Source organism: Pelodiscus sinensis, chromosome 2 (assembly GCF_049634645.1).
Source record: "Pelodiscus sinensis isolate JC-2024 chromosome 2, ASM4963464v1, whole genome shotgun sequence".
Taxonomy (NCBI): Eukaryota; Metazoa; Chordata; order Testudines; family Trionychidae; genus Pelodiscus; species Pelodiscus sinensis.
In genome coordinates, this window is record NC_134712.1 from 49,431,777 (window position 1) to 49,720,134 (window position 288,358).

At 43.7% G+C, this 288,358-nt stretch overlaps 1 protein-coding gene and 1 long non-coding RNA gene across 5 annotated transcripts; both read left to right on the forward strand.

Moving 5' to 3' along the window:
* The first annotated feature begins 25,522 nt into the window (after positions 1–25,522).
* TPD52 (tumor protein D52) lies at positions 25,523–241,262 on the forward strand. 4 transcript variants are annotated; one of them, XM_075920479.1, is made up of 7 exons: positions 25,523–25,867; positions 78,338–78,453; positions 80,376–80,524; positions 81,501–81,602; positions 83,817–83,858; positions 88,007–88,055; positions 91,314–92,845. In XM_075920479.1, the coding sequence occupies exons 1-7, from the start codon at positions 25,846–25,848 to the stop codon at positions 91,428–91,430; spliced, it is 597 nt and encodes a 198-aa protein (XP_075776594.1). In that variant the 5' UTR covers positions 25,523–25,845; the 3' UTR covers positions 91,431–92,845. The 4 variants fall into 4 exon arrangements, with proteins under 4 accessions (XP_075776594.1, XP_075776595.1, XP_006131621.1 ...); XM_075920480.1 differs by lacking the exons at positions 25,523–25,867; positions 83,817–83,858; positions 91,314–92,845 and adding exons at positions 72,883–73,301; positions 139,724–139,905; positions 235,876–241,262; XM_006131559.4 differs by lacking the exon at positions 25,523–25,867 and adding an exon at positions 72,886–73,301.
* Positions 162,484–175,040, forward strand: LOC142827017 (uncharacterized). Its single transcript, XR_012901358.1, has 2 exons — positions 162,484–171,115; positions 172,271–175,040. It is a non-coding gene; the product is annotated as an uncharacterized LOC142827017 (long non-coding RNA).
* Positions 241,263–288,358: the final 47,096 nt, after the last annotated feature.

Genomic DNA, 288,358 nt, shown 5'->3' on the forward strand with positions numbered 1-288,358 from the left:
AGACATATCGCAATTGCAAATGAAGCGGGGATTTAAATTTCCCCCGCTTCATTAGCATAAAAATGGCTGCCGCTTTTTCCGGCTCGGAGATTTGCCGGAAAAAAGCCCCAGTCTAGACACGGATCTTTCGGAAAATAAAGCCTTTTCTGAAAGATCCCTTATCCCTTAAAATGAGGGAACAGAGCGTCTAGATTGGCACGGATTCCACCTGGAATCCGCCAGGACCATATGCGGGACCGGCAGCACCCTGGGATCTGCATGTGCCTGGGCCAGCCCTACTCCCCACCAGCCGTTTCCACCCCTCCCCCCGCTCTCCTCCCGGCCAGCCCTGTACCCCCAGACCCCCTCCCAGCCAGCCCTGCTCCTCGCCGGCCGGTTCCCCCCCGGTCAGACCCACTCCCCCGACCTCTTCCGGCCAGTTCCCTCCTCCCACCCCCCGATCTGCGATCAAGTGTGTCCAGTATTTTGTTGAAACCATCTGGCAACCCTACTGAAGCTTGAGAATAGAGGTGGACTGGCTGCCTTATAAGGTGGAGGACAGCAGGCACCCTGGACAGAGCAGTGCTGCAGGCAGAGACTTGGGGAACTAAAAGATAGGACAGGAGCTAGAGACAGGGAACTTTGAGAGGGACTGCAAGAGATCCCGCCACTGAACAGGCTACTTGGTGAGAGTACTCGCTTTTGGTGTGAGTGAGTTTGCTCGACTGTTTGAATTTTGTTTGCTGAATTCTGATTCTGATTTCAGGTGACTGCAGTTTCAGTTTCAGCTGCTGTGGCAGTTGGGACTGAGTGACTGACCTTTTGTTCCGTTGATTGCTCTCTTGATTACATCTGGTCAGCCCTTCCCTGTGTGTGACTCATGAGGGGGCAGGCCTGGCCTAGGCAAGCAGGATTTAAAAGCCAGAGGCAGAGCGACCAGGCAGCGAAGCAGACAGGAGCTGCGGACAGGGGAGTTTGAGAGGGAGTTTGGCAGAGGGAAGCCTATGATGGTCAGGAAGACCCACAACACCTGTACCAGCACTGCTTCTGTCTCCTCCACTGGCACCTGTAGCCAGACAGAACGCCTGAGCATGGATGCCTCTACCCAGATCCTGGTGTGGTTTTGCAGGCACTGTAGATTGCAATTCCCACTTATTGATATCCAGGCTGGGGAGATCATCCAACGGGAAAGGTGCCTGCTGGTGGAATCTCTCAGGGTATGTCTACACTACCCTCCTAGTTCGAACTAGTGGGGTAATGTAGGCATACCGCACTTGCAAATGAAGCCCGGGATTTGAATTGAACGAGGTGTACTGGTAGTTCGGAATAGGAATCCTAGTTCGAACTACCTAGTTCGAGCCCCGTGTAGCCGCACTGCACGGGGTTCGAACCAGCGGGGTTTTAAAAATGGCGGCTCCCCGCTTATGCAAATGAAGCCCGGGAAATTCAAATCCCGGGCTTCATTTGCAAGTGCGGTATGCCTACATTACCCCGCTAGTTCGAACTAGGAGGGTAGTGTAGACATACCGTCAGACAGCAGGTGGCAGAGCTAGAGGAGGAGATGGCTAGGTTGAGGTGCACCCGCATCCATGAGGAATTCCTAGACCGTGTTCATGAGGAGACAGCTGAGGTAGCTGTCCCGGTACATAGGACTGTGGACACACCACTGGTGGAGGAGGAGACGGCTCAGGGTAGACAGTGGCAGCTGGTTACTTCTGGCAGCAAGCACAGCTCCACCCCTGCTCCGAACCCTCTCGCCGTGTTACTAGGAAACTGTTATGCTCTTTTTTATACAGGAGATAAGCAATCACCCCCTACACCGGAGGAGGAGAAGCCCCGTACCCCCAAGGCTGGGAGGTCTGCTGCCACCACTGAAAATAGGAAACGTAGGGTAGTGATGGTTGGAGACTCTCTTCTGAGGGGGACGGAGGTGCCCCTATGTCGCCCTGATATTTCATCTCAGCAGGTGTGCCGGGGGCCCCTATCCAAGATGTTACGGAGGCATGTTGTGAGCAAGACATGAGAAGTCATTCTTCTGCTCTACTCTGCGCTGTGTTAGGCCTCAGTTGGAGTATTGTGTCCAGTTCTGGGCACCACATATCAAGAAAGATATGGAGAAATTGGAGAGGGTCCAGAGAAGAGCAACGAGAATGATTAAAGAACTAGAGAACATGACCTATGAGGGAAGATTGAAGGATTTGGGTTTGTTTAGTTTAGAAAAGAGAAGATTGAGGGGGGACATGATAGCAGTTTTCAGATATCTAAAAGGGTGTCATAAGGTGGAGGGAGAAAACTTGTTCATCTTGGCCTTTGGGGATAGAACAAGAAGCAATGGGCTTAAACTGCAGCAAGGGAGGTTTAGGTTGGACATTAGGAAAAAGTTCCTAACTGTCAGGGTAGTCAAACACTGGAATAAATTGCCCAGGGAGGTTGTGGAATCTCCATCTCTGGAGATATTTAAGAGTAGGTAAGATAAATGTCTATCAGGGATGGTCTAGACCCGTGGTCACCAACCTGTCGATTGCGATCGACTGGTCAATTGCGAGGCCTCGACCAGTTGATCGCGAGGCGTTCAGGCACCCCCACCCTCCATTATCCCCCCACTCCCGAGAAGCCCCACTACCTACCTCTAGTGTAATGCCGGCTTCCCAAGAGGTGGACGGAAGTCCTGTCTTGAAGCCCGTGTCACTTCTGGGGGTTCAGGAAGTGCCCAGGCTGCTCCCCTCCCACAGCTCTGTTGCGTGCTGGGGAAGGAGGCCTCGGCCCTGGAGGAGGAGTGCGGAGGCTTCCCTGCGCCACCGGCACTGGAGGGGTGAATTGAGCACAGGGCTTTCCCTGCACCACGGGAGCGGGGGTCGGCCCCAGGCTTTGGCCGCACTGCGGGAGGGGAGGGAGTTGGCTGGGCCAGGCCGCGGGAGGGGAGTTTGGTCCCGGGGCAGGTGCCCGTGGGGGTTGGCCGCGCTGCGGGAGGAGGTGAGGGGGGGATGAGCTGGGCCAGGCCGCACCACACCATGGAAGGGGGGTTTAGTCCCGGGGCAGGCGCCCGCGGGGGTTTGGCCCTGCCGTGGGAGGGGGGGTTGGCTCCAGGGCAGGCACGCGCAGGGTTTCCCTGTGCCACAGGGCGGGGGGTCATGCCCGGAGGAGGCATGTGCTGGCTTCCCTCTGGGGCGGGGGGGAGAATCCTGGGAGGAGGCAGATGCAGGAGACTCACTGCTGCCACTGGCACCCTGCCCTCTGTCCCCACTCCCTGCTCCCCAGACTCCACTCCTCTGTCCCCAGCTACAGAATTCTGTCCTCACTCCCCTGACCCCAGCTACAGAACTCTGTCCCCATTCCCGTCTCCACTCCCTGAACTCTGTCCCCACTGGCACCCTGTCCCCTGCTGCAGAACCCTGTCCTCTGCCCTCCCAGCACCCTGTTCCCTCTCCCCTGCCCCCAGCCGCAGAACTCTGTCCCCACAAAATGTATAATTATAAATGCTTCATTTTAGATTTAAATAGCATGAATAAAAAACAGATAATTTATTTCATAACTATAAACACGTGATTTTAATTTTTTATATCGCATAATTTAAAAATAAACTGTTTATCAGAGTGTGTAAGTAAGGGCTGGGGATAGCAAGTGATGGACAGAAGGAGAATAGAGAGGGCGGGGCTTCAAGGAAGGGGTAGGGCGGTAGATCTTCGCCTGTTCTGAGATTTAAAAAGTGATCTTCGGTGTATAAATACTGTCTAGACCACTGGTCTATACAGTATTTGGTCCTGCCATGAGGGCAGAGGACTGGACTCGATGACCTCTCGAGGTCCCTTCCAGTCCTAGTATTCTATGATTCTATAGCTCCTGGCAGCCTGCAGGGATCTGCAGACTGAGGCCTTGAGACAAGGGCAAAGAGGATGTTGGGAATATGGGGGATTAGCTCCAGGAGATCTACAGACAAGTTAAAAGAAATGCAACAAGTGATGGCCATCTACAGGGTCTCTGGGCTGGGACCCAGAGTAGTGGGTGGGCCCCACTCTTTGCTGAGGAAGCGGCTCAACTAAAGGACTGAAAATATTGTCCCCTGGAAGGGGGAAGCATAGAGTGTGACACAGCCCGAGGACTACATCCTGAAGAGGACACCATAGTCCTTGAACTGGCATGCATCCGGGAGTAGAACTGAGGGCAGCAAGGCACCAAAAGGGCACACTGAGCTAATCTCCAGGACAACCAGCAGGAGGCGCAGCTGTGGTAAGTTGCACCCCCTCACAGGTTTGAATGTCTTTTCCTAATATCTAACCTAAATTCCTTCACTGCAGATTAAGGCCAGTACTACTTGTCCTGCAGTAGACATGGAGAACAACTGATCGCTGTTCTCTTTATAACAGGCCTTAACACATCTGAAGACTGTTATCAGGTCCCCCTTGCTTTTCTTTTCTCTTGACTAAACATGTCCAGCTCTTTTTACCCTTTGTTCATACATCATGTTTTCTAACCCCTTTATCATTTTTGTTGTTCTGCTTTGGACTCTCTCCAATTTCTCCACATTTTTCCTAACATGTGGTGCCTAGAACTGGTTGCATACTGCAGCTGAGGCCTCACCAGTGCCAGACAGGGCAAAACAATTACCTCCATGTCTTGCATATGAAATAATTTTTAATACAGCCTAAAACATTAGGGTTTTTTTGAAAGTTAATCACAATTTTGGCTCATTCAGTCTGAAATCCACTATAATGCCAGATTATTTTCTGCAGTACTACAGCCTAGCCAGTTATTCCCCATTTTGTGATTGTGCATTTGATTTTTTTTCTTCCTAAGACCAGTACTTGGCACTTGTCTCTGTTGAATTTCATCTTGCTAATTTCAGATCAGTTTTCTAATTTATTAAGGGCATTTTGAATTCTAAGCCTAACCTCCCAAATATTAGCAGTCCCTCCCTGCATGTTGTCATTTGCAAATTTTATAAGCATACTCTCTCCTCCAATATCCAAGTTGTTAATGAAAATATTGAATAGTACTGGTTCTAGGAGACACCACCATGGGACACTACCAGATATGGCTTTCCAGTGTAACAGTGAATCATTCATAGCTACTCTTTTGAATATGTTTTTTCAATCAGTTTTTCAATTGCCTTATAGTAATTTTATCTAGACCATATTTTCCCTAGTTCTAATGAGAATATCCTGGAGAACTATGTCAAAAGTTTAACTAAAATAAAGATGTACCTCATATGCAGCTTTCCCTACCCACTAGGCCAATAATCCTGTCAAAGAAGGAAATTAGGGTGGTTTGGCATGATTTAGTCTTGATAAATGTTGGCTATTACCTATCAGCCTATTATCCTCTAGGTCAGTGGTTCTCAAATTTATTTGATCATGTTCCCCTCTTTATGTCTGTAGTAGTTTACAGCCCCCACTGCCACACAAGCTTATATGTGATTTTAAAAAATCAACATACAGTTTCTCTAAATTAAGGTATTGATTCAAGTAGCACTAATGATCCACATAAGAGCAAAAGTAAACTGACTGAGGTCAATGCTTACAAATAAATGTGCACAGTGCCCTGTAGGAGTGGATTAACATACAGATGGCAATGACTGTATAATGCTATGTAGAAGCTTAACAGAAATCCATCAAAATGCACAACGCCATCAAGAGTCATATGCACAGTGTCATCTGAGGACCTGATATGACTGGAGGAACAAGCGTTGCTAGTTATTCATTACTGTAGGGGAAAAAATTACTGCACATTTTATCCAAAGCTTCTCATAACGGCCCACCCACAAATACATCCCATGATCTCCCAAAGGGACCTGTTCTCCAGTTTGAGAACTTCTGCTACACATGCAAACTGATTGTTTAATAATTTGTTCCAGTGTCTTTCCATGGTTACCTAGATCACTGAGGTCAGTCTTGGTGCTGGCACTGCTTTTAGCTTTTAGTTTTTAGTTCCTCCTCTCAGATCTCATGGTGAGACAACAGAATTGAGCTTTTAGAATGGATTTGAAAGAGGCAAGAGAGGGGGGCATGGTGAACAGATTTGGGGAAGGACTTTTGGGAACAAGGGATAGAATGCTGGGTGGCCAACAGGGGCAGATGACTGTTTTGCAGGGCCCCGGGCAGCATAATTCCGCGGGGCCCCCCCTTTGCCACGGCGCATGCGCAGTGACGCCATGCGCATGCGCAGCGGCGCCACGGCGCATGCGCGGGGCTTTCTGAAGCGCGGGGCCTGGGGCGGCCGCCCTGTTCGCCCTGCCCTATATCCACCCCTGGTGGCCAACCCTCACAAGTGCATCACAAGTTCATAGTATTTGGTGTGTTTTTTTCTTAAAGCTCCACATCCTGGAAACTCTTGATCATATGTGGATCTCATCATTCATTTTATAATAACTTCCTTTTTTGTTGTGGCAAACAAAGCCATACAACATGATCTGAGTGCACCCAGAAAACAAATAAAGTATCACAAATGTATTCTAATTTTAAAAGTTCATGGGTTTTTCTTGGGCCAGTCTTGATATTTTGGGAAGCCTAACTTAAGATTTTTCATTACCTGATGTTGGCAATACGGGGGACAGAGATAGCGTAACCAACTGGGACACTTGGAGGAGTGGGAGATGAAAGGGATAATGAGATAGTGAAGACAGTGGAGGAAGGCAACATGATAGGAGATCAAATGTTACAGGGCTTGGAAGTAGAGTATAGGGGAAGAGAAACCACATGCAAAGTCTTGTAAGAGGTGGAAAGAGGATTTTTGAAGCTTCTCCCTTTGTTATCTCCCATCCCATCCATTTACCCATCTACTATCCTGAACCCTGCAAGGGGTGTTCTCCTTTGGCTGATGGGCCAATAATTTGCACTACGCATATTGTGTATCTTATTTTGAATCTATTTCTAAATAGCTTATTTTGAAATTTAGTGTGTCTGCACAGTGCCAGATTTCAAAATAGTGCGCTCTTTCAAGCCATCGCTTATCCCTCATGCAATGAGGTTTACTGGGATGATGAAATAGCGCATCTGTTATTTTGAAAAATATTTCAAAATAATGGGCAGCTTGTGTAGACATAGGGTAGCTATTTCAGGGTACTTCTGGTATCTCAAAATAGCCATGCAATGTAGATGTACCCTAAGTGAATGATAGTTATGGTGTGGGAATAGGAGAGGCTGAAAACAGTGAACACTCAGGTAGGAAATTAGCTGATAGCCGGTCATCAGCCCTGCTATATTACAGCCATTTTAAACTATACAGTCTAGATGTTTTGTTATTTACTGCCTTCTACTGGTAGCACCTATAAGTACAATAAATTGAATGCACCAAAGTTTTTTTACTGGACTTTGATAACTCTGTGTGTATTCCTTTAAGAAGGTGCTCAGTTACTTAGAAACAGTATCATTATAATGGGATGTGGCAGTTACCATAGCAACTTATGAAGAGCCAAGCAATTAGATATGTAAAAGCCAGGGAGAGCATCCATTTGTAAATTTATTTCTGCTGTTGTGCTTCAAAAGCTTCCCCTCCCCCACCTCTAAATGGCCAGGTTTGAAGAATTGTATTCATGAGTACACTGGCACAGTGTGTAAATAAGTGGAGTGTTTACTGACAGCTGATCTGAATTGTTCTTTCTCTCTCTCTCTCCCTCTTTTTAAATTATACAATCCTTTTTAACTAAAAGAAATGGCCAGTTAAAGGCAGAGAACACACCACTGAAGGGTCTCTCTGTGTGTGGCCTCATTTATTATTTAGCTTTCTGCCATATTTAAACACTACAACACCCTTGGAAAATACAGTTTGTATGAAATACATTGTGCAGGATCAAGCGTTTCTTGCAAGAACCAGAAAATCATCCTAAACAAAGTGGACTGCTATTAGGATTAATTCCTATGAAATTGTAACAATTCTTACCAAGACCAGCTCTATGTACAGCCCTATATGACTACAACTGTGTTGCTCAGGCGTGTGAAAAATCCAGACCTGCACTGTTCATATGGATTCATAGACCAATGGATCCTCCCTCTACTGAAGAGATTACATTAACCCTTTGTATTCCTGCTGCTCTGCAAAGGAAAAAGAATGCACATAATGTCATTAAGAAATAAAATAACAAAACATTGCAGGCCTGATTCTCCTGTCCTTTACAGTTTTAAACCAGCGTGAAGCCATTCAAGTCAGTGGAGTGGCTCCTGATTTACACTGGTGAAAGAGAGAATCAGACTTTTTTACATGTGGTGCAATTCCTTAAGACTGAAGTTAGTTCTGTATGTCACTGCCACTGAATCACATGTTGATTTATCTATAAAGCCTTAAGGAGCTGAAAAGAAATGAGGGATTTTTTTCATAAGCTGCTTTAAGCCTACAGAGGCAGATAATGCATTAAGAGAAGAGTACATTTAGACACCGCTGTGCATTGCCATAACAAGGGAAATAAAAATAAAGATCTCATTATACAGATGCCAGGACTGCAAAGGTAACTCCTGGCCAAAGTGGAAAGACACTAAGGACAGCATGGGCAAGGAAATGACTCATTGCTGAGTCAAAAGATGCAGTTTTTTCTTTCAGAACATGAAATGGGACATAAAGCTAGTGCAATGTTCCTTATTTAATAACTAAGTATCCATGACATTGAAGTGTATCACGAGACATGTTTCTCAAAGACACAGTGTTTCATATATTAAAAAAACAAACAACGAACACTGAAACCCAGACTACATAGTTAAGTACTGGACCTGGCTCATTCTCCCACAACCGGTGCATACTCTCCAGGTGGGGCTGCTTTCCTGGGATCTCTCCCTGCCTATGTGGCAATGGCAATGGCACCTCCCTGGCACTCTCTTCACCTCCCAAAAACTACATTGATGCTTCCCCCCCTCCCCCACCTCCCCAGACTATGTATGGAAGGGGCTTTGAGAAGGTCTAGATGGGTGCAAGAGGAATAGGTGATTGGACCACTCTAAGTATTTCTAGAGTGCAGGTTGACATAGACTCTCGCATGTGGTTAAGCCCAAACCCTCCAGTGAGCCACACTCAGACAGGTGCCTGTATGTCCTCAGAACACTGGCTTGATGGCTCGTCCCATGGTAAAGATACAAAGCATAGGTGCCCACACTGCATGGGAAAAATGATGGGTCTTTGCACCTACCAGCAGCCCCCCCATTAGTGCCTCCACTCCACCCAATGCCTCCTGCCCAGCTCCAGCCCAGGGCAATCAGTGCCTCCCTCCTGCCCACCACAATCAGCTGTTTTGTTGTGTGCAGGACGCAGCACAACTAAGTCTAGCTTGTCAAAACTGAGGAAAGAAATTTCTCCCATCTTCTCCCCATGCTGTGCTGCTTGCTGGCCAGAGGAGCACCCTGGAGTTCAGGCAGAGTGTCCTTGGGGAGGGGCACAAGGCCTGGGACAACCCCCCTGCCACAAGTGTGAGGCCTGTGGAAACCTCCCCACAAGTCCTGCCCACCTGTGTTCTCCCCCGTCCCGCCTCCATTCCACATCTTCCCCAAGCCTCACCCCCACCTCTTCCCACCCCTGCTCTGCCTCCTCCCATCCCTTTCCTAAAGCCCCTTCCCCTAAGTGACATGAGCCAGGGGATTACCTAGGCAGCCTGGTGTGGAGCGGCAGCAGGGGTTGCTTGCCCCATCCCTGCATTCACCATGGTGGCAGAAGCTAGAGCAAGCTGGCAGCCTGCCCTGCTCTGCCACCCACCTCTAGCCTGTTGCACTCCACTTCACTGTGGGAGCAGCACACTCCAGCCTGTTGTGCTCCCCTGAGATCTGCATCACTTGGAGAAATGGGCTGAGGATGGGCTGCTCTGCTTCCTGCTGTCATGCTGAAGTGGAGGGACTCAGCTGAGAGTGGGCGGGAGCGGCACAAGCTGCTGAGTGTGTTGCTCTGCTTCCTGGGCTTCTGCCACCATAGTGAGTGCAGGTGCAGGAGGGAGTGACCCCTGCTGCTATCCTGTGCCAAACCCCTCAGGTAATCCCCTAGGCTGCCCTGGGCTCTCATCACTATGGGGAACTGTCTTCCATAGGACAGTTGGGGCAGCTGCCATAGGGCATCCCAAAGTGCGGGGCGTGGTGTGGCTGCTCTCAGCCATCCTAGGGGTGGGACAGCTCTGTGTTTGAGTCAACATGAGGTAGGCCCATGACTTTGGCAGAAACCTGCATTTACATGGCAAAAATCTCCAAGTGTCTGGCAGAGCTGGGAATCAGATGTCCAGTGAAGGGAGTGAATCAAGCCCCTCCAAGCTGCCCAGTGCAGGGCAAAGGATGGGAACAGCAGTCCAGTAACTCCCTGGCTTCCTGCCCAAGTTGATAAATAAAATGCCAAGATGACAGAAGTATCAACTTGTGGCCTTGCTGTGACACAGAATGAGAAAGGATATTTTATTTCTGCTTCCCCAGGGACACACAAATAAAGTGCTCTTTGATTGCCTTGGCAGACTCCTCCACCTCTGAGGGAGCAAGGCATCTGCCCAGGACTCTTGAGGAGCAGACTCTCAATCAAAGTGAAAAGAGGAAAAGCCTCAGGGATGAAATGCAGCAGAACATTGTTGCTAAGGCAGACAACCAGCTGGAGTACAGTAGGAAAGAGGTGCAGAAGGCAAGGGGAGGAAAGAACAGTAGCATGGTTTTTCAACCATGACCAGAGGTTGAAGAATGAGGACAAAGGGCAACAGAAGGACTTGTCTGCTTCTAGACGGGTATGGAGTCCTTCACGTACATGTCCTGGTGCTGCATAGTCTGTATAAGCCCCTCACACAGCTCCATGAATGTCTGCATTCTCATGCAGACACTCTAGACCCATTGCTGGTCATCCCAGGCCACCATGATATGATGCCACCAGTCTGTGCTTATGTCCCTGCTCTATAAATCATGGTCTACATGTGAGGAATTAGCAGCTATGGCAGTGTGATGGGGTGGAGTAGGCCCCGATATCCCTACTGGAGGCCTTTCCACACCCTACCCAGCAACAGAAGCAGAAGAGAGATCCTCCAAGCAGACTAGAGTGGCAGCCTCTGCTGTCGCCAATCAGGGTGCAGCAGGCCGAAATTAAAGAAGCTGTTGGGCCAGGGCTTGGCAGTTTCTTCCTGGAGCTTGACCTAAAGGATGACTGGGAGAACAGCAGCACTCCAGACAGCTCGGAGTGGGAGCTGGATTTCAGACTTGGTCAGAACCGGGTCCCACCGCTGAAGACTAGCCAATGGCAACCCTCGCAGAACCCTGGACAGGGAGGACTTGACCACAAGGCCCAAGAGAAAGGACTAGACACAGCAGCTTCCTGGGAAAGTGGCCTGGGGAACATGACAGCAATCAACCTCTGAGACTCAGCAGTAGGTAACTGCTACTTATAGGGTCCCTGGGCTGGGACCCCTCCCAACCTGCAGCAGACACAACAGGGCATAAGAAGAAGCCTGGTCCCAGGCCACATACCGGACACTTGCTCTCCCACAGACAGCTGGGTAGAGAGACTACAAGACTCTCCTCGGCCACAGAGGGGCACTCACAAGAAGGGCGGAGCCCTTTACAGGCAGCAAGCATCAAGTGCAGTGTCACAGCAGCCTTCAAAAGCACAGAAACTGCTGCTACAATGTTCCACTGTCTTGCAGGGCCCCTGTCTATTTCCTGCAATAATGGTGCAGCTGTGAGCAGGAAACCTTTCTCTACTAGTGCAAGAACCATGAATTTTCCCTGGCTACAACAGACAAAGCAGGGAATGTGCAGAGCTGGGAAAGCTTTGGCTGGATATGTTGACACACTAAGAACACTTCTGCATATGGGTCAGGACAAACAGACAAATTCTCCCACAATATACCATGAATCACGCCTTAGAGCCGTGGTCCCCAACATGGTGCCCACGGGCGCCATGGCGCCCGTGGGGGCATTTCAATGCGCCCGCCAGGTGCTCGGGGCTGGCCTGGCCCCAGACACATGGCGCACGGGCGCTTGCGGGGAGAGCGCACTTGGCGGGGGGAGTGCCGGCCCCGGGAGCGCGGCGGGGGGGAGCGCCGGCCCCGGGTGCGCGGCACTCGGCGGGAGGGGGAGAGCGCCGGCTCTGGGCACTCGGCGGGAGGGGGGGAGGGGGAGCGCCGGCTCCGGGCACGCGGCCCTTGGAGGGGGCCCTGCCCCCGGGCGCGCAGCTATGGGGGGGCCCCGCCCCCAGGCGCGCGGCTATGGGGGGGCCCTGCCCCCGGGCGCGTGGATGGGAGGGGCGCCCCCGGGCCCCGCCCCCTGGTGCCCGGCGGGCAAACGGCCATGCCCCCTGGCGCCCGACAACCTAAAAAGGTTGGGGACCACTGCCTTAGAATGATTCCAGCTAGAGGGCTGCTACCATCCTTATGCTCCAGGTATACCGATCTTGAAGAAAAAGGGGGTTTTGTGCAAAAAGAAAATGTCCACACGGCTTGTTTTTGCACAAAAACCCCAGTGCAAAAATGGATTGGCAGAACATATGCAAATGAGATAGCAACTCATGCAAATGAGTCCCTCATTAGCATTTTTTTTGCTGAGAAAACTCGAAGTGTAGACGTAGCCATAGTGTTTGCAGAGTAGACATGGCCTGAGCCGAAAAACCCAGATTTGTTAGCCATTGTAGCAAGTTCATCAACGTATATATGTGGCCCAGCCACTACTAGAAGGAAAGAGTGCGACCTAAGTGTAGGTTATAATTATGGCAGCTGAGCTCAAGTCAGATGGAAATTTAGGGTTAATTGGAAATCCATGTGATCTTTTCTTGCTTTCAGGCAGGTTGCTCAGTGGGAGAAGGAGTCCTGGCCTAGCTCTTTGGCGTCTTTTCTGAAAGCAGAGGTATATGCTACAAACTGGACCTGGTATGGGGAAGCTACGACAGGGAACAAGCCTATGCCATCTGCTGTTTTAGTGAAGGTCTCAGAGAAGACATATTAGAAGGAGTTTCAAAATTAACCGTATCCATTGGGAGTGCAGCCATGCACGTTTGCTTGCTTCTGAGGGACTGGTTAATCTATTGGTTCAAACCTGGCATTTGGATGGTTCTAATAGATGTACTTGTATTAGAACAATTTGACTACGTTGTAGCTATGTTCTGGAAACCCTATTTATTGCTGGAGGCATACATCATTCTCTGGGTGAAGCCATGATGGGACTGGACATTTTTTTTTGGGGGGGGGGGGAACCAGTTCAAGATAACTAGGACCATCACATCCTTCATCTCAACATTTAGGGTCTGAATCACTACTGTTTTATTCCTGCTTTATATTGGTGACCCCATTAAATGTGGTGAACATCTCTTGACTGTCTATTTACAGCAAGTTACTGGATTCAAGAATGTTCACTTATGCAGTAAGGAAGAAGGATTGCCTTCTCTGTAGGAATTGCAGTGTGAAATTCTATTGTTCATATTATGCAAGAGGTCAAATATGATGATACTGGTTCTTTCTGGCCTTAAAATCCATGAAAAACGGGAGCAACAGTGGTTAATGGCTTCTCCGTTGTGTCTTTTTACTACAATTCCTATATGATTCCTATATACTCCTCCCAGCTCTGCCACTGATTTATCCTGTGTGTTGTTGGATAAATTACTCATATTTTTCTGTCTCAGTTTACCCAGCTGAAAAATGTATGTATCACAGTTTGTCCATTTACAAGAGTGTAGTGAAAATTACCCAATATTTATAAAGTATTTTGAGATCCTTGGGTTATTGTTATTATTATATATCAAATATAAAGCATTTCAGGCTCTGAAATAATCACATTTGGCAATATGAGTAACTGAAATAGACAGGAGACATGACCTCATTTTATTTCTATCATCAATTTCCAACTCTACAAACTTGTTCCATTATTAGTAGTGTGGTTCTTAGATGGATATTCGTTTCTGTGACTGACTTGTTAACAGCAGCAAGTTGATACTAGACAGAAATCCACCTAAAATATTTGTTGCAACAAGGATGTTACTTACCAACAATAAAACATGTGAAAGTTAAAGCTCTGCACTCATGAATCAGGATGTTTACTACATATCCCAGAGTATCTCACAGTCTAGAAAATGCTCCATAAAACTACTACCATAGATATAAACAAACATAAATCTTCTCCAAGGACATTAAGGTAAGGAAACAAGTCACTATCCAGAAGTTAGGAATATTCAGTGAGCAAGAAAAAAAAATGAACAAATCAAAACCTGAAGCACTTCCAGAAATACGTTGGTGTTTAATACTTATTGAAAAATGCAAAAACTATTTACTGTCCAGATAAAATTAATAATTGCATTATATCAAATAAGCCAAACACTGACAGACATAATTGCTGCACATTTTATAGTAACATAAACATAAAAAACATCCTAACAGGTGCATTAGGATCCTAATTTAAAGTAAATAAGCAGGGTGGATTGATTTAAATCAAGGATATTTAAATAATTGATTTAAATCACCAAAAATCATTGATTTAAATCAAGTTTTCTACTGATATTTCTTCACGTTTCTTCAAACAATGGTGCCAATCAGATCACTAAAACGTTAATTTTCAACTCAGTACAGCATTTTACAACATCTAAGAGATTATATTTTGTGTAATTTTTACAGAAAACTTGATTTTTATTAATTTGGGAAGTAAGCAGTACATAATAGTCATTACCTGTGTCAAGCTGCAGAGGCAGCAGCAGTACCTTAAGAATGGTAAGAACTAATCATACACACACACGCTAGCATTTATATTTTATTAAACTAAATCTTAAATGTTACATAAATGTGTTCACATTTGCACTTGCAGCAGTGTCCTGAGTTTCCGGCTGTTGGCTGTCCTTAAACTTTTTTTTTTTTAATTTTCAAATGCTATTAACTCGAACAGAGAAGTCCTCAGAATCCTTAAGCTATGTCTACACAGCAGCGTTATTTTGGAATAACTGATGTTATTCTGAAGTAATAAAGAGCATGTCTACACTGCAAGCTATTATTCCGAAATAATGGCAAGCTGGAGGACCTCTTACTCTGATTCCTATAACCCCCATTTCACAAGGGTTGTGTCTAGACTGGCCACTTTTTCCAGAAAAGCAACTGCTTTTCCGGAAAAACTTGCCAGCTGTCTACACTGGCCGCTTGAATTTCCAGAAAAGCACTGACGATCTTATGTAAGATCATCAGTGATTTTCCAGAAATACTATGCTGCTCCCGTTCGGGCAAAAGTCTTTTTCCGAAAGACTTTTGCGCAAAAGGGCCAGTGTAGATAGCACAGTACTGTTTTCTGCAAAAAAGCCCCGATTGCGAAAATGGCGATCGGGGCTTTTTTGCGGAAAAGCGCATCTAGATTGGCCACGGACGCTTTTCCGGAAAAAGTGCTTTTCCGGAAAAGCATCCTGCCAATCTAGATGCACTTTTCCGAAAATGCTTTTAATGGAAAACTTTTCCGTTAAAAGCATTTCCGGAAAATCATGCCAGTGTAGACTTAGCCAAGGAGTAAGGGAAGTTGAAGGAAAAGTGTTCTTCCTTTGATTTCCTGCAGTGTAGACAATGCCAAAAGCCAAATTAAGCTATTTTGACTTAAGCCACGCAAATTAAAACTTAAAACTTAAAACTTCTACAACTAGTTCTCATCTTCCCTCCTCCCACTGTCATTTTAACAAAAACTGGTCTGGTAGCACTTTATAGACTAACAAAACGTGTAGAGGGTATCATGAGCTTTCGTGGGCCCAGCCCACTTCTTCAGATAACTGGACGAAAGCTCATGATACCCTCTACATGTTTTGTTAGTCTATAAAGTGCTACCAGACCAGTTTTTGTTTTTTAAATTTATCCTGTACAGAGTAACTCAGTTATCCCCTCGAGCTTCTGTCATTTTAATGTTGATTAGATTCCAAGTGATAAAAAAAACTAAGACTGACTATGCTTAAAGCATTTATTTTTGGAGTAAGACCTATTGAAAACAAGTATAGGATGGGGTTCCTTGGGGAAAGCTGAATTATGCTGACATAAAATAGGGAATACATTTATGGCATCACCATTATGGTTTGTGGCCATGATGTTCCAAAATAAGAAGCATGTATTATGTAACATAAAATAAGAAAATGATATTTAGTGGCCACTGGCAACTTTGTATTTCTTTTACTGCAGCTTTCTGTACTGTGTACTTGGGTCATAGATTCTAAACCTAGTTAACTAATTAAACAAGCCATAAAGATTAGCTAAGCTAAACTTTTTTTTCTAGCAACATCCAACATAGCAAACATCTTGGGAATTTACTTGTTGAAGGACAGTTATACTAAGAGGCATAGAGAGAGTCTTGAAGAATGATGCATTGCAAAGTTGGTTCACATTGTTCTTCATTCATATCAACATTTTAATCCACATCATTTTCTCCCAATAAGCAGTTTTCTTTTGATGTGTCATTCTCACAGCATCCCTGCATCATCTTCCTGCACTGTTTACACTTAACATATTTTTATTTTTTATCCAGGAAATTAATTTCTTCAAAATATTTCCAGATAGGGTCTCTTTTACACCATGAAGCAATGGCAGTTTTTCTGTGGCACAACTGTAAGGACTCATCTACACTACACGGAAGATTTGAAAGAGGATATGCAAATTCCCATGGAATTTGCATATCTTCTTCCAATCTCACTTTTGAAAGTGGAGCTTCGAAAGTGAAAGTAATCAAGACGCGTTTTTTTCGGCAAATCCTCCCTTTTTCAAAAAGCCACTTTTCCTCAAAAAATGAGGTTATGTGGCTTTTCAGAAAAGGAGAGGTTGCAGAATAAAAATGTATCTTGAATACTTTCACTTTTGAAGCTCCACTTTTGAAAGTGAGATCGGAAGAAGATATGCAAATTCCCGCAGAATTTGCATATCCTCTTTCAAATCTTCTGCGTACTCTAGATGAGCCCTAAGGGAATAAAGGAAGCAATGTATGTGCTGAATAATGTCTTCCCGTTTTCTTTCCAGTCTACTCCATTGTTCTTTTCTGTGCTGCCTCTGTCCTTTCCTATATATTATGTCTCTGTCTTTAAACAATGTCTTAATAACTCTGATGTGCTTGGCCCAGGTCCACCACCACATAAGCACAGAACAAAAACAATCCTAAACAGTGTTTTCACATTAGTCTGATAAGAAACAGAAACTGAAGACCCGGAATTTTCAAGAAGCAAGGGCTGGTAGTTAGGCTGGACAGACGAGAGCCATTAATTCATTTTTATGAGACTGTCAATGTAGCTGTAGAATGTTTTAGATAAGATTTAACGGTAACTATTATTTTTAAAAGAGAAATTCAGTTCTTTATTGATTGAAAATAAAATAATCTGATTTAAATTTTAGAAAATCTGATTGTATTTTTTAAATAATTGATTTTTATCTACCCTATTTATCAGTAATAGCTGTTCCTTCAGTGAGAAATTAGGAAATGTTTACTCATCAACATACACATAAGAAGACATAACATAAACAATATCTGGTGCTCTTGTACACTCTGTGGTGGCTGTACTATTGTATTTAATGTAAAAACCCTCTGCCCAATTTACCTTTACTGCTCATTATGTACTCACTGTCACTGACTGCTATACAAAATAAGAGTGAAATGCTATTGCAGATGATAGTGGAGCATTCAAAATTGATAGCATTTTACACTCATGGGGAAAATGTCTCCTATAGCTAAGTTCCATTAAGATGGGTGTCATGAAGACTGGTATTCAGTGGGAGTAACAATTTCACGTTTTGGCTCCAGAAATAATAATAAATATATAGTTATGTTAGGATAATGTGTGTAATGCTTAGGAAAGATATCAGAATGATAGTGTCCCAATCATTGACAACACCAGTGGTCAGTGTTCCCTCTAAGATTTTCCAACCATGAGTGGAGTGAGTTTTGGCTTGTGTACTTGTGCACCAATATTGAGATCATATGTGCTGGTTTGGATGTGTGCCACCTGTTACACCTTGGTTTGGTGATGTGATGGGAGCCTCAAGGGTTAAAGCTGACTACCCAGTGAAAACTACTGGATGATGGTGAAACAAATTATTTTTATTAAATGGAATGATTTTTTTTATCAAAACTAACAATTAGCAAATGGTTTTTTTAAACTAGCAATTGCCCAATGCTTTTACAGGGTAGAAAAGCCTAAACTTAGCTGTACTTAACTAATTACAAACTTCTTTGATTACAATTCAACTATACAAAATCACTGTCTTTAATTTGCTTAACAAAAATACAAAAACAAAGACAATATAATGATAATAAAAACTTTGTCTAAAGCCAGCTCCTCTATGGTTATTTAAGGGCAGCTGGTGGAGTTAGTCATAAATCTACTTTTACAACTTAACATCTCCGGGGCTTCTATTTCTAACACTTATTATTTAACCTAAATACAACACTACTACACAACACAAGTTTATACAATTTATACAGTGTGGTTAACAGAACTTAGATACACTTTACAGAATTACACAGTGAAATTAACACAATTTATCTATTAATTAAACCAATAACTAATATATTTAAGCAATACTTACAAATCCAGAAACGATAACAACACAAAGACACACTAGAACTTGGAGCATGCTCAGGACTCGTGCACCCCTATATTTGACTCGAAGGGTGGGGAGGCAGCCTCAGGGTGATCAATCCTTTAGCCGAGCCAAAAAAAGACACATGCCCTCAATACACGGAACCTCCGTCGAACAAAGGGGTAGAGGGTCTTTTATACAAAAATTCGGTGTCTGATGCCATGCTAGGGTCTGCATTTGGCAGGGCCTGATAGGCTAGTGATGAGGTAGTATGACAATGCTGCCCTATAGGAATTTTCGTGATGTATGCGTGATCCCCTCATGGACAGGACCAGATGGGACATAGTTAGTGTGAGACAGTTGTGTTTTATTACCCTATGTTTACTTTTCCCCCTTGCCCCTAAGACCGGTCAAGCTACGGTCAAATGAGGCTTATCTGTAAATGCAGCTAGGCGTTATCTAGTTATGCTTACCTCCCTATTTTCTTGGTGCCTTTGAGTTCCAGGATGCCTGTAAGGTCAAATTCCATTCACAAAAACTGCATTGTGCTTCCCATGCTCCTCTGAGTATCTGGGTTTTCTCTGAGGGGCCTTGTGTGGCAGGATGGGCTATACGCAAAGGCCGTGGACAGAAAATCCTGCTTTATAACACCACCGTTGCACCCAATTTATTAACATATGTTCCTGGCCACCAGAGCAGACACACATCCCCCTGCCATGCGGCAGGTCCTCTTCCCAGTCCCAGCTGCCAGAAAAAGTCCCCCCCTCCCCTCCCTATGTGGCAGTCCCAGCCACTGGCGCAGGTCTCCCCCCACACAGGGCCATGGAAGGTCCCAGCCCCCTGCCAAGCGGCTCCCTCATCATGCCTTCTCAGCCAGCCTCACCCGCAGCTGTCTGCCATGTGAGTACTACTGCACAGCTCTCCAGAAAAGGTGAGTGAGGGAAGAATGTATAGTGCGTGGCCACGCAGGCATGCACCTTAGTGGGAACTATGCCAGTTAAACTGGAACATATACACCTAAACCTAGGACATATAAGAATGAAAGTATCTTTGTAGATATGGACCCAAATTCTCAGATGGGCATCTAGGTGTCATGAAAGTTTCATTTTTGTTAACTGAAAATTAAATTTTACATCCATGAACCCTCCACAAAACACAAATGATATCTGCTTGGAAAGGACCAAGTCCTAGCAAGAACAGGGGATTCTCAGCTGTCACAGATAAATAGATACCCATTGGGGATTTCTGGTAACTACTCTATTTACATCTCATCATTAAAACTGACTCAAAGTCTATGTATAAAACTAATTAATCACAGTGACAGGCTGCTGGCTAAGCCAGAGCTCTGCCACTACAGCTTGACTGAAAAGGGCAATTGAATCCAGCTGAGTAAGCCCATGCCTGAGGGCTAGTGGGAAACAGCTGTTGGCCTCATTACCAGAGGGCTAGATAAGGCAGCCAGAGCAGCAGATGAGGGGGATTCAGAGAGTGGTTAGGTGTGCACTCCAGGTGAGGTTGCTGCACAAACAAATGAACAAGGCTGTATGAATAGAAGATGGTGGGAAATTGCTATGGGCATGAGTGATTGCACAGGAGAGGGTCACCAACTGATCTGTGGCTGAAGAAAGGGTACCAGTGTGAGGAGCCTAAGCAAGGATCTTGCCATACCACACATTTCCTTTGTCCTCTCTCACTTTCCTTCCTATTATTTGTTACTTATCCACTTGTTGTGTCTTGTCTCATAGATTGTAGGATCTTCAGGGCAGAGACTGCCTTTTACTCGGATTGAACTGTGATGTCTATGTGTCTGTAGAACCCAATCGTGGCTGGAGCCTTCAAGTGCTACTTTAATATAATTATAATAAAGCTTCAGAGGGGTAGCTGAGTTAGTCTGTAACAGGAAGAACTTAAAAAACAACCAATAGTCTGGCAGCACTTTAAAGACTAGCAAAATATGTAGATGGTATCATGAGCTTTCCTGGGCACAGCCCACTTCTTCAGATGACCGGAGTGTTAGATGTCAACTCTGGTCATCTGGAGAAGTAGACTGTGCCCACAAAAGCTCATGATACTATCTACATATTTTGTTAGTCTTTAAAGTGTTACTAGACTATTGGTTGTTTTATAATAATAAAAATAGAATTAGTGGGAGTTGAGGTTTCTCAGCACTTAGCAGAGCAATTTGCAGCATTTGGCTGCAAATGAAAACAAGACTATGCTACTTTGCATGAAAGCAAAGCTGAGGACTTTCAGTGATGCCTCTTCAAAAGAATAGAGAAGGGAGGGGCATGTGGAGATCAGAATATAAATACATTGAATATAGAGGTGGAACAGACTTGTAGCTGGTCTAACATAGAGACACAGATAACAGACATGAACATTATATTGTTCTCAGTCAATGGTTACAGAAGAACTGGAGTTGAAAGGTTGGTGAGAAAAGAATGAAGCGGCACAATATATTCAACCAGCAGAGAAAAGGGAGAAGGAATACAGGCAGACTAAAAGATTCAAGGTCAATATTGTTAATGGAAGAGAAAAACTGTTGTGGTTATATTCCTTTTAATAACAGGGTTGCAATAACTGAATGAACTAAGTACGGAGAGATCATTGTCTGCATACCTGTGATTAAAAACAAAATACAGTAAACTTCCAATAATCTGGCACCTTTAGGACCCAGGGGGTGCTGGATTATCAAATATGCTGGACTATTGGAAGGGGGGGGCTATGAGGGGTCTGGGGTGTGGTGGTGGGGAGGCAGCGCTGCGGGACCAACCCGGCAGCACCCCAGCTGAGGTGTCCCCAAGTCAGCCACTGCTGAAACTGACCAGTGGCTGACTTGGGGAAGCCCAGGGCAGAGCAGCTCCAATTATCTGGCTGCCTGGAGCACTTCTGGGTTCCAGGTGGTGCCGGACTATCAGGAGTGCCAAACCACTGGATGTCGGACAACTGGAGTTTTACTGTACAATGTTAAGATAGTTTAAGTGTTTTTCTGGGAAGGAGGGAAATCTGTAACCATTTATAGGTAAGAGGCTGGATTTGGTCAAATTGGCACATGGAGGTATATGTTTAAACCTGTCAATTAACGTCAACAATACCCTTCCATGGAACATGGCACTGGTCCCCGGGTGAGAGTAAGAAGTCTGTCAACATGCCTTCCATGGGGGTTCCTCAGAGCAGGGCAGCTTAAATTTGTGCCAGAAACTCATAGGAGCTTTGGAGGGTGGGAGTGTCTGGGGAAGAGATTAAATCAATGAACTCCCAACTGCCCTAGTAATGCCTCTGTCCTGGTCATCACACCCATTTTGGGGGCTATACTTGCTCCTATGCATCTCTAATTCCCAAGAACTGAGATTGTGATCACTTTGTACCATTCTACCCGACAGTCTGCTGTTGGGGTTTGTGCTTGTAATAGAAGTCCTGCATAAATTGTGGAATGAGTTGAGCCCAAGGGATTTCATTTTCTACATTGTGGATATTCTTCCTTTCTGAGAACTGATTAGTCATAAAACATCAGCTGCCCATGGGCAATGGGAAAGAGCCTAAGTTTTCAAGTGCTGTATTTTAAAGTATAGTTATCAATTATTTATGTCTTACAATACCAGAGATGTATCAATTTCAAATATGTATCTGTGTTCAATTTTATTAAACACTGTCATACTCAAGAAGGATTACTATGAGATATGTAGACTCATCTCATTGCATAGGGCTTTACATGTTTGTCTAAACTGATTCCTGCACACCAAGATGAGAATATACCCATTAGCAGGGCTCGACAGACAATGCAATCTACTCGCCCGTGGCGAGTAGATTAAAACCCGGAAGAGCCGGGTTTGGACAATCTGCGCATGCGCAGATCGCCAGACAGCTCAGTTGGCGAGCGGGACTTGCTGCGGTTTGGTGAGCCCTGCCCATTAGCATATATACCTTGCTTTATCTGCTTGCTATGTTGATTTGGCATCTTCACAATCACTTCCTTCTGAAGCTATGTATATGCTAGAATGTAAACAAATACTCTAAGGCTATGTCTAGACTGGCATGATTTTGCGGAAATACTTTTAACGGAAAAGTTTTTCCGTTAAAAGTATTTCTGCAAAAGAGCGTCTAGTTTGGCACGGATGCTTTTGCGCAAAAGCATCTGTGCCCAGTATAGACGCGCTTTTGCGCAAGAAAGCTCAGATGGCCATTTTAGCCATCGGGTTTTCTTGCACAAAAAATTAAGGTGCCTGTCTACACTGGCCCTCTTGTGCAAGTATTCTTGCACAAGAGGGCTTATCCCTGAGCGGGAGTGTCAAAGTATTTGTGCAAGAGAGCATCTACACGGGCATGTGCTTTTGCTCAAGAGCATCCGTGCCAGTGTAGAAGCTCTCTTGCGAAAGAAAGCGCCGATGGCCATTTTAGCCATTGGGCTTTCTTGTGCAAGAAATTCATGTTGCCTGTCTACACTGGCCTCTTGCGCAAGAACAGTTGTGCAAGAGGGCTTATTCCTGAGCGGGAGCATCATAGTTCTTGCACAAGAAGCCCTGATTTCACACATTAAAATGTCAGTGTTCTTGCGCAAGAACTCCCCGCCAGTGTAGACAGCAGCATGTTTTTGCGCAAAAGTGGCCACTTTGGCGCAAGATCGTGCCAATGTAGACACAGCCTAACAGAAGTGGTCACAGATTTTGTGGAATACCTGAGATTTATATTGCTTTTCCTCATTGTCCTAAATTGGCACCTCATAGCCCACTAATGTTATCCTCTTTGGCATGTGACATTGCTTGCTAAATGTTTGTAACAATTTGGGTATTCACAAAGCCCCACATTATGTCTGCCCTGCCAGTCATTTTCTGCAAACACTGCTTTTTTTTTTTTTAAGCAAACAAAGCCATAGATATCAGGACCAGAGGAACAGAACGGGGGGGGGGGGGGGGAGAGGAGAAGGGGAGTGTATATGTCACTCTAATGTTCAGATACTCTCTCAGAATGGTTTACTTTTAGGGCACACTCACAATTATAATTGTTCAGCATTTATAGTTATTTTATGAAAGTGAGCTCAGATTACAAAGGTGATTTTTCAGGGTCAGCCAGTGCCGTTTTTAAGCAGTTAACTCCTCTAAGAGTTAACTGCACTTGGTTTTCTAAGTGCAGCAGGTGCTTTGTTTAGCAACTTTCAAGGGGACATCCTGAGGCTAAAATAAGAATACAATTTAGTTTCAATAACATAATGTAAGGTGTAAATATGCATATTGTTTACCAACAAAAATGGTTTAGATAAATAGAAAAAAAACACCCAAATAGCCTGAGCTCTTATAACAGGATACAGATATATCATGATTTAGTGCCTGCATAGGCTTCTTTAAACTAGTAGTGTGAAGTGATTACTGTATTAGTTCTGTGCATAAATAAAATACCAAGTTGCAACTGTTAAGCAACTTTTATTCCAGGATCCAGAAGCACTTTACAGAAGGCAGTGAGTACCGCTAGCTATACAATGTGGTGACTGATGTACATGTAAATAACTGAATAAACAGATATTTATATATGGGAAACTGAGGCATAGTATCAAATAGCATAATAGTTACCATGGAAATGAGTGCAGTGTAAAAATATCAGCTATCATAGGTATACAGTCTGGCTGTGTCTAGACTGCATCCCTTTTCCGTAAAAGGGATGCAAATTAGACATATCGCAATTGCAAATGAAGCAGGGATTTAAATCCCTCCCGCTTCATTAGCATAAAAATGGCTGCCGCTTTTTTCCGGCTCGGAGCTTTGCCGGAAAAAAGCGCCAGTCTAGACGCAGAGCTTTCGGAAAATAAAGCCTTTTCCGAAAGATCCCTTATCCCTCTTAAAATAAGGGATCTTTCGGAAAAGCCTTTATTTTCCGAAAGATCCGCGTCTAGACTGGCGCTTTTTACCGGCAAAGCTCCGAGCCGGAAAAAAGTGGTAGCCATTTTTATGCTAATGAAGCGGGGGGGATTTAAATCCCTGCTTCATTTGCAATTGCGATATGTCTAATTTGCATCCCTTTTACGGAAAAGGGATGCAGTCTAGACACAGCCCCTGGCTGTATCTAGACTGGCCAGTTTTTCCAGAAAATCAGCCACTTTTCTGGAAAAGCTTGCCAGCTGTCTACACAGGCTGCTTGAATTTCCGCAAAAGCACTGACGATCTCATGTAAGATTGTCAGTGTTCTTGCGGAAATACTGTGCTGCTCCCATTCGGGCAAAAGTCCTTTTGCGCAAAAGGGCCAGTGTAGACAGCCCGGATTTGTTTTCCGCAAAAAAGCCCCAATCGTGAAAATGGCGATCGGGGCTTTTTTGCGGAAAAGCGCATCTAAATTGGCACAGACGCTTTTCTGCAAAAAGTGCTTTTGCAGAAAAGCATCCGTGCCAATCTAGACGCTCTGTTCCGAAAATGCTTTTAATGGAAAACTTTTCCGTTAAAAGCATTTCCAGAAAATCATGCGTCTAGATGTAGCCCGTGTATACAAATTACAGGACCAATGCTGCAAAACACCTATGGAGATGACTAATTTTAAGCTTATGCGAATCCTATTTAAAATCATTCGGACTGCTCATGTGTGTAAAGTTACCCACCTGAGTGATTACAGCACTGGACCAGAGCTAGGGAGACACCACAATCCTTGTGTGATATAATTTACAAATGCCTAGATGTTCAGATTAGGTTAGATTAGTTTTGCAAAATTTTATCAGTGCACTCATTCAGGACAAGAATAAATGAAATATCTTTATGATGATGAAGGCAGAGAGTGCTGATTGCTCTCTTGGCTTTATCACCAGTTGCATGATAATTGGCATTTTAAGCCATCTTAAAGACCCAGCCCCTGGAGTCGTTTGATGAAGCTATGGAAATTTCCTTTCAAAAACAGTTCCTGCCATCGCGGCTGCAGAGGAAAAACTTGAAAACAGGAACCATGAGGACTCCTAAACCAGCAGGCAAGGAAAAAGGACCCCCCCCCTCCCATGATTTTAAAAGTGAAGCCTGAGATTTCTTGCCACTGGATGCATGACACTGGAACGGCGGGGTGGGCAACAGCAGGGCACACGGTCCCGCTGACAGGCGCTCGGGCCGGGCTGGGACGTGTATTCCAGGACACCTTTGCCCAGCCGGAGTGGGGCGCTTCTTGCCACCCCGCCGCTTTCCCAGCACCTGCCCCGTCGGGCGCTGGCCCAGCGGGGCTCAGGCTCTGGCCGGGGGCAGGCGGCACCAGCGCAGGGGCGCCGCCCCATACCTGCTAGCACCTTGCAGCGGCGGGGCGGCCCCGGTCAGGTGGCAGCCGGCTGGCTGACGTGGCCGCGAGCCCGCCCTATATGAAGCCCAGGCGGCGCTCGCGCTGCCGAGCCTGACGCCGGGGGGTGGTGACTGTGCGGGGCTGCAGGGAGCAAGGCGGCGGCGTGGGGCTGCTTCCGGAGGGCGGCGGCTGCGAGCATGGACCCCAGCGGCGAGCAAGGTACCGGCCGGGGGTCCCTGTCCGGGTGGCGGCGGCGCTCGGCCCCGCGGGGAGGGGCGCCCCTGGGGGCGGCGGGCCAGGGGAGGGGAGAGCTGTAGCCTCCCTGCGGGCGGCGCCCCGGCCAGCGCTTGCTGTCCCCGGGCGGGGCTTGGCGGCCCCTCCCCTGGCGCCGCGGGGCACAGCCAGTGCTGGGGGGGCTGCCCCTGCGCTGTGTCCTTCTCGCGGCTCCGGCCGCATCCGGGAGCGGGGCGGGGCTGAAGCGGCCGCTGGGCAGCGCTTGTTTGCGGAGCCATTAGCCCCGCGCGCGCCCTGGGAGCCGCGGCAGCTGCTGCTTCGGGGGGGTGGAGGATCCGCGGAAACCTCGAACAACCAGCGCTTGGCTTCCCCCTCCGCCTGCCCTACTGCAACCTAGGCACTTCCCAGCCCTGCTCCGACCGCGCCCCTCTCTGCACTGGTCGGTCTAACACATGCCTCTTCCTCTCAGCCTCCCCCCCACCCCCCCATGGCTGTGTGCGAGGGTTGGCACCGAGCACCCAACCTGTTGCGAGGCTGAGCCCTCGCTACTCTGGTTTGCTCTTGTGGGTGAGCAGCACCTCTGAAAACCGGGCCCGGGATGGACCCTGCTGCTTCGTGTAACTGCCCCAAAGTCCCAGTTAAGACTTTTCATGCTAAAATAGCAGCATTTTTCTAACCCTGGTGCCTTCTATGCTAGAATGTTAAGATTCTGCTCTTGTCACCTTATTCTCCCCTGGATATTAGCGAGATGAACTTGCCTGTTTCCAATAGAAGTTGGTCCAATAAAAGATAATTGCCTCCCTTTCCTTATCTCTGTCTGCTTACTGAGGATTGCAGCCTGCCTGTCCCTCTTCCTTGCAGGTGAAATGGCTTAAAATTGTAAAGTAAAAGTACTACAGCTGTATCTAGTGTGAATGCACCTGATTCTAAAGGGCATGACTTAGCTATGTGAATGCACCTTTTAATAGAATGTTTTAAGGTCAGATTCATGAAGGTATCTTGAGGCTGCTTCTTTGTACAAATACAGGGCTGCATTTTGAGCTAAGGCATCATCGCTGCTTTGTGTCAGTGAATAAATAAAATGGAATTACTCTGGCTAGCCTCTGAGATGGGTGACTTTTCTAAAATAGCATATACATTCATATTAACTGTATCAGGTTCAGGTGAATGTCTTAAAACAGGCTAAATATTTATATAATGTATTTCTAATATGCTTAGCACTCTATATTTTGACAGTACGGTAAATGTGGATTGAAAACCAAACCCAACAAAACAAATTTATAGGCATCTGGATGAGGGATAGGGGTCAAGTTAATTTTATAAGCCTTGTAGCAGAACATTCTAGTAAAATATTTTTATCTGCCACATCTCTTACAATAGAAGGAAACATCCAATATTGCTACAGCATGGAAGAGCCACTTTCCTGCAATAAATCCAAGGCTTAAATCTACAGGTTGAATCTTTCTGTAGTCCAGCACCTTTGGGACTTGATCAGTGCTGAACCAGAGAACTTGCTGAACCATAGGAGGCCAATATTGTCCAGGTTCATTACCAACTCTTTTGCTGCTCACTGGGCTCTTGGCAACATTTAGGTCTAAGTTAGAGCTAAATAACAGCATAGAACACTGATCCAGGACTGGTGGCTGTAAACAAACTCTATGGACTGTGGGAAATTTGGCCACGCCCATGATAAGTGGATATTTAGCTAACTGAAATCATGCAGGATCAGAGTGCTGGGTTAGAGAAGTTAACTTGTATTAAACACTACTAGCAGGTGAACTGAACCCACTAGTTACAGATGACTTGCTGGTGTAGAGTGAATACTGGGAAAGTATGGGGCAATGCTCTAGTAAAGAAACCACCCCAGATTAAAAAAAAAAAAAGTTGGTTGCTGCGACTGCTACTAAATTGATGTCTCCTTATTCCTTGTGAAAGAGTGATTGATAGGGGTAGTCATCAAACTGACTTCTCCAAAGTAATCATGAGACTAAGGGGGGGGGGGGAAGTGACTTGAACATTGTGTCTTCAGACTGACCCAACAATAACCACCAGTCTGTAACATGACCTGTTGCGCTAAGGCACTTTTAGGATATTTTATGTGGTAGCAATATGCTGCTTTATGTACCACTGACTTCTGGGTAGAATAAATTAAAAACACTTGTATAAACACTTTTGCTGCTGCCTGAGTCACTGGTGCTGCTCCTTACCTGGTCAAGCTTGATATTTGGATCCAAGTGCCCTCATTTCACATATTCATGACACGTGTTCAAAATTATAATGGTTTAAATGGTAAATGTCTAGTCATGGAGTAAACAATAGACTGGCATGCAGCCAACTTGAATGTTATCTAGCTTTAGACACCACCCCAGCATTCGGCTTTGATCAGAGGCAGTGCACTTCAATTAATGCGACTGGCAATGCAGTTGGTCTGATTGTACAAAATAAAGTGGTTAACCCAATAATGCACTCGTTTAGACTAAAATGTACTGCACTAGCTGCTGATAGAACTTTAAAAAGGCACCTATGAACTTCTCTGCATGTGTACAACAAGTCTTACCTGGTAAGATGTAGTGCAGAGGAAAAATGTTAGACTAGCGATGGCACAACTGAAAGTTTTTACGAAATCCTGGTGTAAATGCTTCTACATCATTTTGCTAAAACTAAGTGCATATCAGTGCAGCTGGATTTATAATGTGCCATCTCCAAATACTGTGAACTACTGAGGACATGATCCATTATGCCTGGAGACTGAGATCTCAGCTTGGTGTTTTATTCTGCAATGTAATTGTAGGCTTGCTTGTCAAATTTTAGTTTAAATTTATATGGAATGTTACGAAAATGTGCATGAAACTTATGCTTTGGCAGGGCACCTTCACTGAGCTCATGTGAGGGTCTACCAAGGAAAACATACAGCTTTTACACTTAACTAATGTGGCCAGATAAATTATCTCCTACACAAAATGCAATATTTAACAACTTGTAGTAAAATCTTCTGGTTTCAATATCTAACTCAAACAATGACCGTAGGGTAGACTTTAGCTCAAAGGAGTGATTCCCTGGAAGTGATAGCTCTGCACTGAAAGACCACGGAATCTGGAACAAGACTGACAAAGCATGTAGAGTGAAACACTTGCTTCTAGAAGCCACTGTCTCACTGCTGACAACTTCAGGAACTTGAAGGGGGTGCTTCTCTGAATTCCCACTTGTGATCTCATTCCTCAAAATGAGATAAGGCCCAATCCAAGTCTGCTACTCTGAAATAACAGGGCTCTTGTTTTCTTTACTACATATAATTAATTCAGCTTAAAATAAGGCTTACAAGAAACTATTTATAAAGAAATGTATCTGTAAGCAAACTAATATTGGAGACATGGGATTCTTTAGCATTTGATTTCCTCCTCTTCCCCCCCCTCCCCAATCAATGACTTAACCCTGGGTTTCTCAAACTATGGGTCCTGTCCCCCTGGGGTGTTGCGAGCAACTTGGGGGAGAGGGGTTGCAGCTGGATTCTATTTTTCTCTTGCAAAAATTTGTGTGTCTCTGGCATCTCAACTGGTAATCCATTGACACTGATCACATGATTAACGATACAGCTGGTCCCCGAGTTGCGAATGGTCGAGTTACGACCATTCACATTTACTACCAAAGCTCCCATGGAGCAGTCATAAAGGCGGTCCTTGAGTTACAAACGTAACTCACGCTTACGAACAGCACAGTTGCTATGTAACTCAATGGGATCCAAGTTACGGCCAAGTGTTTGGCCCGTAACTCGGGGAGAGGCTGTAGTCTGGCTCAGCTTCTTTTGCAGATATTTGCGTGTCTCCGATGTCTCCACTGATGATCTAAATGCTGATCCCGTGATCTCAGACTGTCGGGTTCGGCTTTTTTTGCAAATATTCGTGTGTCTCTGGTGTCTCTGCCGATGTGGTATAGTGTTTACTAGTACAACATCTTTAGTAGTCCTTGGAGTGTATGAAGTTCCATTCTTTTATCAATTATTATAAATTTATAAAAATGTTTATCTGTTGTTGTAAGGCTAAAAACTTACCCCCCCAGCAAAAAACTTTCCATGTGTTAAGTGAAAAGCTGATGACAAATCTACCACTATTGCTGATAAAAATGGGTCTAAAACAAGAAAGTCTGATGAAAGTTACATATCTTTTGGTTTCACGAGTGTTTTTGTTCCTGGAATAGAACCACCTTAATGTGGTGTTGGTCAGAAAACGCTATCTGCTGAAAGTATGAAGCCAAGCAAACAAAAATGACATCTGGAGCAAAATGGAAGATTCAAATTTAGACCGGTTTCCTATTTTAAAACAATTTATTGAAAGCAATAACATTAGTGAAGATGTGAAATTTTGTATTTTAAATCGCCTTTCTTCTTGAAAAATCTCACTTTAAGAACTATTTTGCAGATCTGGATATTGAAAAATTAGGGTTCCTTATCCAATCAAAACTAATAGCTGGTACACTCACCACTACCAACGAGGAGCAAATCATTGATCTCTCTTCTGACTGCTTTAAAAATAAAATTCTCAACAATGTCCCTCTCTGAATTTTGGATCGGCGTGCAAACTGAATACAAAGAATTAAGCGAGAGGGCTATGAACATACTGTTCCCATTTGCAACCTCTTATTTGTGCAAGTCAGGGTTTTTCTGCAATTGCTGCTATAAAAAGCAAGTATCGATCAAAAGTAAATGTGGAACGAGAAATAAGAGTGGCTATCTCAACAATGAAACCAAAAATTTCAAAAATTATGCAACAATAAACAAGCTCATCCTTCACATTAAACAATACGATTCCAAATTTGATAAATTTAGTTATCAAAAGTTATTGGCATATTTATTTGTCCAATCCTAATAGCAATAAAATGATTAGCTTTACTTGTGGAGCAGTGAGGGTGGGGTCACACAAATTAATTTATCATTTTAGGGGATTACAGTATCACGAAGTTTGAGAATCCCTGACTTAATCACTACAGCAGTTTGTCTTCAGGGCATATCTAATTAGCAAACTGGCTATTTCTTTGGATTGTAAATTTGGCTGACAATACTAGTCTTTTCTCTCTCTCGCCAATAGAAGCTGATCCAATACAAGATATTGCCTTATTCACCTGGTCCCATATTCTGGGACTAACGCAACTATAACAATACTCGCCTCGACAGCCAAACAAACTGCTACTTAAGTATAGTGTGTCAGTAAGCAGTATCTTGTTGATTCTTGGTGGCTATCAACTCAAAAGAATATGAGGAGAGAACTGATTCAGCAATATGAATAATGTTGAAGGGATCAAACTAGCAAGAGTTGGACCCTTTGCTTTTGGTCTTTCCTCCCTGGGGAGTGTGGACAGAAAACCTTGTTTAGATGCATATTGAAGATTATGGCTACAGTCTTGGAGAGGTCCATTATGAGGGAGACTACTGCAATGATTGTTGGCCTAACAGAAGGATGGGCAAGATGGGGTCTGCGGGCTGGATCTGCCCCACCAAACCACTGGATCTGGCCTGGGAGTGGGGGAGCAGCAGGGCAATTGAGACATGGGGATAGGGGCACACATGAAGTCCCCCTCTCCCTCTTCCCCCCTCTCCTCCCCTGACAGGGGCACATGGCATCAGAAGGACCTTCCAGCTGTTCAAAACAGCTGGTGGGTCCCTCTAGGCACCACCTGCCCCTGCTGGGGGAGGTGGGGGGGTGGGCGGGTGTGACTTTGTGCTCCCAGGCCAATCAGAGTCTGGAGGCAGGGGAGCATGTGAAGTCTCCCCCAGCCAGGGAAAGGCTGCAGCTAGAGGGTACAATCCTCTTCTGACTGGTAGGCGGCCAGCAACCACTTCTAAAATTTGTGAAGTGGGCCACCTTAAGTGATTGCCAACTGCTGCCTAACAATTAGATTTACAGCATGAATTAAGGCATTTGGAGTCATAATAGTGAAATCACCATGAAACTTAGGCTTCTGCTTAATAGGTGTGAATGCATAGTAGCAACCTTATGACCATTAAGTTGACAGCTGCATTCTCACTCAGTGAAAGTGAAAAGAATTTTGGATGGCTTGATAGCTGTTCCTGAACTTTTGTACTCCCAACTATATACTGTCTTAAATACAAAACTAATTGTGAGTAAGTTGGTTACTTTAATTTGGTTTTAGATGCATTTACCAGGGTATTTTTTAAGTAACAAAATGAAATGGATAATTTCACAAATTTACCCATTTAAAGTATTAATGGCTTTCTTCACACTTTTGCAATATAAAGGCTTGTGCAATGCTGTCTAGAAACAAGTTATTGTGCACTAGCAAAACACTTTAATTGGAGCCACTACAAGAGAGCCTTTAGTTTTAAATTGTTAGCACAAGAAGTGTTACTTTATAAAACAATATTAATCTTAGTGAAGTTTTTATAGCAATTTAAAAACTAAATAGGTGTCATTGTATTTCTTAAAATGCTACTTAATGCTTATTCTTTGCTAGTGCTGGCATCAGGGATAAACCTTTGACTAGAAACTAATGCTGATAAATCATGGAGCTTCTCTTGTATGGTGCTTGCACTTACTGAGGAGGGCCTTCAAAGTGCAGTACATTCCGGATGAACTTCTCTTGGCCGGGACTAGTCCGGCAACATCTGTGGTCTGGTAGGAAAGCTCCAGCTCTAGCCCCAGCCCTCAGAGGTTGAGAGTAGTTGGGAGCAGGGCTGGTCTGGTCAGTGGCAGCCTGCAGGGGAGTGACCTGGAGGGTAGAAAGCCTTGGGAGCAGCTGCCCCATGCAGGGCTGGGGAACACTGGGAGCACCTGTCGCTGCCCTGCGTGGGACAGGGAGCAGAGCCCCATACATGGGCTGGGGGCAGTGGATCCAGGCATGTGGGCTGGCAGAGGTGAGGTTTCCAGCTTCTCCTGTGGCAGCTGCTTGCAGGAGAGTCCTGTGAGAGCCTGGATGCCTGACCTTCCCTGGTCAAGCAGTTGCTGGACAGGGAGGTTCAACCTGTGAAACTTTTGCAGAATCCTGCCTTCGTTACATTCTGGCAGTTCTTCACCCTTAAAGACCGACCATATCAGTTACGTGGGGCTAGTCTACATAGGCTCTGTGTCACTGGAGTAGCCCCCTGCCTGGGGCAGGTGGGGAGCTGTTCCTGTAAACTGGTAGGGGCTGGAACCCGTAAGCCTCACCCATTAAAGGTGAAGCTTACTGGTTAACCATTTACATCCTTAATAAATACTAGTGCACATAAACCCAAGGGTCACTGCATACTGTCAGTATTGCTATACCCTTACCAAAAATCTAAGCTCGTGGAGTTTAGTCTGAACAACTCTTGTATGGCTGTGTAATAGCAAGCCATTTAACTTCAGGTATTCTGTTTGCCTTTTTCAGTAGTTGAAAATATCATACTAGCATTTCCAGCTTCTGCACCGTATGGCAGCACAGGACATCTGAGCCTTCTTGGAGTTGGTACTGACCAGCTTTGCCAGAACTAGCACAGATCACCATTGCTCAGAAAACTGGCACAGCTTTAGTGTAGATGCAATTTGTCAGAATGATCAGATCAGAAATGGCTTAACCTTAAATATGTAATAACCACATGCAGCAGAAAGGTCTCTGACTTTCCAAGACTAATCTAAAGTGAGGTTTGTGAAGTTTGAGATTGATACAGTTTTACAATTCTGTGCTGGCTTTTTACTCTCACTTCAGCAGTTTTCCATTTCTATGATTTTCCAGGTCTAGCTTGTAAGCTTCACTCCAGTAGTCAATAGAATTTTTGAAGTGTTCTGGGAATCTGGTACATGGAGCTCTTCTGTTCTAGTCCCATTGTTATACACACAATATAAAAATCTCTCTAGAACTAGTGGTCTGTATAAGTCTGTTACATCAGCATCTATTACATCAATCTGAATGTGGAGGCAGCTATTACTGGCAATAATGAGAGAGTCAATGTGAGGAGAGTTCTAAGCACTAAGGCTGCGTCTAAACTGGCAAGTTTTTCCGCAAAAGCCAGCTGTCTACACTGGCCACTTGAATTTCCCGGAAGAACACTGACGATCTCATGTAAGAAATCAATGCTTCTTGCGGAAATACTATGCTGCTCCCATTCGGGCAAAAGTCCTTTTGCGCAAAAGCTTTTGCACAAAAGGGCTAGTGTAGACAGCTCAGATTCGTTTTGCGCAAAAAAGCCCCGATTGCCATTTTCATGATCGGGGCTTTTTTGCGCAAAACAAATCTGAGCTATCGGGGCGCTTTTGCGCAAAAGCTCGTTTAGATTGGCACGGACGCTTTTCCGCAAAAAGTGCTTTTGCAGAAAAGCGTCCGTACCAATCTAGACGCTCTTTTCCACAAATGCTTTTAACGGAAAAGTTTTCCGTTAAAAGCATTTGCGGAAAATCATGCCAGTCTAGACGTAGCAGCCTAAGTGTTGCATGCCCAACATCATAGCTAACTATAATGGTGGGGAAAGTAAACGTGCTTTAAAAGCAGGCATAACTTCACCAGGCAAATAGGCCAGCTGTTATGAGTAAAAGCAAAATGTGTTTTGTGAAGAGAAATTAACTTAAGTCCCATTTTGAAGTGTGGCCAAAACATATCTACCCCTAGAATCTTAGACTGAACTCTAGCCAGCTAGCTAGTCCATAGAAAGCAGATCAGGTTCTACCTTGAAGAAATTCTGTATCAGTTCTTTCTAAGCTTGTATTTTTTTGGGGGGGAGAATCAGACTGCAATTTTAAATGTGCAGTTGAAAGGTATAACGTTTTGTGAAGAGAGAATTTTTAATACGAAGTTCCCCAGCCCTTGCTGTAAGGATTTTCTGGGAGGTATGTCTGGAATGCTTGCAATTGGTCAGTTCAGGCTTCCAGGACTGTCCCTTTGCTTCTACTATTACAGTTGGGCCTCCCTAGTCTGCCACCCTCAGGACCTTACCAGTCCCTAATGACCTCCCTTGGTCTGGCATACTCCCTCTATGCTGGCTTCTTTGCAGCTGGCCTCTGAACTTTCCTGGGGGGCTACTGTCCTCAGCTCTATGTTCCCTCCTCCCCTGGGCTCTACTTCTCCAGGTTCTGCCCCACAGATGCTGCTGGACCAGAGAGGTTCAACTGTAGCTGCTGGCGTATTAGAGTAGCCTGCATCTGCTCTAAACTTTTACTGGATACAGGTTGAACCTTTAAAATCTGGGACACTCTGGTCCGGCAACATCCGTGGTCCAGCAGGACCACAGATATTGCTGGACTAGAGAGCCCTTGCTGGCCAGGTTCAGAAGTTCAGCCCTCGCTGGGGCTGGTGGCAGCAGGACAGGCAGTACAGAGTGCAGCTCCAGCCAGAAGCAGAAGCCTACACCTGGATAGGGAGCCTTGACTTCCCCTTGTCTGGCAATTCTGTGGCTCGGGACCACTCAGGTCCACAGGGTACCATGCAAGGGAGGTTTGACCTGTACCAGCCTGGTGCAAAACTGTTATTTAAACAACTGAGTCCCTTCAGCAATATGCAGTGCTTATTAGGAATAGTTGTAAATCTAGCCCCAATATATGTAAGCCATCTGCTTCTCTCAACGCTACTCTAGTTTGCTGTATGAATCTGGTCTCAAAGCCTTCCTTGCTCCACTACTAATCTCTTGCTTGGTTTTGCTTTTTAGTGTCAGCTTTAAGTGCTACTGGCCATATAGAATAGTTCCTATAACCCCACAAATCTGTGAATATTCAACTCTTCTCCCTTATGTGCCTGTGTTACGGTCTCTTTTTAAACCATTTTTTCCCCTCCTTGAGTGAGGTTGTTTTCTATGGCAGAGCATTGATCTGCCTAGGAATTCGGGGGAGGACTGTGTCCAGACTTGCACTCATCTCTCTGAGGTTTAAGAACAGCCTCATGATACCAGGAGCTCAAATTTCTGACACTAGAGTACAGGGAAGCTGGTTTAGGAACTACTTCCTGTTTACAATGGTAGAAAGCTCTCCTATGCCAGTGTGGAGGGCTTTGGGAGAATTTGACCACCTACCTTTGTCACAGCAATATACGAAGGTGTTAGCCTGTTTGGCCTATGTACTGTCTATAATTGTGAAGTATTTTGGGATTTGTTTCGGCTAATGACACAATTATATAATTTCAGATAAATACAGTGCAAAATGGAAACAATAGAACTTAGTGTTTTCATGGCTAGGAACTTCACCTGAATAAGGATTTCTGGACTGACATACAGGAAACTTTATTGTATATTGAAAGTTGTGTGGCTTTTGTCTATGAAAAGAACAATGGTTGAGGTTGCTGACCTCTGCTCAACATGGTTATTTGAAATAATTAAGTGTCTTACAAGCTCTGTCAGGCTGTACTTTTTGCTTTGATCAGAAAAGCACACTGCTGCTTCTGCTGTAGAGATACTCTCTTGTAGTCTTAATATCTCGGTTTGAGGTTAATTGTGGTGCTACATGCCTCACTTCTCCTCCTCCTTAGGTAGACTGCTGTGAGTACATGCAAAAAATGGGGACTGGAAGGAAAGACAGGTGCTAAAATAAGACTTCATAAAATTGAAGAGCTACTCTTTAAGATTGGGGGGAGGGAGGAGGGGAAGAACGGAACTAGGCTAACTTGAAGCCCTGAAACTTGAAGTTAGGTCTCTATCACTAAGCCTTTTGAGCCCTTTTATTTTTTTGGAGCTCCTGACCCTCAGACTGAGTTTGACCTTTGGAGGCCAGGGTGACTGAACTGGAGGAGCTAAGAGAGGCAGAGAGCTATGTTGATGAGACTTTCCAGGACACTAGTACTGTCCCACCTCCAGTCCGAGAGCCCCAGTGCTCTTAAGGAGGATGAAAGTCTCAGGGGAACAGAGCATTCAATGGGAGCAGAGGGAAACCATCCTGTAGATGGGACCCTCCTTCCAGAGAATGTTGTGGTATCCTCTCACACTGAGGATACCTCTGAGGGGGAGGGAATGCCAGTTGTTAGGACGAGGCAGGTGTTAGTAGTGGGTGATTCGAAACAGATAGTTGGATTTGTGGTGATGGAGACTGTATGGTCACTTGCCTGCCTGGTGTGAAGGTTGCGGATCTCTCAAGGCATCTAGATAGACTTGTGTAGTGCTGGGGAGTAGCTGGTGGTCGTAGTACATGTAGGTACCAATGATATAGGGAAGGGTAGGAGAGTTGTCGTGGAGGCCAAATTTAGGTGGCTATGAAAGAGACTGAAATCCAGGACCTCTATGGTGGCATTCTTGGAAATGCTTCCAGTTCTACGCGCAGGGCCAGGTAGGCAGGCAGAGCTTCAGAGTCTCAATGCGTGGATGAGACAATGGTGTAGGGAGGAGGGGTTTAGATTTATTAGGAACTGGGGACACTTTTGGGAGAGAGGGAGCCTATACAGGAAGGATGGGCTCCACCTAAACCAGGGTGGAACCAGACTGCTGGCACTAAACATTAAAAAGGCCGTAGAGCAGTTGTTAAACTAAGAGATGGGGGAAAGCCGATTGGTGCGGAGATGCACGTAAATCGGATGGAGACCTCTCTTAGAGGAGAATCCATTGATAGAGATTCTCTAGGCTGTAGTCAGAAAGAGAGGAGGAGAGAGGACAAACAATGGGCCAGAGCAGACAAACAACCACATATAAAGGAATCCAATGCATCAGGGAAGGGCAGACGAACAGTGGCAATTTTTTAAAGTGCTTCTACACAAAGGAGTCTGACTAATAAGATGGGTGAACTAGAGTGTCTCGTATTAAAGGAGGAGATTGACATAATAGGCATCACTGAAACCTGGTAGAAAGAGGAAAATCTGTGGGGGACAATAATACCGGGATCTAAAATATATCGGAAGGATAGAGCAAGCCGTGTGGGTGGCAGAGTGGCACTGTATATGAAAGATAATGTAGAATCAAATCAAATAATCTTAAATGAATCAACATGTTCAATAGACTCACTATGGATAGTAATTCCATGCTCTAATAATAATTTAGCAGTAGGGGTATATTATCGACCACCTGACCAGGACAGTGATACTGACATTGAAATGCTAAGGGAGATTAGAGAGGCTACCAAAATAAGAAACTCTGACAATGGGAGATTTTAATTTATCCCCATATTGACTGGGTACATGTCACCTCAGAAAGAGAAGCAGAGATAAAATTTCTCAATGGCTTAAATGACTGCTGCTTAGAGCAGCTGGTACAGGAACCTACAAGGGGAGAGGCAATTCTCAACTTAGTCCTAAGTGGAGTGCAGGATCAGGTCCAGGAGATTAACCATTACAGCACAGCTTGGGAATAGTGACCATAATATAATAACATTTAATATTCCTGTGGTGGGGAAGAACACCTCAGCAGTTCAGCACCTTGGCATTTAATTTCAAAAAGGGGAATTACACAAAAATGAGGAGGTTAGTTAAACAGAAATTAAGAGGCACAGTGACCAGAGCCAAATGCCTGCAAGCTGCATGGAAACTTTTTAAAGACAGCATAATAGAGGCCCAACTTCAATGTATACCCCAAATTAAAAAACATAGCAAGAGACCTAAAAAAGAGTCCTTGTGGCTTAATCGCCATGTAAAAGAAGCAGTGAGGGACAAAATGGCATCTTTCAAGAAGTGGAAATCCGATCCTAGGGAGATAAATAGAAAGGAACATAAACACTGTCAAATCAAGTGTAAAAATGTAATAAGAAAAACAAAAAAAGATTGAGGAACAGCTAGCCAAAAACTCAAAGCAATAGCAAAATGTTTAAGTACATTAGAAGCAGGAAGCCTGCTAAAAAACCAGTGGGTCCCGTAGACAATTGACATAGAAAAGGAGCAATCAAGGATGATAAAGCCATTGCGGAGAAACTAAATGATTTCTTTGCTTCAGTCTTCATGACTGAGGATGTTGGGGAGATTCCCAAATCTGCACTGTCCTTTGTGGGTGATGAATCTGAGCAACTGTCCTGGATTGAAGTGTCATATGAGGAGGTTTTGGAACAAATAGAAAAACTTAATGTTAACAAATCACTGGGACCAGATGGCATTCATCCAAGGGTTCTAAAAACTCAAATGGGAAATTGCAGAACTATTATCTGTGGTTTGTAACCTATCCTTTAAATCGGCTTCTGTACCTAATGACTGGAAGATAGCTAACATGACACCAATATTTAAAAAGGGCTCTAGAGGTGATACTGGCAATTACAGAGTGGTAAGTCTATCTTCAGTACCGGGCAAATTAGTCGAAACAATAGTCAAGAATAAAATTGTCAGGCACGTAGAAGAACATAATTTCTTGGGCAAAAGTCAACATGGTTTCTGTAAAGGAAAATCATGTCTTACTAATCTATTAGAGTTCTTTGAAGGGGTTAACAAACATGCGGACAAGGGGGATCCAGTAGATATGGTCTACTTAGATTTTCAGAAAGCCTTTGACAAGATCCCTCACCAAAGGCTCTTGTGTAAACATAGTCATGGGATAAGAGGGAAGGGCCTTCCATGGATTGAGAACTTCTTAAAAGACAAGAAACACAGGGTAGTAATAAATGGTAAATTTTCAGAACGGAGAGGGGTAACTAGTGGTGCCCCTCCCCCCCCCCTCCCGGGTCAGTCCTGGGGCCAGTCCAGTGACAGAGTTTAGTATCATCGGCAAACTTTACTGTTTAAGATAGTCAAGACAAATGCCGACTGTGAAGAACTTCAAAAAGATCTCACCAAACTGAGTGATTGGGCAACAAAATGGCAAATGAAACTTAATGTGGATAAGTGTAAAGTAATGCACATCGGGAAAAATAACCCCAACTATACGTACAGTATGATGGGGGCTAATTTGGCTATAACAAATCAGGAAAGAGATCTTGGCGTTATTGTGGATAGTTCTCTGAAAACTTCCACAGAGTGCAGCGGTGGTCAAAAAGGCCATTAGGATGTTAGGAATTATTAAGAAAGGGATAGAAAGTAACTCAGAGAATATCTTGCTGCCCCTGTCTAAAACTATGGTATGCCCACCTCTTGAATATTGTGTACAGATATGGTCTCCTCACTTCAAAAAAGATATTTTGGCCTTGGAAAGGGTTCAGTAAAGGGCAACTAAAATGATTAGGGGTTTGGAATGGGTCCCATATGAGGAGAGGTTAAAGCAACTGGGACTTTTGAGTTTAGAAAAGAGGAGACTGAGGGGTGGATATGATAGAGGTATATAAAATCATGAGTGGTGTGGATAGGGCAAATTAAGAAAAGTTATTTATTAGTTCCCATAATAGAAGAACTAGAGGACATCAAATGAAATTAATGGGTAGCAGGTTTAAAACAAATAAAATAAAGTTCTTCTTCACGCAGCGTGTAGTCAACCTGTGGAACTCCTTGCCAGAGGATGCTGTGAAGGCTAGGACTATAACAGAGTTTAAAGTGAAATTAGATAATTTCATGGAGGTTAGGTCCATAAAAGGCTATTAGCCAGGGGATAGAAATAGTGTCCCTGGCCTTTGTCAGAGGCTGGAGAAAGATGGCAAGAGACAAATCACTTCATCACTGTCTTCAGTCCACCCCCTCTGGGGCACCTGGTGCTGGCCACTGTCGGCAGACAGGCTACTGAGCTATATGGACCTTTGGTTTGACCCAGTACAGCCATTCTTATGTTCCTCTCTACCCCCTCTATTTGCATTCCAGGTACTTCACATATTCCTGGCATAACCAAACCTTGACCTTGCTATAAGTTAGGACTCTGGTTCTCAAACTTCCAGCCCATGACTTTGCAAATTGCAGCTTAATGCAAACCTTTCTGAAGACCACCAGCCAACCACCCATGATGACAAAATGGGTGCAGGAGTGGATTGTGATGTGGGGTCTGGGTGGGAAGTAGGGTGAAGACAGGCTTGTCCATGGGAGGGAAAGGGGGAAAGAGGGCAGTTGCCCTGGCATCTGGCTATTCAAAGGGACCTGGAACTCCTTTGAAGTGCTGCAAGAGTTCTGGAGTACCACTCCATGTGGCTTTGCAGAGTGTGGGGAGCTAGGCACCATAGTCTGGGTGGCAGTAAAGACTGACTGTCCTCAGCCCTGCCTCTTCTGGGAATTCAGAGCTGCCCCCCCCCCTTGTTTTGGGGCCAGCAGTGGCTGTCTGACCCTCTGGGTGGGGGATCTGGCTGGGAGGGAGAGAGCATGTGTGGGCTGGGGGTAGAGGATCTCAGCAGGGGGGTGCATGAGGAATCTGGGCATGAGGGAGATGGTGGGGGGAGGAGGGGGAGGAAGAGAATGCTTATCTGGCTTTGTGCCTCCCCATTGCTCCCAGCCAATAGAAGCTGTGGGAAAAGCTTCCAGGCAGTGCTTCCCTATGCTGCTGTTTTGCCTCCCCTAGCTGAAGTGAGGGGCAAGCAGGGGCAGATGAACAGTTTTGTGGGGCCCTGCAATTCCGTGGGGCCCCCCCTTTGCCATGGCACGTGTGCAGAGCTTTTTGAAGCGCGGGGCGTGGGGCGGCCGCCCTGTTCGCCCTGCCCTATATCTGCCCCTGGGGGCAAGGACAGTGTGCAGAGCTGCTTGCTCCCCCTCTGAACTGGATCTGGCCAGCAAGGCTCTATGCTCCCCCTTCCCCTGCAACGGGAAGCAGGTGTGTGATCTTTGGGGCTGAAGTACCAATGTGAACTTCTTTCTTTGGGGGAGGGGAGGGCTGAGCCTCCAGCCACAGCCTACCTGCATGGCAGCAACACTTTAAGAGCCACTGAGTTCGGATTAGATTAAGTTGCATACCAAATTTGGTGACCCTAGCTCTTAGTTTAGGAGGAGTTCTTGAACAGATGGACTCAGCTGCACAAACTCTATTTTATATATAAATGAGAGATTATTGCCTGTTTACTCTTCTAACCTGAGACATGTACATGTAAAACTGCTGCAGGCAGTGCTTGCCCTGTTAGACACTGACTCCCTTTTGTCTCTCTCAGAAAAAGGTCTTTTGTCACTGTGATCAAATAGCAAGTTTTGGCAGGTTTTATGTACTGTTGGAGAATATGTAATGGAGAGAAGCTGGCAGCGAGGTTACTGATGATCTTTAACTTTCTTTAGGGAGTGGGCTGTAAATGTGAACTTAAAATGCCAGAAGCTTTGCCTTATTGCTAAAGCTGCAGTGGTGGTCTCCTCTTCAAACTTGGCAGATGTGGTTCTCATTATAATCTCTGCATACACTGTAGCTATCACTTCAACCAAGATTTTGAGCCGCTAAACAAAATGCAGACTCCTGCATTATTAAAAGAATGCATAGTTGTCAGTCAGATGTGTGAAGAGTACAACAAAGTGGTTTTTTCTATCCCTATACTCATAGGCTACGTCGAGACTACATCCTTTTTTTTTTTTTTTTTGGAAAAGGGACGTAAATTAGACATATCGCAATTGCTAATGATGCGGGGATTTAAATCTCCTGCACTTCATTAGCATAAAAATGGTTGCCGCTTTTTTCGGCATGGAGCTTTGTCGGAGAAAAGCGCCAGTGTAGATGCTGATCTTTCGAAAAATAAAGCCTTTTCCGAAAGATCCCTTATCCCTCTTGAGATAAGGGATCTTTCGGAAAAGGCTTTATTTTTCGAAAGATCAGCGTCTAGACTGGCGCTTTTCTCCGACAAAGCTCCATGCCGAAAAAAGCGGCAACCATTTTTATGCTAATGAAGTGCAGGAGATTTAAATCCCCGCATCATTAGCAATTGCGATACGTCTAATTTATGTCCCTTTTCCAAAAAAGGGATGTAGTCTAGACTGTGGAAGAAAAGTGTCCTCACTCTGAGTTTGTAAGCAACAAGTAGTCAGAGGCAGTTTTATTACGAGCTGCAGCAAGGGAAAAACTGGTTCGGACAGGAGGGAAGCGCACCCCCCCCCCCTCCGAGGCAGATCTTCGAATACAAGCAATTATGAAGCAGTTTATATACTGTCTATTAGATATAATAACAATAACAATTAGTCTCCTTCCCATTACAAACACCAATGGCTAACGGTTATTTAGTTCCACCCAGATGCTCCTTATCTCAAGGTCCCTGCCAGAGTCAGCATTCTATCCTTATCTCCGTATGGAGGCGAAAGGCAAAGGCAGCGTCTAATTACAGATCTCATGTTGTCAGGTCACAGACTTAGCCTGACTCTTGCTCTCTTGTTAACAAGACCAAGATGGCTGCACACAAATTCCCTTATTCCCTTTTCCTCCCTCCACAATCCCCCCTTTTGTGCTTACAGCACAACTATCTTTCTAAACCTTTATTTTCATTAAACATTACATAATTAGTACAAACATAAAAGCTATTTCTATTACTACATCTTTTACAACAACAATCAAATATGAAACTTTTAATAAGCAAAAGCAATATAATCATTAATATCCCCAATATAATTCTATGATGGAGCTGTTCTATAATTTTAGTAACATCATACAACATATCATAATTAGTAACCAAATTAGGGAGGGCAGGTACATGCTGATGGTACCTGTCCATAAGCAGAGTCCAGATCAAAGAGAAACCCAAACCACTCCCACAAGTTTCTCCTTGGCAATATACAATACTTCGCTTCTTTCATCAAGGTCAGTTCTTAATGTCCTTTTGTAGTCAGAAATCTTTGGGCTTTGGCGGTGTCAGAGGAGCAGACTTTTCCTCTTTGTTTCAAGGGAAAAAAAAAAGTCATGGTTCAGCATCATGCAGGGGAGAGGTTACCAGCACATCACCCTGTAATATTTTGGTTGTTCTGGTGTCCAGCAGGTAGGAAAGCAGGACCAGAAGAGAGAGGCTTATCAGCAATCGGGGTAGGATCATTTCGAGATGGAGGGATCTTTTTGTAGTGAGACGCATTGGCCAACAGTCAGTTCTTGGCACTTCACTTTAGCAAAACTTGGTAAAGGTCTTTCTAGAGTGGTCTTTCGCTGATGGACAGAAGAGTCTCTATTCTCTGAGCTAAAAGCCAGCTAGCTCCTTTGGAACCAAGGTTATTTCCTAGGAATAAAGCTAACCGTAAAAACAATCCCGCACGGTTGTTTGGTACCAGCCTTATCAAAGTGAGGCCCTTTTGGAATGTGGTTGCCAGGGAAACCAGGGTCACAGTAACTGTTGAACTGTTTTACTTCCCAAGCTGGCCTAATACTTTCAGGTTTGAGTTGTCAGTTCTCAGCAAGATACCATGGATTGCCTCAGTTTACTCCTATAGTTCCTTTCTCTTGACTTTGGGGTTCTCCTTAACCCACCAGGTTAAATACAATTTAAGGGGTTTTAATTTACTCTGGAAGTATGAGTACAGCACCAGCACGGTTATAAATGTTATAATCGAAACTTCCCACATAATTTGACAAATACTATTCAACTCCATCTTTAAGATATTTCATCGCCTTACTGGCGCTGCCCATGATTATAGGTTTGACCTCTACTGCCTGGTTGAGTGCTGCAGAGGTAGGTGTTTGGCATGGTCCACAGTGTTTCTCTATCTGTGTGTACCTCGGACGGCCAGCCCCGATATATCTTTGGGCATTGGCCACCAACTCCTCGATCTTCGCCTGCAGGGCCGGTAAACCCTCCTCTAGGTACTTACTTCTGCCGTGCCACTCAGAATCTCATGTTAGGTTACTCATCACTGCCGAAGTGCGATAGAGCCACATTCCATCAACGGTCAGGATCATCTAGCGAGGGCTGTTATACACACAGACGGATATGTAGAGGGGCAGGATGGAGTGATCTGTCTGGGTAGTCAAACACCAGTAGGTACCGTTTATTTGGACCAGCTCGATGTTTTTGTTTCTCTGAGACAACCACATCAAACCTAGGCAGATTCGTCATGATGTTAAATGGGCAGGTACATAAAATTTCCTTATCAAAGTGGGTGCAACAATCCATGGGTATAGGAAGGCTCCCACACCTTCAGAATAAGCGATGCCCTCGATCTATCTATATGTTCCTGCTTTGATACAGGCAGGGAGGTTACTATTCTGATCTGATCTGAGTGAGCAATCCCCAGAGGGGCCAAAAACAAACTGTTATACTATGGCCTGTCCAGGTGGGCCTTTGAGTCCTCGTGGATTCTCTACTTTCCCACTCCCATGGGTAGGCACGGGGGAGATGGGGACTCACCACCATAAGGGCTGGGTGGTCAAAGCTATCCTAATCTTCAATACTGGCCTTCTAATACCTTTAATTTAGTTCCATTAATTAACAATCTAATTACTCTCTGGTCCAAATATCTGGTTAGGTTTAGTGAAATGGACAAAGAGCTGGACAGATCGTTCAAACTATTCAGGATCAATTGGTTGGCTTGGCTGGTGTCTAGGCCTTTACGGGCACTGGATATTACTGCATCTACCAGCCTGGATTCTCATACAATTTCTGGGCTATGACATAAGTGTTGCTGACAGAGTTTCCAGGCCCAAACCAATCTGCGATGGTATCTGCTAAGTCCCGTCGTTGCCTAATCAGGCACTTGCCAATTTGATTAGCCAGTCTAGCACACAGCTGGTCTATACCAGTGTGGAACATCACGAAGGTAAGGACTAGTGACAGTTGTCCTGGTTCTGAGATGGGTCTGTTCAGGGCATGATGCACAATTGGGAGGCTCTATTTTGTCTTTAAGGACCTGGTTGTTAATATCCAAATGAGGGCAAGTTAGCAATGGCCATTGTTAGACAAATGACAGCCATGCCTCAGGGGTTACCTTTGACTGGGCTTTAAGTGGTAAGCCCCAGTGGGAGTCAGTAGGTCCAACTTCAGTGGCCTAATGTTAGTGTTTAGCTTCTTTCCCACAATATTCCATACAAACTTTAATTCAGAGGACTGTGTATTCTTTGTCCTCGTAGTGTTCATGTTGTTACAATAAACAAAATAATTGTGTGAATGAGGGGAGGCCCAAGGCCGTGTATTCCCCATTGCTATTAGTGTGTATTTTTTCTATGTATGTGACTTGAAGGAGGTTACATTGACTAGAGTCACTGTTTCTCTTATAGGACCAAGCATGGTTCACAGATGTTTAATTGTTAATATGAATCCATGCAATTCCATAATTCTTGAGGCCTTTTAAGGCATCAGGCACCAATGAGTAGCAGGGCAAGTAGCTGTTATTGCAATGGTGAGGTTACTAGTTTCCTCATTGTTGTGGGCATCTTTACTTAAATATGCTGATCTCTCACTTGCCCGTGTTGTTTCTTATAGATTTCTTATTATCTCTGGCCGAACCACTTTTATGGCTGGTGTGCAAATTTGCAGAAGCTAAATATTTCATTTGTGTAGCCATTAAAGCAAAACCAATCCGGTGGGGGAGAGGGCTGGGACCCCACTCCCAGTCCTTCTGTTCACATGATGCACTCCTTGCTTCCTTTCAGTTCCTTCTTTGTTCACCTATGGAGATATTGTTAACATTCTCCTAGCCTAAACAATTTCCAAACTATTATCCTTTCACTGAATTTTAAAATTGCCAATTGATTGGGCCCAATTATTAATTTTGATGGTTTAAATTAATGCTTCTGCTTTACTCAAATTATCCTTTCATTAAAACAATATCCTACACACAACAATATTTGCAATACGTATTACAATTAAGATACACAAGACAAACTTGGACAGAACACAAACTTATTATGTCATGACACAGAACCATGGTTTTTTGTTGTTGTTGTTGGTTGTTGTTTTTCTTCAGCTGGCACAGCGCTTTCTGATGATCTGAAAGACAAGAAAACATTTCTACCCCCGTCGGGGTGGCCCATTATAACTTAACATAAAATACTGCCTAAGATCTGTTAGGGAAGCCGGTTACAGCTAGTTCCTTACCACTTCCATGGGCGAGTGAGCTACAACTTTACGAGAACAAGGGCGCTTCATCGGTACTCGTGACCTTCCACTCCCTCGAATTACCTCTAAAGTTGCTAGCCCTCCCCAACAGTGGCATGCCTCAGTTTCCCTCTTGTACCACAGATCAGGCTTAATGTGTGAAGCTATAATGCTTTTCCTTAGCACAAGGTGTTGGTCAGTTATTGTTCCAGCAAGCAAAAAGCTTTTCTTTTCCTGAAAAGAATCATATACAGTGTTACTTATTAAGACTATAGTAATAATAATATTGACATTAAATTTTGTTAAATGGGCGCTTATAAATATTTTGTTTGTATTTGGACAATTTACTTGAGTGGACAGGTGTTGTCTATTCCTTTGAAATAGCCAGGCAGTCCCCGACTTACGCGGATCCGACTTATGTCGGATCCGCACTTACGAACGGGGCTTTTCTTGGCCGGAGCTCATGGGCGGCGGGTCGCCACCCGTGTCCTCCAGGGCGAGAAAAGCTTCTCCCAGTCTCCCTGGTCTGCTGGGGGGGTCCAGCAAAGCTGCTGGACCCCCCCCCCCCCCCCCCAGCAGACCAGGGACACCCGAGCAAAGCCGCTGCCTGGGCGGCTTTGCTCCCGTCCCCCTGGTCTGCTGGGGGGGGGGGGGGGTCCAGCAAAGCCGCTGGACCCCCCCCAGCAGACCAGGGGGACAGGAACAAAGCCGCCGCCTGGGCGGCTTTGCTCGTTTGCCTGGGAGCAAAGCCGCCCAGGCGGCGGGGGTCCTGCCGCCTGGGTGGCTTTGCTCCTGTCCCCCTGGTCTGCTGGGGAGGTCCAGCAAAGGTGCTGGACCCCCCCCAGCAGACCAAGGGGACAGGAGCAAAGCCGCGGAGCACGCCCGCAACGGGACAGCTCCAAGGCTTTGCTCCCCGTCTCCCTGCAGACCAGTTAGATGAAACTAGTTAGCTAGGGTGTGTCCCTTTAATTTTTACAGACAAAAAGCTAGTGTGGACAATGCCTAAGATTTAACTTTGCATGGTACTACAACTTGTCACATACCCAGACAAGACAACTCTTTAAGTTTATTGAAAGCTAACTTGCCAGAAGAATCCTAGATATCTGAACTATTACAAAACAAACACTGGAGGCACTCAAGCTAGCATTCCTCTGCAGCTGCTGGCAAGCAGGGCTTTCTCTGAGCAGCTCTTTACTCTGAAATAGCTTTTCCCTCCTTGGCTGTTAGTCCAGCATAGCCTATACTATGTGTGACTTGCTTCACCTGCTTGCTTCGCATTTAAGTCAGTTCTGTTGATATTAATAAAATGCAATATTTACCCAATTTCTACTTCTGAGCAATGACAGTCCAGGAATTTAACAACTAAAATGCATATCAACAGAAGACCATTATATTGACTATTTATGTGTTTTGGCTCCCACCTGTGGGCCATGTGTTGAGCCCCATGTAAACCCAAACCACACTGTGGGCCACGGGCTGCATGTTGGCTAGCTCTGGCCTACTGCATTCTGGCCTTTAAAGTCTGTTCTTCTACTTTTGAATATTTACTGGCTTCAGTCTGCACCAGCTGCAACTAAGCCTGCTGTTTCCATAGTACCATCTGAATCTCCATGAGGCAAGCACTGCAGCAGGCTGAAAGCCTCTCTTAAAAGCAGGGTTAGTGACAGCTTGGCTTTAAAACAGACAAAAAGTTGCCCTTGAGTTGCAATGTCTCCTAGTTCTGTTGGTTCACTGGAAGTACATTAAATTTAATCAACTAATCGAATAGTTGATGTAATTTGCATCGATTATTCGATAAGGGCACCTCCTCCTTTGAAATGTAGCAAGTGTCCTGCTGGCTCTTACTACATTTCAAAGATGGAGTGCCACAGGGAGCGTGGGGCCAGAGGAGGGGGGCTCAAGCAGTCCCATGTTCCCCGCTTTTGAACTGTACAAGAGTGTGTGCGGGGAGCATGGGGCCAGCGGAGGACAGAAGCAGACTGCTTGAGTCCCCTGGGAACCCCCTGCTCCCATGGCACTTCTGCTTTTGAAATGTACTAGAGCCCCCTTACCGTGAGCTCTGAGTCACTGGGCTCCTAGATGGCTATCCAGGACTGATAGGACAAAGGATGAAAACGCTCCTCGCACAGCTTAAAGTAGCTTCCAAATTCTCAGGGCATGGAACAAGAGGGCATGGCTTGGCCTTTGCTGTGGTTGTACCTAGTTGAAACATCCCACTTTTCCTTGTGGGTCTAAACAGGCTTAGGACCTTGCTCTAAACCATGATGGTGCTTGACATGCAGCGTTTTCCCTTCATGCAACAATACATGAAGTGGGGGCTGCTTAGCTTTCTTCTGCTTTGTTGCACTGTTCCTGGCTTCTGATGTCCAGAAAAGGATGGAAAAGTGCTCCTCAGCATCTTATTATTGGTTGGCTTCTTTGCTCAGGGCTTGGACCATTCTTCCCTCATTTTCTCTTCTGAATATAAGGCTTGCTTCTCTGTAGCTTTGCCAGGGCCTTTCCCAACCCTACAGGCTGCCTGCTTAGCTTTGTCTGTCTTAGTCCTTCTCTAAGCTAGTATTTCTTGCGGCCTTCAGGTGCTTCTATTTCTAGCTTTGGATCTTTTGGGCTGTATCTGAGGATGGCATGCATTTGCTATAGCATGCTCTCCAGACCATTTCTATATCAGAGACAATTGCTGGACACGCACTCATCCCAGTCCTGGTCTCTGGTTCCTAATTTTCTTTATTACCCTATTCCCTCACTAATTACTCAGCCAGTGGAGGGCAATGTACTAATACCTGTGCCCTGTTTCTCTTGTGCTGCTCTCTGGCCTAAATCACTTCCCTACAGGTCATGGTAAAGAGGAAGGGACAGCAGGCCAATGACAGTAAAATTCTCTTGGTGTTGGGGATTGAATGTGGTGAATATTAAAGCAGAGTGTAACTTCCAGCACAAGCGCTTTGCTTAGAACCATGTTTCTCAACCGTTTTTTATCTGAAGTATCCCATCAAGAATGTAGGTCCCAGTCAGTTTGTTCTTAAGACTACCTATCTTTAGCCGTTAGTCTATTTCACTGTTACCTACAGTACAGATATGGTATGACACAACTGCAGACCACCTCAACTGAGTTTTGAGCTGGGTTACACTAGATAGTTGTTGGGCACCTGAATCCATGTTGTACTGTGACTGGAGTTGAGGGCTTGGCATATTGGTTTCTGTCCTTGCGGTAAATTAATTACTGTCTTTATGACAAATGCCCAGCTTTAAAGCTTTATCTAAGTACCCAGATATGAAAAGACCATAAACAAAAGCCACCATTACACAACTCTTGTGTATCCTCAAGGGTAGATTCTGCTATAGAGGAAGAGCAGCAAATACAGGATGTTGTCCAGCTTGTTAGCAGTTCAGTTGACATCAGACTTGGGCAATCATGCACTGACTGTGTCAAGGGAGGAACAGAACAAGCAAATACTAAGCACTGAAATGAAATTGCTTGAATTACAGAACACCGCTGCATGTCACAGCAACACAGACAACTTTAAAACTATTGCCTCTTAATGGTGTGTAGTCTAAAAAACTGCACTAGAGAGGATATCTAGTGTTCCCTGGTTCTACTTTGCGTAGTGTACACTTTGAGTTCAGGAGGAGTCTTTACAAATCCATGGCTGCAAGTGCTCCAGAGGTTTGACAGCATTTACAAAACATACTGTCACTGACATGTTACAGCACTTTCAACACACAGAAGCTTGCTTTAGTTGTGTTCCCTAAGCCTTTCTGCAGACTCCATTTCTGTACAGCAACAGAATGCTTGCCTCTAGTGCTGGTACCTCTACCCTTGAGTGGTACACATGCCAAGCTGTGCAATGGTGGCTCTTGATTATGGCCTGTTCATAACCGGCTACTTACCCACAGTTTTAAAGCTTTGTGTATTTGTCAAAAAAAAACCAGTAGTTAATTTTCCTCAAGGTGTACCAACGAAGACACAAACCCTTACTTCCAATCACAGTAATCAGACATAACATAAAATGTAACTTTGTCATCCTGGCTTTATTTTCTACTCTGTGCAAGACTTCAGTTACATTATTTTTGGTTGGCAATAGTCATCTGCATTTAAAGTTGTCTAACAAATTATTTTAGCATTCATAATGGCAGTAGTATGTTAGTGGTGACCAGAGTGCACAAAAATACTCCATCGATGGGCATTGTTTGAATCTTAGTTTTTAAATGTAAATAACATCTTTTGTGAGCTAATCCTTTTAACAAGTTTCAGTTGTCGGATTAATCATATAGAGCCGTGGTCCCCAACACGGTGCCCGCGGGCGCCACGGTGCCCGCGGGCGCCATGGCGCCCGCCAGGTGCTCGGGGCTGGCCTGGCCCCGGGCGCGCGGCGGGCAAATGGCCACTCCCCCTGGTGCCCGACAACCTAAAAAGGTTGGGGACCACTGATATAGAGTGAAAGCAATATGTTCATCTTGAGCTGGGCACCAGAGCAGGACTGTAGGGGTACCATTTTACGAACACCTCTGGGTACAACCACACCCAAAGGGACTTGCTTATACAACCTATACCAATGTTTCTTAAATTTTTTAAGACCGAGGAACACGGAACAATTTTTTTTTTTTTTTTGAATGAGGAACACCAAGGATATTTTTTTGTTGAGCCCCCCCCCCCCCCCCCAAAAAAAGAGGCTGGGGAAAAGTTGAGCACAAAAAAAGTTTGCCTGCCCCTTTAAAGGTGGCCATTTTGAACTCTGTTGTTCTCTGCGGCACACTGGTTCTTTTATCTAGATGTAAGATGGGTTGGCCCTGAAGTGCCAACAAGGAAAACAGGGAATTGGTGTATATACCTCCCTTGAGCATTAATAAAGATTCCATTGACTTGCATCCACTAAAACCCAGTGAAATAATGCAGCTGCATGTCATTGAGGACAGATTTGGGTCTTGACCAGAGGTGGGCAAAAGGGCCTGTGTGGGCTGGATGGATCCAGCCTACAGAGGCCCTGCTGCTCCCCGACCCCCACACCAGTTAGGGCCTGAAGAGCCTCATTCTGCCCTGCCAGGATCATGTGGTGCTTTGAAGGGCCATGTGCTGCTTGCAGGGCAGGGTGGGAGAGCAGAGGAAGCTGTGCGTGCTCCCCCACCCCCAAGCCAATCAGGGCCTAGGGGCAGGGGAGCTGTGTGAAACTTCCTTCACTGCCCTGGCCCTGCGAAGAGCCCATAGCACTTCAAAGTGCCACGTGCTCCTTGCAGGGCAGGAGGAGGCAGGGGGTTAGGGAGCATGCCAAGCCTCTTCCAGGGCATGGGTGCCTAGTGGGAAGGAGGAACCAATCATGGTCTGAGGGTGGGGTGGCCCCTGGGCAAAAATTATTGCCCACTCCTGGTTTTGACAGTCCTTCCATCCTGTGTATAGCGGGAAACCCACTGATTCCTATCTTGCATAGAATCTGTAGAGCTCTTTGTAGCTCTAAATGGAATACACTTAACCATAGTACAAGTTATCTGTTTGCTGAGTCGGGCTACACTGTATACTAAGGATGTAAAACCTCCCATTTAATTGGTTTACTGGTTAAATGTGATTAATCAGTCCATCAATTAAAGGGGAGGCAGGAGCTGGTCTGGAAGCCCCCCTCCTTCCCTGCCACAGGCAGGGGCTGCACTAGCCTAGTTGGAGCAGCCCCTGCCCACAACGGGAAGGGAGCTGCTCCAGCCCCCTCTGCTTAACCAGAACCAGTAAGTACCACCAGTTACGGATGATGCTTACCAGTTAACTTTTTCACATCTCTACGTTATACATAATTTTTGCTAATTTAATCTTACATGTATTTGGTTTAGATCATAAACTGAAGGATACTTCCAACTAAATGGACTTTCTCTTGATAGTAATAGCAGGGCTGCTAACTCTCAAAGTAAGCGTGTGCAGGGTTTTAACTGCATCCCTCAACCCAACAGAGTATAAATAGGAAGAAAGAACTGATTGGGGTTGAAATAATGGGGTAGCAGGAAGCTGGGTGAAAACAATTGAAACATTCTGAGTTCAGAAAGTTTTGCTTAGTTGATAAATATAATTGAGAAGTATGAAGAATGCAATTAAGACATCTTAAAATCTGAGTTAAAACTAGTGAATAAATGTGTGGGCCTGGAGGAGAATAGATATGTTACAATAAATAAGCTATCTTTTAAAATCTTTAGAATGTACACCCTATCATAATTTGACTATTTCTATTAAATCCAGCTCTGGATGGGGAAGGAGTTGCTGCTTATCTAACCCCTTTAGGATGCTGTTGAACTTTCTGAAGTAATTAAACTTCTGCCTTTTATCCAAATAAGGGCTAAATCACTTTCAGCAAGTGGAGACTATTCTAGCACAGTACTACTAATTATGACATTCTCCATGTTGAAAATGCCATTGATTAAACAATGCAGTACGTTGAATATGTCACTGAACTGCCTACATTCAAGTTACATATTTCAAGAACTAGAGTGTCTAAAAACCTAAACTCAAAACTTACATCTTTAGGCATCACATTCTACATTTCAGAAAGAATGGAAAACAGTTTGGATTAGTAACTTTAATCTCAGTAAAAAAGCTAGAATTTAAATAATTTTAGCAGTCATCACATGTGGCCATGGTATCATGTGCAAAACAAGGTTTGCAGACTTATTGATGCAATGGCCTAGAGCTTGCTGAGTTTTCCATGACTCCTGCAGGGATATAGAGATTATGTAAATATCTAAACTGTTTCCTTAATTGTAAACTGATCTGGTAACAATCCAATCTGCTTCTAAACTCATTAATAAGAAATAATTATAAAGTCTAGCATAAGTTTCATACAATTATTCAATGTATACAATACATTCTAAGTTCCAGTTGTCATGGCTTTACCTTCTTTCTTGGGGTGCTTGTAATTCTAAGATTCTATTGTAATCTGCTGTAACATATGATGAACAAGTGAATTAATAGTTTAGAAGTTCAACTGCAAAACTGTAAACAAACCAGATACATCAGTAGCTCTTACTACATTAATCAAATACTGGATTATTTGAAGGTCATGATTTCAAAACCCAACTAACAAGCAGAGTCTCTGGTGGCTGCATCAGTCTTTCTTGCAGTCTCCAGTTGTGTACGCACACGCATGGTGAATAATGCAGGAGGAAACTAGCAAATGAAGAAACTAATGAACTTTCAAAAGACTTTGACAAGATAATACTGTGTAGTGGTATTGCATTAGCAACAAAATGAGCTAGTTACACAAGAGAAGATGAGCCCTTCCCCCAAAGCACCAAGGATAGTGATACAACACAAGCAGGGAATGCCCAATACAATTTATTCTAAGTTTTAAAATCCAATTTGTGTCAAAGCTGTGACTCAGCTTCCACGAAGTTAGAGTAAGGATTCTTAACATCAAGTTGACAATGAGATCAATATCCTTTTTACTTCCCAAGTTGTTGTCTGGAAGATTAAAAAACGTAAATGTGTTCTTTGTGAACACGCAGCTGAGTCTATATACACAATTAATTGACCACTAAAATTTGGAAATGTTCTTTCAGAAAGAAACACTTGAACCTTTGGAATATTTAAGCCAACTGAATATTAGGTGGCTATTGCCCTCACGACTAAAACCTACATCTTGCTATTAGCTACAGTTTACAGCCTGTAGTAGAGGTGACAGTGGGAGTATGCACAAGCAAAATAAAAAAGCTTGCTTAAAAAAGATACCGCTGTTGTTGAGAGGATTGGGTGTCATAAAATGGGGTTTGTACTTCAAGCTCCACTGAAGTGAGGGAAATTTTGAATGCCATAACTTTAGGTTTAGAACCACCAGTTTCACAAAAAAAAACCAGCCTGGACTTTTTTATGAAAGCTATAGGAGAAATCTCAAAGGTATCCCAAAATAGCTATCCCGCATCTTAACAGCAAGCCCGTTATTTCAAGATATAATGGGCTCACTATTCCAATGTCCCTGTAAACCTCACTCCATGAGGAATAAGGGACGAATAGTGGATTACTTTGAAATTTGACAGCAGAAGCTTACTTCGAGCTATGGGTACAGTGTAAATGTACCCATAATGGCTAGTGAAGAGTTTTTGGGGAATCCTGGAGATCTTCTAGCTATTACGCTACAAATTATAGAGATCTCCTTCAGTAAGCCTCTTGTGTCTACTACAAGAGTGGACCATTTTTGATGAGGGAGCCACTCCAAGAATTTGGTAATTGATCAAGAGCTGCACTCTTCCATGGTATTTAATGGAGGAGGTGGGAGGCTTGGGATTAGATTGCGCTTCCATCTGCACCCAGGGAAGGGGATTAGGCTATAGGAGGGAATGTGGGGTCTGGGAGAAGCTTATGACATAGGGAGGATGTGCAGAGTTTTGGGTTGTGATCTGGTGCAGGAAGGGGTATAGGTGCAGGAGCAGGGATGCAGAGGTTTCAGGTTGTCACCTGTGTTGGGGGAGCAGTGAGTTTTGGAGGAGTGATGTGGTAGGCTGTTAGGTGTAGGCTCCATCCATGAAGCATTTACCTTAAGTGGCTCCCAGTCAGCAGCCCAGCAAGCCCTTGGGGCAGGCTGACTGCCTGACATTTCCCCAGTGTCCTGCTCAGTGGTCAGCTGTGGGGGCCATATACATCTCTGTGCACCCCTGAAGGGGAGGGTTCCCCATGCTGCTTGTACCATGAGCACAGCCCAGGAAACCCCATTGGCCAGTGTCTCACCAATGGGAGCTGCGAAATTGTGCTGGGGGCAGGGACAGTTCATGCAAGCCTCCCATCAAGGTTGTGGGCATGCAGAGATGCACATGGCTTCTGCTGCCAGCTGCTTTGAGTGGCGTGCTGAGGCACGGCATGCAGGGAGTCTGCCCAAGGCTCTTGCTGGGCTGTGACGCTGGCAGGCTGGTTCTGGTAGTTTAGTGGGCTGGATCTGGTTTTCTGGATGTATTTTGCCCATCTCCACTGTACTTGAGTGGAAGCAGTAGCCCATACCAGGAAGCTCAAAAGCCTGCTAGGGGAAAGTGAGACCCCAGTGCTTCTGAAAATAGACCTTACAGAGCTATCTATCTTTGAGAGTTCAGTGGACTACCCTGGCTTCCCCATGAAAATGGAGCAGAAGAATAAACCTAGAATTCCATAGTTAGATTAACAGAATACTAGAACTGGAAGGGACCTCTAGAGGTCATAGTCTAGTCTCCTGCTCTCCCAGCAGGACCAAGCATGGTCTAGATCATCCCTGCTATCTATCCAATCTGTTCTTAAATATTTCTAGTGATGGAGATTCCACAGCCTCCATAGGCAACTTATTCCAGTGTTTAACCAGCCTGATAGGAAGTTTTTTCTAATGTCCAACCTAAATCTCCTTTGCTGCAATTTAAGCCCATTGCTTCTTGTCCTATCGTCGTCTGAGGCCAAGGAAAACAATTCCTTCCCCTCCCCCGCTCCTTGTAGCTCCCTTTTTCAGATACTTGAAAACCACTATCATGTCGTCTTTTATAAACTAAACAAGCCCAAATCTTTCAGTCTTCCCTCATAGGTCATGTTCTCAAGACCTTTAATCATTTTTGTTGCTCTTCTCTGGTCCTTCTCCAATTTCTCCACATCTTTCTTGAAATGTGGTGCCCAAAACTATACACAACACTCCAATTAAGGCCTAATCATTGCAGAGTAGAGAAAGAAAAATGACTTCTCATGTCTTGCTCACAACACTCCTATTAATTCATCTCAGAATCATATTTACTTTTTTGCAACAGTGTCACACTGACTCATGTTTAACTTGTGTACCACTATGAACCCTAGATCCCTTTCCGCAATACACCTTCATAGACCATCTGTATGTGTGTGAAACCAATTGTTCCTTCCTAAGTGGAGTGCTCTGAATTTGTCCTTATTAAACTTCATCCTATTTACCTCAGACCATTTCTCTAGTTTGTCCAGATAGTTCTGAATTTTGATCCTAGCCTCCAAAGCTCTTACAAGCCCTTCCAGCTTGGCATCATCTGCAAACCTAATACAGGCAGTCCCCGGGTTACATGGATCCGACTTACATCGGATCCCTACTTACAAATGGGGTGAGGCAACCCCGCACTAGCTGCTTCCCCCCAGCAGACCAGGGAGATGTGAAGTTAGCGCCCTGCCCCCCAGCAGACCAGGGAGAGGCGGAGCGGCTTTTCTCAGCAGACACCTCAGCTTGAGAATAAAGGACTGAGGGAAGTGAGGTGTGGGAGAATAAAACTGAGCTCTGGAGAAATGTTTGGCTAGAGTTTTCCCCTACAATATGTACCAGTTCCGACTTGCATACAAATTCAACTTAAGAACAAACCTACAGTCCCTATCTTGTACGTAACCCGGGGACTGCCTGTAATCAGGGCTCAACAATCTATTGAGTCTACTTGCTCGTGGCGAGTAGATTTCAGCCCGGCGCTCAGTTTACTGGAGGCGCGTGCAGCTCTTGCGCATACGCAGTGCGGGGCTGGCGAGCAGCTTTTGCCGCGGTTCATCAAGCCCTGCTAATAATCATACTCTATATGCCGTCATCTAAATAGTTGATGGAGATATTGAACAGAACCGGTCCCAAAACAGACCCCTGCGGAACCCCACTTGTTATACCCTTCCAATATGACTGTAAACCATTAATAACTACTGAGAACAGTTAGGCACCCACCTTTATAGTAGCCCCACGTAGGTTGTATTTCCCTAGATTTTTTGATAGTCATGCAAGACCATGTCAAATGCCTTACTAAAGTAGAGGTATACCACATCCACTCCTTGTCCCTCCTCCACAAGACTTGTTATCCTATCAAAGAAAAGTATCAGATTGGTTTGACATGATTTGTTCTTTACAAATCCATGCTGGCTGTTACGTATCACCTTATCTTCCAGATGTTTACAGATGATTCCTTAATTACCTGCTTCATTATCTTCCCTGGCACAGAAGTCAAACTGACTGACTGATCTGTAGAGAACTGGTTTAGTTATCAAACAAATATTTGATATAGTGTTAATGAAGTGAGCAACTACTTAGTGTTGTCCATTCAGAATTTTAAAGGGCAGAACTGTGCTGGTACTCCTCTGTAGAGTACCTGCATGGCTTGGGCCTAGCTGTATAAACCAATTTTGTTTACTGCAGAGTTAGTGCAGTAGTGTGTAAATGCACTAAACTTAAGGAAGCTCTAACTCGGTGATCCCCAACGCAGTGCCCGTGGGTGTCATGGTGCCCGCCAGGGCACTTCTGTGCGCCTGCCGAGTGATCTGGGCTAGCCGAAGCTATTCTTGCGCCCCAGGCGCGTGGCACACGTGCGGCCCCCCCTTTGGTGCCCAGCAGCCCCGAAAGGTTGGGGACCACTGCTCTAACTGATCTTTAGACTAGACAGTTGTGCTATTGGCAGGTCAGGAATAACGTACAGAGATTGGAAAATTTGAGTGTTGTCTAAAAGCTAGGAGAACATACACCTGTATTCACAATTGATAAGGCTATTAACTGATACATCTCACCATTGTAACGGGGGGTTTCCTCAAGGATCAGATGTGGTGAGATGTAAACAAGGCCAGTCTAATTTATTTGGTTTCCCCATTCTTCTCCCCCCTTGCCCGCTGTCATGCTGTGCATGTTCTATAACCTGCCATTTCTACAGAACACCATTAGAGGGCGCTCAACTACCTACTTCGTACCTAAGCTGCATATTAATGTGTTTAACTTTGTAAGAAGCAGTGCTTTTAACTTAGTCAAGTATAAACTTCACTTGTACTGAACAAATAGCAGTAAGTACAATCTAAATATTCAAATCTGAATTGGGTGACCAGACAGCAAGTATGTAAAATGAGGGGGGAAGTAGCAGATGTCCATATAAGACAACACCTCAAATATCGGAACTGTTCCTATAAAACCATACATTAGAACGTCAGTGTTCTTGTGCAAGAACTTGCGGCCATTGTAGACAGGCAGCAAGTTTTTGCGCAAAATCATGCCAATGTAGACGTAGCCTTTGAGTTGAAGGTGCTTCCGTGTCGTCCCCGCCCCACTCTAACCCAATGCCCTCTCTTTCCTTCAGAGCCAGGCATTCTCAGCCTCTCTGCTGTAACCGAATACCTTCCCCCTCCCCCAGAGCCAGGCACCTCCAGTCCTTGTCCTTCCTCCTCCTCCCCCCACACCCCTGCCCCCGGCTCTAACTCAATGCCTGAGTCCCAGAGGCGCTGCCGCCATGCACTTCTCCCTCCAGGCACTGGGGCACTTGTGCAGAGTGGCCAGCTATGAGCAGTCCAGGCGCGCAGTTCAGAACTAGGAAGAGTCGCATTTCTTTAAGCAAAGAGCTGCATGTGGCTTGAGAGCTGTGGGTTGGCCACCCTGTTCTAAACCTTAGTGTCTTAACTAAATGCCACATTTCTAAAGCTAGTTACTCTGACAAATCTGGCATTGGAGCATAATTGGCATACTCCCAAAAATTTAACCTTCTATCAACCTACTGACTGTGGAATCTGAACAGATTCTTAAAGTAACATGGGTAATGTTCAAAGAATATCTCATGGAGTACTATCACTTAATGTTGTACTCCTGTATATGTCCCACTATGATTGACCTCTGTAGGCTAACTAAACCCAATCATCATCATCATCGTCCTTCACGCCCACTGACCTATAAAAGCAGCAACAAAGGTCCTCCACTTCTGTCTGTCTCTGGCCAGCCTCTTAATAGTGCCCCAAGTGTAATTCATGCTCTTCATTTCTACTTAAGTGGTCTGGCGCCATGTTGTCTTGGGTCGTCCTTGTTTCCGCTTCCCTTCAGGGGTCCAGTGCTCAGCAGTCTGTGATGGAGCTTCCATCTTTCCTGAGCACATGCCCAATCCATCTCCAGCATCTTTTCATAATGATGGTAACCATGTCATCTTGTTTACACTGTGCAAGCGGGTCCTGATTTGAAATTTTGTGGCCAAAAAATATAGAGGATCCTCCGAAGACTTCGTGTGAAAAGTTGACAATTTAAGTCATACTCCATACATCTGATCCATATAATAGTGTTGATAAAACATAGCTCTAATGAAACTTAAGTTTTGGCATGGATGCTGTATTGTGATGACTTCCATACAGCATTCAGACTCATGAAGACATTTCTGGCTTCACTGAGTCTGCTCTGGATATCATTTCTGATGCCTCCATCTTGCCTGATAATACTACTCAAGTATATAAAGCTCTCTGATAGGTAGGTCGTGGCTATCGATCTTAACTGATACTGGTGCCTCAATATTTAAGGTCATGACTTCTGTCGTCTTCTGGCTAACTCTTACTCCGACCTGTTTTCCGAAGGTGCAGAGTCGATTTGTCATCTTTTGCATATGATGACACATGGGAGAACAGCACAAGGTCATCAGCAAAATCAAGGTCCTCTAATGTCTTCTCCGCAAACCCAACCATAGCCATGTCTAAATGGTGTGCAGAAGCTGACCTTGTGTTACCTGATAGAGCTTATGGTGTGCGTGTGTGTGGGGGGGGGAGGGGGGAGACCTGAACTATTGCTTCTTAGATAGCTGAGAGCTTTCATTAGCTTCAGATTTTTGGGCATGTCTCAACTACAAACTTACGTTTTACCTTTTGTTAGGTCCTCACTGCCGTTCTGTTAATGGTGTACTTCTACGCCAGGAGTGTTTCCTCCTACTTGAGAAGTAGCATTGGTTCTCAGCTCTGCCTAGCTGTCTTTCAGGAGCCTGGCTACCATTTCCTTCCCCTTCTCTACCCCTCGCAGAAATTACCATAATTTCCAATGTAAGTAACCCACAGAGTCTATGCAGACATGAGTCCACCTCCACAAGAGGCGTAGGATTGCAAATGTCTATGGTAACAGGGCACTCACATTGGTGGGGACAAGAGTGTAGTGTGTACGCTGACTTAATTAGGTTGAAATAAGGCATCTTATCTCTGAAGAGTAGATTAACGCTTTGAAATCCAGAAACTATGACCAGCATGCCTGTTTAGGCCTGCTCAGTAAGAGGCTTGCTGTATAGTTCATATTTTGCTGCTTTTGCCCTTCTCATTACTCGTGACCAATTACGCATTACCATACCTCTTCTAACAAGTTTCTGTGTCAGTTCCTTTTAATATCCCTTGTACTCAAACTTTGTAGCTATCAAAACCTACACCTTTAAACAAGTGAACAAAGCTGGTAGGCATCCCCATAATACAAGCTAGCTTGCTGATCTTTGCGTATTCACTTTACCTTATCAGTTCAGGTTCCATGTTATAGTTACGGATGCATGTAAGGCTATGTCTAAACTACATTCCTCTTCCGAAAGAGGAATGTAAATGAGCCCAATTGAAAACACAAATGCAGCATGGATTTACAAATCTTGTGCTTAATTTGCATAATTGCCTGAGGGCTTTTTCAAAAGGGGTTTTCAAAAAAGAAACCATAATCTAGACGGGGGTTCTTTCGGAGTGGGAGGGGCGGAAGACCCCATTTTGAAAAAACAGTACTCCTGGAAAAAACGAGATATATCGGTTCTTTCAAAAAGGGTTCTTTTGCGGCGGGAGGAACCCTCATCTAGACTGCAGTTTCATTTTTGAAAAAGCACTCATGCGATTATGCAAATGAAGGGTAAGATTTGTAAATCTGTGCTTCATTTGCTTTTTCGATCGGTCGGGGTACCATCTCTTAAGTTAGCCCTGTAAGTACCACTTCAGGGGCACTATCTTACTACTTAGGATCCATCTTGGAACAGGATTAAATATTTTTGAAAGTCAATGAGGTGTAAATCTTATACCTTGGATTCAGGGTCCTTGGTGATTGTCAGAGCTCTGAGAACCAATGAAGAAAACATCTGGCATGATACATTGAAGGAAGCTGGTTTAGCTGAGAGCAGGAGTGCACTTACTCTGACTCGGAGGAAACACTTGTCAAGATCAGTACATAGCGCTAAGGGTTAGGCAAACAGAATGCTTGAATGCACTACAAAGAAAAGTGATACAGTGTTCTCTAGAGCATTGCATCCAAATTTGGCCATATTGTTAGGTTACCAGTCCAGGGAAGAGCAGCTGAGAGTGGCATAACTAAATTGGACACTTGTCAGAGGCAACAATTTCATAAGCCTTACCTGTGGCTGTATGATGTACTCAGCTATATTCTGAACTAACCAGTTGCTGTTACTGCTGCCCTGTAACCTTGGGATGTCCCTTCACAGTGTTTCGCTGTGGTAGCCTCGAATCTGAACTACTCACAGCATCCAAGCCATTACAAGCTGTGTGTGCAGCCAGCCATACCTTGGCTTGCACCAGCCTTGTTTATACTGCATTGTGATCCTAATGAACTCCCAGTCTGATTTCCCCCCCCCCCCCCCCCCAGAAACTTATATCTTGGTTTGCCCAGCCTTCTCTAGACAATACAAATTCATATAAAGTCCAAAATAGCAATACGTACCTACCTTATTGCCTGAATGGCATTTCAGATACTGGATTTGATAAACAAGTTCGACTACAAAGACTGAGTACAAGTCTTGCGGCATAAATCAGAAATTGTTGCAAGAAAAATAAAGATTGAACATAACTGGTGCCTGATACAATAAACTTAGTGAGATGTTTCTCACCACGTGCTCTGAGCAGTTTTACTGATCTAGTTCCTTCAGTCAATGCCTATTTTTCCAGTTCAGTGGCTGCTGCTTTTGTCCCTTGTGGGACAGTGGATTTATGGACAGACACCAGAGGTGCCTGGGGTGTTTGTTACTTTTTTTTTTAAATGGTATCCATTAGGGATGTTAAATTTAATCAACTAATCGACTAATTGAGGCAGCAAGGGGGAGGAAATGACCAGTTGAGGGACTAGTTGACCATCCGATAAGCTTTTGCTTATTGGATAGTCAACTACTCGCTTAGATCCCTAGTATCCATTCTCCTACAAAGCATGTGGAAAATGATGTACCCTGCTGCTTTTCCTTAGCTGTTTTTTTTTCCTGGGGGGGGGGGGGGGGGGGGTCTTCTCTTCCTGCTTGGTGATTGTTTTAATGGAAGTTTAAGCAGAACACATTCCTTCCTTTGGCAGACCAGTTTGTTAGCTTCTACTGTGGTTTGGAATGTGTTATAACACTATACAGGGAAATGTTGTTCCACGTACAATGCTGGCACACACTTCGAGACCGAATTGACCAGCAAACGGCACTTTTAGATGCTACCTCACAAGGCATATTTTGTGCAAAGATTATTACAACAGTAATATTGCTACTGACGCCGGTTTCCTTGCTATCTGGGGCAGTGTTCCCTCTAAGATTTTCCATCCATGAGCAGAATGAGGTTTTTGTCTTGCACACGACCTTTATATTGTTCAGATGTGCTACTGTGGCACCTAGTTATAAATCTTTCCCTTTTTCCCTCTGCTGCCATGTCTCCCATTCTCCCCCTCTGCTCTTGTGGTGCCTGGTGCTGTTCCCTGCCCACGTCACCCTCTGCTGTGCTGCACCCTAACCTTCCCACTGCCCTCCTGGGACTTGACCCCTTCCTCTTCACCTGACTCCTGCACCTGCCCTTCCCCCTTGTGTCGGCCCCTCCTTTAGCACCCCTCCCCATCCCACTCCTAATACCTCCCTCTACCCACCTGCACTGCCTCTCCACTCGCGCCTGCCCTTCTGCTTCACCTCCACAATCCCTCTGGCATCTGCACCTTACCCCTACATCCTCCTGCTACCTGCCCCCCTTGCCCTCTTTGTCCTTGGTGCCCACCCTCTCTCCATCCTCTTCCCCAGTTCACGCCCCTCTGCGCCCTCACATATGACCTTGCTCCAACCCCTGCCTTCCTCATTCCCACCCCTCCTTTCAACTCCTCTTCTCCTGACACCCACTCCTCCTCCTCCTCCCTCTTGCCCCCATTGCCCCTCCCCTCTCCTCACCCAGCATCACCCTGTCTCCTCCCTTCTCCTACCCCCTCACTGACATCTCCCCTCCCCTCTTCTGCCCTTTCCCCTCATTGTCTGTTTATGGTCTCCTGGCATTTCTCTCCTCCACCCTGTTCCATGGTGCCTTCCCCTTTCTTCTCCAGCCCTGCCCCCTCTCTTCTGCCTCACCATGAGCCCCTTCCTTTCTTCACCCCCACCTTACTTTCTGCCATCCTGACACCTGCACCTGCTGGATGGGGCAGCATGGTTGTTGGCTGCCCTGTGTGCTGGGGCTGGAGCCAGGACCATGGTGCTAATTTTTAGTACTGCGGCCCTGTCCCAGGCGCAGCTGCACCATGGCCCGGCTCTAATCCAAGCACAAGGCAGCATGCCCCACGTGCTGGGACTTGAGATGGGGCTGCGGTACTATTTTTAGTACCGCAGTCTTGGCCCCAGCAGCTGCCATGCAGTTGTGGCCCCAGCTGCTCCCAGAGGCTGAGCCATGCAGCGGGCAGCTGTCCCGTGTGCTGGGACTGGAGTGGGGCCAAGGTGCTACTACTTCAGTATTGGGGCCCAGGCTCAAGCTCTGGCAGCTGCCACACAGACATGTGGTAGCTGCCCAGCTGCTGCTGAGGTGGGCAGTCACGCTGCAGGTGGCCCTGCCCCTGGAGCAGCTGGGATTGCAGATGCATGAGTCTGCTGAGGAGGTGGGTGGGAATGAAATTCTTGCTGTGCACCTGTGCAGGCATGCACCTTATAGGGAACCTTGCTTGGAGGCGCCTCACCACCCTCTTCCGCTGGACCAGAAGAGCAATGGTGGAATGTAATTCAAGGGCAAATCACCCAGGAAACCAGCCCCCAAAAGGTATCAGAACACTAACATTTCTGTGTAAAAGCCTGCTGCCCCATGCTGCTGCTTCTGATTACTGCTGATGCAAAGCAGGTGCTGTCCACGGGTGCTACCACAAAGCAACCTCTGGGCAATGGGCCCAGGCCACTTGTGGTGGGAGATGCAGATAGAGGCTGCTATCCATGGGGAACTTGGACCCTCTGGACGGGTGCTGCTATTATGAAGCAGCTTCCCCCCCCCCCCCCCCCCCCGATAGAGGCAACAGTGCTGTAGGGTCAGGTGGTGCTGGTGCCGGGGAGGAGGGAAACGGGCTTTTGTGCTGGGAATCCCCAGTCTTGGCTTCTGCTCCTTTCCCTTTGCTGCTTCTGATACAGAGGCAGCAAAGTAGGGGGGAATGCAAGTAGTGGACAAGATTAACTGATAAGCCTAGGCTCAGTTAATCATCTAGTCGACTACTCATTGAAATCCCTATTGATCACCAAGTCGTTAAGGCTTCTGGAGGTAGAGGGATCAGTAATGGTTGTTGTTAGTGCATTTAAAACTATATAAACCATCTCGTACTTTATATTTCTAATTGCATGAAAATATGTGCACCAAATTAAGATATACAGAATCCTGCAGATTGTAACACCTAAAATTGATAGGTTCCATGAGGTATTTTGTGCAAAGCATCTATATTTATATTCATAAGCTAATTTTCTTAAAGCCACGGAGACACTCACACTGATCTGGTTATTGAATAGGCTACAGAGAACTCCCTGGTCTCGACCATTAAACTACCTAGATGCCAACTGTCATATTTGGGCTGTGCTATGCTGGAGGATGTTTGAAAGATGTTAGCAGGAACAACTGCCATACAAGTGCTATGTTTCAGGCCCCTCAGTGGTCTCTGGGGATGTCATGACATCAAACTTGCTATCAAGCCACAGATCTGTAGAACCACAGCTAAACTCTTGAACAGAAGCAAAATGCAGGCACTGAGGCAGTCTGAAGAACACTTTTTGACTTTATCTTTGCTCTGCAGCTGACAAACAAATTAGCACAGGAGGCAATTGCTGGGTTTAGCTTTGATCAGCACTGATTTTGCTTTTGGTGGCTTTTTAACAAATACCAAAGTGCATGTGTCATATTGCTATGTGGCCCACAATTATGTCATGTCACCAGTGCTTTTGGCGCACAAGATTGCAGATATGCCATCATTGCATAAACAACCTGGCCAGTCAGCAATCTAGGTGATACTCTGCTTGGAAATATGTCATGTCCCTTTGAGGCTTTTGGTGACCTTGTGTTTTTTTGTTTTTTTTTTGTTTTTTTTCTGTTGCTTAAATAAAGCTTACTCCACAGTGGAGAGGGGCTTCTATAATCATTCTTTAGTCTTAAATGAACAGACTTCAATTGCCTGTTATGATTCTAATGGTGATTTCAAATGCTAAATTGCTGGCTTTCTCCACCAGAGTGCTGTGCCATTCCAATACAAGGGTGGGGAAACAGCTGTGTAACTGTGCCAGAAAGCGTAGTTTAAAAAGCAAAACCTGGAGGCACTAAATGTGCAAGAAGGCACTGCTTTCTCCCCCCCCCCCCCATCTGAAACTCCTATTTTCTAGACAGGTTCTCTTCAAATTGATCTGGATTCTTAAGGTTAAATCAGTTGATGCAGTTTTTTTGATCTAATGGCTTATCAGTTTAAGCAGTGCAGGTGATACTGGACAGGCTTAAGTGGCGTTAAGGCTTACATGGCTTGTACCCCAATAAAACTGAAAGTGCAGAAAGAGTTTAAGGGATGCTGGAACAGAGACACCTGGTTGAAGGGTGTAGGTTTAAAAGATTGGGTAAGGACTAAAATTCAGAATGGCCTAGTAAGGTAAATCCCCCAGTTCAGGACACACTTAAAGCTAATCACAACATAAATGAGCAGAGTGATACCCATGTAAAAAACCCTTCTAGCATGATTGTACCACCCTGCTAATTCAGAACCATATTTGATATATTTGGTCTACAAAGTGACAGAACAGTGATACATCAGTCAGGAAGATGATAGCCAGCTAATTCTGAAGAACAGACTTAAAGAATCTGACACACCTCAAAGACTTACAAGAAATTCCATGTGTAGCTGTATGTCATGTGCAGCACCAGGCTCTGTTAAAGTAACATACCTTGTTCCAAAGTTCTAATGCTGGAATTTAAAGTCTACCTAGTTATAGGGAAACTTAGTCACTCTTCGGGTAATGTGGAGCTCCTACCCAATTCTTTGACTTTTTGACTTAAGTGTAGGGTTGCCAGGTGTACGGTATTGACCCGGACAGTCCGGTATTTTTGCCTCCTGTCCAGTTTAAAAAAAATTCAGAAAATACTGGACACCTAAAATGTCCAGTATTTTCTGTTTTTTTTCTCCTTCCCCTCTTCCCCCCGCTAGGAGGCAAAAATACTGGACATTTGGCAACCCTACAACACACTCAGCAACTGGGCCCAGACCCCTGCCTCCACCCCCAGACCTTCTGCTTACCTGGTTCCGCAGGGTAGCTGTGTTCTGGCTTGATCAAGAAACAAAATGGCTGCTGGCAAAAAGACTAAAGACCAAGGGGAAGCAATGCCTTCCCTGAGTCTTAGTGCTCAACTGTTCCCCTGTTCCTATCCCTATTCTGACTCTACATGCACTGAAAGGGCCATGCTGTTTTAATGCTATTTTATTTTTTAATTTTTTTTGCTCAACAACTTTGGTCCCCCCCTCTTCTCTCACCCCCTCTTCTCTCACCCGCAACAGAATTATTTCACTGGTGGGTTTTTTTTTTTGGGGGGGGGGGGAGGCAGTGTTTGGTATATTTGGTTAAACCATCTGGCAACCCTGTTTAAGTTGGAGGGCCAGCAATATCTGTATGGGTTTAAGTGTGTTTTGGCTTTTCTCTTGACTGAAGATATGCTTTTTGCTGTGTAAACAGAATTCAGATCAAGGCTAGAGATAACTGGGGCTTAATTTCTCTAATGAAGCTCCTTGGAAAAATTCACTTAATTCAGTCCCTATCCCCCCTACCTGGTACTAACCAGACCCATTTTCACAATTGTTGTCTATACGATGTGTAGCTGTTGTATTCATCAATGCAATCTGCAGTAGTCTGTCTTTCCTAGGTCAGTTTTTCTCCCCTAGCACAGGCCTGGACTAAGGCCTTGTTTACATTAAAAGGGAGATCACTGCTGCTGCAGATCACTGCTGCTGCAATCTATCTTCCAAAATTCAATGTAGTGAGTCTAGTTTGACTCATGAAACAGCTTACATTTCAACAAGACTACCATTATGCTTTCTGAGCCTTTTTTCATTTGAGAAAGCATAACATGATCTTTGCCAATTAGTAATAGTCCTAGCCTGTGAAATTGAAGTGAGGTAGCAGGTGGTATATGAGGAACAAAAACATCTGTGCCCAACACTAATCTAACAAATGACACATTTTGAACATTAATTCAGTGTTAATAGCATTTTATCTCTTGAAGCAGAAAACTCTCTGCACTTACTAGTATTTCTCTCTAGAAGTAGTATTTGTTTTTCATGCTAGGAACAAACCTTGAAGTCTGAACGCTACCAGATAACAAGCCAATTATTTGTCACATGCAACAATCTTGGTGGCAATGCTTGACTGAACCATTTTACATCCCATTCAGGTAATCTTGATTTTAATTGGCTCATGTGCATTAGTCATGAGTAACTGACCTTCTTGACAGCTTTGCACAAATAGCATCTAAACTTCAGATGGGGGGGGGGGGGGGTGTTTTGTCTTTAGTCTTTATTTACCCCAAGATCGATGCTGCAGAGATTGATCTCCAGATGTTTGACTTAGTGGTTCTAGTAAGCCCTGTGTGAATACAAAAAAGTGGATCTGCATCCACCATGATCCAGATTTTACTTGTTTCCACACAAGAAATCCAGAGAGAAGGGGAAGGAGCACAGATGAGCAAAGAGGTGGCAGGCAGCAGCAGGGTGTGTGTGTGTTTAAGTAGGGGGTGGGTTGTCACACTTTCTATTTTATTATTAGTCTCTCGAGTGCTGCAGTTCCTGATCCTAGATACAGAAAGAGTGCAAGGAGGGGGGGGGGGGGGGGAACGGGACCCAGAGCTACCAGTTGTATTTCCACACCTGTGGAAGCTGTTGTCGGTTTCAACAGTGTGTTGGGAGCTCCACAGGTCATTGCTCACCAGGTGGAGGGGGGGGATGTGAGGAGGAAGGGAAGGGGAGAGTCTCTCCTGTCTACCTCCTGAAGTGGGGGTACTTCAGAAATCCGAGGTACATCTACTTCATTCTTGTAACTGGAGTTGTCTTTCCTAGGTCAGTTTTTCTCCCCTAGCACAGGCCTGGACTAAGGCCTTGTTTACATTAAAAGGGAGATCACTGCTGCTGCAGATCACTGCTGCTGCAATCTATCTTCCAAAATTCAATGTAGTGAGTCTAGTTTGACTCATGAAATCAAATGTTGGAAGAGACAGTCTAGTTAAGACTTGCTAAATCAAACTCAGAGGGTGCCCTTGCCAGCATCCAGTACTCCTCCTTTTGCAAGGAGTAAGGGAAGCTGACGAGCATTTGCTCCTGCTGGCCTCCCACTGTGGGATTGCCACCAAGCTCAGCTTAAGGTAAACTGACTGCAGTTACTTATTCTATGTAGCTGGAGTTGAGTACCATACATGCTTGAAAGGGCATCTGCAACTCCTTAATGTTAAAAATCATAGCTGTTCCTGGATATTTGGGTAGCACCTGTAGCCAAAGCTTTCCACCTGCTTGAAAGGTAACGTCTGTTGCCAGATCCTTGCACATTTTTTTCAATGCAGAGATTAGATTCCAATACCCTGTACATGGAAGGAGCAGACCACAAAGTATAAAAACATGCAGTATTCACTTCAGCAGAATTTCATGCAGAGACCTTATTCCCATGCACAATCTGGAATGGTTTCCAATTGGTGTCAAATGATGCAGCCAATGGAGGTGATTGAGCTAACAGGCTTGGACTTGGTTTGTTAGGTGCCTTTAGGGCCCATTGTAGATAAGGATTCAGTACCCAAACTTGAGTGAGGTAAGTTTCACAGAGCCTTTTCCTGAAGGGGGTGTAGAGAGAAGGAAAATGGAATAATTGGCAAAATTTCATTTTCTGGGAACAGCTCCTTTGATCTGCTCCACAGGCTGTTCTAGGAATAGCTATTCAGATTTCAGGCCTCTAGATTTCTTTCTAACAGAGACCCACATCTAGGGTTGCCAGATGGTCTCCCAAAAAATACCAAACATGCTGGCTAAAAATTTGTTGAGCAAAAAAAAAAAAACACTGCCACAAACACACATGCTATGTTTATAATAAAGTTAAGTATTAAACAGTCTTCATCCTACGCCATCTCTATGTAAAGAGGCTTAGAAGTAATTGTGCAAATGTGCATGCTATTTTCATTGTTTTCTATTCCTCTAAGGCTATAGAAGAATTTAGAAGAACACTTTTATCCTGCAACTGAAATGATTCTAGAGAACTCCAGCACTGACTGTGCCCCGCCTCCCAGCCACTCCCCGCTCCCCTGCTAGGCTTCTGGGCTTCTGATGTGCCCAGAGCGATGATTGTGGCTCCCTTCCCAGCTGGGACTCCCAGGTTGGGAGGCGGGGCCATGATTGGTGCTGGGAGCCTGTGATTGTGCAGAAACCTGGCAGGGGAAGGGGGAGTGGCTGGGAGTCCCAGCAATCACAGGCTCCTAGTGCTGATGGTGGCCCTGCCTTCCAGCAGCTTTCCCCACCCACACTAGGCTTCTCATAGACTCTCATAGACTTTAAGGTCAGAAGGGACTATTATGATCATCTAGTCTGACCCCCTGCACAGTGCAGGCCACAGAATCTCACCCACCCCTCTTAGAATAATCCTCTCACCTATATCTCAGATACTGAAGCCTTCAAATACTTTGAAGGCCCCAAGATGCAGAGAATCCTCCAGCTGTGATCTGTTCCCCATGCTACAGAGGAAGGCAAAAAACCTCCAGGGTCTCTGCCAATCTACCCTGGAGGAAAATTCCTTCCCGACCCCAAATATGGCGATCAGCTAAACCCTGAGCATGTGGGCAAGACTCACCAGCCAGACACCCAGAAAGTTCTCTATAGTAACTCTATTGACCTATTTCCCACTTCCCTCTGGTGCGCAGCTGGAAAAATCAGAAGATACTGGACATTGCATGTGTCCAGTATTTTCTGATTTTTTTTTTTTTTACTGGACAGAGCACAAATATTGGACTGTCTGGTAGAATACTGGACACTTGGCACTCTACCCACATCTCTCCTTTCTTCAGATGGGGGAGTTTTAGGCTGTAGTTCACTAATTGCTGTAGGGAAGATCTGTCTACACTTGGTCATTGTTTCTAGAGAAAGCAAATTAATTACCAGTAACCACCCACTCTCTGAATATATTAAATCCTCCTCTCCCTGAAATAGAACGGAAACAAACAAGTAAAATGTGCCAGAAAATCTCAAGGCCCATAAGAGAGATGGGCTGGTTAGTTGTTCCAGTCCTTCTTTCTAGCAAGAACTTTAGGGAAGAGGGACTTAGCTCAAAGATTCCAACCACTTGCTGGATCTGAAAAGTGTTGAAGACCATTTTAAATTCAGCTTTATTACAAAAATTGTGTGTGTGTGTGGGGGGGGGGGGCTTTGTTACCAGTTTGAAACATTGTGCATCAGGAATGGTGTTATTCTGGAGCTGTTCACTGCATTTAGACTGTAATCACCCCATGACAGTCTGAAGGAAGGTTCTGAACTTCCATTTTTCTCCTCTTCATGCCCCCTCCCCCTTCTCAATGGAATAGAATAAAATTCTTAGCCCCACAATGATGCATAAAATATTAACTGGTTAAAGTCTTTCAAGTTCCAGTGAATATCCATACTTGTGCCAATTTTGCCTCCGATAGCTATAAAAGTTCAAATTTCTAGCTTCTCTACTGCATAACGTTGTGTAGCTGTTTCAAACGACTTGCTTCAAGAGGAGACCTGTAATGGAACACTATACAGGGCATCCCTGCTATAAGTTGCCCTGGTATATATCTGTTCCTACAAGCGTCAATTACTTTAGTGTGGAACTGATGGTGTGTTAAGTCCCTCCTATTCCCTGCTCCTAAGTCACCTCCAACCCCTCCCATTTCATAGAATCATAGAATACTTGGACTGGAAGGGACCTCAAGAGGTCATAGAGTCCAGACCCCTGCCTTCATGGCAGGACCAAATACTGTCTATACCATCTCTGATAGACATTTATCTAAACTACTCTTAAATATCTCCAGAGATGAAGATTCCACAACCTCCCTGGGCAATTTATTCCAGTGTCTAACCACTCTGACAGTTAGGAACTTTTTCCTAATGTCTAACCTAAACCTCCCTTGCTGCAGTTTAAGCCCATTGTTTCTTGTTCTATCCTCAGAGGCCAGGAAGAACAATTTTTTTCCCTCCTCCTTGTGACACCCTTTTAGATACCTAAAAACCGCTATCATGTCCCCTCTCAGTCTTCTCTTTTCCAAACTAAACCAGCCCAGTTCTTCTTTCACAGATCATGTTCTCTAGACCTTTAATAATTCTTGTTGGTCTTCTCTGGACCTTCTGTAATTTCTGTAATTTCTCCACATCTTTCTTGAAATGTGGTGCCCAGAACAGGACACAATACTCCAACTGAGGCCTAAGCAGTGCAGAGTAGAGCAGAAGAATGGAAGTCGGGTGGGGGGAGAATTCCCCATTTTAAGTTGTTTCGCTATAAGTCCAAGTTTTTTTGGAATGTATCTTGGATTATAGTAAGGACAGCCTGTATCGCACCCATAAGCTTGGGAACCAGTGGTGTAGGGGGTGCTACAGCACTCCTGGCCTAGCATCCAGGGTCCCAGCTGCCAGTCCTGTGTGCTGGGGTCCTGGTTTGAGCCCTGTTCACAGGAAGCCTCTGCTGCCAGCCCCACTCCTGGGGCCCTAGTTGTTGCACCATGTGCTGGAGCTTTTTTCCTGGCTTTAACTGTGGGTGGAGGCTAGACAAAGGCTCAGCACCATTACTCTTAAATGTTCCTGTGCCACTGATGGCACTACACTTGAATTGCCCCAAAATGAGATTAATGCAGGAAACTTCCACTACTCTTTTTTAACATGTAGACTAGCACTAAATAGGCTTTAGTCAAAGAACCAGCTGTATGGATTATGAACGCACATGAACTTCACTTCTGTAGCTTGTGAGACTTTTAAACTCGTTGTGTCTGTTAATCAGTTTGCCCATTGATGATGACCTCCCATGAGCACTCACCCAGAAGTATCTTGTATATTGGTAACTTTTTTTTCCCTCAGGTCACAAATCCCACTTGATCTCAGTAGTGTACACTTTGAGTGTTGCATTATAAGCTTGCTAAATACAGATTCCACTTCTCTTTAGCTAGCCCATTAAATTACAAACAGTTGCAGCACAGACAACAGGAAGCCACATATAATTTCTTCCCTTTTTCCCTGATTGAAAGTTCTGCACAGATGGCATATAGAATAGATTATGGCTAGTAATCCTTTTGTGTCCTAGAAGATTAAGGATATCCTGGTACAGCTGTGGTCAGCTGACTTTTCTTATTTAAATGATTAAAAACGCTGGCTGCAATTCTGCAGAAGACTAAGACGTCCCAGAAGCCAATTCACATTGTGCTGCAAGTGTTTGTTTAGAGAGGGAATGTTCTGTAAAACCTGGCCCAGGTTATAGATTTACAGAAACTTAACCTTGTGCTGTGAGACAACTATGACATGGCTCTCAAGTAATTTATTAAATGTGTACTGTATATGAGTCATATCAACATCGAAAGCCGTACAAAGGAAATAAAATGCAATGTGGGATTACAAAGTGAAGAAGCTGTACAATGCTGAGAATCAGGATGAATGCATCAATGGATCTATGTTAATGAGTAAAAATGCATTTTGAAATTTCTGGGATGGATTGTAGGGATACAGATCTATACGAGGATTATAAATCTCCATTTGACTTCAATACTGGTGTTAACCGGAGTTATCTCTACCTGTCACCTAGTGTAAACATTTCTCCACCTGGATCACCTGTACAGAACAATTTTGGTAACTTTTTAAATATTTTTTGGGGAAGGGGGAGATGGAGAGCAGTGAGTGTGTGCTAACTTCCTTTAATCCATGTAGAAATGATGACTGTTGCTGCAGATGTAATCAAATTCTGAAAAATGAAGGAATTGGTGTTGTGGGAGCCAAATTCTGCTTAAATCCTAACTGGTAGCATTATTGAGTGTTCACCGGTATAAATTAGGACAATTGGGCCAGTTGTTCACAACTTGGGAGACTTCGTAAGATGCAAAAAATTCTATCTTATGGGCTGATCTGCAATATGCATGCTTCATAAAATAAAGCTTGAAATCAATTTTAGTCAAACAAGTTGTCTGTGGTCTGAAGTAGAACAAAATTAAATGAACTGAACACTTAGTATCATTTTTCCAGAAAGGGGATATTTAACTTAGTTTGACAATTGATTAGTTGCATGTGAGTCTTGTATAATAACCCCCTAAGATTTACTTTGGCTTAAAATTGCCAGTACCACAAAATGGTGGAAAACAGACATCAGCTCCTGTTGGTTCTGAGTCAAAGTATTTCCCAGTCTAACAGACCCATCAAGTCTTTGCATTAAAATGTCCACATACCTCCCTGCAAATGCAGCAAACTTTCTTGTGCACAATTGGTCTAGCGCACTGAATACTGGTTTAATGCAGCACATACCAAACAAGCTGCCTTAGTGCCCTTACTCTAAAAATTAAGCCTAATTCATATATGAACTGGCAGTTCCAATTTCTATGTATCACAGATGATATTTTCCAGTTGACACCCTCCTAGTGTCTCTTGCTTCTGTTCCTGTCCCACACTCCCTTTCTTACTCTAGCTGACACATTGCATTCAGCTTGAACCAGAGAGCAAGTAGTGTGAACAAGATGCTGTTTAAGTGGATATATTGTGTGTGTGTGTGTGTGTGTGTGTGTGTGTGTGTGTGTGTGTTTAAACAAAATGTAAAAGGATATGCTATCTTCTCTCTGCCTCTTCCCCCCCCCCCCCCCCATGGGGACAAAAGTGTTAAACTACAGGGTGCAAAAGACTAAGGCGCTTTTATGATCTGTAGATGGAAGCATAAGGTGTGGAGAAATGGTGGGTATTTCCTCACCAGGCTGACTAGAGCATTAGTAAAATACTTTAAATCAATGTGGAAAATCTGTCCGCTTTCACTTTTCAGTTTAAAGATGTTGGGCAGAGTTGTCCTTGTTCTACAGGAGTCATTTTCATTTTAACTTCAATGTGTGAACTCAAAGGGGAAACTCACTTGATAGACTGTAAATTAGATACTTCAGATTTCTCATTTGTTAATCACAAAGCAAAAATTCTTTGCAGTTAGCCTGTAAGTAGTTACATAAGATTGCTTGCAAGTCAGACTAAGAAAAATCTTTATTGTGCAACTTTCTCTACATTGTTGTTCTTGTTATGTTACTTGCTAGTCAGACTTAATTTCTGTTCGGAGGGCGAAGTTCATGGCAAACATCAAATTTACAATAATAGTAAAACCTACAACCTTTCAACATAAGAACAGCAATACTGGCTTAGACCCAAAGGTCCATTTTAGCTTGGCATCTTGTCTTCTGACACAGACCAATGCCAAGTGCTTAGAGAGAACAGAACAAGCAATAGAGGATCATGTTTCCCTGTTCCCAGAACCAGTGGCTCAGATCATATTGACTGGACAGAAAATTAAGATTTAGGAGTAGAGTGAATATTCAGGTCAACAGGTTTTAACTTGTTTGAGATCATGAATATGTGGGGTATGTGCATAGGGATTTTTTAATAAACTGGATGGTTCTAATAATTCGTGATACTAACAGCAGAGAAGTCTGCAAACAAGATTTCTCAGATTCTTAAGGAGATAGTTTGAGAACTGCTAAGTGCTAACTACCTCTTTAAAAGCCAAGTGCTTTTGCCTCTTGATTTTACAAGCCATTTAGATTTCTGCCTGCTTAACTCCTTTTCTGAGGGGACATCATCTTCGTCTGTGTTTAAAAACGTGATGCTAAAATGAAGAGGTCATTCCTGATCTTTAGATGAACCTGTATGAGGGTTGTAACTGGAATGCTATCATTGGAATTAACCCTCAAATCATGTTAGGACATGCCAATTAGCCAACATACACTGGAAGGCTTATTTAAAAGCATTACACAGGTCTAAATTAAATTTTGGCCATCCTTATTGTATAAAGGTAACTTATCAGACACAAGTTGTGTCTATCAAATTAGCTGACCTTTTCAGAAGTTTATCCTAGTTTCATCCTCTGATTTGCAAGTGTCTTAGAATGAAAACAATCTAGCTCCTTAGTACTCAGTCCAGATCTGAGTTCTTAGAAAGCTGACGGTATCCTATAATTCCACTGGAGAACTTGTAAAATAAAGAATCTTTCTTACCCCTCCTGCAAAATAAGGGAATTAGATAACTGACTATTGCCTGTAAATTTATTATATGGCAACAACTACTACATTTTGATTCTCAACAGACATGAAATTAGATTTGTCAGGCAATTGCTAGCAACGTCAACATTGTCTACGACTTCAGATGAAAAGCTTTCCACAGGTTACTGGCAAATGAGGTTTTTAAAGCCTTTTGGGACATTCAGATCTACTAGGAAGACTGATTAAAAACCTTGGCTTCGGGGCTAACCTAAGTCATGTGATTTAAATGGGGGAAAAGATTCTGAATAGCAGTCATCTTGCAGTCTCCTGAAAATATTGCACTACAAAATCTGCCTTTGCTGATGAATGGTGCAGAGGTTGAGAACTAAAGACCTATAGAAACTAGGGATGTTAAATATTGGTTAATTGAATAGTTGAATGACCTCATGAGTTCTTATAGTCTATTCTTGTGGACTATTCTGTAGTCCCTGGGAACAGGGCCAGCAGCAGTCCAGGGTACCAGGTGGGGGAGAGTCCATGAGGGGAGCCAGTTTAAAAACCAGCTCCTCTTGTGGACCAGATGTTTGTTGCCCTGTGTTGCTGCCTCTGGTAAAGAGGCAGCAGTGGGGATGGCAGCAGCCCCTATGATGGGGTGTGAGCTCCAGAACCTGGCATGAACCGGAACTGAGCCGGGCTGCTGGCCAGCATGCTAAAAAATTCACTGGGGGGGGAATGTGTGTAGTCTAGCATTAACCTATAAGCTATGTAGGTTATCAGTTAATCAACGACACTATTACAGCCCTAATAGAAACCATCTACAATCTTGACCTGGGTGGTTTCCCGAGTTAAGATTTAGGCATATGTTGACAGGAAGAGGGTTGTGATGCTTATGTTGAATCTATTCCTCAGATACATAGATGTTGCTGACAATATGGGAAATCAGTATTAATAACACATGCCAGAAACATCTAGATTATCTGTGCTTTAGTGACCCACTGGAGAAAAGAAAACTACCAAAACAATGGATCCAGCAAGCATCATTCAGGCCAGGTCTATGCTAGACCTGGAAGGTTGGCTTAAGGTATGCAACTTCAACTATGTAAATAACATAACTGACATTGGCAGACCTTAAGCTGGGTTTGTGAGGAGTACTGGTTCCAGCCCGGGGTGCCCTGGGTGTTTGATTTAATGGGTCTTTACTAGACCTGCTAAATCAAGCAAGGGGAGACGTGGCCTCAGTTGCTCGAAACCCTTCAGGAATAAGGCTTTCAAGCAGACTTGGCCAGCATATTTTGGGGATTGTGTAAAAATGTTACTTTTGGCACTGTAGGAAAAGGAGACTGGATATTCCAGGTTTTGTTTCTGGAGATTGCCTCTTCAGAATTGTATGGGTGAAAATACTGAGATCTGTTTTCTGGAAAGTAGATTACGTGCACTGGCTTATCACAGATCTATCTTGGACACTTTGAGAGATAAGCCATGTGCTTTATCTTGTGAAGTACAAGCTCTTTGGAGCAGGGACTGTTTTATTTACATAGATCCGAGCTCAAGGGAGTCCTGGTCCATGATCACGATTCCTGATTCTCTGGTAATACGAATAAATGAGTGAGGATATGTGGCTTAGCAAGAATGACTTGCCTAACAAGCAGTAACACACACTAAACTGAGTAGCTAGTGAAGTATTAAGGCTGGAATCCATTAGCTTCCAAACTGTGCTTTAATGCTGTGTCCACCAACGTTGAAGCCAAAAACTTGTTAATCAGGCTACATATGATACATATATATGTTTAGTGGGGATCACAGTACATACCAGTACTTACAACATGTTTTGGTCTCAAAATAACTGAGGCTTAGGGCTCATCTTGCTGATCTTTTCCATATGGAATACACTTGGCTTCTTGAGACAAACAAATTCAGCTGTAGGATCTGGACAAGATGACTCTCCTTGCACATGAATAAGTAAGGTTCTGTAGGGTACATGTAAAGTGAAAACAGTGAAGTTGAAGTTTTAGAATGGTCTGGGGTCTAATGACCTTGAGAATAGAATTAATCTTCCTTAGCTGCTGTTGGCCATTCAAAACTAAATATAAAATTCCTCATGTCTGCAGAGGAGATGTTAAATAGTCATCGGGTCTACAGGTCTTTGAATACAAGATGGGTCCTGCCTCTCCCTCCCTCTCCCCTTCCTAAGCCTCACTTAAGAAGGCCAAAGGATAGAACATATTGCTGTTCTCTGATCCTATCTGGTGTGTGGGAGGCTTGGGGTTTTTGTTTTTTTTAAAGAACTTGATTGGTAGTATGAAGGAAAGCAAACCGTGCTCTCCCTTGGCTAGAGTAGGAGACTAGCAACAGACTCAAGTACTTTTTTGGGGGGAGGGGGAGTTTATACCACTACATTCAGAGACCTAAAATAAATCACTCCCACCTCTGCTTTCTTTTCTATCCATCCTACATATGCAAAACCACTTTAGTTGAGAAGGCTGATGTCATACTAGAAGGCCCTTGTATAAGCACCTAAATAGTTGTTCTAGGGTTCTCACTATTTCATTAATACACAAACTCTGGCATTGTCATGTTTATAACAAAAAAAAATCTGTAGACTTGATAGAACCTAATACTTTCACCATCTTTTCTTAGAAAATAGTGTTCTACTAATCTTTCTTCAAGGTTTGCTGAGCTCAGACACAGTACCTGAGGTAGGAGAGGATGCTGCTGCTACTGTGAATACAACAGAAAATCTTTCTGAAGAAGAACAGGAAGAACTAAGAAAAGAACTTGCTAAGGTAAAGAAGAATCTTTATTCAAGTGGTTCTCTTGCTCTTACAAAAACTTTTCAGAAACCAGCAAGTCTAAATTTTGAATATGGCTCTTAGAAGAGAATTGTGGGAGACAATGACCAAAGTGGTCAGCTTTATACGCCCAACACGGGGACCTAATCGACCTTAATTTTTCTTCAAAACTGGTATCTCAAACCTCACTGAAGCCAGCTACAGCTACCAGTGCTCAGCATTACATAACTAGCTTTATTTTTAGTAGATGCCTAAATATAACTTTAAGCATCTGTCTTTAGCTTCCCAGGCTTGAACAGCTTGTCCACTTCCCTGCATTCTTCAACTTCAGAATTAATTGGTAGAACACTCCACCCTGCTAATGTATTTAACTTTTTTGCAGTGTTCAAGTTGTGTACAGTGCATTGCTAATGATTGACAAGGAGACTAATCTTGTTCTCAATTCATACCAGCAGTGAACATTCAGCAAACATGGTTTAAACCAAGTCCTTATAAATAAACCAATGTTTCAGGCTGCTAAAGCCTTTACTTTTAACACTGAGCACTTCTCCTTCCAATTGAAAAAATTGGGCTGCTCAAATAAGACTGCTAGAGCCTCCACAAAGTTCAACTTCAGAACCTTAATTTGGAATATCATGGCTTTAAATGCTTGTTTTACACATCCTAGAGTTGATAAACATAGCTTGCATTCCCCAGCTAGTCATGCGTGTCTCACTTTAGCAGGCCAGATTAGGGAGTGGTATTCATATATAGGCAGACTGGTTGAGCACCTCTCCTGTGAAGATATGGTCTCAATAGAGTGCTTCATGCTGGACATGCAAACCTTGGCATGCTATGTTTGAGAAATGTGATACTATCACATCTATTCTTGAAAACCTTTTCGTTTCCAGGGCTGCTACCCTGCACTTCTTACAAAAGCAGAAATCTTATGCACTGAACAGGTATCGTTCAGGCTTTGCTAGTCCCTCACCATGCTCCAATCCTGACATGCAAGGAGGATCAAGAACTGAAAGTTCCCTTAAGTCAATACTTGATCTCCAAACTGGCTAAAAACTGTCTGGTAGAGAGATTTACTATTAATCTGGATGAGTAGATAAATGAATTCCTATAGCCTATTAATCTCCTAAATCAGTGGTTTTCAAACTTTCTTATGACCCAGTTGAAGAAAACAGATGCTCATGACCCAACATAATTTGATTACAGTGTGGGATTTGAGGTGGGGTTGAGGATGAGAGCTTTGGGTTTAGAGGAAGGCTCCTGCTTTGGGGGTGAGGGAGTCAGGGCTGGGGCAGGAGGGGCTTACCTTCAACAGTTCCTGGTCAGCAGTGCAACAGGGATGCGAAGGTAGGCTTCCTGCTTCACCTGACACCACAGACCATGCTGCACCCTAGAAGCAGCCCGCAGCAGATTCCCAGACAATGGGAGTGCACAGAGCCCTGTGAGCTGTGGTCCCCGTCCCCCCCCAGGAGACAGGGACGCAGCACAGTCTACGGTGCCAGGACAGTGAGGTAGCTTGCCTTAACACCCCCACTAGTAAGCGGATCCTCCTGCAGCAAGGAGACCAGCCCTTGGCATTCCATGACCCAGTACTGGGTTGCAACCCATAGTTTGAAAACCACTGTCCTAAATAATCCAGTCATCCTCCAGAAACACTGAAATAACTGGAGGAGAGAGACTCCCCCCCCCCCCCCCCCCCCCCCCACCAGTCTCTTTGAACAACTGCAGACCATAGGGAAAAGACACTTTTTCATCAATGGTTTTCTAAAAGATAAGATGAAATGTTAAAACATGGCACCCATTGTAAATGACTTCATAATGCTTAATGTTCTTCAGTTAATGACTTTCTAAATGAAGCATGCTAACTGCTTACCGTACTTGGTAACTTGTCTTTTTCCTTGAACTATATACTGCCCTAGGTAGAAGAGGAAATCCAGACGCTCTCCCAGGTGCTAGCGGCCAAGGAGAAGCATCTAGCAGAAATCAAGAGAAAACTGGGAATCAATTCATTGCAGGAACTGAGGCAAAACCTTACCAAAGGCTGGCAAGATGTGACTTCCACTTCAGCGTATGTCCTTGTCATTGGTTCAGTGTATCATGAATCCGTGTTAAGTGAAAACTGTTCCTGTGCTGGCAAATTTTTAAACCTATTTACCAGTCAAACTTTCTTTTCTTACAAACGTGAAGGAACAGTAGCAGTGTTCTTGAGGGTATCAAGTTTAAGGTAAAACGAAGCTTCACCAAAATCTTGGTGAGTCCCTGCTCCCATGGGCCTTCTGTCAGCCCTGTCCTTATAGTGCCCTCCTTGCTAGTCTGCATAAATGGGGGAAAAAGCAGTGTCTGTCTTGGCAGCACATAGCACCATTTTGATGGTGGAAATCAAATGCAATATCCTTCTCCCATCCCACACCCTCTTAATTGGCAAACTATTGTAAATCTTTCCCTTATGTATGAAAAGAAATGTACAACACCACGGTCACTTGAGCTTTGGATTTTAGCGATAAATTCCAAAGATGAAACAGTCATTTTTAACATCACTGATATAGTGAATATCTGAAAGATCTGCAGTTACTGTATGCATGAGGTAAAAAGCTTATACAGAACAGTTTTGTAATACTGAGATTGAGCCCAAAGTCTTTGCTCTCACTTAATCACCTCAATTTTTTCACTGGAACCACACACAATTTAGCAATATTAGGTTCGGCCTACAGCTTAAGTCCCTTTTCCAGTGGCCCCAGAGCAAGAAAAAGCAAATTGATTTATAGGTGAGTCTTCCCTGAAACATGAGTTGATGACAAAGTGACTTAAATAATAAAGCTAAAGACACCATTCATATGGCTGGCTGTAGAATTTAACTGGCTGTAGAATTTAAGATTGTTGTGATTGGGACATGATTGGGAGATATCCTGGCTATCAGTCTTAATTCAAAGTCTTAAGATTCATGTGGCTTTTTTAGACTTTTGCATTAAAATGGAGCAGAAGTTCAGGCAGTAAGGGTAGACTTACTAATGGAATCCTATTTACCTCTGGCTGTTTGAATATAGATATAAGAAGACTTCCGAAACCCTGTCTCAGGCTGGGCAGAAGGCTTCTGCTGCTTTTTCATCAGTTGGCTCAGTTATAACAAAGAAGTTGGAAGATGTGAAGTATGTTTCATTAATCTTTTACTGAAGTTTTGTGTGTGTGTGTGGGGGGGGGGGCATTATTTACTCACTGATCAGAAGTGAAAGTTAAGGCACAGACTTGCATACCATTGATTTGTCCTGAGTATCTGCTTCTGATTTGTCCTGAGAGAATGGTTGCTTGTGGAATCCACCCATAAAATCACTATATGCAATTCTGTTCTATTATAAATGGGTGTAAGAGCAAACTATTGTGAACCTAAAATACTTATTTCTACCACCACTCACTTGATTCTCTTTAGTGGGATTTTACAAAATAAGTATTTTTCATTCGTACTTGTGTTGACATTGCTCTTGGATTTTTTTTTTTTTTTTTTTTTTTTTTTTTTTTTTTGGAGGGGGGTTTAGGGGAACAATCCCAGCCTATGGAAGGAAGCACACTATATTTTCTCATGACTATATAACTTTTGCATCAAAGTCCATTTCATATGGATAGCTTTTGGTGTTCTGTTTGCTTTCCTTAAGTCATATAAGTAAGCTATTCCTAACTTCATTCTAAGAACCTGATTTTTATTTCCTTTTTATGACCTATTGCCAGTGTGCCACCAAGTTACTAAGCTGGTAACTGACAAACTGAAAAATCTGTTTCTCTCATGTCAAAACTGTATCTTCATTATATTCCATCTTTCATGCACACTAATAACAGACCACTTAAAACTACCCTTTATTTAAATTGCATGAAAGATTCCCCCCCCCCCCCCCCCCAAGTCCATTAGCATCTGTAGGTTTATACAGTCCATACAATTTCATTGCTTTCACTACAGGAATTTGCAAAATTCATTTCTCGCCTGTCTCTTGCTATAGCTTGCCTTGCATGGCACCAAATGATCTGCCTGTTTGTTGTGCCATAGAAATTCAATCCATTTCAGAATTTAATTGCATTGGAAAACAGTGTAATAGTCAGCCTTGCATTTCAAGTGCTGCCATTTACCTCTTTTTTTGCTTCTGTAAATGGAATGGTTTTTAGAAGTAGCTATAAGATTAATTTTACTGTAGATTTATCAGAAATTCCTTTATTTTTTTTAATGCTTACTCTGGCATCCTGCAGATTGCAGGCTTTTTCACATTCCTTTAGGTAAGGTGGGTTTTAGAAATGTTGATGCAACTTGAGCATGTAGCTGGCTAGATCCACATAAATTTTACAAATTAATTTATCTAAGCAACATTTGTTTCCTTTAGTAACTACAGAGAATAAAAATAGCCTAATCTTTTTAATGCTGGGGTGGATTTCATCATTTTGGCAGCTCCTAAATGATTAGGAGATCCCCATATACAGTAATCCTTTTTTTCCATTTTTTTTTTAAAAGAAAGGAAGCTGTAGAGGAGGGGAGCAGTTGTGGAAGTACATTGTAAGGAGACATGAAAAGGCTTTGAGGTCAATGGCATGCAGAATTCCTTCCTCTAATGTCTGATTAAGTATTCTGGTTCCCTCTTTGCATCACATGTTTGTTCAGCAGTGCATTAATAGGGTAGCAGTTGTCTTTCAATGTTTGTCATCATAGTAGCTGTTCAGTAGTGGCAATATTTGAGGCTAAATGCAAGTAATGGATGCATTCCGCTGTCTTAGTTGACCTAACTACACCATTTCTCATCATTTGTATTTGGCATCTTTGGAATCCTAGGCAAACTTAATCTTTAACTTGCAAATGAAACTCAGATTTATAAGCAACTACAAAGCAAAGGCAAACTATTAAATCTAATGTTGTACACACTTGGCTAAAGCATCGTGATCTAATCTAAATGTATTATATCGGGGTAATAAACATTAATGGAATTGATAAGTGTTGCTGCATACACAGTATTGTGCAAATACCACATAAAGGTTAACATATTAAAAAGGTAATTCAGGGATAACCTGTAAGAGAAAATAATGCTTTTAAATGTACAAGTAATTCTAGGACAAGGGAATTGTGTTGCAGCTATGCAGAATGCTTTTTAAGTGGCATATTTTTAATAGAGCTATAGTTCTCTTGCTATGGTCTTATGAATGTGTATATGACTCCAGTTTATTTGAAACTACCCTTTAGAGAACCAGTTTTAATCTCAGAATCTTTCTCCCCATAATTGAAGAGGTCTCTTTGCATGGAGTCAGATGCAAAAGGCTTTTAAGCAAATTGCTTTTCACAATTGATCATAACTAACTCCTGCTTTCTCCTTTTTCTTAATGCTGACGCTTAGCATACGCTCTATACAACATTCAATTAGCATGCCTGTTATGAGGTAATGTATGTTTTAGCATGTGATCCAGCTATTGGATATACATATTGTTTCTTAATAGATGAACTGACTCTTTCCTTTCCCCCTAGTGTAGAAACAGATATTTTAATTTAAATTCTACAACAGTTATTTTATCCTAAGTCAGTATAGTATGAACTGACTGTTCTTTCTGAAAGTTCATTGTATCTTGTTCTGTTGGCAGTGAGGGTACGTCTACACTAGCTCGGTAGTTCGAGCTAGGTAGGGTAATGAGGGCAAGCGGCGTTGCAAAGGAAGCCCATGATTTAACTATCCCAGGCTTCATTTGGATGTTCCCGGGCGCCGCCATTTTTAAATCCCCCTTAGTCTGAACTCCGTGCCCGCGGCTACACGCGGCATGGAGTAGGTAGTTTGAATTAAAGATCCTAATTAAAACTACCTACTCTGTGCCGCGTGTAGCCGCGGGCACGGAGTTCGGACTAAGGGGGGATTTAAAAATCACGGCGCCCGGGAACATCCAAATGAAGCCTGGGATAGTTAAATCCCGGGCTTCATTTGCAACTCTGCTTGCCCTCATTACCCTACCTAGCTCGAACTACCGAGCTAGTGTAGACGTACTCTTACATACCCTAGATGTGACTAATGACACTTCCTTCCTGTGGTGAGAGGCTGAATAATCTTTATGCTACTAATGTTATGTAATGAAATCTCATGCTACTAAACTAGTTCAAATCCAGAACTAGTCTCTACAGCTGTGGACACCAACCGGTAGATCACGATCTACCAATCAATCTCAGGGGCTTGAAGAGTCGCTCTTGAGCCCTCTCTGAACTGTGTGCCTGCGCAGTACATTTAAATTTGATTTCCTCATTTGAGGAGCAGCTACTCACCGAGCAACAACACAGGTGAGTAGCTGCGTGGAATGGTGGGAGTTGGGAGGTCAGGAGGGCTGAAATACCCCAGCCAGCTGGCCATGGTGCTCGGCCAGGGTGTACCATGCTCCGTGGGCAGGCGCAGAGGAGAAGCCGCCTGATCAGCTGGAGTGCGGTTCAGCATCCTCCGGGCTGAACGCCACAGCCAGCTGTCCAGGCAGCTTCCCCTCTGCACCAACCCACGTGGAGCATGGTGTACCTAGGCTGAGCGCCATGGCCAGCTGGCCGGGCAGCCGCTTCTCTTTGCTCCAGCCCGGCTGCCCTGCGGTCAGCCCAGAGGGAGCGTAGGACGGAGGCTTCCCTCCGTGGCTGGTGGAGGGAACTCCCTGCCCCAACCTTGCTCCCTCTCCCTTGCCCCCAACCTGTACCCCGCCCTCCTGCTCCCTCTCCCTTGTCCCCTGCCCCCTCCCCTCCCAAACCCTGTCCCTTGCTGCAGAAACCTGTCCTTCTGGCACCCTGCCCCCACTGGCACCCTGTTCCCTGCCCCAGAACCCACTAGCACTCCTCCCCAGTACTGTCCCCTGCTCCTGAATGACTTTTCTATGGGTCAGTGACCCCTGACTCTCAAAGCAGGTTCCCTGCCATTCTCATAAATAAAGACAATACAGAAACTTTTTGTGTTTAACATAGTATTTTATTTAAAAATAAAGCCTGGCCAACAAACCCCCAGTTGGGGCCAAGCCCCCATCTGGCCACAACCACTCCTGCACTCCCCCCTTCCCCAGACACTAGATCTGAGCCTATCAAACACTGGAACATCCTGCCCTGAGCCCCTCACATACCCCAACCCAAATTCCTGCACCCTCACATCCACAAGCCTGTGGCTCGCTTAGTACCCCAACACTGCCCAGCCTGGAGCCCCCTCCCTGAGCCAGTGTCCCCTTCTCCACCTCCTCCTGCATCCAGATTTCCTCCCAAAACTTGCACCTTGCACCCCTTCCCACACTCAAATCCCTCATTCCCACCCAAGAGACTACACATCCTGTCTGAACCCAGCCAGGGTCAGGCTAGACTGCAGGAGTTTTTCAGGATTCTGGAGATATCCCAGAAAAACTCTTCTGCATCCAGGGTTGTTTGTTCTTCTGTGTTTTTTTTTTTTTTTTTTTAAAGTGGAAGAGCAAACATGCTCTTCCAGTCACCCCTATATTCCTCTTTCCACAAGGAATAAGGGGGCTTCCAAAAGAAGGCTTTTTTTTTTCCCTTCTGACATTTGGTTCAGTCCAGACAGGCCAAATGTTGGAAAAACCTCTTCCTACAGAAGAATTTTTTTTTAAAGCAGCAGTATAAGGATTGGGGATAGCGAGTGATGGAGAGGAGGAGAATAGAGAGAGTGGGGCTTCAAGGAAGGGGTGGGGCTTCAAGGAAGATCTTGGCTTGGTCTGTCATTTAAAAAGTGATCTTGGGTGTAAAAAGGTTGGAGACCACTGCTCTACAGCCATTCATTTTAGAAGACTGACTCACCTGTAGGTGAAGAAAGTAGATGGTTTAGCCTCTGACTTCAGTTTTTTCTTGCTTATGTTAATTGCTTGCCTTGTCTCCCTCCTGCTAAAGAACACAAGAAAGGCGTGCAGATATAACTTCCTATTGCTTGGTGTTTTTCCCAAACAAAGGAGTGGTGCACATGCCTACAGTATAAATGCACATCAGAGTAACTGAAAGATAAATGTGGGCCTCCTAAATGGATTCTGAGCAAAAAGGAAAACTGAAGTTAAGGCCTTTCTCCAAATCTAAAACTCCTAATATGTTGTACTCTGAAACTTATTCAGAAGGTATATGACAAACACTAAGCCTGACTGCATCAGAAATAAGCAATTCTCCATGTGGCCAAAAAGATTAAGGCACAAGTTATTTGCATGAGGTCACACTGCAAATTGGTAGCAATTGATACAGAATCCAGGGGTGACCTACTGACCCTACAGAAGTCAGTGTTTTGCCATTTACTTTAGTGGGGACAAAAGGTCACTTCTTGTCTCAACAAGCAAATAGAGGCTTCTGCCACTAAGTAACACTGCTTTTATGTTACTGCATTTTACCTTGTTTGTAGCTCAACAGTCTCTACCTGAGAGACTGGGAAGAGAATTCTTACTACTGTTGGTAGTGACTGTCTGAGAGCAGCCTAAGCTACCTGAGTGGCCCTCCATCTCAGTGGACTGCAAGATTGTTGTAACCAAGATAGGATAGTTTTGCTAATTATGCTTGTCTATCTAGAATTTGCAGGGTGTGCCAATTAAACTATAGCAGCACTTTGATTGGATGCAGAAGGATCCCATGGCTCAGTCACTCTTGTGTGCAGTCAGCTCGCACCTCACTTCACGTGCCATTGGTTTACATGTGTGTCACTTCAGTAATACGAGTCGGGGAAAAAACCTATGCAGACAGAAACCAGAAGAATCTGGAAACCCTGCACGTGGGCAATGGTAACCAAAATGTCATGCGGGCCCCACAGGTTGCCCACCATTGCTCCAGAGGGACAAGGTAGAAAGGAGATATTTAAGGTTGACGTGTAGTATTATCCACTGAGATCATATCTTCTGCTACTCTATAACAGCTAACCGAGCTTGAGGTTCATTTTTGTTAAATAACCTTTAACTTTGAGACGCACACTATAATTTATGACCCAACAATCATTCATTAGACTCTAGAGTGACTGGATGTGACTAAATTGTCTTACTGAACTAGCTAACTTTTGAGTCATCAATCTGTTTGAAAAGTCAATGGAAAAAAGACTGACAGGTTAAATATGGCATACTATAGTACCTTAGCACCTTGCCTTTGTAAAGTACTGTCACTTTTCCAGGCAATGAGTAACTTCACTGAAAGTTGATTGACTTATAGCTTTCTTCTGCTGTTAAGCCATGTAAAGAGTGACTGCTGCAGAGATTGTAATAAAATGAGCAGCTGGGCTTGAAGTTTAGGCTTTTAGACATGGATTTTAGTTGAAGCTCTTCAATTAGACATTTTAGGTCATGTGCTGTCTGCCCTCCTTCCCATTGTGCTTGGGCTGGGGAAGGCTGGGACAACACACCGCCCCTTTCTCCCCAACATGCTCCTGGCCGAGTAACTGTTTTTACAAAATGTACAAAAGCTACTATTTAAAAAAAATAAAAAATTGAGGGCTGTCAAAAGCATGTTGACACAGGGCCAGGGAAACATGGCTGCAGTATTGCAAAACTAACCTAGTGTTACTATGTTCATTTTATTGCTTAAGATGCTAACCACTAGCTGTCTGTTCCCTCTTAGAAATTCTCCTACTTTCAAATCATTTGAAGAAAAGGTTGAAAACTTAAAGGTAAGTCTAATTGCCTCTGGAAACAGCTTTGAGCTACTTAAGCTGAGACTTTTTTTGAAGTCTTTTCCTGAATGTGCTGCTCAAATTCCCTCCCTTGAAATGTAATGGCAGCTACTCTTGAAAATTTAAATGTAGTTGTTTGACAACCAACTACATTGTTGTAAAACAAAGGTGTATAACTAGCTATGATGGCTTTGTCCGAAAATCCCTAGTTGGAAAGACTGACTACTGTCTGGTCTACTTTTTATGCCCAGAACAGCACAAATGGGCTGGATCACTTTGTTTCAGTTCAAGGCATTTGCGCCTATATTTCTATTTGGTCCAAAAAAGGCAATTCACTCTGACTCCCAGCCATTACCTCCTGCATTTCTCTCCCTCCTGACCCCCAAACTCTTTCTAGGCAGCACAGCTCCCTATTTACACTGCGAAGTCAGACAGTCTGGGCAGGCCTACTTCACTTTCTCTTGTGGGGCTACATCTACACTGCAAGGTTTTTGCGCAAAATGGCCGTTTTGTGCAAAAACCTGCAGACTGTCCACATCTCAAATGCACTTTTGTGCAAGTAAATCAGCAGTAAAATGGCAGAAGCAGAGGGCTTTTGCCGGTGTAGGTAAAACTCCTCCTTCTGTGAGGCATAACTCCCTTTTGCACTACAGCTATTGTGCAAAAAGGCAAGTGTGGTCGCTCCAGAGGGTTTTCTTGTGCAAGAAACCCTATGGGAAAAAGCACAGGTGCTCTGATGGCCATTCTGTGAATGGCCATCAGAGCTTTCCTGCACAAGAGCATCCATGCAGTGTGGATACTCTTGTGCAAAAGCACATCACTTTTGTGATGTGCTTTGAGGTGTGGACCTGTTTTTGCACAAGAACTCTTCGCAAAAGACTTCTTGTGCAAAAACCTTGCAGTGTAAACATAGCCTGGTAAACAACATAACTGACTGCAGCTAAGATAGCACATAGCTCTTTCTAAGCAAGCATGCTTATTAAGGGGAAAGCACTGAGAACACATATAAAAAAGTAAAGTTGCATGCAAATAGACGTATCCGAGAGCACCCAAACTCCAAGCAAGGCTCTGGCTGGAAAACAGCCCTTCACCCCTTCTGTGGTTACCAGGAGTGGCCGGCTGCAGCAGCAGGCGCCCCAGGCGGAAAGCGCGATCAGTGCCCCTGACTGCACGGCCGTCAATGGCCTAGGCTCACAGGCCGCCCCTGGTGGTTACAAGTGGGTAACTGCTCTGGCTCAGAACCAACACACTATACATCTGAGTTGCTCTTTTATGCCATTTGGGCTTTGAGACTGGGAACTTGTAGATGAAGATCCCTATCTTGGGTCAAAGCTTCAGTAGATCAGATCTGGAGGTGGATATTTGCATTCCCCTCGTCACGAATATTTCTTAGGAAATCTACTCCACTAACATTTAGTCTTGTCTTAGCCCCTTCTTTTAAGAGTCCTTTGAAGCTTGTAACACTTCCAAAAGTTCACAGGAATCATGTTTTCCTGGACAAGTTGTGTACAATCCCACAATGATGCAAATTTGCAATTTAATATGAGGTTCTAAGATATTTCAATAAAGTTTGTCCAGGAAACTGCCTTTCATACATGCACATGCTTTTGTATATCCAGAAGCTATACTGATTGAGTTTTTTTTAAACTTTCAGGTGAAAAGCTGTTGTATTCTAGCTCAGGGGTTTTCAAACTTTGGATCATGGCTTGTAAGCATAAGCTGCTAGCTGGCTGGGAGATTCTTTGTTTACCTAGGCTATGTCTAGACTGCAACCCTCTTTTGAAAGAGCGTCTAGACTGCACGCGGAACTTTCGAAAGAGCAAGCCGCTTTTTCGAAAGAAAGCACCCAGTGAGTCTGGATGCTCTCTTTCGAAGAAGCCCTATTTACATTCAAGAACGCCTTCTTTCGAAAGAAGCACTTTCGAAAGAAGGCGTTCTTCCTCGTGAAATGAGGTTTACCGCCGTCGAAAGAAAAGCCACGTTCTTTCGATTTAATTTCGAAAGAACGCGGCTGCAGTCTAGACGCAGGTGAAGTTTTTTCGGAAAAAGGCTACTTTTCCCGAAAAAACCCCTGAGTCTGGACACAGCCCTAGTGTCTGCAGACATGGCCACTTGCAGCTCCCACTGGCCTGAAACAGCATACTGTGGCCACTGGGAGCTATAGAAAGTGGTGCAGGCTGGGTTCCCACTTCCTGCAGCTCCCATTGGCCAGGAATGTTGAACCACAGCCAGTAGGAGCAGCAAGCGGCCATGCCTGAAGATTCCAGGTAAACAAAGCGTCTCACAGCCAGCTAGTGGCTTACCTTTACATGCCATAACCTACAGTTTGAAAACCCCATTTTTAGCTTATACTGGGAACACGCACTTAATTCTGCTATTGGAAGGCAAGGAACACAGCTGTGCAATTCCATTGTACATGATCTTAATTCCCCCGTTTCTGAAATTGGTGCTGAGGCCTCAATAAGCAGAGTTCAGTGTTGTGGCTGTTTCAATTAACTTTTTAGTATAAAGGCCTTCATATTATGGACCAGGTTGATCCCTTATATAGGAATTTGGGGTTGGGGAGATGTTCATAAGGAACTTGTTTTCCCCCACTGGCATCCTATATAATGGCTTGTTACACTGAAGGAGTTTAGGAACTTCTTCATGAATTCTGGGAATGCATCTCCCTAGATAAGAGGAGGTGGCTAAATGTTATACAGTGTCTAAAGGGGTGTCGCAGTGGATGTGCTCTACCCAAATGCTAGAAAGCTTCAGGATGTGTCCCTTGTGGCTGAAACTGTGTGTGGGTTTTTTCCCCCCTCTTGGTGCTCTTTCAGAGTTGTGTACAATAAGAGTTAATCTTTTAACTTAATGTTCCAAAACCTATGTAGGATGTCTCAACTCAAAGCTGTACAATCTTCATAAAGCATATCCTGAGTTCAGGCTGTTGCAGCAAGCTGATCAGGACTATTTTTGCAATGCTACAGGCTAAGGGAGACTTCTGTGTTAAGCTACAGATTGGAGGGTTACAACTTTTATTCCCTTCAGTGTATCTCAGTCTAAATTCTTTCATAAAATGACAGCGTGCTGATAAGAACTCCATATAAGAGGCCATCTGATCCTGGAAAAAGTGTCTCCAAAGGGATAAAATTCCCAAATCTCCTTAACAATAGAGTGTTGTCAAACTGCAAAACCTGTTTGTTAAAATACCCAGCTATCTGTATTTGCAACTACACTTTCTGAAGGGTTTATCTTAACCTATCTTCATTTTAGTCTAAAGTCGGAGGAGCTAAGCCTGCTGGGGGTGACTTTGAAGAAGTTTTAAACTCAGCTGCCAATGCCAGTGCCACAGAAACTATTTCAGAACAGATTCAGGAGGAGACCCAGTGAGATTCCCATCTGTCCTGCTACCCACTGTCAGATGCTGCAAGCAAAAACTAAGCACATTTATAAATGTTCTTCACTGTCGGTTTCCACCAGATGTGCTTTTATTTATCACTTAGCTTTATATCAATTTGATAAAATAGTTTGTTTGTGTTTAAAGTATTTTTGAGGGGGGAAAAAAAATAGATCATATCAGCCAGGCTTTTTTTGGGGACGGGACACTTTTATGCTTAAGTACTGAAAGGATATATCCCTGATTTTAAAAGCAATCTCAAATGTTGCTTTAAAAAACTTTAGACAAACCTACTGATGCTATACATATACTATGTGAATTTATAACTTCCTTTGGATACTGTGATTGATTATTAGCAATTGTCACTCATTCTACATGTACTGCCAAACTGAAGGTTTACTTTGCTCCTTTGGCTTCAGTGCAACATTTCCCTAAATTGGACATCACACTTGGAAGATTACTCCAAGCCACAGGAAAAGGATTTCTGCTTCAACATTACAAATAAGTTATAGTAGGTTTCTGCAACTGTACAGTAATCTACTGTAGTCAAAACATGTTGAATCCTAAACTGTATTTGTTGCATGTAAGCAAAGGTCATAATCTTAACCAGCACTCAGACTTCACTGTGGGTCCTATGATTAGACTTAATATCCTAAGAGTTTCTGAATACTCCAAATAATGTGAGATACCTAATGCTGCTGGTCTAGTATTTGAGCCAGTATGTTTACCATAGTACACTATATTGTGAGTTCTTCACTTCATATTTTTAACTCCTGAATTATTCAGCTGTGGAAAAATGGTGATCACTGTAATAGTTTCCAATGGTGGTGATTCTAAAACTTATGTTATGATATTAATACTGAATCTTGCAATGGAGTAGAAATGAAATGTGAATGCACTAATAACTTTGAATGTAGAAATATTGCTTTAAGAACCTGATCTTGGGTGGCTGCAAAAATATTTCTAACAAGCCATTACTGATCAGTTACGGGAATCAGGTTTTTTTTAAACCTTCACCATGCTGTAGTAAACTTGCCTGCAAATCCCATGCAAGAGTCACTGCTCTAGAATGCAGACCTTTCTGATTAAAATGTGTACTCAAGACTCTTGTTTTACTCAAAAGAAAAAAAAAAAAGAAGCTATACTGTTTGCACCACTGAAGACTCCATTTCTGCTTAATCGCTGAGATCCATTCTTTAAACTTCACCAATTACGTAGCTTACAGACCTTATAAGAGGACTATGTTGCTTTACATGTTGACTGTATCCACTTATGTACTTTGGAAGTTGCTTGTTTTATGTACAGGTCTGGCACATGTGGTAGGTTATCAAATTGTTAACATATGCCAAATGTCTTATCACTGAGCTTGGAATGAACTGGAAGCAATTAAAAAAAATAACTTCAAAAATTTGCCTTTTATAAATTCTAAAGCTTCTACACAACTTTCTATGGACACCACTATACTACATTTCTGCACTTTGACAGCATATTCACGAGAGGTGAAGTGCTATTAGATGGGAGCAGCTTAATTAAAAATCTTTATACTTTGGCAATACAGGAGCATTCTCATTAACAGCACAGCTACAACTTCAGACCTAAGCCATTCTTTGGAAAAGTCATACCTACTTATAAATCTAAGCTTTTTTTTTTTTCTCCACATGCATCTGAAAACTGAATTTACATGTAAAATATTTCTTCTTGCTATCCCCTGCTTGCTAAGGCTGAGTCTACACAGCACAATTATTTAGAGATAACAATGTATGTATCTACATAGCCATTCCATTATTTTGAAATAATTTCAGAATAACAGATGGCTTATTCTGAAATCTGTACATCTCATGCTATGTGGAATAACACCTATTCTGAAATAGCTATTTCGAAATAAGGCATGTATAGATAACCCCTTCCCAGTGTCAGTTATTCCTCGTCCGTGCCTTCTGGGGCTCTAAATCGTGATAGTACGTCTACATTAGGGAAGCCTGCCCCAGACTAATTTTGAGGCTTCCCTGCAGTGCAGACATGCTATTTTGGAATAACTATTCTGGAATAGCTTATTTTGTAATAAGCAGTCAGTGCAGACATACCCCAAGTAACTGGGAAGAACTTAGAATCCTCTTATTCATGACCACTTTCAGCCTCTTAGCTGGGCTGAGTTGTTCCATTCTAGAACCTGATTCAGGAATTTACTATGCATCTAGTAACAAAAATGTAATTCATGAACAGTTCCTGGCATGAGACTTAAAGTTCACCAGAGGCTGTAAATCAGCAAGTAAAACACATGACAAATTGAAAGTCTCTATTCTGGCACTCTCTAGTCCAGCCACAGTCTGGCATGACTTTAGTTAGCCGGCTGTCCACTTTTCAGAGAGATGACCAAGTTTCTCATGGTCCCATAAAGTTTGCTTATAGCCACCAGTTCTGACTTAGTGTTTTGAACGGTTGTTTAACTTCATTTTATCCCTAAATGTCTAAGTGCCCAATACGCAGTGAAAGTGCTAGTAATGCTGCTAGACAATATTGACTTCCTGTGGTTCAGCAAGTTTTCCAGTTGAGCACTGGTCAGGGCCCAAGGTCCCAGACTAGAGAGATTCATCCTCTATAAAGGATCACAATTCCACCAATGCCTTTCTTTCTACTTTGTGTAGACCACCCTACTTTAGTATAGTAATGTAGGATATGAATAGGTGTTGCAATATTGCTTTTTTTTCTTGAACTGGATTGAAAAGACACCTAAGCTAGAAACAGCAGTAAATACAGTAGAAAACTAAATCACTTATGTTTTTCTTCTAAAGCAGTTTTGCAAAGATCCTTCTTTGAGTAAGCAGGATTTCTAAATTGAAGTAGCCCTCCTATCTCTGACTGACTGGTTTCCATGGCAAGCAAACATATTACTGGCCATGTAATAAAGTCAACTATTTGATTCTCCCTGCTGACCTACTGAAACATTTAAAAAGCTTTTTGCCTAAGCCGAGCTAGAATACAGAGGATATTTTATCTTACTGCTTCATGATTAATAGGTTTTCTAGCCTGTTTTTTTCTCACTCCTCTCTGGGATCCAGCAACAAGTGCCTGAGGAAGGCTAACAGTAGCCCAGCAGTAGGTGGCCCATAGGCTGGAAGCAATTCACCAGGATTAGCTCTAATAGGCTGCCAGACACTTTGTTTATTTGAGCCTCTGCAGGTCTGGCCACTCAGGGTGTATCTAGAGTACAGGGATTTTTTCAAATCTTTACCTGCGTCTAGACTGCTGCCCTATTCTGTTGACAGTAAATCGAAAGAACACAGCAGTTTTGTCGATGGCGGTAAACCTTGTTTTATGAGGAATAATGTTATTTTCAACAGATCAGTCGAAAAAAGGTATAGGTGGACGGGGGGAAGGTGTGTGGTGTGTGTTTAAAATTTTTTTTTTTTAAAAAGGCATCTAGGAAAAAGCCCTGGTGGACACTCCTTGCCAGACCTTTCACCTCTATTGTTCCTGCCTCTAGCCATCTTTTAAAGGCACAGGCACTCCGGCGTAGCATTGTGGCAGCAAGCCAGCTCCAAGCAGGACCCTGACTGCTCGGCACTTTCTGGTAGGCCCACTACAGCCATGTCACAGGCATGAGACCCCTTTGGCCCTTCTAGGGACACATCCCCGTACCAAGCCAGGGGCACCATCATGGTCTGGCCCCGAGATCTTGGTGTGCTGGTCCGAGGAGGAGTCTCTGCAGGCCCTGCAGTCCAGAAGGAGAAATGCAGACATTTATGCCCAAATGGCCTTGCTAAGAAAGGCCACCATCCCCGCATACTAGACCAAGGGAGAGCAAAGGTCAAGGAGCTGCGGCAGCGGTATGTTAGGGCCTGTGAGCGCAGTGCCTGCTCTGGGGAAGCTGCACACTACTGTGCATATTACAGCCTCTTCCCAACTTACGAACTGGTTATGGACCAAGCAATTGGTTGTAACTCGGTTCGTTTGTAAGTCGGACCCCATTGAGTTACACGCAACTGCGCTGTTTGTAAGTGCGGATTGCGTTTAACTCAGGGTCTGCCATTTACGACCGCTTTGGTTGTAACTGCGAACGGTCGTAAGCTGAATGTTCGCAACTCAAGGATGGCTGTATAAGGACCTGGACTGGATCCTGGGGGCAGGGGAACCCCTGTCTCCAGAGAAGGTAGTGGAGTCTGGAGACACCTGTGCAACAGCGGCCGCAGCTCCAGGATGACATTCCTGAGGACAAGTAGCTCCAAGACAAGGAGGAGGCCACCAGGAGCACGGTGACCCTCACCTAGGAGCTGGATACCCAGATGCAGGAGGCCTCCCAGACAACTTCGGACATCGGGGAGGGAACATCAGGTGAGTGCTGTGAGGGTCCAACATACGCAGGGCAGGGGAGATGGGAGCAAAATGGTTGGTGCAGTACTGTGACGTGGCATGCTGATCAGAACCTGGGGGGCCCCACACATGGCTGACTGCAGGGAGGGTCATCCTACCCCTGCACCCGCATGGCTGTGAGGCACCATCTGCTCCTGCAGACAGTAATGCCAGGTGCAGGCATGGATTGGGGACTCTGGGATGGCCACGCAGCTCCAGGTCTCTCAGCAACCTGTGGGAACCTCAACTGTGGCCTGACACTTGTCTGTGCTGCATGGCTATGGGGTGTGGGGGGGGGAGGGGGGGGGTGGGAACAGGATGGTGGCCTGCACACCTTTCTGGGCTCTAGTGAGGCCATGGCTGCTGGTCAGGCCACATGATGCCTTGCTGAGACCACATGATCATCCCCTGATCCTAGGACATGCACTGATTGCTGAGGAGGGCATGCCCTCAGAGACAGTGTGAGCATGAATGACTGACTACTTTTCCCTCTTGTCCTCCAAGCCGGACCAGCTGTCTAGGAGGGGAGCACCACACCTGTCCCACCACCCAGATGGCTGCGTGGGACCCACTGGCACTGGTGCACATACCTGGACCTGACATGCCAGCCCATCTCAGTCCTGCAAGGGATGCAGGACACATTTACGCAGAGCACGCAGGCAGAGTGGCATAGTTTCTTGCTGGATGAGTTTGTCCAGCAGCACAGTGCAGTTTGCACTACTATCCGGGAGGCGATGGCCTTCCCAGGTCCTGTCCCTGTTCCTGCTCAGCCTGCCCCCTTCCTCACCCCCTGCCATCCCAGACCCCGGTGCAGCCCCACCTTCTGCCCAACCCCCTACTGTTCCAGGCTGCATACATGGTGGTCTCCAAGCAGTCCCCCGTCCCGAGGTGGCAGGACCTATTCAGCCCTGAGCTTCCCTCCACCCCCCCCCCCCCTTCCAGGTTTACATCTCCCTTCCCACCAGTGAGTGAGTGAGGGAAGCACTTTAATTTGTTAAAAGTTTATTTTTCATTACAAAAGAGTTATATTGTCTGTTGCACAGTTGTATGTAATAAACTGAAAGCATTTTGTAAAGTGTGTGTGTGTGTGTGTGTGTGTGTGTGTACACAAAGTGGGGTAGGGATGGGTTTGGGGAGGAAGTCACTGGGCTCCTTGGGAGAATCTCTCCCTCATGGCCTCCCGAATTTGCAATCCCGACTCGTGGGCTTGGTGGCTGGCAGCTGTCTGGGGCTGCTCAAACTGCCTCCCCCTCCACATCAGTCTGTGTCCTTACCCTGGGAGGAAGACCTCCCTTTTCCTCTCCACCAGGTTGTGCAGCACACAACCCCTCGGGAGTGTTGTGATCCTGCACATCCAGGCGAGTGAGCAGGCATCTAAACCTGCCCTTCAGATGCTCCAAGGCGCAATCTATCTGGAAGCAAGCCTGGTTCAGGTGGGAGTTAAACAGCTCCCTGCTCGCATTCAGGTGTCCAGTGAACGGCTTCATGAGCCAGGGCATAAAGGGGTACATCACGTCGGCCACGATGCACATAAGCATCTGCATATCCCCGATGGCAAAGTTGCACTCCAGAAAGAATGTCCCAGCCTGCAGTACACGTATAAGTTCTGGAAGACACGGGCATCGTGTGCCCGGCCCGACCACCCCACACAAATGTCAGTGAATTGTCCCTGGTGGTCGATCAGGGTCTGCAGCATCATCGAAAAGTAGCCCTTTCTGTTAATGTACTGGGCTGCTTGATAGGGTGGTGCATGGATAGGGATGAGTCCCATCGAGTGCTCCACCGGTTTGGAAATCCTAGCCCTGCAAGTCCGGCCACAAGGGTATCCAGGTCTCCAAGGCGGACAGTCCTGTGAAGCAGCTCCAAATTGATGGCCATCACCACCTGCAGAAAGGGACAAATGGAAACACACAACAGGAAATTAAGAGGAGTTGCCTGAGCTGATGAGGTGCTCCCCCACCCTTTCCCTCACAGACCCCAAGAGCCTCCCCTCAAGCAATCTTACCCCACCCCTCCCAGCACCATGGCAGAGTGAGGCCAGGGCTTCTGCCACTCCCACCCCATTCCTTCTGCCTGGTCCTGACCATCCCTCTTGTCCCCACCCCCAGACTGTCCCCAGAGATGGCCCCAGCAGCAGACCTCCCCATGCCAATCTGGTGTCCCACTGACCAGTAGCTGTCGGGGGTGGCCAGCTTCCAGAGGGCAATAGTGACCCGCTTTTCCAGGGGGATGGCAGGCCACAAGTGGGTGTCTTGGTGTTGTAAGGCAGGGGCAAGCTGAGCACACAGCTCCTGGAATGGGGACTTCCATATACAGAAGTTTTGGAGCCAAGCCTGGTCCCACTGCTCCATAACAAGATAGTCCCACCAGTCTGAACTGGTGTCCAGCCTCCAAACTTGCCTCTCCAGGAATAAGCTCGGTGGCAAAGGCAGTGGGGCTGCAGCCCAAGTGAGGGGCTTAAAGCTGGGCTCTGAATCCAAATCTGGCACAAACATCATGATGGTTTCATGAAGATGCAGCCGAACTTCAAGCATCACAGTGTGGAGCCATTGCCTGCCCAGAGGCAGCTCTGGCTCCATCGCAAAAAAACAATTAAAAGCACAAAAACCAATCAGTAAAGTAACTGCAGTGGTGTCCCAGAAAGCAGGGCAGTCAAAGTAAGCACTGCAGAAGCTTTTCTGTCCCTCTAGGAGGTAGGAAAGCCAGTTTCAGGAGCAGAGCAACGGCTGTTCAGGGGAGTCCCTTTAAGCATGCGTCTCTGCGAAGGGCATGCAGCAGCACCGGGAAGTAAATGCTGCCCCCATGCCCTGGCAGAAATGGTTCTGGGTGCCTTTTTTTCCCCAAAAAATCAGATTGCTTTTTTGAGCCGCGTAATACAATCTAGACGCTCTTTTTCGAAAGAGACTTTTTTGAAAGATACTTTCAAAAAAGCATCTTTCAAAAAAGGCATGTAGTCTAGACATACCCTCCTAGCTTCCATGGGCCAGGAACAACAAACGAAGGCCAACAGATGCTGTGAACAGCCAAACCTGCACGCACACAGGTAAACAAAGTATCTGGCAGCCTGTTAGGGGCTAACCTTAGCAAGCTGTGTCTGGCCCACAAGCTGCTTATTGCCTATACTTGCCATAGGCAACCATCACACAGCCATTTTCATATTCTCTGGGAAAAATCAAAAGGCTTGGGTTTTCTTCATTGTATGACTTTTTAGCTAGAAACCCTTGTTTCTTCTGCTACAGGAGAAGTGACTTTCTTCAGTGACGTGATGAAACACCTGAATCTTGGCCAAATGTAAACTGAGCTAGCAGTGTAGGACAAGCTGAACAGGTACACTTGGAACCTTAGGCAATAAAATTCCATTTACTCTCTGGAAAGAAATCAGAGGAACAGTTTTTTTGACATATCAAAGGAATGTTTTCCCACTCATGTGAAATGCAATCAGCTGCTCTATTGAAGATGTCCTCAGAACCTGAATCCTGTCAACTGAGACTTCTGCTTCCATAGCTCTGACTTGAAATGCGTGAAAAGCCACCCTGCGCCATCAAATTTCTAGAACCACAACCTCTGATCTAACCAAGATCCTAAAACAAGTTAATACTAATACTCCTTGCTTTTGAATGGGAATTTTTTATGCCCCTTTGATATTCAGATCAGCTTCTGTCAGAAATGGGACCAATCTGTAAAGCTAGACCACTTTGTGTTATGGTTTGTACTTAGCTGCTAAATCTAGCAAGACAATCCCTTAACTTGATATTTTGTCACATCCTATGTGTACTGCTGCTCAATATTCAATTTTTAAACTTTCACTTATTGCTTATCTTTATCCCTAAATTTATTTTTTCCCATGTATTAACTTCCCAGTCTTTAAATGAGACTTAAGTACAATATGCTTATTGTTCCACTCCAGTGACTTTTGTACTACACTTGCTTTGAGTTTGTCATGGATTTTTAAATATCTTTACTATCATGCCATCTATCTTTGTTATAACGTTTTTTTTTAGTTACAAAGACCAAATAATAGAGATGCAGATGTTCTCAAAATGATCTTGTGTAGGTATTGAGTCCCATACATCTATTTGCTTCTTTGAAATTATTCTCCATGTTGCATACTACTTTTGTACCTAGTTAATTTACTAGGTATTATCTGTTCCTCTGCTTCCTTTCTAACTGACATTACATTAGAACCTCTGTTATGAATACATGAGGAATCTTGAGTAACTCTGAAACATCTGTAACTCTAAACCAGTGGTCTCCAACATTTTTACACCCAACATCATTTTTGAAATGTTGAGGCAAGCCAAGATCTACTGCCATCCCTTCCCCCAAACACCACCCCTTCCTTAAGGCCCCACCCTCTCTATTCTTCTTCTTTCCATCACTTGCTATCCCCAGCCCTTACTCACTCTCACTGGGTTGAGACAGGAGGTGCAGGCTCTGGGGTGGGAATGAGGGATTTGGGTGTGGGAAGGGGTGAGAAGTGCAAGCTCTAGGAGGGAATTTGGGTGCAGGAGGAGCAGAAGGGGACGCTGGGTTGGGGAGGGAGCTCCAGGATGGAGAATGTTGGGGTCAGGTGGAGAGTTGGGGTATTGAGCAAGCTTCAGGCTTGTAGATGTGGGGGTACAGGAGTTTGAGTTGGGTGTATGCGGGGCTCAGGGCAGGAGGGTTGGGTGTATGATGCGCTCAGGGCACGGGTTTGCAGTGTGTGGATGGTGCAGGAATGTTGTGGTACACTGGAGATGTGGGGGGTGCAGGGCAGGAGGTTCAGGTGTATGATGGGCTCAGGGTTGGGATCTGTGGGGACGCAGGAGTGTTATAATGCTGTGGCCAGATGGGGGCTAAGCCCCAATTGGTGGCTTGTTGGCCAGGCTTCATTTTTAAATAAAAGACTATGTCCATCATAAAATGTTTCAATATTGTCTTTATTTATGGGAGGACTAGGAAACCTTTTTTGGGTCAGGGACCACTGACCCACAGAAAAATCAACTGAGGACCACACAAATGAAATGCAAAATAATTCTTCCCGAAAAACTCCAACCCTCAATGATGTAGCCCCAACTAAGGCACCTCCCTCCCCTGGCACTCCAGCCTCATAGTGGAGGTGTGTAGGTAGGGTAAGACTGAGGTTCAAGGCTTCAGGCCAGATTAACTCTTCTAGGGTTCCAGGATTAGTGGATTTTGTGGGGCCTCCATAGGTTCTGGGGTGGGGCCAAAATGAGGGGTCCAGTGTGCGGGACAGAGCTGCCAGTGAGTGGGATAGGAATGGGTACGCAGAATCTGGGTGGAAGGTAGCGTGCAGAAGCAGGCTGGGGCTAAGTGTCTGGCTATGAGGGAAGGGGCAGAAGCAAGGTGCTGGTGTCTGGCCAGGGGGCAGGAGCAGGGAGCTGGTGGATGTCTGGCCAGAGGAGAGGGCCACCCCCCTCCCCAGGAAGTCCAATTTTGTGAAGGGTGGCAGCACAGGCTCCTCATTACTGGGAGGCGGGGAGGGGAGGGCTGGGAACACTGACTGTGTGGAAATTGACTGTCAGTGCCACCATGATCAACCAGTGGATTGCCACAGACTGGTTGGTGACCATTTCTCTACAGAAAATGTTATGGTGTTTTTTTCAAATAATTACAACTGAACATTGACTTTACACATCATTGAAATATTAGTATGCAGAAGAAAAATCCTGCTTTCCCTTTTTTAGTGATTTACATTTAAAACAAAGCTCTGTGTTTGGTTTCTGCCGCTGCTGCCTGATTCTGTACATCTGGTTCAAATCAGGTGTGTGGGTAACTGGTCAGTTTAACTAGAGTATGTGTAAGCTCCTTCACTTCAAGAGTCCTTTTAAGAAAAAGTTATTTTCATCAAATCTTGTTTCTTATAAATCTGGCCTGCAGATGCGAGTCTTCAGCTTGTATTTTGTATCTAAGGTCAGTTCTACACCAGACCTGGAAGGTCAACTTAAGGCAGCGTTTCTTAAACTCTGTTCCGTGGCACATGGCACTCAGAGGTGTGCCACAGGGTGAACAGAAAAAATTCTGCTTCCCCACTCCGAAAGCCCATACACAGCTCCCGCTGTGGCTGCCCCCCACTACACAGGATGGCCCCTGTCCCACGGGGCCTCCGCTGCTGCACAGTCTCCTCCTCCTCCTGCATGTGTGCAGGCGGCCACTTTTACAGCGGCCGCTGCTGCTGGGAGGGGGATAGGTGGCCGGTGCTGAGAAGCCACTCCTGGATCTCGGCGTTTTAAAACTGCCACCTGTAGGGAACCTGGCTCAGGCTCTGCCGCCCCACTTGGGGCACAGTCAGGCTCTGCTGTTCCCCACAGCTGCAGCACGCTTGGGCTCTGCTGCCCCCCATGCGCTGCTGCTCTCTCTCCCTGGTGCCCCTCCCCAGCCTGCTGGGGAAGTGGCAGAGTTTAATGTGGTGGGGACAGTCAGGGTTTCTACTCTGCCCCCGCCCCACCAGTGGGAAGCCTGGCCTGATGCTGCAGCTGTGCTGGGTTCCCCACTACATGGGCTGGGGAGACTGAGCTCTCCACACACCTCCACCCCTCCTGGAACAAGAGCATGCTCCCTGGAGGCTTTCCTGTTGTAGCAGGGTGCCAAGCCAGATAAGCATCCTCCCTCATGCCCAGACCCTGCACCCAAACACCCCTTACTCCTCTCCCCCTCCCAAGACTCCCAGTCTCCTCCTCTACCTTCCCTCCTGCCCAGGCACCCAGCCCCCCTACCCTCCCTCCTGATCTGGTGGTTGTTTTTTTCTGTTTTGCTCCATGAATTTTCCTCCCTGGGGGCTGTGCTTTTTTTTCCCCTCGACAAAAAAAAATCTTTGGCGTTTTCCATAAAAAAAATTGTTTGGTGTTCCTCAGTCTTAAAAAGTTTAAGAAACACTGACTTAAGGTATGCAGCTCCAGCTACGTTATTTACCTTAAGCCAATCTCAGTGCTGTTTCCACTAGAGGTCAATGGGAGCAAATGCTCCTGTTGGCTTCCCTTACTCCTTGTGAATCCAAGAGTACCGGTGCCAGGGGGGGGGGGTACCCTCAGCCTTCTGTTTAGCAAGTCCTTATTAGACCTGCGAAATTAAACGATAGAAGCTCAATCTTGCACGGTAAGTACAGACATGGCCTAACAGCTTATAGCTGGAGTAGCACTAGCCAAGTATATTGATCTAGTTGGAGGCATTCTTGCCAAGCTGCTGTGCAACATAATGGCCAGGGATGCTTGCTCAGTAGCTGCCATTCCAATATTTCAATTCTTAGGTGGTTTCAGCTGGTTCCCTGCCTGTCCCTGCCAGGTGGTGCAGCCAGCCTGTCCCTCAGCAGAGGGGGAACTGTGTGTTAGGGATGTTAGATATCGTATAACTGAACAGTCATGTAACCACACAAAATATTACTGGTTACACAACTATGTGATTGCCCGCAGGAGGGGCCAGCAGCCAATGTGCTCCTGGGAAGCCCCCTGCCCCCAGGCCCTGCTGTGTCTGATAACTGTGAAAGGGGGCGGGTCTGAGCTCCCCTCTGATAGAAGCTACAGGGGGGGGGGGATAGCGGGGAGAACTGGTGGGAGCCGACTTTAAAGCTGTCTCCTGCCTGTCCCCCCCCACCACTGTAGGAGGCAGCAAGTGGGGTGGGGCAGATCCAGCGCTCGCGGCTTTTAAGCCAGGTCCATATTGGCTCCGGCTTCTGCTCCCCCTCCCCCCATGCAGAGGCGGCGCGGGCGGGCGCAGTTGATCAGATTAACCGGCAAGTCTCTCGGTTAGCTGCATTCTCGGCTACAGGCGGCCCTCGTGACTCGCGCCCTGACAAGAAGGGGACACGTGGGGCTGCGGGTGCAGCCCTGCTGCCTTGCCCTGGGCCTTCGCCCGCGCGAAGAGTCACGAGCCCCTCCCTACGAGCCCGCGCAGCACCCGGGCCCCCGCCATTAGGTGAACGCCGGCTCCCCAAGGCAGCCGAGATGGCGGCGGCGCGCGAGGCGACGCTCTAGCCCGCGCTTCTCTATGGTTGCCCGCGAGTCCGCAGCCCGGGGAGGGTCAGAGGTCACGAGCCTGCCTCCGCACGGAAGCGACATGGCGACTCGCAGCTGGAGCCGCGCCGCCTCGCGGAGCCGCATCCGGCAGCTGCTAGGCGCGGTCAGGCGGGGCAGCAGCCATGGAGCCGGGGACTCGCCGGGCACGGACGTCTCGCCCCAGGAGCCGGAAAAACGGCCGAGCGGCTTCACCAGCGCCTTGGGAACCCGCCCGCGGCAGGTCAGAGCGCAGGAGGCGGCGGAACAGGGGAAAGCGGCACCCTGGCCACGTGACAAGGGGCGGCCGAGCTACTGGCAGCTGCTTGCCACGTGATGCGGGTCAGGGGCGTGGCCTCGTCTCTAGCGCTAAGCTGGGCGCGCGCCGCAAGGAGACCCTGAGGGCGCGCTCAAGCTTGCAGCGCCCCCTGCTGGCCGCGGCGCGCCCTGGCAGCCGGCGTGGGGGCCCAGCCGGCTCTGGCGTCACACCAGTGCAAAGCCCTTGGAGACGGGGGGAGGCGCGTGAGCCTGTTGTGGCGGGAGGGTGGCGTCTCGGGGGCTCCAGGGGCGGGTGGGCCGGCTTGGCACGTGCCAGGGGGCTGCTGAGCAGGGCAGGATGACAAGTCGGCAGAAATGTGCGTGGTGCCAAGCACCCTGGTGCTTCTGCGCCTCCCCCCCACCTGCCTCAGGCTCTGGCAGGGAGTTTGGGCGTGGGCAGGGGGTCCTGCGGTCAGTCAGATTGTATGAGGGTTGCAGGCTCTGGCAGGGAGTTTGGGCACACCCCTCTGGCAGAGGCTCCTAAGCAGGGATCTCCCTGCGCTCCTACCTGCAGGCACTGCCCCCCCCCCCAGCTTCCCATAGGATTATGGGGAATTCATGGTGGGAGCAACGAGCAAAGTCTGTCCCTCTTCCTGCCACAGGGATGTATTGGCAGCTGGGCCCAGCGAGCAGCAGGAAGCCATTCTAGCTCTGATAACCTGCTGGTTGTGACCTGGGGTTTTTTAAAATTGGCTGGGGGTGACAGATGGGGGGCGTCCAGGCCAGGAATATTCTTTGAGCTTGGGCACTGTGGGCCTTGGTTAATTGTGTGCCTTGATTTTTATTTTAGGGGTAAGATTTCCCAAATGATCTTTCCCAAATGATCTTTAGGGTACACTTGCTGGCCCCCACTTCTGCATTTATCATGTCATGGCTCCTTCCCCACTCTGGCGTGATAAATGCAGAAGTGGGGGCCAGCAAGTGTACCCCAAAGCCTTATCTACCAGGCTTTGGTATTAAACTCCCCCCCAAAATCTTAAAAACCTAGATCTTGGGAATAAAACTTCCGCTGCCACTACCCAAATGTTGATAAAGAAATCAGGGGAAAGATCATTTGGGAAATCTTACCCCTAAAATAAAAATCAAGGCACACAATTAACCACTGCCAGGTTAATAAAAAGAAAAGAAAGAACTTTTATTATTACAACAATGTTCCTGTTGCAAACATAATGACTAGATAGGGAGGTAACAAAATATACTCATGGAGAAACTCCATGGGCCTAGAACTTAGTTACAAAGAAAAGCCAAAACATCTTTTAAGCAGTGCCAGATCTCAGATCCCATGCCCAATCCATAAAACAATAAAACCTAACGAAACTACCTAAACTTTACCCTACTTACAGAAAATGAAGAATGGCGTCTTGGAGAGAGAGAGACATGCTTGTCCCTCTCTGTAGCTGCAGAGAACTCTGAGAGAGACAAAGGGGATAAAGGAACAAACCCAAATTCCTTTGTCCCAGTTTGAAAAATCCCACCTACGTTCCTATTGGTCACTCCACCTGGCTAGGTGTAGTTAACCCCTTAATCCCCAGGCTGCTGGCTAACCCTCATAATCATGACATGGCTCACCTACCAACATTTCCTATCTCACATCTTCGGAAGACAAGTCAGGATATATACTGACAATATGGTCTGTATGTTTTATATAACAAACAAGGTGGGGCATGATCCCTCGCTCTATGCATGGAAGCCATAACACTTTGGAACTGGTGCCTTACTCATGGTATCTCTATAAGCGCATACCATCTCCCTAGTGCCCTAAACACCACAGTTGATGCCCTAAGCAGAGCCCTACCACAAGATCAAAAGTGGAAGATTGACCGTTCAGTTCTAGCAGAGATATTTGAACAGTAGGGATATCCTCACATAGACCTATTTGCCAGCAGAACAAACAAAAAGTGCCTACTTTATTGTTTCAGGGCGGGCATGGGAAAGCACTCGGAGATGCTCTTAATCTTAAGTGGGTTGATCATGTATTCTCTGCAGTCCCTCCCTTTCCCCTCTTCAACAGGGTACTCATCAAAATACGGAAGGACAAAGTGAGTGTTATCCTAATAGCACTTTGTCGGCCCCAGCAACTGTGGTTTCCCCTCCTGAACAGAATGACCCTACATTGCCAAATCACACTCCCATGCAACCCAAGCATACTATTCCAACCAAGAACCAAAGCTGTCCATCCACAATTTCTCATATTGTCTATTTGCTCCTGTTGATTCCTTAATAGGAAAAGAGATACCAGGTCCATATTTTACATTTAGGCAAAATCTTAGCACCTCAAACATTTATTTTAAAAAGTTTCAGAACGTAGCCATATTAGTCTGCAATGAGTAGTCTTGTGGCATGTTAGAGACTGAGTATATAGGCTCATGAGTTTTCATGGGTTGCAACTCATCCAATAAAGTGGGTTTTACCCACGAATGCTCATGATCCTATATATTTGTTAGTCTCTAAGGTGCCACAAGACTACTTGATTTATTTTAAAATTATTTACTAAAACACTTATGTATGCATATCTAGTTTTCAGCCCTTTACATTTAATGGAAAGTGAATTGTTGGAACCTAAAAACATAACAATCCCCCTCCTCCTACAACTTTTAAACAGACTCATCATAACCCTTATCATTTCACTTGTAACCACAAGGTGGAGGTAATTGAGCAAATAATCTTTTGTGGAAGGAGGCTAACTTTAGTTTTATTACAGGGGAGGGCGCCAGTTCTTTAAAGATATAGTAGAAAAAGTACAATACATTTGTGGAAATTTTGATCTAGTCACTCTTAAGACATATTAGTCTTGGAAAATGTTATAATTGTGAGTAACTAAGGTTGAGATTTATCAACATGCCTAAGGGTCTTAAGAGCACAAGCCCCTTAGGCAGTGTTGAAAATCTCACCCTTAATCTTCAACATTTATTTTGATTTGTTCTTATTCATGAATATACATACGTTTTTATTGTATCTGTATATTGAATGGTTCTGTTGATTACCATTGCATTTCATTTGCTTGGCTGAGGTACAGATCTCCTGTTCTCTGTATTAGTGCATATTTCTATAAACATTTCAATTGTGTTATGTGTTTCTCCATCTAAAATTATGCTTTATGATACCTAAATCTTCTTGATCTGTAATATATTTTGCAGTTTCTGTATCTGCTGTAAAAAAAAAAAGGGGCTATTGTTATATTTTCCCTGAATGTGAAGATTTTTGACATCCATTTGAAGTTTTCTCTTCTGGATCTATGGTGATATTATAGTGATGATCTAACTTTTCTTCCTCTATAAATGAATTTTTTATGGAAAAACAGATAACATTTTTAATAATGATTACATTTGTAATATATTACAGACATTGTCTAACTTTAGAAAAATCTTTGCATATATATGTTAATCCCTTATTATGAGCACATACATATCAAAATAAATGTTGAGCGTAGACACTCATATTGGTAAATGCGCACTTCGTTTAATAGAATCCGGCAAACCGTGTGTTTCGGCTGCAGGGGAGAAAGTGAGTCATTATTTGGAACTTTCTGTAATGGAGTTTCTCCCTTTTTTGCCTAACTTACATAGGGAAATAATGAAAGAGCTCCTGCTTTCCACAGGAAGCAGATATTTGAGTTGACATATCACAGTAAGATGTTTTAAGCTTATGACGTTTGTGGGTCAGCCCCTTGTAGTTGTGGTAGCACTACTGCATGTAAACTGATGTCACTACTACAGTCAAATGATAAATGATTTACCTCACATTAAATTTATATAAAAGCAGCAGCTGTAGAGAGAGCATACTGAATTTAGATAAGGTCTAAAATGATACTTTAGGTTTGATCTGAGATAAGTTGTATTCTTTATTTTCAAAGGATAATTACTGTTTCAAAAAAGGATTACATGTAAATAATAGGCTCTTTTTCACGTAGGTACATCTTAACAATGGGGGACTATGACTTTCTTAGTACAGGCAGTCCCCGGGTTACGTACAAGATAGGGACTGTAGGTTTGTTCTTAAGTTGAATCTGTATGTAAGTCGGAACTGGCGTCCAGATTCAGCCGCTGCTGAAACTGATCAGTTTCAACAGCGGCTGAAACTGGACGCCAGTTCTGACTTACATACAGATTCAACTTAAGAACCCCAGGCATCCCCAAGTCACCTGCTGCTGAAACTCATCAGCGGCTGATTCCAGGAAGCCCGGGGCAGGGGCTTCCTGTAGTCAGCCACTGGTCAGTTTCAGCAGCGGCTGACTTGGGGACGCCTGGGGCAGAGCAGCTGGGGTGCTGCTGGGTTGGTCCAGTAGCGCCGCCGCTCCTCGGCGCTACTGGACCAACCCAGCAGCACCCAAGCTGCTCTGCCCCAGGCGTCCTGATTCAGCTGCTGCTGAAACTGACCAGCAGTGGCTGAATCAGGACGCCTGGGGCAGAGCAGCTGGGGTGCTGCCCGGTTGGTCCAGTAGCGCCCAGAGCGGCGCTACGGGACCAACTGGCAGCGCCCCAGCTGCTGTACCACAGGTGTCTGGAGCAAAGCCGCGGAGCAGGGGGGCAGCGGGACAGCCCAGACGCACCGTGGCTGTCCTGCTGCCCTCGGGCTCCGTGACTTTGCTCTGCTTTGCTCCCCATCCCCCTGGTCTGCAGACCAGGGGGACAGGGAGCAAAGCGGCGGAACACGCGGCCAGCTGACAGCCCAGACGCATCTGGGCTGTCAGCTGGCCGCGCACTCCGCGGCTTGGCTCTGCTTTGCCCCCCGTCCCTCTGGTCTGCAGACCAGGGGGACGGGGGGGAGGGGGGAAAGCAGAGCAAAGCAGAGCCAAGCCGCGGAGCACGTGGGCAGCGGACAGCCCTGTCCGCTGCCCGCGTGTTCCGCCGCTTTGCTTCCTCTCCCTGGTCTGCTGGAGACCAGGGAGAGGAAGGGCCCCGTTCGTAACTGCGGATCCGACATAAGTCGGATCCGCGTAACTCAGGGACTGCCTGTACTTAACATTTGGGTAAAAAGCAGGAAATTATAGACTTGAGTCCCTACTCGGTTTTGTAGTACTAAAATAAGTAAATACATTTTTCTCTACTGAATGTGTGGGGAAATAATAAATATATGTTTAGAATTACTATTTTTTCTGCTTAACATTTTCTCTCAAAACAGAGATATATATTAAACTAAAAGATTTATCCAGCTTCACTGGGATCTTTAACTCAATTTTTGTTCTTGCTAGTAGATTCGTGTGCCACAGGGGGGATGAGGGGTGGTATAAGGGCTGGAGCACCAGCACAGACTCCCAAATGCTCCATTGGAGCCCAAAACCTCGGGGGCCAAATCCAGGGCAACATCTGAGCCCCAGGCTTTAGCTTTTGTCTCTGCTATGCCCAGAGATCGACACTGTACCAATTGATCCACCAGCTGTCGATTTATTGCATCTGCTTAGAGCACTTTCCCATCAACACTGGTACTCCACCAGGATGAGAAGAGTAGGTGGCATTGACTGTAGAGTGACTACTGTCAGCCTTACTGCACACAAGATGCCGCAATAAGTGCATTGACTTCGGCTGTGCTATTTACTAGGCTCTTAGAAGACATTTTGGGGTATATTAGAGCTAAATAACAGAACAGAACACTGAAGGTCAGGACTGCTGGCTCTAAACAAACGTTATGTAACAGCGGGAAACTTGGCTACACCCATGATAAGTGGACATGCAGCTAACTAAAACCATGCTGGAGCACGGATATTGCCAGAGAGTGCTGGACTAGAGAGGTTCAACCTGTATTGTTATACTATATTATTTTACTACCTCCATCTGTTTATTAAAATTGTTGTTGTGTCATTTCTGTTTTCCACAGTATTAAAGGACTACTTCTTTGTGTATCATTGTCTGTGAAAATGGAAAAAATTATACAATAAAGAAGTTTTGATTTAAAAAGAGGGTAATTCTGGAAAATATATTGTATACTATGTCAAACATAAAAATAAGGTAGCTGTCATTTAAAAGCTGCTCGTGATACTACTTTAATATCATAATAAGGAAAAAGGAAAATAATGTAAACAGCTAGACTGCTTCAGATATTTGTTCACAGCCGTGATACCCCCCCAAAACCAAAGCTCCCTCCTACACTGCAAAGCGATCATCCTCAGCCCTACTCTGGACCCCACACTCTAGTCAGATTATGTTGGATCGCAGGCATTGACAGTTTTCTTCAACTAGGTTCTGAGAAAAAAAAGTTTGAAAACCACTGCTGTAATGCAGTCTGTTTATCATTAAAGTATAACTCACAAATGTAGATTTTTCTGGTACATAACTGCTTTAAAAATAAAACTATTTAAAATTTTAGAGCCTATATGTCCACTCAGTCCTACTTCCTATTCAGCTAATCACCAAGATAAACAAGTTTGTTTATGGAACATAATGCTGCCTGCTTTTTATTTATGTCTCCTGAAACTGATTACAGTCGTTCGTTCACATGGCTGTTGTAGCTGGCATTGCAAGCTATTTATGCTAAACGTTTATATGCCCCTATATGCTTTAGCCACTATTCCAGATGACATACTTCCATGCTGATGATGCTAATTAAAAATGTTAATTAAATTTGTGACTATCTCCTTGCAGGAGATCATACATTTTTTGTCATAACTGTCTTAGATTATGATCCCAGCATGTTCATTTTAAAAACCCTTTCACAGCATTTTTCACAACGCAAAGAAGGTACTAGTTTAAGATTTCTAAAAATAGCTATAGCTCTTAACCCAAGGTTTAAGAATCTAAAATCTGAGAGGCACAAGATGTGGAGAGCATGCTTTCGATAGCCATAAAAAGAGCGATGCTCTCATGTGGAAACTACAGAACCTGAAACAGCAAATAAGAAAAACAATCATCCGTGCTGGTGGCATCAGACTCAAAAAATTAAAATGAACATTCATTGGACCACTCCACTTTGGATTGTTATCAAGCAGAGCATATCATCAGCTTGGACACATGGCCTCTGGAATGGTGGTTGAAGCATGAAGGGACAATTGAATGTTTAGTGCATCTGGTATATATATGAATATCTTGTGACCACCTGTTCTCTCTTTCAAGTGACATTGCAAATCAAAAGTGTACATTCTTATCTCCTGCAAATTGTAATCAAATTTGGTTGTCTGAGTGGCTGAACAAGAAGTAGGACTGAATTGATTTGTAGGCTCTAAAGCAGTAGCTCTCAACCTATTTATTGTTGTGGGCCATGTAGGCAGTTGTCTCTGTTATGTGGGCTGCATCCACATAATATATATAGGTTGAACCTTTCTGGTCTGGGGCTCCCTGATCTGGCAAGATCCATGGTTTGACAGGATCATGGATGTTGCTGGACCAGTAAGCCCCTGGACTAGAGAGCGCCAACGTGATGAAATCTGGGGGTTGGAGCTAGCCAGGGAGCTAGGAGCCCAGCGGATCCCAAGGTTTGCAGAGCCCAGGGCTGGCTGTGGAGACCAGTGGTCGTCCTGGGCCTCACCATGAAGCTGTGTACTGGGACTGTGTACTGGCCCGGTGTCCCAAGGCTGGCCATGAAGCCGCATGTTGGGGCTGGCTGTGGAGCCCAGAGGCAGCCCTGGTGCAGCAGAGCCTGATGGAGTCTCCGGGGCAGAATTTCGCTTTCCATGACTCTGAAGTTCAGTGAGCTTTAAACAGGTTGGCAATAGCACTTGTAAATCAATAGTTTGGCACTGTGTATCTTGACACGTTCAGAATGCCCTGTCCTACCTATGCTGGAGATTTGCAGAAAGGAGTTGCTAGATGTGTAAAGGAATGCAGTGTGGGGAGGAGCAAAGAGAGACCCTCTCATGTAAACTTTTAGTAAGTGCATGCTTCAAAGGCACATCAGAGCAGAGCTTCCTCATGCACTTTTTATAAAGTGTGCAGCAACCTTTCCCTAAAGGCTTTTGTATCATCAGTATAAATGAGTTAGCCTGGAATACATGTGCAGCAAAGGCTACTTAGATGATTTACCTACATAGCAGATTTATTCTGCAAATGTGAGTAGTCAGAGCCTTAGTGAAAAATCTTTTGCAGAATAGTACTGCACATGTGCAGGAAGTGGTTTTGAAAAGCTACAATTCAGTAAAAATCAAAACTAAGTTGTGCCAAAACATGCAGATTACTCCTTCTCATTGAAGGATACTAAATTTCAACTTTCTTTCCTACTCTTTTTGGATATACAGTTTTTAACAAAATAAGAATAAGATTTTTTTAATAAGGGAAATATACATATTTTTACCCTTTTAGAACAGCTTTATTTTTAAATTTGGGGAAAAAAATCAGAGTCTAAACACAGACAAATTTAAACCCAAAATATGTAAGTTTCAGATAGTTACAAAATGATTAGAATGCAGATACTTAAGCAGTCTCCATCATTAGCACTTGCTGTTACTCATGGTATAATTCTGAATGGATCATTTCTCGCTGTTTTTCTTTCCTTTGCTCACTATTTCCAAGGTTCCCTCACAGAATTTGATAGCCTATTGAAAATGTCTTAGTAAAAGTCTCATTTTCACTGTGTTTTTTTCAGTTTTGTGTTTTGTAATATTTACTGTAACTCTTCACTTACGGTTTTTTGGGGATTTTTTCTCCTTTTTTCTCTGAATTTTGGCATTCTTCCACAAAGTTTGCTTCCTTCACTGGAGTCATTTTGAAGACTTGTTAATGTTGAAATAAGCAAGAAAGAATAGTGCTCTCAAAAGGGCTGTTGATATTCATTATGCTAGCTGTTGTGTCATTTGAAAAACAATTTATAGTAGAGGAGATTAAAATGTATTACTAATTCATATCTTCTCAGAATTTTAAAAATATAATTATAATAATAATAATAGCCAAAAATACATTGTGGCAGCTCTCATTTGTTGAAGAAAGTAAACTTGTGTACATGTAACATGTTTGCAGAAATGACCCATGACAAAGTTTTCTAAGAAGTAAGTTTTTATTTAGGGATGTGAAAGTTTAATGCGTTAACTAAGGGCAGGGATGGGCAATAATTTTTGGCCAGGGGCCACTTCAAAAATTATTGCAGTGGCCCCAGGCCTAATCCAGAAGGGATTGGGGCCAGAATGCTTCTGGGCTTCCCCACCCCCAGACCATAATTGGTCTGTGGGTGGGGGAGCTCTTATACACCCTCCTTCCCACTAGGCACCCATGCCCCTGGTAGGGTGGGAAGAGGCTTCACGCACTCCCCGCCCCCAGGCCCTGATTGGCCTGGGGGCGGGGAAAGCACAGGAAGACTCCTCCCACAGTGTGAGGAGCGTGTGGCACTTTGAAGTGCCACAGGCTCCTCACAGGGCCTGGACAGGGTGAAGGAAGCTTCATGCAGCTACCCTACCCCCAGGTCCTGATTGGCCTGGGGTGGGGCAGGAGAGAGTCAGGGCCTCTGCGGGCCAGATCAACCCACTTGGCAGGCCAGATCTGACCTGTGGAGGCCCTTTTGCCCACCACATCTAAGGGTAAGGCTTACCAGTTAAGCCTCCTCATCTGCTGTGGGCAGGGGGCTGCTCTAGCTCTGCAGGGGTCCTGCTGCAGACAGGTGTAGCTGGAGCTGCTTCTGTCCGCAGTAGGCCAGGGCACCCTTCAGGCAGGGGCTGCTCTGACCAGGGGCTGCTATGACATCCCAGCTAGTGCAGCCCCTGGCTTTAGCATTCCAGCCCAGCGTCCCCCACCCACGTATGACCCCTTTTAATCAGTTAGCTAGTTTAACAACATGTTTAACCGATTATCCAATTATATGAAATGTTATATCCCTATTTTAATACAATATTTTGTTGTGTGAAAATATCTTGTGTCCACCCATCTGTCTCTCAAATCCCATTCAAAACTCTCCCTTGTGACTTTTCAAGTCAGCATTTAATTGTTTTCACTGAGCTAATTACAGCTTTTCACTCTTTGTTTTTGATAAAACATCCTTTTATGACTTCTCAAATTATCCTGCTTTATAAAGTAACTTTATTAAATAAAACTTTTCTGTTTCAGCTTATACCTTAGTTGTTTTTAATTCCTGTTGGTAATGGTTTGTGCTCTCTACCATTATTTAATTGTATGGCATGAAGTAAAAAAAGTCTCTTGTTTTGTTTTGTTTTTTAAAAAGGTCAATCTTGTCTCTGTGGTTGCCCATCTTGGCTTCTATGTTGACTCCGTTGGGAAATACTATGAACTTTGATTGTGTGGAGTTATTTTATATCCCAGAAAAACCAAAGACCACTAATGAGGGATGACAAAGGACTACATACAATATGATGGGAAAAAATTACAAAACGTAGAGTGCTTTAAAAAAGTAAACACTGAGTATGTGCACTATTAGTTGTAACTATACAAGCAAAAAGTGGATTATAATTGAACATCTTATATGCTTAATAGGTAAATTTTACTCATAGCTATGTTTACTTTAAGTATTCACATGCTATCTAAAACTTGTGATTTGGTCTGTATCATTCAGGGTTGTAATGATTGACAGTCTTGTTGAAATTTCTGTTGTGTCCTCAGATTGATGTGAATATTTTGTGTATATTTTGATTTTATAAGCAATGTTGTGATTACAGTCCAAAATATAATTAGTCATAAGCTGAGTATTCAATGAGTGTGAAATCTTGAAAAACACTACATGTAATGACCACTAGTCAATTGCTTTGCTTTTTAGACCATTGGAATGCCAAGAAAGCATAGGTGGCTATAGTTTTGTCATTCATATTGAATGACAATATCTGGTAAAATAGAAAAAAAGATTGAATGCTTCTGGTCTGGTGATATTTGCAAATCAAGAGATTAACAACTAAATAAGTACTATTGAATAATGTAACGTGGATGACTTTGGTATAGTCCAGTGGTTCTTAATTCATGGTGCTCAGTCTGCATGTGGCCTAATTATTACGCATCTGTGGCCCAATTGTGTGCTAAAGGCCGCTAGGCTCTGTGGGCTTCAGGGTCAGGGGGTTCCAGCTGGGCTCTAGAGCTACTGATACAGGCAGCTGCATAGCTGGAGTCAAGGGGCCAGGACTCATAGCTTTCCCTGCAAGGTGGAGGTTCCAGGGCTGCCAGCTGGCCCCACAGGATCCCAGGTCTGGCCCTGCAATCTCTGGGATCTAAGGCTGCTGCCTGGCCCAACCCGCTCCGCCTATCCATTGCAGCTGCCTGGCCCCATGAGCTACAGGGAGCCAGGGTCAGCAGCTGGTGGCCAGCTCCGCAAAGTCAGGATTCCCGGGTCAGCAAGGCTGCTGCCCAGGTCCACGGCAGCCGGCAGGTCCCGCATGGTCAGGGGTCCTGGTTTGGTGGGGCTGCCTCCTGTTTCTGCGCAAAAGGGATCCAAGCAGGGTCCGGGGCTGCTGCCTGGCCCCACAGGATGCGGAAACTGGGGAATCTGGCTAGCTCTGCATGCTCTGGGGCAGCCAGCCTGCCCCATGCACACATGTATCTGGGGTAGGGGTTCAGACAACCACTGCTCTGCCACCTAGCCCCTACAGTCCAAGTTGCACATTGTGGGCTGCGTATGCAGGTCACAGTGATAAACTAGTTGAGAACTGCTCATACTGACAATAGAGTAGGGACTTAGAGAAGGCATGCTGCACTGAAAACACTGTAGGGCTATATGTAGGGCCATACCAAGTTTACAGTTGCAGTATTGCTACCCTTACTTCTGTGCTGCTGCTGACAGCACCACTGCCTTCAGAACTGCGCAACTGGAGAGCCGTGTCTGCTAGTTGGGATCCCATCTCTGAAGGCAGAGCTGCCACTAGTGGCAGCACAGAAGTAAGGGCAGCATGGTATGGAATTGCCACCCTTATCTTTATGCTGCTGCTGGTGGGGTACTGCCTTCAGACCTGGGCACTTGCTCAACAGCCACTGCTCGCTGGTGTGGCACAGGGACCTCTGCACCAGATCAATTTAGGGTGATTTGGAATATTTTAGGCTCTGTTTTCAATAAAGATGTTAAGCGTCCCTGAAACCAGATGCTAGGTCCACGGACAACCTACTATATCTCTATCACCAGTGATTTTTCCTTTAAACAAATAACACTCAGACTCCAATTTAGGGCCAAACCATATATTGTAAATTTTGAGACAGCAACGCATGAAACTTACAACAACCAATACCTCAATCCATCCCTAACCCAAAGAGAAAGAAGATAGAAAAGCCCCTAAAACAAGGTAGGAATATATATTGCAAACTCCCAGTAAGTGGAGGTGATTGTGGAACGATGACATTGCTCATGACCTTCAATCCGTCAGCTAATTAAAAGCTTCAGAGGAGGAACAATGAGGAGATCCCTTGAAGCACAATTGCATCACATACCTTGTTACTATATAACTTTTGGGTACATAACACTTCTGAGCCGTAGCAGGACCTATAACCATTTACCTGTCCACAGTAGGACTCTGGTCCCATAACATTAGACCAAAACAGAACAAAGTACATATAATTTACACTTTTATAACCTTTATGTTTACTTGTGACATTTACGCACACCCATTCGGACAAGATTTGTCCTTTTGCTACAATATTAATATAACAATGTAACTGTATAGGAAACAACTTATAACATAGTGTCAGCACAACACCCATGCACATTATGGCTACGTCTACACTGGCCCCTTTTCCGGAAGGGGCATGTAAATTTCACTAGTCGTCGTAGGGAAATCCGGGGGGGATTTAAATATCCCCCGCGGCATTTAAATAAAAATGTCCGCCGCTTTTTTCCGGCTTTTAAAAAAGCCGGAAAAGAGCGTCTAGACTGGCCCCGATCCTCCGGAAAAAGTGCCTACTTTGAAGTAGGAATAAGAGCCTCCGGAAAAGGGCACTTTTTCCGGAGGATCGGGGCCAGTCTAGACGCTCTTTTCCGGCTTTTTTAAAAGCCGGAAAAAAGCGGCGGACATTTTTATTTAAATGCCGCGGGGGATATTTAAATCCCCCGCGGATTTTCCTACGACGACTAGTGAAATTTACATGCCCCTTCCGGAAAAGGGGCCAGTGTAGACGTAGCCTATGACATTACTAAGTATCATTCTTTGAATATGGTTACACGTTTTGATCAGACAGTACAAAAGGAGTTTTTGTTTGCATCTTTCTCTTAGTACAGACATAGATGGTTAAAAATGCAACATATATTATTAAACAAAATTGTAATATAAAACATACAAACAAAGGATTTGAAACTAAAGATTGGATATTACCAAATCCCATAAAAATATCCCACCAATGATGAAGTTCACTCTCTTCATGAACTAATTTGGCAATATTCCATATACTATGGACAGCATGTTGTACCGTTATTCCTATTTTAGTTCCTTCATCTTCTAATTCTTTGATGTAACCTATCAATTTTTCATGATGAAGAAGTTCTTGAACCGCTCCTAGATCTGGTCCTATGGTAATAGGATCAATTCTCCTATAGATATTAAAATCAGCTTGTATCTTTTCGGATGACCTCTCATATAGAGTGATATTTACATCACATCCTTCAATGGGAAAAACCTTACATAAACAAATTGGATTCCAAGGAACCTTCATCTTGGTAAAACATGTTGACCGTAAACAAAAGGCATAAACTACGTAAACAGATACAATGTCTATCTACTTGTACAGTAACCAAATGGTTTTGGCCAACAACAGAGGGATGCAATTCATAGTGACATACACCTTCTTTGGGTTTCAAACGCACATGGGAATCCTCCCTTAACCCTGTTGTGCAAGTATATCCAAGGCTACTTTGCTCTATGCATGCCTGCATGTTGACTTGTCTTGAATGACTCGTTCTTAAGATGGACCCATGTTCTGTTGTTCATAGGTAGCATGAAAGAGCAGTTTACAAATAATCCTAATGGAACAATAGGATAGATCAAGTCTTTTGCAGCATTTTGCAAGGTAAGTATCAAAGCTGTTAATTCTTCTTCACCTGAGTGGTACTGGAAATCTATAACGGACCACCAGTCTTGATGTTCTCTTTCAAAAGAACTGGTGTACTTCCACAGTACCCGCTTCACCTCTATCGGGACTTTGCCATTTAAACTGTCTCGTATTATGTCCTTTGCAATATCTATAAGGAGACCTTGAGCTTGGATGCAAGCCAGTGCTGTGGATAAATTCGATTGTAGAACTCCTAATGCTTTCACAAGAGTTATATGATCTTGTTCTTGTATTGCTACCCATGTAGGCAATAATTTTGTTAAATCTAATTGCACATGACTCAACGAAAGAAGTGCATTATTAGTAGGATGGGATAGAGCCGAAAAACTGTGTGACAACTTTGCCAGTCTCTGGGTTATTTGAACTTGATTTGCAGCATTAAAAATTCCCAGACTGGCTCCTAAACTTCCCATTACTTTGGCAGCATTATCTCTCTTAGTTCGGGCATGATTTGGATTGTTCATCACGGTTTGTATCCAGTTCTCCCATCCCAACAACAAAGGTCCGACGTAAGATTTACAATCTCAGTTTAACCTCATAGCAGATACGTGTAGTGGAATTTTTATGGATTTAATGTTGTACCTTGGTTTCACCATTACTGTGCGAGGAATGTCTCTTTTAACCACATAAGGTCCCACTTTGCTGATCTCTGGAGGGGATGCCACTGTTAAGTTCAGTTTGTATACGACTTCATATGGCCCTCTTATGATCCACATACCGTTTTGCATAGCTACAGTCTCTAAAAACCCCAAACACTCATACCCCATCATGGTCATCACATTCTCTAATTGACAAAATGGAGACCCTTGATGCATTATTGGAGTGAAGCGGCCATATTGTCCATATTGGAGCCTTACTTCATATTTTTCGTCAGTTGGAGCAAACACTACCAGAGGAATGGTTTCTATCTCTTGATCTTTGTATACAACTTGAAAAGTGATATTGATTGGCCCAGGTTGTACAATGGGTACGTGACGGGGCGGTCCAGCCCTGCATTGGCCAAGGGGGCAGCCTGCTGGGCTGTGCAGGTCCCGTCCCCGCAGCAGTGCTGGGCATGCTCCAACTGCAGGCCAGGTATAAAGACCAGGGAAACAGCTCAGTTGAGACTGGCCTCCAGGGAGGGAGGAACTCTGACCCAACCTCCGGAGCCAGAGCTGGCCCGGCCGCTGGACCAAGAGCCACTGGGCCTGCCGCCAGCATCACTACAGTCCCTCAGCCGAGCACGCCCGCAACACCGACCCTGGGGGGCAGCCCGCCTTGCCGCGGTGGACAGCCCCGTTGCTGCTGTCACAGACGCCAGACCTGCCTACAGCACGGTTGCCGCCAGCCCCGTACCTGCAGGTGGGGTCTCCGTCAGCCACAGGGCTGGGGTAGGAAGCATCCTAGGGTAGGGGGCAGGGAATCCCCCGGTGGGTTTGGCACGTTTTGGGGAGATCTCCCCGCCGAGCCAGTGGTGGGAAACATCTACCACCAATAGGGCCCTGGGTTGGGGTCCGGAGGAGAGGGAGGGCCCGGACACCCCTACCCTATCCACCCAGAGCATGGACTAGGCCTTAGGGCCTGCGTTAATTTGGACTAGGCCTTAGGGACTGCGTTTGCTTTGAACTCGGCCTCAGGGACTGCAGTTACTTTGGACTAGGCCTTAGGGTCTGCATTTGTTTGGACTGGGCCTTAGGGCCTGCGTTTAAATGGGAGTGTAATGGCCCAAGCCCAGGGCCGTGCAGGGCGGGGCGGGGTGCTCCGCGACAGGGCAAACTGGTTACAGTCAAGTATACACATTTTGAGGCTTCCCATTGTCCAATTAATCTATGACAGCTGGTTATACACGTCACAGGGGGGTTCTTTTGACAATCTGCTTGATGTAAATCGACGGTCCAGTGGCAACCCACATGGGGTTAGATTTCCATGTCTACCCAGTTAACAGTGGGAATTACAGTTGGTTTGGTTCCCTTATGTATGGCAAATACCAGTTCCTTTGTACCCTTCTTTTAATCTATTATTGTGAAATAGCATTTGCCATTCCACGCATGCGAATACATGATGATACTATGTGATTGAAATATTTCTTGGTTTGGAGCGAATCTTTTAGTGGGTGTTCTTATTATTGCTGAGTTCTTGGGTATGTTCCAGAATGACAGTGGTCTGTCAATAGCTGTGCACCTCCAATACTCATTTCCCAAAAACACTAATCTATTTCCTATTTCCAAACTCAAAACAAGAACTATATACATCCACAGGCCGATCTTCATTTTCTGAAAAGAAACAAACAAAGTTACAAACATAACCATGGGGGTTCCACTGGTGTTGGAGACTTTAGATTTTCTCCTCTTATCTGAGCACAACCTCCCTTCCATTGTTTTAATTGAGAACTGTGGAACCATTTTTTTACTCTTCATTTACCAGACACCACTTCCACTTGATACACTGTTGGTCCCGCCTTGTTCGTAATAGGGCAAAGTCCCATCCACCTAGGACTTAAGGGGTGACTCTTATCGCTATAAAATCTAAATAACACCTGGTCTCCTATGCTCCATTCCTGTATTTGCAACTGGTCATTAAGACGTTGGTCTACCTTCTTTATGTTGTTCTTTAGATCGATTGCCACAGCTTGCTGCACGTCAGATATAGTGTGCCAAATCCCTTTTATATATTGATCAATCAAGACGTGGGGTTGGTATCCATCAGGAGGTACCCCTCCTTGAATCCACACTGTTCTGGACTTCTCATTGGGTGTCCAAAAAGTGCTTTGTGAGGAGTAAATCTGTTTGAACTGATAGTTGACCTGATAGCCATCAGAATGAGGAGATGTTCATCCCATCTTCGGCCTGAAGACTCTACCACCTTTTGCAATGCTGTTTTTAGGGTTCTATTGGAGTGTTCTAATAGTCCCGATGATTGCAAGTGGCCAGCAGTATGAAACTTTTGGGTTATTCCCAAGGCAATACATAATTGACGAGTCACTTCTCCTGTAAAATGTGACCCTGGATCATTGTCAATGATCTTAGGGAGTCCAAATCTAAAGAGCACCTCATTCAAAAGCACTTGAGTGATAGTTTTTGCATGAGGCTTTGTGGGAATGGCCTCAATCCATTTTGTAAAAGGATCAACCACAACTAAACAATATGTTTCCTCGCGAGGACTTTGGCAATGGGCTTATCAAATCTGTGTGTGCTTGTGTCCATGGAACCTCTCCTGGCTGATGTTTTAATGGACCCTGACATATCTTTTGATCCGGGTTGTTCTGCACACACCTCAGACAGTTGTAGATAAAGTGCTCTATGTCTGTTGTTAGTTGAGGCGACCAAGCTATGGTCAGTAGTCTTTGGACAGTTTTCTCCTCCCCGAAGTGTCCTTGTGCATGCGACATAGCAACCAATTCTTGACGTAATACAGTTGGCATCACTAACAATGGAATCGTTACTTCGTCAGACTCTTCATGCTGGTTTTGAGCCATGATTAGACCTGTTGCATGCTTAAAAATTTTATAATTCTTATATTTCCCTTGATTCAATAATTTCATCACCTCATGATCTAATTCCTGTAGTTTTATGATGTCCTTCATCTCCCTGAGATCTGATGTTTCTATCGCACTGATTGCTGCTGGTACCTTATTCCACATTAATTTTGAATCCATTGATGCTGCTCTTTTGGCCAATTTGTCTACCTGATTATTTAATGTTGAGATTTCCACTTGATTCTTCCTGTGGGCTCGGACTTTGAACAGATGAGTTTTACCTTTATGCGTCTGAGCTAAATTCCAGGAATAGTTAAAATAATTTGTGTAGGCTACGGGGCGGTTGTCTGTGGTGCACATCCCTCGCTCTTTCCACATGATCATCCAATTGATGAAGGCTCGCAGTACCCAGTCCAAGTCTGTACATATGGTCATATTTTTTCCATCAGGAACGTTCTCCAAGGCCAAAATAACTGCAATTATTTCTGCAGCTTGAGCTGATGACACTTCCACCAGTCACAGAATCTTTTTGTTGGTAGGAATGTGCAGAGCAGCTGTTCCTGCCACAAATTTACCTTCTCATTGATAGCAGCTTCCATCGACCACCCAGATTTCATGAGGTGTTAAGGTTTTGATAGATTCATAATTTGTGATTAAATTGAAGGGAGATGAAATACCAGGGGGTTTAATTTCTGATAATGGACACTTGTGATTGACTACAGATAGAGAAACAGGATTACATAACAATGCTGGTGCTATATTATATGATTTTGATTGTTCTATGTGGATGTTATGATTCATTAGGGACAAAGTGCACTGTGCTAATATCGGGTGGCTAACATGACCGTTATTTGCTCGACCAGTAACTATATATTTGACTAGGGTACAGCACATTTTTTAATTTATAGGGGACATACCAATGAGGTATTCCCAGTGTTGGATTGCCCACACTAATGCCATCACCTCCTTCTCACACCCTGAAAATTGTTGTTCTACATCTGTTAGGATTCTTGACCCATAAGCTACAGGTTTGATGGTAGTTCTGCTATGTTGGAGGAGAACTGCTCCGATAGCTTCCTTTCCCATAGAAAGCTGTAGATGAAATTCCTTGCTTGGGTCAGGGTAAGTGAGGGCAGGTGCTTGCATCAACGACATCTTAAGTTGAGAAAAGGCTTCTTCTTCCGTACTTCCCTAGTGCCATTTTTGGGATTTCCTTAGCAAGCTGTAAAGAGGCTGTGGTTTTAATCCAAAATTTTCGATGAAGTACCAACAGAATCCTATGAGACCTAAAAACATCCTCAGGTTATGGGTGTCTGTAGGGGCTGGAAGATTTGAAATTAGCTCCACTCTGGCTTGGTCAGGTTGTCTTCCCTTTTATCCCAGGTTCACTCCTAAATAAGTTACCTTCTGTTGGACCAATTGGGCCTTTAATGGATTAATAAAGAAACCTGTTTTTTTTTTTCAAGTGATGTTCTCGTCCATTCTCCCTGTTGAAGGGAAAGGACTGGGCAGGAATTGTCAAATTGAGAAAGTAAATGTGTGGTTGCGCAGGTGGTGTCGCAGAGAGGGCTTTGGTTTCTTCAACCATGGGACTCTGTTCCAGGCACAAGGATTGTTAGGAAGAGATGGGATCCACTTAACCAAGAGAGAAAGGAGCATCTTTGCGGGTAGGCTTGCAAACCTAGTGAGGAGGGCTTTAAACTAGGTTCGTCGGGGGACGGTGACCAAAACCCCGAGGGGAGTGGGAAAGTCAGATACCAGGAAGAAATGCAAAGAGGAACAAGCAACAAAGGAGGACCCCTGATTCGAATGAAGAAGATAGGGCGATCAACTGGTTATCTGAGGTGTTTGTACACTAATGCGAGAAACCTGGGCAACAAACAGGAAGAACTGGAGGCCCTGGCCCAGTCCAAGAAATATGATTTAATTGGGATAACAGAGACTTGGTGGGATGACTCGCATGACTGGAGTGCTGTCATGGAAGGGGTATAAACTGTTCAGGAAGAACAGGCAGGGGAGAAAAGGAGGAGGAGTTGCACTATATGTGAGAGAGCACTATGATTGCTCTGAACTCCAGTATAAAGAGGGAGAAAAACCTGTTGAGAGTCTATTGGTTAAGTTTAAAGGAGCAAAAAACAGCAGTGATGTTGTGGTTGGTGTCTGCTACAGGCCACCGAATCAGGTGGATGAGGTAGACGAGGCTTTCTTCCGACAACTGAGAGAAGCTTCCAGATCGCAGGCCCTGGTTCTCGTAGACGACTTTAATCACCCTGACATCTGTTGGGAAACCAATACGGTGGTGGTCTTGGTGCATCTTTTCCTTGAGAATCAATATTTAAGGCTGATATTCTTTTACGTGTTTTAAACACAGGGTTAGCCAATTGTTGAAGATCGTGGATTTCTCTCACCTTTTTCTCAAAAGCTGAGAGAGATGCATTAATGAAATCAAATGAACCCAGAGCCAATTTAATGGCTGGCAATAAGCCTTGATAGCACAGCTTTTTGAACTCAGGTGTGTCATAAATTGGAATTCCAGCTCTCTGTTCACCAAAACCTGCTAACTAGTAAAGCATTTTTTTTCCTCATAAGACATTGGTCAGACTTCTCCCCTTTTAGCTGTCTCAGTATAAACTTTCCCCAATACATTATCATGCGGATAATACAGGTGGTAGACACTTTTATACAGTGCAATATTTTCCACATTTAAATCATTAATCACATGATAAGGCAAAGCCAGGAATTCTTCTGCTGTCATGCTTTCTTTTAATAATACCACCACATCTTCAGGTGATAGGTTTGGTGTTACACAAAGTTTGGCTAACCAATCCAACACATTCTCTTGATTACATGGGCCCAGATTTTTGCCCAATGGCTCTGTCCTGTTCAGGGGAAAGAACCCTTTTTTCCTTTGATCGCAGGATTAGCCTGTCCTGGATATTGCACCACAGTTGTAGTGATTGGGGCCATAGCTCCCTTATCCTCGTATTTACATTCGTCTCCTTTCACCCCTCCTTCATACAAGGTGGTGCTGAAGGTTCAGGATTACAATCATCATCAAAATCACCATACCAATTAACACTATCATATTTTGGCTGAATAGCTGCCACTATACCTTTAGCTGTATTCAGCTGTTTTTGCAACTTCAAAATAGTTTGTTGGCATACAGAATGGTCACTTACTCATTTTACACTGCTTGCTTCTTTCAATAATTGTCTTACAGCGGCCTGTGATTCACCCAGCTGAGAGGATTTTTTACTGTAACCTCCTCAACTTGGCTGCATTTTACATGCATCTTTCTTACTTGAGACTCAAGTTGGGATACTTGAGATGTTAACCCATTAATTAGGATATTATTAGATTCCACCTCCTTTGTCATTTGTAGGAGTTGCTTTTCTAAAGCCTCTTTTTGGTGAGTGGCCTCATCTAAGGCATTCTGCAGTATGTTATCTGGGAAGCCAATTCTTTGCTTACCATCACCAAACCATAGAGCAAAGCTCTCTTGCGATGTTTTTTTATTAGGACTAGGCTTGGCCTCACTATATTTTTCCTATATCTGACAGAATTTTACTAGGGAATCCTCTCCACTAATAGTCTCTTTAATCCAGGGTTTCCTCCCTTTCCCAAACAAATTCACAGCAGCTTCAACAGAATTTTTATTGTACTGCGGACTCCAGCCCTGAGTGTCGAACTGCTGGGGCAATGACATCTTATCCTAGAGTTGCTTACCCAACTCTTAAAATAAAGAAGAAGCTTTGAGAAAGCCGGGTTAACTAACTAGGCTTTAACCCAAAACCTGTTTGCGGCTTCTCCTTTGAGATCTTAGATTGACTTATAAAGCCTGCTTTTAATGTTCAGATCTCAATAAACAATAAAAATAAACAGGATAAATGACACAGGTTAGGGTATAGCTGTATCCAAGAAAAGCGGCAAAAGGGGTTTAAAACTGAACGGCAATGGCCAAACCTTTACCCTGGAAGAAGGCTGAAGCCTACTTGCTGTACTGGCCTGTGTTGGGGAGGGTTGAATGTGCTCAGGCAAGCGGATCGGGAACTGCTGGCTACCGGGTGGCCTGTGCTGGAGCTGGGCGACCCCACACTACACAAACACAGACCCACTCACAGCTGCACAGAAGTAAGAGTGCAACATCGCTGCAGTTTCCTTTTGGATCAGGGCCCCCAACTTGAGAAATGCTGGTCTCCTCCCATTAAATCTGTATAGCATAAGGTAAAATCACATGAAAGACCAGATTTCACAGAGGGAGGCCAGATTTCACAGTCCGTAATGTATTTTTATGGCTGTGAATTTGGTAGAGCCCTAGTTAAATTTGTTTATGTGTTATTAACTGATAGTCAAAATGGAACCTGGGATTATATCTAGCGATGTAAAAATGCAATTCTGTAAATGTTAAAAATTCCAGCAATTACATGTGCTGCGGGCTCTGCAGTATAAAACTCATGGGGAGGCTTTGCTGTATGCTCTGCAGTGTAAAAGTATAATTGTTATGGAAACGGATAAACTGAGGCGTATCAGTTAACCATTTAAATGGGTAAACTTTTACATAGTTACATTATAGCACAGCACTTCTTGTATGGCCCAACACTACAACAATATTCTAATATTCTGTTTGTTTCTAATAGCACCAGCTAATAGTTGAGATGAGTCCATGACACAGCAAAAATAACTTGTTTAATCTAAAAGAAAATTATGAACAAGATTTCTCTGAGACGGATTTGGAACTGCTCTGTAATGATTTATAAATACTGTATGTTGGCCTGGTGAGTGAGGTGTTTGTATGGCTAATAAGGATTTAAATCAGTGGTTCTCAAAGTGTGGTCTCTGGGCCACTAGTGGTCCACGGCCACCTCCCAGGTGGCCCACCGTTTGAGCTCAGACTCTGACCCAAAAAATGTTCCCCACCCCAGCCATAAATAAAGAAAACATTGAACCCTTTTTTGTTGGCCAAAAATTAATATTTTATTTTATTTTATTTTAAATGAAGTTTGATAAACTAACACAAGAAAGTTATTCTGTTTAATAATTTAAATTAAACCATTCTCCCTAGCTGCAGCACAAGCAAAATGACTTGTGTGTAATTATGTAATTAACGGTCTGTCAGGGGGTACGCCCCCGACGGGGGCTGCTGAACCCCTTATACTGACCCGCGTCTCATTCCGGGCCCATACCGCCCCCAAAGTCCCCAAAAGTCCAGGCCCCTCGATCCGGGGATATACGGTATCAATGTCCCACCGCAAAGTCCAGGCCCCTCTATCAGGGGATATACGGTATCAATGTCCCACCGCAAAGTCCAGGCCCCTCTATCAGGGGATACACGGTATCAATGTCTAGTCCCTCTGAGGAGCCTCTCCCGGCCCCAGGCCTGGTTATCCAGGGGAGGGCCTGTGTGGTAGGGGGACCCGGGCCCTCCCTCTCCACCGGGTCCCAGCCCAGGGCCCTTTAGGCAGGGTCTGTGGCTCCTGCCGGCTCGGCGGGGGAATCCGGCCGATACACGCCGAGCCAAACTTTGTCTTCCTTGCCCTGGGCTGCTTCCTACCACGCCCTGGTTCCCCAGGGGCCCATTGGCCTCTGAGGCAGCACCTGCTGGGGCTGTGGGTACGTTCTGGTCTCCTGGAGTCAGGGTCCAGCACGGGCAGCGGCTCTGGTCCCAGCGGCTGCAAAAACACTGGCCTGTCTTGGTCTCCTCCCTCCCCCAGCTGTCCTGCCTGCTGGGCTCCCTCTGCCTTTATACCTGGCCTCTGCTGGGAGCATGCCCAGCAGGGCCGGAAGGGCGGGGCCCTCTCAGCCAGCTGGGCCTGGGCTACTCCCAGCCCTGTAGTGCGGGGCCTGTTCGCCCCGTCACATGGTCATGGTCACTTTCCATTAGCAATTGGTGGTCCCTGGAAAGATTTGCATTGAGCCAGGTGGTCCACATGTCAAAGAGAATCACTGATTTAAATTAAAAGGGCAAACCACACCTGCTGATGGGAGGGAGTAATGAGGGCAGCAGCCTCAGGGCCTGGCAATTTAATAAGGTCTGTGGCTCCTAACCACTACTAGCACTACAGTAGCAACACTAGTTTCTAGAGCACCTGACCCTTTAAATAGCTTCTGGAGCCCTGGATATTGGACATCACTAAAGAGCTGGCTGGGGGAGGCCAGCCCTTCCCCTTCTGCCCAAGGTTCTTCCCCTTTTGGGACCCTTTGACCTGTTTCTCCTCACACCATGTCCAGGGCCTGGGGAAGATTGTCAGTCATCCTGGTGCAAACGATCTGGAAAATGGGCAGAGAAGAATTGCTCAATATAATAATTGGGAGCTAAGGAACAATGCCAAGAATCTTAACACTGAAGATTTTGCCTTCTCTCCAGCTAACCAACGTAACTGGTTTGGACCAAGACATGAAAGAGACGTAGAGAACTCTGACAGGTTTAAAAAGAGCACTCTCTAAAGGGCATGATGTAGTAACTGAAGGGAAACAGATTCAGACTCAGAAATATGATGGGGGTGGCTGTCTGAGAAGTTTAGCCTTGCCTTTATTACTGTTCGGGGATGATAAGCCTCTAGCTAAGTAGATGTGTGTAGACTATTTGAGCAAGTCTTCACTGCAGATTTAAATGATTACACTATCTTCAGTCAGTTTACATCCAGCACATAATTACTGCAGTGGCTGATGCCCACACTACCCTCTGCACCAGGAGCATTTGTACCAGGTGAAGAAGCAAAGTGTGTGGGAATGGATAGCCAGGGCTCAAAGCTCCACACAGCTTCCCTCAGGAAGCTTAGTTGCCCCCCGGACCTTCTCGCCATCCCAGCAGGGATGGAAGCCAGCCACCTGTACTACTTGTCTCTCTTCTGGGAGCAGGGGACAGCCTAGCTCTAGCTGCCAAATTTTTAGTTAGTTTTATAGATCCAGTATGGCTGCTTCATCAGTCTTAGGAATCCAACAGCCCATGTAGACACTGCATTACTTAGGAAGACACAGCTATACTGACATAAGCCCTAAGTCTCTCGTGGAGGTGAAGTTGTTTTGTTGGTATGAGAGGGCACTTGCAGAGGCAGGACAAGGCTCTAGTGTGTACACTGATATAATTAGGTTGAGGTAAACTGCCTTATGTTGACCTAACTTCAGTTATTTTAAAATCTTTTTTCTCTACAAGCTAAAACTTTTTTCCTTTTTCTGAAAGAAACAGTACTTCTGTTTTAAAAAGACTGCCTAACCTTAATACTGCTGGTCTTGGACACCCACAAGAAAGAAGAGTCATAGGTGCCTAGATTCAATCAAATCTGCAGGTTAAGTATCCACAGATTACTGTAGCAGAGCTCCCAGTCTAGTGGAGAAAGATCTGCAAAATTGCACCTAGGATAGATGAAGGCATGAGGGTTAATACTGAGGGTGTACACACAGGTTATATCTACATGCCTGCTATTTCTAGAACTGATGTCTGGAGCACATTTTGGCTAAAGGATGGTTGGAAAAAAATTACTTGTCTTTGTAACTATTATTCCTTGAGATGTGTTGCTCATATCTATTCCCATTGAGGTGCATGGCTGCTGGAAAGCTTTTACCCTAGCTATTACCCATTGGATTGACTGTGCAGCCCCCTGGACGTCCTATATATGACCCTGCTGACCCAACAACCCCTCAGTTCCTTCTTGCTGGCTACTCCGACAGTGGAGGAGGAAGATGGTTATGGAATAGATATGAGCAACACATCTCGAAGAACAACAGTTACAAAATTGAGTAACCATTTTTTCTTTTTCGAGTGCTTGCTCATGCGTATTCCCTTTGTGGTGATTCACAAGCTGCTCATGAGAAGGGTCCCTGAAGAGAGAGAGGCAGGGAGAATCGGAAGGTGGTAGGAAATGGAATGGAATAGAGTAGCCCACTTCCACTGTCCAAAGGACCCAGCAGTCTGAGGTGATGGACGACCAAGCATGGTGGAAATGGGGCAAATGATTGAGGAAGGGAAAGGAAATATACAGTGGCTTAGCTACATCGTCCTTGTGCATGCCTTCAAAAGTGTTGTTTGGACCCTGGGGGAGGCTTTGACTGGCCTTGATTGGTGCCAGAGCAGCCCCCAGATGGCTTACAGCAGGAATATCACAGGCGCCTGCGGGAGTGGTCAGGTTGAGAGGAGAAAGGCCTCTTCAGTGGAGGCTTAAAGGGCAAGCTCAGGAGTATGAACTCCTTAGGCCTGGAGTCCTTGAGGTTGTGGAGTTGAGAGATTGTTTGCTCTGCGAAGAGGCCAACCCCATCAAAGGGAAGGCCTGTATAGTCTGCTAGTCCTCATGAGTAAGGCCAGACGGTTGCAGCCACGTGACCTGACACATGGAAATGCCAGAGATCAAAAATGTGGGTTGCCAAGTTCCCAGTGTTCAGGGAGTCTTGAAGGCAGGTCTGAGATGCTGCCTTGTCGTCCTGGACAAGAGCACCAAACTCGATCCTAGAGTCCTTGGGCAGGGAGTCCTTGAACTTTAGGAGGGAGTCTCACGAGTTATATGTGTGATGGCTCATGATAGCCAGCTGGTTCACTACCTGGAGAACCAAACCTCTGACAGAGTAGACCTTATGACCAAAAAAGTCCAGGCGCTTAGCATCCTTAGATTTGGGCTCTGGGGCCTGGTGACCCTGGCACTCCTTTTCATTCACCACCTCCATGATCAGGGAGCACGGGAGGTGGGTGGATGAAAAGATATTCAAATCCTTTGACAGGGGCAAAGTACTTCCATTCCACCCCCGTGACTGTTGGAGAACAGAGACAGGGGTCTGCCACATCGTTTTGTCCGATGCCAGTATAGTCTTATTACTGGGTAGGGCCACCTGGAAGATGCCTCTGGAGCCATAATGTCCACCATCAGGTTATCCTAATCCACCACTTCCTCTACAGAGAGATTAAGGCTAGTGGCTACCCTGCAGAGGAGGTCCTGCAATGTCTTGTCATCCATAGGAGGGGGCCCTGAGACAGAAGTGCTGGCCATTGCCTCATCAGGAGAGGAACTCGAGGAAGCCACTGGTGGATGCCCCACTGACTGTGGGTCTCTTTACTGGTCCTGCTGGATTGGGGTACCCAGCTGGTCTTTAGGAGGAGGTGTTGCAGGCGATTCCTGCTCCAGAGGCAGAGAGCAGCTGATGGGTGAGGACCCACAGATGTGGAGTGTTCTGAGGCCATGGAGGCTTCCCTCAAGGAAGATGAGCCCAAATGAGATGGCCACGATGGAGCAATACCAGGCTGCACTGTCAGTGGCATGGAGATGACCACTGGCGGGACCATGAACTGTGCCAACTGCGAGCAGGCAACACACTGCGAGACTGAGATCGGCACAGAGCCAGATCAGTGCAGAGTGGAACTAGTGTGGGGAAGATAACTAGTGCCATAAATACTGCATTGGGGACCGGTGCGGAGATGAATATGTATGGTTTGAAGAGTGGCAATGAGATGAAAGTCTGTACTCAGAAGGACAGTGCCAGAACCCGGAGTGGTGCCGAGAAGAACCCCTCAGCACCGGAAAAGAGTGTCTATTGATCCGACGCCTGCTCCAGCTGTCTGAAGGGGGTTACAGTCAAGCTGCCACTCTAGCACCGCAGAGTCACAGAAAGCACGCAGAGAGCCCTGAGGGGCAGAAGAATGCCCCTTATAATTGCTCCCATTGCTGGGCAGATTAGGGCCAGGTGACTCCACTTTTCCTGCCTTTTGTTTTCCCGCATTTTTCTAGCATAGAATAGTGACAGGGAGGCTGACAGCAACCTCAGAGGGAAAATCAAATGGTGTGGACACAAAAACACGGACGCCCCTTTCCCAACAGGCACATAATGGCTAGCTTCCGCTGTGAGGGCTGGCAGGAAGTGGAGGCCTTGTCCCTCCAAAGGGACTGTATCATCTTGATGAGGCCCTCACAGCCTCGAAGGTATTTAGTGTGAAGGATGGATCCATCATCAAAGGTTCACCTCTTGGAGAGTCCAAGAGGATGGGACTCTGAGCATGGGGAGGGCACGGCAGATCAGTGCTGAGAGTACAGGAGCCTTCAGGGGTCACCAACATTTGAGGTGCAGAGGGAGCTGGTAGTGCCAAGCATGCTAACGCTGAGGACTTGGCCACTTTGGAAGGTTGCACTGGGGATTAAGAATAGCACCAGGTGGGCTCTGCAGGGGAGCAACAGTGCTGAGAGGGTCCGTTTTTTGGTCCCAGTCCCAGATCCGAAGGAGGTGCGTTCCACACTGAAGCACTCTGTGCCAGATCTTGTGTCTGAGACTAGATCGGATTCCATGAGAAGCATCTTCAAGTGAAAGCCCCATCCTCTCTCGTACATAGTTTGAAGGCCTTGCAGATCTTGCATTTGTCAATCTGGGGGCCTTCCCCCAGGCATTGGAAACACATTTGTAGGCATAGATTTAAGGCAAGATGTGCAGGATTTGAAGCCCTGAGACTTTGGCATGCCGCAAATCCCAAAGGGAACAGGGATGGGAAATAGAAACTCTCCTTCATCTCCAGCTGCTAACTCTAATGCTATCTTAACACCTACTAATTTAACTAGTTACACAACAAAGATCTGGAAGTGCTAGGCAGTAGAGGTACTTGCAAAAGAAGAGAGACACAAGTTCCAACAGCCTTCACTGGCTGTAAGAAGAAACTGAGGGGCTTTTGGGTCGGTAGGGTCATATATAGGGCGTCACATTCATGCCATTCCACAGCTGACCTAACGGGTAGCAGCTAGGGTAAAGCTTCCTGGCAGCCATGCATGTGGCACGCTGCACGTCAATTAGAATGTATATGAGCAAGCACTTAAAGAAAATGTTGTATAACTGAAGAACAGAATATGTTGGTGTTTTTTTAATAGAAGTCTCTAGAGAGAGACCCACTAATGGGTTATGTAAATAAATATTGCCTGGGATTGCAGTGATTTGTATAGTAATTTGTTTAAAATTGCTAGAACTTTCACTCATATCTTAAGTAGTAATGTACATCTTTTATAGGTAAAATATTGCAGAACCATAAAATTTTGAGCTATTAAATAGAAATGAAATATTTGTTGTAAAGAAATACAGTTAAAGTAACTTAAATGGTAACGCTTTGCACCAAGTCAGATGAGGATTTTATAATAGATTACCTACTCTTTCCTGTTTTCCTATGCTATTCTTAATTGAAGTGGCTGTATAGTATCTCTCACTATAAAAAACTATTTCAAATAATATTTTTTTCTATTTTTATTTGTTGTAACTAGGCAGGAGATGTCTGTCATTGTCAGCATTTTACACTGATACACCTATACTTATGTGCATGATAGTTGCATTCTTCACATGCCACTTTTATGTTAACACATCATTCATTCTACAACTTCAGGAATTTAGCCATTCATCTCATTTACCCATGTTTCATTTGTATCACACATGTTCAAACACACACAGTGCTTGTCTCTGCAAGCAGACCTAAGATATGTTTGTAGGTTTTTAAAGGCCTGTTGCACATTGGACAGGATGGGACCACCTTGCTATTAAGTTTTGGGGGAGGGAGGGTTACTCCAGAAAATCCTGTTACCTGGGGATCTTTTACAGAGTTTTGGGACTATGATTTTTGCTTCCTTTGTTTTAGATATAAATATTCTGAAAGGCAATATTTTTAGGGAGAGTCTAGATTCTTAGTATTTCTCATATTGGCTTATTTAGCGTACACAGGAAACTGAACATATCCATTATCTTATGGTTTGTGTTATATCCTCGTACCTCTTCCTTTTAAAGTCTCAGGTATAGAAAACAGTTATTTACACTTCATTTGCCTAGATGTTTGACACCATTTTGTACATCTGATTTTTATTTGTCATGTTTTTCCAAGATTTAAATTTTATCTGCATCATGATTAAATATAATTTATATCATTGAGAGGTCTGAATGTTTGACAGGAAAGCGAGCAGCTATAAATAAATTGAGGTCCAAAGATTTGCACTCTCAGTTATCCTCAATTAAAGGAGATTTAGAAGTCATGAAGAGAAAACAACAAATACATCAGAAAGTAATCTAAGAGTGAAATTACGTTTTGAAGAAGCTGAAGACACACAAACTACCATCTAATGAGAAATCCTGGAAATTGCATAGAAAATAAGCAAAAAAAATTGCTTTTTAATACACCAAGTTGTAAATGAATGTATTGATGGTAGGGATAACCCACAGAAAAGTCTTGTATACCAGTATACAAGGGCTCCTGTATACCAGCCCTTAGACCTCATCTCCATCATAGTAACTTGGAGGAGAATTGCCCTGCTTCAGGCACATGGCTTTGTAATACATCTCAGGAAGATCCATATGTCACAGCTTCCCTCACCTTATGAAATTTGGCGTATGAATATGAACATGCATAATTTGAAGAACCTCTGGTCAAACTGAATAATGTGACATTATTTTTTAAGTTATGGTCTTCTGAATGTGCATATTCTATTTCTGTGCATTTATCATTCTTGTATGTATAGTTAGAAATATGAAGTGTGAATCTATTTATAAATCTAGTTGTGATAATGAGGGCCATTGTTGATACTCTGGAAGCATAATGATGTGTATATTAAAGATTTTAAATTGCAGTTAATTGACCTGTTGAGTAGTCGATGGAATTTCCATCAACTATTCGAACTTCCTCATTCCTCCTTTGAAATGTACAAGAGCTCCAATGGGGCTCTTGTACATTTCAAAGGAAGAATGCGGAACTCCGCGTGCAGCCCGGGGCCAGTGGAAAGTCCTGCTGACTCCGGGCCGCACGCGGGAGTGCCTGCTTTGAAATGTACAAGAGTCCCCAGTGGGGGCTCTTGTACATTTCAAAGCCACAGCTTTGAAATTTAGCTCAAGGTCAGCAGGGGACTCAGAGTCCCTCTCTGACCCCGGGCTCTATGCTGGGCTACATGCACATGCACTCCCCAGCTGACCCTGGGTACCGTGCGGCATTTCCTCAGAACTCGGGGTCAGCTGGGGACTCCCCAGCTGATCCCGATTCTGGTGAAATGCCCCAGCTGACCCCGGGTTCTGGGGAAATACCATTCAGAACCTGGGGTCAGCTGAGGAGTTCAAAGGGCAGTGCCCTGGAGCCTAGGGTCAGCTGGGGACTCCTCAGCTGACCCCAGGTTCTGAGTGGTATTTCCCCAGAACCCGGGGTCAGCCGGGGCATTTCACCAGAATCGGGATCAGCTGGGGAGTCCCCAGCTGACTCTGGCTCCAGGGCACTGTCCCTTTGAACGCTGCTTCCATGTTTCAAAGGGTCAGCGCCGCACAGCTGAGCTGGGGATCAGCTATGTGGCGGCTTTTCTTTTGAAACTCCACCTTGGGGTTTGAAAGCGGCCGTGCCACACAGCTGATCCCCACCTCAGCTGTGCAGTCCTTTCGCTTTGAAGTACTCCTTCTCCCCCTTTGCTGCCTCTGTCTAATAGAGGCAGCGAGGGCGGCGGGGAATCGACCAGTCGACTGACTATCGGATAATCATTTGCTTATCGGATAGTCGACTAGTCCTTAACATCCTTAGTGTGTATAGTCTTGTTTCTCCTGTAAGCCTGGATTGTATTTAGGCCTGCCAGTACATATGGCCAGGGCACCTGATGCTGGAACCCATTTTGGCTCTTATACTTTTCCACTCACAGTGAGAAAAGTTCGAACTGAATACAAAGAATTCTCACCTTGGGCAAAGGGGATATAAAGGTGGGAAACCAAACAATAGAGCAGTTCCCAGATGCCAGGAGATCCCCCACTTACCTGCCAGAATCCAGGAGGTGCCCCTTTTGAAAGTTGTGTTCCTAAATGAGGTCAAGTCTCTATAGCTGAGCCCTCCCAGAGCTGAGCTGATTCAACATCTGTGTTGCTGTGCTAGGGGACTGTTACCCCAACTTTGTGCCTTGGCTGGGGGAGACCAGAGCTTCTGGCCCAACAGGACAGGGTGGTAGGATGCCCCAGAGGGCAAGTAGGCAGGCTCAGTGGTAAGATCAGAACACTGAGTGACAGCCCCAAGAGGATCTTAGTGATCTAACCAATCACACCACAATCCCTTCTGAGAGAATTGTTCACCTAGATGTAAAAATAATATCCAAAAGAGAGAGGTTTCTTGGCATAGCAAAGGTTCATTGAGACCCAAATGTTGATCTCTGTGGTGTCAAGGAACCAGGTTCATACGTCGGTCTTAACCTGCATCTTCCAGTCTTATGCACAAAGCCCTATTCCAAGGGCAAGCTTGTATGTAAGAGAACTTCTTTCCTGTAAGAGATACTTAGAAGAATGAAGATATTCTCTAGATTGACCCATACCCTCAGCCCATATGATATTAATTTATGAATCTTTCCTTCACAGTCCAGACACAAAAATCTTGATGATAGATGTCAGACTTTCAAGGTGGATAGCTCATTGGGGATGTCATAATATACTGGCAGTATGCTTGAGGTCACTGAGGCTTCAGAGCATCACATCTCTAAAGATGAGAGTGCTAAGGGCAGCCATTGGGATTTTCAGAGTATGTCTCTACAGGGATGAAAGCCCTGTAGCTTGGCCACAGCTAGTCTGGATCCACTGATTTGGGCTTGGGCTGAGAAGCCAAAAATCACTCCACCTTCACAGGGTCCCAGATTTCAGGCTGCAGCCTGAGCCTGAATGTCTGTGCAGCAGTTTTTCAGTCCTGGAGGCAAAGCCGCACAGATGCAAATCACTCATCCAAGCCCAGCTGAGAGTTTTTTATCCATGTGTAGACATTCTCAGAATCGCATGCAGGAACAGGTTCAGGGTCAGACAATACAGTGACGTTAGTACACCCTAATCTGGCAAGGGGCAAAGAATCAAAACTAGGGATGTTAAAATATGTTTAATTAAGTAATCTGAGCCTAGTAGATTAGTATTGAGTGCAAATACCAAAATAAAATATAATACTCCCCCAAAGTCATAAATACTTTCCTAACCTCCCATAGACTCTGAATTACTAAGTCACTTCTGAAAATAGGACTCTAGGTTCTTAAGTCACTTGATGTTATTGAACATTTTACCCAATACTGCTATGGGGAGTTGACTCAGTAGCCATCGCAGATTTTGGCATTGTCTCTCAGGTGCTAAAAAACATAAGAAATTATATTTGTGCTTTTCTTCAAACTACTATGTTTAACAGGCAGAACTGTAAATAGCTTTTACTACTTAGATATGAGGATCTAAATGTAATAAACTTTTTAGGATGATTCATTTTAGATGTTTGTGTTATTTCAGTAGTACATAAGGTAACCTGAGGATTAGGTGAAGCATTACTGAGATTGCTTTATCACCTGAAGAAGTACACATTATTAATTCATGCTGTCACTATTCCTGTTGAATCTGGCTTTTATTCTTAAAGCACTGCAAGTGCTTTTGTAAAATTAATTTACTTTGCCAAGTTGAATTTAATTTATATTATACATGCCTAAATTTAAAATGAAAAGTTGTGCATTTGTGATTGGAAAGCCAGAGGTTTTTATACAGGATACTTATGGTGCATCAACAGGTACTTCTATCTCTTGGTCATAGGTGTTTTGTATGCACAATTGCTTAAAAATATTTTAGTGAGAGTCCTAGGGTGCTACTGTTTACATTGGTAGTTTCCGAATCAGCAGATTTGACAGATCTCTAGCTCAATTTCCATTTCCTGATGTTTAGCCATGTCAAGACAACCCAAACTGTTTGTGCATTCCAGTAAGTCAGAATTCAAAACTATTTTTTTGTTATGACGTTACTAGAAATGAGAGTTGCCAAATTTACAGATAAAAGATGATGACACTGTTCTCTCTATGTGATTACTGTTCTATGGCTGCTAACTTTTTCAGCATCTATTTAGTTTCAGCTCTGGCATTTTTTATACTGTTTTTATATGTTAAACAATACATCTGTCTGTTAAAATTCATGAGGTAGAAACATATTTGCTTCCTATTAAGCATGTTTTTGATTCTTTGACTTAGATACTACATGGTTTCAAGTAGTTTGTCATGTTTTAGTTTTCTGAGTGAATAGTTTGTGTCTCATGCTATGGTCTCTTGTAGCAAAACACATTACTGCTGATGCGTCAGTAGGTTGTTTTATTAATTCAATAAGAGATTACATTTCTGACTGCAAAGGGTAAATAGTATCATAGGAGTCTAATTAATGGTACTCTATATTTTAGACTATCTCAAAGGTGGTGAAAATGTTAGAACCTGGAATATCTTATTTATCATTTTAAAATGACTGGCACATGGGCTAACTTCACTACAAATAGAAATAGGTATAATTCTCTCACCACTTACAACAGCAGTGAATTTCACCCAAGCTTTCTAGATATTGAGCCTTATTCTGCAAGGTTCCGAGCTCCTTGTAGGAAGTTCTGAGCAGTTCCAAATTCCGCTGGAGTTAACATAACATTATTTGAACCATTCTGAGCACCTTTCAGGATTGACCCACTATGTGAAAAAAGTGATGCAAATGTAATTTTTAATGGCATGTAGTAGTTTTGAGCCTTTTGATTGTATGTATTACAAAAGCAGGAAAAGCAATTCTCCTCTACACCAATGAAACCTCTATAGATTTGACTATTTGATTATTATCTGTTTCACTGAAATTAAGAACCAATATGTCTTGGGTTGGAAACATCAGAGCCTGAAATTATGAACAGAAGTTATTCTGTTAAGGTAGTAATTACTAAATACCAAAAAGAATTTGATTAATGGGTTATATCTCTACAGCTTATGAAGAAAAATGTTCTTTTTGATGTGCTTTCTCTTTCTGGAAAAAAACCACATATCCCTCTACAAATTCTCTTGCTTCTCCAAAGAAGGCAGCTGTTGTACTTCACATGCATTCACCTTAAAATTAACCAAACTTAGTATCTCAGTAGTTAACATTGTTTCCATAAATGGTGCTTATTTCTGATGATAGTATTTCTAGGCATTTTAAAACTTACACTTAAAACTACAATTAAAAAAGTCTTACTTGGAATATTTAGGTATGTAGTATCCTGTGCATACAGTTGGACATTTGCTATTTCGTCTAAATTCTCTTAAGAGTTTTCCTTTGAGCATTGTGTATTGGTTATTATGAATTGGTATTGATGACTGAATTATTAGCTGTAACCATAGTTACATGCTCCTGTCTTGTTTACCAGATCTTTCCTGACAGTCACATATACTCAGCATCAGCCAGCACGCATGGTACCTCAAGTATCTGTTTCATAGAAATGTATGTTTCAGTGGTTGTTTTTAATTGGATTGGGATAAATATTTATTACAACCCACGCATAAATATACTCAAATTAAGTAGTATCAAACATAATTTAAACCTCATCAAACAGATGGAATGGGGAACCAGGGGAGTAAGCCTCCCTGAAACCAAGAAGAAAAGGGGGAGGTAGAGTTTTGGTTCCAAAACTGTTTTCAGTGGGGAAAAAATGTAGTTCTATGTATTTTGCCAGGCGGTGCTTGAATTAAAGTGTTTTGTTTCAGATTTTGGTGCATATTAGTGGAAAAAAAGTGTTGTCAAGCATTCTCTATTGCAGGGGTTCTCAAATTGGGGATCGTGTCAGCCTCCACCCTAAAATCCTGCTTTATTTCCAGCATTTAAAATAGAATTAAATGAAAAACAAAAAGTGCTTTTAATGTATAAGTGTGTGTCGTGGGGGAAGGGAGGGTCACATCTCAGAGGTTTGTTTTGTGAAAGAGGTCACCAACACAAAAGTTTGAGAAACGTTGATCTATGAGTATTGAAAAAATTAAGTTTGCACGTGTACTTCCATATCTTTCATTTGGTGAGATATTTTCCATGTTTAAAGATGAGGTGTAAACAACAAAAAAGCTGTGAGCATAATCCATAAAATGTGGACTTTCTTTTGCTATTTAAATACAAAAGCAAAAAAATCTAAATTGTCCAAAATTAAAAATATATTTATAGTCAGTAACTTGAGTAGATTTTCACTCAGGAAGCAAAATATAATTTTAATGAGGTTCTACATTCAAGTACATCATATCAACTAAGAAAGATATCTTTTAAGAACTATATAGTCCTCACATTATTTTATTAAACTACTGATCAGTAAATGTTTATGAAAATCTTTGAACATATGCATTAAGACATAGGTGCAAAGTATTATTTATAATCTTCATGTAGCTTCATGAAATAACATACCATACACTGAAATTCTGTCAAAAGGAGAGAATTTACAAAAAATATGCCAAGAACATGAACTCTTAGAACTGTATTATACATTAAAGATAAAAATTAGTATCTCTCACGTTAGTTGTGTTTTATATATGGAAATATATGTATCACACATTTTCTTTTTTTATATTTATCTGTAGGTGTCTTCAAAGAATGCGGAATCTTTTGCATCCATGCTGAGGCGTTCTCCTTTGGTTCAGATGGGGCCTGCCAAAGACAAAATTGTCCTTGGTCAAATTTTCCACACTGTAGAAGATGATCTTTATATAGACTTCGGTGGCAAATTTCACTGTGTGTGCAAACGACCAGAAGTAGATGGAGAGTAAGTAATACTATGTGATTAATGATTAAAATGTACAGGAAAACCTGAATACCAAGGTAGTCAGAAATCTTTCTTGGAATGATCTCAGATAGGGTCTCTTTGTAATTTATAGATTTTAAACTGCTGAACTATAGATTTCAGGTGGAAAACTAATCCAAATCACAAAAAGATTTGATTTTGCTCTGAAGTCACTACGTTAAGAACAGATTCCCTTACACTGTCAATCATTGGCACACAAATGTTACAAACTCTTAAACTCCGGAGGGGAATTTCTTTTGTTAAATGTGTGATTTATAACCTCAACATTAAGTGGAGAGCCAAAGTAATTTATTTGAATGTTTTCTGTCTTTTAGTTTGGCTATTTAAATAGTCAGAATTTTATCTGTGTATTTTGAAATGCTCATTGGTCACAAATAAATAGTGAACAATTGGACTGAGACAAATTGTGCTGTAGCAGATGACATAAATGGATAAATAAGCTCCAGTTTATATTCATTACCTCTTTCCAGATTACTGCACCACTAAAACATTTGTATAAGCTTTTCTGATGAGTAAAATATCTGCATAAAAAGAAATAGAGAATTAAAATCATGTGTTTCTGTAGAAAATAAGTTTTACTTTTTTGAAGAGAAAGATATTTCTGCAGTTATGATTACAAAGATAGCAGTACAAATGTGAACTGAATATAAACAGATTTCATTGTTTTCTTCCTCACTCTTCATCTGCAGCTGATCTGGAGGTTGCCCAGTAGCACTGGTAGCAGTGTGAAAGTAACAGCTCAATTTCATTTTTCCTGTTCTGAAACTTGTGGCATTTGATGAGACTGTTAGCTTTATCATGCATCAGCAGGATTCCTGTGAGCAGCAATGAGAACAGGAACTGGAAGTATTCATAAGGAAGCAGGTCCCCTAAAACAGATACCGGTGAGAAGCAGAGTAGTGCAGATAAACTCTCTGGCAGCATATAGGAGGCTCTGAGGAGTCAAAAAAAGACAAAATTCCTTTTTCCTTCCAGCAGCTAGAGGAGGGTGGGGCTTCAGATTTATCATTTACCTGCTGCAAGAGGCTGATCATTAAGGATGGAGCCTCAGAAACATCTAGATCAGGCCTGGGCAAAATACGGCCTGTGGGCCAGATCTGGCCCACCAAGCCACTGGATCCAGACTACAGAGTCAGTGAGGAATCCCAGGCAGGCTCCTCTGCTTGCCCCACAGCCCCGCACACCACTCAGAAACACGGCTGCAGTCACTTTCTGTTTGAGTCTGGAGGGGTGGTGGGTGGGAGAAAGATTCAGATGCTGCTCCCGCCCCCAGCACAATCCCATTGGCGGTTTCTGGATAGACACTGGCCAATGGGAGCTGCCTGTTTGAATAACAAGCAGCCACAAAGCACAAACCTCCTGCACACTCACTCAAACACATGGCCAAGCAGGCAGAAATATTTTAAGCTCTGCAAGCCTTCAGCTCTGCAGGCAAGCAGACTGATAAGTCTCCTGGTGAGAACCTGCCTCTGGTTCCTCAGCCTCTCCCTTCTCCAACCCTCTGCCCCCCACTTCTGCCCTGCTACTCCACCTGCACCTAATAGAGTTGCTAGATATCCGGTTTTGAATCGGACAGTCTAGTATTTGAGCTTTCTGTTTGGGAAACACATTGAGAAAATATAAATGTCCGGTATTTTCTAAATAAGATGTAATGTAGATTGTGATGTAATGTCAAGTGTGTCCAGTATTTTTGTTGAAACCATCTGGCAACCCTACCACCTATGCCCCCTCCCAGATCTGGCACCCCAATCTCCTGCCTGAGATCACAATCCCCTCCTACCCTAGGTCACATCCCAAAACCCTGCACCCCAGTTCCTTGCCCTAGCTTACAACTGCCTCCTTCGCTCACACTGCCTCCCAGACTCCAGTCTCTCTCCTGCACCCCAATCCCTTACCCCAAGCTCCCTTCTGTACCCAACCTCCATCCCAATCCCCACACCTCCTCCATTTATACCATAGAAGAGTGAGGCCCTGGACCACTTTCCAAAATCTTGGGAGTGGGCCCCTCATCAAAAATGATTGCCCACTCCTGATTTAGAGACCGCACCCCTCATAGGGATACCATTTCTTGCATTATTTGCAGCTGCTGGGGAACTCAATTTCTCATAAGGGTCATGTTCTTGACCCTTGCTGATGGGAGCCCCTCCCCGCCTTCTCTTTCATACCTGAATCTGGCTTGCAGGTTTACTCTTCTGTCCAACAGTTGTCTTCTCAGTAACTGTTGGATTTATCAACATGGTACAGTTGCAAAACCAACGTTTATTAAAAATGTGTATTTTTGGTGGAAACTTGAGTGTATTCACTTTCATTATTTTGTTCACTTTCACTCTTTAGTTTTTGTGCATTAGCACAGTGTCATTGTGTTTGGGTTCACAAGGGTGTGGTACATTTAAATTCACCCCCAATTTAAAAAACCCCAAAAAAAGGTCTGAAATTATTTGTATTAGGTTGGGTGAAATCCCTCATTACCATACTTAAAATAATGGTCTTAAACTATCTTGATAATAAAAGCCAACTCTAGAGTATTTTGATTTCCAAAAGTTTAATTTGACATAACAGGTTTGTGCATAAGGCTGTATTGTAATTTTGTAATCAAACAGCTTTTGTGTATTCATGATTTTGCTTCCTAATGTTTTCTAAAATAATGGCATAGTGATTTCTGTAGCGTTGCCTCTCTGACAACAGACGTGTTTGACAGGACTGTGATTTTCAAAGCAGATATGATTGACAGCTATAAGGTGGATAGCACGTGCCATGAATAATATTTGTACTTTTTTGACACAGACATGAAATAAACAAGGTAATTTCTCAGTTCAGGCTATAAATAGGCTAAATATAGAGGGGGCTTAATTCTGTGATGTGGTGAGCATCTCCAACAAAAGATCTCCAGTTCAGTGTGCTCAGCACTCTCAGGATCAGGTCTATAGACTCGACCTATATTATGTATTCAAAGCATTTACATTTAAAATGTGGAATAGAGAGAAAATTCCACGAGGAATAACGGTAGTTCGGAATAGGAAGCCTAATCTGAACTACCTAGTTCGTGCCGCGTGTAGCCGCAGGCACGGAGTCCGAAGTAGCGGACATTTAAAAATGGCGGCGCCCGGCAATATGCAAATGAATCCCGAGAAATTCAAATCCTGGGCTTCATTTGCAACTCCGGTTGCCTACATTAACCACCGTAGTTCGAACTAGGGTGGTAGTGTAGACATACCCAGCTTAAGATAGGAAAATTTAAAAATCAGTGATTAATGTAGATAATATGATGAGAGTGATCAGTAATCATGGCAATCATAAGAGGTCTTAATGTCTTGTGTTAACAGGTAACACAACATAGCACAAGAAAGAGAAGAAATGTATCTCAAAGGAATTTGTCCCTGAGACCAATAAGCAGACAAGGGTTGAGGTTGCATGGACCCATCTGTAGTGTTGCTTTTCCCCATCTTTCTTTTAAGATTTACATTTTGTACTTGCTTTGTGGTGGGCGGATTGGGCTTGGGCTGATGAGCTGGAGATATAGAGCTCACTGCCAACAAAATACTTAACCATCCATGGATACCCCTGGTTGTTTTAAAATTAGCGTATAAGCTGACAAATCAATTGTTAAGAAATGGACAAGGGAGTCGTGTTTGGTATCTGACTGCTTTTGTTTTAGTTTCAACAATTACATTATGAGATATCTTCTTTCTATACCACACAGTTGAAATAGTCCAAAATTTGGAACATTGGTGCGTGCGCACAAGGGACTTGTGGATCAAAAGCTAATCTGGAAACTAGTATCTTGGCTAGATGCTTTAGCATTTAAGTAGTCCTAAGTATGTTTTGAAGTTATACCATGAAGAGGAATAAGTGGGAAGGTCATGCCTCTGCTTCTCTGATTAGTTCAGTCTGCTTGCTGACTGAATATAGCAGTGCATTGAGGTTACAAAATGAAGGTTGCATTCTCAGAATACAACCTTCTCATGTTTAATAAGAACCTAGTATAAATAATGTGTGGAGACTTTGCTTTGGATGTTCCTGTGTCCTTTACCTGAGACAAAGACTGACTTCCAGTTTGGAAGCAAATTAATACAAAATTTTTACACAAAAATCCTTTTCTTGGCAGAAGATGCTAGCATGGTTCTTGCCTAGAAAGTGACAGGGTAAGCATATCCTCCTTTTACATATTTAGCCTCATATATGATCTGTGTGTGGTTTTAGAGTAGTGGTTCTTAACCTGCTGCCTGCAGGGTGCTTGCATCCCAATCTGCACAGAGCTATGGCCAGTCTGACATCCTCAGGTCCCTACAGGTAATATTTGATGCAGTCCAAAATGGTAACTAGGTTAAGAGCCACTGCTAGAGCCAGACCTTCTCTCAGTGGTGAGCACAGTATTTCACTGTACTTTCTATTAGCACCGTAGAGTCAATCTTGCTGAAGAGTGGACTGATATTTTGAAATGTTTACAGCGTTCTGTTTGTGGATCTTTATTATTGGTAGAGCAAGAGCCAGAAAGGAGACATCTTTACTTTCAGATAGCTAACTATAGAGGGCTAAACTAACAATTTAGAAAAAACATCAGATTTAATTTGCAGTTACTGAAACAGACATGGGACAAGACAGGTATTCTTACAAGTCACTTTTCAGGGTGGAATCATACATTTATACTTATTCCAGCGTGCCTTGTATTGGAGATCTCTCTTCTTAATTTGTTCTTCTCTTTGTAGGAATGTTAAACTCTCCAAAAGTGGTATCAATAAGAAAAAAGTGGTAGAAAAAGTACCTTTTACCCCCAAATAATCCTGTTTCGAGCAATGCTTCATCGATACCTTTGATTTATTGCTCTAAAACAGAAGTCCTCAAATTTCTTTGTGCTGTGATCTCCTTCTAACAATGAACATTTTCACAAGATACCAGGAATCGGGAATGAAGTCTGAGCCCACTGCGAAGTCCCGGTCAGGAGGCCACAGTTGAAGTCCGAGCCCTGCCACTGTGGGTAGGGGAGCCAGAGACAAACTCAGGGACTTCAGCCCTAGGGAAGAGAAGGGAAGGATGTAACCTGAGCCTCCCCTCACTCTCTGATAAACCTGAAGCTTGCTGCCCAGGACTGATGCTCTTGGGCTTCATCCCCAGGCAGTGGGGCTCAGCCTTCAGCTTCAGTCCTGGGCCCCAGCAAGTGTAACACCCATCATGGAACTGCATTAAAATAGGGTTACGATTCACTTTGAGGTCCCTACTCACAGTTTGTGCATCACTGCTCTAGAACAATCATCTAGAATTAGTTTACAGTCTTCTAGAACATAATAAAACCTACCTTTCATTATCCAGCACAGTCTTTGAGATGCCGGGTGATTTTTGGTTTTTCAAAACAAACAAAATTCTTGTGGATCTGTCTTGTGGAGCCTGTATCTATTAATCAGCGTCTAAAAATCCTGATTCTCCTAATTCTTTTGGAGGAGGCAAATTCCATCCAGTATAAAATCATTATCCTGGGCAAAGGAAGATAAATATTTTATTTAATGAAATGTTTATTAATTACATATTTTCCCTTCCTTTTTTATGGGCACAATACTTCATTTTTTAAGTAACTGAAAAGCAGTTACCTTGTAGTCCCCCAACATGTCTGATACTTTGGTTTGTTGGAAGTAATGAAAAATAAAAAATAAGTGGTTTCAGTTTGATCCAAAACATTTTGATTGAAACAAAATGTTTCATTTTGATTTTGAGCTCTTCAAAGGATTTTAATTTTTTAAATAAAATTGAAGGAAATTCTTAAGTAAAAGTAGTTTTGAATCAAAATATCAAAATGTTTTGTTAAAAAATATCACAATTTTTATTTTCTTTTGATTTTTTTAATTCATCAACTGAAATAATTCCCCACAAATTTGCAAAATGTTTTGGCCGATCCAAATTCACATCTTTCCCCCAAAAATGTTTTGGCCGAAAAGCTTTGCCTTGTTTTGCCACATCCTTTTTCATCGTTACATAAGTTAATTTTCACCCTTGAGTTGAAACCACTTCTGGTTAAAAGAAATCCTTGAAACAGTGCTGATAAAAGTTTTAATGGGGGAAGTGAAGGCTAGAAAGTACTTTTCTTGCAATTCATTGTCTATTTCTTCTTCTGCAAAATATTACTTAATGAATTTGTAAAGTCTGGTGTTAGTGTGATATGTCATTCATTATTGATGTTTGCCTGCATTGGGATCAGAATATGTCATATCTGGAGTATAGTCAGTTTACTGTGGGGCAAATAAGTTGCTGCTGTAAAGTCAGTGGGTTTAAAGAAACACTTTTGTCCACTAACTGTGTAACTCACACCCCTTCTGGATGTGGTGTACTTTCCCATCTAGTGGCACTGAGACCACTTACAGAGAGAATAATTAATCTGATCTATTGCCTTAGTTAACAGCTAGCTGGTTTTTAGCTCATGCAATAGAGGCTCATGTACTAGGCTCCAGGGTTCTCAGGTTCGGTTCTGGCATTATAATAGTAGGTTGCACGTAGAATTTATTTGATGTTAGAGATATTACTGTCATTCTTGCAGTACAGGAAAATATGAATACGGGCATTACTAAATACAAGACGTTTTATTTTATATACTGCAGTTGTTATAGATACAATTTTTTTAGCATTCGTTATTTAATATTATATAAATTCCCTGTAAAAAGTGCAGGTCCTGTAAAATGATTTGTAATCCATACAAGGTGAAAAGGTTCTATGGAAAAATAGGATTGTGCTAGATTGTGGAGGGTTTATAGCTGAAAGTTGGGGTTTTTTTTGGAAGGGAGGGTAGAAACGGAACAAAGCCTTCAAAAATAGCTTCTATTTTCAATAGATCTCCCCAAAAGGTAATAGTGTAAACTATGTCAGAAAGATTCTGTTATAACCTGCTTCTATCATTACTGGGCAGGATTCTTAAGAACTGTTAAGTATATGAAGGAGTGTGCTGACTTGTTTTTTTTTTTTTTTTTTTTTTCTTTTCAAGGTCTGTATCTATGTCATTAATGACCATTCCCAGTAAAAGCACAGTGGATTTTGTCAGTTTTCTGAAATGTGAGATTGAAGGACTCCAAATTGATGAGTAAAGGATAAAACTCCCCCTATCCAAACCACTCTGAGGTTGCTCCATTTTCAAAGGCTGTTGTTACTCACCAGCAACTTTATCAGGCTACAGAATTTAAAAGGCACTTAAGTTTGCATGTGCAGCTGTTGCAGGGATTTCCAATACTTCCTGTGGCAATTTACTTAACACCTTTTAGTGTGTGCCAAATTTAGTGGGAGACTAGGGGAGAAAGAAGGAAAGAAATCAGATGATGTCAGTTGCAATTCAGAGCATGACAGTTTCATGACCTTCATAAAACATTAAGTAATGTTACTTTGTAAACTATACCAAAATATTTATTATGCTTGAGTGGTTGTCAAGGTGAATTTTATTTGGGGAACATTTACATGCTTTTGTCTTCTGTTTTACAATTATTCTATAGGTTAGAACATGGGTTCCCAAACTGGGGGGCGTGCCCCCGGGGGGGTTTGAAGAAATTCCCCGGGGGGCGTGAGGCAACCCAGCCACCCCCCCCCCGTCAATCCCACCCTAAGTTTTGCTGCTATTTTTCTGGGCGGGGGGGCGTGAGGGTTTCTCAAAAATCAAAAAGGGGGGTGTGATGCTGAAAAGTTTGGAAACCACTGGGTTGGAAGGAGGTGAAACTAATTATTCCATTTAGTAGAGGATTCTTATGAAAGAGAATGGAGCCCTAGCTCCAGGGTAGTCTATTTGGTAGACTGCTGTGGATCCTGGAAGCCCTCATGTCTGTGTCCTTAACTCAGAGGCAGTTCCCTTTAGGGATGTTAGATATTGAGTAATAGAATAGTCAAGTAACTGCATGAATTCTTATGTCATGTGACTATTCTGTAGTCACTAGGGACAAGGCTGGCAGCTCGTACATTCTGGCCTTGCTCCTGGGGAGCTCCCTACTGTCCCAGGCTGCTGCCTCTGTATCAGAGGCAGCAGTGCGGGGGTTCCAGGAGGGAGCCAGTCTGCGAAGAGAGCCAGTTTAAAAGCCAGCTCCCCTCGCGGACCAGCTGCCTGCTGTCCCATGCTGTTGCCTCTAATACAGTTTAGTGTTTCTCAGTTTAGAAATAACACTAATAACTTTTGTATGTTGCATCTAATTAATTCCAAAACCTTAGGGTATTTTCTAAGTATCAGTGGACAGAACACTGTTGCTTTTGGTAAAAATGTGAAAACCAGAGAGTGGAAATGAGAGACAGGGCACCACTTGAATCAGATTAGCAGACTAATTGGGGGTATGTCTACACTACAGCACTAATTCGAACTAACTTAATTCGAATTAGTTAATTCGAACTAAGCCAATTTGAACTAGTGCATCTAGACCTAAAAACTAGTTCGAATTAGCATTTTGCTAATTCGAACTAGCATGTCCACATTGAGTGGACCCTGAACCAAAGTTAAGGCTGGCCGGAAGCAGTGCCAGCAGGGCATCAGGTTAGGACTTAGAGCGTGGAGCTGCTGTCTCAGGCTAGCCGAGGGCTGTGCTTAAGGGTTCCCCGCTTGCTTGTCTACCTCGATGAGGGAAAGCAAAGCAGTCCTGGCTTGGAGTGCCCTGAGTGCCCACACTCAGCACATCACAACACTCGGCCATCAGCCCGGCTGCACTTGCTGCAGGCTGCCATCCGGGGAGATCAATCGGGGGGCTGCAGGAGAGTTTCCACCCCGAGGAGCCAACAGAGCCACCCCAATCCTCCCCATAGGGGGCTCGTACCCCATTCCTCCCTCACCTCCTTCCACTTACCCCTCCCTAACCTCCCTTCCTGATGTACAAAATAAAGGACATGTGTGTTCAAAAATAAAAACTCTCTTTATTTAACAAAACTGGGGGAGGGAGGAGGATTAACCTCTGGGGAGACTGGGAAAAGGAGGTGGGAGAGGGGAAGAGAGAGCGTGGGAGAGGGGAGGGGGAAACCTGGGAGGAGGGAGCTGGAAGGGGGAAGCCAGGGGAAGAAGGAGGAGGGGAAGTATCAAACTATGGTACGCCATATCTTCAGTACTGTGTACAGATGTGATCTCCTCACCCCAGAAAAGATATTTTGGCCTTGCAAAGGGTTCAGAAAAGGGCAACTAAAATGATCAGGGATTTGGAACAGGTCCCATATGAAGAGAGGCTAAAGAGTCTGGGACTTTTCAGTTTAGAAAAGAGGAGACTGAGGGGGGATATGATAGAGGTATATAAAATCATGAGTGGTGTAGAGAGGGCAAATAAAGAAAAGTTCTTCATTAGTTCCCATAATATAAGGACTAGAGGACACCAAATGAAATGAATGGGTAGCAGGCTTCAAACTAATAACAGAAAGTTCTTCTTCACAAAGCAAATAGTCAACCTGTGGAACTCCTTGCCACATGAGGCTGTGAAGGCTAAAACTATAACAGAGGTTAAAGAGAAGTTAGATAAAGTCATGGAGGTTGGGTCCATGGAGTGGTATTAGCCAGGGGGTAGAAATGGTGTTCCTAGCCTCTGTCTGTGGAAGGCTGGAGATGCATGGCATGAGACAAATGGCTTGGTCATTGTCTTCGGTCCATCTCCTCCAGAGTAACTAGTGTGGGCCGCTGTCGGCAGACAGGCTACTGGGCTAGATGGACCTTTGGTCTGACCCAGTATGGCCATTCTTATGTTCTTATGTTCTAAGCTCAGGGCTCAGGGTCGGGGGTCTCACTGGACCACCTTGATTTTCATGCAAATCTGCTCCTGGGTTTGCATGTGGCCTTTGGTGGCCAGGCTGGCAGCTATCCTGCCCTAGACGGCCACTTTCCTGTGCCTAGTGCGGAGGTCGTGGACGTTGGAGGCCTCCCCCCAAACCTCGATGAGGTCCACAATCTCCGCACTAGACCAGGCGGGTGCCCGCCTCTTGCGGCCCCGGGCAGGCTCCTGGGAGCCGCCAGCCTGGTCCTGGGAAGAGGCGGAGGGCTGGGTGGCAGCAGGTGGTTGGCTCGTGCTGTGCCAGGTGCGGGGTCTGCTGGCTGGGTGCTGGCAGGCTTGCACCTGGCACGGGCACACGGGCACCTTTAAGGGCTCCGGGGCCGGGAGGGAGGGAGGCAGACGAGTTTCCCTGGTTGTGCCCAGAGTGGCCACCAGGGCAAGCTGGGAAGGGCTAGCCTCCAACTAGTTCGAATTAAGTGGCTACACAGCCCTTAATTCGAACTGCTTAATTCGAACTAGGCGTTACTCCTCATAGAATGAGGTTTACCTAGTTCGAATTAAGCGCTCCACTAGTTCGAATTAAGTTCGAACTTGCGGTTTGCCTGTGTAGAGCCTATGAAAGTTAATTCAAACTAACGGCTGTTAGTTCGAATTAACTTTGTAGTGTAGACATACCCTAATTGCTTTCAGTCACCTCTGGAATTGTCTAGAGAACAAAGAACCAGTTGATGGCAATCATCAACACATTGGGGTATAATACCATTCCTATCTTCCTTTAAATATTGACACATTTAATGAGTGGAAAGAGGGAAAGGGGATATAGGGACACATGCAGAAGCCCCTGCATGATGGGAGGAGGGGTGGAATGTGGAGGACCCTGATGTGGGGAAAAAGGAGAACTGGAGACACTGGTATGGGAGGAAAGGAAGATGAGGGCATACAGCAGGGCCACCCCACAACATTTTGGCACTTGAGGCGGGGAATTCAAATGACGCCCCTATGCCACCTTTTCTCCTGCTTCCTGTTATGTCTCTTGTGCCCTCCTTCTGCCAGCACAGCACAGCACTCCACCATTTCTGTGCATCTAGAGCAGAGAGAATACATATGTATCAGCAGCAGATACAATTTTCTACACTCTGGGTCCTAGTGGTGCCCCCCACAGTCTGGTACCTGAGGTGGCTGCCTCAGTTTGCCTCATGGTAAGGCCAGCCCTGGCATACAGAGTCCCTAGTATGGTGGGGATCACAGAACTTCTGGCAGAGGAGAAAAGGAGACAATAGTATGGGGAAGGTGAAAGGTGAGCACCCAGAACACCTGCTATGGTGGGGAAGGTGAAATGCTGGGTCCTGGTATGAGTGGCACAAAAGGGCCCTGGCATGAGGGGGTAACAGCGAGTCATTAAAATAGAGGGGGTTGAAAGGGTGGCACACAGGGAGCTTGAGGGAAGTGGGGAATGGATGGAGACAGGGAGACTGGTGTGTGCAGTGAACTCACATGACAGCAACAATGAAGTATGGGAAGCCACAACTGAAGTTTGGCAAAGATACAGAATCTTAACATTATCCTTGCAAAAAATGTGATAGGATCTTTAATGATCCCAGTGATCATGGACTTCATCTTTACACATAACCCCAAAAATATTGCCATCAACAGTAGAGTGCTCCCTTATAAAAGTCTGGGCCATTGTAATACAATACAGGTTATTCAGGGTTGCTAGAGAGCGCCTCCTGCAGTCGCCAACATTACTACTAGTAAATTCTAGGTTGTCTCTAGATCTTTTCCACCTGGTTACTAACCCAGGCTTATGCTGTTGCTGTTCTGATATTACTGCAGCTTGAGGTGGTAATACATCTGCTGCTAATACTTCTCAGAATGATGTAAATCAGTATCATCTCTAAAAACCTTAAGGTCAGAGTCCAGATTTGGGACAACTACTGAAGTGAATGTATTTGTAGGCCAAATAGTCTTCGGTTTCTCTTTTTAAATGGATGTTATCTGATCAGAACCATCCATTTAAAATTCCATGCCTGTGTTTAGTCAAAATATTAATAATACTAAAATGGAAAGGATGTCAAATATATAATGTGTTCTTATTAGGGATGTAAAATATGTTAAAAAACATCCATGGGACCAATGTTGTTTCCATCAGTTACGTGGTTAAACAGGCTCCATGGGATCCCAGCTGCCCACCTACTCACCTTAGCAGAGTTTAGACAGTAGTAGGAACCAACAAGCATCAGCTTATTGGTTAACCATTTAAACTCTTACAACCCTAGTTCTTATGCATTTGTGGTAAATTTCAAGAAGCCCAAAGAAATTCCAAGTAATTGAGCTTTCTACAGCCATTATGTGTGAGGATGGGAGAAATTAACTGTACTTCATAGCCCAGGAAAAGACACCTCGCCACATGCACACTTCAGCTTTGCAGGGGTGCCCAGCCATTGACTCTGTGGGAGGATAGATTATGTAGTTTGGCCCAACCCTGATGTCTACTTCTGCCGAAGTGGAGCCATCATTTCTCAGACTTTATGGAAAGTCACTGGGAGTGTATGCATCTCATCCATGTGGGTGTACACTGAATTGGCCCTCTGCTACAGATTTAATTTTGCTCCATGTTTGGGGTTTTTTTTTTTGTATTTCATTTGGCTTGGACAAGAAAATACTAGGGATGTAAATGTGTAGCTCTTTACACGATTATCTGATGAGCCTGAGCTCACTGGTTAATCCTAATGGTTACATGCAGTCCCCCTACTGCCTCTGCATCAGAGGAAGTAGGGGAGGGGGGGACAAGAGGGAGGCAGGAGCCGGTACACACAGGTAGTGGGTATAAAGCTGTCTCTTCCTCCCCACCCCCTGCTGTCTCCCACAGAAGCAGCAGCAGCAGGAGGGTAACAGGTGGGAACCGGTGCACATGGGGAGCAGGCTTTTAAGCTGGCTCCCGGCACATACCAGCTCCCAAGGGGCTGCCTGCCTTCCCACCCACCACCTCTGCCCTTGCCTCTGTGGAAAGTGGTATACGGGTGTAAAATATTATTTTAAGAATTTATAATTACATAATTTACTAAAATGCACCTTACAAAATCATCATGAAAACAAATCAGCCCCCACACACATATCTATGCTCACTAAAATAATTATTATTTTAAAAATTATGTTTTTTCTCCTGATAGAAATATTTTTTGCTCAAGTATCAAGTTAAGTGAGTGAGCAGAATTTTGGAAGGTTGTGTGAAAAGCGGTTTCTTTAAAAGTGAAAACTTTTTAAGTCCTTGAAAATTCTTCAGTGCAATCATCCTATGTCGATTTCTTTCTCTGTAATGGCATATAGGCAACAAAATAGTAAAAATCTTAGTACTGATTTTCACACACTAGAAGTGTTTTTCCAAGTAAGTGTTATGTACTTTGGGCCATAGTCTTCTCCAATGTGATATCAAGACTGACTCTGTGGCCTATTGTGTGTTTATAAACTGGTGATGTTCGCTAAAGTTAAAATAAAAAAGCCAGATTCTCCTTCACTCTGTATCTTTTGAGAAAAAACATAATCAGACAGCTAGTCTCTATGCTGTAAAAAATGTATTTTGTCTCTGATTAAAATTGTAAGAATGTCATGTTGAAATCCTCGGAGGACCCAGATGGTTGCCACTGTTCATCAGCAAGCAGTCTTTCTGGCTCTCTGATCCATCTCTTGATCACAAATTTTACCCAAATTCCAGGGAGAAATGTGAAGCATTGCTGGTCTTGTTGTCCCAACATTGCCACTTTAAAAGGAAGTCATTGTTTACATTAAGGAAGGCTAAATCCAAGGAGGTGGTATTTCACAAAGCTGTGTAATGTAGTTCACTATAGCTCCTAGCCCAAACAATGCATGTGGTGCCACTGTGTCTGCTATCAAACAATTTCATCTTTTCTTTCTGTAACATACTTGCAGAGTAGCCCTCTGACTGCAGACTTAATCTATACTTTTCAGCAAATAACTGCTAACTTTATTTATAGCAGTGTGTATTTTCAAAATTATAATCTTTTATCCCCTGTGGACATAGCATATTATTTGGTTGGTTACTTTACAGTTGCGATACTCCCCCCCCCCCCATGTCATTCTGAAAGTTATTTTCAGCCACAAATTGAGGTGTTGTTTTTGTGGTTCAGGAATACATAAAGACTGTACTTTAGAGTTCCTGGACCCCCGTTAAGTTTGTAAATAAGTTTTGGAATATGTCTTAAATTTTACATAACTAATAGTTGGTACTTTAAGCTTTAGTTGATAAAGTAACATGCTGCAGTACAAGGGTGATCAAAATACAGTTGATTTGCACTAATGATGGACCAGTACATAATGCATATTGGGTACATATTATCATGTCTAGTAGTAATCTCACAGTAAATTACTTCTTTACACTTCTGGTGCTATGTTTGAGGCAGCATAGGCAGAAAGGCAGCATAGGCATTAAGAGGAAAGAATGGCATATTTTACAACAGTTCAGTGTGTGTCATATTGAGAGAGCTTGTGAGGGCTTTGAGAGCACATAGCCTTTGCAGTGTGAGGCCACATGGCATCCTGCATGTGGGAGAGAGAGTATTGGAAAAACAGCCCTTGAAGACCAAAGAGGTCCAAAAGTGGTCCTTGGCTCTTTTTGATCCACAGCCACAGTCTATAACAGAGGTGAGCAAAATCAAGCCTGGGGGCCCACCTTGCTGATTGCGCACTCTGATAGACTGATAGCCAGCAGCTGTGTTCATCTGCCCCTCCCCCCACCTTGCTCTGTCCTGTGGCTCAGCTGCTCCCAGGATTCTCCTTCTACCTGTGCAGAGGGGGGAGAGGTGAGTGCTGACATCAGAGTGCCTCCCTGCCCCTGTATCCCATCTCTGTAGAGCAGGGGTCAGCGAGAGGGAGACACACAGCAGAGATGCTCCAAACTGAAGCCTGAAAGGTTAGGTGACTCAGAGGAATGCCTGTCTTAAGAGGCAGTGCAATTTCTAAGATTTCAGTGCTCAACACACACACACACACACACACACACACACTTCTCCCCATACCCTATCTCTGCACAAAGGAGGAGGCGGGAGACAACAGAGCAGGACATCTTTCCCTGTCTTAGAGACAGCTCATGACCTCTCTCACAAACTTACCCAGCAGCAGCCAGCACACACACTCTCTGTGTCACTGTTATATGCACTCAGTCTGTGCCACACACACTCAATCTGTGTCACAAAGTTTGTCTCAAACACACAGAGTGTCTCACACTCACACATTCTCTCTCTCTCCCTCTCTCTCTTTAGCCTCCAGCCCCACCTCTTCAGCCCAAGTCCCTGCCCCTGTTGGTAGGACCTGGACCTAGCCCATGATCACATACCTAAATTCGCGAAGTGGCCCCACTGTGAAAATTATTGCCTACCCCTGGCCTATAAGCACTGTGTGATCACACAGAAAAAGCATGATTACCCATATGTCACGGTTATACATGTTTAGCAAGAGATTTATTTTGCTAGGACATTAGAAGGTCTGAATATTTTGCCTAAAATGTATAATGTGAGCAGAAAGCACTGTATTTCCTGGTGTGTTTCAGGTGTTGGACCTCCGTAGTTGCAGAAACTGGAATTCTAAACTCAGTATTTGGCAAGTATATTGGAAGGAGCCTAGATTTATACATTCTTTTTAAAAATGTATGAAAAGACATAATTTAAATCAATATGTGCAGTCTGTGGTGGGACTGTTTTTTTGTATTAAGAAAAACCCTTGTAACTCTCTTTTAATGAGAACGTTTGTCACACTGAAATATTCTAACAACTATAATTAAAACCACCTAGTTGGGATTCCAGGAGACCCAACCATTCTGAGTGCAGGCTGAGAGATTTTTGTGGAGGGGTTGGGGAGGAAAACGTTTTAAGAGATTTGTGAATTCTGGATGACGAGAGAGGAGAAAATTGATATATACGATGTACAGTTGTCCGAGGGCACTTCTTTTTGTATTTAGAGGCATTTTAAACATTTTAGGGACATATAATTGCTTAACAGCCTGTTCTATTTCATATTGTATTTTGGATGCAATATGAATGATAAATCTTTATATAAATACAGATATTTTGAGAGCCAGTATGATTATATTCTACAATAAGAATAATTATTTCATTTTTTTTACAATGCATCAATAAATACATTCCATCCCCTATGGAATAGTTACAGGGGGCAGTCTAGAAAGAGATAGATGATCAATTATATGAGGGACCCTCTGCATAGAAGTTTATAGTTCTAGGTAAGAATTCATATTGATGCATCACCGTAATGGGTGATGTTTACTGGTTCCGGTTAACTGTTAACCAGTGGGGGCTGGAGCAGTTCCCTGCCTGCTGCAGGCAGCGGGCTGTTCCAGGCCCAGTGGGGCCCACTGCGGACAGAGGGACTGCTCCAATCGTTCCTCTGGAATAGCCCTTGTTTGTGGTAGGGGCCACTGCAGACAGGGACTCTGGTTGGGCTGGAGCAGGCTCTGTCTATGGCGGGGGTGGCCTTTCCAGCCCGGTGTCGGTGGGCAGTGGGCGGTCACTCTAGCCCAGCAGGGTTGGGGCTGCCCCCTCCACATGCCCTCTTTAATTGGTTAACCAATTAAACATCTCTCTCTCTATATAAAAACGTTTTTCGTGCCAGGTGACAGAATGACATCTTCACAACATCACACCCTTTGGCTGTGAAAGTAGCCAGAGAGAGGGGGTTTGGTGAGCGTCGCAAGTAGGGTGCAGTCCCCTAGTACTGTTTAACCCATTAAACAGGATTTTACAGTCCTAGTTCTAGGAGTGCAGCATTGTCAATCCTAGATGTTCCAAAAATCATGAGATTTTCTTAAATGTTGTGATTTTTAAGCCAATAAATGTGTGGTTTCTTTTATTTCCCTTCTGGCTCCTAAATCTTTCAGGTTCACCCACATATTTCACTCAAACCTGAAAGCAAATGATTAAAGCTGAGGTTTTCATGTAATAACAAGATTCCAGGATTTAGGGGTTTAAGGAAAATATCAAATAGTTCAAAGACCTGGGATAAAATTGCTAGACTTGGCAACCTTGGAAATGCTCATCCAGCTCCATTGTATGACTGACTGTTCTTCCCAGGTTGTTTTATTAAGAAGCTACTGTCCTATAAGGCTGCCTGTCTGATTGATGATATATTTTGAGACTTAATTAAAGATTGTATATAGTCGTTTTAAAAAGCATCTACAATTAATTTTAGTTGTGCATCAATATTTGCTAAAATTCAGTGAGGAAAATTCAGTGATGGAAGTTATAGCATGAAGTACCACATGGGATCAGGTCCTAATAGGACATAACAATCCCTAATTTTATCTGTCCCTCTTCATCACAGAAAAATTCCTGAAGATGCATTCAGCTCTTCCGGGACTGAAACTGCCTTGCTATTTTGTAATTTTTGGTCAGCCTATTTAGCGGCAATTGTCTAACTATCGACCAAGGGCATGTAAAATTCATGTTGAGAATAAAGAATATTAAAGAATTAGCTTTTCGAAGCAGCCTAGGGGATTGGGACACAAAATTCTCATTAGGCAGCTTTGAAAAAATCTCATCTTGTGTTAAGCATCTGAAAGCACAAACAGAAAATGTTTTGCAGCAAATGTGCAACTTCACCCCTTTCTTGCTCCCTCTCACAAATATATCAGTAAAGACAACTCCATTCAGGACTCTGATCTTTCCAAGTCTCCATCTTGAGGGAACTTTTGTGGCTGATTTATAAACCCCATAAAAATTGAAGTTTATTATAGAAATGAACAGATTTTCTGTGTGGGGGGAGTGGACAAAATATACATTATGGCAGAAACTTTTTACAGATAGAAATATTTTCAAAAAGTAGGGGCAGAGGTACTGAAGGAAATGAGTAGGTCAGAGTAATGACTAGATAATGGTGATTATCCTGGATAGATTAAAGTATTTCTGGTGATTATCCTGGATAGATGAAAGTATTTCTTACAGCTTGCTTCACACCAGTATTTTTTTGTTTATGCAGCCTGTCTAATCTTTTTAGGGTTTTTCACTGTGGATCGGAGGGGGAGGGGAAGGAAAGGACTTGCGACTTCATTAGGAAAAGCTTACTGTGAGTGAAAGTATATTCATTAAAAAAAAAATTCATATTTTAAAAGCTACCCAATACTGTTATCCTCACTGCAGTCTGTGTGTGGTCACTGCTGCCAAATGTCAGCATTTAAAAAATGATAGCAGCCAGCAGAGATACAAGTTGCTGGAAGTACTTGGTGGGGCATGCTGAAAATAGACATGATTTATAGACATTGAAATGTGAAGTAAGTTGGTAGTCAACTATGGAATAGTATTTCTAATAAAAACAACATTCTGCTTTTCCCTTCCCCCCCCCCCCCCCCCCCTTATTTTGTTACATATGTTGAAAATTTGCTTCTCTTGACAATCAGTTTTCTTTTGTTACCATTTTGGAGTGCTTCATTTTTAACTAAAGAACTGAAAATCAAGGCACCCAGCTTGAATGAGAATTAATAACTTGAAACAGCCTGAAGAAACTCTTATGAAAAGCTCTGAAAATGTCTGTTAAATGAAGTGGCTAGAGACTTGGCAGACTTGTTTTACATAAAGTACCTAATTTGATCAACGGCATTCCTACATGAGCGCATAAAAGCCTAGCCTGGGTAACTCTGAAGTACTGCTATAAAGGTAGGGAAAGTACCAGTCTAGCTACAATGAGAAGCAAATGCCATTTGTTCCTGCTTGGTAAATGTAAGTTGATACACATCTATCCTAGAATTAAAACCATAATGAGCAGGGTTGAAATGTGTGTGGGGGGGGGAGGGGGGAGAGGAGAGGAGGAGTGGGTGCATGAGAAGTGACATGTCCCAAGTGCTGTAGGTGAAGGGGCAAGGGGACAGCCAGCAGCTGGCAGGTACAGAGCATCTGGGTAGCTCAGGGTATGTCTACACTACCACCCTAGTTCGAACTACCTACTCCGTGCCACGTGTAGCCGCGGGCACGGAGTCCGCACTAACGGGGATTTAAAAATGGCGGCACCCGGCAAGATGCAAACGAAGCCTGGGATATTTAAATCCCGGGCTTCATTTGCAACTTTGAATGATTACATTAACCACCCTAGTTCGAACTAGGGTGGTAGTGTAGACATACCCTCAGAGTTTAGCAGGGGGCCTAGTGACTGCAACCGGAGTCCAGCTGCCCCGCGTTCACTGGCAGTGGTGGTGGAAATAGAGCAATGCAACCCCAGCTCTCTGCTCTCCTGGTGTGTTGCTTGGGGAAAGGGGCGGTACCGTCCTCACGCTAACTGATAGGAAGCGGAGCGACGTGGCCAGGGGAGCAGAGTAAGGTGAGGCCGTGTTGCTCTGATTCCCCCTCAGCTGCCAGTGAGTGTTGGGATGACCCTACTAGTTCCCTAGGCTGCATCTGTTGAGGGAAGAGGTGGGGTAGGGAGGAGACAGAGCAGGGCTGAGGCATGGGACGGAGGAGGGTTTTCCCAGCCTTTCCCTGGGCTCGGGGCGGGGTCACATAGCCAATGGCTCCCTGTGTTATCCCTCACCAGTTGCCTTGGTATCTTGCTGTTGTATAAAACATAGGGTTGCCAACCCTCCGGGATTGGCCTGGAATCTCCCAGAATTATCGATTTCCTGGTGACTGCTGATTGCAATCCTGGTGATTTTAATAGGATATTTTCAGAAAATTCTGTTATTTTGGGTAAAATATCTCCCAGAATAGCTTCAGTCAGACATGGCAGCCCTTTGAAAACTTCATTGTTAAAGCAGTAGCCAGTATTTGAAAGGTTACATTCAATGGGAGGAGAGAAATGGGCTCATGCTATTTCCCTTTTTGCTTTAGACTTTATCAAGAAGGCATGAAGTGTACAGGCTTGTTTTTCCGTATGTTAGGGTCTTTGTTTCTTTATTTATAATCACTTATTTTTTATGTTTGTTAGATCCTGTGAAGCTTGGAAGTTTGTCAGCTAAATTTTTAGCGGTGCAAATCCACTTAGTCTCTTACTGCACCCTTACATCGAACTAAGCTACGCAATTTGCGCTACATAAATTGCATAGCTTATTTCAAGGCAATTTCAAAATAGTTTCTTTCAAAATTTGGTGCTGTCTACACAGTGCCAAATTTCAAAATAAAGTGCTATTCTGAAACATCCCTTAGCCTCATGGAATGAAGGTTACAGGGATGCTGGAATAGCACACCCGTTATTTCAAAATAACAGGCTGCTTTAAAGATGTGGAATAGCTATTTTGGGATACTGCAAGTATCCCGAAATAGCTCTGCAGTGTAGACGGAGCCATAGAAGCCAATGGCGGTCTTTGTGATTTCCACTAGCTGAGGATTTTATTTCTATAACTGTAGAATTAGTGAAATGATGACATTACAAAAACCAAAACATTTATAGTTGAGCTGGAGAGAGATTTTTAGGCCTATGGGTTAAAATGTAAATTTTTTTTGTTTATGTTTAACACCTATTAAACTGTAATAACTATGTGAAGAAAGGATATCTTTAGGACAGATTCAACTGCTATCTCTTTGAATAAGTTGTGAGAGATCATAGTAATCATTTCTTGGCCTTTTGACTAAGCATTTGCTCCAAATGCAGTGCTTGGCAAGTTGTGAGTTCAGATCAGTAGCCCTTTGGCGTCGAGTTGGCCCATATCACTACCCTGATGCGTGGGTCTTCTTGCCCTGAAGGTGAACACCTGGCCCTGCCTAGATGCTCTGCGGCGTTCTTTATAAATAATATCTCACCTGCCACCAAAATCGTCGTAAGATCAGGAAAGATCAGAGTTGATATTTAAATTACAAATATTTAATGTTAAAAACAAGAATGTAAAAAATAGCAAAAACAAACAAAAACAAACTTTTCAGGCTTTTCCATGGATTGTAAAGAAGTAAAACATGGGCGCAAGCTTAATTACTTTAAAATTTGTGTGAGTAGTGTTTAAACTGCCCTGAGATGTAATGCTCAGTTTGACAAGGATTAATTTTATCTGTTGCAAAGATATAGTCTTTGTTTATGATTGTTATTAATATTTGTTGGTTCAACTTTATGTATTAATATTATTTAAGAAGTTAGATAATGTTTCTTACAGGGAAGTTGAGTCCTACACTTTCCTCTTTTGGATCCCTTTCAAAGGTCCTGTATCAGATATCAATTCTCACAGCTAAATATTGGACTTAGCTCACTTCCAAGCACAAGACTGCTGTTGGCAGTGGATTGAAGGAGTCACTGCAGAGCAAAATGAAGCCTCTTCCTGCAGACAGTTCTGTAAACAAATGGAAATTCTGTGCCTAGAAGGATGCAGAATTCCCATTTTATTGACAGATACAAGATGACAGCAGCATGAGGCAGTAATGACAAGAGGACTGTCTGGGAAAGTCAGTTATCTAAAGGACAGCCCATTAAAAACTAGGGATATAAATATCATTGGAAACTGTTAACCAGTTAAATGATTAAAATTATATTGTTTAGCTGGTTAATTGTTTCTTGTTGCAGGGCAGCCTGGGTCAGAGTGTCTTGCGATTGTGGGCAAGCATAGCATGGCTGCTGCACCGTTGCTGGGGTCCTGCCTGCCCCTGCCTGGGGCGTGATTGGGGCCAGGCCAGGGTTAATGGCAGGGCTGGAGTACTGCGGAGTGTGGCAGGGTGAGAACTTACGGCATGGCCAGAGCCGGAGCTGCGGCTGCTGTGTGGCTGAGCCAGAATCCCATCTTCTCCTGCCCAAGGTGGGGCCAGGCCAGTGAGGCTGGGGTCCTGCCTACCCCCACACGGCAGTGCTGGGGGTGGGGGGCTGCCAGTGTATCCTCAAACAGGCTGTCAGAACTGCCATTGGGGCTGCTGGGGCCCCGTCTGCTGCCCTGTCCAGGTTCCTGCCACCTGGCCTGGTTAACCAGTTACCTGTTCAGGTAACTGGTTCACCGGGTAACTTTTCCTATAATAAACTGAAAATTGTTCAAGAAACTTGGGATGTACCTGTGCCCCAGACAGCCTTGGGTCTTGCCCGCATAAGAGAGTTGAATTGGTTTATTTAAAGGAGGGATTTTAAACTAAGTTAGTTAAATCCTTGCAAAAGGAGGTGTAGACATTTTCATTTTGGTTTAAGATTTATTTTGACATAGCTTAGTTCGGCCGTTCCCAACTACTGGTCTGTGGACTAGTGCCGGGCCATGAATTGCTCGCTGCCAGGCCGCCACGGGGCTGGGGTACACTGCCCAGCTCCTTCCCTCCCACCATGGTTGTTGGGAGAGGCATGTCTTGCTCCGCCTGTCAGCCAGCCATCACGGAGCAGGAGTGGGGTCTCCTCCCAGACTCGGGAGAGAGGTTCGCTGTGCATTGGGAGGGCCGCATGGAGCCTGGCATGCAGCCTTAGAGCAACCACAACCTGGGCAGTAGCACGCAGCTGGGAGGCAGTGCAGGGCTAAGTGAGCGGGGTGAGTCAGGCACTGTCGGTTCTGGGGGTGGGGCTAGTGATGGGGGGCTCAAAGGATGGGGGTGGCACTGGGGGGCTCTGGAGGATAAGCTAATACTGGGGGGCTCGGTGCGGGGCAAGTACTGGGGAGCTCTGAGAGGCAGGGAGCTGACACTGAGGAGTACTGGGGTGTCCAGAGTGGGGAGGTGGCACTGGGGGAGGCTCTGTGGGGTTGTGTGAAGTGGGGCTGTGGAAACAGGAGGCTGGCACTGGGGCGTCTGGAGGTGGGGGACTCTAAGAGGCAGTGAGCTGGCACTGAAGCATTTGGATAGGGGGCTGGCAGTGGGGGGCTGTGAGGGTGAGAGGCTGGCATGGGGGGAGTTGGGTTCAGGGGATTCTGGGGTCAGTGGCTGGCACTGGGGGATAGTGTAGGGGTTAAGGCTGGGGATTTAGAGGGCCTGGGTGCACCCCAGCCCCCAGAGCCTCTACAAATAGCTGGTTTCAGCTGCAGCAGCCGCCTGCCACATGGCGGCTGCTGGAGCTGAAGCCAGCTGTTTGAAGTGGCTTTGGGGGCCAGGGCTTTTGGCAGATCGGTAGTGTTTTATTTGTATATAACAAATATGCAAACATGCAAATAAGATGTTGATGGTCCGCCAAAAGTTTGTGAATGGTTTTGCCAGTGCGCAGTATAAAAAAGTTTGGGAACCACTGGCTTAGATTAATTAAGAATTGGTTTTCAGATAATATTTAAGTTCACTCTTAAACCAAAATAAGATTGTCCACACAGAGAGGTGTGCCGTGGTTTAAAATCACAACTATAGCTAAACCAGTGCAACTTGCTCACATAAACAAGGCCATGCTCTGTTCTCGTCCCTCTTGATCACAAGGCAAACATTGGTTTGAAGGATTCTCCCTGTGAATTATGAGCTTATACAGGAAATTGTGTTAGGCACGGACTCACTTTCTACTTATTGATTCAAATACATGGACTTTTTGTGTTATAGAAACCCAATATATCAACTGATAGGGTATGTCTAGACTACAGGCTTTTGTTGACAGAGGCTTTGTCAACAGATACTGTCGACAAAGCTTCTGTCAACAAAGAACGTCTAGACTACATCCCGTTCTGTCGACATAGCAAGCCGCTTTGTCAACATGAGAGTGTAGACGCAACGGACAGTGTAGATGCAATAATGCCTTCTGTCGACAGAACTCTTATCAACAAAAGGCATTATTCCGCATAGAATGAGGTTTACCACCGTCAACAAAACTGCCAAGTTCTGTTGACGTTATGTCGACAGAACTCAGTGGTAGTGTAGACGCAGGTATAGTTTTGTTGACAAAAGTCCACTTTTGTTGACAAAACCCTGTAGTCTAGACACACCCAAAGTGTTCTCGCTATTATTGACAGCCTTGAATGACAGTGAACCGCTAATTTTTTTTTGGTAGTGTTTTTTTAAAATTACTGTTTAAGCTTCTGAATAAGGTTTCCTGTTTGCAGGCACATATCAGCTTTCATAGAAATACTATCCTACATTGCACATGCCAGTTCTAGCCATGTGTACTACTGGATTCTATAGTGAGTACCCAGAGTGAGCTTATCCTCAGATGAACAGAAAATCAGGCCATATGTATAAAAACTTATTTTCTCAACCACTCGAAACTGTAGCCTAGTCAAGTAAGACTATAAATGACAGTTGACAGGCAACCCCCTGACTCCTTTTAGAATAAACAGTGCATGTATTGTTTTATAATCTAATTCAATTCATGAAGCAGTTAAAAGATGGCTTTCACTTTGTGCCAGAATTGTCTTAAAGGTAGCTGTTTTCTCTCTCCAACAAGAATATAAAGATAGTAATGTAGGTGTTATAATTACTATTTACGTAGTCAACTCTCACTTCTATATGCAGTTCTTGAAGTATTAAGGTAATCTGTATTAAGTATTTTAAATATATTAAACTATAATATCTGTTAAATATTAATATGAACAGGTGCATGTGCATATAGATGAATTTGCTTCTTCAGTTATACAGGAACAATGTAACTTCTTGAGTTTGTTCTTTGAAATATCAATATCAACACACAGCTAGTAATTGCTATCTTATAAATTTTGGTATTAAGACTGATTATATTAGCAGTATAAAATGCTGAATCTCTCTATCTCTTTTGAACTAACTGTTCAAATAACATAGAGCCATTATAATTCATATTCATATTTGAGTTTATTTCCCAGTTCCTTGAAGATGTGATTCTTCAATACCTAACACTGGTATGTGAATTGGTCTGCTAAGGATAACCTCGGGATGGGAGTGGTTTAAGAAAAGAAATGAAGTAGATGAATTAAACCTTATATGTTAACTTCAAGCCAAAATCCGAGTAAGGTCTAAATCAGACATGTAGCTGCTACTTTAAAGTGGGGTGCTGGGAGAGATTTGGCCAATGACTTTGGGCTTCTCATTTGACCTGTCATGTGCCCATGGATATGCTGTTGGCTTCAAGAGAGAGTGTGGAGCCATTCTTCCGCCTTCACTTCCTAGGCTCTTTAGCCCCTATTGAGCTGAGAACAGTGACTGAGGACAAAAGCTGTATACACTGTACAAACAGAGCACCAAAGCAGCAGTACACTGACTCATTCTTCGCTCTGTGTGAGAACTGAGGGGGACTCTATTCACTTCTTTTGTGCTGGTGTCTGTCAACAGCGCTGTTTGAGGCAAGGCCTATTGTGCTGGCCAATGTTTCTTATTGACCTAAGTCTGTGCCTGCAATGTTCCCAGGGTCGAAGTTGCGAGTGAGAGAATGTTTGAAAAGGGGTAATCATAGGCTAAATGCATTTTGCTGCATTGTCATCTGACCTATTAAATCTAAACTGTGGTCTACGTTAATGCAAACAGGTAATTATGTAGTCACAGCTGCAGCTATTGACATCTGGTTACCGCCCCATGGAAAAAAATATATGTGGTTTTCTATTCTGTGTGCAGGCTCTTGAACGCTGGACTTTAATGATATTAACTGGAAATAGAGAATGGATTAGTGGGACTGACAGGTCAACAAGGTGGATACTTTATCCATGGAAGCAAAAATAGCTCTGGCCACAGCTGTTTGTGTATTTCTCTTACCTTACTTCTCAGAGCTTTCCCATGATTCCAGGTTTAAACATTCTCAACTCAGGATTCAGTTATTTAATTGTTATGAGATGGGAGTGGAGACTGCAGTATATTTTGTATCCCTACTTCCCAGAGTACTCATTGCAAAATAGTTTTGCAAGCCCTGCCTGTTGTAATTGATTTTAAACTGTAATGCTGTATTACTATAGTCGTTTCATGTTGAGTTGCCAGGATTTCCAAATGTAAGTCATTACAGTAGGCCATCCTGAAAATGTAATCGTATGCATCCATGGGTGATAAAATGTTTCTGGCTATACATTATTTTATGAAGACTTCCCTTCCTTTCAGTGTATTATAGAATGGACACAAGTGTTACTTGCCTGTAAATTAGTTAAAGTATGTTCTCTCTGTCTTTGCCTTCCTGAATTTGACTGTAAATTAAGAAATGTAATTGGTAACTTTCAGGGCATATTTCTGTGAGCACAAACTCTTTACTGCTGTTTGTCATTTGTATATTAATATAATTTATTTGGAGCCAAGTTTTCTGGGTGTTATGAAATGTTGTTGAAATAGTAAAATTAATACAACAGGGAGAGTAGTTGCTGTACAGAGGCATGTGAGGTCCAGTCTTTAACAGATCCCCTTATACCCATTTAAAGGCTGTAACTGATAAAATTGTGACTCTTTCTCCTGCAAAGGTTTTATTAGAGAAGTAGGTCATTATCCTTAAAGTAGGGTGTGGAAAAGCTGTCTTTCCAACTCACAGGGATCTTTCCAATATGTAATTCTCTGGAATATTCGGTCTTCCACAGGCATCTGAAATTCAACCGTTTTCCTTTGTTTCTTATTGAGGACAGACTTCTGAGATGTAGTTCTGCGTCAGTGAGAGCTTTTCTTTCTTACTTGCCTTCTATGCTTCTGCTCCTTCTAATCTTCCTCCCTTGTTTACTGGTCCTCCACTGAATGAGAAATGCTGCCTCTGCTGTGTTGGGGCATTAAAAGATGGCTAAAAAAGCTGAAACACCCTCCTCCCGCAAATCTGGAAATACTACCTGATCTCCTACAGCCAGAAAGCTATGTTTTCTGCACTCAGATTCCAGAACTAGAGATAATATTTTGCTCAGACAGGGAGAAGCGAAGAGTACCTAAGTCCCTCTACCAGCACAAATCAAGCCAACTTACTGAATGGGCCAGAGGGACATCAGAGTCAGGAGGCACTATATTCCCTTGTAGAGGTGAACAATATCACAGGTTTTTTCCTTCTGTTCATTAGCAACCAATGTGGTAGGAGGCAAAGGTAAGTCCAGATCTCTCTTACTCTTCTTTTGAAGCATCATATCTGCCTGCCTTTTCGTTGTTATTTTTGGGCTATGTCTAGACTGCAGGCTTCTTTCGAAAGAGGCTCTTTCGAAAGCATCTTTCGAAAGAGCCTCTTTCGAAAGATCGCGTCTAGACTGCAGGCGGATCTTTCGAAAGAAAAATCCGCTTTTTCGAAAGAGAGCACCCAGCGAGTCTGGATGCTCTCTTTCGAAGACGGCCTCTTTACATTGAAGAACTCCTTCTTTCGAAAGAGGAACTTTCGAAAGAAGGCGTTCTTCCTCGTGAAACGAGGTTTACCGCCATCGAAAGAAAAGCCGCATTCTTTCGAAATAATTTGAGTCTGGACGCAGGGGAAGTTTTTTCGGGAAAAGGCTACTTTTCCCGAAAAAACCCCTGAGTCTGGACACGGTCTTAGAGTCTCACAGGCACCAATATTTTTCCTGTGGTGCTGAAACCGATGATGTTATCTGTGCACACTTAGGCTGGAATTATCTTTTCACAAGCTCCATCTGCCACAGCCCCAGACTTTCCTCAAACTCAGGACTCCTTAAAGGTAGCTAGTTCAGGTGCCTAAGTTTGATACAGCTACAGATGCTGTAATGTCTCAGCTGCAGTATATCTGTAGTAATGCCCTCTCTCCGTGGATGACTCTCTTGAATTCCTAGTTATGAGTATGTCATCTAGGAAAGAACAGAAGTGAAGTCATGTGCTCAGATGTTCCACCATACTTACTTAAAGATGTGTGAATACCCTTTTCATTATGGACATTCTAAAGGGTAGGACTAAGTATTGGAAGGGGAGTTGCAGGGGAAAAAACTGAAATAATCTGTGTGATAAGTGAATTGGCAGATACAACTGCTAACCGCTCAGTTTGTTTATTAGTTTGGAAAGATCATAGACTCCAAGTTTGGGACAAAAGCTTGAAAGTTATGGAGAGTTTCAGATGGAAATTAAATCAACAAAAGTGTGGGAAAGTAGTAAACAGGGTATGTAACACTGCTCTGTAGATCACCATAATAAGGCAGTGGAGTTCAAGATTTTTCAACATATTTAAAGAATACACTTCCACCTTGTTTTATAGGATGAGTATACAGAGGGTGCAGACTTGCTGGATGTACGCTGAAAATATAAGTTCCTGAAGCATGCAATATTGAACTACCCCATTTTTGGCTCAGTATTTTCCAAAAAATCAGTCTATGGATGCCAATGTTAACCTGAAACTAACTACTTATTAATATTGTGTTGGTGCAAGTTATTCAGATCGATGATCATAATGAGAAAAAACATAACTAATGTACCCATCACTGACCAGCACATTAGTTCTTTTTTTGGAAATAGCAATGCTTAAAATTCTTATCTTAAAAAGAAATGGGAAAAAAAAGATGCCTTAGACCAACTTTGACTATTTTTCCTTGGCCTATGGTATAACAGCACACATTATTCAAAAATTCAACCATAATAAATCCCATCAGTATAAAGTCCTGTGCTTGCAAAAGGAAGAATGTCTCTAGATTGTAATATCTCTACTTACAGGGGGCCAGATCATCCTTATAAAGTTTTATTTTCAAATTTTTTATTGGTTTGTCCATTTACAACTTCTGTTGGTCTTTTTAGTTGCATTTATTTTTTTACCATGTCATACTTAATTCACAATGTCACATTGATATTTTTAGCATCTTTCCTTGTACTAAAGTTTGTAAACTGATAGTATTCTTTCTTAACCTGGAATGTCAGGTTATGTCATAGAATCATAGAATTGGAAGGGACCTCGAGAGGTCATCAAGTCCAGTCCCCTGCCCTCACTGCAGGACCAGGTACTGTCTAGATCATTCCTGACAGGTGTCTGTCTAATCTGTTCTTAAATATCTCTAGCGATGGAGATTCCATAACCCCCCTAGGCAGTTTATTCCAGTGTTTACCCATCCTGACAGTTAGGAAGTTTTTTCTAATGTCCATCCTAAACCTTCCTTGCTGCAATTTAAGCCCATTGCTTCTTGTCCTATCATCAGAGGCCAAGGAGAACAATTTTCTCCCTCCTCCCTGTAACACCCTTTTAGATACTTGAAAACTGCTATCATGTCCCTTTTCTCTCTTTTCTTTTGAAACTAAACAAGCCCAGTTCTTTCAGTCTTCCCTCATAGGTCATGTTTTCTAGACCTTTAATCACTTTTGTTGCTCTTCTCTGGAAACAGTACTAAGGCCTAATCTGTGCAAAGGCCTAATTGAGGCCTAATCAGTGCAAAGTAGAGCAGAAGAATGACTTCTCCTGTCTTGCTCACAACAATCCTGTTAATGCATCCCAGAATTATGTTTGCTTTTTTTTTTCAACACTGTTAAACTCTTGACTCATGTTAAACTTGTTGTCTACTATGACCCCTAAATCCCTTTCAGTCATACCTAAATGTACCGCTGTTATGCCAGAAATGTGAAACCACGTGGTCACAGTCTGAGTGGGCTCTCTTGTGTACCTTTATTAAAAGGAAAATGAAGTATGTTTCATAAAAATAATGTTCTAATAGAAAATAGTTGGTGTGCTTTAACAAAGTCCCCAGGCAGGTGTAAAAACCACAGTACACTTGGCACAGGTTGTGTGTCTCAGTTCAAAAGAACAGGAGTTATGTTTTATACAACAAATACATTCCAGGGCATACTCTCTGGTTTAGGGAAGTTGTGTTAGATGTACAGAGTGAGTGAGAGTCATCCAGAAGTATAGCTAAATGCTGTTTTATAGAAGGCCTGATATAGAACGGATTTGCCCTCTTTGTTAATACTGAGAGTATTGTAAAATATTATACCTCCACAGCAGAAGACGCAGCATGTAGTTACTCTTCTGTACCCTTACGCCTAGTTCAGTCACGGCATTATAAAATCATTCATTTTTTTTCCTACCAAAAGAACTAATTCATGGAAAGAGCAAAAGGCTGGAGTTGGATTACAAATTACTTAATTTAGGTTGTGTAATATTTAGCATTTATTTCCCTGGAGTAATTAAGGCCTCTCTCACAGATGTGTATTGCTAGAGTCTATAAGATCAGGATGACCATGTAGTCAGATGAATATTATACATTATGGTAAATTTTGAAAACCTGGATGAGTTTTTGGTCTATTTTCCACATTTCCTGTGCCACACAAAGACATTTTTGTATTTCAAACTGAGATTTTTTTCAACTATCAGAGGTGTAAGGACTCAACTGGTGGCTCACTATTGCCATGCATTGTGACTCTCTTTATAAGTTTCTCATAAGAGGAGATGTAACTGTGTATACAGATAATGAAACAGGGTTGTGGGCCATGAATATACAGATTACAATTAGTACAAGTTAGTCTCAGCAGTGAACTTCCTTTCAACCATTTGGACTGTTGTTACTGCTTTCCCTCATTCAGTCTGGTGGTGATAGTTCTTAGCACAAGACCAAGAGACACTATTGATAACAACATTTGCGGGACTTTCTGTTTGATCTTTCTATTTTATATGTGAGAGAGGGTCTGTGTTTTCAGTACTCCCCTTCCCATGAATAAGAACAACAATTCTTAAGCCCTGCTAGGAATGTTAAATTGCGTTTAATCAACTAATCAATGGAATTTCCATCGACTAGTCAATTAATTGATAAGCCCCAGCCCCAGCAGCTAACCCCGCTGCGCCTCTGCCTTTTAAATGTATTAAGATTCCCACTGATTCCCGGCTCATACCTGGTTCACCTTACAGCACTTCTGCTTTTTAAATGTATTAAGAGCCGGTCAGATTCCTGGCTTGTGCCTGGTCCCCTGCTATGCCTCTACCTCCTCTGCCCCCCGTGGAGACAGGTGCTGGGGGAAACTGACTTTTAAGCCCACTCCCTCAACACCGACTCTTGCTCCTCCCTCATTTGCTGCCTCTGATAGAGGCAACATGGCAGGGGAAGTGACTAGTCGAGTCATTACTTGTTGACTAGTCGCTTACATCCCTAGGCCCTGCACAGGGGCTTAGAGCTGCAGCAGGGGCTCAGGGCTGCAGTGTGTAGAGATGCCTCTCCCCAAGCCCTGGAGCTGCCATAGCCAGGGATAGGTGCTTCTCCCTGCAGGTCCCAAGATAGAGCTGCCGTAGCCAGGGGACAAGTGCCCCTCCTCCGGCCATGCTTGCTGGAGTTGCCACGGCTGAGGAGAGGCACTTTTCATCTGGCCCCAAGCTGCTGTGGTGAGAGAGGGCTGAGGGGAATCTTCTCCCTGGGCAGTGAACACCCCAAATCCTCATCTACAGCCCCGTTTCCTCCTGCATCCTGAGCCCCTCATCCCAGGCCCTGCTCACAGCGTGTACATTCATTTCGAGTCCTCACCCTCCTGCACCCCAACCTCTCAGCCCCACCTCTGCAACAGAGTCCACATGTAGAGTGGCATTTGTCATGTGATACATCACTTCTGTATTGGTGCACATAAGTTGTCATTTTGCACGTGGACATAAAAATTTAGAAGTAACACTTGTGATAGGTGTAAAGATTTCAGTGTTTCAAGCAAAATGCCATTGAAAAGATAAAGAATTTACCTCAGCCTTTTTTAAAAAAAGAAAAGCTGTCTTGTTCACATTGAACTTCATTATAAAAAGAGACATTTTTGTTTTTTTCCCTTAAAGAAAGAAAGGACAAAAATCAAAATGCATACCCAGCTGAGTAGGTAAGTGGCTTCCTTTGTTTTAGAGACATTTTAAAAACCGTTTGGTACAGCCTCCTCAGCTCACTGCTCTTTACTTGAAGAAGTAGAGGCACAAAAACACTGAGGACTCCATTCCCAAGTGAATAAACCTGGGTTATGCAAATATTTCCAGGAAATGGAAGCACATGTCATAGCTTATTACAAACTAGATAGGAGCAGTACAGGGTTAACATTCTGACATTCTGAAGTGTCTTAATTAGGCTTTGGCAAAGAGCCAGGGTCAGTAGAAAATGGGCCTTGTCTGAGATAGGAGCAGAAACTAGTGGTTTCAGCCTCTGGCAAGGTCTTCGTGCATTCAGTAGCATTTTGTGCTTGTGCCTACCTGTTGTGGGAAAGTGAGATGCTGTCCAGACCTGAAACAAAGCAGCCAGGCATTTTCCCATCCAGCTTTGCCATTGTGTGTTTAAAAAGAAAGAGGGAGAGGGAGAGAAAGGTACCTGTCAATGAACGTGGCTTTTTGCAGTGATTCACTGCATATAGCAGCACTCAATTAAAGGAGGGCCTATTTAACCCACAGAGCAAATCTCTGTCAACTTTCTCAGACTGAGCAGATCATTTAGAGCACATTCACTGTAAAACAGGATGTCTTAGGAATTTGAAGTTTTAAAGCCAGCCATGCTGAGAGAATTTACAGTGCTGATGTTTGAATCTCTGGGTGCTTTCTGTTACTACTCTTTTCAAATTACAAATGATTGTAGTCTTCACAAATGAAAATTTTGAGACTATGATCTTTGATATATTTTACAAGGTTATTTTAGAACCCTAGTTAGTTCATTACAATGGAATCAAAATTCAAGAAAAATGTTACTGAATAGAGCAAGGTAGGCTAAATGTAAAAAGTCTTTTTTTTTTTTTTTTTTTTTTTTTTTTTTTTTAAATTTCTCACATAATTACAAGGCTCCCAGAACAGGGATTGTGTGAATGAACACAGTTATCTGGAGACTTGCAATAATTGTCCTGTTTTCCTATTGTCCAATGATACACACTGATACAGAGATCGTATAGGGTTATTAATATCACAGCATAGTCTGATCCTGCAACAGTTTACTACCAAGCATAATGCTTACTATAATGAGTAGCATAATTGGTATCAAAACTACCATTATCTATTTTTAGATCTGCTTAGCTGAACCTGCTTTCCCCAGTAAGCTGTCCTCATGATCCAGTGGGACTCAAAGGTATCTGGTGGATTTTGGAACATCACAACAGAAGTCCTCTGCTTTGGCTATGGGCTGTAGATGGATATTGATCCAATTTTCTCTTCTTCTGGTGGGTTTGAAATCTCCTGAAGAGCTATCGTCTCCTCCATGAAATTCTAACCCAGACAGGAGATCCAGTGCCTCCTAGGAATGTTAGATATTGGGTAACTGAATAGTCGAGTAATGAGTAACTGCATGAATTCTTATTGGTTACTCGTCTATTCTATAGTCCCTGGTGGCGGGGCCGGCAGCCAGAACTCTCTGGCCCCATTCTTGGGGAGCCCCCTTCCACCCTGCACTGCTGCCTCTACATCAGAGGCAGCAATTCGGGGTACCAGGCGGGAACTGGTCCAAGAGGGGAGCCAGTTTAAAAACCAGCTCCCTACACAGACTGGCTGCCTGCTACCCTCTGCTGCTACCTCTGATATAGAGTCAGCAGTGTGGGGTAGCAGCAGCCCCTGTCTGCAGGGAGGCTGTTCTGCCTCCAACCATCAAGGATGCCTCTACTTTCACTACCCAATCCCCGCTGATCCTGTGGGAGTTGTTTAGACTCTGTTTTCACAACTGGAGCAGCATAACTCTGGACAAGTAGGTATTAGATATCATCCTGTCTGCTTATGCAATACAGTTTACCCAAATCTCCAATCACCACCCCCAGGCCTAGTCAGGGAACACTCTCACAAGGGGATTTTAAGGGAGGAAGTAAAGTCCCCTTTCCAGTAAGGAACATAGAGTTGAGTGCTGCTTCAGCTCTAGGGAAAAGACTTTTACTTGATGTATTTCCTAGTACCCAAAAAAAAGAGGCAGATGGAGATCCATTTTTTTATCTTTGCAGTCTTAACCACTTTATTCGCAAACTTGAATTTCACATGGAAACAGTGAATCCCATCCCTAGAAAAAGGCATTTGGTTTACAGCTCTAGATATAGAGCAATGTTTCTCAACCAAAAGACCCCCTGGATTTCCCCCCGTGTCTTTCTGGTAATAGCAGCTCATTTCTGACTGCAGCTATGTCACCTACAGAAGTGGCTCCGAACAATTTATTCATCTACCACACACAGTAAGAATACCATAGTGACAATTTCTTTCATATTAACATCACCTCTAATGTGGTGGAAGGATCCCCATCCAGATATGCATGGGTGTTCCTTTCCAATCCCCTTCTTAGGACTAAATGATCATAGATGCTTCCCTCTTGGGCCTGAGGTCCACATAGACAGTAGTATGGCAGAGGTCATAGATGCTCCAAGAAGCTAGGATGCAGATCAGTCTTCTGGAGTTTTCGTCAGTCTGAGAAGCTTGCAAAGCCTTTCTGCAATTTATCCGGTTCTACCATGTTCTCATGATGTCAAACAATATGACAATGCTTTTTTACATCAACAAACAAGGAGGGGCAAACTCCATTCCCCTGTGTGGGGAAGTGGTTATATGTGGAACTTGTATATTAGGAATCAGCCTGACAGGCTGATCTGAACTTACTTTCCAGGAACTTAAAAGTAGTTGGCAGACACTCTCAACAGTCATTTTGTTGGCAGACACTCTCAACAGTCATTTTGCCATTGATCGTGAGTGGGAGCTGCGTAATTCAATAATGAACATATTGTAGCTCATTAGGGAACCCCCACCTGCAATCTGTTCACTTCCCAACCAAACAGGTAATGAAACAGCTACATTATTCACCTAGATCTACCTTTTCTGGGTGTTGCTCTCATCCTCTGATCCAAGGTATCTAAGCTATGCCTTTCCTCTCTTATCATTCCTACCTAGATTTGTACTTCAACATTTGATAGGGCTGGGCACAAGTCATCCTCATTGCCCCCAGTTGGCCCAGATAGTTGGTTCCCAAATTTCTTCCTAATCCCATTTTGTCCTCTGATCAGCATTCAGTCTTTTCCTGATCTTTTGACCCAAGAGAAGAACACACTCAAACTTCTCTACCCAAAGCACTTTCATCTCATGGATTGGTTTTTGGATGGGTGGCAACCCTAGAACATTCCTGTTTTGATGCAATACAAACCATCCATATTAATAGGAGAAAAGAGACCACTAGTAAAATGGTGTTGAGCCAAGGAGAAGCATTTTCCCATTTGGACACAGCTGAAACACTTATCGCCTGAATCTGTAGATGTTCTCCTTGTTTTGGATCATCTGTGTCTTCTCAAAATGACTGCTCTCTCTTTCAGTTCTATATGAGTCCACCTGGAAGCAGTCAGTGCATTCCATCCACCATCAAATGATTACTCAATTTTTTCTCACAGTTGACTAACAGATTCTTGAAATGTCTGATCAAAACCTTCCTTCCAGTAAGGAAACCTCTCTCTCACTGGGACTTGAACCTTGTACATTTGGTACTCACTATGCCTCCATTCAGACCACTAACCACACATTCCATATATCGTCTACCAATCAAAGTTGCATTTCTTGTGGCCATCTCCTCAGTGACAGTACTACGTGAGCTCAGAGCCCTAATGACTGATCTATGACACTATATTCCATGAGGACAAACTTTCAACCTCAAAGTAATTTTGAGTTCCACTTAAACCAGTCAATCCACCTACCTTTGTGTTCTTCTGAAATTGTGTGCATCTGAGGAGAGGAAATCTCATTCCCTTGATGTGCAATAAACCTTTGGTGTTATCATTTGGACATAAAAAGCCATCAGAAAATCACCTAGACTACAGGGTTTTTTTTTTTTTTTAAACTTCACCTGCGTCCACACTGCAACCATGTTCTTTCAAAAGAAAATCGAAAGAATGCAGAGGTTTTTCTGACATTGGTAAACCTCATTCTACAAGGAAGAACATCTTTTCTGACAGAGCTCTTTCGGAAAAAGGTGTGTGTGGGTGTGGAAGAGGGAGTTTTTTCAAAAGAAGAGGGAAGAAGAAAAAGCACAGGTGCCCTGGTGGCCATTCGGTCCATAGCAATCACCGCTTACATGCGAGATAGTGTTGAGGCAGTCTGGATGCTATCTTTCAAAAAAACACATTGTTTTTTCGATGTGCTTTTGCAGTGTGGATGCTCTCTTTCGAAAGAATTTTTTTCTGGAAGATCTCTTCCAAAAAAGCTTCTTTCAAAAGAAGTTTGCAGACTAAACGTACCCATAGGCTGTTCTCACAATTGAAGAATGATTCAGAGATCAAGCTATATCTTCTCAGAGGATATCTAAATGGCTCTTGAATGTATCCTACTCTGCTACTAGCTGTCACAGCCTCCTCTTCATGAGATAAGCACTCTTTCTACAAGAGAACAAGCAATGTCAGTGGCATCACTGCTAAGGATTTGCATCTAGTTGGAGTGCCAAGCACACATTCACAAGACGTTATCCTCTAGTTCAGGACTCCTCTGCTGATGCATCCTTTGTAACAGCAGCATTTCGAACAGCTGTATCGCCTGGATCCTCATATCTTTCTTCTACTTAAGTACTACATGTCAGTCACCCTCAGTGTAATACATATTGAGACCAATGTTTGAAGAAGTTACTTTTCTTATAGTACCTAACCCTACCTGTATTTCACAACTATTCCTCCTTCCCCTGTGCTTTGGATCACTTCTGGATTTGTTATAGATAAGGAACTAGAGAGATATTTGGTCTGCTCTGCCCTTTTTATCCTTGGCGTGAGGAATAAGCATGCATAAACCACTCCAAAGTACATGGAGTACATGTGCATCCATAAAGAAATACAAATAAGCCACGTCTAAACTTACTGTGCTGGAGATTTATTTTCTGGCGTTCGATTTAGTGGGTCTAGTAAGGATCTGCTAAATCAAATGCTGAGAGCACCCCCCGGTTTGTGCTTGTACTTCTCACATGGAGTAAGGGAAGCCGATGGGAGTGTTTGCTCCCATCAACTTCATGCTGTGGAGACAGCACCAAGGTATGTCAACTCCAGCTACATTATTTACATAGCTGTAGTTGCATACCTTAAGCTGCCCTTCCGGGTCTAGTATAGAGCTGGCCATAGAGACCACATATTAGGGATGACATTGTGTAGATGACTGTACGATTAATTGATAAGCACAGGCAGCCTCTGTCTGTACGAGCTCAGACTCCCTGTGGACAGTGGCTGCTGCCACCCTGCACTGCTGTCTCTGATACAGAGGCAGTAGCTCAGGGAGCCGGTTTTTAAACTGGCTCCCCCCATGGACTGGCTCCCACGGGTGGGTCCCTGGCTGTTGGCCTGGACTATCGAATAGTTGTGTAACTGTTAAGATTTTAGGTGGTTACGCGACTATTCAATTACACAATATCTAACATTCCTATCACATGTCTTGAAGAACCTTCGATTACTGTCTGGTGTTAACTCACTTGCATATGCAAAAGCTCTCGTATGTGTTTGGTTGCATTGTACAAAAAAGGAAGTGTGTTTAATTAAGCAAGTATTCTTAGAGGTGTAACTAAGCTTGGAATCTTTTAAAATGTGTTTTTGCCACAAACCAGTATAAGGATTTTCATTATTCAAAGACCAGTTATACTCTGATTTACATCCTGATGAACAGCTTTAATTTTGGAGGTGCTATACAGTGTGGCTATGTCTAGACTGCAAGCCTCTTTCAAAAGAGGCTTTTTCAAAAGATACTTTCGAAAAAGAGCATCTAGACTACACCAGTACTTTTGAAAAAGCAAGCCACTTTTTCGAAAGAGAGCATCCAGACTGCCTGAGTGCTCTCTTTTGAAAAAGCACAGTTTGCATTACATAGTGCCTTTTTTTTGAAAGAGCACTTTAGAAAAAAGGTGTTCTTCCTTGTAAAACGAGGTTTTCCGCAGTCGAAAAAACTGCCATGTTCTTTTGATTTACTTTCAAAAGAACGCAGCTACAGTGTAGACGCAGGTGAAGTTTTTTTTTTAAAAAAAGGCCACTTTTTTAAAAAAAAAACCTGTAGTCTAGACACACCCTGAGTAAATGAGGACACAATTTGGTCCTTAAAAAGTGTACATATTTCATCACAGTTGGGTGACTTACATTATTGTAAGTTACATGGGAAAGTGAAAACTCAAATCCTCAGTCTTCAAGTTCAGTCAGAGGTGTGCAGAGTGTTTTATTACTAGCACATCAAACCATTTCCTGTCCTTGAGGATTTTGCATTCTAAGTCAGATATAATAAAGTAAACTAAAGAAACAAAATGGAGGGAATGGAAACTATGGGAGGAGGAGGAAGAGGAGGCGGAGGAAAAGGGTTGTAATCATGGAACATCATATATATGTATTCTAATATATGCATTTTGTCAATCCTTTTTAAAATGTATTAAAATCTGGGGTGGAAGTGATGAATGATAAAGATAAAAAGTGTAATCTAAGTTACTTTTCCTGTCACTTAAAAAAAAGCCAATTATTTTCTTCATTATAACACATAATATGGGCTTCATATCTAACCACCCCTTAACTTGCTTTATATTCAGGGTAGCAATGAATAATTTCCTTCGTTTGAGTGAGAAATATGACAGTGTAATATGTCATGGATGGTATCAGGGAGTGATTTCTCCAGAGATGATGATGCATGTTGCTTTCTGTGACTTTTATAATTTTGATCCAATTATTTCCCCTTGATATACCAATTAGTTAATTTACATAGATTCCTCTCTCTCTTCCCTAAGCCCTACCCTCCTAAAGTGGCTTTAGTATTCTGTAAGTCCATGCTTTTGTCTGGCAGATTTCTTAGACCTGGTGATTCCAGATAATCAAGTTGCCTGCAGTATTATCAAATGTGTTGGATCAGGAATGCACCATCAGCCTGGCTTCATTTTGTTTTTAAGAGTCCACAGTAGCTGTCATTGTCTTAGAGTAACTGATATCCTGCAGTCCTTACAGATCAATCATTGGTCAAAAGAAACTTTTGTGGCCTTTCAGACCATTCTGTGAGCACAAGTTTAGTATCAATCCTTCAATGAATTAAGCATGACCTCCTCTCATGTCAGATGAAAGTCAGTCACAATATTGTGATGAATTGTGAGAGAATAACCTATATTATTGAAGGCCTCTCTCAATATAAAAGGATTAGCTCTGGAAAACTTTCTTTCCTGCGGCTGTTCCGTGGTAGAAAATACACATTATTATGGGAGAATCTACTGTTTTTCTTTCGACTATTTAAAAACAGTTGCTGAGCCAGTTATATGAAGTAGGAATTTGTATAAGTATAATTTTAGACACATTTTCATGTTTTTATTGCTTTATATGAACAAAACTGGGTCAAAATGAAAACCTTGTAATCAAACAGAAACAAGTTTAAAATCCAAGAAGGATGAGAATGACAAGTTACCTTGAATTCTGATTCAAAAAAGAATAAGTACCCTATGCCTCACCTGCCTTTAAATCCTTCGCTGGGGAGAAAGAAACAGGAAAAGCCCAGCAGCTGTGACAGCTCCTCTGCTCCTTCCCTGTGTCTCAATGTAACACCTGACTTGGGAAAGGGGCAAGCAGTAAAAGCACACTGGAGCTGGTCCACGCCACTACAGCCCCCCTACCAGGCTGAGGGTGTGGGTAAAGAGTTCCAGGAGGACAAGATGAGGCTGGGGAGAGGAGCATAACTGTTGGAGGGGCAAATTGTTCTGGGGAGCAGAACCAAGGAAAGGGTATGAGACAACGGAGGGACTTGTGCGGTTGCGGGGATGGTAGGATGGATTTGGAGCTTAGAGGCAGACTAAATTTCTGGGAAGGGGGCAGGTAGATATGAGAGAGCTCCTGCAGCAGGGGCCAAAATCACCTTACCCAATACATTTAGAAGAGTAGGCCAGACTAATTTTCATACACCTTCATTAGCAGGGACAGCTTAAAAATCAAAAGGCAGGTTAAAAACACAATGTATCTGTAATAGTTTGGCCATCCTACCCCTGGGCATGAGTAATTTCACTTTTGATTGTATTACGTGGTGTAATTTCAGGAGCCAGTCCTGGAGCTCTCACTCATGTGATATAGCTCCCATTGACTTCATTGGAACTACTCACTTGAGCAAGGGCTGCAAGATTAAATGACCTCTCTCTAGATTTTTTGATTCAGTAATCTAATTTGCAGAAGGGATGTGAAACGTTAACAGGTGGAGGCTGGAGCAGCTTCCCAACAGCCACAGGCAGGGGCTCATCTGGCCACATGGAACAGCTTCTGCCTGTGGCAAACCTGTGGCCGGGAGGCCACTCCAGCCCGTTTGCAGTGGGTGGAGGACCACTCCAGCTCCCCTAAATTCACTGTTCATGTCAAATTGGTTTCTGAATTATTTGTGGTACTTACATACATAACCTCGTTACACATTAATGATGAAGAGTGTAGAATAAAAATCTTTTTTAAAAATTTAATTCCTTGCTTATGCATCAGCCTAATCAGTGATTTCAGTATTCTGGAAGTCATGTGTAGCTGTTGCTCCAGAGCTTGCAGATGGAGAACAAGAACACAAGGCCGGTTTTATGTGAATCCTAAATAAAAAGTGGCTATTGTTTGAGAAGGAAAGATGATAGATTATGATTAAATCTGAAGACAGTTAACTATCAGATTACTAAAGTTTCAGTAGACTGAATTTTGCAAATAAAATATTTGATAATGTCCTTTACATTTTTTTTCTTCCTCCCCTCGTGTCTCTCCTCTCTTCACATTAAATGTGCTCAAAACTTCGCTGCTGGGCAAATTGTCAGTTAATGTCTATAACATACAATCTAGCAGAGTGTAGGTAGCTTGTGCATGAGTAGTTTATTTTAGCTTCCTGCAGCTGATAGAATGATTTCATTGTGGCATTACTGCTGATAAAAATGCTTTTGGATTTTCAAGGCTTGAAATTGGCACCTGTCAGCAATAAATTGACAAATGATTATATTTATGAGAACAGTGGTACAGCCTCTTTGTGAAGGCAAACACCTGGACCAGCTGAAAAATATAGCAGATATACCATTTTATTAATCAATCATTTCCGTAAGAGACTACCTCCTGATATGGCTCAACTTCAATTGTTGATTTGAAGGTACAACTTGTACAGTTATTTAATGCAGTTATAAAATTGTTTCACACCCGTATGTGTTTACCACTTGTCTGTCTACACGTGACTTTTAATGGCAAAATAGTAAGCAAACTCACATAACAGTATCTTACAATCAATTCTATAACTTTCTAAGATAAAAAATTAAGAAGATATTGGAGTCAACATATTCTGATTACTTCATCAGAAATTTGCAATTCATATCCATTTGGTTTAAACATCTAAATTCCTTCAAAAGTAAAGTACTCCATTGGGTTGCAAGGAGTAAGAAAAGTGGATGGGAGTGCATGTCTATGCTGCATTCCTTTTTCGAGAAAGGAATGCAAATACAGCTGAGCGAAATTGCAAAGAAGTACAGATTTGAATTTCCCGTGCTTCATTTGCACAATCGCGTCTGGGCGCTATTTCAAAATGCCCTATTTCGAAAAAAGAAACACTGTCTAGATGCAGTTATTTCGAAAGAAAACCTTCTTTCGAAATTACCCTTAACCCTCATTTTATAACGAGTAAGGATAATTTTGAAAGAAGGGTTTTCTTTCAAGATGACTGCATTTCTTTTTTCGAAATAGGGTATTTCGAAATAGCTCCCGGATGCGATTATGCAAATGAAGCATGGGAAATTCAAATCCAACCTTCATTTGCAATTTTGCTCAGCTGCATTTGCATTCCTCTCTTGAAAGAGGAATGCAGTGTCGACCTACCCGGAGAGTTTCTCCCATTGATCTCCTGCAATAGGGACATGGCAGAAATTCGAGTTAAGGTACATCAACTCCAGCTACATTATTCTCATAGCTGGAGTTGTATATCTTAGGTTGACTTTCTATGATAGTGTAGACCTGGCCTCACAACTGACTGTTTCATGTCCAGAGAGATTGCATTGAGGTAGTCCAGCAGAAAGATAAAAACGGTGTGTTCATTTCTGGGGCCAGGTCATCATCATAATAGGAGTTGTATTCCTCACTGATTGTAGATAGTATCATCTACAAATAGTATGCTATACAATGTGGCCACTTCGGTTTTGGACTGAGTATCATTTCTTTGATAGAGGAAGAGAAGATTTCTTCCACTGAACAAGGCATTGGCTATTTCAATTGAAGAAAGCATCAGTTGCTTGTGTCTCTTTTATTAACCAGGAAACCCAGGGATCAGATTCATAGTGGTGAATCTTTAGGGTATCCTGCACTTCCTGATTTCTAATGAGCTGAATTCAAGGAAATACATCATGTTGGCTCTTTGGGTGGCACACTCAGATAGGATCTGTGCAGCCTGAGTAGTCTTCTGAGTTTGTGACAGGAAAGTTCTTTGCAGTGCATAGCACTGCTCAGAATTATAGGCAGAGTTAATGAAGCGGTTGACCACAATACTGAACAATTCATTAAACTGTGATTTGGTGGCTGCTTTGGAAACTGGATAGTTCTCTTGCTTGTAAGACCGCTTTAATGTTGGCGGGAAGGAATTCTTTACTTCAGCCTTTTTTCAACCTTCATTTTCCATCATCACTGCTCATACTTCTATCTTTTTCTCTTGATATGACACAGAATCTTTGAAAATCAAGGAGGTCTGTGAGGGTGAGGAGGAAGAGGGGCCATTAGAGTGTCAATGGCAGTGGATAGTATATGATGATTTGGGCCCTACCAAATTCACAGCCATGAAAAATGTGTCACGGACTGTGAAATATGGTCTCACCTTCTGAAATCTGTGTGGTACAGGGGAAAAGTACACACAAAACAGATTTCATGAGGGAGATCGGTATTTCTGAAATTTGGGGTCCTGGCCCAAAAGAATTGCAGGGGGATTGTAAGGATTTTTAGGGGGGGTTGTGGTTTTGCCATCTGCACAGTCTTCAGAGCTGGTGGGCAGAGAGCAGTGGTTGGTCAGGTGCCCAACTCTGAATGCAGCACTCCATGAGCATCAGTGCAGACATAAGAGTGACAACATTATACCATACCGCCCTTACGTCTGCACTGCTGCCTTCAGACCTGAGAGTGGCAGCTGCTGGCTGAAAGCCCAGCTTTGCAGTCAGCAACACAAAAGTAAAAGGGGCAATACCATGCTATGCCATCTTTACTTCTGTTTTGCGGCTGGCAGCAGCTTTATTTTCAGAGCTGGGCTCCTGGCCAGCAGCTGTCACTCTTCACCTGCCCAGCTCTGAGGCAGCGACATCGCTGCTAGCAGTAGTGCAGAAGTAAGAGTAGCAGTATTGCAACCTCCTTACTACAATAACCTTGAAACCCCGCAACCCAGACATACAACTCCTTTTTGAGTCAGCACACCTAAAATTACAATACCATTACATTTCAGATTTAAATAGTTGAAATAATGAAATGTATGATTTTTAAAAATCTGGTGACTATAAAATTGACCAAAGTGGCCTATAAATTTGGTAGGGCCAGAACGTTAATGATAATTCACCATATCTCAGCTATTTGACCTGCAGGTGGAGTGCAGCTATTCTGCTTATTTGGGGATTTGGTGGGATTTATTAGCCTTTGTGGACAGACCGGGATCGGGGCTGTCCAAGTTGCCTGGGAAAGCTCTATCCATTGCCTAAATGAAGTGATGATATAGCAAATAGAATGGCTGAACTTTTTTGTCCTCCACTGTGACATTTAATCCAAAGACCATGTCCAGGGTATGAGCAGCTGGTGTAGATCCAATAAAAAGTTCAGTCACTGTTTCATGAACTGAGTAAAAAAAACTAAAAAAAGAAAATTTCACTGGATTTTTCAGTGAGATGCGCAACTAAATGACTTGAATGCTTTTATTTAAATGTTCTTCATATCTGTTGTATCAGGAATTTCAAATGAATGCATCCATATTTCAATATGAAGAAAAGTATATATATATATATCTGAAGTCCTGCTTCTTAGTTTGTTCAGAATTTAATGGAGCATGTGCAGTAACTGATGTGATTCTTCTTCAGACACTTAAAGTGTCTGAGCCAAATACATATTTTTATCCCCCTAACTCAAATTGAATAGTACCCACTACACAAGTCCAGTTGTAAATATAAACACATTTTAAGTTGAAATCAATGGGAATATTTATGTAGTAAGTTACTAATCACTGTGAGTAGAGGTTTCAGAATTAGGGTGCAGATTTCTTAAAATATATCTAATGTACTTGTTTTCACTAAGGATTAAGACCATGGCAAGTTGGAATTATTATTAATAAGTTGCTTTGAGTTATGTGAACACTAATAATTATTCTCATGTTATTGTTAGCATTCAAAATTGTTTTTTCCTTGGTATCAGTCCAAAGCAGCCAGAGAGGTTGTTACCAAACTTACTTTAAAAGTTAATGCCTGAAACTGGAACCTTAAAATTAAATCTTCAAGTATAATTGTGTGTATGGTTGGATGGAGGGTTATAAAATGTATTTGAGTTTGGTTTTATCTTTTTTGTGTCATCTTTGCAAATGATTTAATGCACACACTGAATTTACCCTGGAGTAATTAGGTTTAATTAAATTAATATGTGTAAAATATTTTCTAACTCTCCTTTACTTTGCTTGGTAGAAAATCACAGACTTCTGAAGGAGAAGACTAGCATTTGAGTTATGCTTCTGAGACTTATTTTTAGTATTACTTAAAACACTCGTTTGCTTTAATGATTTGTACATCCTTCCCAGTTAATTTAATTAATCCTTCAGGAAAAAAAAAAGAAATAATCTTATTCCATTGAATTAAGAAAAGGACAACTAGCAGATACTGTCTTGAATGGAACTTCAAAATAAATCCTTAATACTGTTTAATGCAGAATGCAGCATACATTTGACCAAAGGTTGGAAACCAAGTTTCAGCTAGATCAGAACTGTACAGCTTTTGACTTCATGAAGTACTGAACCCACTGGCAGCTCATGCTCCTCCGCAGCAGTTGAGGGAGAGTGGGGGATATATGTGCAAGTGTCATGCAGTGAGTATCCAGAGTGACACTAAAAACAAAACAAAAACAAAACAAAACAGAAAAAAACCCACCCGGCTGCAGCCTGCTGAGTATGAGCAGCTGCTGCTTGATGTCTTGCACTGTGAGAGCACCTTTCTGACAGGTTCTCAGGCTCAGCTCTGAGGTCAGAACAGGATTAGGATGGGAACCCACTTTCCCTGTACTGACAGCTGCACTGTTTAGTCAGTTCACTGTGACTTCAACTCCGTGGCTTCTAAAGAATGTTTAATTAATTTGCCCACTATCAAAAGTTATCTCTACTAGAAATGCAAACGTATGTTAGAACTGGAGAAGATATGTCTGAGGAGTTGGTAAAGAACAGTGTCCTAAATATGTTATGCATAATTTCATAGGAGCCTGCACTTAGTTGCTTCAGATTGTATAATTCTGATTTTGTGAATGCTGCCATGCATTTCAATTTTGATTTATTTCTAACCCTCAATTAATTTTAGATTATACCTTGCAGTAATCTTATTGCATTATATTAGTAAAAGTAAATAATTTAAAATCATAAACTAAGATATTATATTTAATATTGTCACTGCATTTTGCATAGTCTATCAAGTGCCAGGGTGTAATCTGAACCTTCCATAGACTAATGCATTTTTTGTTGTAAATTATTATTTTTTAGACACACTGAAAGCAAAATTTCACCTCTGCTGAAAGAGTTAGCTTAAGTTAACAAATATGTTATTGTTCTCAACAACAAGTTAAGAGTAAGTTGAGTCAAGTCAAAAAGACAAATGCTGTTGTATGAAGAAAACCAGTTTCCCTCATTGGTTTCCATCATTAACATAAACCAAATCAAACAATTTCATTAGAGATAAAAACAATAACTCCTTCCTGTATTCCCCTCATGAGTGACTGCTTCTTACTCTAGATTGTAAATATGCAGTACTCTGAAATATTTTTCTAAAGCCTATTTATATTCCAAATAATAGCTAAACTATATAAATGTATAGACATCCCCTTCTTTGTTTTATGTTTTCTGTAAGAAGACAATGTTTTGAAGTGTAAAAACCTTTTCATTTGCTTAAATGTTTAGCTGCCTTGTTCCTGGTGGTAGTAAGGGACACTATGGATGAAATGTGGTAACACTCGTCAGATTTCACGGTCATGTACAAGATGTTATCTGCAGCCAGTCGTTCCACTCTGCCAAACCCCCTGAGACTGGTGTTCATTGCCAAAGGCATTTTCCCACCAGGAGATTAGAGAAGAGACTAAAGAGAGCTGATTGGTCTACTATGCATGGTGTTGAATATTTAGGTCATGTTAGAAGATGAGATTGCATGGGCAATGGAGAAATGTGGATGTTATTTATACAATGTTATATGAATATTTGTAGGACTTATAAAGATTTAGAAACAGCAAGTCTAATATGATTTTTTTTAACATTGGTCCTCTCCTATTGCTGCTTCCACTCCATTGATTATTACTGTCACTTACTACATACATTGTAAGTTCTTCTGGCCAGGGAACTTATCTTTATTTCTCCGCAAAGTGACTAATATATTGGAGTACAATATATTACTGCTGTTTATTTAATTCCATATCAAAATGTGCATTTTAACCAGAAGCCACTCCTTTTCTCATTTCTCTTTACCATCATGCTCTTGGCCAACACACCCTTCTTTGTTGTTTGTCACACCAATTTGATACATCTTTTTAGAATTAGTTTGTAAGCTCCTTAGGGCAATGATCACATTGTTGTGGATGTTATGTACAGCTCCTAGTCCCAATCCTAGCTGTGGCCATGGCAGTACAAATAGCACACAATAACAACAATTAATGTAAGAGGTAATGTTAATTCTGTTATTTGCACATCCCGTCCCACATGATGGAATGTCATGAGATATATCTGACCTCCTAGAGTCATTATAAATATTGTTTTACTTTTTGTCACGTGTGTTAGAGATATGAGTACATTGAAACCTCACTATCTCCCTATGTAATAAGAAATTGTTGTTATCCATTTGATGAGGTGCTCTACTTACTGCTGTATTGCACCACCTGATGGTGGTTCTGGAGATTACCTTTATCAAGGCTGTTGCCCCTTCCAGAGTTTACACTCTGTTTCTCGTTTGAAGCCCCTCTTTTTCTTTCTCACAAGGTGCAATACAGCAGTTTTCCCCTCCCACACTCATAGAGGTGGGAGCTGGGGCAACCTAACTGTGTGCGGCGCCACGCTACCCTTTCCCAGTCTGCTTGTGGTTTCACGAGGCATACCTGTGCCGATCAAGAAAGGCTTCTTTGTCGGCGCGTCACGTCCAGACTGCCCCGATCTGCCGACAAACAGCTGATCGGCAGAGCGGGGCAGCCATTTAAATTTAAATGAAGCCGCGATTATTTTAATCGCGGCTTCATTTCTCTCTGCCGATCTGGCTAATCTACATGCCTCCGTCGACGGAGGCATGTAGTCTAGACACACCCTTACTGTCCTCCCAGGGATTAACTTCAGGCAACTCATCACTGCAGCCCCCAAATACTCCTCCCCTCTTCTGTCACTGCAGTCTCCTTCCTGCTATCAGCTCCCTGACTTTATGAAAGCCCCACCTATTCTTACACAGGTGAGCTTCCCCTCATTTGGGCTTTTCTCTCAGCTTTCAGCCTAATAATTTAATTGGTCCATCTGGTCTTCAGTGAACAACTTAAGTATAAATTTACGACTGACACCCCTCACAATCCCATTTTAAGGAAACTGAGGCATCAATGTAGGATAGGCAACCTCACTAAGTATATGGTAGAACTCGAAGTACAGCCTCTCATTTTATTATTATTTTTGTATTCCACCAACAAAACCAATGTTCTTCCAAATAAGCAGAGCCTGTAACTCGCAGTGCAGTTGCAGAAAGCTTTTATGATAAGTGGGATAACAAGCATATTTGCTCCCCCTAATCTATGTATTAAATCATAAACCGATGACTGAGACATAGAGCCTGGATACAGAATTGGTGTTCATAGCTGCATCTTCAGAAATGGCCCACAGATATCTGCAGATTTGCAGGATTCTAGATTAAAAAAAAATTGTATCCACATCCACATCTATATCTGCAAAAATGAATGGTGGATATGGGCCAATTTGCAGGGCTCTACTGATATAGAGCCATTGAAACTTTATTTTTTGTGTGTTCCTCAAAGGTGGACAAAACATTTGCTTTTATGTGCTTGTGTGTGCGTGTGTGTGTGTGTGTGTGTGTGTGTGTGTGTGTGTGAAAACAGAACACCTCTTTTTGCAGAAGGAAAGTTTAATTTGAACAATTTATTTGCTGCTGTTACTCTCTAATCTCTCATTTAATGTGGTAAATGCATGCCCTCTGAAGTGCTTGGCACAGCAACAAATACTTCTGAATTAAAAGTGGAAATTTAAATCTTTCTTTTACTATTTCAAGTAACTGATTAATACATGTAAGTGTATTGTGCACGGTGTGAGAAGCTAATGGAAGTCATGTGCTGTTATGTGGCTATTACAAACATGAAAAGAGGTTTGTGTTACTGTAGTCACACTCTGTACATTATTGTAATAATCTTTGAACAATATATGTCCTGTGAAGTGTCATTTAAAAACGAATCTCACACTGAGTATTAATATTCTTAGATACTGTGGCTACGTCTACACTGGCCCCTCTTCCGGAAGGGGCATGTAAATTTCACTAGTCGTCGTAGGGAAATCCGCGGGGGATTTAAATATCCCCCGCGGCATTTAAATAAAAATGTCCGCCGCTTTTTTCCGGCTCTTATTCTTACTTCAAAGTAAGAATAAGAGCCTCCGGAAAAGGGCACTTTTTCCGGAGGATCGGGGCCAGTCTAGACGCTCTTTTCCGGCTTTTTTAAAAGCCGGAAAAAAGCGGCGGACATTTTTATTTAAATGCCGCGGGGGATATTTAAATCCCCCGCGGATTTCCCTACGACGACTCGTGAAATTTACATGCCCCTTCCGGAAAAGGGGCCAGTGTAGACGTAGCCTGTATGTATGAAATCTGTATTAAGAATTATCAACATCAGCTAAATTATGACTATGGTATGGTTAAGTCTGGGGAGGGGATAAAGTTTCTGAAAGACAAAGGATTAGTTGATGTTTCTAGCTGGGTTTCATCAAATTTGATTGTCTCAGAGGGGTAGCAGTGTTAATCTGTAACTTTAAAAACAACTTTTAAAACAACGAGTAGTCCCATGGCACCTTATAGACTAACAAATTATATGGTATCATGAGCTTTCATGGGCAAAACCCACCTCTTAAGCCTAGGCTTATTGGCTAATCATTTAAACGGCTATACACTAACATCTCCAGCTGCTACAAAGCAATAATTCGCTTTCATACATAGGTGCTGGAAATAGGCGCATGGAGGGTGCTGCAGCACTCTCTGGCTTAAAGTGGTTCCCATTATATACAGAATTTATAGTTTGATTCCATGGATCACAGCACTCCAACTATAAAAATTATTCCAACATCCCTGCTTTCATACTCAGCAAGGTTCTCTTGGTGTGGTTGTAGCAACTCTGTGAGCACTGGCTTCTTCCAGGTGTCCTGCTGCATTCTATTCTCCAATTTACGTCATGTGCACTGATGTGTGTCTTAAGTTCAGCCAATCAGCTCCAAAATTAGCATATATAAATTTATATTAACATATGATAATTGGTCAAATTAAATCAAAGGTGGCATGTGATATGACCAGGATTCATCATTGAATTTGGTCTGCTGATAAGATCATAAGCTTCTACAGTCCAGCCTGATGCTGACAGGGAACACAATGTGAATGTTGATCCAGACTTCCTGGTGTTAGTAATTATGTCTGTTGGTGAAAGGGAAAGAGAAGTTTAAGATGCCTCTTTAATTTGTACATATTATTTTTATTCATTGCCTTATTTTATTTGAAGGTCATTCTGGCTTTGGCCCTTTGTAGTTTACTGATTTTAGTAATATTTTAATAATGCATTACGAAACTTTCTACAGTGAAGCTGCTTGCTGCTCCATTAGTTTAGTTTGGTACTAATGAGCAGGGTTCGACAAATAATGTAATCTACTCGTCCGTGGCGAGTAGATTGCAACCGGAAGAGCTGGGTTCGGGCAATCTGCGCATGTGCAGAACGATCTGCGCAAGCGCAGAATGATCTGCGCATGCGCAGATCGCCGGACAGTGCGGCTGGCGAGCTGGGCTCGCTGCGGTTTGGTGAGCCCTGCTTATGAGGTTTTTGCCTTCAGACTACTGTGTCATTCTTCCCTGCCCCCATGCTCAGCACAGGTGTTTTTGACTGGCACTCTTGAGATACTGCTCTGCTAGCCCAAACTTCTGCCTCTATTCTAGTCAAATGGAGAGTCCTCATGGCTCTTCCTCCTTTTGAGGAAAAGGTTGGGTTTTTTTAACCTTTTTTCTTTCTTCTTCCATCATTGGGAATGTTAATGGTTAACTGGTTAACCAGAGGGGAATGAAGCAGCATCGCACCCACCGTAGGCAAGTGGCTGCTCCAGCCCAATGTGGCCTGCCAAGGGTGGGTGGGCGCTTCAGCCTGGCAGGAGCAACCCCCATCCCAGTTACCTAATTAAATTAGATTTTAAATTTCTACTTGCCACAGCTCTGCTAGAGAAGAGGATTCTTCACCAGAGATTACAGGGAACTGGGAAATTAGTCCATTCTGGTGGATGGTAGCCTGACTACGCTGGCTGGGACCTAGTGTTCAGATAAAAAAAGGTTCTGATGACTTTCCAACTTAGCTCATATTGTCTGCAGCACCTCTTTTCCCAATAGACAAATTCTTTTTGGTAGTACATTTCTAAAATAGTTCTTATTCACACAGTTGAGGAGATAACGCATACCTGGGCTCTCAACGTGGCTTCAGTTTCCCAGGAAGGGGAGTCAGCATTTGGAGATGAAATCACAAAAGGGATTATATATCTATCTCCAAAGCCTAGAATGAAGGCAGAAAGTCCATTATGCTGGTCAAATAGAGCAGTGTGTATTTCCACTGGCATGGTGGTGGTGGAGAGGTGGGGGATGAGAGGTGACTCTGTGATGCCCTGCTGACCTACAGGAACTGCTTCCTGCAGCTCCCATTGGCCATGATTCTTGGCCAATGGGAGCTCTGGGGATAGAGATTCTAGTTGAGGGCAGTGTGGGGACAGAGCTTCCTGGCACTCGTGATGATGTAGCTCCAGCTGGGGGGGAGGAATGGAAATACCCAGAATGTCCTTCCCTTCCCCCACCAGGAAGGGCTGGCTTGGATCACAGAGTTTTTATGGGGTGCAGTTCATAAACCTGGGCTAAGGCTCTCCCCCAACCCCTTTCTTAATCTGGCCATGCAGCTCCCTGCTGGGACTGGAAGAGCATGCCTCTCCTCCAGCTCCAGCAGGGAGCTGCTACAGCAGCTCCGTGTGCAGCAGCCCTGAGCACCTGGGGCTTATTAGGCCACACAGCATAAAGGGAACCCGGGTCTTGAGTGTTTTGTTTGCTTTATACTTCAGTTCTAGCACTTAAAACACTACCAGAAGTACTAAGATAAACTGTTGTAATAACTTTAGATATGGTATCTGTCTGCCCTGGTCCCACCCCACTGGTTGTTCCCGAAAGTGGCCAGCACAGCCCCATGTGTGTAGAGGGGAGGGATGGGGATAGGAGTCTTGGTGTGCTGCACCTGCCTGCAAGCACCTCTTTCCACTGCTCCTGTTGGCTGGGACTGGGGAACTGTGTCCACTGGCAGTTGATGTGGGCAGTGCCAACAGAGGGGGCAGTCTGTGGAACCACGTGCCTCCCTGCTCCTCACCTCTGGGGCCACAGGGGCTCATTGGTCCCTTCTGGGAGTGGTGGGGAGCTGGGGCAGGAATCCAGCAGGAGGCCACACACCAACCACCAACTCCCTCCCAAAGCCAGCACCCCCATACTCTGACCTGCACCCCAATCCCCAGCCTTAATCTCCATCTTAGTACCCATAAGAACATAAGAACGGCCGTACTGGGTCAGACCAAAGGTCCATCTAGCCCAGTATCCTGTCTTCCAACAGTGACCCATGCCAGGTGCCCCAGAGGGAATGAACAGAACAGGTAATCATCATGTGATCCCTCCTCTGTCACCCATTCCCAGCTTCTGACAAATAGAGGCTATGGGCACCATTCCTACCTATCCTGGCTAATGGACATTGATGGACCCGTCCTCCATGACTTTATCTAGTTCTTTTTTGAACCCTGGTAAAATCCTGACCTTCGCAACATCCTCTTGCAAGGAGTTAAACAGTTGACTGTGCATTGTGTGAAGAAACACTTCTGTTTGAACGCCCACCTGTCCTCCAGTTCCCTCTCCCAGCAGCACCCCGCACTCTCTCTTGCCCCCCAACCACCTGCCCTAGCCCTGAAGCCCCTCTGAGCCAGCACCCATACCTTCTCTTATTCCCTGAATCCTTACTTGTACTTCAGGCACCTGTCCCAGTCCTGACCTTCCTCTCAGAGCCAGCACCCTGCACTCCCTCCTGCACCCAAGCCTCTGCCCCAGTCCTGTTAAAGTGAGTGAGAGAGAAAAGGAGGATGGAGTAAGTGGGGCAGGGCGTCAGGAAGGGGCAGGGTAGATCTTGGGATGGGCTTAAAAGCTAAAAGATATCTTCGCCATTAAAAAGTTGAAGACCACTGGTTTAGACTGAGGGGTGTGAAAGAGTACCAGTGACGTCATGTTGCAGGGATGGCCAGGGTAAATAAGTGAGCTGTACAGAATTAAAAAGCAGGTAGTAGTTTGCATGAGCATGTGTGAATTGTAAGTTTCCTGACAGAATAATGGGAAAGGAATCACATAAAAGAACATTGATATGATTTAGACACTTACAATATCATGTCTGAAAGACGGTTAGTATATTTTCTGGGCTTTAATTCAAGACTATATACAAGAATACAATTTGGTTTTTGTGTATACTATTCTGAGCTTACGTGGCATATAAGGATCCTAAAGTAGGTTAGTGGAATTTTTGCAGTGAACATAGGAGAATTTTGGTGAATATCTATAGCTATTTTTATGACCACAGCATTTGCTGTCACCTGCAGAATTCTGACAAAGATGGCTTTTCTAGAGATGGAAATCACTAATTGTCCTTACTCTTTGTTATAGTCTATAGTGTACTTTAGAGAGTTAATGTCTACCGAGTTGAGAATGGTTTTCCTAAGATACCTGTTAAACACACCCAAAATTGAAAGAATATTAAAATGGCAAAGTCACAATCTTACTTCAAACTCCTTCTGTTTAAGCATTATGATATGGTCTTTACATACATAATAACCTACTGTTTTTTTCCACAGGATCTTTGCCTCATTTAGTGTGCAGGGTGGATGTTGAATCATCAGCTATTCAGTTATTGTGTTTTATCCTTGTTCCATGTGTAGCTTCATGCCTTATTTACTGCACATTGTGCAAACCCTGATCTGAAGAAAAAATCACTAATTTCCTCATGGGTTCAAAGTGCAGCTCCCATTGATTTCAGTTGCAGCAGTGAGTGTTTAGCACTTTTGTAAATCAGATCCCGGGGTCTTCATTTGGGTACCCAGAAAATGAGAAACATAAAATTAGTGACCACTCGTGAACAGTTTGGCTTAAGTCACAGTACTAGTATCCCACAGGAACTCCTGTGGCAGAGGCAGGGAAAATAATTTTTAGTTCTTCAAGTAAGCTTTGAGCTGCCTTAACCCTGAGACCATTCTTAGTCTTCCAGCAATCTCCTGCCTTATTCACCACACAAATAGGAGTCCTGAAGACTACAGCCTATTTCACTGCAAAATGCTGATTGATCCCAGGTCCATCCATTGCATTGAATGAAGTACAGGCCCCATGAAAAAACACGTTATCATGTATTAAAGATTGTGTCATAATGTGTATGTTCAACCTCAATTAAGGTTGAACAGGAAACATTTATGTTGCTATTTCCTAAATTTTGAATGTTTGCTTTTGGAACCTTATTCTTTTAACTGAGTTTTTTGTGTGTAATTTCCTAGCTTTTAAAAAAAAGCAAACTGGAAAACTTCCATCACATGGCATTGTATTGATATTTTTATTTATTTATTGCATCAACATTATTGTGTGAAAAATGCTTTTGGATTTTTATTACCAAAAGTTGACAGGAGCTTGATTTTATGTCTCATTCCAGAGATAGTACTTGTGGTAACACAAAGTACCTTAACATCAAGCTATGGTATAAGTTCAATACTGACTCCCTCCTCCCCCATCAATGAATTAACATCCTTCTGTAGCCAGGGAGGTCTTTCATTCAATCACTTTTTTACTAGGGTTGCCATGTGTCTGAAATTCACTCGGACCGTCCGGTATTTTCGGCTCCTGTCCAGTAAAAAAAAATCAGAGAATACCGGACACCTAAAATGTCCAGTATTTTCTGAATTTTTCCCCAGCCAGGAGGTGAAAATGCCGGGCACCTAGCAACCCTACAAACACTCAGCTCCCGGCTTCCTCTCCGCCCCCGCCCCCCTGCCTCCTCCTGGCCCCCAACACCCCCAGCCCCTCCGACCCCGGCCCCCATGCTTACCTGGCTCCCCAAGGCTGCTGGCACAAAATGGCTGCTGGCCAAAAGACCTAGGGAAAGCAATGCTTCCCCTGGAACTTAGTGCTCAACCACTCCCCTGTTCGTATCCCTGCACTCATCTTAAAGAGTGAGACATGCTGTTTTAAACTTTTATTTAAAAACTTTTATTTAAAAACAATTTTTTTTGGCTTAAGTCGTCCTTGGAGTCCTTTTTTTTCCCTCTCTCAACAACTTTGGTCTCCTCCTCCCCCTTTTTTTCCTCTTCAACAGAATTTTTTCCCATTTTTGGGGGGGGGGGACGGGACAGGGGTGTTCGGTATTTTTGTTTCGAACATCTGGCAACTCTGCTTTTTACTGTTATCTAAATATGTAGGCTGGAAAACTCTTTTGACCAGCTGAAAGTGTATACATTATAACAGGGCTGGGCAAAATACGGCCCACAGGCCAGATCCAGCCTGCCACGCTGCTGGGTTTGGCTTGCAGACATAGCAGGGAGCTTCAAGCAGGATTCCTGCCCCTTCCCCACCACCACTCAGAAAAATGACTGCCGGGCCATTTGTCTTTCAACAGCTGGAACCCCAGGGAGTAGAGGAGACAGTGCTGGCCCACAACATTTTGGCACCTGAGGCAGGGAGCTCAAATGACGCCCCCATGCCCCTTCGCTTGGGCCAAAACTTTGAAAGGTCTCAATTCTGCCTTCTTCCTGTTCTGCTCTAGAGCAGAGAGAATACATATGCACTAGCAGCAGACACCATTTTCTACACTCTGGGTCCTAGTGCTCTCCCCTCCCCCCGCCCACACACACAGTCTGGCCCCTGAGGCGGCCGCCTCAGTTCACCTCATGGTAAGGCCAGCCCTGGGAGGAGAGAGGCTTCACATACTACCCCAGCACAATCCCGTTGTCCAGTTTGGGAGCTTCCTGTTTGAAGAACCCCTCTCCCTCCCTATTCACAGACCACATGCCCCTGCCATGGCTAGGCAGGCAGGTTGCCTGGCTGCGAAACATGCACCAGGTAAGTCTCCAGCCAAAGCCTTCCTCTGATACCCCTCTCCCCAACCCTCTGCCTCCCCTTCCTGTTCCCCTACCCCACATAACCCAAACCCTCTGCCCCATGCTTGCACCCATACCCAGCACACCAATCCCCTGCTCCAGGTCCCAACCCAAACCCCTGCACCCTAGTCCTCTGCCCAGGTCACAACTCCCTCCTGCCCGAGGTCACAACCCAAACCCTTGTACTCCTCCCAAACCTTACGCCCCAGTCCCCTACCCCTACCCCAGGTCACACCCCTCTCCTTCTCTAAGTCACAACCCTCTCTTTCCCTTGGTCACAATCCAAACCCCTGCACCCCAGTCTCCTGCCCCACAGCATAACCTCCTCCTGCCTAAGATTACAACCCAAATGCTTGCACCGTCTCCTGAACCCCAGTCCCTTGCCCCAGATCACACCTGCCTTCTTCACCCAAACTCCCTCCCAGAGTCCACATGCCCTTCTGAACCTCAGTCCCTTACCCCAAGCTCCCTTCTGCACCCAACCTCCATCCCAGATCCCGCACCTCTTCCGTTAATATCATGGAAGAGTGCCACCCTTGACCACTTACTTACCAAGTTCTTAGAGTGGCCCACCCTTGCATTATGGGTTCTTGAGAGAAACAGTATTTAGGACTAGATAATGGGGTTTTTTTTTGGGGGGGGGGGATGCTTTCCTCCTCCTGCTACCTATTTATTTGTTGACCCTGTGTATGCAAAGTTTGTTACTGCCTCCTTTATCTAAGACTGATGGGTGGATAGCTACTTCTGTAACTGTCAATGCTATTTTATAAATCAGACAGCAAAGATTAGCTTGTGACTTCTGCAGTCTCAGTTCAGGAAGATACTGGATTTTACCCTATTGATCTCAGCCAAACTTCCTTAGACATTCTGTCACAAGAAAAGTTGGATCAATTTCTCTTTTAGGGTTTTTTTAAGGTTACTGCATGAGGTTATAATAATAGCAGATCCTTTTGCATTCCTAGTCCAAGAATAGCAGGCACTCCTGTGGATTCTTCTAGATGAAAGATTCAGAATAACTAATGCACAGCGTTTCCCTCCAAGAAGGAAATATCCATACATTGTTTAAAATGAGGCTTGTACTGATTCAGCCACTCCCACCCTGTTTCTCTTCTTCTAGCTGTTGATATCTAGCACTCTTCTTGCAGCTGTATGATTAGGCAAGCAGCTGTCTTCACAGCCAGCCTGTGCCTCTGGCATTCTTCAGTTGTATGGGCAGGCAAGCAACAGCTGTTATGTATTGATATGTAGACTTGGCATTGGTTATGAAAGCAGCTACTAAGCTGTCCTCACAGCTGGAGGAAGTGTGTTTACTATTAGCGACAGCTAATCGTGATAGAGGGAATTAATAACCAGGAAGGAACGAGGTTCCCTTTCATCTCCCAATCTAGATCTCACGGGACTGCATAGGTCTTTGATTTCAGTAGGAAGTATAAACACATTTTGGAAGTAGTTAGGAATATTGATAGCCACCTAGATGGCTTCAGAATGATGACACATAATTTTGAAGTAGCAATTAAATTCTTTTAATTAAATTCTTGTATCAGTACTGATTGCTCCACTGGGGGAAAATGAAGCTATTTCAACATTTTACACTGCATTTTAAAATCTCACAATAACTAATAATACCTCTGCTAACTAATGATACAATTAATATCCTCACAGCATGCAAAGCCTGGAGTTCATTCCAGTTTTAATGTACGTAAAGGTAATAGGCAAACAGGATGTCCACTTTTGTTGTCTCCACTTGTGTTGCACTGGACTGTTTACTAAACGCACTTTGATGAGTTTAAAAGGCCGAAGCCCAGATGAATTTGGAGTTTTTTCTTTCTGCCCTTATTTGTAGAAAAATAATGAAGATTTGCATTCTAGTTTGTTTAGTTTTTGACAGATGAAAGCTCCATTCTGCGGTATTTGATCTGGTCACCAGCAGCCAATAGTATATTGTATGTGGAAGGCCTTGTCCATATGAAACTTCCTCCTGTCAAATTCTAAAGTAACATAAGGCTTAGAAGAAAGAAGAATGGGGATTAGGGAAAAGCCTGAAAGTGCTGTGTGTCACACAAAGCCATGCCATCATCAGTAAATGACACAAAGCCCACCACTAAGCTACTTCAGACTTCATGGACAGTGTTGAATGAAGAAGCAAACTTCTGCAAAGAACACCAAGGTTTTTCTTTAAAATGGAGAGCGGCACAGAGGGAGAGAAAGCACAAGAGGATATTTAGTATTCTATTGTAGAGGTCTGTTCTGCTTGATAACGCCAGTCGGTGGGCAGATCAAACTTCTGTGACACAATGCTAGGCACTATTTGAGTCCATTGCAAGCTTTAGTGCTGGCCTAATAGGATAAATAAGGTGTTTGAGGAGTAAATAGTAAAGCATGAGAAGGCCTTGGTATTGATGAAAGTGCCTTCCTTCATGGGATTGGGAGGCCTACACTCCATAAGCTTTTCTAGTACCATAAACAAACACTTCTTCTAAGAATGTGGTGCATGTTTCTTTGATGTGGGCTAAGAGCTTTTGGAGTACATGTAAGAAGAGATTCTTTCATTCCTTCCTTTGGAACTATTTTCAGTTCTCCCTTTAGACTTCTTCCGTTACCAGGGTGGGAAGTGAAAAGATTCCATATCATACAGAAATTGACGATACTGTATATTTTTCTGACAGTTAAAATCTTATGTACATTTTAAAAACTCCAGACTAAAAGAGAAATGATTCTGCATAACTGTATTTTAGATGGAGATTTTAAGAATCATTGGGTTTTTTTATTACCATTGCATACAATTTCTACTGGTAATGGGCAAAAAATTGAAATATGGCATGTGTAATTGTTCATTTGCACTCCAGGGCTACGTCTAGACTGGCATGATTTTCTGGAAATGCTTTTAACGGAAAAGTTTTCCGTTAAAAGCATTTTCGGAAAAGAGTGTCTAGATTGGCACGGACGCTTTTTCGCAAAAGCACTTTTTGCGGAAAAGCATCTGTGGCCAATCTAGACGTGCTTTTCCGCAAAAAAGTCCCAATCGCCATTTTCGCGATCGGGGCTTTTTTGCGCAAAACAAATCTCAGCTGTCTACACTGGCCCTTTTGCGCAAAAGTTTTGTGCAAAAGGGACTTTTGCCCGAACGGGAACAGCATAGTATTTCCGCAAAAAGCACTGATTTCTTACCGTAGGAAGTCAGTGCTTTTGTGGAAATTCAAGCGGCCAGTGTAGACAGCTGGCAAGTTTTATCGGAAAAGCGGCTGATTTTCCGGAAAAACTGGCCAGTCTAGATGCAGCCCAGAGGAACTATGCTAATTCTTCAATGTTTCATTTTTATTAGCCATATATTGCATATATCTGGTAGTGGTATCCATAGTTAGATTACCTATTTTAATTGCTTTTAATTCTAGGAATCTTTGACTATTTGGGATTAAATTATCAGCCATTTTTGAAAACAAGTTTGGGTAAAAGTAGGCAGTTTTGCCAGTGTTAAAATAATGATTCCCATTTCTTTGAGACGTTCTGATACTCCCATGCTTGTAAGCAAGGACTTGAAATTTGTCAGGTGGAGAGCCTTAAGGTCAGGAAGGTGCCTGAATTAGCTAAATTATAAGTCTTTGAAAATCACCATTTTCACATATTTAGTAGAGGTTTGATAGAGGCTCACAGATAAAATCTTAGAATGTTCTGCTTGCACTGAGTATGCTCCAGTCTATCAGAGTTTGCTGAGTGTGTTCCAGTACCACATACTTCATCTGTACTGAGCTTGCTGCTTGGTCTCATGCAGATGGGACACAACAGTAGAAGTAGATATCCCTTTAACTAAGGGGATGGAATGCTGGGTAGGCAGCCTGGAAAAACCAAAACTTCTAGTCTCCATTCATCTTCCAGCTAGTGTTAGTAATGCACTGCACATTACAATCCTTGTTATTGAGCCTTACTTATGACTCAGGAGGGAAGCAAGTATTCCGAAAGTTTGTTAATTGAGAATTTGCAGGTGGCCACTTCTGGCAGTGCTGGGAATAAAAATTTTTTCACTGATATGACAAACCAAAGTCACTTTGAGCCAGAAGTTTCTCTTAAAAGATTTTTGATCTAGGATTACCTTTATTAATTTATTCTATTGTAGTTAGACATATCAGAACATTTATTTTGCAGTCAAATTGCTTAAATTGAAATATAAAATAATAGTAATAAAATATTCCAAAATTGTTCAGACCCATTTCATCATTAAGATAAACTAGGTTTTCAGTACCTGAATTAAGGATGTATTGTTTCTGTGATTAATGATTTCATTCCAAGAACATTCAGTGAGTACTTCCCCTATATCATTCCCATTCTTTAAAAATAATGCTCTTCTCTGTTTGTAAAGCACTTCAGCTATGCCCTAGAAAGCTGTCAGCAGGATGCTGATATAACAGCTTTGGGCTAAATATGGCCCTCTGTGTCACTAGGCCTAATGTGAGAAGATTGGGAGATTTAAGGGAGGGGAGTCTTTTCAGGCTGCAGAAGCACTTCATTGTCACGGCTGTAGCTTTGAGGTTACAGTAGCTGGCTGCTGCTCTTTTGACCTGGCTCTCTATGGGGTAAGTAAACTGGCTAGTGAATCTGGATAGTGATATATCGGTTGGTCCTGCTCCTCCCTGTTCAAAAGAGATGTAAAGATATAGGTGGCTTTGTTACTGTATGTTAAGATTTTTTTCTTTTCTGTATAATGTGTCTTTAAATGTGAAATGTCACTCTGCTTGGGTTTTGGGGGAGGGAAAAGAATGCATATAGTGTTGCCATTTAAAGGAGGAGGATATTTCGGAGTACTACATACATTGTATTCATTCTCATTCAGAAAATAGATAAGTTATTTTGTTGTTGTTTTCTTTCATCTACAATAAGACTTATTTGGATGGTACATGCAAAATCTGACACCTCCCTTCTACACATCTGGAGCCCTTTCTGGCAATAGAATATGGAGCACTTTTTATTTTATGGCTGAACTTCCAACAATGAGGGTGTTTGGGCATGGGCAAATCAAGGTATGATCACAGTTCTGAGGACAGATGTGGAGTTCTATACAAAGACACAGTAGTCAGCTCTCAAAAACTGAATGCAATGTTATCTTAGATAATGAATTACTGAAATTGACAGGCAAGCTTACTGGACTTTTCCTTCCAAAAATATTCATTCATTCATTCCAGGACATTTGTTCTAGGGAAAGAATTTCAAAAGCATCTAAGTCTCATGGATTTTCTATTTACTTTTGGGCTTGTAAGTGCCTAAAATACTTTTGAACATGGGACTTATGGGCCAGATTTTCAAAGGTGTTCAGGTGACTAGATATTCAGTCAGGAACCTAGTGGGATTTTCAAGAGCAACTAATCAGATTAGGTGGTTAAATCCCACTGATTTTATGATGGCCGTTATTTGTTGTTGTTCATATGAAGGAAGCACCCAGTGTGGCCAACCAGGAGGGGAGCCTCATTGGTACTAGAAGCTGAACAGTAAAAGAGTTGTGGTGTTTGTCACTTGCTTTCACTCCTGGCTGACTAAGGAGAGGCATTACTTTTGTGGTTTAATGTTATATTATGTGTTTGTTTTGTCTATTGATAAAATCCCATGATTAAAATTATATACACAAAGTAAAGCTGAGAACTTATTTTAAAAGTTTCTGATCAACAGGTGACATCAAGTTTTATACATGTAGTTATAAGTTATCTTATCACATATATGTAATCACGATATTAAGGAGGCAGTGTCAGTCTATTAGTATTAAAGATTTGGTGTTAGAAAATGTAACAGGTTTTTTTAAAATTTTCAAATGGAATGCTGAATCAATTTACCATGTATTGTGGAGCTAAAGTTACATACGAACATAAGAACATAAGAACGGCCGTACTGGGTCAGACCAAAGGTCCATCTAGCCCAGTATCCTGTCTACCGACAGTGGCCAGCACCCGGTGCCCCAGAGAGGGTGGACTGAAGACAATGATCAAGCGATTTGTCTCCTGCCATCCCTCTCCAGCCTCTGACAAACAGAGGCCAAGGACACCATTTTATCCCCTGGCTAATAGCCTTTTATGGACCTAACCTCCATGAATTTATCCAGCTTCTCTTTAAACTCTATTATAGTCCTAGCCTTCACAGCCTCCTCTGGCAAGGAGTTCCACAGGTTGACAACACGCTGTGTGAAGAAGAGCTTCCGTTTATTAGTTTTAAACCTGCTACCCATTAATTTCATTTGGTGTCCTCTAGTTCTTCTATTATGGGAACTAATACATAACTTTTCTTTATCAGCCCTCTCCACACCACTCATGATTTTATAGACCTCTATCATATCCCCCCTCAGTCTCCTCTTTTCTAAACTGAAAAGTCCCAGTCGCTTTAACCTCTCCTCATATGGGACCCGTTCCAACCCCCTAATCATTTTAGTTGCTCTTTTCTGAACCCTTTCCAAGGCCAAAATATCTTTTTTGAGGTGAGGAGACCACATCTGTACACAGTATTCAAGATGTGGGCGTACCATAGTTTTATACAGGGGCAGTAAGATATTCTGGGTCTTATTTTCTATCCCTTTCCTAATAATTCCTAGCATCCTATTTGCCTTTTTGACCGCCGCTGCACTCTGTGTGGAAGTTTTCAGAGAACTGTCCACGATAACTCCAAGATCTCTTTCCTGATTTGTCGTAGCCAAATTAGCCCCCATCATACTGTACGTATAGTTGGGGTTATTTTTCCCGATGTGCATTACTTTACACTTATCCACATTAAATTTCATTTGCCATTTTGTTGCCCAATCACTCAGTTTGGTGAGATCTTCTTGGAGTCCCTCACAGTCTGCTTCTGTCTTGACTATCCGAAACAGTTTGGTATCATCTGCAAACTTTACTACCTCACTGCTTACCCCTTTCTCCAGATCATTTATGAATAAGTTGAAAAGGATTGGTCCCAGGACTGACTCTTGGGGTACACCACTAGTTACCCCTCTCCAATCTGAAAATTTACCATTTATTCCTACCCTTTGTTTCCTATCTTTTAACCAGTTCTCAAACCAAGAAAGGACCTTCCCTCTTATTCCATGGCCATGTAATTTACACAAGAGCCTTTGGTGAGGGACCTTGTCAAAGGCTTTCTGAAAATCTAAGTATACTATATCTACTGGATCCCCCTTGTCCGCATGTTTGTTAACCCCTTCAAAGAACTCTAACAGATTAGTAAGACCGGATTTCCCTTTACAGAAACCATGTTGACTTTTGTCCAACAAATTATGTTCTTCTACATGCTTCATAATTTTATTCTTTACTATTGTTTCGACTAATTTGCCCGGTACTGAAGTTAGACTTATTGGTCTGTAATTGCCAGGATCGCCTCTAGAGCCCTTTTAAAATATTGGTGTCATGTTGGCTACCTTCCAGTCATTAGGTACGGAAGCCGATTTAAAGGATAAGTTACAAACCACAGATAATAGCTCAGCAATTTCCCATTTAAGTTCTTTTAGAACCCTTGGATGAATGCCATCCGGTCCTGGAGATTCGTTAACATTAAGTTTTTCTATTTGTTCCAAAACCTCCTCTAATGACACTTCAATCCGGGACAGTTCCTCAGATTCATCACCCACAAAGGACGGTGCAGATTCAGGAATCTCCCCAATGTCCTCAGCCGTGAAGACTGAAGCAAAGAAATCATTTAGTTTCTCCCCAATGGCTTTATCATCCTTGATTGCTCCTTTTATAGCTCGATCATCTAGGGGACCCACAGGTTTTTTAGCAGGCTTCCTGCTTCTAATGTACTTAAAAAACATTTTGTTATTTCTTTTTGAGTTTTTGGCTAGCTGTTCCTCAAAATCTTTTTTTGCTTTTCTTATTACATTTTTACACTTGATTTGACAGTGTTTATGTTCTTTTCTATTTATCTCACTAGGATTGGACTTCCACTTCTTAAAAGATACCTTTTTGTCCCTCATTGCTTCTTTTACATGGTGGTTAAGCCACAGTGACTCTTTTTTAGGTCTCTTGCTATGTTTTTTAATTTGGGGGTATACATTTAAGTTGGGCCTCTATTATGGTGTCTTTAAAAAGTTTCCATGCAGCTTTCAGGGATTTGGCTCTAGTCACTGTGCCTTTTATTTTCTGTTTAACTAACCTCCTCATTTTTGTGTAATTTCCCTTTTTGAAATTAAATGCCAGGGTGCTGGACTGCTGAGGTGTTCTTCCCACCACAGGAATGTTGAATGTTATTATATTATGGTCACTATTCCCAAGCGGTCCTGTAACGGTTATATCCTGGACCTGATCCTGCACTCCACTCAGGACTAAATCGAGAATTGCCTCTCCCCTTGTGGGTTCCTGCACTAGCTGCTCCAAGAAGCAGTCATTTAAGCCATTGAGAAATTTTATCTCCGCTTTTCTTCCTGAGGTGACATGTATCCAGTCAATATCGGGGTAATTAAAATCCCCCATTATTATAGAGTTCTTTATTTTGGTAGTCTCTCTAATCTCCCCCAGAATTTCTATGTCAGTATCGCTGTCCTGGTCAGGTGGTCGGTAATATATCCCTACTGCTAATTTCTTATTATTGGAGCATGGAATTTCTATCCATAGCGATTCTATGGAACATGTTGATTCACTTAATATTTTTATTTCATTTGATTCTACATTATCTTTCACATACAGTGCCACTCCGCCACCCACCCGGCCTGCTAAAGTTGATATACCTATTCCAACACAGAAGGGCATAAAACACTGGCATTTAAACTGAATTAATTATATACTAACCTCATGATTAAACAGTTTCACTTCAGTCAAAATACCTTTTCACAAATCATACCTAACAGTCTAAATCACCAACCAGTAGATTGGGATGTATAGGTAGATCTTGGCGCTTCTGACAGGTTATCCTGACTGGTTTGGCCAAGAGGCTAACAAGGGTATGTCTAGGCTATACCCCTCTGTCTCAAGAGGGATGTAAATTAGACATACCGACATTGCAAATGAAGCGGGGATTTAAATCTCCCGTGCTTCATTTGAATAAAAATGGCCATCGCGTTTTGCCGAGTCTGCAGTTTGTCGGCAAAAAGCAGCTGTCGAGACGGGGATCAGGCGACAAAGAAACTCGGCAAAACGCGGCAGCCATTTTTATTCAAATGAAGTGTGGGAGATTTAAATCCCTGCTTCATTTTCAATGTCGGTATGTCTAATTTTCATCCCTCTGGCAACAGAGGGATGTAGTCTAGACATACCCCAAGTGCCAGCATTTCAGCTGACCCTTTCCCTACTGCTGCTCATCTCCTGCCCTTTGCTTTGGAGCTGCCCCTCCCCCTGGGAGCCTCCTGCTTGCTGTGCAGGGCAGGGGAGGGAGAGGAAGGGCGCTGATGTCAGGATGCCCCCTTTCTCACTCTGTATTCTGTCTCCACAGAACAAAGAGGGGGCATAACAGGGCTTGGGAGGAAGTTTGCTAGCTGCTTTAGGGAGTGGTCCAGGGCCAGGGCAGGCTCACCTGCTTTAGCCCCTCTGCACCACCAACCAGGATCTACCAGCAGACCCAGCTGGGGCCCACATCCAAACTCCTATCCCAGTCATGAACCCCCTCCTGTACCCCAAACCCTTGTCTTAGTCCTACATCCAAACGCCGTCCCAGACCCTGCACCTAGAACTCCTCCTACATCCCAACTGCCTGCCCCAAGATCAGCTCAGAGCCCTTCTCACACTCCAGCTATCTTAATCCAAGACCAGAGCCTGCACACCAACCCTCTGCCCTAGCCTGGTGAAAGTGTGTGAGGACAAGAGAGGGAGGATGGAGTGAGCAGGGACAGGGCCTTGGAGAAGGGGAGGGAAGGAGGTGGGACAAGGGTATTTATATTTGAGGTAGATCTTGGATTGCACTTAAATTAAAAAAGTGATCTTGTGTTCAAAAAGGTTGGAGACCCCTGTCTCCAACTAAATAGTAATCGGTGAAACTGACACTAAAGTTCAGGTTCTACATGTGTACAGCTCTTAGTGCAGTGGGGTCCTGGCTAGAATTCTTAGGCATTATAGTAATGCTTACAAATAATCATAAAACTGTACCTAGATTCTTGTTGGTAAATCCTTTCCTGATTTAGATAGATCTTTTTTATCATCTAACCACACTTTCTTTGGCCTTATGAGAAACTTACTAGATGTGATTGAAGAAGTAAAGTTATCTGAATGTCTAGCTTTAGTCTTATATTTGTTTATCCTTACTGTTGGAAGGATTGACAGTACTGATCCTATTTAAAGCTGTGTGTGTGTGTGTGTGTGTGTGTGTGTGTGTGTGTGTGTGTGTGTGTGTTACGGACACACACATGTCCTTTTAAAAATGTTTATTTACCTCTGTTGTTAAGTATTTAACAACATATTTTGATGGCCTTGGTACATCAGTGGAAAAAATCAAGTTTGTATGGACTTACTTCCTTTTTTGTGTGTGTGAGAAAAGTTTCTAAACAATTCTTTTCACCCCTAAGGTATTATAGATTGCTTGTACTATCAATACTTTCCTTCAATCTTTTGTTGAATACAATGAACCTCCCTGTAAGAGGGATGGTAGAATTTCACCCACCATTTAAAATGTAGGTAATGCATTGTTCAGAGAAACTTGTTTGAAAAAGTAGTTTAAATTGGAATGAATTATCACCTATGCGCTCTGTGTGTGTGTGTGTGTGTGTGTGCGCGCACGCGCGCACACGCATGCACAGCAGCAACTTGATACTGTGGGAAAGCTGCAAGGCACCTTCTGAGATAGAGAAAAAATATATTGCAGTACAATTACTTTTGTTGCAAATTAGTGTCGGATTTTTAATGGTGATTTGTTGTGACTCACCATATTACACCAGAGGTTTGGTGATGACAGTAATTGCAGTTCCTGAAAGATTTTGGTAGAAGCAAAACATACGGATGAAATTTTGAGATCTTTTTTATTCACATTTATTTTGTTCACTTTATTTTTAATAAACATGTTAAATTGTAATTTATTTTGGAGAGACAACAATTGTTTATTCCATTAACACTGCTTAAACTGCCGTACAAGGACAGGATTTAAATCAAGAGCTGATTTTACAGCTTGTATCCATTGTTTCAGATGTCCTTTTTGTTTAAAGGCATTAACCACAAACCCTCTGTTGGTTGTTGATCCCTCAAAGCTCTCCTCTCTAATTATAAAAAAAAGGCCATTGGCATTTATTCTATTTCCCACCACACTGGTTTCCATTAGATTCCATCTAACTTTTTGTAGTGACCTCTCTCTGCATCATCCACCATAGCCAGAATCTTCTGTTGTTTATGGACTTGTCCATACAGTATAGTTATACTGGCCTAATCTTTTTGGTAGGCATTCTTATTCCAGTAAAATAGTGGCTTTTTTAGTTTAGTATAAACCTAAAATAAAATACATATATAAAATAAAATGTAAAAGGCTCTTAAACTGGAATAGATGTGTCTACATAGTAAGGATTATACGGGAATAACTATCTCTTTAAAGATAGTTACATGAGCATGTAGACAGGGTATCTGTTTCTTTCATATTACTTTTCTGCATCTTGAACTTCATGTGTACCAATTTTACTTCCATTTGGTGGCTACTGATAATAACTGACTAATGGGTATAATAGGTGTCACCAAAAATCCCATCCCCTTTATTCTTTAAACAAGTGAAAACCTTTGTTGCAGATCCTGTTCTTTTATACAGCTGCACAATGGAGAGAACAGCAGGGGATGATTTGGAACAGGGAAGGGGTTGGCAGATTCTTGAGTACAGCCCTAATTGATTAGTCTGGATTGGGAAAATTGGTGGGGTTAACTAATTTATGTTAGGGGAACCTTGACATGTCCACTGCCTCTTTTTTAGTGTAGAAATAGATTAAGGCCTTTTATCTGCATTTAGCTGGTTGTGGTGAACCCTAGAAGAGAGCAGTGTGGTCAGTTAAAGGGAGATGAAAGGTGTTACATGTATCTACACTAGGGGTACGTCTACACTACATGCCTCTGTCGGCAGAGGCATGTAGATTTGTTTGTTCAGCAAAGGCAAATGAAGCTGCGATTTAAATGATCGCGGCTTCATTTACATTTACATGGCTGCCGCGCTGAGCCGACAAACAGCTGATCAGCTGTTTGTCGTCTCGCCGCTAGTCTGGACATTCCCCCTGTCGACATCAAAGCCCTTTGTCGGCAGCCCCGGTAAACCTCATTCCACGAGGAATAACGGGGCTGCCGACAAAGGGCTTTGATGTCGACAGGGGGAACGTCCAGACTAGCGGCGAGCCGAGAAACAGCTGATCAGCTGTTTGTCGGCTCAGCGCGGCAGCCATGTAAATGTAAATGAAGCCGTGATCATTTGCCTTTGCTGATCTGTCTAATCTACATGCCTCTGCCGACAGAGGCATGTAGTCTAGACACAGCCTAGGTGTGTCTATACTACACAGCTTTTAGCGACACAGCTAACTCCAACAGACTGGAATTATTGCCAACAGAGATACTATGGGATTTATTTTTTCTTAAAGAGAACATAACTTAGTAGAGAGGCTTAAAAATTAAGGTTTTGGACATTATAAAGGAAATGTAATAAATGGATTAAGAGATTGTGGTGTGAAGAAAATGGCACGCACACAAACAGGGTTCATTTTTGATTCTCCATTGGATGCATAAGCATAATCCTGGTATGACATCATGCTGCTCTGCTCTGCTCAGGGAATCATAGTATATTGTCCCATGCGGGATAGTTAATAGTACAGGCGGCCCCCGACTTGCAATGCGATTGGTTCCTGGGGAAGTGTCACAAGTCAGGGGCATTGTAACTCGAACCCTCATTTATGATAGGTGCCATGTGCCGTCGTAAATGTGGGCTGAAGATGTAAGTTGGGGTTTGGGCCCCTTCCGCACTTACAAAAATGGTTGTAAGTGCAGGGGGTCATTACTCGGGCGGTTGGAAGTTGGGGGTTTCCTGTACAGTGAAAGCTTTGTTATCCAGCACTCTGTTAACTGGAAAACTTTGCTGACCAGCATTGCCTCCCACCACAATACCACCGAATCTTCAGGCGCATGTGCCTGATTCCTGTGTCCAGTTAACTGCTGCTGTGCTTCTGACTGCTGGCACTGCCAGTTGATGTCATCAGCAGGCACCTCCTTCCCCCTCAGCCTTCCTCAAGCCAGATCTGCCAGGAGGGGTGGGTGCAGAGCAATAAGCTTTGTTATCTGGCAATTCAGTTAACCAGCAATCCTCATTCTCCATGAGTGTGGGATAACAAAGCTTTCATTACACTACTTTCATTAAGTGGAATGTTTATTAACTTCTTTCTCTGATAGCTGATGCTAACATTTCTGCTCATGACTAAAGCCTAGCCTAAAACATGAAACTTTTGCAAAAATTAACTGTCATTGTGATCATCAACTCAACTACACTAGTTCAGCCTTACCTGTGTTTTCAACGTCAGGAGACCAAGTATATCTATATCTATCAGACTTGCAGTATATCATCAGACTTGCCCTAAGAAGCTTGAAGCCATGTCTACACTAGCATTTATGTCGCCAAAATTGTTGCAGAATAGGGTAGCTGTTAGCATTGGCAATATTAGGAGCCCTAATTTAAAGATGCCTTTGGTTATTCTTGGAGTTTTAAAAACTGTGTAATTTAAGGTCATGTCTACATAGCTTCACTGATTTGGCTATGCCATCATAAGAGCCTCCTGTAGCCACATTAGGTTGACATAATAAAACTAGCTCAGTGAACGGCAGTAGAGCATTCCCTGCTGACAGTGCTGGACACATGAGTGCTTGTGCCAGGAAAACGTATGCTTCTTGAAGGGGAGGGAGATGTTTTTTCATACTCTGACTGACAACAGTTTTGCCAACATAAGTGCTAGCATAGATATAGGATATTTTTGCAGAATCTTCCTGTTATAGACAAGACTTAATACTAGAAGTGCCACAGGAGGGCGGAGGGTAGGGAGTGAAGGGCGGGGGAGGTGGGGAGGGGATGGCAAGAAGATAAGAGATTAGGAGAATAATGGATTGTAGCAAAAAGGATGCTTGGTGAGAGACACTGAATAATGAGACTTGCAAGGTATGAAGAGGAAAGAGTAGGAAGGGATGAGGACAACAGAGAGGGAAAAAAAGAAATCGAGTGGAGGAAATGGAGGGCGGGGGGAGAAAATCTAACAGACTACAAGAAGAGGCACTGGCTGAAGAAATAATTATATCAGTGGAAACAGCATGTCTCGTCAACCCTAACAATATTTCTTTGTCATTGGCAGAGCACTTTGCCATTTTAACCAGTTTTTGTATAGATCTAAAAAATGTGAGGGGCCATGTGTATCAAACGAATATAGCAATAGCCTCTGGAAATCTGGTGTCAAGAAAATGTGTTTGATGTGATAGAATCTGTCCAATTCAAAGTCCACTAATACCCCACAACTCAGTATTACCAAGTATCTCAGTGAAGTGCTGACCATGGACTAAATTGTTGTAACTGTGTTGGTCTCAGGATATTAGAGAAACAAGGTTACAGATTGTTCTAATAAGCCATAAGCATAGTGCACCTCATCCAGTACGATCAATAGCCCAATAACATTTGTGAATGAAAGCAATCACTGCACTCTTGAACTCGCACAGACAAATGATAAAACACAAACACACAACATCACCCATGGGAGAACACTTTTCACAAACCATATCTTACCTTTCAGACCTTGTCTTCAAAGGCACAAACATATTCAGAAGACAAGCCTTGGAGTTTGAATTCATAACTTTGGTAGAAAGAAAATCGCGTTCTTAATAAAACCCCTGGATTTATGATTTCTTACAACAAACTGGGTATCAGCCACTCTTCTTGTCTTATGAACTGTGGAGGTGTTCATGGGCTATTTCACCTTGAACGGTCTTTTCAAATGTGTTAACTTATGCTAAACAATTTGTTTCACCTTGTATTTAAGCTATGACAATCTAAGGACACTTCACTGCCATTTTACTGTACTGCAACTTTCTGGCTCAGGGGTGTGAAAAAACAACACACATTCCCAAGCACAGCAAGCTATAGAACTGTAAAGGACTAGTGTAAACCGGCTCCCAGTGCTAGAGCCATGTTTCTCATTTAGGTGGCTTACATAGAGTTTTCTTTCTCCCAGCGTTGGTGTTATGGCCATACCGTCATTTGCCACACAGAACTTCAATGTTTTAAGTGTAGACTTCACCTAAGTATTTTTCCATAGCCTGAAGAAGAGCTGTGTAGTTTGAAAGCTCTTCTCCTTCACCAGCAGAGTTGGTCTAATAAAAGACCCACCTTGTCTCTCCAATGAACTAGACCAGTGGTTCTCAAACTTTTTGGCATCACGCCCCCCTTTTTGATTTTTGGAAACCCCTCACACCCCCCACCCCAAATAGCAGCAAAACTTGTTGAGCAAAAGGAAAAAAGGAACTGAACAGGGCAGAAATATTTGATTGGGGGGAGAGGGGGTAAGGCTGGGTCGCCTCGCACTCCCCCCCCCCCCCCCCCGGAATTTCTTCATGCCTCCGTTTGGGAACCCATGAACTAGACACATTGTAGGGCAGGATTCAGGTGTGCAACCATAACCTTCCTGAAGCCTGCTTTACTCACTCCATTACCACATGGGTCATCCCTCAGGGTGGTTTATGATCAGGTTCTCAGTTCTGCCAGGAGGTGGCAGTAGCAGCTGAAGTGACATTCTCACTGAATGAGACTGGGGAGATCTTTGGTCATCAATAGAAACTGTGAGATAAGGGAGATTACTCTGGGGTACTTTGGGGTTAAGGAAATAGTAGGATTGGCAAGGATTCAAGGGAAGTGATCATTGAAGATTAGCTTTACTTAAAACTTGGCAGGGGGAGAGGGATAAAAGGGGTGTAAAATAAAAAAAAATGCCAGGGCTAAATAAGTAACGCTTATTAGAGGTATCATATAAATCGATAGAACAAATAAGATATGTGCCCATTCTCATTATTTCATTTGTTTCACCCCTTTATCTTTGTTTGTTTTGGCTCTAGTTCGCCCCCTATGCCAACTGGAAAACTTTGTGAATAGCAATAATAAGAATACAGATAAAGTTCTCTGGAAAATCTTATCTGCTGTGTATATTAGGCCAGACTCATGCTTGTACCCACTTTCTGTTCATGCTAGTTTATCTTCTTATCACATGCATATGTTAACATTTACAATTTCATCCAGAAATGCAAATGATTATAATATCTGATGTCTACAAAGTGATTGTATTAGACAACTGTTTTTATTCAAAAGTGATAACCCATTCTTTCTCGGTAACTAAGTGCATATATAACTAAAGTAAAGTGTGTTTCTAACAGACATTGCCAGTCTCTACTGAATCCCCTAATTTCCATAAAGAATTGTATTGTATGTTTTGTCTAGATTGATCATAGTGTATGCTCTATTCTTTCTTTTCCTACTTGGGCCGGTATTTCCTCTGGGAATCTTTTTTTTTTTAATGTATATATGACCCAAGAGGGCACCATACAGAGGGAATTGTGAGTATACTTAAAACAAAAATAGAAATGATGGTTCTTTGTTTTATAAAGTGAGTGTCAAAGCCTGTTTTCTTTACTCATGTAAGTAGTCCCACTGAGGGTACTCAGTTATCAGTCTAATAAGTAATTGGTAATCCAGAACCAAAATGATGCCTCTCCAATCTCTGTCTTCACCAAAATGGGGAAGAATAAGTTATTTCTGTTCTTTAGCCAATGAGATACACGTAGTTTGGGAAGGGCCAGAATTTTAGTTTAGTTGTTTCTATTGGTTGTTCTCTTCTAAGCAGTGTTTTTCATTCTTTGTCCAGAGCCTGAGACTTGAGTATTGAGTGGAGCTAACCATTAATTGCAATAAGAAGCTGTATTTAAAAATCGGAGGCACAATAGGGCTCTTCATTGGAAAGTCACTTCTGAAGTGAGAGGAAACAATGTCAAGTTTCAGATCAAGTGCACAGATTTGTCAGATTATTTATTAAGCTACTAAGAAAACAAAACATAATCAAGATGGGTAAAACAAAGGTTTGAGACAGAAGGATCCTTCTGAATTCGAACTTCCACTCAGGACACATCTGTGTTGGGGCTGTTTTTCATTGGTGTAGCAACATTGATGTAGCTTCAACATTGCAAATCACTAGTGGAGACTTCTGTAAAAAGTGACTTTCCTCAGAGGGACTGTCTTTGGTTGCAAGTCAGAGTTCCCTGGCTTTTCTCAGTTGGGCTACACTGCTCTCACTGTCCACACTGTGATTATAAACATACGGCACTGAGTCTCGGAGTCTGAGCCAATTGACTAGGGCTTGAGGGGCTCGGACTGCAGGTCTGAAAATTAAGAAGTTTGGGATTGGGCTCTGAGATCTACCCCTTTCATGGGGTTTCTGAGCCCTGGATAAGCCAAATGTCTACACTTTAATTTTTAGACCCACCGCCCACGCCTAGTGACCCTGCATCTGTTGACCTGGGCCAACCACAGCTGGGTCTTTTATTGCAGTGTAGATGTATCCTCAGTGATTGATACAAAATTTTGATAAGCAGTACTATTTGTGCAAATACTTTTGTCTTTTTTTCCTTAACATTTCTTAATTTATTGTTCCTCAGTTAAAACCTACAACACTATCCAAGTCAGGAGAAACCTATGATTTCTAGTTCAGTATTTTAAGGCTGAGATCTACTCTCATCCTGTAGTGATTTTTGATAGAGGGAAAAAGAGACTCAGAGAGTTTTAATTATTTGGTGACTGTTTCAGCTGACTCTCAAAAGCGGTGCTTCATTGTAAAACAAATCCAAATTAAAAATAGCAATGCACGATAAATTTAACCTTTTTTTACTCTATTTGGAGTAATAGTAACAGATGTTGTTTGACTGACTTGTTTAAAATTAAAATTAAATAAATAAAATGAAAGGGAAGAGGAAGGGAATGAAAGAGCATTTCCTTACTAGGCAGTCACACAAGCTATTGTCTAAGGGGTGGGGGGAACCAGTTTTCTGTAGTTCTGAGCACACAGATGTTCCTCTTGGCATCAAAACAGTACTAGTCAGGATAGGATTTTTTGCAGACATAGAATGTGAGGCTTCTTTGTTTGAGACAAAGTGTTGCCTGTGGTGGGAATTGCTGCAGTGATGGGAAAGTATCGTAATGTATTGTTGGATTACTGTGATTTTTTTTCAATAGAGACAGTACATTAAAGTAGCTTTGTGGGCAGCAAAGTGTTTGAGCCAAGCCTGGCTAATAACATGCTCTTCTTGGCAAGCAATCTTACGAGGTATGGCTGGCATAGTTTGTATGGTCATGGGGTTGTCCTAAGTGTGGGCATCATCAGCACTGCTGCAGTGAGTACCAGTTTTAACAATCTAATTTATTAAGGAGTTTTTTACTGTAAAGTGAGAGCTGTGATACTTTCTGCCACTATTTAAACAAATGTGTATAAGATGATATACATGTTTTCCTATATAATAATTTTCTTAGGGTGTCTATTTTGGATTTTTTTAAAAGAATGGAAAAGCTTTAAGAAAATTTGGTAAACATCTGAAAATCTCAAATGAAAAATACTTTTCAGGTCAGTTCTTACTTACCATTTCTTACCAGACCCAGTTTCATTTTGAGGCTCCTGTGTTACTTCAAAAGTGGTTGTTGATAACACTAACCTAAAGCACCAAATGTAGCAGCTTTTATACTGTTTTTGATGATGATCAGCAGGAGAAACACAGACCTATTAATTCTGGTCTTGGTTAAAGTTTGATTTTGTTTATTCACTAAAGCTTTTCCCATTTACCATTGAATTGTTCATTGCTCCTTTTAGACTTATTGTACACACTATTTTTTAATCGATTTAACTATTTTGGTTGGAGGTGTGCCTTTATATTAGATAAATTAAAGTGGTTTAGACCCCTAATCTGGATAAACTGTACTTGTGCAGTTTTATTCTTTTTTCCTTTATGAGAAAAGGCTATACTTGTATAAACATTTTTATATCAGTAGAACTGCCCCCTCAGTAGGGGGCATTACATCTCCGAATATATCAGCATTGTTAAGATGGTATCACTTTGTGTGCATAGACAAGCCCTTAAACTGGTATAATTGTGTCCACTAAGGAGCTGTATCACTTTAACTATATTTGTTCAGAAACCAACATAGTTAAAGTACAAAAATTGTGTTGACCAGCTCAGCTCAGAGCCCAGGTTAGTTGATTGTGCTTCTGGGTAGGGATGTAAGAGACTAGTCAACTACCCAATAAGCACATGGGGCAGCGAGTGGGGAGAGCGGGAGCCAGTGCTGGGAGAAGCTGGCTTAAAAGCAGTTCCCCCCCCCCCCAGCACTGCCACTGCGGGGGGCAAGGGAGGCAGTGCTATATGGGGGGACCGGGCACAAACTGGGAATTTCTGTAGTTTCCCTCCTTATCAACTAATTAAGTAGTCAATGGAAATTCCATTGACTACTCGATTAGCTGATTAAATGCAATTTAACATCCCGCAGTTTAACTTGGGACTTGGCCAATGGGGCTGGACATTTGGGCTTGGGCTGGAGACTGGATTTTGATAGGGATTTCAACATGTAGTTGACTACATGATTAGGTTATTCTTGTTGATTATGCGCACTCCCACACACACATCCTTGCTGCCTCCATATCAGAGGCACTAAGAGTGGTGGAGCAGGAGCTGGTGCCTCTGAGGAGCTGACTTTAAGCAGGCTCCCCACAAACACCAGATCTGATAAGAGAGGCAGCACCACAGAGGGTGGCGGTGGGGGCGGAAGAAGGGGGCTGGAACTGACACATGCAGGAATCCAGTTTTCAAGCCAGCTCCCCATGCATATTGGCTCCACGGACCCGCCTGCTTCCCCCTCCCCCTTGCTGCCTCTTACAGAAGCGGGGAGGGGGGGCGGGCGGCCAGGTGCCAGCAGCTCCGTGGTGGCACCTCCTCCCTCTCTCCCCCCCGCCCCCATGCTGCTGCAGGTTTGGGCAGGCGGTCAGGGGAGGCTGCTGCAAAGCAGCCTCTGTCCGTAGTGGCCTGGGCAGCAGTGACGTCTGGGATTCCTGGGCCCTTTAAATCACCACCGGAGCGCCAAGTGAGACCAGCACAGAGACCAGCATAGTGCACTCTGGGTGGTGCTGAGGGCTGGCTGCTCAAGCATTGCCCCTTCCATTCGAGGCCCTGCCCTTTCTGGGAACACTGAGCTAGCCTTTTCCTCTTCCCCTTGCCCAGGCAAGTCTGTCTGCCCCCTGGCTCTGCTTCCTCTTATGAGGTATTTGCAGCAGCTTATGCCCCTTCAGGTTTCAGGGTCAAGTTAAACCAAGAAAGCCAAATGCTAAAGGAATGGTATGTGTTACCTGCTTCCTCCTTATTGAGTGTCTTCTGTGGAGCTGTGCAGGACTCACAGGAACAGTTTGTCTCATTCCCAGTCTCAAGCAACCTGTGGGGATGCCAGGAAATCCTTCATCTATTTCAAATCAGAGTAATGCAGCTCATTCCCCATCCTATTTCTAGCCATAGACCATTGGGAACAAATAGTGGAGGATTCAGTCTGAAACATCTGAATAAATTCCTAAACGAGACTTATCTTCACATTTCCATGTCACCATCATACTGACAATTCTTCCATTTGGAGCATGGGTAGCAAAAGTTCCTCTTCAACTTTGATCATTGCTGTTTGATCTGACAAGTGCTCCCCTTGTCTCTTGCAGGATTCATGGTAGTATTAATATTGGCTGTAAGGAAGAAGGAAATTCAATTTGATCTCTTCCGGACTATTTTTCTGATCACAGCTCTGCACAGTAAGAAAGCAGAAACAAGTTCACAGGGTGATACTATTTCTGGAGTACCTTGCATTTATGATAAACAAATGTCATTTGGTGCAAGGGAACGCAATTATAGGATGAACCAAGGAGAAATGCTCTCAAGTACAAGATTTCGTCTCAGGAAAACGTTAACAGATGAAGATGGGCATTCAGAAAACAAGTTGTGATACATAAATCTATTCTCACTGGAATCTGTTGGGAATGCTGATTCCATAAACAGAAATGCTTCAATGAAGCAGAGTTCATATAAGACCTATTCAGTAGTCCTTATTGTCCCCTCTGCATATTTGTATATCCATTGGCAGAGGTTAAAGTCCCTATGTATAGTCTCTGTTCCCTCAACTAAGGGCAAAGAATCAGATTTTTGGAAGGGATCCATCCACTGATGAACTAGGCCTAATGATCCTTATGTTAGACTCCAGTTTGGTAGGATGCTCTTTCTGGTCCCACTTCAGACTCTAGAACATAGGTACCAGAACGAGGGAAATTTCAGTTTCCACCAACTAGAACAGAATGATTCATTAAGGTCTTAAAGCACTGTTTCTTCCATGGATAGTAGATTAGTTCTGATTGTGGCAGTCAGTGTACCTGATGGGGTTTCATAAATTAAGTAGGAAGAAAATTATCCTCCTAACCTGATCCCAGAAAGAAAAACAATTTTTGTCTTGATCAGTGCAAAGTTTCTTATCTCTGTACATTGCCTTCTCAAGGGGAAGATGTGTACCTTGGGTTAGATGGCAGAACTTGGATTAAGCAGAATGGAATCTGCTCCCAGAAGAAACAGCAATTAAGTGTCCTGTGACTTCTCACTGTGTCTAGACCAGGGTTTCCCAACCTATGGGGCGGGACCCAAATATGGGTCGCCAATAAAAATTTCAAAAGGATCGCCAAGTGTCTTCCCAGGTGGCTCTGCCCCTTTTCCTCCCCCCGCTTTTGAATTGCCTTGGGTCACCAAGTCTTCTTGAATTGTGAAAATGGGTCCCCATCTGGAAAAGGTTGGGAACCGCTGGTCTAGACCTAGGAAGTTAAGTGATGAATGGTCTCTTGCAGAGCTGTGCAACGTCTCCGCAATATGTCGTCCCATTTTTTCGCTGCTCCTTAGGGCCATGCGAAAGATAGGAAGGAGAAAGCAGCAATGATTCTGTTTGTACAGATTATGCCTCTCAAATTGTCTCTACTTCATAAAGGAGGTCTGCTATTGCAAAAAATAATCCGCCAACCATAATCAGACAGTTTCAAAATTGAAACTTGGATAAGGTAGTTAAAACACTCATGGACCCAAACCAAAAAAATCAACCAATAAAACTTATTCTACTGACTAATACAAAGTCCATGTTTTAACCTCACTAAACAAGTGTAAGATAGGCTTGAGTTTCTCCAGGAGAATCTTAATATGGATATTATGAGAGCATCTAAGTAAAAAGATCAATTCTTTATATTGCTGTCAATAATTTTTTAAAAAGGGGAATTTTGTACATTATTAAATACTTTCTTAGGGCAAAAACCTTTATTCTAGTTCCAGAAGGTAATCAGAGCACAACCTTGAAACCTCATTTTGCTTCTTATAGTACTATCCAGATTGGACCTCTGCAGCAGGTAGTATTGTACTTCCTCCCATTAAAGAAGGCTTTCCAATATGGAGAAATACCTATCTCATAGAGCTGGAAGGGATGGACCTTGAGAGGTCATCAAGTCCTGTCCCCTGCCCTCATGACAGGACCAAGTGCCATCCCTGATTTTCCCCAGATCTCTAAATGGCCTCCTCATGGACTGAGCTCTTAGGTTTAACAGGCCAATGCTCACCACTGAGCTATCCCTCCCCCCTTATCGCCAATAAGAAAGATTTGAAGTTGCGATCTTTCTCTGATGAGACTTAGCATTGTCCTTTGAATTCAGACAAGTTGTCCTTACCACTGTCATGTCATGTCATTCATTCTCAGAGTATAATCAAGAACTATTCTTTCTGCTTTTAAGCATCAAAGCCTAGCTATGCTTCTTGTATTGACAGAAAGCCACATAACCATCAATTCATAAATTCACCAAAACTTTACATATTGATCATCCATTCATTAACCGTGCTAGTTTTTGGCAGACATTTTCACAAAGTGTTAGTGCCCAGGAAAAGATGGAGGACTATGTACTATACCTCATTTTTAAAGTCCATATTTAAAAGATTATCCTAGTGTTCAGGGGTGGGTAATAATTTTTGATGGGGGGCCACTCCAAGGTTTCGGTAAGTGGTCAAGGGTTGCACTTTTCTGTGGAGGGAGTACAGGGTCTAGGTTGGAGGTTGGGTGCAGAAGGGTGCACAGGTTAAGGGACTGTGGTTCAGGAGACGGTGTGGGGTCTGAGAGGGTGTTTGGGTGGAGGTGGGGGTTGTGACCTGGGTCAGAGGATTGGGGTGTCAGACCAGGGAGGGAGTGTGGGTGAAGGAGAGGATTCTGGCCTGGGGAAGAGGCATAGGAGGGGGTATAGGGACTGGGAGGGTTTGGATGGTGATCTGGGGGAGGGAATATGGGTGCAGGAGGGGTTGGGGTGCCAGAGTCAGGCGCTGGCTGGGAGGAGTTTACCTAAGTATCTCCTGGCCAGCAGGCTGCGCTGCAGCACCCCTTAGGCAGGCTGGGCTCCCTACCTGCTGCAGCCTTAGCCCGCTTGAACATGCAGACTGTTCCCTCCATGTGGCTCTCAACTCGGCATGCGGGAAGAGGTGTGCACATCCCCAGTTGCTCAGGCCAATCTCTCAGCTCCATTTGGCTGGCTGTTTCCAGCCTATAGAAACTGAGGAATTGGCTACGGTCAGTTCTTATTGGCCGATTGTTTCTAGCCAATAGGAGCTGAGGATAGGACTGGGGGCGGGGAAATTACACAAAGACTCCCCCTCCCTGAAGAGCAGAGAGCTGTAGGGACTGCGTTTTAAACTGCAGCAGCTGCGTGTACCTGGGGGGGGGGGGCGAGATCCGGAGGCTTGGTGGGCCAGATCCGGCTCCCAGGCGGTATTTTGCCCAGCCCTGGCCTAGTTCTTACCCTAGAGGCAGACTGCTGTGAAAACTCCAATGTAATGGTTCTGCGCATCTAAGCATGATGAATAGAAAGATGTTTTACTGAAAGATCTGTGGCTACTGAAAATTTTCTATCTTCAGATAATGCTGTCTACAGATGCAACTCACCAGGGTGAATGGATCATCTAATACAGAGATCGAATTAAACATCCAAAGATTTGTTTTTTGTTCTTGAAAGGGAATTTCCTATATCCTGCAGTTGGAGTGCTTCATTCTGGAAGTATGTTTAACACTATCTAATTTAGTAAAGTAGAAGTGGAATTTTATCTGTTGGAATGTTTGCATCTGGTGGGATCATCACTGGATGTTGTCCTCTCATTTTGCCATTAACTGACTAGTCTGGTTCTGCCCTCCAAGCTGCAGTTTGCAGTAACCAGAATAATGTATCTGTGAACAATAATATTAAAAGTGAGGCAATTATCAGATCAGCACAGATACATTTTCTGGTCTAAGACATGAGCCTAAATTGAAGTCTGGTGGTAGCCAATATTATATAGCAGCAGTTCCCAGACAGTGGATCGGCACCTCAGATTGGGTTATGAGCTTAGGTTGGGCCCAGAGCCACACTGTCCAGGAGCACACTGCAAAGGCTTCAGTTTCAGCCCCTAGCCGTGAGGCTCAGATTACAGGCTCCCTCCCTGAGGCTTGGGGCTAAAGTCCTTAAGTTCAGCCCCTCCATTGGAGCAGTGGGGTTAAGGCTTTGGTCCCGCCACCTATGGTAGTGGAGCATAGGAGAGCTCAGGCTTTGGTCCCCACTTCTGGGGTCGTAGTAATTTTTATTATCAGAAGGGAATTGTGGTGCAATGAAGCTTAAGATCCCCTATTATATAGCAATTTAGGAACTGCAATATATGATCAGACATGTGGTGTATTTAATAGAGTGGTCTGTCTCTGAGATTTACCAAAACCAGAAACTTCAAAAAAAAAAAAAAAGGAGGAAAACACGCTTCAGCGAACAATAAGTTGCTGATAGGGGATTTTTTTTTTTAAATTAGAGGTTGTCTTAAACTTTTTAAAAAGGCAGTCCAGTGTAACTGGATATTCTCGTTCTTGTTCTCTGCAATCCTCCTAAGCTTTTAAAAATAATAAATATGATTGTCTTACTGCCTAAGTAGTACCTAAATCCTGGATGTAAATCTTAATTTAGAAATACTATTTTAAAAGTACAACAACAATATTTTTGTCTTCCAAAAGTGTTTGTCTCCTGATTACGTTCCTTAAGATTAAAGTAGTTGAATTTCAGCTGAAGATCTCCATTTTTTTTACCACGGTACTTTTGAAATTATGTTTCCTCTCAGGTTGGGTGACAAATTCTACATTCCAGCCTGGAAAGGTGACTGGCATAAATTGTTATATTATGACATAACTATGCCTTATACAAGTTCTTTGATGACAGCAGTTACCTTTTTCAGATTTCATTTGGCAGATCTTATCACATTGTGCCATGGAGAAAAGGTTATAGTGTTCATCACTGAGCTGATATGAAAAATATCTTACATATATATACACACACGCTATTCTTTTATTGTGAAAGGAGAGGAGGGCCCTTGCAAAAACTTTTAATAAGAGGTGTCAAGTATCAATGCAGCATAGGGTGGGACACTTTGGAAAGAGGGTCTACTTTAAAAATTAGCAGTAACTTCAAGAAGTTTATAAAAACAGGAATTTCTGTCTATAATATTTTTAGAGAGCAAAATCTTCGCTTTAAGAGCCACATATAGACTTAGGATTTTCCAAATGATTTTAAATTTAGAGTGGTTTGTTTTTACTTAGGCGAAAAGTATAGCAATTAATTAGTGATATTATCGTGACTATACAACATGATGGACAGTTATTTCACCAGTTTGTTAGCATGACTTCTGTCATAAAAGGATGACTATGAGGCATTATATCTTTAGTTTTATTGTCAGACACTGAAAACATATACATTTTAGCTGTCCACTAAAGTTGACTCACCTATTCTATAAAGAGGGAATCTATACTATCACTTCTTTAAAAAACAAACAAACAAACAAAAAAAACCAACTCCATTGATAATGGTTTAACAGCCAGTAACATAAGCACACCTAAGAATGATAAGGATATAGAACTCCAAGTCATCTAGAATGAAGGTAACACTTAGGCTTTGTCTACACTCCGAAGATTAAAATGCATCTGTGGCAGAGCTTTAAATTAAAGTGTGGCCACTGCTGGGAGAGAATTGTCCAGCGCACTGTAGGCCATTTCAATGAGAAGAGTAGCTAAAAGTGCTGGGAGCCCATTTACACTGGCACTTTGCATCGCTGTAACTTTCTGTGCTGACGTGAAGTTCACACTCCAAGACAGAAAGTTGTAGCACAGTAAGTATAAAGAAGGTAACCCTTTAACCCTCAAGCATTGCAGTACTTAAGAGTAGACATTATTGAAAGTATTGTCAGTAAGCATTACTAAAAGTTGTTCACACCTTGTTTAGACCTTGTAGTGGCAACTTTACTGTACAATGTATTTCTGTAGTAAAAGATCCATAGGATACATGGATCTTTACATGTCCCAGAGTGTCTTTTTACACTTCAGGATCTAATTACATCTCCAAATCTTGGAAAAATTTCAGGACAAACTTGTCTTTTAGTAGTGGTTAAATAAAATGCTACTTAGGACCAAATACTACCTCAGGTACATATAACTCCTATTGATTTCAGTGATGACTGTCTGTATACTTTCTGCGTATAATGTAGTTAGAAAATGCAGCTCATTCCACATACTGTAATGAATATGGACAATAGGCTAAAGGTTACATGGAGGTTTGAAGCAGTCTATGAAAAACTCCAGAGGGCATTCTGCCCTGAAAAATAAAAATTTTGCGCACACTGTTTTAAAATTCTGCACATTTTATTTGCAAATAAATAAATTCAGAGGCCGCATCATGGCAGTGGGGAGCACAGGCCACTGGCTGCATAAAAGTGAAAGATTATCCTGCAACCCCCCCACCCCTAGGATACAGACTTAACAGTGAGGATGCACTTGTCTTTCACACAGCACAAGACCTGGGCTTACCCAGAAACAACCTGGGCCCTCGCCCTGGGCTTAGTGTATTAGGTGTAGAGCTTCTGAGTGAGACAGTCTGAGTGCAGGCAGCTTAGTGGGGAATCTAGGTGTGGGTTGATCTGGATGCACAAAGGCTTGTTGCAGTGGGGGTGGGTTCTAGTGACTTGGGACTCTGCAGATAGGGCCAGATTATGAAAGGGCTTTATGTCAGAAAGTAATTTTTCTGCAGGGAAGCAAATAAGGCTGCTGGGAACATGAATTCTGCATATGTGCAGTAGCACAGAATTCCCTCAGGAGTAACTAATTTTTCAAATAATGTAAGATAAGCAAATAGTTGTGGGGGCACTTAACATTATCCTGAAAAGCATGTCCCTTTCCACTTATAAAAGGAAGGTTTTTTTATATCTGTATGATGACATATGGAACAAAAAAAATTGCTCAGCACTAAATAAACAAATATAATAAACTAACTAAATATTCAGCAACAAAAAATAGAAAGATGTTTGCTTTCTAGCACATGGAAAGATTAAAACAAAGCAATGGAAAGTAAAGGAAAGCAAATCTATATGAAGCGGTCATCTCTAGACAGGTCACAAGAAAAAAAAATAGTTTCTTACGCTATGAAGTAAATCTAACTTTGGCCACCACCAACCTCCGAGCATTTCTATGCCATAGTTACAATTGCAGAGAACAGGGGTGCCTTGTAAATTCCATTTTGAGTGTACATTCTTCCCCTGATTGATGACTGACTGCTACAATAATGAGTCATAGAGTTTAAGGTAAGAAGGGACCTAATAGATCATCTAAATTGACCTCCTGTATATCACAAGCCATTAAATTTCACAGTTACCCTTGTGTTGAACCCAGTAACTGCACTTGACTGATGAATCTCTTCAAGAGAGACATCAAGAGATGGAGAATCCAACACTTCCCTTTGTTGTTTGTTCCAGTGGTCCTCACTGGAATTTATTTACCAACCTTGTCAATTGTTGTGTCCTCTACAAATTATATCAGCAATGATTTTATATTTATTTCCAGTTCATTGGTGAAAATGCTAGACAGCATCTGGCGTGGTACCACAAACTGTTAATAGAAACTTCTCCCATTCAATGATGACTCCTCATTAAAGGCTACATTTTGAGATCTCTCAGCCTATTGATCTGTCAGCTCTACTAATATTGGATAGTGCTATTTTTTAATCTGCTGTTGTGTGACATTAAATCAAATGCATTACTAAGTCTATTACATCTAGGAAGTGACATCTATCACCCAAACTTGTAATTTCATCAAAGAATAAAATGAGGTTTGTTTGACAAGACCTATTTTCCATAAAACCTTGTTTTGTTGCATTAATTATATTCCTGTCTTTTAATTTTTTTTATTAATTAAATCCCATATCATTTTAAAAATTATTTTGCCATGACTGATGTGCAGCTAAGAAGCATAGAGTTATCTTTGGTCATCCAGGCTCCATTCCCCTGGTCCTGCCCACAACCAGTCACCTACACCAGCCCATATAAGCCTTGGACACCAGAGGACTATCCCCACCAGTGTGGGGTTTTTTTGTTTGTTTGTTTGTTTTTAAGACATTTCTTCTTTGGCAGATATAACAGGATCCTGAACAAACCCCACTCCGAATTAAGTTAAACTCAACTCAGTTATTGAACTGAGCTTAATGCCTTAGGGGTCATTACATTAAAAATACAGTTATTTGTGTAGTGTGATTGTATGAGGCTGCCTCCAGGTGCCTTGTTTTTGACTGGAATGCCCTGTGTAAAAGGGAACCTGGAGACTCTAGTCAGCACTGTTGATGGGATAATTAAAAATCCACTTGGTGGCACAGCTGGGCTAAGTCAGACAGCTCTGTGCGCTGCCCCTGCCCCAATTGCCAGCTCTGCAGCTCCCGTTTGACCTGGAACCACAGCCAGTAGAGCTGTGGGGCTTGCCAGCATGGCTGTGCCTAGGGAACCATAGGCATATGCTATCTGCTTCTTGGAGCCACCTAAGGTAAGTATTGCCAGTAGCTCATACCCACACACTCCTCCTGCACCCCAACCCTGAATCTCCTTCTGTACTGTAACTCCCTCCCAGCCTGCACTCCTTCCCATTCCAAACCTTTCAAACCTACCCCTCACCTGGAGCTGCTTCTTGACCTCCAAATCCCGCTGCCCCTGTCTAAAGCCCCCTCCCACAATCTAAATCCCTCGGTCCCACCCACCAGCCTAGAGTGACCTTCTGCACCCAAAATACCTCATCCCATCCCAGAACCTGCACCCCAGCAGGAGCCCTAACCCTCTTCGACACTCTAACCCCTTACCCAATGAAAATGAGCAAGTCAGGAAGAGAGGGAGGAAGAGGAGAAGGGCAAGTGTGTTTGGTTTTCTGCAATCAGAAATCTGGCAGCCTTAAGGAGAAGTGGGTTTGCTAATGTAATTCCTCTAATTATAAGCCTTTTGAAACTACCCCCAGAGAAGTCTGCATATACTTCTTCAAAGGAGATTCTCCAGGGACTAAGAGACAAAGAATTTTGGGTAAATAGTCTGGTTTTAAACAGGCTTTGGGGACTTCTTTCTGATCTAACAAATGGGCAGGACCTGTGGCCCACAGAGAGCCCCAGTCTTTAGGGAAGTGTTGGAAGGACTTGGCCTACTGAGGCCCTATATGACTGTTGTTAGTTCTGCCCTGGTTTTATTATGACTTTTTGACCACAAAAGAGACCCCTTTGAGGAGGATGAAGGACTTGACTGCAGGAACCCATATTAAGAGTAAATTGGTGAGTTTATTAGAATGTATGTAGGTTCTTTTATTGTTTTCTCTGTAGTGCTTTTACCTTAAAAATAAAATGTTTGCACAGGCAGCACTGTGTGATAACTCATAACTGTTGGCAATAATTCTGTTAGTCTCTGAAAAGAAAACAATCAGGCCTGTTTAGTTAGACTGCCTTTTGGTGAGAGAAACACAGGGAAGGCAGAGAACCGCACAACCTGGAATCACCCTGATTGGGAGAGACACATGTCTATACTCCAGAGTTGACATGAGAACCAGAAGCCTGAGAGTCAGTGCCCTTGCTATACCTTAGAGGGGAATAAAGATGTGGTTGCCCTGAGGCATATGATTCCTCTCTGTCGCTAGAGCAAATGGGCGGAAGCAGGGCTCAGGACAAAGCTCTGAACATTTTATAATTTGAGAACAAACTCCTGACAATGAAACATAAATATGTTTATTTCTTACTCTACTAAATCAGAAGTTCTGTTACGAATAACTGCATTTTAGTAAGGAACTATTTGCATAGCTACAGGTGGAGTTCAGATTACTATTGTACTTGAACAGCAATGATAAAGTTGACATTTTAAAGTAGGAAGTGGCCAGAAACCATAGAAAATCTTAAACTGCACTGTATTGAGAGATTGGAATAAACACACTTTCATTAGTAATTTCAGAAGAAACAATTTGACAGTCTCAAGACAGAAATACAGCTAATTTGCCTAGCAAAATCAGACTTTCCCACAGCATTCTGTATGGACACTGGATACTGTGGTTTAGACCTAGCCTTGACTTCATTGTGCTTTGCATTACTTAATATATTTATATCAAAGACCTAGCTAGAGAGATTCCCTGTATTTAAATCTCTGAGAATCATCACTAGAATGTATTGGCAGATATTAAAAAATGTCTGTGGAAAGAATGTCAAAAACCTCTCCAAAGGAAAGTCTTTAAATCATGCTCTTAATACAGAAACACAAAACCAGATTTAATTGCCCTTTTCCTATCCAGATCAGACAGGCAGGCTCTTTTGGTTCAGCATATGGTATGAAAGAGTGTAGATGGAAGAGCAGACATAACAAGGACTGGGGTTAAATCTGTTTAGCTTCTTAAAGATCACTTCAGGGAAAGTACTTGAAGTTAAAACAAAAAACAAAACAAAAAAAACCCAGACAGAACAGAGTATTTTTATTTTGAATATGCTTATTTGAGATGTCCTATTTGCCTTTCATGGTAGCAATATTACATGTTTATGAAGTGAAATAGATGATTCTTGAGGAGACTTTGTGCAGGCACTTTTAAAATCAGTTTATAAAAGTGTGGAGTAAATTAAGTCAGTATGTAAAGTGCCCCCATTTCTCCAGTTGTCATTTTGTAACCTTCCTAGGAATAAACGCCTTTTTGCTTTAAGTTAAAATAACTGTTTAATGATTTTAATGGCAAAGGCATCTTGTGATTACAGTAAACTTCCGATAATCCGGCACCTTTAGGACCCAGGGGGTGCCGGATTATCAGATATGCTGGACTACCAGAAGGGGGGGGGGCAATGAGGGGTCTGGAGTGGAGTGGGAGGGGATGCCACCCCAGACCCCTCATAGCCCCCCCTTATGATAGTACGGCTCTGCCCCAGGCGTCCCTGATTCAGCCACTGCTGGTCAGTTTCAGCAGCAGTTGAATCGGGGATGCCTGCAATAGAGCAGCTGAGGTGCTGTCGGGTTGGTCCCGCAGCGCCGAGGGGCGGCGCTACGGCACCAACCCAGCAGCACTCCAGCTGCTCTTGGGGATGCCTGGGACAGAGCAGCTGGAGTGCTGCCGGGTTGGTCCCGTAGCGCTGCCCCTCGGGGCTGCGGGACCAACCCAGCAGCACCCCAGCTGCTCTTGGGTATGCCTGGGGCAGAGCAGCTGGAGTGCTGCCGGGTTGGTCCCGCAGCGCCAAAGGACGGCGCTGTGGGACCAACCCGGCAGGACCCCAGCTGCTCTGCCCCAGGAGTCCCCAAGAGCAGCTGGGGTGCTGCCCGGTTGGTCCCGCAGCCCCGAGGGGCAGCGCTACGAGACCAACCCGGCAGCACCCCAGCTGCTCTGCTCCCGGCTTCCCCGATTCAGCTGCTGGTCAGTTTCAGCAGCAGCTGAATGAGGGAAGCCTGTCCGGCTGCCCCAGCACTTCCGGGTTCCTGATGGTGCCGGACCATCAGGAGTCCCGGAGCATTGGATGCCGGACTAATGGAGTTTTACTGTACATAGTGCTTAACAAGTGGCCATGTTAAATTCTTATATATTGAATGATTGAAAAAATACTGTGGTCATTATACCATAATTTAGAGTCTAGAGAGAATGACATACTCCTGCTTCCCATGAATAGACAAGAAATTGCACACTTGTAATAAGAACATAAGAACGGCCGTACTGGGTCAGACCAAAGGTCCATCTAGCCCAAAAGCCTGTCTGCCAACAGTGGTCAGCACCAGGTACCCCAGAGAGGGTGGGCCGACGACAATGATCAAGCGATTTGTCTCCTGCCATCCTTCTCCAGCCTCTGACAAACAGAGGCCAGGGACACCATTTCTATCTCCTGGCTAATAGCCTTTTATGGACCTAACTGCCGTGAAATTATCTAGCTTCTCTTTTAAACTCTATTATAGTCCTAGTTTTCACAGCTTCTTCTGGCAAGGAGTTCCACAGGTTGACTACACGCTGTGTGAAGAACTTTCTTTTATTAGTTTTAAACCTGCTACCCATTAACTTCATTTGGTGTCCTCTAGTTCTTCTATTATGGGAACTAATAAATAACTTTTCTTTATTTGCCCTCTCCACACCACTCATGATTTTATAGACCTCTAGCATATCCCCCCTCAGTCTCTTCTTTTCTAAACTGAAAAGTCCCAGTCATTTTAACCTCTCTTCATATGAGACCCGTTCTAAACCCCTAATCATTTTAGTTGCCCTTTTCTGAGCCCTTTCCAAGGCCAAAATATCTTTTTTGAGGTGAGTGTTAGTCACTTGGTAGCAAATGGTATAGTTAGACTCACAGAATGGTTTAAGTTGTAACCCCTGATTTGCACATACTAATCTGCTTTGCAAATCTTAAACTCTGTCTAGAGGTAATGTCTTAAATATTTGAACTTTTTCCCCGAGCTCTTTGATCATGGGTTGAAAACCTCCAATCCCCACCTTTTTTTTGTAAAATATTTTTAGTTTTTTTTTTTAAATAGGGCAACATTGAAAATGGCTAAAATATAAATATTGAAATTTGGTATCCAGAAGAGTCTTCTGTGAGAGGTTGTGGTTTTGCTTGATTTGGAAGAAAAAAAAATGTTTTTAACAGACTTAAAGTTCTGGTACGAAAGCAAAAGGCATAGCCTGAGAATCAGAATAAAACAGAAGGATATGATCATTTGGAAAATGTTATATTTTACATAGATGGCAGCTTCCATTTCTGGTTGCAGGGTGGATTTGATTTAAATCAAATTGCTTTAAATCATTATTTAAATCATAATTTAAATCACTCGTCAGGAAGACTAAATTTAATCATGGTATTCTACATAAAAGTGCATTTTTGTTGGTCGTTATAACCTTAATATGTATTCTTCACAACTCAGAGATAGATGTAGGTTACATTTTAGAAGATATACACTATACATTTTTAAACAATGATTTATTTTGAAAACTTTTCTGATTAGTATTATAGCTAATATCAGAAAATGCATGATTGTTTGGTTATTTCATTTACCAAAGGTAATTGAAGCAGATATTTATGAAGTCATTGAGAGGTGAGCTATCTCCAATTCAACAGTTTAATCATGAATATTTGAAGGATTTTCTTTCCATGCTACATTAGGAGAATATCACCAGACATTTAAATTGTTTTATTTAACTAAAACAACAATGTTAATGTATTCTGGATATTTTTCTTCAATAGCAAACATATAATATTTTAACAAAACAATCATAAGAATTTTTGAATTTAGTTAGACATTCAATTTTTTTTAAATTAAGTTTGTTTTTGTTAAAATAGTAAATACATTTAAAAAACAAAAATTAAATTGACGGTCATTGAGGTCAACATGAGAAACTTAAAATATTGGCTTCTGCAGCTAACTCAGTCATCTTCATTTTCCTGTTTGTTCATAATCTGGAGAAGAAAAACAACCTTTCCTGCTTTTTCGGGTCCCAGATGATTTCTCAATTTGGAATGAAGTAGTCCAAAGGAAGAAAATATTCTTTCTACACTAGCAGAAAGAAGCTACTGCTCTTAAGTGAGATTATCACCGCAACAGTCTCTGAAGCCAGGTGCTTAAGTGACTTTCTCCAGTTCACTAGTGTGACTGTTTAAAAACCATCAGCAGCAAACATGTATTGCTTGATTGGTTCACCCTTAGCTCTTTGAAATTTATTATGGTTGGCATTATGAAGGGATGATTGCTGGATGCCCATGTCATAGCCAGCTCCTCTTCTTCAGCAGTTAAGGTTTGAGCCTGGTATCGAGTACAGGTTGGACCTCCCAGGTCTGGCATCCTCGGGACCTCATTGGTTCCGAATGAGGGGATTTGCCAGAACAGGGGGAGGTCCCTTCCCCCCCTGCTGCCCAGCTGGCTGTGACTCCCTGGACTGTAGTTCCCTGGCCGCCAGCAGGGCTGGAGCTCTGGGACCAGAGCCCTGCTATTGCCTAGCTGCTGGGGCCAGAACTCCCCGCTGTGCTACCCACTCCCCTTTCTACCCCCAACATGGGGCTCCCCACTGAATTGCAGCCCCTCTCACCACACTCTAGCCAGATGGCCAGATCTCCCTATATGTACGCTCTGTGGTCCAGGAACATCAGTAGTCCCGTCGGACCACAGATGATGCTGGACAAGAGAATCCTGGTTAAGGGAGGAACAACCTGTTTGAGAATATTTGCAAGAAAATGCTTCTAATTTAACTGTCATTGCAAAGTTCTCTTTAAGATCTCACTCAGTTCCTTCGAAATTCAACAGCATCAGTAATAAAACAGTTATTTCCCTGCATTTTGTTCAAGGCTACAGAAATTAGGGATGTTAGCATGTAATCCTTTACACGATTAACCGATAAACCTAGGCTCATTGGTTAATCCTAATGACTACACACACGCACATCCCTTGCTACCTATAGACTATAGAGCTTGGAGGTATTCCAGAAAGCATCACCATAAGCCACTTGTGTATATTATGATTGCACCATATGTGGACAATACTGTCTTCATTTTTTGAGAATGGGAATTGATACAATTTTTGGGCACTTCTATCCTGAGTCATTTTCTGTAGAAGGATGTTTGAGGCATGAGGCACCTTTGTGCTGTTGCCAGTTTCCCACTATGAGACAAACGGAAACCTAGGAATAGTTGCCAAAATAGTTTAAGGAAAAGTAATCATAAGGTAGCTAGCTCAAAAGGAATTTATGGCAGCTCTAGCACCTGCACTGGCTGGCAGCCCACATAGTCCTGCCTCCAAAACTGGGAATTGATCTGAAGTCCTTCATCCAAAATTGAAGTTTCACAGGTCCAAAAGGACAACCATTGGTGGCTATAGAAGGGAACATGACCATTAGTAAAAAAAAATCATTGATAAGGTTTGAGTTTCAGCAGTCAGTTTGTATTTTCAGAAATGTCTTTACTAAATAAAGGGCTAGAATTTTTTTCCAAAAGAAATCTGTGATTAGTGTCAGCCCGTCGAGGTCTTTAGAATGTAGATGGGGGTGGGGGCTGTGCTGCAACCAGAGGAATGGTAAAGACCGGCTCTGGTTTGAAAGCTATACCCTTAGAAAGGAGGGAAAGGGAACTTTTTTAGATAAGAGAGCAAGACTTAGGTTGTGCAAGAAGTAGGGCTTGCAGCATCAAGGGGATTTAAATTAGTTATTCTAGAGGCTGCCTCAACTCAAAGTAATTTTCATCTACCTGATTATGTCCTTCTGTTTTTCATTTGGGAAGTAAATTATAAAGAAGTTGTACTATTCTTTTTCCTTAGAACTTACTTCCAAATTATATTGTTTTCTCTGTTTTGAGTTTTCTAAATGTTTGCAAAGGAAATCTATACCATTGAAGGGCAGTTTGATTTGGAATGGAAGAAAACTATTTATTTCAATGTGGGTTCAGCATTCTCACTTGACAATGCAAAGTTGACAAACATTGGAATGATTTACAAACACAAATAGCACTTGGGGTTAAGAGAGAGGCTCCGTGTTCCTGTCTCCTACCCACAGTTTGTCCTGATATGGAATGCTCTTGGACATAGCCACTGACATCACTTTAAAAGAAAACAACCCCTTTTTAAAAGGAGAGAAAGAAAGTTGGACAATTCCTGTCCTTTTCCATTAGTATTTTGTGCTTTCTTGGACAGTTCTCTGGTGTTGAACGTAACAAAATGCCTGCTCTGTCTCTGGATTCTTCTTAAAGCTTCTACCTTAAACACAGGATAACCTCAGTTGTTTTAAGAATTAATACTTTGGTGTCTTAGATAGAATGATGGGTTTTATGTATGATTACCATGCCTGCAGCAACCTATCATTTGCCCTTGCTTCTAAACTTGTCTGATGGGAAACTACTGCAAGTAGTATTCATGTTTCCTCTTTCTCTACACCCTCCATTGATCTTTTATGCTGAAGTTTCTTAGCTGTAGGGAACATCTGTCACAAAGGCAAATGTTTATATCTACATAAATTGACAGTTGTGTCAGCTGCTTTAAGGTGATGTTTTTCTGTACACCTTTGTAAGCAGGTGTGCTGTGATTATGGAAAACTTACTTTAATCACACGTAATCCAATTATCAAAGAATCTGGAATTTATGTTCAAATTATTGAAGCAACTGTGATGCTTTCACCATAATACAATTACTTGACTTTCATTACAAATATGTGTTAAAGGCATGTCTGGGAACTTGGGCAATGTTCATTACAAATCTTACCATGAGCAAATAGTCTTGTTTATAATTCTACAATGGGAGATTAAAGCATTCTTGTGGGACATTGTGGTAAATTAAATTAACTTCACAGCTGTGAGAAGTATAACATAGGGAAAGTATTTGTAAGTATTTGTATTTATAAGACTCACTTTTTTATAATATATATTTTTGGTCAGGCTTATCTGTCTGCATTTGTAAAACACCCATCACTATAGTATCTGGGTGTCAGTGGATCATGATGGTAATCAAATCAAAAGGAGCTTTTTCAGTATAAAAGGAATAGGTTTGTATCTGGTAGCTAATATGTAAGTTTTAAGATTCTCTCCGTTCTGGAGAACTAGTGGCTTGATCCTGCATAATTCAGCTTAAGGGTATGTCTAGACTGCACGCCTCTGCCGGCAGAGGGATGCAGATCGAAATTGCTAATGAAGTAGGGATTTAAATATCCCATGCTTCATTAGCAAAAAAATGGCCACCGCTTTTTTTCAGCACGGAGCTTTGTCGGAGAAAAGCGGCAGTCCAGAGGCTGATCTTTTGCTAAAGAAAGCTTTTTCCAATAGATCCTGTATAACTCGTTTTATTGTATTATTTTACTCATGTTTTGGGACATGGGACAGTCAAAATACCTTCATTTTCACTTAAAAGTGTTCTATAAAAATCCTCACTGCATTCATTGGTACTGTTACTGGAAAATGTGATCAGGGTTAGGTCTCACAACATCACTCAAGAACTTGCTTACTACCGTTATTTCTTTAGACTCATGTTAGCAATTTTTGTTTTTACTCCTCTGTAGACAACAACAACAAAAATCATAACCCTGCAGAGGATTGACCAGGAGCCCCAGTGGGATCTTCACATCTCAAAATAAATACATACGAGTCTAGTACTCAGTTTTAAGATCACATTTGTTTTCCAGCACAGTCTTTCTATAGTCTTGGATGACTCATGAAAGAGAGATCAATTCCATTCGTTTTTCTGAAGACATTCCCACTGTTTTATACAGTGCTAGTAGTTAGCTGTCAGACCATAAATTCTGATTTGAAAGGCAAAAACAATGAGCTTTTCAAGAGTACATATATATTAAACAGGTAGACTTGCCCATTAAACCTTCTTCAGTTGGCTGCTGTTGTTAAAGTTAATCTCATTTGATAAGTGTTCAGTTTTGCATGCATTAAAAGTAAGAACTACTTATGGCTGAAAGTATCAAAAATAATACCTTTCTCTTACATAGTGCTTCTCGTCAGTAGCTCTCAGAGCACTTTTCAAAGAAGATTGGTATCATTATCAAAGTGTTTACTAATTTTGGGTGCCCAACTTGAGTCAGCTAGGGCCTGCTTTTATCAAGTGTTGAGCACTCAGTGCTCCCACTGCCTTTTTTTTGGGGGGGGGGGGGGGGGAAGGTAAACCAATAAAATACAAATGTGTCTCTTCCTCTGGACAGAATGTTCCATTATAAGAGACTTTGCAAATTATACTAAATTTGTGGAGGATAGAATCAGACAAAAGGCTTCCTGCCTAAGACTTAGAAGTGAAGATATAAGCCATATTTAATAAATGCTAAGTATCTTGAGTAGCCATTTTCCTTTATTTTTTGAACAGAAAATAGCAATGTCACCAATGACCTAGTGATGTTTTCCTCCCCTTTTTATGTTGTATTAGTCTTGCAAATAATGGAGTGCATGTACCAGCAGATATAGTAAAACATTTTGATAGTTCTCCATTGTAACTTCCAGTCTCTCAGTGGGAGCTAACATGGATTGCTGCACCTGGACTGAGTTCATTGAAGATAACTGGATTCCGTATAGATGCAAATTAGGCCCTTATTATTGATTAGCATTCACTGTATGTGTTTTTCATGTCAATCACCTACTTAGAAAATCCTTCCAGACATATATTTTTCTTCCTTTTGGTTTTATAGCAGTTGTCAAGACATACTATTGGCCAATATTTTTTTAAAGAACATTAAGACTGAAAAATCAAGCATAAGGCTATAACTCTCTGCTCTCAGTTCAGGTACCCAATGTCTCAGTTGTCTCTGGCAGACAGGAGCAGTAGCTGCAGGGAAGGTGATGTTCACACCTTAGATGAAACATGCTATGTCACTCCTGGGGTTGCCAGGTGTCGGGTTTTTGCCTGGAATATCTGGTCAAAAAGGGACCCTGGTGCTCTGACTGAGCCTTTAAAACTCTGGTTTGCAGCTCATCAGGGCTAAGGAAGGTTCCCAACATGTCTCCCCACAAGCAGCAACATGGTTTCTGGGAGAAGGCAATGAGCACCATGCAGAGCTGCCTGGCTGCCCCTCAACCTAGGAGCTGAGGTACATGTTGCTTCCAGGGAGCTGCCCAATGTAAGCGTTGCCCTGAGCCCCCACCTGAATCCCCTCTCAGATCCCAAAGCCCTGTCATAGCCCTGAGCCCACCATTCTCACACCCAAACTGAAACCCAGAACCCACACCCCAAACCACCTCCCTCAGTTTGGAACCCCCTTCTGCACTCAGAACCCCTCAGCTCCAGCCTGGAGCTCTCTGCTGCATCCCAAATCCCTGCCACAGCCCTGAGCCCAGTCTCGCACCCACACTCCCTCCTAGAGACTGTACTCCAAAACTCCTGCCTCAGTTTGGAACCCCCATTCTGCGTTCCTCATATCTGAGCCAACTGCAGAGTCCTCACCCCTTCTCAGCCTGCTCCCCCAACCTGGAGCTTCCTGCTGCACCATGAACTCCTCATTTCTGACCCCATCCCAGAGCCCTCACCGCCTCTTGTGTCCCAAATCATTGAAAATGAGGAAGGGAGTGAAGGTGGGAAAGAGTGAGCGACAGAGGGAGGGGGGATGGAGTTAGCATGGGATGGGCCCCAGAGAAGAGATGGGGCAGAGGTGTTTGGTTTTGTGTGATTAGAAATTTGCCAACTCGAGTCACTCTGTAGTCATGGTACATGCGTTCCAATCACAGGGAGAAGGAAACATAATTAAGTCATTTCCCATGTAAAGTATTAAATAAGGATTTCATTTTAACAACAGCACCTATTCTCTTTCCCTTTAGATGGAGAGAGTTTTTTAGAGGGGGAAATAATCCTGTATTTGACACTCTCTCACATAATATAGATGATGGCAATAACAGTCCTTTTTTTGGGGGAAAGAGCTGGTAGAGGAGGCAATGTCATGTGAGTCCCTCTCTCTGGCCCAGTCTGGTCAGAACCTCTCTCAGGATCAGGTGTGAGGTCCCAGGTCATGGTGAAGCTTGCTCCAGTGGCTAATTGTTCTTCTAGAAGTCTTTTTTTTTTTTTAAGACCTACAATGGAAATGGTAGACAAAATGGTCCATCCCCCTCATCATTTTGTACAACAATCAGCCCTACTTTCTGACATATCAGTTTTACCAAGAATAATCTTAACACAGTCCTTAAATTATATCAGTGGTCATTTTTTGTTTGGATGAATTTAGTTTATCTTCCTTTGATACCTTGTCCTTTCAACATTTGTTTTTTAAAGTTCTGGCATGTTATTCACTTTTTATAGAGACAAGATGAATGATGTAATATCTTTTATTGGATCAAATTTTATTAACTCACAATTATGGTAAATTTGTAGGCCCTGGTATCAAAACAACCGTTACACAACAACCTTTATTAAGATCATGAGCACAAACATTTACTAGGATTGTGCCCCTAAAACAAGGTGAAATAGGAAAATTATTCCAAAATTACTCTGCCTATAATTCACATCTATTAATTTAACCATGCAGTCCAAAAAAAAGGAAAACGTTTATTTAAAAGATTCCCCTTGTTCTTAAGGAATGAACACAGGTGCTTTTTCTAATCTATATTAAGGTACTTGATACAGACTTGTTATAGTACTGTGTACATGCACATAATTAAAGTGCAATAGGAAAGTTAACATAAATGTACATGTATTTGTTTCCATACTAATTCCCTTTAATCATTTTTTGAAATTGGGGAGCAAGGTCCTAATCCAAAACCCACTGAAATCATAGGAAGTCTTTTCTTGACTTCAGTGGGTTTTGCACCAGGCTGTCAAGTGCCTTGCAAAATTTTAAAAATGAAGCTGCTTGAGTAGTTAATTGAAAAGGTTTTTTAAAAAACAAAAAAAGCAAATTATTTTTTCTTTCAACTTTGTTATTCATAAAATACAGTAATCTGTAAACTCGTGAGTGCAACGCAATAACGCTGTTAACTTCATAAAGAATAAAGTGAATCATTCCTTTGTAAATGTCATTATCTACTACCTTTTGCCAAAGACCCTAGTATCTATTTGGAATTTAAGCTAGTAATATATTACTTTGCACATCTGTCTTCCATCCTAGGATCTCAAAGTGCTCTTGCAAATATGGAGGTAAATATTATCCATGTCAGTTGACAGGCAATAAAATGAGACATGGAAGGGCTCAGTGACTTGTTAAAGCTTACAAAGACAGTCTTGTGAGAGAGCTATGAATGGAGGCCTCGGTGCCTTAGTGCCAGAGATTCTAGAAGATGTAAGTATATCTAGAGCTTAACAGAACTTACATTTTGTTTTGTTTGTTTTCCTCCCAGAAAATATCAGAAAGGCTCCAGAGTGCGTCTGAGACTGGTGGACCTTGAACTCACATCTAGATTCTTAGGAGCAAAAACGGACACAACTTTACTGGAGGCTGATGCAGTGCTTCTAGGGCTCCTGGGAAGCAGAGAAATAAGGCAAAAAGAATAAAGCTATGTAAATAAAAAAATCAATAAACTGTGTATGTTTAACATTTATTTTGTACAATTCGCTTGATCTCAGAAAATGTTAGGATACTTTCCCCACGATTGTGTAAATGGTAAAGTAAATAAAAGAAAAAGGCAAAAATCATAGTGTGTCTAGTTCTTAGGTATCTTTTATCTTCTCTTCCTCCCTAAAATTAAACATTCTTATTTCATACTAAATTCAGAGGTAAGATGTTAACTGAACTTCTTTGAATAATTTGGTAACTGTACCATGTCTGACCATTTGTGTATTCTTGCCTGGAGCAGGACAGACATTCCAGAGTCTGTATTCCAATCCCAGAGGAAAATTGATTTACAATGCTATACTTTCTCAGCAAAATTCCATGGCAGAAATGCATTGTTCCTTCCAGTAAGAGTGCTTCAGTTAGAAATAGACATATGCTTCCTGGATCAAAGGTCAGAAAGCAGAGTTCGTACTACAAATGATGGTCTTAATCTTTGTCACTGTGGGGTCCTCATTTGTATGATGCTGTTGCCCATGTCAAAGTTGAGCATTGCACGATTTGAACTTACTTGTTGCATTAATTTAAGCTCTCATCTCAAATACATGTTGATAATCACTGTTTTTTTAATGGTTACCATTTTAAATGCAAAAACTTATTATAATGCAGTATCATGCCTCTGACTTTATAAACAAAGTTAGAAATTGGTTGACAACATGTATTTTAATGTGCACTTTTCGCACATGCTGCACATTTTGAGGCTGTATACTACAGAGTATTCCAAGTCTTCCTGGCATGTTTGATAATACGCCATTTTATAGTATTTTATAGCCAGAAGAAAGGCATCAAATCTGCAGAGCTGTTCATAGAGCATCTTTAAAATAAAGGAATGAAGTGAAGAAAACTGTTTAGGTGGATATGACTTTCAAGTTGAGGGATGAACCAGGGAATTGAGTTAGGGATCCAGTACACTATACGTTGGCCCAAGTGTATATTGTTCTGGACATGAGCACTTGATCCAGCAATTCCACTGTGGTGTAGAATAGGTTGTGCAAATGTTAACTCCTTATGAAAGAAAGGCAGTCTCCCACTTCTCTCCCCAAGCAGCCACCCATTTCTCTGAAAGTATGGGCAAGGAAAGAGAGAGAAGAGATTAAATTAAGCTCCATTTCACCCGGGACAGGATAGTAGTACCCCAGAATCTTGTCACATAGTAGTTGCTATTTTTTTTTTCCTTTCCAAAGGGAAGATTGTATTCCCTTCTCTTCCTCCCTTCTGCCTTACCCTTAGCAAAACTGAGGTCTTGGGTAACACACACAGCCACTAATGCCATTGTCCAAAATCCATCTCAGCACATGATCTGTCAAAAACAATGCTTTAAAAATCATGTATTGCTCTGCCACAGGGCATGAGTAGGGATCTTATGGAAAATGTACAAGTTCTGGGAGAGGAATGGAGCACGTTTTAGCAGATCTGTTTTCACACCAGTAAAGGGAAGTTGTTTCTCAAATCAGAAATGATCCAAGTCAATGAAGGAAGGCAGGCCATGTGAGCTTGCTTGTTGCTTTAATTTGCTCTTTCATCCCTGTGATCCTCATTAGAGGAGATTGAACAAGAATTTTATGGGAGATGAGCCTCCAGGAAAAGAATTATACTGCCACCAAGACAGAAAAAAGAGTGTATTAAATCAGAAGGCATCTTGGATACCAAAAAATACTGGCTGATGGAAGTAATATTACACTGTTATATCATTCTTGAAGAAATACAATTTGGGGGTATATAATGCATTATATTAACTATTCCAGGGCACGCAGTTGTGCAATGAATTACAGACACTGATTTCATCAAGACTTCTTTAGTGTAACATTATATTCTGCCTTTCATGTAAAGAAACCATCACACTTAGTGACAGACAAAGTTGTTCACTGCCTGGTGGAATCACATGTGCCTCAGATGCACATCTTCTGTCTAGTCCTGAAATCTTAGATGCTCACAGGAATGAAGAAGTGAAACTTTGATCCCTTATTATGGAACATTTCCTACAACCCACTTCAGAACAAGGTCAGGACCTCCCAGATGTCAGTCTCTGGAGCTATGTCTACACTGCCCCCATTTTGTGCAAAAAATATTCAAATGAGGTGAAGCATGGAATATCGCTGCACCTCATTTGCATAATTAATTAAGCTCCTTTTTGCGCAAAAACCCACTCTTGCACAAGAGCCGTTCTTCCTGAAAAAAATGCAGACGAACGGCTCTTGCACAAGCGGGGGTTTTTGTGCAAAAAGGAGCCATGTAGATGGCTCCTTTTTGCGCAAAAGCCTCTTGTGCAAAAACAGAGCCCCATTAATTGTGCAAATGAGGCATGGCAATATTCCACAGTTTGCCTCATTTGCATATGTTTTGGCACAAGAGGCTATAGTGTAGACATAGCCTTGGAGTTTCTAGTGCTCCTTCCATCTCAGTGCAACCTTCTCCTAGGAAGGAGAAACCCTCAGAGCCCTCCTCCAAAACTATTAAAAAGAAATATAGTTCCCCGCGAACTATAGTTTCCCATAGATTCCCCCTCGAAAAGACCTCAATCTCCAGACAAATCTGCAGCCTCTGAGATGTCTTCCTTGAGGCTGTAGGAGGGAAAGGATGTGAGAAAATGCCATGGCTCTAAGACTAAACAGGGCTCCAGAAAGACCTTATTACTATTGGCTGGGAACAGTACCAAATATAGTAGACTGGTATCCTTATCTTTAACTCCGCTCTGAGTTGCTGTTCTGTATAAGCACATTGGCACAGATTTTAAGTGCCTTAAGGCTTTGGTTTTATCAGATAATGACAAACACAATATCACACCACATTTCCTAGGCTTGTGCAAGAGTCATTGCAATGTACGGGTGGGGATCCCCCTTTTCCAATTGGCACCAATGATGACTGTAAGCACAGATGCTCTCTGTCCTCTTCTAGATCTTCCAGCTGTCCTTCAACTCCTCTCTGATAGGGGGACATCTCTCAAAAAACTGCTAAGGGTGAATTACCTTTCTATTACTGGATAGTGAATTATGAAGTCCCAAAGTTCTGTTGTTCATTGTTATTGTGTGTGTGTGTGTATTTGATTGGAATACATTAATATTCTATGTGTATGGAGCACATGAACTTCATTTAAACCCAGTATTTCTTAAATGAGCATCAGCAAGATACATACGTGAAAACATTTTTCCAGTTGAGCTTGCAATCTAATACAGAGAAGATAATATTTCAGCCACACATGGGCTGATAGTTGTTATGAATGGGCAGTAGAGCGGGAATCTGGGAGAGCTGTGTATTAAAAGGCTTTAGAAAAGTAATGTGTTTTGAGAGGTGGAGCTTGAAGGGAAAGTGGGAAATTTGGAGCACGAGAATTGAGAGATAACATACATCAGTATGGAAGACGGCTGGAAGATGAAAGTAGGGGAAGAATGTAAAAGGGTGCCAAGAATAAATTATAATATATTAACATATTACCAAAATATTCTTAATTACGTCCAATTGTTTTTGAAGTAAGAAAGACACTTTGCTATGCCTATTCTGCCCTTATTTACATGTGTTAAATCCTGTTGACTTCTAGGATAAATCTAAACCTGTATTTTCTGACTAAAAATTAAGACATCGGGCTAATAAATGGATGAATGATGCTTATTTTAATATGATTGACATCCTATTCTCTAAAATAACATGTATATATATTTAATTAATAAAGTGCATATAACACATCTTGGGCTTACAAAGGAACCCCTTAATACAAGTTAAATGTTATGAATTGTATTCTTCTGAGAGCCAAATTCACGAATTTCCCCATGAGACATTTGGCAATGACTTGTTTTGTTTTTAAATGTACTATCTATGCCGTCTTCTAGAGCAGTGATCACAGATAATCAATTAAGATCACTGCCAGAGTTTGGCTGGGTCCTGTAAATGAAGCAGATCCAGCACCCCTCTGCCAGAACAGGTGCTCCCGATTCAGTCAGCTATGAGGGTGAGGCCAACACCTGGGGCTGAAAAGGATTAAGGAGACTGGGGGAAGCGATCCAGTGAGTTTTGAAGGCCCTGTGAATCAGGGCAGTTGGTAACAGTCAGGAAAAGGATAAGTGAGAGCTGCCTTGGAGTTGGAACCTGGAGAGGAATTATTTGGAAGTCTGTGGGGAGCTGCTATGCTGAGCTTCCTGAGGCAAAGCCAGTGCTGAGAGACTGAAAACCACAAAGGGCTAGGAACCCTGAAAAGGGACTGGCCTACTGATGCCCTTTCGTGAGCTAAACAGTCATGGCTTCAGAAGGCTAGCAGCAGAAGGAAGAGCAATACCTGCTAAGTCTGAAAGCAGAAGGCCAGAGCAGAAGACTGGGAGTGAGGTATGGTAAGGATCACCAGAGCTGTGCTGGAGAGCTGGGGCAAGGTGTGGGACACTGGAGTCATACTGGGGGAGTTGGGATGTGGTGAGGAACGCCAGAGCAGTAGTGGAGTGGGGTGTGGTGAGTGACACTACCATACTGGGAGCTGGAGCAAAGTGAGGGATGTCAGAAGTTTGCTGTAGTGAAGGATACCAGATCCATTACTGGAGTATGGTAACAGATGGTGAATCTCTATTTGATGTGCTATTCTGACTAAAGTTATGGGACTTGGTTTGTTATGGGTTATATGTGCAGGGCTTTCTTCTGTAATAAATGAATAGCCCCAGGACCCTTTGTACTCAGAAAGCTGTTTGGACTATTTCTGGGAGAAAAAAGGGAAGGGAAATTGAGGCAGGTGCATTTGCCATGCTGCAACCTATGACAGAAAGACGAGAACAGAGTGAAAATCTGTCATAGTGAAGGAATGCCAATGCATGGCAGGTGTTGTGTTGAGGGGCTGGTGCACCTCACTGACACTGTAATAGCATATCTGTGGCTCTCCTGTCTTGATCAGCACAGAATTTCACTGTGGGGGCAGGCCAGGGAGGGACTACAAGTTCAATGTTATACAGATCCATTGGCCCTTTACCCCCAGCTCAGCCCACTGCAGAAATGCCCATGAATTTCACCTTGTTATTCACTTCTCATTTCCCCTTCAGAGCGCCCATATACTTCACAGGAATGTTCATAGTGCTTTCTGTTTCTACAAATGTTTTGAATAAATATTTGCTTGCTCGGATGTACCTGGAAAGCAAGTAAGAGGGGTCTCAAATACCTTCAAAGCAAATTTCGTCTTTAATTGATTGAAGGTTTACATTTTTTTTTAAATAAAAGGATTTATTCAGAACTAGTTATGGGGCCTATGATGATGAGTTATGTTTCTGTTCTGAAAAGAAAAACAATTTTTTAATCACACACTGTGGAAGAAAAATAACACAAGTGCTGTGTGGGTGGCTGATACACTAACGTAGTACATTGTAAATAGCAATCCCTCTGCTGTAGTCTGCCCTTTCAAATTCCAGACCTCTGCAGGGTGAAATGGAAAAAATACTTAAGAAAAAAGCTAGAACGTGCCTGATGACAGTAAGTTAGCATGTTGCCACTGGATTTGTCTCTGAAGAGAAGAACAGTTAACCTTTTCCTTTTCTTTCAAATGCTGATTGTCTCTGGGTTTTGATCTTGTTTTATATTTACACATTTGTAACTAAAGGAATTTCTTTAAGCTTTTTTTTTTTTTTTTTTTTTTTTTGGTTAATGTTCTCTATGGTTGAAACATTTCTAAGAGTCATCTGTCTTTGACTGTGTAGTTCTTTAAATGGACACAAACATGTACTACATGTGTCTTAGTAAATTATGTATTCTGGGGGTTATTTATCATATCTAGAGTCAGACTGTCCAAATGAGACAGTTACACTGTCATCTGGCTTTATACCAAAATAAATATTATCCTTGAGATGAATGCGTTAGACTAACATTCAAAACGTTATTAAATACTCTCAAGCGTTCTTGTTTCTTGTTCTGGGCTGTGGCCTGGTCAATCAATATTAAGCATGCTGATGCAATGTGTGTTGCAGTTATACTGAGGAAATCAACCATTTGTTAATTTTTTCAATCCTTCTACAATGTTTTGGCCATAAAACAAAGCCACAAAAGAATCTTCCTAAATAAGATAATGAATCCAAACCATATGCCTCATTTGAGGTGGATGCTGTAGTCAGCCAGATGTTTTAGGGTAACCTTTTACAATGGCAATATATTACCGTATTTTCCAGCGTATAAGACGACTTTTTATACTAAAAATATCCCCCAAAAATCAGGGGTCGTCTTATACGCCGGGTATAAACATACTGTAGCTTCGGCTACATACAGAACGTCCCTATTTTTACCTTTCAGCCCGCTGGATGTGCCCTAATACAGTACTGTAGCTTCGGCTACATACAGAACGTCCCTGTGCTGATACTGTATGTACCGCGCTGAGCCAATCACGGCAAGCGGTGTCATCTATTAATGCATACAAAGCCTGCTCGGATTGGCTGAGTCAGAGAGGTGGGCTATTACAACCTTTGCCAATCTGAGCAGGCTTTGTATGCATTAATAGAATACACCGCTTGCCGGGATTGGCTCAGCGCGGTACATACAGTATCAGCACAGGGATGTTCTGTATGTAGCCGAAGCTACAGTACTGATGTTATTAAATGGTGTTGCCTCGGAAGGGGGGGTAGTCTTATACGGCGAGTATAGGCCAAAACCTATGTTTTAACTGGAAAATTAGGGGGTCGTCTTATACGCCCAGTCGCCTTATACGCCGGAAAATACGGTAACATGTTTTGGCATCTTTTCATTTAATTAGGGACCTTACCTCTTGAATAAGACAACTGGGGTGGGGGCGAATACTGACCCCATAAACATGTTCTATAGAATAATTTTGCTAATGGAATATGAGGACAAGCTGCTAAGCTAGTGAGCATCTTGTGCAATTCCAAATGAGAACTTAAAAACTTTGGCTTACTAAGCCAAATGAGGGTTTCTGATGTCTCACTCTTGGCTAGGTCAAGAAAGAAGCCGATTTGGCTTTGTTAATATTACACAGCTAAACTCTTCATAATCTCATTAACTTTTAACAGGTGAGAGTTCTGTACACTGTCATCTTTGGAAATGTTCCAGTGAAAGGTTTACCTTTCAAGTAGTACAGTAGGTCTGTTCTCCTGACTTCAGAGAGAAATAAAATAATTACTAAAAATAATTAGCCGTATTAGCAAACAGTTCCTCTGTAGCTTCCCTGTTTTAAACAACACAAAGAAAATGATGTAGCACTGGTACGCCTCCTGCCTCCCTTCCCCTAGCATTAACCACTTTTGAGATAAAGGCATAACATCCGGGAGCACTGAGAAAAGACTGAATCTCATTTTTCAGCCCCAGTCATCTAAAACAGATATGAGAGAGAGAGAGAGATACAAGAGGTTAATAAGTCGTTCACAGGACAGAAGCTTCAATCAGCTGAATATTTACATCTTACCCTTAAAAAAAATTCAAATGCAAATAAAACTGATCAATTAAACTAACACCCAGAGCCCAAAGCAGCCAATTACTAAGCCACACAAACAAGACCACTACAATGGAGGTCAGGGTAGATCACCTGAACCTCCACATCTGAGAGGATTAGCCTGCCTCTTATTGGAGACCTGTCAATAATGTCTTTTTCTAAATCTTTGTGGCTTTCTAACCACACCGGCCTGCTATAGCATTTCCAAGCCCCAGGGCAGAACAGTCAATGGGTCCGCTAGAAAGGATGGGCACAGCATCCCCTACCCAGGGGAATCTTCACTTCTTTCCAGTCTCCTCCTGCCTATGTGTCTGTAGATTATTTTCTCGAATACACATTTACCAAGCACAGAGACGTAACTTTTGGCTCTTCCCCATGGGTATCCATCCAGCTGTCTTTCCCATTCATCTGGGACTGGTGCAAGCGCCAGACCTGCTTCAGATACCAGCCAGCCCTTTCCCCATTAGGTCACCAGAGGAGTTTCTTCCCATCAGCCTTACGGAGGTTGAGGCAGAATAAACTGCAGTTTCTGTAATCATGTCACTACATGAAGACTCTGTGCCTGGAGCCTGCAGTGCAATGTCTCAGCACTGAACAATTCCCTTTCCCTTTCCTTCCCCTGACCAGGGATAACCTGATTCCCTAATAGCCAGTAGAGATCTAGTTGTTGTTAAAATATTTCCAGTTAACTAGTCAAAAAACTAGGAATGTGTCCAAAGGCATTTGAGCATGCAAATGCCATAATTTAGGTCACAATGGGGAACCTGTTGTTGTTCTTGCATTTGGATTACAGTAGCACCTCTGATCAGGGCCCTGTTCTGCAAGGTGCTGTATACAGTCATGCAGACAGTTTTCTGCCCTACAGAGACTACAGTATAAACAGACAAGCAAAAGAAGGACTGATATCCCCATTTCATAGATAAGAAATTGAGGCCCAGAGAGATTGGGGCGATGGCTACACTGCTGTTTTTTTGTAGAAGAGGATATGCAAATTGCGCTCTCATTTCCATATCTTCTTCTCATTGTTTTTGTGGAAGAGGTTTTGCAGATAAAAAGCCCCATGTAGATGGAGCCATTTGTCGGGAAAAACCCCTCTTTCACAAAATCTCTTATTCCTCAAAAATTGAGGGGTACAAGATCTTGTGAGAGAGGGTGTTTTTTCCCCCCACAAATGGCTCCGTTTATATGGAGCTTTTTATCAGCACAACCTCTTCTGCAAAAAGAATCGGAAGAAGATATGCAAATGCGAGTGATTTGCATATCCTCTTCCGCAAAAAAAGGCCATGTAGCCATAGCCTCAGCGATTTACCCCAGGTGCCATTCTGTTCCTTCTCCCTGGACCCAGAACCTACCAACAAGCAGCCAGAGATTTCCCTTGCCATGGGCACCGCATTGTGCCATCCTAGGCAGACCTCCAGTGTCCCCAAAGCCTAGGGCAGAGAATCGAACCCAGAACCCCTACTCCTGTACCCCGAGGACCATCCTTCATGTCCGTGTAAAAACTCTTCCCAGAAATAAGGATGAACTTCCAAGACAGGGCAGTGGAGTTGAATGACTCATTCCTAAACCCTACATCTGAAAGAACCCCAACACTACATTTGTGGCACACAACGCTGCACACAGAATCATTTGCAAATGCAGCAGTCTAAAAAGGAGGCCACATTGAGGTTCCTTTAACAATATGGCCCTTTATGCCTAAGTGTGGAGAACCCTTACTATAATGTTGCTTAAAGCACACTGGGTTCTGTGTCTCTGCCACTGATTCAGTGGGTTTATTTAGGCAAGTCATTTAAGCTCCCTGAGCCATAGTCATTTTGACATTGTGTTTCAGCCAATTTCCCACCCAGCGTATGACGAGAAATCCCAACTAAGTCTGGCTGAAACTTCTGGGCTTTGTAAACCTTCAGCTGTGGATGTATGAAAATTCTCGTGATAATCCCTTAAGGTTCATATGTCCCTCTTTTGACATGTTACGCATGCACCAGTCAAAGCTTTTAGAGCTACATTTTAAAGTAGTCAGTAATGGCTCATTATTAGTGAACACTTTACAGTAACACACCTGGCTGCCAGGCCCCCTTTCCAACCACCCTGTCACCAAACACCAGTGATAATCCCCTCAGGAGATCAGCCACATGACCCCAAGGAACAGCCACCAGCCTCCACATCAAAATAGCCTCAAACACTCCCCACCCACTAGCCCAGCGCTGTCACCAAAACACCCTCCTCTCCCCCTTCCAAACCCACCCTGCCCTTCTCCCAGGTGGACCCCAGACAAAACCAGCGCCCAGAGGGCACTGCAAGATTTTTGGAGAGTGGCTGCTGGATGCTGAGTCCAATCCTGAGTCTGCCCATGTCCAGCTCGTCTCCTACCCCCTCTATCCTCCCAGCCACCCTCAGCCCAGCTCTGCCCCCTAGCAGTCCTGTGCCCCATTCCAGCACCAAGCCCCATCCTGCTTGGCTCCTTTCTCCCTGCCTACTTCTGCCCCCACTCCTCCGCTCTTTTCCCTTCCTAGCCTGACACCAGCCAGCCATCTCCAGCCCTGTTCCTTGGCCCCCTTGCTACCAGAAGTGCCATGCCCCTCTCTACACCCAGAGCTCAACTCCTCACCCTCTGTTCCCAGCCCTGCACTCCACTCCCCTCTCACTCACATGGTCACAAAGTTACACCGATTGTTGTCACAGCTGAGACAGCTCCTCCCCACCCCCACAGCTCTGCCTTCCCAACGCAGCTGGGGCTATCCCAACGCGCTCTCTGGCTGCCCTGGGCCCCTCCTGCCCTGGCACTGTCCAGTGGGATCCACCACTTGCCTGGTGGAGCTGCTTTGCATTCCATGGAAGGCACTGGGACTCAGGAGCTCATGTCTAGGAGCCCTGTTGCCCACCTGGGCAATGTAAAAGGCCCGCGTCTCAGTGGCAGTGGCAGCCAGGGGAAGCCCCACCTGTGAGCAATTGCCTCCTTTGCTCCCTGTCAGTAGGCCTTTGACCTCAGGACCACTTCTTACAACAGTTCTTTCTGCACTTGACCTGTTTGGGTGCTGGTGCCGGTGCAGATCCACCATCCAAGGCTCAAGGGAAGGCAGGCAGTGTCTTCACTCTGAGATGTTACTGGTTGGGGACAATTGGAAGTCAGGGGACTTCTCATGGCTCCACAGGTGCCTCACTGGTGGTTGCTGAGGGGATGCTCTGAAGGAGCACTATCCCCGCTCAGCTGGCCCACTTCTTGTCTTCTTCGGTGCTCTTGCCTGTCCTACAATGGGGCTAAGGGTGGGGCTGCTTTCAGGCACACTGCCTCTCACTGAACAAGTGTATGAAACCGTAAACCCTCTACCCTGGTTTATACATACCCAACCAAACTTAGGGCTAAATTCAGAGGTGGGGCTGAGCTGTGTATCTTCCAGCTCCCTTTTCATATAGGTTATGCTAACTTAGAGCCCCTGAGATGTTAGACACACTAACAATCACCCTTATGTTTGGCACAGGGGGTTAAAGTTGGCGTACCTCCCATGCAGAAGGGACAGAAAAGCAACCAGCCAGAGCAGCTGTGTTGAAATAGGCCTTTCTCTCCCGTAAGTCCCATCTCGCCCCAACTCCATGTATAAATTAATTATACCACCTCAGATGCCTGTTGTTTCCTTTACATCTCCTTCCATGGGCAAGGAGTAACTTACATCACCTCTGATTTTGGCTCTGAGAGATTGTGTATTGCCCAAGTCGCATCGCGAGTCAGTGTCTGAAGCAGGGTTCTAACTGAAGAGTTCTTAGCTCTGGCTTGTGGTTTAATGACTAGACTTTGCTGTCTGCAAGGTCACTATAAATCAAATGGAAATGCAATGATCTTGTGCCAGATTTGGGAGGAAGAATTTTAATCATATTTTCTCCCAAAATACTATAAAATACCTCTGAATTACACATTCATTCCTGCTGCCTTAATGTTTTCCACCTCCCACCATCAATCTACAGCCCAGGAGACTTTTTTCCACGCCTTCCTTTGGTAACACTAGTAGGAGATGTTACCAAAATGGCTCTGCCTGGGGCTTACAAAGCCACATGGATACTGGGTGTTTCCCTTGCAGGGAGAGCAATAAGCTCTGAGAGCCCCAGTCACCAGAGGCAGCCAGCTGCTTGGAGAGCGTGAGCTGTGAAAGAGCAGCGGCTGCTTGGAATCTTTCTGCCGTGCCCTTTGCACCTCGGCCTGCAGCTTCCCCGCACACGCTGGATCACAGGGGAGCTGAAGTTTCATTTACCGACTGAGCGACTTTGAAAAACGTCCCTGTTCCCAATTAGTGTTGCAAGTTGTCCAGATCAATGGTGGGTTAAACTGAGCTGCCCACTCAAGTGGTGGGCGTAGCGTTTAATACAAGGAAGGGAAAGGAGGCTGTGGGGCAGGGCGAGGGGGGTCCTGTCTCTTTCAAGGGGGCTGGATTCTTTCAAGCGAGCTGCAGTGAGCTGGATTCTTGTGTGAAAAACAACTGCCACAATACTTAAGTCGTAACCTCCTCACCCCTGACGGCATGGGAAAGTGCACTCCTCAGCTGTTAGTTATAGAGAGGCCGCTGTAGTCATGAGAAATGTTGATAAAAATGCAGTTTAAAGCCTGCCCTCCTACTCTGCACATGTCATCTTGCCGATCAAACTGCCTAATTAGAAAATTAGACTTGCCTTAATTAAGAGCCCTGAAAGTTCAAGTGCCAATAATTTCTCAGAGATTTTTTTAATTTTATTTATGAACATATTCACTGCATGTAAGACCTTTTTAAAAAAAATTTTTTTTTTTAATCTTTCATGTCTGATAGATTCTTTGTGTGAAACTGCTACTGTCAGCAGGGACAATCAAACAGAGGGAGCGGTGCACATTGCAACTAGCTGGCCATTTGAATCTTATTTATCAAATTAAGAATCTTGATACTTTCTGTCTTACAGATGCTCCTGTACAAGTGCTTTAAAGTTCTGAAAACCTTGGAAGCTCTGGAGACCCTACATAGGAAAACAACCACTTGTATTTTGGGGCATGATTTTTCAAAGTCTTACTTGGTAGCTTTGATCACTTAGAGTCACTTAGGATCAAGTGGGAGCAAGATTGGATCCCTAATAGGTCAAAGCTTTAGTGACGAGGGCAGCCCCAGGACTGCTCACATGGGTAAAGGCTGCAGAATCAGGGCCCAATCCTGCTCCCACTGACAAAATGACAACTGACTCAAGTGTAGACTGGACCAGGTGGCTGACTTGCCGTTCATCTGTTCTGAGCAGATGCAATGCGTGCCTTCTGGATTTCCATTGCCAAGTCTGTGTGGCTAGATTACACAGCGCAGCACCATATGTCTTCATTCTATGGCTGGACAGTATCCATCTGAGACCTCTTATGGGTTAAAAGGAGAACACTTTAAGACTCTCAGGCTTTCTTGTTTGTTCTTCAGTTTTAGGACTGGAAAAGGGAGGGATTAAAACTGATTCTTATTTTGCCTGTACTCTGTGTTATCATTAGTAGGGTAAGGAATTCTGAACACGATTAATCATTGGGGCACTACAGCCTTCAATTATAATCACTGCCTGTCTAGACAATGGTTCTCTCATAGCTTTGGAACATTTATTACAGCAGTTAGCTGTAAATTAGCACCTTGTGGGTTGACAATATGTTCTGTGTGTTTTCCAGCTGTGGTGCAAGTGGCTGACACGTACACAAGTATTTTATGATAGTCTGCGATAGCTGTTAATCCTGTGGACTGTCTTCCTCTTGATTAAAGCTTCACAAGGACCTGGGCAGAAAGAGAGCAAATACAGAGGGGAACCATTTTTTAAAGGCCTCAGAGCCGATAACCCGGTACACATCCAGTATGTGAAATGATACAAGGTATTCTCGGTGTACGTCCTCACAGGCTAGATCTTAGGAGCCATAGGAAATATATTTTATAGAAAGAGCCCAGTTGTATTCAAAAGTATCTTGTGGTCTCAAACAAGCAATAAAGTGACCATCCTTGAATTTAATGTCTTTTATCTTACATCCTGTAACATGTTATGAGATTCTATATCGTAACCCGCCACCACACACCTGAAATGCAGCAGCTCTGGGAGATATGCAGTAGCCATTTTGTGAAGAAAGCAACATTATGTGACCCTGATTCTAGTGGGTGGAGGAGGGGTCAGGAATAGCTGTCAATTAAACCTAAAGGGGTAATGACAGGTAGCCAAAGCATAAATTATGTAGGTTGGAATTTGACCAGGTCAAAAACCCTATTTTTGGCAAAAGCACTATGAGTTCTTCAAAGAACCCCAGGGATTCTTAGTTTTAGTTTTCGGTTGACTCTACAAATAGCCAGTACTGCTTTCAGAGCATCCTTTAAGGCAGGGGTCTCCAAACTACGGCCCGCGGGCCGGATGCGGCCCGCGAGGCCCTCTCATCCGGCCCGTGGAGACTGTGACGGGGAAGAAACTCCCCGCACTAACAGCCCCTCCCCTGGAGAAGCGGCGCAGCGCCGCGGAGCTGGGGCGGGGAAGAAACTCCCCGCACTAACAGCCCCTCCCCCGGAGAAGCGCCGAGCGTCGCAGCGCAGCGGAGCCCAGGGGAAAGCCCACGGGGAGGGGAGCGAGGGCGCATAGCCGCAGGCGCGGCAGGCGAGGAAGGCGGCAGGACCCAGGAGGAGAAGGGGCAGGGACGCCAGGGTGAGCGGCACGCCCCGTGCGTGCCGGCTCAAAAGGGGGAGGGGCCGGAAGGACAGGGGCGGCCGGCACTCACTTTCTTTTGGGCAGGCAGCCAGGAGAGGGAAGCCGGAGGAGCCAGCGGGACGGAGGAGGGACTCTGGACCCGCGCAGCCCTTGCCCTGGGCAGCGAGACTCCCCGGCCGGGGGTGCGGGGGATCGGAGCCGCCAACGGACGGCCACACGCCCTGCGGACCGACGGCCGAGCCCGGGCTCTGCGCGTCCCTCACAGCAAGAGGGGTTGGGACTTGGCATGGACAATTGCTCCCTATTGGCCAGTGCGTTCTTATCCTATTGGCTAGCTCTCTCATGAGGTCACTAGTGGGCTGGGCTCTATTTTGGCATCCAGGAAACAATTTCACCATTCACACTAATACAGGTGTTCATGTGTAGTGTATCAATGTGTTATTAAATAATAACTGAATAAAATAATATTAAATAAATAATTAAAAACAACATCCATGTTTTGATTGTTTTTTATTTGGACCTCAAGTGTGTAGTCGGCCCCCGAACTGCTGTTTGATAGTTAATGCGGCCCTCGGGCAGAAAAGTTTGGAGACCCCTGCTTTAAGGTCATGCGAGAGCTGAAGTTCAATATCAGTGCAAAAGGGAGAATGGAGTGCCGCTCCCACATGCTAGAACCCCTACATATTCCTTGGGAATATCAAAGTAATGTCAGCCATGTCTTTGGTTGACTTGAGGTATGGCATGGCCATGGGATTGTTTTTTACTCTGTAAATCTGTAGGTAATATAGATTTTATTGAAGCTTTCAGGTTTACACTACTTAAGGATCTGACCCCGCTAATGTAGGTACAATGCCAGATCAGAAGATGTATTTAGTTTGGATTTTTTTTTTCAGAGAAAAATCAAATGAGGAAACCAAGGGAAGGACTTGCAAAACCTAGACAAGCACAAATTCTGATAATATGCAGTGGGGTTTGATCCTCCATCCAGCCATGGAGCACCGTACTTGAATAAGCAGAAAGTGATAGGCAGAACATCATGCCCAAAAAATCCAACACTGCATTAATGGAATCACAGCTGCCAAGTTAATCTTGCTGGAATGCAGGAGTAAGGTCAAAGAGGACAGGATCTGGAGCAAAGGGCTCCAACTCCATGTTGGACAAGATTTTCAGTTTTGCTTTTATTTCATTCTGGCTTTTTTCATATTTACTAATAAGTTGTTAATTATTAGATAGGCATCCTTCCTAGATAGGCATCTTTTCTAAAGTTCATAATACTCTGTGGAAGAGAAGTGTGTTTCTCTGTATACAAAGAAAAGAGCATATGTATTTCAGTCACGATGAAGCTGAATAGATAGTATAGATTAGAGCCATAAAACAACTACAGATGTGTTATTGCTCTTTCATTCTGTACACAAATGGGGTATATGTAATAGACTCCCTTTACTTATATGGAAAGAGAGAAGAGTTCCATCAGCTGAATCACAAACTACTTCTGACAGCTCCTACTTTATCCAATGGGTATCTCCCAAAGAAGCACTGATGATACCTGATTCTGCTTAGTTAATGAGATTACAACTGAACTGCTTTGACTATGAAAGTAAACTAAGGTAACAATGGTAGTTCAATATCAGTGCAAAAGGAAGAATGAAGTGCCACTCCCATACCCCTATAGACTGAAAACTTGCTTATTTCAGTCTATAGGGATCATCAAGCCATCCATCTACCCTTATGTGCTGCACAACTGGTTAGGTTCCTTAAGAGGGCTACTTACTTCAAAAGAAGGTATTACTAACTGGCTGAAGCCCCATAGCAGGCTTGACTGCCATGATTTGATCAGGAATATAACATGCTCAGCTGGCATGAATCAACTGTAGCTTCATTGAGGTCATGCTGATTCATGGCAGATGAGGAGCTGGCTCCAGGTTCCTAGCAGTAGTAGTTACCTCTTGTCTATTATTTACCATAGATGTGCATGGTACTTTTACAAGAAGATAGAAAGAAGAGTTCTCTGTTTATTGGAGTTTACAATCTAAATTAGATTCAAAACAGAAAAATAGGCTGCTGGTGGGAAAACGCATCAGCAAATATAATGAAGAGAGTACAACTTTTTTGGGGGAGAGCAGTTTATTTTCCTACTTCTGTGGGATCAAAATTTAGCATAGAAAACATGGTTATAATTTATTTTAATGAGTGCTGACAATTGCCTTTGTCAAGTTAATGCATAGTCATACATATCCTGTTCTTCTGTTGGTATATACATGTCTATGCTTTGCTTCCTCAATAAGAAAAAATGTAAGGGTGTATGATGTGCAAACTATGTTCAAATTCATGCATTGTAAATACTTCAAGGGGCATAAATAGGACTACTTGTTGTATAAATTTAAGCACATACACAAGACCTTTCAAGATCAGGTTCTATTCTGTAATAACTCCACAGTATAGAATGATCCCACTTTTCATACCTATTCATCTTTATGTATAAACAAACTAAATACAAAGATGTTATCAAAAGTATGTAGGCTCAGTCTTTAGGAGATGGCATATTGGTTGCAGAGATAAGCACCTTGTTCTTTCTTCCAACACTCCCCTCAGGGAATCTACTTTACAGTGGTCTACTGTCACTAATCCTGAGTTCTGGTGACCAATGTCATTACTGTTGCTTCTGTTTCCCTCCCTTTTATTGAGCATGCAAAAACAAATAAAAGAAAATGTGAAATTTTGCTCGGTTTATTTCAATTCAATTTATTCAGATTTTTATTTTAAAGTCTACTACTCTTAAACTTGACCTAAATATTTATTTTTCTCAAATTTGTTTGCAAAGTCCATCTCACTCTTTATACTTCGAAACAAAAATTTCAGTGGTATCTTTTAAAAAGCATAGCAGAAGATGTTTGGCACTCTTGAACAGTTCTACAATAACACAATCCAGGGGGTGGGACAAAGGAACAAATACTGGTATGAGTGAAAGGCTTCTGGGAGATGGCACCAGATGGGGAAACTTGTGAGGAGCAAGCATTGTCCTACTTATCTGGGTCCTACTACTGCACTTCAGCCTTGAATCTGATATGACACATCTTCCCTCTAGTTCCTGGTTCCTTCTCCAATCTGGGAGCCAGCAAATAAGGAAATGGTTCCAATCCAGAGAACAGTGCTTCCAGTCAGGAGAACAGGTAGGTAGGAACCAGTACAGAAGAGAGAGAGAAATTCTCTATGTAAATTCAAATTAAGTTGTTGTTTTATGTTAATACATTTTGCCTACTTACTCTGAATGGTGGGGTGTGCTAATTAAATAATTTTTGAGACATTGGAGGCTGGAAAAAAACATTTCTCTTTATGCTAGTTTCAAATTCCTCTCTCTCTCTGTTTGAATGAGTGACTATGTGGGTGATGTGAACAATTCTCACCACATTTTTTTTTTTTAAATTGGCTCCTTGTTCCTGACATATATGTTTAACTATTGTTTGTTCTGTGCTTCCGAAACACAGTGGTTTAGGTCACAAGATATGGCATGTACCCTTCAAATTTTGGAAATAATCTTTTTTCCTTTGATATAACTTTGCTGTTGGAAAATGTATTTTTCACATACGACTTTCAGAGTCTGATATGTAAAATTGGACATCTGAAGTGCTCATCTAACTAAAGTTATGTCTAGACTTCAGAGCTTTTGTGTAATACCAGAGGTATCTCAGAAAAGCTATGCTGCATCCAAGGAATGTGTCTGCTTTTTCGGAATAATTTCCAAAAAAGCGGACACATTCTTTTGCCATTCCTGTAATCCTCATTGTATGAGGAAGAAGGGATGTGTTTGAAAGAGAAAGTTTTTCTGAAATTTGGACTTGTGTAGATGGGCCGAATTTCAGAAAAGCCTCTTCCGAAAGAAAAGCGGAAAAAGTTACACAAATTGCAGTTTGCAATCTGTGTATCTCTTTCCGACTTTTCTTTGCAGTCTAGACATAGCCTGACAGTTGCTGCTCAGAAATTGCTCATGCTGGGGCTATAATTGAGCACTCATCTTTCAAAATCAGGCCTATAACGTTCTTAATTTTGCATAGTTCATAATAAAAAAATTTCAGGTTATGTCATCTACCTAAATACACATCATATTATACCCAAAAATGATTAAGTCGGGTACATACGGTTAGGCACCTAAGCCCATGGTTAGGTACCTAAAGAAAAGTAGCCTGACTTTGAAACATGTCAAGCATCCTGCTGAGATCAGTGAGTTGCAGGTGCACTGTACCACTGAAAAAACAGGCTTCTTTTATCAGGGTGCCTGCCTAAATAGGGATACAGGTGCCAATCTTTGGGCAACCAAGTTTGAAGACTTTTTTTAAAACATTTTTTAAATTAAGTTACCTCAGGGTTTGTTTGTTTTTGGCTCAAAACTACCATTGATTCTTATGAAACACCTGTAACACTGGCTATTGTATATAAAGTGAATTTTTCTCAAGTGCAGATAAAAATAAAGTAGTAGCTTTTTTTTCTCGTTTTCAGCAAATACTCTAGCAATTTAATCTTAATGAATAGCACTGCAGGTTTCTTTTGTTTTGTTTTCTCTCTTTAAAGAAGCAACATAATTTCTTATGAAATTAAATGTTACGTCTTCACTTCCATTTGTCTACTTTTTAATGTATTGTCTAACCTGCTGAATGTGATTGGGAATTCTCTAAAGCGGGGTGGGGAACTTAAGGCTTGCCTGGATCTGGCCTCTGAGACTCAGTGCTCCCCCTCAGCATTGGGGAACCCGCAGTGATGTTCCAGCCCCCTGCTATTCCCCCCCAATAAGGCTGGAGCACACAATCTACTAGTCTGGGCCTGACTGATTTTCCCCCCCACCCCCCCCTACCCCGGCTCAGCGGCCCCTGACAGTACAAAGGTTCCACACCTCTGCTCTAAAGAAATCACATAAGGTTGTGGCACAGATGTGAATTGCCTGTCACTAATAGCGAGTTAATTTGAACTGGTGCTGGGACTGGTGGGCACACTTCAAATTAGACATGTGGTGAGCGTTTAAGCACAGTATTAGCAATTCACATTTGAGCAGCTGACAGATCTGAATAATTTATTGCATGCAAATGGTGGGACATGCCATCTATGATAGAAGTGGGATCCAACTGCCACCGCACATTAGTAGTAATTGCCAGTTTGTGCTGGCAGTAGTAGTATAGTTTAACTACACTGATTCAGCAGCTACAGGGGGACTGTCTCCTTCCCCTCCTTCCACCAATAGACTATTTAATCTTTCTTTTAATTGAATTAGCAGGACTGATAAAGCAACTCCCAAATGCTGTCTCCTTAGGAAAACAAAGTGTACCCTGAGGATATCAAGTAAATTACTCTTGATTCAAGGCTTAATTGGAATTGGAGGCTTTTGAAAATGATGGGTATCAGGCACCTGAGTATGATATAATGCTTTGTACAACAGAGTTCTCCTCTGTAACAATCCCTTCTGAAAATCAGTCAGAGTCATACTATTAGAAATGTCCAACATCTCCTAGGTCTCCGACAATATGTTGGTTAGGGCCCTGCCTAGATGACTAAAACAATGAAAGCTTACACCTCTTCCTTTGGGAGATTATCTGTGACCCCATAGATCTCACTTTCAGGAAGTTGTTCCTGACAATCAGTCCAAGCTTACCTTTGCTCAGTTCCATCTCATTGCTCCTAGTTACACTCAACTGGACCATCCTGTACTGCCCTACAGTGTTTATATCCCATAGGTAGTTATACAAAATAGTATTCCAGAGTCATTATTTAGCCAACCTATAGTTAAGGTTTTTAGTCTTTATAGTCTTTAATCCTTCCTTAAGTCATTTAATCAATTCCGAAGCTCTTCTCGGCATTTTTCTCCAACTTGGTCAATATTGTTTTAGAACTGAGGTGCTCAGAGGTGCAGTTACTAATTATGGCACAGTTTCAAAACTTTTGTGTAAATAGAGACTGCACCTGCTGCCTCTCTTATGGCTAAGGATAGGTGGTTAAACTGATGAGAGGAGAATAAAGCCTTTTAAACATCTCCTCTTGGGTAGGAAATATGTTAGATACATGGTTAAAACAGTAATAGAATGTGTCCATTTTTAATGGACCGCTTGGGAATAGTGACCATAATATAATAACATACAACATTCCTGTGGTGGGAAGAACACCTCAGCAGTCTAGCACCCTGGCATTTAATTTCAAAAAGGGGAATTACGCAAAAGTGAGGAGGTTAGTTAAACAGAAATTAAAAGGCACAGTGACTAGAACCAAATCCCTGAAAGCTGCATGGAAACTTTTTAAAGACACCATAATAGAGGCCCAACTTAAATGTATACCCCAAATTAAAAAACATAGCAAGAGAACTAAAAAAGAGTCACCATGGCTTAACCACCATGTAAAAGAAGCAGTGAGGGACAAAAAGGTATCTTTTAAGAAGCGGAAGTCCAATCCTAGTGAGATAAATAGAAAAGAACATAAACACTGTCAAATCAAGTGTAAAAATGTAATAAGAAAAGCAAAAAAAGATTTTGAGGAACAGCTAGCCAAAAACTCAAAGAAATAACAAAATGTTTTTTAAGTACATTAGAAGCAGGAAGCCTGCTAAAAAACCTGTGGGTCCCCTAGATGATTGAGCTATAAAAGGAGCAATCAAGGATAATAAAGCCATTGCGGAGAAACTAAATGATTTCTTTGCTTCAGTCTTCACAGCTGAGGATGTTGGGGAGATTCCCGAATCTGCACCATCCTTTGTGGGTGATGAATCTGAGGAACTGTCCCGGATTGAAGTGTCATTAGATGAGGTTTTGGAACAAATAGAAAAACTTAATGTTAACAAATCTCCGGGACCGGATGGCATTCATCCAAGGGTTCTAAAAGAACTGAGCTATTATCTGTGGTTTGCAACCTATTCTTTAAATCAGCTTCCGTACCTAATGACTGGAAGGTAGCCAACGTGACACCAATATTTGAAAAGGGCTGTAGAGGCGATCCTGGCAATTACAGACCGATAAGTCTATCTTCAGTACTGGGCAAATTAGCCGAAACAATAGTAAAGAATAAAATTGTGAGGCACGTAGAAGAACATAATTTGTTGGACAAAAGTCAACATGGTTTCTGTAAAGGGAAATCCTGTCTTACTAATCTATTAGGGTATGTCTACACTACCACGCTAATTCAAACTAACTTAGTTCGAATTAGTTAATTCGAACTAAGCTAATTCGAACTAGCGCATCTAGAACTAAAAACTAGTTTGAATTAGCGTTTTGCTAATTCAAACTAGCGCGTCCACACTGATTGGATGCAGGGGCGCATTTAAGGGCAGCTGAAACCGGTTCTGGCAGGGCATCAGGTCAGTAGTTGCTTTGTGTGGCTGCTGTCTGAGGTTATCTGAGGCTCGTGCTTAAAGGGACCCCCCTGGACAGCCAGTTCTCAGCTTTTCCGCTTGCTTGCCTACCTCGCCGAGGGACAGCAAAGCGTTTTTCTCTGCACCCGTCTGTGTCGGTGCTTCCCTTCAGGGACGCCGCCGCAGGTGGCAACATGGAGCCAGAACTCACCCTGCACTTTCTGGTGCAGTTTATGGACTTGCTGCTGCAAGCCTGCCAGCAATGGCTGGAGGCTGCCTGGTTCCACCTGGTGCACATCAGCCCCCTGCCTCTCCACCTGGCCACCCTGGGGGCCATGGCGTAGCTGCGGCGGCGCCTGGGCACCGGCGTGCCCCGCCGCATCTGGTGTCTGGACACCAGCAGCGACTGGTGGGACCGCATCATCCTGGAGCGCTGGGGAGACAAACAGTGGACCCAGAACTTCAGGATGAAGAGGGACACCTTCCTGGAGCTCTGGGAGTGGCTCGCCCCTGCTCTGCGCAGAAGGGACACTCACATGAGGCCCACCATCCCCCTCCAGAAGGGTGTGGTCATCGCCCTCTGGAAGCTCTCCACGCCGGACAGCTACCGATCCATCGGGAACCAGTTCGGCGTGGGGAAATCCACCGTCGGAGCGGTGCTCATGCAGGTACGGCACTCACCGGCCACTGGGCAGGGGGCGAGGGGGGCTGCAAGGAGGGAATGGGCCGCCCCAGGGAAAATGGGGTGATGGGGGGGGGAGGAGGCGAAAGTGCCCCGCACCGGAGGGGCCGGTCTCTCCCGGCCGTACTACATGCAGCCCGGGGGGGTTGCTCCCGAGAGTGGGGTGCGGGGCACTGCCAGGGCACGAGCACTCCCAGCCACCCGGGCGCCCCACTGATTCGCGCTTTGCTGTGTCTCTCCGCAGGTGGTCAAGGCCATCAACCAGGTGCTGCTCTGCAGGGTGGTCTGCCTCGCCAACCCGGACGCCGTCATCCGGGGGTTCGGCACCCTTGGCTTCCCCAACTGCAGGGGGGCCATCGACGGGACGCACATCCCCATCCGTGCCCCGGAACACAAGGCCTCCCAGTATGTCAACCGCAAGGGGTACTTCTCCGTCCTCCTGCAGGCCATGTGTGACCACTGGGGACAGTTCACGGACATTAATGTGGGCTGGTCTGGCAATGCACACGACGCCAGGGTGTACCAGAACTCCTCCATGTGCCAGAGGCTGCACGCCGGGACCTTCTTCCCTGACTGCCACATCAGGGTCGGGGATGTGGCCATGCCCGTGTGCCTGGTGGGGGATGCGGCCTACCCCCTACAGCCTTGGCTCATGAAGCCCTACACGGGTCACCTCAACCCCTCCCTCCAGGCCTTCAATGTGAGGCTGACCAGGGCCCGCATCATGATAGAGGGGGCCTTCGGGTGACTGAAAGCCCGATTTAGGTGCCTCCTCGACTGCCTCGACCTCGCCGAGCACAACATCCCTCCCGTGGTGGCAGCATGTTGTGTGCTGCACAATTTGTGAGAGAGGAAGGGGGAGCCTTTCCTGCCAGCCTGGATGGCTGAGGTTGAGTGCATGGCTGGCCAGTATGCTCAGCCCCGCACCGCCGCCGTCCGGGAAGCCCAGCGGGGGGCTGTCCGGATCCGGGAAGCCCTGCGGGAGAGCTTCCACGTGGAGGAGGAGGACTGAACTCTACCTGCATGCCCCACTGGGGCCTTCTTCCACCCTCCCCCCCTTCCCCTTTCCCCTCCCTAGCCTCCCTTCCTAATGTCAAATAAAGACACCTGTTTTGGCAAAAAAAATCTCTTTATTTTACATAACTGGGGTGGGGGGAGGGTGGGAGAGGGGACGGGGAAACCTGGGAGGAGGGAGCTGGAGGAGGGTGGAAGGGGAGGAAGGGAAAGCTCAGGGTTGGGGCTCCGGCTGGCTCTCCCGTCTTGCAACACTGCGGGTGTGGGGACTTTGGGGGGGAGCAGGTGTGGAGGGTGGGGCAGGAGGGAAGGGGGTGTGGAGGAAGCGGGAGAGGGAGCAGGAGCAGCAGGGGTGGGAGGAGGAGTGAGAGCTGCGGCAGCCGCAGGAGCTGGAGCAGGACGAGGCAGGAACCGGTCCACCAGGGTCTGGAGGTGGCCTCTGAGGCCACGGCCCTGCTCCTCCAGCGCATCCGCACTCCGCTGGCGCAGCCGAAGGTCCTCCCGGACCCAGTGCTCCTGGTTGTGGAGCAGCTGCTCCATGAACCAGAGGTGCCGCCGCTGGTAGTCCTCCTCATTCCTGGCATGCCTGCTGGCCCGGGCGTGGGTGGCTGTTGTAGGCGGGGTGGTGCACCCTGCAGTCCCAGGTGCAGCGGCTGTGGTGAAACAAGAGCAGCGGTCAGTTCTCCCTGGGGAAAAGGTGGGTGAAACCCAGCCCCCCTCTGCAAGGCCAAGGCCCCTGCATGACACCCAGCTGCTGCTCCATGGTGGGCAAGGCCCAGGCGCACGGTCCCTGGGCTCCTTCTCACCCCCTCTGCCCCCCGTACACATAAGGGCAGCATGATGGTACTCACAGGTGGAGGCCTTCCCGGCCTCGGACAACACAGCAGATGTGGTCTGTGGGGTTCCTCGGGGGTCCTGGGTCCTGGGCAGGGTCCCAGCAGGCTCCTGGCTTGCGGCGTCTTCCGGCTCCTCCTCGGTGTCCAGGACGGGTCCCTCTGCCCCGGGGTCGATGACCACCCGGGGGGGCATGGATGGCATGAGCCCCCAGGATGTGGTCCAGGGCGTGAAAGTGGGGGCAGGCCTCCGGGTCGGCCCCTGGCAGGCAGGCCCGGGAGTAGGACTGCCGCAGGTCCTTTATTTTACAGCGGACCTGCTCCCGGGTCTGCTGGTGGCCTCTGGCGGCCAGGCTGTCAGCCATGCTGCCGTAGACACCCGCGTTCCTGTGGCTAGTGTGGAGATCGTGGACATTGGAGGCTTCCCCCCAAACCTCGATGAGGTCCACGATCTCCGCACTAGACCAAGCGGGCGCCTGCCTCTTGTGGCCCCGAGCAGGGTCCTGGGAGCCGCCAGGCTGGTCCGGGGAAGAGGCAGAGGGCTGAGTGGCATCGGGTGGCTGGCTCATGGCGTGCCAGGTGCAGGGGGTGCTGGCAGGCTTGCAACTGGCACAAACTGTGTAGCCAGCCCGTGCCCCTTTAAGGGCTCCGGGGCCGGGAGGAGGGCAGACAAGTTTCCCTGGTGTTGGCCAGAGTGGCCACCAGGGCAAGCTGGGAAGGGTTAGCCTCCCACTAGTTCGAATTAAGTGGCTACACAGCCCTTAATTCGAACTAGCTAATTCGAACTAGGCATTAGTCCTCCTAGAATGAGGTTTACCTAGTTTGAACTAAGCGCTCCGCTAGTTCGAATTAAGTTCGAACTAGCGGAGCGCTAGTGTAGCGCCTATCATACTGTTAGTTCGAATTAACTTGGTAGTGTAGACATACCCTTAGAGTTCTTTGAAGGGGTTAACAAACAAGCGGACAAGGGGGATCCAGTAGATATAGTATACTTAGATTTTCAGAAAGCCTTTGACAAGGTCCCTCATCAAAGGCTCTTGTGTAAATTACATGGCCATGGGATAAGAGGGAAGGTCCTTTCTTGGATTGAGAACTGGTTAAAAGACAGGAAACAAAGGGGAGGAATAAATGGTAAATTTTCAGATTGGAGAGGGGTAACTAGTGGTGTACCCCAAGGGTCAGTCCTGGGACCAATCCTTTTCAACTTATTCATAAATGATCTGGAGAAAGGGGTAAGCAGTGAGGTGGTAAAGTTTGCAGATGATACCAAACTGTTTAGGATAGTCAAAACAGAAGCAGACTGTGAGGGACTCCAAGAAGATCTCACCAAACTGAGTGATTGGGCAACAAAACGGCAAATGAAATTTAATGTGGATAAGTGTAAAGTAATGCACATCGGGAAAAATAACCCCAACTATATGTACAGTATGATGGGGACTAATTTGGCTATGACAAATCAGGAAAGAGATCTTGGAGTGATCATGGACAGTTCTCTGAAAACTTCCACACAGTGTGCAGCAGCGGTCAAAAAGGCAAATAGGATGCTAGGAATTATTAGGAAAGGGATAGAAAATAACACACAGAATATCTTACTGCCCCTGTATAAAACTATGGTATGCCCACATCTTGAATACTGTGTACAGATGTGGTCTCCTCACCTCAAAAAAGATATTTTGGCCTTGGAAAGGGTTCAGAAAAGGGCAACTAAAATGATTAGGGGTTTGGAACAGGTCCCATATGAGGAGAGGTTAAAGCGACTGGAACTTTTCAGTTTAGAAAAGAGGAGACTGAGGGGGGATATGATAGAGATCTATAAAATCATGAGTGGTGTGGAGAGGGCCGATAAAGAAAAGTTATTTATAGTTCCCTAAATAGAAGAACTAGAGGACACCAAATGAAATTAATGGGGAGCAGGTTTAAAACTAATAAAAGAAAGTTGTTCTTCACACAGCGTGTAGTCAACCTGTGGAACTCCTTGCCAGAGGAGGCTGTGAAGGCTAGGACTATAATAGAGTTTAAAGAGAAGCTGGATAAATTCATGGCGGTTAGGTCCATAAAAGGCTGTTAGCCAGGGGATAAAATGGTGTCCTTGGCCTCTGTCTGTCAGAGGCTGGAGAGGGATGGCAGAAGACAAATCGCTTGATCATTGTCTTCGGTCCACCCTCTCTGGGGCACCTGGTGCTGGCCACTGTCAGTAGACAGGATACTGGGCTAGATGGACCTTTGGTCTGACCAAGTACGGCCGTTCTTATGTTCTTATGTTAATGTTTGTAGATACCTGAACACCAAGCAAATGCTAACCAAGGGTCTCTGAGGACTGGTTAGTACTGCTGACCCATCACAATGGGATGAGCATGGTATAAAAAAATCTGGATCAGTAAATAGGTGGAACTTCTTTTGCCAGAAACATTTGTCTGGAAAGATTGAACAGAAATAACCTTGTGCTCAAGATTTTCTACAACTGAGCAGATGCTTCATGGTGTTCACAAAAGTTCAGAAAAGTCATCTGGAAATTTCATGTCACAGGTGGAGCAATATATTTGAACACGTGCATGAATTTACCTTGCTGTCCTACTTTACATTTTTTACAGGTGTCTAGACATATCAACACAGCTAACCTGAAGCTAGCAGAGGAGGTTTGTGGGTGAGATTAGAGGGAGAGCTCGAAGGGGACTAGATATACTTTACAATTCTTGAAACTAAAACCAAAACCACCTGATTTAAAAAAAAAAAGTCAAGAAAGGAATTAACTCTAGGAGGAAAAAGAGAATCAAGGCAGAAGCCCAGCAACAGCATGGGGGCTATGCAGTTTACGGCACCCAATGTAACATGGACAGGTGGCATATGTGTGCATTTGATGCAAGGAACTCCTGGCCCACAGAGCCTGTGTACTTTGAACACCAGGGTGGCTGAACTGAGGTTGGTAGAGAGGTACATAGATGAGACTTTTGGGATACAGTAAGAAGGTCCCATCTCTAGTCAGCCTGGCTCTGTGCTGTTGAGGAGGGTGAAAGTCTCCAGGAAGGAGAACATCCAACTGGAGCAGAGGGAAATCATCCCATAGTTGGGGTACTCCTTCCAAATGATGTGGTATCCTCTTGCAAAATTTGATGCTTCTTATGGTAGTTAGTTGGAAATGAATCTTAGATGGGGTGGGCAAAAGGGCCTCCGTGGGCCGGATCCAGCCCACCCAGTAGGTTGATGGGCTGGTCACCCGCCCCAAGCCAATTAAGGCCTGGGGGTGCGGTAGTGTGATGCTTCCTCCCTTCCTGCCAGGAGAACGCAGCGCTTTGAAGCACCATGCGTTCCTCTCAGGGTGGGAGGAGACGTCACATGCTCCCCTGCCCACAAGCCCTGATTGGCCTGGGGGCGGGAGGAGTGCGCGAAGTTTCCTCTGCCCTCCTCCCCGCTCTGTGAGGAGTGCACAGCTCATGGGGGGGGAGGGGAGGGAGAGAGGGGTCGCGGTGAAGGAAACTTCCTGCAGCTCCCCCACCCCCAAACCCTGATTGGCCTGGGGGTGGGGGAGTTCGCAAAGCCTCTCCCACCCTGCGAGGAGCGCGTGGCACTGTGAAGTGCTACATGCTCCTCATAGGATGGGAAGAGGCAAAGCTTCTTTCACCCTGCCCTGGCCCTGCGAGGAGCGAGCGGTACTTCAAAGTGCCATGAACTCCTTGCAGGGCGAGAGGATGCGTCACATGCTCTCCTGTCCCCAGGCCCTGATTGTCCTGGGGTTGAGGGAGTGGGAGAAGCCTCTTTCCACCCTGACAGGAGCATGGGTGCCCAGTGGAAAAGGGAGGGGACAAAGGGCCTCCCCTACCTCCAGACAAATCATCGTCTGTGGGTGGGGAAGCCCAGAAGCATCCTGGCCCCGCCCCTTCAGGTTTAGGTCCCGGCCCCTTGCCAAAAATTATTGCCCACCCCCATCTAAAACCTTCCTAAGAGATTTTTACAAAAGACACTGTGCTGATGTGTTACAGAACCCACATTGCATAGGTTTTGTTCTCTGATAAGATGACCTGCTGTATTTAACCAACAGAGATTTTTTTTCTATTCAAAATATTTTCAAAATTTGCTTTTGATAAATTTAAATAAATGCTGAAATATTTAGGTATACTTTTCCCCTGCTCCCCTCCAAGTATTGTAGGGTATGTCTACACTACCCTCCTAGTTCGAACGAGGTGTACCAGTAGTTCGGAATAGGAATCCTAGTCCGAACTACCTAGTTCGAGCCCCGTGTAGCCACGCTACACGGGGTTCGAACCAGCAGGGTTTTAAAAATGGCGGCTCCCCGCTTATGCAAATGAAGCCCGGGAAATTCAAATCCCAGGCTTCATTTGCAAGTGCGGTATGCCTACATTACCCTCCTAGTTCGAACTAGCGGGGTAGTGTAGACATACCCCATGCTAGTAAAGATCACATGGTTAAATGTTTGCAAAAACTGAACACAAAGGGACAAATCAAGTTTCATTTTGAATTTCAATAAATATTCAGATTTTTTCCTCTCTTCACTCATCTCTTCTTGTAATTCAGCCATCTACAATTTGCACTTAATCAAACCCTCAGACCACTCATACCATCATATGTACTGTAACATGCAATCATGTGTTTTAGTCCTCTGTTCCTTCTTTCCCAGCCTTCCTTCTTTTTAGGTGAATTTTAATTTTATAAAGGAACAATTAGAACACAGTAATTTGTTGGATTTTCTGTTGGGGTGGTGGTGGGAGGGAGTAAAAGTTTGATTTACCATTAACAATAGCAGGTTTTCAGAGACTTAGTACAGCCTGTACTCAGAGTAAACCTGAACATGTTATCAGAAAGTGCTTAGATGTCAAGATAAGCATTTAATACCAACAGAGCAGCATTATCGAATAATACCATGGATTTTTTTTTACTCATATTTTTTCTTATTAAAATATCCATTTGAGTATTTACCTGAATCTTGTATTGTGTAGTTTATTTGATTTGATTGGACATGCTGGAGCCTCTTTCTCATGGATGTGTGCTTTTTCTTTTTTAAGACAGTAAAAGTGATCCGAAATATAAGAGAGCAGAAGAATACAAGCACATGCTCCCATCTGATAGAGATTTTTCACAATTTACTAAGAAAAAGACCATCGTTCTAGATTACAAGAGATATGTATTGTCCAGTCTTACAGCTACATGAGAAGGAGAAATCCTGTGTAATGAAAATGTCTCTTTTTTTCCTTTTCTTTTTTGCTGAAACTCTTGCTGAACTACCAGATTAATTGGAATTTTAATGCTGGGCAAAGCATGAGGCTAATTGTTATATTAGTAACACTCAAACTGTGTAAACAGTAGAAATAAAATAAGTGGTGAGACTTCATCTCCAAAATTCTTTGGGTCAAGAATGAAGCCTGCAGATAGGCTGGCATGGAGGAATATGAGCTGTTGCTCACTGCACTGTACTTCTTTTGTGAACAGGGTTGCCAGGTGTCCGGTATTGACCCGGACAGTCTGGTATTTTTGCCTCCCGTCCAGTAAAAAAAATTCAGAAAATACTGGACATCTAAAATGTCTGGTATTTTCTAATTTTTTTTTCCCCAGGCAGGAGGCAAAATTCCAAAGTGCTTACCTAGTTCCGCAGGGAAGTTGTCTGGCCCGGAGTAGGAAGACGAGATGGAGGACGGCTGCCGGTAGCCTGTTAGGGCCAAAAAGACTCAAAGGCATTTCTTAAAGGACCCACGCTGTTTTTTTTAAATTTTTTAAAAAAATTTTGCGCTCAACACCTTTGGTCTCCCCCTTTTTTTTCCTCAAAAGAATTTTTTTCTGGGTGTGCTTTTTTTTGCGGGGGAGGGGGTGTTTCGGTATTTTTGGTTAAACCATCTGGCAACCCTATTTGTGAATAGAAGACTTCTGTCCCAGAACTGTCAGTCCAGCTCCTGTCATGGTCCCACATTGTGTTCTATAGATCTTCACACAGAAGAGGTTCTCCAAATACAGAGTTATCCCCTCCTCCACAGGAGGGCTCAGCAACCCTGCCTCTGGATCCAGGGCCACCTTCAGAGGGGATAGTTGTCCCAGGGCCAGGTGATTTCAAAGGGCCTGGAGCTTTGGGCTCTTTTAAATCACCACCCAAGCCCCACATGGTGCGATATAGGCAGCGCTGAAGGCTAGCTGGGGGAAGCACAGCATGGTCTATCCCTAGCCCTGTCTCTGCCCCTGCCCCTTCCACCTGAGGCCCTGGGTCTTTCTGAAGGCCCAAAGCTGAGTTCCCCTTCACCCCACACGTTACCCAGGACCCAAGGAAGTCTGTTGCCAGCCCTGTCTGGACCCAGTGAAGACCTCTCTACAGGTACAGGGATGCTTGACCTCATTTGAGAAAGCAGTCAGGAAAGGTTTTAAGCATGTACTTAGGTCACATGGAAGTTGTTTCAGTTGTCTTGACTTATTCACTAAGATAAAAGGTGCTAAAATACATCCTCCTTCAGCAAAGCATTTAAGCACATGCTAAACTTTAAACACATGCTTAAAGGTGTGGCACTAGAGTTAGCTAGCACATTTCAAAACTCTAGCAAAGACACAAAAGTGTAGGCTTCAGCCTGTGCTAGCTGATCCAGTTAAAATCAATACTGCCAAGACATGCTAATAACACACCTTTAAATCTTAGTGAAAGAGAAACCCACAAGAGGTTTAACGCAGATGTCTGAAGTTCAGCACATGCTTCGGTGCTTTCCTGAATTGGGGCCAGAGGGAGATTCCTGCCTTCAGGGTGTTCAGCCAATTGAAGTTTGTTTTGATGTGATGTTGCTATTGTGCATTTTGTTGCTTGATGTATGCTCTCTGTGCACCTGGATTCTGCACCATTACAGTCAATGGGAGTTTTGCCATTGACTCCAATGGCAGCAGGAGCTTTGTATGGGTGGAATTCTACACAGCACAGTTTGAAACTTGTTCCTCTGCCATCTCAAACACTCAAGCTTTCCTGCCCACCTAGTTTAACTGATTGCGTGTAATAAACACTATTGATTTCCTAACTCCAAATTTTTAAATATTATGACACCAAGCATAAGTAACCAGGCAGGACCTAATCAATGATGAAAAGAAGATTCATGAATATTTTATTTGGACATATTTTGTGAAACTTTAAAAATTGTGCCTGTTGATTAATTTTTAGTGTAGATCTTTAAGGTGGAAAAAGTAGAAAAATTAGTCTTTTTTTTTTCAAATACAACATCCATTGAATAAATTACTTGAAAAATATAATTTGACTAGCTTTGTGCAGCTAAAAGACAGAGCAGATGTAGAATAAAACTGTTTCCCTCCATCTCTGGAATGAATACTGGTGATCATTTAATACAACTACACAGGCACTCTTAGTTTTCCTGTCAGAATATGATTTGTATTAAACAGTTGTTGTGTTTTCATTGTCTGATTTATTGCTTTTTGTATATACTTTCCATAAATACTGTATTTTGTTTCATTTGAGAGCCTCAGCTTTTTTCCCCCTTTGTATTGCAGCTTATGTCTGAGTTTCGTGTGTATCACTAACATATTTCTGTCAACCCTCTGCTTCCACAGAATTTGCTAATCTCTTCTCTGCCAGTGCATATACTCATTGTTTTCATTACATGTTTCAGAGGGACTATAAAATAATATGAAGTTCTTTAGGTCAATGCAGTTGTCACTTGATGTCAGGACATATGATTCTTTTTAAATATCACATTTGGTTTATTTAAAATAGTATGGTTTTTTACATCAGGCAAATGCCTGCAATGATGCTATTTACTCAAGGGTACTGAAAGAATTAGGTGAAGTAATCTCAGAGACACTGGCAGCAATATTTATAAACTCATGGATTCAGAAGGGGGAGAAGGGCTAACGTAGTGCCCATCTTGAAAAAGGAGGAGCCAGCAAACAATTGGCCAGTCAGCCTAACTTCAATGCCTGAGAGCAGCTACAGGTTGAACCTCTGTGGTCTGTGACTCTGGCCTGGCAACAGCCGTGGTCTGGCAGGATTGCAGGTGTTGTGGGACTAGATAGCTCCAGTAGCAACATTGCTGGGAGCTTGGAGTGGAGCCAGCCGGTGGGGCCAGCAGGTCACTCAGAGCTGGTGTGGAAGGGAAGCTGGCTGAGGGGCTGGAGCTTGCAGAGCAGTGGAGCCCACAGCTACCAGGGCCACCAGAAGCTCTGGCAGACCAGCGGTAGCTCCACTGGGGCTGCCACAGCTTGCAGGATTGAGAGGCTAGGGAGAGTAGCCTACCAAGGAGGCTGATGCCCCCCCACAGACCTCTCTTGATCCAAAAGCTCCCTTGTCTGGGACCTCACTGGTCCTGAGGGTGCCAGACCAGGGAAGTTCACCCTGCAAAGGAATGGAAAATTGAGTCAGTTTGCAAATAGCTGGACTTTGAATGGTTCACCACTAGCAGCCAGCATGGATTTGCCAAGAACAAATAATGCCAAACCAGCTCGATGTCCTTCTTTGTCATGGTAACTAATATGATGGATGTGGAAAAATTTAAAAAACAGCAAATAGTCTCTAAGGTGCTGCAAGACTAACAAAGAATGTAGATGGGTATCATGAGCTTTCATGAGCATAGCCCACTGCAGATGAATGGAGTTGAAGGGGTGGGTCCAGTTTTCAAATAAATAGCACAGATAAGGGATGGTGGGGAGGAGGGGGAGGAAAGAGGAGGAAAAAAGAAGAAAAAAGGGGAAAAATGGTCGGAGTGTCCATGCTAAATGAAGCTGATATGAATGCTTAGTGCCCACTTTAAGTACCCTTCATTTGGTTTTTTTATGTCATTAGGATATGGACTGTAGCGGGCCATCCAGCCAAGGTCTTTGTTTAGACTTCTGTTGTAGGAATCAAACTTGTAAATGAAATTAAGTCCTATCGAGCTGGCTTTTGAAATTGATTTCAAATAATATGGTGACGTTGAGATCCATTCATGAGTGCCCAGGAGAGTTAAAACGTTTCCCAACAGGTTTCTATGTGTTGCCTTCGGCTATCTGATATGTGTCCATTAATTCATTCTCATAGGGTATGTCTACACTACAAAGTTAATTCGAACTAACAGCCATTAGTTCGAATTAACTTTCATAGGTGCTACACAGGCAAACCGCTAGTTCGAACTTAATTCGAATTTAATTCGAACTAGCGGAGCACTTAATTCGAACTAGGTAAACCTCATTCTACGATGACTAACGCTTAGTTTGAATTAAGTAGTTTGAATTAAGGGCTGTGTAGCCACTTAATTCGAACTAGTGGGAGGCTAGCCCTCCCCAGCTTGCCCTGGTGGCCACTCTGGGCACCACCAGGGAAACTCGTCTGCCCCCCTCCCAGCCCCGGAGCCCTTAAAGGGGCACGGTCTGGCTACAGTGCCCGTGCCAGGTGCAAGCCTGCCAGCACCCAGCCAGCAGACCCTGCACCTGGTACGGCACGAGCCAGCCACCCGCTGCCACCCAGCCCTCCGCCTCTTCCCAGGACCAGGCTGGCGACTCCCAGGAGCCTGCCCGGGGTCGCAAGAGGCGGGCGCCTCCCTGGTCTAGTGCGGACATCGTAGACCTCATCGAGGTTTGGGGGGAAGCCTCCAACGTCCACGACCTCCGCACTAGGCACAGGAAAGTGGCCGTCTAGGGCAGCATAGCTGCCAGCCTGGCCACCCAGGAGCAGGTTTGCATGAAAATCAAGGTGGTCCAGTGAGACCCCGACCCTGAGCTTAGAACATAAAAACATAAGAATGGCCATACTGGGTCAGACCAAAGGTCCATCTAGCCCAGTAGCCTGTCTGCCAACAGCGGCCAACACTAGGTACCCTGGAGGGGATGGACCGAAGACAGTGACCAAGCCATTTGTCTTGTGCCATCCATCGCCAGCCTTCCACAAACAGAGGCCAGGGACACCGTTCCTACCCCCTGGCTAATAGCATTCCATGGACCCAACCTCCATGACTTTATCTAACTTCTCTTTAAACTCTGTTCTAGTTCTAGCCTTCACAGCCTCCTCCAGCAAGGAGTTCCACAGGTTAACTATTTTCTTTGTGAAGAAGAACTTTCTGTTATTAGTTTGAAGCCTGCTACTCATTCATTTCATTTGGTGTCCTCTAGTCCTTCTATTATGGGAACTAATGAAGAACTTTTCTTTATGCACCCTCTCCACACCACTCATGCTTTTATAGACCTCTATCATATCCCCCCTCGGTCTCCTTTTTTCTAAGCTGAAAAGTCCCAGTCTTTTTAGCCTCTCTTCATATGGAACCTGTTCCAAACCCCTGATCATTTTAGATGCCCTTTTCTGATCCTTTTCCAAGGCCAAAATATCTCTTCTGGGGTGAGGAGATCACATCTGTACATGGTACTGAAGATATAGCGTACCATAGTTTGATACTTCCCCTCCTCCTTCCCCTGGCTTCCCCCTTCCAGCTCCCTCCTCCCAGGCTTCCTCCTCACCTCTCCCAGCTCCTTTTCCCAGTCTTCCTGAGTTTTGTTCAATAAAGGAAGTTTCTATTTTTGAACACATATGTCCTTTATTTTGTACATCAGAAGGGGGTCTAGGGAGGGGTAAGTGGAAGGATGTGAGGGAGGAATGGGGTACAAGCCCCTGATGGGGAGGACTGGGGTAGCTCTGCGGGCTTCTCGGAATGGAAGCTCTCCTGCAGCCCCCCGATTAACCCCCCTGGATGGCAGCCTGCGGCAAGTGCAGCCGGGCTGATGGCCGAGTGCTGTGATGTGCTGAGTGTGGGCATTCAGGGCACTCCAAGCCAAGACTGCTTTGCTGTCCCTCATCGAGTAAGACAAGCGAGTGGGGAACCCCTGAGAACTGTCTGTCCAGGGTGGGGGTCGGGTCCCTTTAAGCACAGCCCTCGGCTAGCCTGAGACAGCAGCTCCACGCTCTAAGTCCTAATCTGATGCCCTGCCGGCACTGCTTCTGGCCATCCTTAACCTCGGTTCAGGGTCCACTCAATGTGGACATGCTAGTTCGAATTAGGAAAATGCTAATTCGAACTAGTTTTTAGGTCTAGATGCACTAGTTCGAATTAGCTTAGTTTGAATTAACTAATTCAAATTAAGTTAATTTGAATTAGTGCTGTAGTGTAGACATACCCATAGAGACTGTCCAGTTTGGGCAAATATACATGGCAGAGGGGCGTGGCTGGCACTTGATGGCATGGATCACATTAGCGGATGTGCAGTCGTGTGAGCCTCTGATGTGGTGGTTTACGCGGTTAGGTCCTCTGATATTGCCTGTCTAGATGTGTGGACAGAGTTGGCATCGGGGTTGATTGCAGGAGTGGATTCCTTGATGAGTATGATGGAGGTGTGCTGCATGGTTATTGGAAAGAATTTCTTTGAGGTTAGGGGGTTGTCTGTAAGCAGGGATTGGTCTGTTTCCCAAGGCTTGTGAGAGTGAGGGGTCATTTTCCAGGATAAGTTGTACATTGTTGATAATGTGTTAGAGGGGTTTAAGTTGGGGGCTGTGACAAGTGATGTCCTGTTTGATGGATATGGGACAGTGTTAGACATCATATACCTGGACTTCAGCAATGCTTTTGACATAGTCCCACACAGGGCTGGCCCTACCATGAGGTGACCTGAGGCGGCCACCTCAGGTGCCAGACTGTGGGGGAGAGGGGCGCTACTAGGACCCAGAGTGTAGAAAATAGCAGAGCAGTACCATGAGAGGAGTAGAACAGGAAGAAGGCAGAATTGAGACCTTCCAAAATTTTGGCCCAAGTGAGAGGGCACGGGGGTGTCATTTGAGCTCCCCACCTTAGGTGCCAAAATGTTGTGGGCTGGCCCTGGTCCCACATGACAGTCTGATGAGTAAACTGGAGGAATGAAGGCTCAACGAAGTATCATTAAGGTTAAATGACTACAGACAAAAAGTAACTATTAATGATGTCGGATTGGAGGGAGGTCTCAAGTGAGGTTCCACAGGGATCTCTTTTGGGTCTGGTGTTTAACAACTTTATTACTTGTCTGGATGTAGGAATAGAGAGTATATTCATCAAGTTTGCAGATGACACAAAGTTGGGGGTTGCCAATAGTTTGGAGAATAGAATTAAAATTCAGATCTTGATAAATTGAAGAGCTGTGCTAGAGACCACAAAATGAAATCCAAGAAAGACAAATTTAAGGTGCTACACTTTTTGTGAAGAAAAACCCAATGCAAAAATGAATGGGGAGAAAAACTGGCTATTGTAAAAAAAGCAAGCACAATTTTAGGTTGCATTAACAGAAGGATAGCATGCAAGTCATGGGAAGTTATAATATCACACTATTTAGCACTGGTTAGGTGTCCGCTGGAGTACGGTGTCCAGTTTTGGTCACTAATGTATAGAAAGGACGTAGAGAAATTGAAAAAAAATCCAGAGATGATAAACAAAGATAATCAAAGGTATGAAATGCAAGACATGAGCAAAGGCTGAAGGTACTGGGTATATTTAGTTTGAAATAAAGGAGATTATATGGCAATATGATAGCTGTCTATGGACATTTGAAAGGTTGCCATAAAAAAGATGGAGAAAAGTTATTCTCTTTTGCCAAAGAGCACAGGAGAAGAGACAATAGGTTCAAACTACAACATAACAGATTTAGATTAAATCACAGGAAACAAATCCTAACTGTAAGAACAGCAGTACAATGGAACAGACTGACTCGGGGTTGTGGGAGCTTCTTCATTGGAGGTTTTCTAAATAAGGCTGGACAGCTAATTGTCTTGGATCTGTATCTTGGCAGGGGGTTAGACTAGATGACACTTGTGGTCCCTTCTGACTTTCTGATTCCATGATAATACACCTTAGCTGGAGTGTAGTAATTACTCTTTAAATCTTGGTGATTATTCCATGGTGTCCAACCAGTTCTGACGCAGTAGCCACTAATAGTGGTTACTGCTATAGCAGACTAGCCACACTCAACTGGCTAGTGGCTAGCTTGCTGGATACCACAGATTTAGATAATGCCTTTAAAAATAAAGGGACTCATTGTGCATTTGGATAAGTAAGGGCTAACCTTCATTCATTTATTTAATTTATTTATTTATGTGTTTTATTATTTGTATTAGCATGGTGCCTAAGAACCCCAGTCATGGACCAGGGCTCCACTATGTGAGACAATCTACAAATACAGAACAAAAAGAGGGTCCCTGCCCCAGGGTAGGTCTACACTGCAGAGTTTTTCAGAAAAACAGCCATTTTTCTGAAAAAACGTCACTTCGTCTACACTGCAATCTCATTCTTTCAAAAAAATCAAAAGAACCGAGGGGTTTTTCCGACATTGGTAAACCTCTTTCTATGAGGAAAAAGTCTTTTCCCAAAAGAGCTCTTTCGGAAAAAGGCGTGTGTGGATGGGGAAGAGGGAGTTCTTTCAAAAGAAGAGGAAAGAGGAAAAAGCACAGGTGCCCTGGTGCCCACTCTGTCCATAGTAATCACTGCTTGAATGTGAGATAGCGTCCACACTGAATGAACGCTATCTTTTGAAAAAGCAGATCGCTTTTTTGATGTGCTTTTGCTGTGTAGACACTCTCTTTTGGAAGAAGTTTTTTCAGAAGTTCTCTTCCAGTAAAGCTTCTTCCAAAAGAAGCCTGTGGTCTAGACATAGCCCCAGAGAGCTTACAACCTCAGTAGGTCCATGGGGCTACTAGAGCTCACAGCTCTGCTCATACTGATCCAGTCGCAGGAGCAGGGCCTAAATAACCTTACTTCAATATACTTCAGCATTTTATCTTAGATATTTCCTTACTTGGACAGATGGTTTAGAGAAGACCAGCAGGTCCTTAAGCTGAGTCAAATTTTAAATATATATTTTTTTTAATTTCTAAGTTGGTTTTACTGCTTTTCTCTGTGGTATTTTCCCCTTTCTCAATATTTTGATTTAAAAAAAGACTAAACCCACTAAACTGCTTGGCTAGCAGCAGTTTCTTTATAAGCAAGGTAAACAGATGAGTACTGCACTAGGTTGGAGTTGAGGATTTAGAAAGGGTATTTAGCAGGCTCCTTCAGTTAAATGAAGTATAAGATCTTTATTGGTTTGTGAGCTCAAAGTGCTTGTGGCACTTCTCCCTGCTCTGAACGAAGACAAACAGAAAAAGTTCCCTTTGATAAATAACCTTTCCATATTAAATGCACATCAATCTGACATAAACAATTAGCTGTCAGGTGCTTGGCTTTGCAAGCAGAGGCCAATTTTCAGATTAGTGCTAATTGCAGGGCGGGCTGACACATCAACTCAGAGACCCAATAGCTAGCAGCACTGCTAGGAGTGGACTTCAATAGTGGGAGCAAGGGAGGGCTGAAGCTGCCTGTCTCCAGATTGCTGGCAGTTTGACTGTAGACTAAAGTAATGGAGCTGGCAGGGTGGAATCAATTACTGGCCAATGAAGATTTTCCCACAGGTCGAGGCTTGGGAAAAAAAGGACGTTCCTGCTGCCTAGACAGCTGGCAGAGATTGTCCACTGGGAAAGAAGCCTGTAGAATGAGAAAAAGAGGGACAGTTCTCTGTGATAAACTGGTGACAGGCTATAAATTATAAAAAGGGGATTTGGCAGAGGATTTAGAGCTTGCTCCCCCTGCTTCTTCCTTCCCCCCTCACTCCCTCTCAGGTTTTTATGCTAGCCATGTTCACCGAGTTATTCCATCATCTTAGCTAGAAAATAACCTTTTCTCTTATCACATTATCATATGTTTGCTAAATATGGTGTGTAATCTATTTTCAAAGGCTTTTAATGCAACATTTTTCCATAAAAATTAACATTTGGTTTGCCAGTAAGTCTTACTAATTATGTTACATGTTGCCTCCCTGTAGCTGCTGTAAGACAATTGCATTTCTCTGGTGCTGTTTCAAAGGCCACAAAACATTTTGACCTCTTGATCAGCCTGGAATTTTTATTCCTACTCTTCTGTAATAATTCATTTGGGCTCAGAGGAAAAATACAACAGCCTTAGCTCAACAGCTCTCTATTATGCCCAGGTCCATTGAAAGGGGGCAATTGCCCCAGAGCCTGGTGACTCAAAGGGGCCTGATGCTTCCGGCTGCTACTGTTGCAGAGTCTTGAGCCCTATGAATTGCCAGCAGAACACTGCCTGGTGCACTCTGATGGGTGACTCTGGGCGGGAGGAGGGCAGTGTGCCGGTCTCTGGGTGCTGTTGTGGGCTGGCTGTCTCCAGCCCTGCCCCTTCTGCCTGAAGCCCCCGCACTTCTGGCTCCCCCACACCTTGCTGGGGAGGGATGCAGGGGACAGAAGCTGTCAGCTCTCCTGCTTGTGACTCACTTGAATCACGGCAACAAATGTCCTGCAGCCTTTAAAACCACTGGTGCTCAACAAAAGTGAATTGGCCATGTATCTGTATCTGGGAAGGCAGGGGAACTCTCTTCTGAGTCTCATTACCCTAAGCAACAACCATCTGTCAAAACTTAGCAGCCTGTGCTTGACTACCCTGTTTAGTTTTTATCACTAACATGACTTATGTCAAAGTCGTTACATGTTTAGGCAATAATATTTGAATGAATAAGCATGTTTTGCCTATTCTTAAACATAGAATGAAACCTATGCCAAAAGAGAATGTTAATACTCATTCTGTCTAATTGTAATTGGGATGCTAGAACTAGGAATGCTGGGGGTACCTGGCCTGAGTGATTTCCGTCATACACAGGGCTTACAGGGGGTGTGGGCAATAATTTTCTCGGAGGGGGCAACTTCATGAATTTTGATATGTGGTCATGGCCAGCTCCAGGTTCCCCAGAAGGGGTGGGGCCTCAGGCAGAAAGACTACAGAGAGAGAGAGTATGAAAGAGACACTGAGCATAAGAGGCAGACTTTGTGAGTGAGGTGACCGTGTGTATGGCACAGCCTGGGTGAGTGACAGTGACACAGAGTGTGTGTGCTGGCTGCTGCTGGGGAAGTTTCTGAGATACGTCATGCACTGTCTCTTTAAGACAGGGAAATCTGTCCTGCTGTTTTGTCTCCCTTCTCCCCCCACCCAGCTCTGCAGAGATGGGGGAAGTGTGTGTGAGTGAGTGAGTGTGTGTGAGAGAGAGAGAGAGAGCGCGCGCGTGAGCACTGAAATCTTAGAAAATGCTCTGCCTCTTAAAACAGACATTCCTTTGAGTCACTTACCATTCATGCTTCGGATTGAATCAACTCCACTGTGTGTCTCCTTCTCCATGACCCCTGTTGTGCAGAGATGGGATATAGGGGCAGGGGGATACCCTGACTTCAGCATTCCCCTCTCCACAGCTGTAGGAAGAGAATCCCGGAACTAGCTCAGCTGCAGGATGGAGCAAGGTGCGGGGTAGGGCATCTGATCACATGCTGCTGGCTGTAATTTTGCATGCTCCGCTAATCAGCTGGAAGGGCCAGAGAGAAATGCTTGGCTGGCCAGATCCGGTCCTTGTATTAATTATGCCCACCCCTGCTTTACAGTTTTGTTCAATGTCTCTCATCACCCTCACTATAAAAATTGTTCCATTACCACTGATTATAATGTTTTTATCCAGTGGGACACTAAGATCCAATTAACCATTATACCTCTCTTTTGAATTGGAGAGGTTTTTGTAATTAGACAAGGCCAGGAAGAAGAAGAGTGTGAGGCTTTGTCTAGACTCTACACACAATCAAGTTTAAAGCACCGCGGTGGCAGTGCTTTAATGCAGCAGTGTGGATATGGCAAGAGCGCTCTCCCAGAACTCTGTGCAAGCCACCTCCACAAGGGGAGTGTGTGCTGCACCTTTCTGTGCTGGAGTGTGTTTGAGTTTTCACACCACTGAGCCAGGAAGAAATACAACACAGTAACTAGCCAATGCAGACAAACTCTGCATGCCAATGTCATTTTGTTGTACAACATTATATTCCTTTTTCTGTCGTTACAAATCTAAAATTAAGCATCTGTTGACCAGATTCTCTTTTTTGCTGCTGTTGTTGTGCTGTTGGTAATCTATCAGTGTGTGTCTACACAGCAGCATTATTTTGGAATAACGGCCGTTATTCCGAAATAACGATGCGAGCGTCTACCCAGCAATTCCATTCTTTCAAAATAAATTTAAATTACCGAAAGCTTATTCTGATTTCTGTAAACCTCATTCCATGAGGAATAATGCCTATTCTGAAATAACTATCTTGGAATAGCTGTAGTGTGGATGCTCCTTTGCTGCTATTTCAAAATAGCTCCTCCCTGAGGCCATTCAAAGTAATTACTCCCCGGTGCTTCCTGGGGCTCTAAATTGAGGTAGCACTTCCACATTAGGGAAGCCTGTCTCGGACTAATTTTGAGGCTTCCTGATAGTGTGGACATGCTATTTCAAAATAAGCTATTTCAGAGTATTCTGAAATATTTCTAAATAAGCTAAGTGTGCAGTGTAAATGTACCCTCACTGTGCTGCCTCTGGTGGGACTCTGCTGAAGTCAGTTATTTTGGAATTGCATCATTGAAACTCTAATAATTGTGACCGTATCCTCACAAGTAAATGTAAGGACCCTGATTCGCCACATGCTCAGCCTTGTCATTGCTACCACTGAATTGTACACAGGATGTTTGCTAATGGTGACAAGTCTACTTTAGCAATCTGTCTTAGTCTTGCAAACACATGCACACCTTTATGCAGTTATTTAACATTTGTATATGACACCTTAGGTATGGAAAGCACTTTATATTAGATTGAAGATATAACCCATGTCTCACAAAATTTGCTGCTTACGGTATTGCCCACCTCAGTGGTTCAAAAATTATGAACTAGGCCTCCAAAATCATGAGTGGCTTAACAAAAATGATTTTTTAAAAAAAATAGTAAATGTAGATTTTTATTTGCCTTATGTTTTCTGAGCATTTGGGATCTATCAGTTCACATTTCCAGGCTTTCCTCTACAAGCTTGAGGGCTAGAAACTTCCTTTTTGGTTAATGGAAGCTAAGAGTCTCACATAATCACTTGCACCCAATGGATGTGGCTTTTAAAAAGCAAACACCCATTATTTTGAACTCACAAAACTAACACAAGAACTGGCAGCACTGAATTTATTAGCTACAAAATGAGCTGTGGAAGCTTTTGCCAAAATAATTTTCTGAGATTCAATTCATGTTGGTTCCAGATTTTAAAAAAACATATTTAGAAGTTATAAGTGTTAGAAAGGGAATTGCAGAATTGCGTAGAGGAGGGATGTGAAGAAGCTGACGGAGGCTGCATGGCATATAGCCCATTATGTGGAGGTGGGTCCTGAGAGACCCTTTGCTCAATCAGAGGTTTTCAAACTGGGGGATGTGCCCCCGGGGCGTGGAGGTAGAATGTGTTCTGGGGGAGAGAGGGAACAGACAGGGTGTGAGAAAATTTAGGGGGAAAAACAAACCTTGCCACACACATTCGGCACTGGGTGGCCGGAGAGAGGCGACTGCTGGCTGGGGGCCCAGCTCTGAAGGCAGCTGCTTCCAGCAACATCAAAGAATCATAGTATGGTATGGCATTACCCCCCTTCCTTCTGTGCTGTTGCCTTCAGAGATGGACCCTTGGCAAGCAGCTGCCACTCTCAGCTGCCCAGCTCTGAAGACTGCAGCACACAAGGAAGGGTGACACGGTATGGTATTGCCTCTCTTTCTTCTGTTCTGCTGCTGGTGGCACTGGCACTGCCTTTAGAGCTGGACACCTGGCTAGAAGCCACTACTCTATGCTCTGCCTTCAGAGCTGAGCAGCCAGTGAGTGGTGGCTACTGGCTGGGCACCAGGGGAGATGGCATCAACTAGCGACAAAGAAGATGGGCATCTTCAAACAAATTTGAGAACCACTGTGACAAATTGTAACCCAGCAACTGAGAGGAGGAGGAGAAGTAGATTCCACAATCACTGTAACTAAGGTTGCCAATTTTGGTTGGACAGATTCCTGGTGGTTTCATCACATGGCATAATATTTCATTAAAGGTTCATTTATTTCTGGAGACGCAAGGACAGTCCTGGAGTGTTGGCAACAGTCCCTGAAACTTGGAGTCTAGAGAAGCTGCAACTTCCTACTGAGTCTCCCCTGTCCTTGAACCCCTCCCCTCCTGTGAGCTGCCCACACACAGGGAGGTACAAAGGGGATTCAGCACTTCAAGTGGCTGTAGGGGCAGCTTCTCAGCCTCTTGGAGTTGCACTGCCCCACAGCAAAAATGGGAAAACACCTGCCCCCAATCAGGCCCAGCCTCCAGATTGCCAGCTGGAGTTCTGCTTGTAGCCCACAAGCTCTAGCAGCCCTTAACACTGCTCCTTACCGCAGCAATAGCTCTACCAGCGACTCTCAGGCAGCGCAGTTTTCCTGCAGTGACCCAGACCCTGTGGAATATGCTTATTCATAGAATCCTAGGGCTGGAAGAGACCTCAGGAGGTCATCAAGTCCAGCCCCCTGCCCAAAGCAGGACCAATCCCAACTAAATCATCCCAGTCAGGGCTTTGTCAAGCTGAGACTTAAACACCTCTAGGGATGGAGATTCCACCACCTCCCTAGGGAACCCATTCCAGTGCTTCACCACCCTCCTAGTGAAATAGTTATTCCTAATATCCAACCTGGACCTCCCCCACTGTAACTTGAGACCATTGCTCCTTGTTCTGCCATCCATCACTACTGAGAACAGCTTCTCTCCATCCTCTTTGGAACCTCCCTTCAGGAAGTTGAAGGCTGCTATCAAATCCCCCCTCACTCTTCTCTTCTGCAAGGTCACTTTCTGGCCCTCGGGGCCTGAGCAAAAATGCTGAGATAACTACATTGGCGTATGGGCAGGCAGTTTGGGGTCAAATTGTGTGCAGATGAGATTGCTTTGTGGGTTTGAATGCAGGGCCAGATTAACACAGGAGCTTTAGGGGTTAAGGATGTTAAGTGGGTAACTGGCTAATTGTGTAGTTGTTTCAATTTGTATCAACTACACGATTAGTCGATAAGAAGAGGTGCTTGGTCCTGGCTTCCGCCGGGTCCTAGAGCTACCCCTGCTGTGGCTCTGCAGGTTAAATGTAGTAGGAGCTGGGTATGCAGGCAGCCCAGCTCTTAGAATACTTAAAAAGCAGAGCTGCAGTGGGGGTAGCTCCTGGGGCAGGCATGAGCCGGGACTGCTCAGTCCTGGTTTGCACCGGCTCCAGGACTACAGCAGCTCTGTATATTTTAAATGTTGAAAGCGCTTTGCCTCCCATGCACCATAGAGACAGGGATACAGAGGCAGCAAGGGGTGGGGAAGCGAGTAGCGGAGTAGTCATTCAGCTACCCTGTAAGTGTGTAGTCGATTACTCGACTAGTCGCTTACATTCCTATTAGGGACTGCAGCCCTGGGCTAAGGGGTGGGACAAAAATAAATCCATCCTTACTGAGTGCTCACCATCCCATTGATTGTGATGGACTGGTCAAACCTGGAACCTCTGCTAGTCACTTCTGGGAGCAGCATGAGGCCATGGCATGCCTGGAGTCTGCCTGAGCCCTGCTGCGCTGCTGGCTGGGAGCTGCCTGTGTTAAATGCCTTCCAGCTAGAGTCTGCACCTCATAGTGCCTCCTGCAGCCCAACACTCTGCCCCAGTCTGCAGCCCCCTCCTGCATCAAACTCCCTCCTGGAAAGAAACTGATATAACTGCTGTTCGAAGGCAAGAAACGGGCTATATTCTACGTGTTTTAAGACTGAAATGTAACCACGATTTATGCTAAATAAAAGGCAAGTTTAGCATCATGTTAATGGCCTTGATGCCATAATTGTGATAATTTTATTTTAAATTAGTGAAAAGACTTGTATCCAGGGGACCACAACATTTAATAGTCCTGGGCCTACAGGAGCGTTTATTGGTTTGCAGGAGATGTTTGAACAGCAGCCTACCCTCCCCAGCACTGACTCATGCTCTCAGGTCTATCTGATGAGTGGAAGATGATCCCCTGTCAATTCTCAGGCTACGTCTACACTGCAGGCTTCTTGTGCAAGAACTGTTTTGCGCAAGAGCTCTTGCACAAAAGGTCCTGCATAAGAGCGCGTCCACACTGCAAGTGTGTCTATGGCAGTGTGGATGCTCTCTTGTGCAAGAAAGCTCTGATGGCCATTTTAGCCTGTTACCTGTCTACACTGCCTTCTGGTGCAAGAGGGCGTATTCCTCGTGGGGAGAGGAATAACTCTTGCACAAGAAGCCCTCTCTTCTGATGCTTTACTGTAAATTTACTCGTGCAAGAACACGCATTCAGTGTAGATGCTCCGCAAGTTTTTGCGCAAGAACAGCCGTTCTTATGCAAAAAGCCTGTAGTGTAGACATAGCCTCAGTGCACTGCATCCATGTTCCACAAAAACAAACCCTCCTCTAACATGCAAGCTTGGTGTCAGTCTGAGCACAGAGGCCAATGACTTAATAAGACTGAACTGCCTTATCAGCTGGAGCTTATGGATTTTCTGACTCTGATTAGGTGCCTGAGGGAAAAACCCAGTAGCCAACAGGGAACTTTCTTCTGATTGGCTGTTTTTCCCCACCCCCTACTTTCTCAGAAAGGGCAACCGATCCACCATCTGAGGGACAGGCTGACACCACAGTTTTTCTGCCTTCTGCTTCTGCGACAGAGCTGGACTCTTGCCTGTGCTTCAACCAGCTGGGGAGCTCCTGCTATCTGTGCCGAACTTGCATTCATGGCATGCCCCACGACTCACACCCAGGGAAGGGATAAAGAGACACCGGGTCTGTGCCTCTGTTGGAGTGTGGCGCTGTGTGGGTAGAGTGCCCTGGTGAGCTGCTACTCCCAAGGAAGGGGCTAAAATGAAATGTTAGGTTGGGTGATGAAGAGGGTTGTTAGGAAAACTGCAGCAGGGAATTTGTGGGGCTCACGAATGAAAATGAAGGGCTGAAGCATGAAGGACTGTTCTGGGAAGACTGAAATGCTGGGGTCTCACTTTGTCCCCCCTCCCTTACTCCACCCTCCAGCCTTGCTCCACCCATTCCTTCCTTCATCAATGGCTCTTTCAACAGCCATACACAAATATATGCAAATAAATTTAAATGTATGCAAATTGTGTGCACTTATTTAAATTTAAGCAATGCGGTCAATTGACTGTTTCCTTTGAGGGTGCTGGCAGATATGTGCCCCTTGTACCTTCTCACCTACTTTCTCATCTGAGCCTCTAGGTCAGGCATGACACACTGGTGGAACTGCTTTTAAGTAGCCTGCTTTGCTTTAGAAAGCTTGCTGTGTGCCATGCCTAGTCTCTGGCTAGAGGCTAGGACATCAGTAGAGATGAGGATCTAATGCCCTTCACAAGTGTTACGTTTATCTGGCTACAGACTCTGGCAGATAATGTAACTTGGATGGAAGCCAACAACATTTCTTGAAAAGAGAATTAAATTGAAAGAGGACAAGATAACACCCCCCACCAAGGGAAAACACTGCCTTGCCAAGCTGCTTTTAAGCCCAGCCCAGTTCGATCCCTCGCTGTAACATGATTGCACATTAACAGAGGGATACTCCAAGGCTGGGAAAGGTTCCTTAAAGCAGACTGGCAACAGAGCCAACTCTGCAAGGTGCAGAGTTTCTGGGAGTTAACAGGAGAGTAGCCAGCACTGTACAGTAGTGAGACTTAAAGGGAAGTGATAGCATGAGAGGGCAGGAGGGAAGGCCAAAAAGGAAGAGCATTTTAATCAGCACCTGTGGCACAAAGGCACCGTTTTCCTCATAACCCTTACATCTGTGCAAGTGAAGCTATAGGGGAGGTGGGAGCAGGAGGCGTGGCAGTTTAAATGAAAAAGTCAACTAGTAAACTGCAAACTTGCCATTGTTGCGTGACATGTCCCTAGCATATTGGATTGCAATGCTGAGTGCTAGTAAATAGCAGTGATATGAAACATGCTCTCTCTTTTGGGTTTAGTTTATTTTTCTGTCTTTGTGGGCTCAAAATGTTATAATTTTAGACTCACTTTTTAGAAATCAGAGGCTTGCCTGACCCTGCTGACAGGTCTGAAGTCTGAACAATTTGTTCGCCAAGAGAGGCAGATTTGGCAGCACTCCTCGTAAACTGCAGCCGCAGGAGGCCCCAGTTTCAATTGAAATTGTTTCCTCTGGTTAGACTTTTTTTGGCGAGGTGCCCCCCGGGATGAGAATTCGCAGTGTTTGTTTTGGGGTTAGGCTGACGGATAGGAACAATGGAGTATGTGTGTGTCTGTGAGGGAGGGGGCACTGGCACTATCCGCAGGAGACTCTGACAACCTAACGCCAACATAGTTTGCCTGGGCAATATCTTCATAAATTGAGGGCCTGTTTTATAACAAAAATCAAGGCCAATAAAGTGGAAGCGTGGTACACACACATAGCAACCTGGCAGCAAATCTTTTTGCCTCAGTGGGCCAAAATGATCCCTCACAAAATTCCATGATGATGAATTTGGCCCTATAAATCACCCTTCAGCTTCCTGCCTCAGGCCACCCAGTGTCTGTGAGGCTGGAGAAATTGACATAGTTAATTAGGTGATGTAGCTACTGAGCTGTGGGGGTGAAACAGAAGGGAACAAAACCCAGCTCTGATTTGTACCTTGAACATGGGCTGCACTTACAATTATTTGTCATTTAGACTTCGCGTTGTTCAAAGCTTCCTCTGATTTTCTTGCCTGTCTTATCACTTGTGACCATTGCCTGGTTAAGAATCTCTGTGGCAATTGATTTTCTTCCTGTGCTTGACTGTTTCCTTGCTAAGCTTACAGTCAATTCATCTTCCTCATAGAACAGAAATAGGCACAGAGGCTCTTTAATTGGTGTAAGTTTGTGTAAAGGGCAGGACAGCACGTATGGTATAAATCACATAGGCTGATAATTTCAGGGGGCATTCTGAATCTGAAAATTAGAGCATTCTCACCTGACAGTTCTTACAATGCAGCTCTGCATAGCCAGTGTGTGTATCCGCTGAAAGGTGAATAGACAGGACACCATAAAATAAATGGAATTTAGTATAAAACACAGCCAGGGGTGACTGTACTGATGGTGTTGTTACTTTTCTTACATAATTCAATAAAACCCATCCAAGACTCCAGGGTGCCTTGCTGCAGAATTAGATCTTGCGTGCAATGGAGTGCACAAGGCTATAAGAATGCCTCCTCTCCTTTGTAACCCGCTTTTCATTTCTCACATGGAAGGGGTTATCCACATGTAAAGTGCTAGATGTGTGCAAAGGGTTATCAGCTTTACCCAGTCACACGAGCCAGCTACCACTCAGGACCTATTCTGCAAATTCCACTCGAATAGTAAATTGCAAATCTGATTGCATCCAGATAGCTCTTCAGAAAAGGTATCCATTGGGGGGCTCTCCATTTCTCAGGCCTCATTCTTACTGATAAAGGAATACGAAAAAATATGTGTGTGTGTGAAATATAGTAACAAAAGCTGGAATAGATACGAGGGGCTATTAAGGGCCTTTTCCACTTCTGGTACCCTACAGCCTGGTGCCCCTTAGGGAGATGGAAGAGGAAGTGATTTCAGTGTAAAGTGACTCAGACTGAAAAAAAATCTTCATTGTTGGTTTTCTTCACATTTTAAGACTCCTCTAATCTGCCAGGCATCCTTATGACCACGTGAGAAGCAGCATTGGGATGGGTTTAGTGAACACATGCTCTATGCTCTAGCAAATAGGGTTCCTCAAGGGGAATATAGCAACAATACAGTGGCTTAAAGGATATCCCCACCCAAGGACATGAGTTAATTCCAGTCTTTCAATATGAAGGAAACAATTGAAAGTTTTGACTCTTAGGTAAAATATTCTGAGACTGTGAAACTGTATGAGCATCCTGAACAGATCGGTTTAAATGCTGGCACAATGCACATCCCTGGAAAGGGGCTTCTGTATCCCTCGGGCTATTTAAAAAAAAATAATCTTCATTGTTAACTGTACTAACATCAATTCTGCTCCTCTGGTATAGACTGGGTATTGGCTGATGCTAGCTTTTGAAAAATTGTGTTGATTAGATCCCATCTGAGCAACATGCATTCAGGTGTTAAAAATGCCCATGTATGTTAGGACTCCCAACATTGCTGAGCACCAGGGAGCTGAAATGGTGTTGCAGAGTGAGAACTTTTGGGAAGTTTTGCTACAAAGCCAGAGCCTATGTATGACGATAAGAAACCTGATTTCTGACATGCAGAGGCTTTCTGTACATAAAGCAACATGTGAGGGATTCAAAATAACTTACTCCAACCAGCAGGGATTTATGAGAAAAGAAGACATTTCTGAACATGGAAAAATCATTTGTCCCATTGTTGTTTTACACTGAAAGCTCTTTAGGAAAGGGAAGTTGTCTTCATCTCTTTCAATCCACATCTCTATATGGCTGCCCATCACCATGGAATCTGAACGCCTTCCATTAGAAGTAAACGTGTATACACATAACATATGCTGGCTGAAACACACTTAAAGTTATTGCTGGGTTTTCTATTTTTAGTATGATTTCGAGTGTATGCTAGTGATGCTATCTAAATAATACCAAATAAAAGCAATTACAATTTAGTCTGTTTCCTCCTTTGTCCCTATTTCTTTGTCTATGAAAGACTAAGACAAGCTTGTTGTCTCTGAAACTTCTTTGTACCTTAAAGGTCTTAACTGGCAAATTACTCCATATGTTGACTTATGTCCAGTTCACAAAACCTACAGGCTAGCTGCAAGTTAGGATGGTAAGTTTCATACCTTTGTAAGCTCTCTGGAAATCTCAACACTCATAGTATGATTACTCAGACTTAAGTCTTCTCTCCACTTACCTGGAGATCAGCGCGGTGGAGATCGATTCTCCCCCCCCCCCCCCCCACCCCGGTCAATTTAGTGAGTCTAGTAAGGACATGCTAAAGCAACTGTTGATCATGCTCCTGTTGACTCCAGTACTCCACCAGGTTGCAAGGAGTAAGGGGAGTTGATGAGAGAGTTTCTCCCATCAACCCTTCCCCCCCCCCCACACACAGTAGGGACACCACAGTAAGTTGAACTAAGATATGTTGACTTCAGCTATGAACCTTAGTTCGACTTTGCTCCCTAGTGTAGACCTGATTTTAGCTGTGGTGGGGAGTGGGTGGAAGTGCATTTTAATTCTCTGACTCTATTTGAAAAATGTGGTATTATTGGTAGAAAATGCTTGTTGTAGCTCCACCTTCAGTATTTACTTTTGCTCCTCCAGTGAGAGGTGCTGGAATTAGAGGTGCTTGGGGTATAAACCCTTGTTTGAGTGGTTTCCTTCATATCCATTTGTTGTGAGTTCCCCTCCTGGGGTTCAAGTCTTCCCCACTCCTCTCTGTTCCCAAACACCAGTTTCCGTCTTTGTGCCCAGTAGCATTTTCATGGTCTGTTTTATTTTTATATTATGAGGGTCACCCCGGGTGATTGCCTACCCGTACAAGACGGGTTTAGCTTCCAGGATACCAGGGAAGGGGGTTTGGGCCCTCCCTCTCTCCAAACCCTGGCCCAGGGCCCTAAGGCAGGGACCTAAGTCCCTACTCAGTGGAGGGGGCTGCGGCCCCTAAACTCCCCCATTCACGGGGTCCATGACCCTGCCCTGAGCCACGTCTTCCCCAGTTCCGTGTCTCTGTCTGCCTAGTGGGACCGGGTTAAAGCTCACCCTAGTTGTCCACACGTCGCTTGCTCTGGCGTCCGCCCTCTCCGCTCTCTGGTTGTCGTCTCTCCTCTCCTGCGATTCCTCTCCCTCTTGGGCTTCTCTACCCCCTTTTTAAATTCCCCGCCATGGCGTCCGGGACTCCGCCTCCCCCGGTGTCCCCAACCATCCCCTCCTGGTGCGTTTGGATGATGTCCCAAATGGCGTCACCCCCCCGCATCCTTGGTGGCTGGCGAGCCGCGTCTCCCACTCTGCCACCCGCACTTCCTCCGGCCATGCCCCATCTGGGCTTTCCCGTGGGTCCCTGCCCCTGCTCCGCACCTCCCCAGACTCCCCGATTCAACGTTCGGGGTGGGGGTTCCAGTGCGGGGCAGAGGCGCCCCGTCACACCATTGTTTACAGGTTGGTTCAATGGCTTTCAGGCCCCCCACTATGTAAATTGTTCCAATGCCACAGCCTCTAATGGTCTTTTAAAATCATTTGCTGCTTATTTATATAAGTCTCCCACCAGTCCTCGACACCAGCTTATTTATATTTCAAAATCCTTCTGCTTATTGCTCATTCTGATCTTTTACTTCCTTGTTTCACAACATTGACATCTGTTGCCCTCATCCTTATTTCCAATTTACTAGAAGGAATTTCAATTGCACTTTATTGTCTCTGACATGTTTCCTTCAGTTGTTCCATACCTTTCTCTAGACACTGTAGATTCTAATAAGAATTTCTCAGTGTCTCAAATTCTTCAAAATCCACTCCTCTGTGTATTTCTTTAAAGTCTTTGAGTACTTCAGCTCATGAATGTTTCTAGCCTAAGAATTTTGAGTGTCCAGATTCATTTATGCTCTCCTCATTCATTTACGCTCTCCTTATAATATTTGACTTGTTTAAAGTTTGGTGCAGAAGTGACTTCAAAGGGGAAGGTCATGTAATGGCTGCAGATATGGCACAATTAATGATGACCAATACTATTACCATTGTTTAATTAAACTTTATTTCTTATCCCTATCCAGAAGTATTTTTACACTCTTTACACTGATCCTCTAGCTGAGCAAAGGGCACTCATGGAACACTTTCTCTATGGAACCAATTTAGCATCTGCCCAAGACATCCATTGACTATTTCTCATTATTAGGGATGAAATAAAAGCCATTCAGCAATCCCCAGGCCACTTTGTTTCCCTCAAAGAGTAGGGTCCCTAAATGGTGATTAAAGACTCTAGAGATGGTTCTCAATGGATGTTCCCTTTTCTTCTGGTATGTGAGAGAGACTCAAATTGTCAAGCCGAGTAATGGGTTTTTTGAATTAATGCCACGGGACTTTAAGAAAAATCAAAAAAGAAAATACGGAAGATGATTATATAGGGCTCTCATGTTGCCCTCCAATAGAAACACTCTCCTTGATTAGCCTGTGGCTTGAAGACAGTAGAGGGGCGTTGGAGGCCAGGCAGTGGCTGCTGCAGTAACAAGCTTGTCTAAGTTGTTTTTAGCCCTGCACTGGTATGCAAGGATGGGAGAGAGTGAAAGGAGATTTCCCTGATGGCTTGTGTCTTCTGCCCTTGCCCCTAGAGTTTCTGGTGCACAAAGAGCAGGGCACTGCAACATGGCATCTCCACAGGGACAAGAGGAGGGCAGGACCAGGGCACGGGCCAACACAGCACCATCTACAGGAAGGCGCTTACACTACACCCTGCTTTTGGAACCTGCTGCCACTCCCTTCTCTCCTGTTTTGTTACTTACATCTGTGCAAAACAAGTGCAAGACCTCGGCTGCGGCAGCCACTTTACCCAGATGTAAATGACGACACAAAGTGCACGGAAGGAGAGGTCCAAGCCCAAAATGTGGACTCCAAGAGTAGGGATATCCATGTA

What these genes read in the sequence shown, in the direction of transcription:
- TPD52 (XM_075920480.1), top strand. Translation starts at nt 73,142, where the DNA reads ATGCATTTTGAAATTTCTGGGATGGATTGTAGGGATACAGATCTATAC. An exon ending in AAGAAGTTGGAAGATGTGAA is followed by an intron (nt 81,603 to 88,006) that starts GTATGTTTCATT and finishes GTTCCCTCTTAG; the next exon opens with AAATTCTCCTACTTTCAAAT. An exon ending in CGACCAGAAGTAGATGGAGA is followed by an intron (nt 139,906 to 235,875) that starts GTAAGTAATACT and finishes TTTTCCTCCCAG; the next exon opens with AAAATATCAGAAAGGCTCCA.